Source organism: Chrysemys picta, chromosome 8 (genome assembly GCF_011386835.1).
Source record: "Chrysemys picta bellii isolate R12L10 chromosome 8, ASM1138683v2, whole genome shotgun sequence".
In the NCBI taxonomy this organism is placed as follows: domain Eukaryota; kingdom Metazoa; phylum Chordata; order Testudines; family Emydidae; genus Chrysemys; species Chrysemys picta.
Genome location: NC_088798.1, coordinates 47,747,051 through 47,994,916, shown reverse-complemented (window position 1 = coordinate 47,994,916; position 247,866 = coordinate 47,747,051). Strand labels below are relative to the sequence as shown.

Below are 247,866 nucleotides of genomic sequence, written 5' to 3'. Positions count from 1 at the left end.
AAGAGAAGCTGAACCTGCCCCCGTTTCTTTACCCACTTACTGTTGACTATCCTCTCCAGCTACATACCCCGTCCCCCCCCTTACAACAGACGTTTAAAAATAAAATAAATGGAACTTAGTTAATGAACACCATTTTCTTTATTACGGATTTCGCGGTAAAGTGTTGAAACTGGGACACACACTGTGGTGGGGAGCGGGCGTAGTGATGGAAAGAACGCTTCTAAACTCGAGGAATGACAGGCTCCTGCTCCTAGAGTGGTCCGCAGTAGTGGACTGGTTGTTTCAACAGAGCCTGCCACCCCTCCTTTTCAGGACTCTGTGTGTGGGGGCTATGTGACTTTGTGGCGGGGGAGGACGGTTACAGATCCCCTGCTGCGTGGCTCTGTGATCCAGGATAAGGACCGCAGCATAAGATCTCTATCCGCCCTCCCCTGCCACAAAGTCACATGCTTCCCCCCCCCCCCCCCCCGAACATGAAAACCACCTCCCAGACTGACCAGGGTGCCTAGTGACTGCAATGTGTGTGTGACCTTCAGCTGAACCTGCCCTCGTGTCTGTACCCTGGTAAAGGTGACTCTCCTCTTCAATTACCAACCCCCCTTCAAACACACTCTCCCCTAAAAGAACATGATGGAAACAGTAATTAACAGAAACGTATCTTTTATTAGAAACTACACAGGGGATGAAACTGGGACGGGGGCTTGGGTGAGGCGAGAAGGAAAGGACTTATCAAATTTTTGGGAATGAGAGCCTTCTGGTACATGAGCAGTCTGCAGGGGTGGAGAGACAGTTTTCACGGCCCCTGCCACTCCTCCTTCTTGGGACTTTGGGTGAGGGGGGTATGGGCGGGGGAGGGCGGTTAGAGAGAGACTGCAGCAGGGCTCTGTCCTCCTGCCTCCGGTCCTGCAGAACATCCACAAGGCGCCGGAGCATGTCCGTTTGCTCCCTCATTAGTCCAAGCAGCGTTTGAGTCGCCTGCTGGTCTTCCTGCCGCCACCTCTCCTCCCATTCGCTGTGCGCTCGCTGGTATTGCCACATGTTTTCCCTCCACTGGGTCTGCTGGGCTGCATCGGCTCGGGAGCAGCCCATAAGTTCTGAGAACATGTCGTCCCGTGTCCTTTTCTTTCTCCGCCTAATCTGCGCCAGCCTCTGTGAGGGGGATGCCAGGGTAGGTCGGGAGACAGTCGCAGCTGTGGGATGGGAAAAAGGGAGTGAATTTCTCACAAAGATAATTTTTTGTGAACAATGAACATAGTCTTTCTCTGTGAACAAGACCGTGCACAGCACCTATCACATGCGCACTCAGGACAAGGTTGAATTTTTGGCCTTCGCATTCAGTGCCTGGGGTCTTGCAGTGGAGATCAGACAAGCGGGGCAGGACAGCGGAATTCGGGTAGCAGGCTGACATGGTAAGCCGTAGACTTTTGGCTGCTTAAAACTTAAATTATAGCTGTGCCCTCCTTTCACGTTCAAAGCAATGCTCCTATCGTTGGCCAGTTCCTGCTGCCAGCAATCCGGCAAGCATGAACTCTGCCCCTGTCCCACCCCCTCGCGGCTGTCCCCGGGAAAGATCCCTGGATGCTGCCCCTCTCCCGTCTCCACCGCGTGGCGGTAAACCGCCGGTGAGAGTTCTGTAAAGGAACAGGCAAGCAGTCCCAATAGTAACATTCCCCTAATTCTGAGCAGGTCACCATGAGCGACATCACTCTGCTGAGAATTTCTGAGACCGAGAAAGAACGCATGCTGCGTGAAAGCCAGCAAAAACCAGGGCCGTATGCCGCCATGCTCTGCAAGGCAATGATCCCAGAGTACTTGGTGATAGCCTGGCGAGGAAAAGTTTCCTACCACGGAGGACACAATAAGGCCGCTCTCCCCAGGAACCTCATGCAAAGGCTTTCCAATTACTTCCAGGAGAGCTTCGTGGAGATGTCCCATGAGGATTTCAGCTCTATCATATAGACCTATAGACATATAGACCTTCTTTTCCAGTAGCTGCACTGGCAAGGACTAAAAAGTAGAGCGCCTAGGGCAAACTAATCATGATAAACCCATTGTTAATATTCCTGTTCTGTTCAAAATAAATGTTTACATGTTTAAAACACTTACCGACTGATCCTTCCCCTGATTCAGGGTCCGGGTTAACGCCCGGGGACGGTTGGTAGGGGATCTCTGTGAGGGTGATGAAGAGATCCTGGCTGTCTGGGAAATCAGCGTTGTAAGCGCTGTCGACTGCCTCGTCCTCCTCCTCATCTTCGCCATCCGCTAACATCTCCGAGGAAGCGGCCGTCGACAATATCCCATCCTCAGAGTCCACGGTCAGTGGTGGGGTAGTGGTGGCGGCCGCATCTAGAATGGAATGCAGTGCCTCATAGAAACGGCATGTGTGGGGCTGGGATCCGGAGCGTCCGTTTGACTCTTTGGTCTTCTGGTAGGCTTGTCTCAGTTCCTTGATTTTCACGCGGCACTGCGTTGCATCCCGGCTGTATCCTCTCTTTGTCATGGTTTTTTGAGATCTTCTCGTAGATCTTTGCATTCTGTCTTTTTGATCGCAACTCCGAAAGCATGGACTCATTGCCCCACACAGCGATCGGATCCAAGACTTCCCGATCAGTCCATGCTGAGGCCCTCTTTCTATTCTCTGATTGCATGGTCACCTCTGCTGGAGAACTCTGCATCGTTGCCAGTGCTGCTGAGCTTGCCACGATGTCCAAACAGGAAATGAGATTCAAACTGCCCAGATAGGAAAAGGAATTCAAATTTTCCCGGGGCTTTTCCTGTGTGGCTGGTCAGAGCATCGGAGCTCGGACTGCTGTCCAGAGCGTCAACAAAGTGGTGCACTGTGGGATAGCTCCCGGAGCTATTAGTGTCGATTTCCATCCACACCTACCCTAATTCGACATGGCCATGTCGAATTTAGCGCTACTCCCCTCGTTGGGGAGGAGTACAGAAATCGAATTTAAGAGACCTTTATGTCGAACTAAATAGCTTCGTTGTGTGGACAGGTGCAGGGTTAATTCGATTTAACGCTGCTAAATTGGACATAACCTCCTAGTGTAGACCAGGCCAAAGACGTATTGCCACTCACCTCATTCTCTTTTAGCTTATGGGTCTGAACCCTAAGGTTGGGAGCATAGAGCATACGTTCTTTAGTCTTAAATCCAGTAACCCAACAGTTTCTAGTCTGCAGAACGAATAGGTCAAGATAATTTGCAAATTGGAGCGTGGATGTGTGTGTGGGTGAGAACTAGTCTAATAGTTACAGTAAGATTAAAAAAAAACTATTAAAATGTGTGAGCTAAAGGCGTAATTGCCAAACTTTATTTAGAATTAAATTATTTATGATAAATATACTGAATTACCTTTTCACCAAAGAGGAGAGATGACTGTATCAAGTTAATATTGTTGTTTGCATTGGTGGAACACTTTGTTTCCATTTGGCTCTAGACAAAATACAATCAGGTATAATTGTGCACTGAGATTTATTACAGAAAGGAAAATTTAAGAGCTAGTTTGAAATTAAGTTCAGTTTTTCAAAGTGAATATGTCCAAATGTCTGCAATGGGCAACAATCCAGTTAGAGGTGTGATTTGATTTCCTGATACCTGCCTGAATAAAGAGGCTTTCAAACTAATTTCCATTTCACTAGGAACCCACATGCTAGTCCTAGATTTTCATTAGAATTATTGATAGCTACAGAATACATATGTGGGTTGTTTTTAAAGAATGAAAAACACTTAGTAATAGCCAGGTTTGTAATATAAAGTGCTGCTGTGCAAGAGGCTAATGAGGTTTGGAAGCATTTCAGAAATATCTAACATTATCCTAACACCTGAGAATAACACCTAACTATTGTGCATATTTAAGGATGTAATGGTGACAGGCTTGTGCTTTGAGAAAGAAATGGCGGGCGGGGAGAACTGGAAGCATAATATGTAAGTAAAATACAGAAATGGTGATCAAGTGCTCATGGATTTTATACGCCAAGAGCTTGCCTCGAAGCTGTGAGAGGATGCTTTTTTGATCAGAGCAGTGACAAGAGAGCCTAAATTGTAGTCCCATTGCTAGAAGAATATGTATATGGATTTAGGACTTCAAAAAAACAACAACTTGATTTAAGATCCCAATTTGGATAGCTCTTTAAAAGACAATTGGGGGCAGGGGAAAAGTATTTCCTGAAAAATAGTGCCATGTCCACACTTACCAGTAGATTGACTCTGCTGCAATCGAAAGCGGTGTTGATCTAGCGGTCTGTTGAAGACCTGCTAAATCGATCGCAGAGCACTCTCCAGTTGATTCCAGTACTCCACCTCCCCGAGAAAAGAGAAGGAAGTCGTTGGGAGAGCGTCTCCTGTCGACCCAGCACAGTGTAGACACTGGGGTAAGTCGACCTAAGCTACGTCGACTTCAGTTAAGTTATTCACATAACTGAACTAGCGTAACTTGGGTCAACTTGCTGCAGTAGTGTAGACCAGCTCTTAAATTTCCTTTCCCTTTCTACCTCATTTATTTACATTTTATACCAATTATATATCAAACATTAATTTAAAATAATGAAATCTAAACTATATCTTAGAAAAGTTAATTAAAAGGGAACTTAACAGGTTGTCAAGAATTGGGTTTTACACTGAGAAATTTGGACTTACAATAAAGAAGAAGAATTTAAGATCCATTTGTATTTTTTAAATACAAAAAAAAGTGTCATTTACCTATAATCCTAAAAATAGAAATGATAATCTAAAAATAAGTCTACTCAGCTTCCAGTTTAATAAAACAGCAGTAAAGTAACTGGCCATAAAACCACTTGGTGCCTAAAACACCTGTTAAGTCAGTTAGCTTGTAGACAAACATAGTTCAGTAATAATAAGCAACATTTTTATACTCCTTTAAGCCCCTAAAATAGTGTGTCGTTAAAAGGCTATACAGCCCAAACCTTATATTATTCTTGGTTTAAAATGTATATAAATTAATCTGGAATTTTTTTTTTTACCTATGTTTGATCTACAAAGGCACCTTCTTCTGCTAACCATTGTTATCCATTGTAGAAACACTCCACTTCTTAATCATGTAGCTAGTTGGCTGCCTGCCCCAAGCCAGGGCTCTAGTTGTGCCAGTTCTATCTATTGTCCTCACCCCCGTTTTGTTCTTCCACTGATACTGGGTTTTTTTTCTCTTCCCCATCTCTGTTCTGGTCTTCAATCTTTACTATTTAACTTCACAATTTGCCTTGTGCTTCTGATCTCATTCTGCACTATAGTAAGATCATGGTTGGTTGGTAAAGTTGATGAGCATGCTGTCTTTCCTCATTAACTAACACCAGAGCATTCCTTTTATTTACAATATTTTGCCTTAAATATTTTAAAACTTTAATAATTTTCATTTATTTAACACACACATTGTAGGAAAAGTTATTTGTAACCAACTAGATCAGATTTTTTATAGATTATAAAGCCAGAAGAGGCACCACTGTGATCGTCTAGTCTGATCTGTAAAACACAGGAAATACATCATTGCACATAAAATCAAATTGTACAGTAGCATAAACTCTGCTTCTTCAAGTGCTTGCTAATGTCCATTCCAATGTAGGTGGAAGTCATGCGTTTGACTAAGTGGGTATTCACCCATGAAAGCTTATGCTCCAATACATCTGTTAGTCTTTAAGGTGCCACAGGACTCTTTGTTGCTTTTTACAGATCCAGACTAACACGGCTACCCCTCTGATATTAAATTGGAAGGGACATGAGCAAGCACTCGAAGAAGAAAAAACAGTTACTAACCTTCCATAACTGTTGTTCTTTGAGATGTGTTGCTCATGTCCATTCCAAAATATGCCCTCCTAACCCCTCTATTGGAGTTATCGGGCAAGAAGGAAATTAGGGGTCGGCAGGGTGCACCATATACTGCACCATCAGGGTGCGACTCCAGGGGGCACCATAGCCTACCCGAAGGATACCACCGAGGGAAAAACTTTCCGGCGATGGTGCATGCAGCATGTGCACACCTACATTGGAATGGACATGAGTAACCCATTTCTAAAAACAACAGTTATGGAAGGTTAGTAACCGTTTTTTTTTCTTATTTTTTCTTTTTGGAAACTATTTCTCAAAGATAATCCAACACCTACCTGTATGATGATTTTAATAGGCTTTATTTTTGGAAAATTATCATTTTAAATTAGCTTGTGCAATTTTAAAGACTCTATTTCTATAGTTTGTATAGTGATCATGCTCTCTATTCTTTTTAAATTATATCGAGTTTATATTATTTCCATAATAAAGGGGACTATTAAATTAATATTCTGGATAGATGGGCAGCTTTGCAACATTGGTTAATGCAGTTTTCTTGTGTCTAGAATGTAGGCAGAAATTTGAGAAAGGAGATTGATTAATTTATGTACAGTGTGTTTTAAATTGATTTGACAATATTTCAGCATTCTTTTACAGATTTATGCTAGGTATTTTCAAAGATTTCATAGAGACATATGTACAGTAAATACATTGTTTGAACAGACTTATTCTTGTAACAGGTAGAAGTTATTCCCATACCATAAGATAACATAGCATACAGCAATACTGACAGTATTGTCTGAGTGAGGGATCTGGGAAAAAGGTAAGTCAGTAAGATGGTATATGTGCTGCTTGTCATACCTAAAATTGAGGTTAAGTTTAACAAATCTCAGCAGGAGGTATGAGGCCTGTAAATATATGTGGGTTTATAGTTTCTAATATTGTGACATTTTTCCTTCAGATATTTCTGCATTTTTAATTTAAGTTTAAATAAATAAACATATGGTAACACTTAAAGGTAAGAACATGTAAAAATACTTCTTTGACAAATAATGAATAGAAATAATAATAAATGGTACCAACTAATAAATGTTACCAGCTTCTTAATAGTTGAGCTCAACAGATAACAAAATGACTATTCTACTACACTCTCATTTAAAGTACGATACTGAAATAATTGTTTTTAAAAGTCACTTTCTTATGCAGAAGTTCTGCATCTGGAGTGTTTCAAATTTCTATAGGCATACTTAACTGATTTACAGTGTTTCTCCCTCCTCCCCCAGTTGATTACTCATTTTAGCAATGCAGAGTTTGATCTGGGTGAGAAACCTTGATTCTGTTTGATTCAAGCATCATGATCAACATAACTGAGTTCCTATTGCAGAATTTTTATTATTGGTGATGTATGTGTTTAATTCTCGGCTCCCAAATTGAATTTGCAGGCTAGCAATTAGAAAAACAATGTGTAATTGTAAGCTGTACAGTTTTGATCTGAAGTCATTGATAAACAATAAACATGGAACACCCCTCCCCCATAATGCAGGTTTTAAAGTCACGTTTTAGAGTAGAAACCTCACTTTAAAATATATATGGCTTTGTGCTACTTTCTATAAAATAAAACTAAATTCATTTGAGAAAAGATCTTTGGAAGGAAGAGCCTTAATTTGATAAATAATGACAAAATTAACCATTTGAGTACCTTAACACATTCATCTTTATTTAGTAAATGGGCACTCATTAGTATCTATAGGCACACAGCATGTTTCCTGAACTATTAATGGAATTTTGCCTTAACAATTCCCTCAGATTTCTAGAGCATAGAACTCAAAGGGTTAGTATTTTAGGAAGATTTAAAAAAAATTTACAGGTAACAAAATGAAAAGTAAGGTCTTGAGAAAATGCCTTTGCATGCTATTTTTTTTTTACACTGTGGGAAGATTTACCAGTCTTCATCTGAGGTCTTGTTTTTAATTAACAGACCTAAGTAATCTACATCAAGAAAAAAAAGAAGAAAAATCTTTATCAGCATTTGTGCAAAATAATTTTTATTTAGTATAAAATTTAGTGAGAGAGGTATACATTTGTGTGTGTTTAATTTGATGGATATGTCCTTGTAAATCAAAACTTAACAGGGCAGTGAAGAACTTAGCAAAATGTAGTAAACTTCGCAATAATAATAATAATAATAATAAAAATACATATCCGGGGTCAGTGTGTTATTAACTCTTTATATATGTTAAAGATGCACTATGCCTTTCCAGAAACTGTGGAGAAGGGAGTATTATTTAAACTGAAAAATTATTGCAACCTAAAAAGTTCAGGCTGATTAAGTGTATTGTGAGACTAAGTATGCAGGTCTTAAATTACACAGGGTCTCTTTCTAATCATATTCTCTGCTCTGAAGAGAAATTTGATGCTACATCTCTTTGGGCAGGAACTGTCTCCTACTGTGAATTTGTACAATACAGTGTCGGGCCACAATCCTAAATGAAACCTCTGGGCACCACTTTTTAATACAAATAGTGACGACTAATAATTCATCAGCCTTAAGCCTTTTTTATTGTGAATAGTGCACCTTTAACAGTGTAATGATCCGTTTTGAGGAAGAAAGGGATATGCTTTCCTGTTTGCATATTAAAAACATTTCTCAAATACTGCAGGGTCTTGATGTTACCAATATCCTGGCCTTGGATGCACATTATACTGAAATTATTACTTGTAGACATTTACTTGCAAGTGAAATATTGCTAGTAAACTGCATTATGACTGTAGAATTTGATATTATTACTAAATAAAGGCTATGCATAGCAGACTATATTGTTTGGTTATTTATTTTCATATGGTGGCAAATTCATATTAAATCTGTGGCTGTGCATTTTGGTGTGAGCAAAAATCTGCCTACATCCTGAAACAGTAATCTTGATTTTTATTTGGAAAATGGTGTGTAGTTGTTTGCTCAGCCAGGGCTGGAAAAACAGATCCTCTGTAATACAGACTGGAGAGAGAGAGAGAGGTATCAATAACTTGCCCAGCAAACATGCCCTCTAATTTCACAAAAATGTATATTCCATTTTCTCAAGGCCTTGGATTTACATCTTGTGGCCAGGATAATGGAGGAGGAGGAGCACACAGAAAAATGAGGGAGGAAGGCAAAACCCAAATCTCCTTTAACTCAAAGAGAAGTAGCAACGAAGTTAGCAGCCCACCTATCTCCTGTAAACAGAGGAAATTGCAGTGTTTGGACAGAAAACAGGCCTTTCCTATTCTTGTAAGGTTTCTTGAGAGTGGTAGCAATTCATTGGAACTTGTCTCCTGGTCCTGGAAGACAATTACAGATAGGTGTAGCCTATTAGGGGAAGTTGGTTGCAGATGGAAGACCTTTGTGGAGAGCCCTCCATAGATTTGAATAAGCAACCACATTTCTTGAGGGTTATCTGAGCCCCCAAACGTCTAGAAGATAATCATATTAAAATAACCTGAAATTGAACAGAATGTGCACACAACCCTCTTTAACAGCCCCCAGATTAGCTTCTTTGAAGAATGGTCTCTAGGAAAACATTTAAAATCTTGACCACTATGATGTATCCAGTTTGACACATCCCGTCAACATGAACAACATCCTACATGAACAATGTGAACAACTGTTCACTTCTTCTGAGACACAAATTTTAAGGGGAACTTCATATCAGTGATTTAGGGTAACATTTCTGACAAGAATGTTGTCATTTTTTATTTATTTTAACACATTTACAAACCAGGCACTTCACTATTAAGGTTAAACTTTAAAGAAATCAGAGCATTTGGAAATATGAAAATTCAGTTGAGGCATACACCACACATTAATTCAATACCCATAAAAACACCTGCCTCCCATCTTTTTGGTTGATGTGTGAAATGTGCAATACAGAATATTATATAACTTGCTTAATAATTACATGCTTTCAGCATGAAGTACAATGCTTTGTCACCCCTTAAGTTTTCTAAAACAGAGTTAATAACTTGACTGCCATCTAGAGGTTATTGTGAGGCTATATCACTTAGTGTTTATACAGCCCTTTGAAATCCTTCATTGGAAGCCACTGCCAAGCTTCCACTGACAGTAGTCTCCCCATACTTAAGCAAATAACCCGCTTTTGATCTCAACATCAGCCAAAGCATATCTATTCTAAATTTCTGAAGCAGATGGATGAAAATTCAAGTTAATCAGTCATGACCTTTGAGATGGGATTTAAAGATTTCAATTTTTTTGAAAGTGCCCCAGATAAACCCAAGTTAGCCTACCAACTCCAAATTCGTTTCAATCTACTGGTGTTGACAAGGAGTGGCACTTTTCACTAGTTCTGAGTGAAATTATTTAGAGCTTGTCTATATGGGGAATTTGCCTGGAATAGCTATTCTTCAATAGCCATTCTGGAATAGTTCCTCATATGGACACTTCTTCTGGAATAAAGGCTAGTCAACATGGGCAGTTATTCCAAAATAGCTATTCCTGATAAATTCTACATGTGAACACCCTTGTTCCACATTAGCTTGAACCATTGGATTAGTTCCGTTAGAACTGTTTCATAAGTAAATTTCTTATCCATTCTATTCCCAAGCCCAAGGAAGGGAGAGGTGCCAGTTAATTATACCTACCTCCCACATGGGAAGTAAGGGGAGCCACAAGGGGTAGGACCACCAGGGTTGTGCACTAGCCCCTCTACATAAGAACACAAGAATAGTCATAAAGAGTCAAACCAATGGTCTGTCTATCCCAGTATCCTGACAGTGGCCAATGCCAGATGCCTCAAAGGGAATGAACAGGGCAATCATCGAGTGATCCATCCCATCATTCAATCCCAGCATCTGGCAGTTAGATACTTAGGGACACCCAGAGCATGGGGTTGCATCACTCACTATCTTGGCTAATAGCCAGGGCCGCCCAGAGGATTCAGGGGGCCTGGGGTCTTTGGCGGGGGCCCCCGCTGCTGAATTGCTGCCAAAGACCCGGCGCTTCGGCAGTGGGTCCCGGGGTGGAAGGACCCCCTGCTGCTGAAAACCCGGTGCTTTGGCGGTAGGTCCCGGGGTGGAAGGACCCTCTGCCACAGGTCTTCAGGGCACTTCGGCGACGGGTCCCAGGGCGGAAGGACCCCCTGCCGTGGGCCTTCAGGGCACTTTGGCGGTGGGTCCCGGGGCGGAAGGACCCCCCGCCACGGGTCTTCAGGGCACTTCAGCGGCGGGTCTCAGGGCAGAAGGACCCCCCGCCGCCGAATTGTCACCGAAGTCCCAAAACAGAAGCAGCTCTGGGGACCTGGGCCCCACAAGAGTTTTCTGGGGCCTCCAGAGCGAGTGAAGGACCCTGCTCCAGGGGCCCCAAAAAACTCTCGTGGGGGCCCAAGGCCTGGGGCAAATTGCCCCACTTGCCCCCCCCCCCCCTCTGGGCAGCCCTGCTAATAGCCATTGATGGACCTATCCTTCATGAACTTATCTTAGTCTGTTTTGAATTCAGGTATAGTTTGCAGCTTCACAACATCTCCTGGCAATAAGTTCCACAGGTTCACTACGTGTTGCACGAAGAAGTACTTCCCTTAGTTTGTTTTAAATCTGCTGCCTATTAATTTCATTGTGTGACACCCAGTTCTTGGGTTATGTGAAGGGATAAATAACACTTCCTTATTCACTTTCTCCACACCATTCATGATTTTATAGACCTCTATCATATCCCCACTCCGTCATCTCTTTTCCAAGATGAACAGTCCTAGTCCTTTTAATCTTTCCTCATATGGAAGCTCTTCCAGACCCTTAATAATTTTTGTTGCCCTTCTCTGTACCTTGTCCATTTCCAATATACCTTTTTAGATATGGGACGACCAAAATGGCATGCAGTATTCAAGGTTTGGGCATACCATGGATTTTTATAGAGGCATTAGGATATTTATTGTCTTATCTGTCCCTTTCCTAATGGTTCCTAATACTCTATTAGCTCTTACCACTGCCTATTGAGCTATCTACAATGACTCCAAGACCTTTCTTGAGGGATAACAGCTAATTTAGACCCCATTATTTTGAATGTGTAATGAATAGGGATTGTTTTCTAATACGCATTATTTTGCATTTATCAAAACTAAATTTCATCTCCCATTTTGTTCCCCAGTCAGCCAGTGGTATGAAATCCCCTTGTAACACTTGCAATCTGCTTTGGACTTAACTATCTTGAGTAATTTTGTATCATCTACAAACTTTGCCACCTTTATCCCTTTTTCCAGATCATTTATGAACATGTTGAACAGCACTGGTCCCAGTATAGATCCCTGGGGGACACTTATTTATTTGTCTCCAATCTGAAAACTGATCATTTATTCCTATCCTTTGTTTCATTTCTTAATAAGTTACTGATCCATGAGGATCTTCCCTCTTATCCCATGACTGCTTAGTATACTTAAGAGCCTTTGTTGAAGGACAGTTTTTCAGAAAGCCTCTAGCAAAGTACGCTATATCCACTGGAACCCCCTTGTCCACATGTTTGTTGACCCCATCCCTTCAAAGAATTCTAATAGATTGGTGAGGCATGATTTCCCTTTATAAAAGTCATGCTGACTCTTCCCCAAAAATCATGTTCATCCATGTGTCTGGTAATTTTGTTCTTTACTAATTCTACAGATCCAATGAATTTGCCTGGTACTGAAACTGGCTTACTGGCCTGTAATTGCCAGGATTGCCTCTGGAGCCTTTTTAATTGGCATCATATTAGCTCTCTTCCAGTCATCTGGTATGGAAGCTGATTTAAGTGATGGCTTACATACCACAATTAGTGGTTCTGCAATTTCATATTTGAGTTCCTTCAGAACTCTTCAGTGAATATCATCCGATCTTGGTGACTTATTACTGTTTATCAATTTGTTCCAAAACCTCATCCATTGACACCTCAATATAGGACAGTTCCTCAGATTTGTCACTTAAAAAGAATGACTCAGGTGTGGGAAGTCTCCTTCCCATCTTGGGCAGTGAAGACCAATGCAAAAAATTTATTTAGCTTCTCCACAATGGCCTTTTCTTTCTTGCGTGCTGCTTTAGCACTTTGATTGTCCAGTGGTCCCACTTATTGTTTGGAGGCTTCCTGCTTCTGATGCACTTAAAAAAAATGATGATAGTTTGAGTCTTTTGCTAGTTGCTCTTCAAATTCAGAGAGAACATAAGACTGGTCAGGGGTGATGTTCCTGCTCAGACAGCTGCAAGAACCTACCCATTGCACATGCAGTTGGAGAGCTCAGGAGAAGCCTTAGCAGCACCAGAAGCTCTGTAGAGGATTGGAGAATTGATGCAAATGAAATAATGCCTGCTTTCTGAGGTACATCTTAGGTACAGGGTTTAGTAAGTTGTATGTGGCTACGTGCCTCCTTTTGATTTTCAGAGCTTAACTAAACATATAGGTAAGGTGGAGATGAATCAACATAAGAAACTGGGAGAGAGGAAAAACTTGAATATAAAATGTTTGATTTAAAAAACACTGAAAAGTTGTTGTTTTTTAAAAATGGAAATACACATTTAAGGTATGTACTTTTCCCCCTTCCCACAAACAACCTTAATCATGAACTTCAAAGAATAATAAAATGGGCTTGGGTTCTTTTTATGATATATAAAGGCAGGATTTTGTCACCAAAATTTTGCTTGATTTAGTTTGGCTTTAGTAATTCAGGGTGGGTCCATTCTCGTAGAATGCATGATGAGTGAAGAACATATGAAACACAAGATTGAGACTGGAAGTGGAGCATTTAAGAGGGGAAGGGATTTTGTGTCTGTTAAGAACTTTTGTTAAACCTTATTTAATTCCAGTGCTTAATTGACAGAGAAAAAAGTATGTTTTGGTTAAAAATCTGACATTGCCTTCAATTAAAGGCCTCCTAAAGTGGTAGGGAAAGCTTGTGGGGGTCAGAGCATCAATACTGTTTTACAACAAAGCCAAGGAAAACTAAACTTGACACACCTAAATTTTTTTTTTAACTTTTTTATAAAGGCATCCTTTATGATTAACTGCTCCTCCCTCACATGCCAATTTAGCACCAAGCTTTAAGATAGCTAGCAAATATAAGACTATCTATGTAACAAGGCAGATATGCATGATAGTAGTAACCAAGGGAGGTTTTAAAAAAAATGCTGTCTTTCCTGCAACAGCTGTGCAGTCTTATACTAAGATGAAGCTTTAAGAGTATCTCAAGCTGTGCCTATTACACTGCTGCAATGTAACTGCTGGTGTATAAGATGCTGGGATGAGTCTATCACACTGCAGCAGGGAAATGTTCAGAACCATACAGTTGAGGGGGAAGTGGGTTGACAAATGAAGAACTGAAAGGGAAAGGAATTAAGCATGGCAGAAATACGGTAGATTTACTCTAATTAGATGTTACATAGTGCTTGTTACCCAAAGATCTCAAAGCACCTTACAGAGGAAACTAAATACAACTGTCCCTGTTTTACAGATGAGTTGAGAGGTGAAGTGATTGCCCCATGTCACACACTTAAGTGGCACAGCCAAAAATAAAGCAAGGGTGAGTCCCAGTTCAGTGTCTTATCCCAAGGACTGCATTGTGACTAACTGTTCAACTCAGAAAATTCCTTTTTGACCACCTATCTGCCCTTTTTTAATTAACTGCTGTTAACAGTATAGCATCTTATAGTGTTCTAGCTATTAGTATAGAATTTGCAATGTTTGACCTATAATATTGTGCATGGGGACTACACAACTTCCCAGGCTGTTTTTATTATTCATTTGCTCTGAAAGCCTCTCCTCTGCAAGTAAGTTTTGTTATGGCACAAAAGTTATGTGAGCCATGCATTTACCTGATTAGTGTGCACCGTTGAACTGCAGGAGCTCTGACAACCTAGTGGTGGTGCCTTTACCATGTGTTGTTAGTATTAACACTAGTTAAATTACTGTGTTTGCATTACTCCAACAGTTCCCTGCCAAAACTTAACTCATGACTTAAAACCTACTTGCAACTGATGAGTGAAGCTTTCCCTGGCACTTCAAGAAGCTCAACCATCTGTTTTTGGATTTTTTTAGAAGTTTCTAGCCATATGACTATGAGGTGAACTTGAATAAACTGAAGCAATGTTGTCTTCCTGACTAAAGACAGATTGTTTCAGTCCCTCTGGGACTGCTCAAAGATCTTCCAAGCAGCAAACAAAGTAATAGCTCTCTAGACAGCTGGCATGCTGGTACTCAGAATCTGGTGGAAGAGTGGAAGAATGACAAAAAGAATGACAAAACAGTTAATTTCACACTACTGCTGGAAAAGCTAGGGGCAGCACATGTGGCACCAGAGCTGTTGTCTCAGGAACAGAGGTAGATCTCCCCAGTCTTGCATGACAACTTTAAGTAGTAAGTAAATAATAGTGAGATATGTCAGGGTCTGAAAAAGTTAGGTGGAAAGCAACCCCCCACCCCCAAAAAAGAAAAAAAGCTGCTTATTTCAAAGTTAGACAAAGGAACTGTGAAGTCAGTATGTAACGTATATTTTTAAAAGTACATATGTATTGCATATAGACAATTGAACACAGATGGACATTTAACTTAAATCATATTTCTATATGAAATCTACTTACTGTAGTTACATGTAACATTATAGTGCCTGAACGATTAGACAAAAAGCTTTATTTACCTTATATACCTGTATATAGTCAGATTCACTATTACCATGTATGTTGGACCTTCACCACATTTAAAAACAACTAAACTACTAAAATTGGCAGGGGAGTCAGCAGGTGTAGTACCTGAAACTACTTAACCATTATTACATTATTGAAACAGAACAGACTGGTTGTTAAGTGTCTCAAAGTGATTAGAACTTAGCGTGTTTAAAAAAGTTTCCAACTGTTACTTGAGAATATATACAGAACTGTAAGAAAAACTGAACTACTGTAGCTTACCATGATACTGCCTTTAATAACTGAACTTTTACATTTGCAGAAATGTAATTAAAATCTCAGTAACTGCAGACTTCATATGAATAAAAGTGGTTCTTTTTAGTGTCTTCAGTGTACATAATTTGACAAAGAGATGAATCAATCTTTAGCACTGACGTGATTTTATAGGAAACACTAAATTGCACTGTCATCTTTTGTTCCAACACAACGACAGTAAAATTAGCTACAAAGTATAGCAAACCAATTCACATTACAATCAATAGGATACTACAAGGTTTTGAAGATGATAAGCAGTGCAAGTTTTCACTAGTTGTGTTTGTCACCTATTTCACAGACCCTCATGTAGCACTTTTTAATATATTTAAAACATGTTGTCCTTTATGTCTCCAAAGCATGGTAACAAAAATATTAACTAATCCACACAAAGGCTCTGTGAGGTAGGTAATTGTTTTTACTTCCATTTTATGAACGGTGAAGCTGAGGCAGGGAGGGTTTAAGTATTGCCCAAGGCCGTAATGTCTGTGTTAGATAAATGATTTCAAATTGATGAATTATTCGCTCCAAACCCTAGTTAGTTTAGTAGACCATGCTGCACACGTAGGCCTAAATTTTCAAGTTTGGGTGCTTAACAATTGGAACCTAAATTCATAGTTAGGTTCCCAAATAAATGGCCTAATTTTAGACCTTGTGGGTTCTCAGCACTTCTGAAAGTCAGGCCATTTATTTAGAGGCCTAAAGATGGATTTTAGGTACCTAATATCTAGATTAGGGGCACTTTTTTAACTAAGGCTAAGGTAGGCTACATGGCAGATCAGAATTTTTTGCTGTTCTCATTTGACATTGATGAACTAATGGAAGCAGCTTGCCTTCCTGGTGAAGCTTTTGAGTATCTGTAGCACCTCCGATGAAAGCCCCATTAATAAACACTCTTGGAACCTGTTAAGTATATAAAAATTACATTAGTTATTTTGTTGGAGGTAGGCTAAAAAACAAGTGTGGTCATGCATGCTGCCGCACTGCCATATAAACTTGGGAATGCTATACTTTACATACTTGCTATTTGATGCACCATATTAGTGGACAGTCTTACATTTCCATAATAACTTTCTATAAAAGGGGTCCTGAGATGCTTTATATTAAACAGAGGCATCACTGCACCTTCTCCTTAAAAGTAATATGTATCATTTTCACACGGGTTTAGAACATGCAGTGAAAAAACACTTGATTCAAATGAAGTTACAGGGAATTGTTACAAAGGCAGAATGTAATTGCAAAAGGTGCCAGGATACTGGAGCTAACACTTCTACCCAAGCAAGAAGTGTCCCTGATGGATTTCAGTTTTGTGTCTTTGATGTGACCTTTGTTTAAAGTCTCATCCGAAAGACAGCAGGATCAGCAGTACAGTAACTATCATGACTCTGGAGTGGTATGTCAGCACCATGAGGAATGTGAGATACCTTACAGAAGCTTTGCTACAGCTTCCTCAAGCACCTTGTGTTTTACTTAGGAGCTCATATATAAGGTTCAACGCAGCTAGCATGCAAGATCTGATGAGGTCACAATTGGTGGGCTATTGCTTCAGTGAATTAGCCCCCCTCTATTTTAGTTACTACGTCTGAAAAGATGTACTCACCGTCCTGCCACCAGTCATTTGATGAAGAATGTCTTGAAACTGGCTTCCATTTTCATACATGTCTAGTTCTATTGCTGTGTAATTTACATTCATATCCTGGAACAGTTTCTTTGCCATTTTGCAGTAGCCGCATGTTGTTTTAGAGAAAATCACTACACAGTTGTCCGAAATGGTTTCCTGTATTTTTTTTTTTAAAAAGGTTGAGTCAATGTATTCTGCACATGGGTACTAATTAAATGAATTAATTTATCACATTCTTAAAGATAAAGTCTTAGACAAAAGCAATATGTTTTGTCTTTTCATTATGGTAACAAATTCCAAAAATTATAAGTAGGTGTTTCCAGCAAGGATTAGTTCTTGACCCTATGCTATTTAACATTTTTTTAATCAATGAGCTGGAAGAAAACAAAAGATCATTACTGATTAAGTTTGCAAGAGACACAAAGATTGGGGAAGTGGTAAATAATGAAGAGGCTAGATCACTGTTAAAAAGTGATCATGATCACTCTGTAAGCTGGACACAAGTAAACAATATGTGTTTTGAAATGACCAAATGTGAAGTTCATATCTTGAAACAAAGAATGTAGGCTATACTTACAGTACGGGGAACTCTATCCTGGGAAGAAGAGAGTCTGAAAAGGATTGGGGAAGGAGGGGTGTCATGGTGGTGGTGGATAATCAGCTCAACACAGGCTCTGAGTGAAACACTATGGCCAAAAGGGCTAATACAATTCTTGAATGTATAATCAGAGGAATAGCGAATAGGAGTAGAGGTGTTATTTTACCTCTGTAAGACATACATTTTAACAGCGAGGGCAATTAACCACTGGGACAATTTATCAAGGGCTATGGTAGTTTCTCCATCACTGGATACCCTTCTAAAAGTTCAAACAAGAATTTAATTCAGGGACATTGTATAGCCTGTCTTATGCAGGAGATCATTCTAACTGTTCACAATGGCCCCTTCTGACCTTATAATCCATGAAGCAGGACTGGCTGTGCAAGAAGACTAGTACAAGGAGCTGGAGGGGAAACTAGGACTGGCTGGACAAGGAGAGTGGGATTTGGATGAGAAGTCTGAGGAGTGGAGACTGGGTAGGGGAGAAGAAAGGGACTGGGATGAGAAGCCAGGAGTGTGGAAGAGAGAGGATTGGCACAGGGACAAGTTGTAGAGGTTGGGTGAGAAGGGGCCCCCACTTGAGCGGGGTAATGGACAGAAGCATTTGGGACCACTAAAGCGCACTCTCCTCCAAAACACACTCAAAAGTTAGAGGGACAGGCTACCTTAATACTGACGTTTCCTGACTTGAGTTCTTGATTTTGTAACCTTAATAATGTACTTTTAACATAATGTGCATGTGTAATTTTATATTGTTTGGGTGATAAAATGCAAGGGTGGTCCAAGGAAAACACCTCTAAAGAGATTTGAAGACAGACCATGGACAAGGCATGATAAACCCCAGGGAACAGGACACTGTAGGGGGCTGGTATGATAGGATGGACCTTTCCAAGAATCCCCAAAAATATAACAGAACTGTGGGTAACATGGCTGTGATAAGTCACCTAAAGGTAAAAATGATGCAGGTCTGACAGGCTTTGTAGTCAAAAGATGAATGTGGAAAAAAGGATAAAGTTCTTTCTAGAAATGTAAAACTATTACACCTCTACCTCAATATAACGCTGTCCTCAGGAGCCAAAAATTCTTACCGCGTTATAGGTGAAACCGCATTATATTGAACTTGCTTTGATCCACCAGAGTGCGCAGCCGCACCCCCCCCGGAGCACTGCTTTACCATGTTATATCCGAATTCGTGTTATATCGGGTCGCGTTATATCGAGGTAGCGGTGTACTTTATTGGAGCTAAACCCGAGATATTTTCTAGCTCTCATTGCTTAATTAATTGGTTTCATGGGATTTAACCCCTCTCCTCCTCCAAGACATCATCATTTAATAATCTGAAGAAGTGAGGTTTTTACCCACGACAGCTTATGCCCAAATAAATCTGTTAGTCTTTAAGGTGCCACCAGACTCCTTGATCATTTAATAATGACACCAGTGGTGAACGTAACTGATTTAAACGGGACACTATGAAAGTATAAGGGTCTGCCCACATGGATTAGATTGCAGAACTGGAGTTCAAAAGTATAATACATTATTTACTGGACTAAGTTTACAGATCAGATTCTGTAGCCTGATGTAACAAAAAAGCAATCCTTGTACCAATTAGGAAAAAAAAGGAAGTTAGTAAATTACTATCCCTTTTTCAAAGGCTAGAAATAATAATTCTTTCTGAATAATAAATGACCCCTTTATTTACCTGGATTTTGTTCACGGTAGCAGCATTAGACAATCCCATTGAAGTAGATGGACTATTTCCCATTCTAAAAATAAAAATGTTAGATAGACCTATAAAACCTCTTTTTGAAAAACTGTCACTCATTTTTATGGTTCTCAAGTTATTTTAAATATGATACTAAGGCTTTCTGTCAAAACAACTTCACTACCCTCACCCCATTTTTTACGTATCTGCAAAGTGCCCAGAACAGAGACAGTTTGACTCAGTCTATCCATACATCAGAAACCCACTGGTATCCCACGATTTTGTCTCTGCAGGCTTTGGCATTGCACAGCAGTCATTACTTTGAACTGAAGTACAGAAACATTACTTTTTAAAATGCCACCTAACAAAGGGATTCTCTACATTAGAATGCTTTGCTTATTTAATTATGCTGGTGTAATTGACGTGGCAAACCCACCCTAGCCAGGATTCAGTTGCAGTGATCCAAAGGTACCTGCACTGGTATGGCTTATTCTGGTTTGCCGGCTAGAGTTTAAAGGGGTGTAACTTTATCCTTAACACAACAACAACCACACTCGATGTCCCTCCCCCAGTTTACTATACCAGTGTAACTCTTCCAGTCCTAGGGGACCAGACCGGTAATGGTATGGAGGGGGTGTGTCTCTGTCCCCCGTTTGCCTGGGGCTCGGCTGATGCATCTGCCCGGATGCGGCGGCGCCGCTGGGAGTTGTGAGGCAGGCAGACCCCGTGGGGGATCGGCTGCCGGCAGCTAGCAAGCTCAGCCGGCTTGGCTCGCTCCCTGCCGGGCTAGGAGGGCCCAGCACCAGGGGAGCAGATCCTGAGCGGGGCTCGGCCCCAGCGCACGGCCCGCCCTGCCCCGATGGGCGGCGAGGCTGGGCGCGGGCCGCACCCCTGCTCGGCGGCGACACGGGGTCGGTGACAGTGGGGCAGCCCCACAGCGGCCACAGAGCAAGCGGGCGACCCCACCGGGGGGAGAGGCCCAGGCAGGCGGGGCCAGAACCGCCCTTCCCCGGGGCCCCGGGTGGGTGCGAAGTCCCGACCCCGCCGCACGGACCTGAGCCGGCTGCCGGCGGCGCGCAGGGCTCCCCGCAAGGCCACCATGGGCTCGCCGGGCCGGGGGAGGAGCCCGGCCACCTCCTGCGCGAGCTGGGCTGCCCGCCACGCTGCCTGCCCGCCCGCCCGCGTCTCGCGCGACCCCCATCCCCGCGACAGGCGCCGCGTCCCTCGCGGCCTCCTCCCTCCCCGGAGCCCAGGGACCGCCCCGCCCCCAGCGCTGGCCCAGGAGAGCAGTTCCGGCTCTGCTCCCGGCAGCCATTTGTTGGTCTCCCCCAACCGCCTTCATCCACAACACGACCCCGCCCCCCACCCCACCCCCATGCCCCCCTCCGCAGCCATGGTACCTGAGCCGCCTTCTGCTACTGCATTAAGCGATGGGCGGCACATCTGTCAACCGGTGGTTGCGTGCTCCTGTCCCCTGGGGGAGAGATGGGCACAGTGCAGTAGCTTGTTTTGGGAGAGGCCAGTTAGGTGTTAACGCCACATTCTTATGTACTGGTGTCAGAGAAGGCAAGTTCAAAGAAACGCCTTGGCACAGGGAGCAGAAGGTGGTGAGGTTTGTGATGATTCTTGGGTGAGTTTATGCCAGCAATGCCCCTCTGCCATGTACATTGGCCAAACTGGACAGTCTAGGCAAAACAATAAATGGACACAAATCAGACATCAAGAATTGTAAGATTCAAAAACCAGAAGGAGAGCACTTCAATCTCCCTGGACACTCAATAACAGACTTAAAAGTAAAAACGGGGAGTACTTGTGGCACCATAGAGACTAACAAATTTATTTGGGCATAAGCTTTCGTGGGCTAGAACCCACTTCATCAGACGCATGCAGTGGAAAATACAGTAGGAAGATAGATAGATATACATAGTACATGAAAAGATGGGGGTTGCCTTACTAATTCTAACGAGACAATTCAATTACAGTGGGCTATTATCAACAGGAGGAAGAATCATTTTTGTAGTGGTAACCAGAGTGGCCCATTTCAAACAGTAGACAAGAAGGTGTGAGTAAGGGTAGGGGGAAATTAACATGGGGAAATTAGTTTTCATTTCTTGTAATGATCCATCCACTCCCAGTCTTTGTTCAGGCCTAATTTGATGATGTCCAGTTTGCAAAGTAATTCCAGTTCTGCAGTTTCTCATTGGAGTCTGTTTTTGAAGTTTTTGTTGTTGAAGAATTGCCACTTTTAGGTCTGTTATTGAGTGTCCAGGGAGGTTGAAGTGTTAAAAGTGGCAATTCTTCAACAAAAAAAGTCAAAAACAGACTTCAATGAGAAACTGCAGAACTGGAATTAATTTGCAAATTAGGACACCATCAAATTAGGCCTGAATAAAGACTGGGAGTAGATGGGTCACTACAAAAAGTAATCTTCCCTCTGTTGATACTCACACCTTCTTGTCAACTGTTGGAAATAGGCGATGTCCACCCTGATTGCATTGGCCTCATTAACACTACAAAAGTAATTTCCCACTCTGTTAATATTCACCCCTTCTTGTCAACTGTTGAGAATAGGCCACTTCCACCTTAATTGAATTGGCCTCATTAGCACTGACCCCCCCACACACACTTGGTAAGGCAACTCCCATCTTTTCATGTGCTGTAATATATATACTGCTTACTGTATTTTTCACTCCATGCATCTGATGAAGTGGGTTTTAGCTCACGAAAGATTATGCCCAAATAAATTTGTTAGCCTCTAAGGTGACACAAGGACTCCTCGTTGTTTTTGCTGATACAGACTACCACACCTACCACACTGAAACCTGTCTTAGGATTGGTTTACACTACACAGCTAGGTCCACATAAGGCAGCTTACCTCGACCTAATTATGTCTTCATTACAGCCTTCCTCCCACCACTACAGTAGTAAGTGCCTACTACACCAACATAATAGCTCCACCTCCACCAGAGGCATTAGGCTTATATCCCTGTAGTTAGGTGTATCACTGCAGACACTGCATCCCTTTCATCGGCTGATGGCTGTCTTGTTAATTTCAGGGCAGGAGCCCTGAAATTGACAAGAAAGCCGGCAACTAGAGCCCAGCTGCCCCCCCCTGCTCCCCTGGGAGCCAGGGTAAGAAGCCCACACAACTTCCCCCCACCCTTTCCCACTTCCACCTAGGACCAAGCACAAGAAGCTGGGCAGGGGGACTGAGAAGCCAGGGCAGCTGGAGCCCACTCCCCAAGGCGAGAAGCCCCAGGCGGCTTCCCCTGGCTCCTAGCGGGGAATGGAGAGGGGAGAAGCCCCGGGGCAAGGCTCCTGGCAGGGAATGGGGAGAGGAGAAATCCTGGCCGCACAGCTCCTGGCCAGGAACAGGGAGCAGAGGGAGTAGGCAGCCTCCCAGGAGCCCAGGAGGCAGCCGGGTTCCTGGCAGGGAGCTGCCAGCAGAGCCAAGAGATCTCTCAGCACCTTGCACTGCCCCTCTTAGGTTAGTGGAAGCATTCCCTGTGAGAGCGCATACCACCGATTCAAGGAGGGTAGTGTGAACATACACCACCAGTCATTATTGCAGTGACTATAAACTGGCCTAATATAGGTCGACTCAAGTTTCTAGTACAGACGTAGCCTGAGGCTGGTAAAGTTCTGTTTCTTGCATGATGAAGTTTTACCCTTGTTATTTATAAAGAGTTCCATTGTGCCACAAGAGAAAGTTGTCAGCACTCTTCTCCCTGGAGTTGAAGGGGTCTTTTAGATATTCTGGGCTCAGGCCATATCGTGCCTTGAAGATCAGGCCTTGAACTTTATTTGGTATTCAATGGGAAGCCAATTTAGAGAGGAGAGGAGAGGTATGAGGTGCTTGCAGCAGCCTATCTTGCTGAGGAGACATGGTGCAGTGGTGTATACTAGTTGGAGTTTCCTGAGTGCTGAAAACTTCACGTCCAGGTTTATCACATTGCTGTAGTTCAGCTGAGAGGTGATGAAGGCATGAATAACTGAGGCCAAGTCATCGTTGACCAACATGGGATGGCATCTTCTAGCCAATTGGAGATGATAGAATGAGTCACTCTCAGATACTTCCATGTGAGAGCTTAGCATCAGCAAGGAATCCAGACTGAGCAATTTTGGGTGTGTACCTTCAGCCAAAGGATTCTGCATGGTGTCTGCAGACTTTTCAAAGGGCTTTCCTCTCGCCACCAGCATCATCTCTTTCTTGCTCAGGTTCAGCTAAACTTCTCTCAGCTGTTCATCCATGAGCTGATCTCATTGGAGCACTGGGCCAGCTTGATGGCAGTGGTGTGGTCATATATGGTGAAGGATAGGTAGTGTCATCTGCCTATTGGTGGCACTTGAGTTCATGTTGTCTGACCAGTTTGTCTTTGTTTTAGAATCCCCAGGTCACACAGGTCAATTTCAGAGCTGAGAAAAGAAGCCAAGGGTACTGCTTCCTATTCCTACCAGCCAACCACTGGGAAACCCTAGACAGTTTGCTCATACCTCTCCTTTGTCAGCTCTCCATCTCATTTGAAATCTCCATTGCAAAGTAAACTTTTCTCCTTTGTAGTTTCTTTCTTGCTCTTTTATTACTTATCTGTGTAATTGTATTACAATGTAACTTCAAATATACAAACAAAATCTTCCTGTTATATGAAACAGTCATGAAAAATCCATACATTACCTGAATCCTCAATTATCTGAACATACTCAATATTCCTCAAAAAGAAGAACAGGAGTACTTGTGGCACCTTAGAGACTAACAAATTTATTAGAGCATAAGCTTTCGTGGACTACAGCCCACTTCTTCGGATGCATATAAAATGGAACATATATTGAGGAGATATCTATACACACATACAGAGAGCATAAACAGGTGGGAGTTGTCTTACCAACTCTGAGAGGCCAATTAATTAAGAGAAAAAAAACCCAGTGTACTGGCTATCTTGATTATCACTTCAAAAGTTTTTTTTCTCTTAATTAATTGGCCTCTCAGAGTTGGTAAGACAACTCCCACCTGTTTATGCTCTCTGTATGTGTGTATAGATATCTCCTCAATATATGTTCCATTTTATATGCATCCGAAGAAGTGGGCTGTAGTCCACGAAAGCTTATGCTCTAATAAATTTGTTAGTCTCTAAGGTGCCACAAGTACTCCTGTTCTTCTTTTTGCGGATACAGACTAACACGGCTGCTACTCTGAAACCTGTCAATATTCCTCATGACATTTGGATAATCAAGGTTGTACAATATTTATCTCTGAAAAGCATTTTAAGATACAGTCTGTATGAAAGAGGCTTTAGAAAATAAAACTTCTTTGTATTGCACATTTCCCTGTGGCCACAGCAGTTTCCTGGGCAGTGGGGGGAAGGAAAGCATCAACCCCTCTCCTTCCTCCCTGTTGCTCCTGCATGCACCGCCTCTCTGGAGACAAAGGTGGGACACACAATGCTTAAGGAACAAGGTGAGGAGGCGAGGGGCGGATGAAGAGGTGGGCGCGGGAGTAAGGAGGTGAGTGACGAGCCAGCAGCAGAGGAGTCGGGGGATCTGGTGGTGAACCGGGTGGGGAGTGAGGAGGTGAGTGATGGGCAGACGGTGGGGTGAGGAGGCGAGTGGCAGGGAGGGCTGGTGAGGAGGAAGAAGTGTCAGTGCAGCCACCAGCAAGAGTTGGTGGCTGCACTCTGAGGCCACCAAAAATTTTGTTGCAAGAACCCCTAGTGGCCTATATAGAGGTCTCTAGAGACAGTGGACTTTGATATGTCTTTGGGGTATCATATTTGGGATTATATAATATACCAATTAAGCAAATGTTTTTAATAATTCTCTAAATATTCTCTAAATCTTAACATGTTTTTCTTTGTTTTAGAATCCCAAGTATTGTGCAATAATACATAAGGTGCTGTTCTGCAATATACACATGCCTCATCTATGTCATAAAGTGTCCTTCAGCATACTAGTACTGGAACATTGGAGATCTCTGGCCAAATGTCCCATTGAATAGCTATACTTATAGGCCCTCTGAGCCTGCCAGTCAGGTTCTATACTAGGAACCCATTAGTAAGGCAGAGCTACTAGCAGCCTCCCTTTTGAAGCTGGTAAGGAATGCTCTATTCAATATCAGTCTCAGCAAACTGTCTAATGATCCTAGTTTTTCCCCCAAATGATAGCTGAAAGGTAAGAATTGAATAATGGGTATTATTTAGTTCTTACTTTCCAATAACAACTTATTATTAACAAATTAATAATCTTTTCCGACAGGCCAATGTTTACTATGTATTACAAAAATAGTACAAGCATTATCAATTTGATATTTGGTAATTATGAGAATTGGAAGTAATGGGTCAACTGGAAGTACTAACACATGATGTACCAAACTGTTTTTGCAACTTTATACTGATTTTACAATACAAACATAACATGCTAGACCAGGGATCGGCAACGTTTGGCACGTGGCTCCCCAGGGTAAGCACCCTGGTGGGCCGGGCCAGTTTATTTACCTGCTGACGCAGCAGGTTCGGCCGATCGCGGCCCCCACTGGCCGTGGTTCGCCGTCCCAGGCCAATGGGGGCAGCGGGAAGCCGCGGCCAGCACATCCCTCGCCCGTGCCACTTCTCGCCGCCCCCATTGGCCCGGGACGGCGAACCGCAGCCAGTGGGGGCCGCGATCGGCCAAACCTGCCGCATTAGCAGGTAAATAAACTGGCCCGGCCCGCCAGGGAGCCACGTGCCAAAAGTTGCCGACCCCTGTGCTAGACTATACAACTACATATCAGAAAATACAGTTCCAGCAACATAATACTATATTCAATACATTTTAATATTGGTACAATACTAATATGCTTTCTCATTTCAGATAACTCCCTTCACGTTTGAAAAGAGAATTGGTAAATATACGTGCAAGAAGAGGCTGCAGTTTCCTTTTTTATCTTCATTTATCACTTAAGAATATCTTTGTGATGTTGAAATTCTTGTGCACATGTATGTGCTATAAAGATATCAAAATTGCAAAACATATTCTTTTATTGGCTGTTACCCCAACTTGCCAGTGGCAACATTTTATCTACAAGAGCTAAACAAAGGAATAAAAATACTGGCATTTATGCAAAGAAGGAGGAAAAAAATAAAAAGAGAGCTACGACTAAAAAAAACCAGTAGTTTTCAGGTGTTTAATCCATTTAATATTGAAGATATTCTAGTCCAGTTGTGATGAAGCTGGTAAGAATGAGGTATCCAGGAGCACATTAAAATAGCCCTGTATCTCTGAGCTCTGTCAACAGATCTTAACTAAAGAAAGCTGTCTAAGCTGATGACATATATTTTGACCTGACCCAAAGTACCAATAAGGGGACAAGATACTTTCAGATCTTGAGGGGGGAAGGCATTTGTTTGTGCTCTTTGTTTTGGGGGTTGTTCGCTCTTGGGACTAAGAGGGACCGGACATCAATCCATGCTCTCCAAAGCTTTCTGAACAAGTCTCTCATATTTTAAACCTGTAAGTAACAGCCAGGCAAGGCATGTTAGGTTTATCTTTGTTTTCTCAACTTATAAATGTTCCTTTTGCTAGGGAGGTTACCTCTGTTTGCTGTAACTTTGAACCTAAGGCTAGAGGGTGTTCCTCTGGGCTCTTTGAATCTGATTATCCTGTAAAGTTATTTTCCATCCTGATTTTACAGAGATGAGTTTTACCTTTCTTTCTTTACTTAAAATCCTTCTTTTTAAGAACCTGATTGATTTTTCCTTGGTTTAAGATCCAAGGGTTTGGATCGGTGTTCACCAGGAAATTGGTGGAGAAGTCTCTCAAGGCTACCCAGGGAAGGGTTATAGTACTTGGGAGGGAGATATTCTGGGGGGGAGGTAGACAGAGTTTTCCAAATGACTCATAAATAATTTGGGTGGTGGCAGCAAAACCAGATCTAAGCTGGTAGTTAAGCTTAGAGGTTCTCATGCAGGTCCCCACATCTGTACCCTAGAGTTCAGAGTGGGGAAGGAACGTTGACACACCCTAAAATTGATTTTTTCATGGCCAGTGGTTTTAATTAAAACTGTTTTTTCACCAACACCGGTTACCGTTCTGTTGCTCAGGAGATCGAATGCCATCGGTGTTTCGTCCTTATTTCCTATTTGTGACAGCTCAAATGCATATTCCTTTCGATGTTTTATAATAGGCCTTTGGAAAGATTTGACTTTTTCTTCCAGATCTCTCAGCAGCTTTTGCGCTATCTTTGTTCGCTGACAAAGACAGAGACCATGACGGTTCATGAAGTGAGTACACCAACCCACTGATGTGACAAATATGGATGGCTTTACTGACTTGTATTTGTTGTCTTTCAACATTTGCAGAGCATGCAGACGAATTCCAGTTCTAGTGACGACGTACCCCTTTCAACAACCCAATCATTGAGATTTTCTCCAGCTTAGGAAATGAAGCGCACCTCGTTGGACATTTTTTCTTGATTCTTGGCTTGTCTTTTAGTGTTGTTTTATTTTTTTGCCATTCTCTTACTTGCTTCTCATTGATATAGAATTCACGAGCAGCGGCACAATTATTATTTGCTTCTGCATATTCAACAACTTTAAGTTTGAACACTGCTTGATAAGCAGACCGTTTTCTTTTGATTTCACCGTTCATTTTAAATACTAGTATGAAAAACTTAGAAAATAATAATTTAGTTATAGATTTTGTAGGACTTTATATAGGAATGTCACCTGCTTTATCACTGTCAAATTATTATTGTTCTTTGTTTATTTCAAAGCAGCCCTGTAGATTGGCATGTCTGTGGCAATAACAGGTTATTTAAATTTTATTACAGATTCCATCAGTTCTGCACATTATATTTTCAGATTGGCTTGAGACTTACAAGGTCCATTGGTAGAAATGCATGAAGAAATCAAATTACAGAGTAGGGGACTGACACCAGTGCCATAGTACTATCGTTCATTGTATTTTTCTGATTGGCTTGTAAGGTGTAGCATTTTGTGAAATGCATGGGTCAAATGTCATGCAGATCTGCAGCACTGCTCTTTTAGCATTCATTTGAAGCCAATCTAGTCCACTAAACAAAGCCTTTGAAACTTTAAACGGCTGCAGTACTGACATCAATACATTATTTTACAATCAATAAAAGTATGTGCTATAAAAATAATTATAATATAGTCCTGTAGTAGAACAATACTAGGACAAGCAAACAGCTAGTACTAGAAAAATTGAACTTTAGGGAAGCCCGTGTTTTTAAGTGCTTTGTTTACATGGACATGAACTGAGAAAAATTATATCATCGATATCCATACGTTTTATTTATATTCATACTTCTTTTATCTCAATTATAACATAACAAATGTACAATTTAAGTAAAAATAAAATTTTAGCAAATTTTTAAAGAAGCAAATCCAGAATTGATGTTCCCTCATCAGCAATCTACAACAGGGGTCGGCTAATGAAAGGGTCATACAATTTTTGCCATTTTTACCTATCCATCTTGGGGGGTTGACTTATAAATGAATGAGCTAATGAACGAGTATATACAGTACTTTTTCATTCATCAGAACTATGATGATTGTGGACAGTGGATAAAGGAAGATTGTACATAGAGACTAGAGATGTATGTACAGATCCACATATATTCTAGGTATACTTTGTACTGGCAAATCTATGTATGAGCCTGCCTGGTGTGTAACACACAGTTTGAAGCCAGTGTGTTTCAAAAAAGTCTTTTGGATGGGACATAAAACTAAGATCCTGGCCATTTGCATATACTAAAAGTTCCACTGCAGTTTTTTGCAAGAGGAACCATTTTAGTTGAAGTGACATGAGCAAATTCCAATTTGGGCAATTAAATTCTGCCTACCTAAAATTATCCTTAATGTTAGTTCTTCACCTCCTAATTAGTTGTGCACTGTTGCATTATGCAAGTTAAACTGTTGCTTCAGTGTACTTCAGAGTTCATAGCATTTTGGTTGATAATGTAATTATATTACTGTGTATTATAGCAGGGGTTCTCACATGTGTTCTTCCCGAGGCCCCCGTGTCACAATAACTGTGTTTCTTCATATAAAAGCCAGGGCCAGCGTTAGGGGGTAGCAATCAGGGCAATTGCCCTGGGTCCCCTGCCACAGAGGGCCCCACAAAGCTAAGTTGCTCAGGCTTCGGCGTCAGCCCTAGGTTGTGGTACTTGGGGCCCTGGGCTTCAGCCCCATGAGGTGGGGCTTCATCTTTCTGCCCTGGGCCCCAGCAAGTCTAATGCTAGCCTTGCTTGGCAGACCCCCTAAAAATGGCTTGTGGTCCCCCAGTGGGCCCTGGACGCCTGGTTGATAAACACTGTATCATAGTATATTCATTTGTTACATTATGATATAATAGGTGTAATTCATTATATGTGTATGTAATATATATTAAATATGCTGCATAGTTTTTTGTTATAAAATGAATGATAATATTCCTATCATCTCAGAACAAGAAATGCTGTGAAAGATTGCCTGTTTCCCTGCATCTCACCAAGCTCACGATGTGCTACTTTGAATTCTGTGAATCTCTTTCATTTTGTTCCTGCTGGTCTGGAAAAAATGCTAAGGACCCTCAAGGCATCCAGGATTTGAATGTCAGCTATTGAACTGTCCTGTAGGCCTAACAATTCAGTGTAATATTATTCCTGAGGAGGTGACAGAATCTCACTTTTAGGTGTCACTCTAAAACATAAAGGATTTCCAGTATGTATAGACTTGAAATTGTACTCTGCAATCATGAGAAAACAGATACACCTCTACCTCGATATAACGCTGTCCTCGGGAGCCAAAAAAATCTTACCGCATTATAGGTGAAACCGCGTTATATTGAACTTGCTTTGATCCACCGGAGTGCGCAGCACCGCCCCCCCGGAGCACTGCTTTACTGTGTTATATCTGAATTCGTGTTATATCGGGTCGTGTTATATCGGGGTAGAGGTGTAAAGGTGCCAGAGGAGATCTGCTACCACTTCAACTGTTTAATTTCCCCAAGATGCAACCCAGTGTAACAAGTGAAACATGGTAACATGATTTTTTTTTTAAGTAGTGGCAGTAAATACATGATTGCAATGTTTGCCTGAAGTTTTGTTACTGTTGTCATTATGGTATGTTTCCAGATACCAAGAGAAAATAAATATTAATCCTTCTCCCACTAGTATAATGATGCTGTGGTATTTGACGTTTTAGCATTTTGTTTTGTACAGCATTAGTTGTGATGTGTTTTATTATTATTGATGCCACCTTTAATTTTAAAGGGACGGTGCCAAGCTTGCTAAGCCCCACATAGGTGCCGACTTCCCCTCTGCCTGGTGGGTGCTCAACCACCCCCCTCGGCCCACCCCGTCCCGCCTCTTCCCACCCCTGCACTGCCCTCGCCCTGCCCCTATTTGAAACCCTTCACCCAAGTCCCCGCTCCTTCTCCACCTCCTCCCCTGAGCGCGCCGCATCCCCGCTCCTCCCTCTCCCTCCAGGAAAGTCCTAAGCACCACCAAACAGCTGTTAGGCAGTGGGGGGCGGGAAGCGCTGGGAGGGAGGAGGAGGAGCAGGGACGCGACATGATTGGGAGGCGGGTAGGAGGTGAGGTGGGGGTGGAGGGAGCTTGGTTGCCAGTGAGTGCCAAGCACCCGCTAATTTTTGCCCCTGGGTGCTCCAGCCCCGGAGCACCCACGGAGTCGGCACCTATGAAGCCCCAAATTTGTCCCACTTTTCGCCTTCTATCCAGGTCTCAAAATATTTTTTTCTGATCTCTGTTACATTTATGACATACATACAGAAGTTAGATAAAAGCATAAGCTACTCTCGCTGGAAGGTTGTTGTGGAGGATGGTAAGCCTTGAACATGGGTCCACAAGTTCCCAGGCAGTGCTCAGCCTATGGCCACTGGAGCTCACCAAATGACTGGAGAAGGGGGGGTGGGGCTAAAAAGCTTTAGTTCACAAAGAGTCTCATCCAAGAAGCTCCTGACTGGGGGAGATGTCCAGCCCCACCAATTGGCTGGGACGCACTACTTAAGCCAGAAAGAAGTACAGAAAGTTGTCTGAGCGATTCGATGAATTCCTGGCTGGCTACTACTACAGACCCTAGCTACTTGTCTGACTCCTGTTTCCTGCCTTCCTTACTGTACCTGCTCTCCTTGTTCCAGACCCCCGTCTGCTCCCAGTTCCTGTTTCCTGCCTGGCTCCAGGTCCTTACTTCTACGCCCTACCCCTGACACTGACTCTGGGCTTGACTCAACTCTGATTTCGGTTCTGACCTTTGGCTTGGCACCTGACGCTGACCCCAGCTCTGGTTCCAGACTCCTGACTCTAACCCTTAGACCTGACTACCCACATCCCAGTCCCTACAGTTGCAACATTACACCATTTTATTTCTTATAATTCAGAATAATACACAAGAACCCCAAAACACACACAGAGAGAAAGAAGGTAGCTCCTTAAAACAGAGAGGCACAACTCATCTCATCTTACTCTTCTTTCTAGGCTGGTTGTCTTCAAATTGAGTCTGCTTGGCCCAGATCATACAGTTCCTTACAGAGCTCTTTCATCTGCAAGCAGGACCAGGAAACCTTCCTGAGCATTTAAAGTGACAGATCATAATTTTAATGCAGTTGTCAATACACCACACTCTCTAATCCAGGATCAGTGCTTGGAAAAATTTAGTGATTCCAATAGCATTTGTACTTGTCTCCCAAAGTGGTTCTAACACTGGGACATCGCATTAAGCACTATAACTAGCAAACTAATAGTTCAGTCATTGTGAACAACAATTAAAAAAAAAAGCAATGTAGGTTGTTGTAGTATAACAATATAGTTAACGGAATGTATGCTGCACCAGGTTCTATTCACAGCCCCAACTACATATTTGTGATGCATAAATGAGATGCTGCTCAATAGATTGTGTAAACTAGCATATGATCATCCATCTTGGATCAATAGTGAAAGAGCAATATTGACATTAAATTACCATTAAGTTTCTCACAAGGTTTTGACACTATGCAGTTTTGCTTGCTTGTGTGGATTTTGTAATACTTGCTTACGTAAATCAAAGGATTTATTGGAACACTGCCATTGTCTAAGCAGCAATACCTTATTACATATGGTGATTCTAGTCAGATAGACTACATCAGAAAGAACCAACTTTATTGGTAATGGCCAAGATTTTAAAAAGTGACTAGTGATTTTAAGAAACTCAGTTTTTGGGTGCCCAGTTTGAGACGCCTTAAAGGGGCCTGATTTTTTTCAGAATTTGTTGAGTGCCATGCTCTGAAAATCAGGCCTCTTTCTGGAGTCTCTCAGATGATATACCCCAAATTATTAGTCACTTTTGAAAATCTTGTCTAACATGCACAACTCCCAGTAAAAAGAACTACATCATAGTTAACCATCAGCATTTCTTCAGAATATAATACAGCCCTAAGTAGTTTAACAGAATTTGTAAAACTATCTGTAATTATGCCATCTGGTAATGCCCAGTAATATTACATAGTCACGATGCATGGGGCAGTTCACATCTTTCAGGGTTTGTCTACAGTTACCGGGGGATTGACAAGTGGTGATCGATGCATCAGCAGTCAATTTAGCGGATCTAGTGAAGACCCGCTAAATCAACCTCAGATTGCTCTCCCGTCGACTCCTGTATTCCACCATGTTGAGAAGATAGGGGGAGTCAATGGGAAAGCGTCTCCTGTCGACATCGCATAGCGTGGACCCTGCGGTAAGTAGATCTAAGCTACGTCGATTTGAGTTACGTTAAAGTAACTCAAATTGTGTAGCTTAGATCGAATTTCCCCTGTAGTGTAGACAAAGCCTCAGAGATTGTTTGGTGCTCTTTGTAGCATTGAAGACTCATGTAGACATTGGTTCACATTTTGAAGGATCTCTTCTCAACTATAAAGTCTAGATAATTTTGTCTTATTTCAAAGTGATGAGCACCCACAGCTTCCATAAACGTCAATGGGAGGCACAGGTGATTTGAAAATCAAGCCACTAATTTATTTAAAATGAAAGCTTACTTTCTGAAGTTGGATAATGGTTTGAACAATTGACTATGAGATGAAAGGTTGTAGAAAATGTTTCAGATTGTCAACCCAATGAGACCTTACCCAATCCAAATTTATGTAACCGTATTTGTGAACTATGTGGTACTTTCTATAGAATGGCTTGAGTATGTGCACTACTGCCCTCTACTGAATGGAATGGACCAGTAATTTGCTAGCTAAGTGAATTCCTTCTCTTTACTGGAGTGAAGCCTGGTCTACACTTAATTTAAATTTAATTTAAATTTAGGTTGACTAGCCCTGGTACTTGGGTGGGAAAAAATCCACACCTCTGAGTGCTGCAGCTATGCCAGCCTAATCCCCAGATGTAGACACAGCTAGCTCAATGGAAGAATGTTTCTGTCAACATCACTCGGGGAGGTGGAGTTACTACAGCAATGGGAAAACTGCTGCTGCTGTAGTGTATGTCTACAGTATGGTGCTACAGCAGCATAGTTACAGCATCATAGCTGTGCTGCTGTAGCTCTTGTAGTGTAGACCTGAGTAATTGATTCATTCGGCAGCTGGGCTTACAGCTTGGTGGTGGCTGGTGCCTGGCTGGACAGACTAAGAGTAACCTTGTGTAAACCCAAGACTGGCCCCCAGGTCGCAGGGCCAGGCAAGAACGGCTGCTCCCCTCATGCAGGCCAAGGGTTACCAGCTAGCTGGTATTTGACCAGCCTTGCCAGTTTTTTAGTGGATTTGCCAGTTACCAGAAAAACAATTTAATCTGCCAGTTTATGTGGCTCTAAAGATTTGTATTATTATCACAATACACTGAGATATCTAATATTAAAAGTTTCTGTGTCTAGCTAAAAATGTTGCAGTGTTCCCACTTCAGCAGTTTAAGCAATAATCGATCAAAACTGTTGAAAATACAGCAGCTGTCTGCCCACCAACACACAAGCACACCACTCGTGTGTGAAAGGAGGTTTTAGTCACATGAGAAGGTGAGAGTGAGGAGATGTGCAAGGCATATTAAATAATGGAAGATCAGGGTGATGGTGCGTGTGATTCTACTGCACCTCTGAAAAAAAAAAGCTTGCATCAGAAACTTCACATTCAGAGAACTGGCTAAATGAAACAGACTACAAAGGCTGGCTGGCAAAGTGTGCTGCTAAAACAAATGCCTATTTGTTATCAATGATATTATCAGTCTTATCTATATGTGTTATCTCTCTGCATATTATAAGTGGCTGTTGAAAGGAGATGGGTTGCAGAGTGGCCGTGTGGCTGGGGTTGTGGCAGCCTTGCCTTGTGGTGGTGGTGGAGTACCATTTTTTTACATTTCAAAGGTGGTAACCCTACCCAGGCCTGTGGGGCTGAGTGCAGTATTGTCATCTCTCATGATTTTGTCATGAGTCTCATGATAATTACTGTTCTCCTTAAAACCCCAGCTTCTGGAGTCAAGTGGATATGTGATGATTCCAGCCTTCATTCTTAAAGAAAATGTAAGTTTCTAGCCCTTGTGGCTGTGAAGAAAGCTTCAAAAGTGACCACAATGCATCCTAAAGGCTCAAAAAGTAGAAGGCAAATAAAATCTATTATTTCTTACATAATCTTGTGATTTTAAAGCCAAGCTGAGGATTTTTGGCGAGCCCAACTCATGATCTGTGAACATTTGGGGTTGGCAATACCGAGGATGAAAGGCAGCAGGGAGGGGAAGGGGCAGAGGGAGGGCAGCACTCGGGGTTGGGGGTTAGAGACAGGGGTAGGGTGACCATATTAACCAAAGTAAAATCGGGACACCGTGTAGGGCTGGGCTGAGCTGCCTGCCATCATTGCTTGCCTGAGCCCCCGACCCGGGGCTGTCCCAAGACACCTGGTGTTGCTACTCACCTGAACCCTGCACTACCCAAGACTGGGGTTGACTACCCAAACCCCACCCTTCTCTGGGCTGACTGCCTGAGCCCCACGCCACCTGGAACTGTTCTAGGGTGACCAGATGTTCCAATTTTATAGGGACAGTCCCGATATTTGGGGCTTTTTCTTATATAGGCTCCTATTACCCCCCACCCTCATCCCGATTTTTCACACTTGCTGTCTGGTCACCCTAAACTGTTCACACGAGCCCCACGCCACTCCGGGCTGACTGCCCAAGCCTTGCGCTGCCCAGGACTGTGGATGGGACTGACTGACTGCCCGAGCCCCACCGCTGCCCCACACACCCCTCCGTCCCCGCCCCCCCCCCAGGGGGGCGCAACCCATTAGTCTGGCAAAACTGGACATGCCATTTGCTCTTCACTGGTCAGAGCAACTGGCAAGAGGAGACGGGACAAGGGCCCAGTTTGGCCAAAAAAGTCAGAACATCCGGGACTGTCCTGGCCAAAACCGGACATATACGGCCGCCCTAGCCAGGAGAACTGGGGTGAGGGGGGCAGAAGCACGGAAATGAAGCCGAGGCGGCGAGGGGCACATAGGTGAGGCAGGCGGCGTGGGCGGCTCCCCCAGGCGGCAGCGCTCAGGCGTTCGGCAAGGGCAGCCCGGCGGGGCCCTAGCGGCTGGCGGCGGGGTCCTCGCGCGGCTGGCTGTGGGGGCCGAGCGGGCCGGGCCGGGCGGAGCGGCGGCGGCGGCCCGGCGCGAAGATGGCGGACGTGCTGAGCGTGCTGCGGCAGTACAACACACAGAAGAAGGAGATCGTGGTGAAGGGGGACGAGGTGATCTTCGGCGAGTTCTCCTGGCCCAAGAACGTCAAGACCAACTATGTTATCTGGGGGTGAGTCCCCGCCGCCCCCCGCATGCGGGCAGGGGTGGAAGCTGCCCCGAAGTTGTTACCGCTGAGCGGGGCGGGGGAGCTGGTGCGTGCTGGGGGGAGACCGCGAGCCCGGCCCCTCTCCCCCGGCTCCTCGGGGGTCCTGTCTCCACTGCGTGCTCTGCCATGTGCTGGGAGCCCGGTTCCCCTCCCCGGGACCGGCCGTTGTTTGCTTACTTGTTTGTTTGTTGCTCCTCGGGAGGCTCCCGGGTGGCCGTGGCTGGTCGTGGCCCCTTGTTTCCTGGTGCAGCGTCCAGGGAGGAGCGAGTCCCGGTTGGCAGAGCGCGGGTGGGGGGCCAGCGGGAACCGAGTCGGTGGGGGTGGGCTGTACGCGGTGTCTGTCTCTGTGCCCCGGGGGGTGTCGCTCCTCTGTCACTCTGGTAGCCTTGATCTCAAGTCAAACAACGAAGTCTCTTTTCTTCCTTTTGGGAGGAGCCTGGTTTCCCCCAGCTCTGAGATTCAGCCAGTTGGAGAGAGCAGATCCAGCACCTTAAAGGAAAGACGGTGATTTCTTTCCTGCCGCGCGAGCTGGCAAGAGGGTTATGTCCATTTCAGGTGTTGGGGTTTTAGATTTCTGCTCTAAAGAGGGCAGATAGATGAGATTGGTGGCTGGCCTGAGAGTTGTTTTTTTTCTGATTTAGTACCTCATACTGAAAGGAAGTGACAAGTATCCTAGAAGTTGTTTTACTACTAATCTTCTAGCTAAGTTTTCCGTATTGTTTGTTCACTTTGTTACTTGCCCTTTCATGAGGCTGTGTTTCTACTCTCCTTTTCTCCTTGTGTAGGGAGTATAGTTGGGTCCAAATAGAAACTCTTGATCTGACCACCTGTGAACTTTGCAGAAGCTTATATGGGGCCATACAGGCCTATCCTTAATGGGCCCCCCTCCTTTGCTGTAATACTAATATAGTTTGTCTCCCAACTTTTCTGAGAGACAACACATTGTAAACAAGTACATTCACAATGCAAATACCTCCCCAGATAGAAAGAGGGTGTGTTTATTTTTTAAAGTGAACTTTCAAAATGTTATTCTTTATACGGTATACATTTTGTAGCCCAAGAATTGTATTGTCTAAAAGCCAACATGTTGCTTTTTCCTGTTTTTTCTATACACCTTGAAAATGAGTGCCTGGTTTTTAGTTAGACTTTATTAAGTGTCATTACATTGTAGTAAGGCATTCAGTTTCTCCCAAAAATAATGCTGCAGAGAAAGCTGGAGATCAAAGAAAAAAATAATTTCCCCAAAGAAGCTCCATAGGCAGGGAAAGGGGAGGCAATAACACACTCAAGGATCTTTCAGCTGGTCATCTGAAGTCTGGGGCATTATTAAAGAACTTCTGAATTAGGGTAAGAACATTAGATTTGTTAACTGAATCAGACCCGTAGTCCAGTATTCTATTTATAGTGGTGGCCCTAACTTTCAGAAGAAGTCAAAAATAACCACCACAATCATAGAACTGGTTGGGACCTTGAGAGGTCATCTAGTCTAGTCCCCTGCACTCATGGCAAGACTAATTATCTAGACTCTAGAGTAGACCATTCCTCTCCAGTGATGGAGATTCCACAACCCTCCTAGGCAATTTATTCTAGTGCTTAACCACCCTGACAGGAAGTTTTTGCTAATGTCCAACCTAAACCTCCCTTGCTGCAATTTAAGCCCATTGCTTCTTGTCCTATCCTCAGAGATTAAGAAGATTTTTTTCCCTCCTCCTTTGTAACAACCTTTTACGGACTTGAAAACTGTTATCACGTCCCCTTCTCAGTCTTCTCTTTTCCAGACTAAACAAACCCAGTTTTTTCAATCTTCCCTCATAGGTCATGTTTTCTAGACCTTTAATCATTTTTGTTGCTCTTCTCTGGACTCTTTCTAATTTGTCCACATCCTTCCTGAAATGTGTCATCCAGAACTGGACACAATACTCCAGTTGAGGCCTAATCAGCATGGAGTAGAGCGGAAGAATTACTTCTCATGTCTTGCTTACAACACTCCTGCTAATACATCCCAGAATGATGCTTGCTTTTTTTTGCCACAACATTACACTGTTGACTCATATTTGAGCTTATGGTCCACAATGACCCCCAGATCCCTTTCCGCAGTACTCCTTTCTAGGCAGTCATTTCCCATTTTGTGTGAGTGCAACTGATTGTTCCTTCCTAAGTGAAGTACTTGGCATTTGTCCTTAAGTAAATAGGATGAAATTCAATCAGACCATTTCTCCAGTTTGTCCAGATCATTTTGAATTTTAATCTTAGCCTCCAAAGCACAATGCAGCTAGCCAGTTGTTCTTAGAGTTAGGGATTTGTTTCTGACTCTTTCAACTAGTCAGTTTATAATCTGAAGTATGTGACTTTATTACCCTTCTTTCAGGGTGTTCAAAAATCTGCTTGAGTTGTACATGCACTTTCCTCCCCTTCTCACCTCACATAAATTCTGCCAAAATGGATAATTCCTAGTTAAGGGGAGGGGAGTAATTGCTTTAGATATCTTTCCAAATATTAATTGTTTTTAGTGCTGTTTTCTTGAGCAAGCAGGGAGGCAACTTTTGGGTGTCTCCTACTCAGTTTTCTGGGATAGCAACCAGTAAAATTTAACAAGACTCTGGTCAGTTTCATTACTGTTATTCAGAACTATGGCGGGAGCAGAGAAACTAACATCATAGAAATGTAGGGCTGGAAGGGACCCTGAGAGGTCATCTTGTCCTGTTCCCTGCTCTAAAGTGCTTAAGGCAGGGCCAAGTAAACCTAGACCATCCCTGACAGGTGTTTGTCCAGTCTGTTTGTAGAAGCCTTCAGTGATGGGGATTCCTCAACCTCCCTTAGAAGCCTCACTCAGTTTTTAACTATCCTTAATAGTTACAAGGTTTATTCTAATATCTAACCTAAATTTCCTTTGCTATACTTCTTGTCCTACCTTCAGTGGACATGGAGAACAATTGATCACCACCATCTTTGTAACAGACCTTAACATATTTGAAGACTTATCACGTCCCCCCTCAGTCTTTTTTTCTCTAGATTAAACATATTCAGTTTTTTTAACCTTTCCTCACGGTCAGGTTTTCTAAATCTTGTATCATTTTTATAGCTCTTCTCTAGACTCTCTCCAGTTTGTCCACATCTTAAAGCGTGGCACCCAAAACTGGACAAAGTATTCTGGCTGAGGCCTCACCAGCGCTGAGCAGAGCAGGACAATTACCTCCCTTTTCTTACATACAATACTAATGTTAATATACCTCATAGTGATATTAGCCTTTTTCACAACAGCATCACATTTTTGACTCATGTTCAATTTGTGATCCACTTGAACCGTTTTCAGAAGTACAACTGCCTAACCCCATTTTATAATTGTACATTTCCCCCCTCCTAAATGTAGTACATTGCACTTGTCTTTATTGAATTTCATCTTGTTGAATTCAGACCAATTCTCCAATTTCTCAAGGTAGTTTTGAATTCTCATCCTGTCCTCCAAAGTGCTTGCAACCCTCTCAGGCTGGTGTAATCCACAGATTCTATAAGCATACTCTCCCCCCCATTATCCAAGTCATTTATCAAATTATTGAATAGCATCAGACCCAGGACTGATGTTTGCTGAACCCCACTACATACAGCCTGTCTAGTTTCACACCAACCTCTTGATAATTACTCGTTGAGTACGATCAGTCAATCAATTTCACACCCACCTTATAGTAATTTCAAATGTAATACATTTCCATAGTTGGCTTATGAGTATGTGGGACTGTGTCAAAAGCCTTATTAAAATCAAGATACATCACATCTACAGTCCCCCACTATGCCAGTAAGCTACATTGTCAGTGCTGCTGCTTAGGAAGGCTTCAAGCAGTGTCTAAGGCAGGCACAAGAGCTGTTCACAGGGGAAGAGGATCGAAAACAGATTGAAGCAAATAAATAGTAAAGTTCTATTCCTCACTGTAGTTGTGGGGCTGAGGGAAGAAGTTATGGACGAGATGCTCTGGGTGTGTGGAAGGGAGAACCAAGAGTCTTTGGTTGTCAGAAAGAATGTCTTTTGGGAACCAGAAGGAATAGGAGGGGAGGCTGATCCAAAAGAAGGAGCTTTGAGCAGAGTCCATGGATAGCCCCATGAGGAGAATCTCAGTTTCTTCTTTTTCTTAGCAGTCTGAGGATTGGATGTGAGGATTCTGGACCTCCTTGGTGGGTGTCCTTTCCCTATTTTTTATATCATCAGCCTTAGTGGAAGGAGTCCAGTAAAATTTTCAAATCTTCGTTTAGACTAAATTATTGATATAGCTGTCCAATTCTTGGCTTAGAACATTAGTAATAGGATTCAGACCTTTTTACATCTAGGTCACTCAAGAGAATCCAGTCCCCTGTTCATAGTTCTTAATGCCTGACTGTGCAGAGAGTGTGTGGTTTCGGTCCAATATGTAGTAGGTGTTTGTCCTCACTTAATTGTAACTGACAACCCTCTTTGCACTCTGGACAGAGGGGTCAAAAACTGCATAGTCATGGAGACAAAACTATTCTGTGAGCCTTAAAATTAGTCCCCCTGGAATTAAGTTTAAGTACATTATCAAGATAATATGGGGAAGCTTCCATTTCTACTGTATATTTTTTGTGGATAAATGGAGTTTTCACTTCCAGTAATTCAGCACTTTTCCAAAGGATTACATTTGCTCTAAAATCCTTTCTCTAGCTATCTTCTAAAGCCAATTGTGATTTTTTTCCCCCCCTCAATGGAAACAGGACACTTTTAAAATTGCCTTTACTATTCTTTCACTGCTAAGTAGATTACACTCATATGGTTAGAAGTGGGCTGTAGCCCACGAAAGCTTATGCTCTAATAAATTTGTTAGTCTCTAAGGTGCCACAAGTACTCCTGTTTTTTTTATGGTTAGGTGTGTGTGTGTGTGTAAAGTTGTTTCTTGGCCTCTGATCTGCTAGTTGCTATTTGTTACTCCTGAAAGGCAACTACAGAGCCAAGGCTGAGCCAAGGGGCAGACAAGTAGATCCAGAGAGAGACTTTTATGCAGTCTACCTAGCCAGCAGATGGGGTGATCTCTAGAGTTGAGCTAGTTCACTGTTGCTGTAATTTGTGTAATAAACAGTGTACATGCTGCTTTTGCATGTGCGTGTTTCTGAAGATAGATCCTTCTCTTCAAGTAATGGGCTGTCCGTGTTACTGCTTTCTTTTGTGCATGAGGGATATATTTTACACTAAGCACGCCAGTAAAAATCAGTATCTTTCACATCTTCCAGTGTTAAAGAGATTAGAAAGTAGTCTGATGGATTAATGAACTCTTAGCATCTACAGATTGAGGGTAAATGAATGAACTGGAAATACAAGTGTCGGCTTTAAAAAACAAAAAACTTTTGCTCTTGCTTAATGCAAATGCTTTCTTTTACTAATATGGCATGAAATTGTTAATCTGGAATTACATGTAAGTGGAGAAATGCACAAGGTGAATGAAAAATACTGTATTTTGTGCAGGCCTAAATTCAGGACTTTTTGTTTCTTTTGAAACACTTGATGGCATTACTAACACCAAAAGTAGAAGTTGGATTAGTCCTTGTGCTGCTTTGGGTGTTTGTGATATCAACTGCAGCAAGCTACCCTCAGTTTAGGTCTTGACATGTAAGCAAGGAGAGGAACTGACTTTCAAAGGAATAAAAATTTAAATATCTTTTTTAGGCAAAGTCTTGGCATGTATTCAGTTGCATACCCTGGCATGGTTTATTGAGGTGGTGGTAGACTGTTTAAACCACCTAGATACATTGTAAGACCTGGGGCAAAATGCCTTCAACTGCCCAAGAAGTGCACTGTTAATCTACTAATGCATACCCTAGGGTGGCTAATTTTGGTTCATTTAAGAAAATGTTTTGGAAAAAAACATTGTGGGTTTATATAACATCCTTCTACTATGAGAAGTTGTGCCTATAAAAAGGATAAGTGATAACAGTATGGAAAATTATACATTTCCAACCTTTTTTTTTTTCTCTCAAGGTTCCGGTGTTGTTTTGACTTGCCCTTTCAGCAGTAGCTTATGACCCAACAGCCACTTTCAACTCATTTTTAATTTATATATTTTGCTTATTGACCAAGCTGCCATTTGGCTTTTGGGCTACAAAGTAAGTCTGAAGTGGCTAAAAGGACTAAACTCCTGCTTGAATGGCAGTTTTGCCCTTCCCACTAAGTACTGTTCAGACTGGTTTTCCTTCTTTAGCCTCTCACTCTCCTACCTATCTCTTTCTCCCACCTCCTGCTAGTGTGACTTATCTTGGTGTCCTTGCTCTGTATTAACTTCCCATCACCCATAATGGGAGTAGGAATTTTTTCATGGGGAGTTAACCAATGAAATACCAGTAGTGCACTGTTGCGAGTTGGTGATGGCTATTAGATCATCGAAATAGCCTAATCAGCAAGTCAGAATGTGATCTTGTAACACCATATCCTCAGCCAGTGTAGTAATAGAGATCTAGCAGTTTTTTCTACCTTTTTATTGATCAGTTACAAACTCAAACTAAAATGCCTATTATGCCTGATCACATAGAGATAAGCAGTAGTTCAAAGAAATGAGACAATCTAAAATGATTTTTTTTTTAAAGTGCTAATACTACTGCACAAACCAGGTATTTGTTGTGGATGACATCACTTCTGGGGGATGTTGAATGGAGGAAAAGCTTTCATTACTACCAGGGCTCAAGAAATTTTCTAGACATCTACTAGCCAATGGTAAAAAAAAAGATGAAAATAAGTGGGTGGGGCCACATCAGTAAGTTGCTGGGGCAGTGACTTGGGCCCGCCCCCTCCCTCTCATTGCCATCAGCTTCTGGGAATGGCAAATTGCTAGGATTTTTACCAGGGTGCTGATCCTAAAACCTGGCTTTGTGGGCACTAGCTTTAAAACCAGCTCTTGGCTAGTATGTGTCTAATCGATTTTAAGCTGTACACCTCTCTCTCCTTCTCTTCCCCCACCAATATGATTCTTGATAGCTTGGCTGCTGATCTGTGGTTCCTGATTTAAACTGCAGCAAGGGAGGTCTAGGTTGGACTTTAGGAAAAAGTTCCTAACTGTCAGGGTGGTTAAACACTGGAATAAATTGCCTAGGGAGGTGGTGGAATCTCCATCTCTGGAGATATTTAAGAGTAGGTTAGATAAATGTCTATCAGGGATGGTCTAGACAGTATTTGGTCCTGCCATGCGGGCAGGGGACTGGACTCGATGACCTCTCGAGGTCCCTTCCAGTCCTAGAATCTATGAATCTATGATAGGATCATTGAAACTGACCAGTCTAGTCAGTTTCAATCTACTGTTGGTTAGCAAAGCAACAGTCATAGCACCTGTAGAGGAACAAGTGTCTGGAAAGTGGGGGACCACATTACTACATTGATTTATACTTGGTTCATATTTGGTAGGTGCTCTTTAAAGCATAAAAGCTCAATAAGCTAAAATTCTGCAGGTGATGTCTTATGCCCCCATCTTCTCTTGGTAAGCTTGCTGCCTCTGGGGTGGAGTTTTCAAGCCCTAGGTGCTACCTTAATGGTTGATAGTTGATCACAAGGCACAGAAAAAGCTATTTAGGGTATGCTGGAAAGTCATTTGCTTGTGCAAAGAGACGCTACTTTGAAGATCAGGCTGAACTCCTAATGTGATTTTTAGCAGCCGTGTTGCTGAAAAATAACACTGTCTGACGCCAGCAATCCGGGCTGGGAGTTCAGTATAAATTTGTAAATCTTTTCCATCTTACTGGTTTATCTTCTGAATAGCTTATAAGGAACATGATGATGAGGATCCCATACATTTTGCTTGTATCCAGACTCTCTTGTGCCTCAAATATTTAGGATACACTTGGTTTGTGAAGTCTCTGAGCTCTTCACTAGCATAGATTTTACAGTGAAGATTTTACATATCTATCTCCAGAGCAAGTCATCTGGAGAACACTTTGAATTATTTCCCAATAGATGTTGAAAATCTCCTCAGCCCCTCTCCCCAATCCCAAAGGGTCTGAGTAAATTATTGCAGCTCTTTTGAAAATTAGGGAAATAAACATGAAGTAGTGGTTTGTCTTCCAAAACTTTTTAAAAGAAAAACAAATGTTAATCTTATAGTTACAATTCTTGACAACTATATACTTTTATTAGTTGGCCTCTTTTCTTACACCTAATTACTCCAGCCACTTCTGGAGTTTTGAATCCATTCCATGTAGAGGCTGTAAGTATGTGGGTAATGACTGATAAAATATCTGTTGTACTCATGGTGACAAATTTGGTCAGTGGCTTTTCAATTTTTTTTTATTTTAAATAGCTTGATATACCAAACAAGATTAATGAGGAGTATATGTGTGAGGAAATACGGTTGTAAATAAAATCTGTTTCTTGATGTTACAGGACAGGGAAAGAAGGCCAGCCCAGGGAATACTACACTTTGGACTCTATCTTGTTCCTGCTGAATAATGTGCACCTTTCACATCCTGTTTATGTCCGGCGTGCTGCAGTAAGTAGAGCACATGGAACTTTGTTCCTTAATAATGTTGGAGGGTGCATGCTTGACAGCTAATAATTTTTGTGATGTTAGTATTTTCAGGAAATTAGGAGAACAGTTACTGTGACATTAACTAACATACTTACAAATACTCAGCTGTTTCTTGATAGTTACTTGGCTAACAACATGGTATGGCATAGTAATAATCATGAACAACAGTAAAAACATAACTTTAATAAGCGCAGCTTTCAGTGACTGGCATTATTGTTTTCGCTCCTCACCTAACTGGAATTGTTATTTGATTGGTACAGCCGAGCTGTAAAATAATAATAGTAATAATCTCCTCTTCTGAAAAATCAAAACCGTATGCATTTTTATATTGAAACATCTCCACCATTTTCTGACAAAATGTCCACTCCAGTCTTGTGCAGAACAGTTTCACTCCTCTTAGTTCTTCCCTTGATGCTCTGTATACTTTTTCAACAGTGGTGAGTAAATTGTTTACAGCCTGTTCACACATGCTCTCTGAAGAAGTTTTCTATTTATTTATTTATCATAAAAAGCACTTGCTGACTGAGGTTGGGGTAACATGAGGGAAAACAATACAGGACTAGTAAAGAGAGCATAGAATATGTTTCAGCATAATCACTGTATTGCTGAAAAAGGCTGTCATATTTTAATACTTCAATATTGACAGTACAAGTAAATCACTTTGTGGCCTGTACCTTCTTTCTTGAATACTTCATAAGCATTAAGATCCAAGTTAGTACAATATTTTGTATTCTGTTAGCATCTGTTAATCTGAAATACTGAAACTGACTAAAATCTTTGACCTGAAGAATCTCTGTGAAGCTCAAAAGCTTGTCTTTCACCAACACCTCACCCACCTTGTGTGTCTAAAATCGTTGACACCTGCTCTTAATTTTCTTATTGAATGAGTAGAATGAAATTGATTCACTGTTCACAGTAATTGTAATACTTGACACACTGAGTACCGCACTTAATGTGGACTCTGACATTGTTTTAAATAAAAGAATTTAAGAGAAAAGATTACAAAATCATGTGGAAAAGTATGCATAATGCTAAAGGATAGCATGTTAATCAGAAGCAGTGCTGGATATGGCAATTGAGCGCACATATCCTTCTATTCTGAACTCAAGTGGGAAGAGGGAGTTAAATGTAAAATAATCTATTACTACTTATTTGTAAGCTTGAAAACAGGAAGTTATTTTTTTTTTGCCATTCTTAGTCTTGCAGCTAGGAATTATTTGATATATTTGAACATATTTTAAAACAAATATTCTTTTGTTCTTAAAACAGTGGCAAAACTAAGTAGAAAGACATGACAAGGTGTGTTTTATTGGTTCATTAATCTGTCTCTCAGTTCAAGCATAGCATCTCTGCTATGTGTGTTTAGTGATAGTTTAAATCCTGGTATTAAAAGCTATCAAAACAAGGGCTCTTGGTTACATATGGTCTTATCTTTTCAGAAAATTTCTATTTAATACATCTAAAGAACCAGATTAGCACTAATGTTTGTACGTTAAAAGCCATCTTCTTTCTTTTGCTCCTTTGAAGATCAGTCTTTTACTTAGAGCATCTTTAAGGTTTCATTTTTAACAGCTTAACTGTAACTTGCAGTTGATTTAGTGTGAGAAATATAAATGCTGTTTCTTAACTTGAAACGAAAATGGGAGAGGCTGACCCTGCAAAAATGTTTGATCAGATGTGTGTTCTTGAGTGGTGTCAGGGTTCCCTCCCCACTCTGAACTCTGGGGTACAGATGTGGGGACCTGCATGAAAGACCTCCTAAGCTTATTCCACCAGTTTAGGTTAAAAACTTCCCCAAGGCACAAATTCCTTTTCTTGTCCTTGGACAGTATTGCTGCTGCCACCACCAAGTGATTTAAACAAAAATTCAGGGAGGGGCCACTTGGAGCCCTATCCCACTTTCCTGGGGAGGCTTGAGAATAATATACCAACCAATTGCCTTTAATGTAAGTACAAACCAGACCCTTTATCTTTAGGACACTAAAATCAATCAGGATCTTAAAAGAAGAACTTTATTATAAAGATAAAAAGTAAAAGAATCACACCTGCAGAATCAGGATGGAAGGTAACTTCACAGGGTAATAAAAAGATTTAGAGAACTCCCCTCTGGACTCTGCTTCACAGTTACAAAACAGGAATAAAACTCCCTCTTAGCATAGGAAAAATTCACAAGCTAAAACAAAAGATAACCTAACACATTTCTTACCTCACTTACAATTTCTGTAATTCTTAGATAGATTATTCCAGGTATATTTTCAGGAGATGTTGTCCCTGCTTGGCTTCTCTCATGGGAGAGGGAACAAACAGAGAGCCCAAACAAAACCTGCCCCCCATCCCCGATTTGAAAGTATCTTCTTTCCTTATTGGTCCTTTTGGTCAGGTGCCAATCAGGTTATTTGAGCTTCTTAACAGGTAAAGATTCAGTACAGCTGCTCAGGAGGGATTTTATGCTACCCTTATCTGTGTGTTTATGACAAGTGGCTATAACTTTAATGTTTTTTTCAGATAGCTTATTTTTGTGACAAACCAACTAAACTGAAAGAGATACTGTAAAGATTTTTAGGCTAAACAGTTGCTTACCTGCAGAGTGTTTCCATCTAGTAGACTTTACTTGAAGGTAATTTAGTAATTCTACACTCTGCTTAGGTACATAATCATAAGACTACCTCGACATACTGCATGCGAAAGGACTACACCCAAATCCAAAAATAATAGCTATTTACTGTGATGTAAATTGGAACAAAATGCTCAGATGGCTAAAATAATAGGTTAGTCAGAAATTCTAACCGATTTAGAATGAAATCTGTCTACCAGAATTTTACTTGAGGTGGCATAGATGATCCCAGAAATGAGCCAAAATGTTAAATATGCCCAATGTTGCCATTGATTTATTGCAAGTAATTAAGTTGAGAATAGCATGTGCACCTTGAATTTTGAATGCAGCTTAAATGAATTATGCATCCACCAATGTTGAGCAGCTACCTAATATTTATTTTGTGATGTACCTAGAACATTCCTGAATGCTTGAAAAGTAATTGCAATCTGTTGGCTACTGACCTGGACAGTACATTGGTGTTACACGTACCATTATGCATTTAAGTGGAGCCAGCTGTATTTTTTTAATATGTTGAAAGTGTTTGGGTAGGCTGGGGATAAAGCTTAATAGCCGTTTCTCTTCTATTTTAGCTTATGGTTTACTGTGTAACCATGCAGGAGCCATGGCAAGTGCTAAGAGAAAAGCCTTCCTCACTTGGTTCATTTTATGAAATAATTCATTTCCTGATGAAGCACTGCTTTATGCGCAAATGCTTAATTTTAAACTCAAATACTCAACAGATTTACTGTAAAAGAAAACTTTGAAAAATAGGATCATTCTTGTGAACAATTTAAAAGGAAAGATAAAAAAGGTTCTGTTTTATCATGTGTTGCCAACAACAGTTTTTCACAAAAACAGCTTGCATGTGGTTGTATAGTTACTAAGCACTGTGGGTAAAGTTGTTAGAAAACCTAGTAGATGAGGATTCTCCAGCTATCCATTTCTAACGGATCTTATAATTTATTTACAATATAATTTGTGTATCTGTGAACAGCAACTTCTAAATAAAGGAAATGTCTTCCCCACAAACTTTATACATGTCATATTATTTTGGGTTTTGTTCTGAGGCATCCTGTTTTTGGATGTGGTCTATGTAAAATAAAATCTTCAATTCTTTTCAGACTGAAAACATTCCTGTGGTAAGAAGACCTGACAGAAAAGATCTACTTGCGTACCTAAATGGGGAAACATGTGAGTGAAGTTCTTCCTTTTTAGCACCGCTATACTGCATTTTATTGCTTCACTTTTGCAGTGGGGAGGGGGAGATTAAACAAGAGTGGACATATGAACCTGTATATATGTTGGAATATATGAGGCCTGTTCAAATGGGCTTACAGGTGTTCTGCCACCTCTTTGTTCTAAATTTCACTTGTCTGTCTCTGTGTGTCATTAGTAGCTATATGATAAAACAAACCGTGACAGCTGAGCCAACAGCTTCTTCAGATGTTAATGCTGCTGTGTGGTAGGGATGTGCATATACTTTTTTTCTAGAATGTGACAAAGACCTATTCAGTAATACCCCACACGTACTATACCAGAATTGAGAGTATGAGTCCTACAGTTTGCTAAAATGATATATTACATGCTAACACTTATTCATTAGCAGCATAGCAATTTGTATGGTCTTCCAGCATTGAAATCTAGGTTAGCAGTAGTCAGAGAAGAGAGGTGCTTGAAGATGTTAGCCTGTCTGTAGATGAATACTAATGCATGTCGTGTTTTCAATATTTTCTCTGCAGTTTTTCTTGTAGTACTGTATTTTTTAGTAAATTGGAATTTGAGGCTACTCACTTTTTGTGATATGTATGATAAGCGTGCTTTTATTTCAAATGGGGGCCATTAGTTTAATTTCCTCTTACAAATGTAAGTGAATTTACAGAGATACTTGATTCCAGATTACAAAATATTTGTTACCTTTGCAGTGCTGTTTGCTTCCTGTGCTCACATCTTAGAATACTTACATAAAATTTTGTGTTTGAACCTTAGCAACGTCATCAAGTATAGACAGAAGTGCACCACTTGAAATTGGTCTTCAGCGATCCACTCAAGGTATGATTTAACTGCTAAGCAGAGTTGGTATGAATTTTATGAAAGCCCGCCACAATTCTGCATTTTTAATTACCTTTTTTTCCCCTTTAGTTAAAAGAGCAGCAGATGAAATATTAGCAGAAGCAAAGAAACCAAGAATAGAGGTAATGCAAATGATTAATGTCATCCATCTGAGTTTCTTCTGGGACTAACTAGATTTTTTTTTTTGTGTGATATTGTAATTTAGATAAACTTCCTTTCCTGTAGGTTCACATACTTCTCCCATTAATATGAACGGGAGTTATGTGAATTAAATGGAGACTGTGCACCAATACTTAGTAGGAATTTCAGCCTCTCCTTTGAACTTTGATGTTTGCCTTTCTGGCTTTAAATTCTAACACACGTAAGTGGTCTGTAGTACAAGAGGGGAAATCTGCAACTTTATAGATCATGGATGTATATTTTTTATCACATGGCTGAAAGTTAGCCTAGTTGCTTGAATAAGGGCTGAAGGATTGGGACCTAAATCCTATTTACTGGCATTAAAAAATACGTAGGCACATTTCATCCTCTTAACATGTAGCTACTCTTACTTCCCCATTCAAGACCAAAGCGTTTGACCTTTAATTTACATCTTCCCATCATTATTCTAGGTGTGTTTGTTAAAGGATCCTTATCATACTTGGTTTACCTGTTCTGATACTATAGTGCTCTTGGTAACATGTGAAACTACAGTCCACCATTGTTACCATTAGTCTGACCTGACATCCTGGCAGTTCATTTAATGGTGTACTTACACAAGTGCATCTTCAAAGCAATATATTACATTTATTTATTCAATTAGGAAGTAGCTAGCATTACTTACAGTCAAGACCATGATTCTGTGACAAAATCTGATTTAATGTTTTTTCTCAGTTACCTTTTTGTGTCATCCTTGTCAGTTTGTTGCTAAGATTCCTCTATGAAATTGGCTGTACATATGTCCTGTGTATTATAGGCTTCTTTTTTTAGGTAGTCTGAGACTACCAGTTAAATATTACTAAATGTTCCTACTATTCTATAACAAATTAACTTTTATTATTTTCTATAGCAAACAATTAAAATATTGTCCTGTAACTTGTCCTATTTTAAACTAAAATCATGATTTATTTTTACCATTTTGCTGTGGAAAAGTAACTTGTTTTAGAGTACAGTCATCCTCAAAAGATTTAGGAGGGATGGTGCCATTGCTGATAAAGTGGATTAGATGTGCTCACAGTTAGTGAAGCTACTGCAAATTATTCCACCTCTTCACTCTTTCACTAGCCTGGTGCTTAGTAGATGAGTGATTCAAGCAGCACTAATATCATAATTGAGTATATGACTTACTAACAGTCACTCTACCAATTTTTGCTTCATTTTCAGATGTATGTTGGAAAGCATACAACATAGCTTCACTTTAAGGGCTTGTCTGTGCTAATGCCACAGTTTGCCCATTTTTTATGTTTACATCACAGGCATGTTAGGATATAGTTAAAACAAGATTGGACAGACCAAGACCTTAGCAGCACAATATAGACACTCAGCTGTGTCTGGACACAGTTCCATCTTGTGTAGATTAAACTCTGGTTTAAGTATATTCTGGAACCATGCTGCAGTCTTGATCTTTGCAGCTGTGTTCAGGAGACAACTTTGTAACGTGGTTCTTGCAATATAGATGAATCCTGTCCTCATTCTTTCCTGTGGCCTAGCTGTTTCGTGTGATTGCTCGGTTTACCGACCCTGCTGATGAACCCATTGGTCTTTCGAATAACAAAATACTTAAAAGCTAATTAATTTAAGGCTAACCCGTGCTGATTAGTGGTCACTGCAAAGAATTTGTTGGGTGCAACTTGATGGATGCAAATAATCTTTTTGAAAAATCATTTAAATTAACTGGGGGGGGACAGGTACCTGTTTCTTAAAGTTAATGTTAAATAAACTGTTTCTATTATTGCTTTCTTGGATAAACATCTTCAGCTCAGGGGCCACATCAGTATGTTAACAATTGTCACAGATATTTAACTTCAGTTCTTCACCTTCTAATAGGCAGCATACAGTACAACCTCATTAATTCACACTAATGTCTGGGAGCCCCTTCTTCAATTAACAGTTATGCCTTGCAATTATTTGTAAAATAAACAGGGAGCTGCCACATCAGTTTACAGCTGTCACTCTGGATTTGCGTCTCAGAAGGAGCTAGTCTTTGCAACCACTTCAACTCTTCAATAGACAGACATTTTATTGGAGCATGGTTTATGCTTGGGTGCAGTGGCATGAGAAGCTGTAAGTAGTGCGCAAAGACTCTACTCCTATGGAGCAAAGACGTTAGGGGGCAGTGGGGTGGAGTACCAGTGATCTACAACTTTATTGCATTATCCGATGAAGTTCTGGTTCTGCTTCACTTCAGTGGTACTGCAGATTTCTTATCATGGTCTTCAGAATTAACCAGACTTCTTTGTAAATAGTTGTTAAAGAAAACACTGTGCTGTTCTAGCAGCTCAAAGTCTATAAAGCCTGTTTAACCAGCTACCTGGGGATTCTCCCTGTGTAGTGACTCCATATCTGCCTGATGTAGGAGTTTGGCTAGGTACACTGTCACAATGGTCCCTTCAAGCTATAGGGAGTGGGATGCAACTTGGAACAGACTTGATGCTGATTTAAGTTTTTTTGGGTGCCAAACTGACTTTGGCTGGCCCTAAGTTCAAAAAGATGGCACAAGTCCACCTTTGCTGCCTCTTCCGACTTCATTTCTGCCTTAAGCACAGTTCAACAAGAGAATCTGGCTTTTTTTTTATAACTTTAATTTGTTTTGGGAGTGCCATTTGGAGAGGATCTACATCAAGATATAAACTAAATTTGACTTTCTGTGCTAATACATCACTGAAATATCTTGCAAATCTTAAATACCATTTAAATTTTGTTTGGGAGGGAAAGTGAAGTGATAGAATTCCATATTTCAAGAAATATGTGCTCTGGCAGCCATCATAAAAGCCATTCTCTAAATTGTTTGTGACTTTCAAGAGGTGACTTGTAGCTTTCTTTAGTTGTTAACTACTCAGTGTTCTTTCTGTTCTTTCAAGAATCAGTTTTTAGTAGTCTACCACTCAGCAATCCATCCGTGCAGCATGGCTACAAAACTACACCAGATTGGCAAGGAATTTCTTTAGTCACAAAAAGTTAAACATGCTGATTTCTGTGAAGTTTCAGTTTTAATCTTACTCATTTTCAGAGAGGGCAGAGAGATTGTACTGAAGTTGCTTTATAAATAAACATTGCTATTGCTACTAGGATGAAGAGTGTGTGCGTCTTGACAAGGAGCGGCTGGCAGCTCGGTTGGAGGGGCATAAAGAAGGTATTGTGCAGACAGAGCAGATCAGGTAAGAAATCTTATTTCACTCCTGGGGTAGTAATTGCTAGTTTTAAGGACTGTAATGCCGACCAGTTATTTCATCTGTTCTCAAGTGTATGTCCAGCAGCCCCACTGAGGGGTTCCCTGGATTTCTGCAGAAAAACTGTCTCTGGAAAAATGTCAGCCATCAGACTGCGGCAGAGCTTCATGTGATTGGAGGTCAGACTCCTGTTTTGGAGGGGTAACTTCACAGCAGTGACTGATCAGTCAGCACCCAGAAGTGATCAGACTGTTGGTTTGTGTCACTGACTAGTGTTTTCCTTGTTTCTGCCATAGTATTATATAGACAGGCTAATAAAATGGGAAACACCATAGAGGACAGCAGCTACCCTTTATCTCCTGCATTTAAAACAACACCCAAAGTTGTTGAGGAATGTGTGTCCCCACTTTGTCTCTAGAAGGAGTAAAACCTTGCAAGAAGCAAGCTGAAGGGCAGATGAGTCTCCTATTAGGTCTCTAAATTGGATTGATCTTCCATAATATGTGTAGATGAAGCTCTGCTAAACATACAGATAAGGAAGACTTTCATTGCCACAAGAAATCATCAGCATCTTAAGGATTCAAATAGCTCATCAGTTTCCTTTTCCTTTGTACCTCTGCAAAATTCTACAGGGATACAGATGAACATCCTTCAGGGCCTTAAACTGGATTTCCCCAAAGCTGGGCAGAGAATCTGATGGATCCATGGCAAAGCCTGGCTGATGTAAAGGCCTTAGGTTTTGTGGGCATAACTGCCCATCATTTCCCTCCACCCACTTTCTCCTTGCTTAGACCTATCATTTTATTATTACCCCAGGATCCCTCCAAGTTCTGTCCTTGATCCGTCCTAGCTCCCTAGAGCAGATTGCTAAAGCATGGAGCAAAGACTGTATTTTATTTCCGAACATCTTGGTTTTGACATTGGGGAATATGTCAGACTCTAATTGGCTAATTGAGTAAGTAAACTCAAGAGACTTGGGGGAAGAGACAGAGCATTTGGATGGCTCCTTATTCTAGCACTTCTCAGCTATGAAAGAATAAAAATGGTGCCAAGCAGTTCTAGAGCAAACAGTCCACTTCAGAGCCAGGCAGAATGTTTCTAGAAGCGGTGAGCTCTTAATAAGAAAAGCATTCTGAAAAGTTACAAAAATACTCCTTTCCCCCTAAAATACTTTGAACCAACTATTCAAAAAAGCCTACAGCTCTAATTGGAACAGTCCCAGTTAGCGGAGCAAAAAGGTATATTATTTCTCTGTCTGTCCCATCAAACTGAAGAATTCAGTAATTGAGAATGTCAGAGTTGTTCTCTAAACACGTTCTATGTCAGTTTATATAGACATGCAAATAGACAGATGAGTGGTCTTATTAAGGCTCTGCACTAGGACTCAGAAGATCTGGATTCAATTATCTCTGCCACAGACCTCTTGGGTAACCTTGTGCAAGTCAGTTAATCTCTTCCGTGCCTCAGTTCCCCAGCTGTAAAATGGAGATATCACTTCCAAATCTGAAGGGGATGTGGTGGATGACTTGGTTTGTGAGGAGCTCAGATACTGTGATGAATGCCACAATGAACAAGACTTCAGCAAATATCTTTTCCCTATCAAGTGAAATTTCTTCAGACTGTACAGACAGTGTGATGGGGAGGCCTCAGTTGTTACTATTCCAACGTTCATCTTATCGACTAGCTTTGAAAGAACTTTCAGAGCCTGGTGAAGTGATGGTCTAGAATCCACAAATAACACCTAAATCCAGGATAAAACATACCTTTCGTTGATAAAGGAGACTGCCACCTGCATAGATGCAATTAAAGGCTACCTGCAATAAGAATTCTTAATCACTGTCTAACTTCAAAAAGTTTAGTGACCTACTCTTTGTACTGATTCAGGTCACTGAGGGTCTTGGTGTTCCTGATGTTTGGATGGCTTCACAGACTGCCTTAAGTGTTCTGTGCAGTACCAGGCAATGCTGCAATGAGGATTGTGGAGTATTCATTATTATTTTTTGTATCTCATGTCTTTTATTTTTTTAATAGTACAAAAGACTCTCTTTAAAATGCAAGTGACATAATATTTAAAGGTATTAAAGTGTGTGCATACCTGTTAAATTAGTTAAGCTACTACAAAAAAACCAAAAAGATCCCTCTCTATGTAGCTTACTTTCATAAATAGAATGCTTTCCAATCACATGCTCATTAGATACACCTTTTTCAGTGTGAACTGCAAAATAAAATGAAAATTGACTTAAACACAGACTTCTTTGCCTAACTCAATTTTCATTTTATTCTGAAGTTCACTTTGAGAATGATAGTATCTGAATTGGAGTTAGGCTGTAAGGTAGCTGAGTTTCATTTTGTTCACATTTAAACATAAACACATAACACATTAAATGTTTATGTTTAAATGTGTTAACATAAACACATATGCAACTTAAAAAAATATAGGAGGGGGAAATACTGGGTCAAGAAGAACTCTTTGAAATGCAGCACAGGTTCACAGCAACAAAGTTTAATGCCATCTTGACTATTTGGTCTGGGTGAAATGAATTGATAATGTTGGTCCACTTCGTAGTGGAAAAGTGTCAGCATACCATAGCTGGTACTAAACTAGGCTCTTTTTACCAACACGAGCAGTGGCCAAGGATTGAAGACAGGTAACTTAAACTATGTTCATTTGTAGGTGACAGAGGGACAAGTGTTGTCCTTACAGTAACCTGAAGCCTTTAGCCCCAGGGCTGTACATTTCATAAGCGCTGGTTGGTCTCTCTCTCTCTGTATATTGTATTAGTTTTCTTGTGGTATTTTTAAATTACTTGGGAAGTCATCTATCAGGGAATGGCTCTAATGGCCAAAGTAGCAGTGCTGATGTTTCTCTGGAGACCACCTTATGATGTATGACACAGATGTAAACTTCTAGTAGTTTGGGAGGAAATCAAGGCTGATTGTTCATATGTACTTCGGAACACAAAACTTATAACTGATTTATGCCTTTACTCAGCCGCCTCTGATATTCTTGTTTAGATCCTTGTCTGAAGCCATGTCTGTGGAAAAAATTGCTGCTATCAAAGCAAAAATCATGGCAAAGAAAAGATCTACAATCAAGACAGATCTGGATGATGACATAACTGCTCTTAAACAAAGAAGTTTTGTTGATGCTGAGGTAGATGTAACCAGAGACATTGTCAGCAGGGAGAGAGTATGGAGGACAAGAACTACAATTTTACAAAGCACAGGCAAGGTAATGCTTTTTGTTATCAATTTTTTTTGAACCAGCATTTAGAAGCTAAATGCATTGTCCATGTTGAGTAGTTGAAGAAAAAACCTTTCTTGGTTTTGTTTTTAAGTTGAACAGAATGATATTAAAATGTATTAATTAATACAAATATAACACCTAAGTAACAACCATTTCATTCTTTTCATCTTTGTAATTTTCTCTGCCACCCCTTCAGTCTTGACAGCTACAAATAGTAACTGAAGTTACTGCTGCCCAGATGATCTTTTTACCAGTTTTTAAATAACTAGACTTCTTGGTCATGTCACTTGTAGGATTTAAAGATAGGATTAAAAAAAAAAAAATTCTGAAGAGTTTCTGTAATGCATTGCTAAATCAGTTTCTATTCTCTTGCCCAACCTTTCATGCCCTAAACCTCCATGGGCAGTGCCTAGAGGCTTTTCCTCCCTACAAAATGGAACTAGATTTGATTGGAGAAAAAAAAGTAAGACTAACAAAACACAGTGTGGTGGGAAAACAGTAGGCTGAACGGCCACTGGCATACTTGGAAAAAGCTCAGTTGAGAGAGATTATTTTTATCTTCATTACACTGGGCCTTGTAATTTGCTTGATAACTTAGGCCACGTCTGCTCTAGCAAGCTTAAAGTGGCACAGCTGTACTGATACAGAGAGAGCTCTCCTGTTGACATCATAAAATCACATCGAGTGGCGGTAGCTGTGTTGGCAGGAGACACTCTCCTGTCGACATAGTGCTGTGCATACTACCACTTACGCCAGCAAAACTTAGGTTGGTTACAGAGGTGTTTTTTTTCACACCCCTGAGCGGCATACGTTTTGCCAAAATAAGTAGTAGTGTAGACGTGGCCTTAGTAGCGTCTAGACTGGAATAGTTCAAAGGGAAGCAAAGTAGTTTGGGCTTTGTGTTTACCTCATCTTAACTCATCATGGAATAAGGCTGGTGTGAGCCCTGGAATTGGCAAGGGTCCTGCTCATTACCATGCTCAGAAGATTTCTGCCTTGTTTGAACCTCTTGTTAGGTAAAAGATTTTAAATTGACAGGGAGAGTAACGATACGAAAAAATCCTTTAGTCTTTGGACCTAGGTGGTGGGGTTTACAAGGAGGGGAAAACTCAGAGGAATAAACAACAATATATTGTCATTGTTAAGGGTGATGGAGCTGCACTTCTGGCTTTCATGCCTAAACACTGTCTTGCTGAAAGAATACTGTAGAGCCAGTCATGTTCCTGCTGCTATTTGTTACTAACCCCAACCAGGGTCAATCTTTCTTCCTAACCCAAATTAAATTTTGAATATTCAAGATTTTAGCAGTTGTTACAGAAAACATGTAGAAACTGCAGGAGCGTGGGTGGCTTTTTCCGTCCCCCAGAGTCTTGCACTGATCTAGAGGGGCCATCCCCATCCTTAGCATGTGACTTTGACAGGAACCATGTGGAGCCGGTTTAGGGGCAGAGGTGGGAGTTCCACTCCAGAAGCTCTGCTGTGGGAGGGAGTCAGGGAATAGTGGAGTTTGGCAGATTCTAATACACGCCTCTCCACGAAGGTAGGGGAGAGAGCAAGGATGAGGCATATGGGTTGTCACTAAGCTTGCTCTTCTCCATGGGACCACTTTGCAACCAATCTGTAGAAGAGAATGAGGATGATAGAGATTCTTCATTTCCAATCTACCCATAGGAACCAGGGGAGAGCAGTGGGTTCCTGAGGGCAGTAATAGAGACTGATCAAATCTTAGGACCTTTCTTGGGGGTATATGAAGCAGTGACATAAAGTGGAAGGGCAAAGAAACTGATCTTTTTCCAGGACTCTATTTGCACAGTTCTCAGTGCAGGTTTTGGGCCTTCCATATTCTATCAGTAGCTCAAGGTGTATTATGCAGGTGTGAGAAATAATCAACTAAAGACAAGGTTACTTGGCTCAGTTGCTTTGTGTTTGAATTACACTTGAATTACAAGTGTTTGAATTTTTTTTCTTTACAGCCACAATTTCCTATTTTAAGGCATTTTTCTCACCTTTGTGTGAAAGACCAACACAAAGTGGAAACTGTATGCAAAGTACTGTCAAATGCACAAAGTAAACAGAGGTATTAGAGGAAATCACTATTTTATTTTTCAGGTATAGTAAATTTAGGTGTTACTGAAAGAGTAGTTAAAAATGTTTTCAGCAGAAGTGAAATATGTACGTTTATTTCCAATTAGATTAAGGATGTGTAGATCAACCTTCCCCTTAAGTTTGGACAGGTCTTGCTACCGTAGATCTTGCTTCTGCTTCAGTGATACTAAATAGCATTTTCCTTTACAAAGATTTGTAAAGCATGTAGTTAATGGAGTCTGAAGCATTGACATTCACCAAATTAGGTGGCATGAGGTCTTGCTATTGTAGTCACTTTCTTGACAGCAAATCTATTTATAGAGAGAGGGTTAGACTTGTCTTGTCAAATAATTTGAACTGAAATATTGACTGGTTCAGATATGCCAGAAGTGATATTTACATTTTTAATGCTACAAATCTTCGGAAAAAAATTAATAAGGGATTCCCATTGCAAGTTCTTCAGCTAGAAAACATTTTTTACCAGACTGGATATATATACTCTGTTGAAGATAATTTAAGATTGGACCTTTAAGTAGAACAGCTACAGAATAAAACATTGAGAATAACTGGTGTTGGTTTCCTGCTCCAAAGATGTATACTATACTCCTGGGGGAATTCTGTGCCAAAAAATTTCTGCACACAATATTTTAAAATTCTGTAAAATTCTGCATATTTTATTTGTCAAAATAATACAATATAATAAAGCCGGTTTCAATTATTGTGGTAATTTATTTTAAAAAGCCTGTCAGCAAGTATGTCTGTAACAATACAGACAACAAAAAAGATTCAACAAATGTTTTTTGACAAATAGAGTCCTTACTAGGCATATTAATACAGAACTTTGAGTAATAATTCATTTAAACTACCATCCTGAAATGTATTTTCCGCACCCCACAGAAGCAGTGCCAAGGCTTGGGGGAGTCAGGGGTAATGGAACTGAGGGAGAGGGAAGGAGCCTAGGAGTGAACCTGGAGGGTTGTTGGCTATGGGTGGGAGAAGTATGGGTTTTTTGGCCGGAGGGGGGAGGGATTGTTAGGGAGTCGGGGAGCCTTCCCCATGCAGACCCTGGCTGACCTCTAGCTTTTCCAATTCAGTCAGACACATCCGCGCCCCCTCCCCACCCCAGTCTTCATGTGTCCTTCCACCCCCACTCAGCTACCCTGTCCCTATGTGTCTTTGCACCCCCACTCAGCCATCCCCATATGGCCCTATACCCCCACTCCCATTCTGCCCCGTCCCAGTCTGCCCCCCTGCACTAGCCCTTCTGAACCCCAATCTGTGACCCCCTGCAGCTCTGTGTGCCCTGCTCTCTCTGTCCCTTCTGCATATCCCGTGTCTCCTCACTTGGCCCTACGGGCAGGGCACTGTTAGGAATGCAGGCTTTTCTTCCTTCCTTCCTCCATAGCTGCTGTTGAGCCGGCTGCCCTCTGTTCTGGTGCCACAGTAGCCACTGCTGGGTGAAAGGCATAACTGCAGCACCTCTCAGGCAGAATGTGTTTTCTTCAGAGAAAAAAAAAGTCTGCAGGGGACATGAGTTCTGTGCATGTGCAGTGGCGTAGAATTCCCCCAGCAGTAAACCAGACAAGAAGGGAAACTTGATTTCAGGTATCTGAACTTTTATTTTGTAAAACAAAGAGCTGAACACATGAGGAAACCCTTACCTTTTGCTGAAACAGCTATTCCTTAATTCCTTCCTTCCTTTCACCCCATTTCTGCCCCCCCCTTCCAAAATAACCTGTGACAATTGAGCATTTGAATTCTGCCCCTTGCAGATTTCAGTGACCAGTCTGTAAGCAAAGAGCATTTCCTTTGTTCAGTCTGTAGCATGAGAGGGTTAATGGCACTTATTCTTCCTTTATGACAAATTAAATTAGTTTGTGCTGGAGCTGGAAGGAAGAGCTGCAGAGTTAACAGGAATATTGGCAGGGAGTCTTTCCTTCTCAGTGGTTTTTGATGTACCTAGCTTAAAAACCTTTTCTCACAGCATGCCCAGAAATATTTCTCAGATACTAAGCAGTGTGGTAACTCAGTAGGTTGGGTTGAACATGTGGGAGTTGTGTGAGGAAAAATCTCAGAATTGAAATCTAACAAGTGCCCTATGATTGTTTAGTGTATTTATGTACTTGTTTTAAGTAAACCTCCATTCTCCTGGGAGCAGGGTTTTTTGAGAACTTCCTGAGCTCTTCCATATTTTTTATCCCTTTTTCCTCTATAAATCATTTCCAAACGTACTGCAAACAATGAACTCCAACATTAACTACAGTGAGAGCTTTTGATTAATATTTTATTGTGGAATATTTTTCCACAAACTAAAATATAGGATGTTTCAAAGTTACTTTTTCTACATGAGATTGAGTCATACCCACAGGATTGAGGGAACATAAGCTAGCCCCGTTCTTTCCCCATACCATCCAACCTCTGGGAAGACTGGAAGGACTGCACCACCATCCTTCCATGGTCTCTACATTAACCAACAAGCTGGAATGGTTGCTATATCCATTTTTATGATGCTTATGCTGGGAGTTCCTAGCTACTGGCTTTGTGGATTTAATGGCCCATCTCTTGACGTGCTCCTAAATCCCTTCTTTCTTGGGTTCTTTGGGGACGGTGCTTTCACAGTTCAGGACAACTGCACTAGTATTTCATCTCCTTAGTCCACTAAGGGCATCCATTCTCAGACTTCCAGCTGTCACCTCTCTTGGGCAGAGAGGCATCTCTCTCCCTCCTGATGGGTATTTCCAGACCTCACAGTTCACTGCCTATACTGTGATATCCCAATCAAGACAGACTTCCTAAACAGGCCAGCATCTCTGCTTTGCTTTCTCTTTGAAGGCTATGAATAAGGTAACTGTCTGTGGTTTTAAGTTACCACACCGCTTATTTTAAGCAAGCATCTTTATTCTTAGGGTAAAAGCATTACAGAGAAAACAGTAAAAACAGTAAAAGAACCTACCCACATGCTTACTAGAGATCACCTCCTATCTCCACATGGTCTCTGGTAAGTGTCAGTTCTTCCAGCCCTTCCCTAAGAATTGGGGCCCTTCCCTTGGAGAGAAGGAGCTGTCCCTTTGCTGGATCAGAAAGGAAAGTTCTGAGTCAGTTTAAACTCAGGCTATTTTTATCCTTTCTTTGTTGGCCTCTGGAGAATCCACTTTGAACTAGGATAAGCGAGTCTCCCCAGGAGGTGGTGCGCTTCTAGAGGGGTTACAACCTGAATGAATTTACCTAGTCTCCCTCCGCTGTTTTTAGTTCCTGGAGAGCTGTGGTTACTATCTGCCATGGAATTGCATACAATCCCTGGCCCCCGATGATACTATAAAATCTCCCAAATATATTTCAGGAAACTGCTATATCTGCTGCAAGTGTAAGTCTCACTCTGGAGGCCTGGATGTGGCACCAGACGGCCCTAATATGAGTCTTAAATGACACAAAAGGCCTCACACCAACTCTCTGTGCCTGGTGAGTTTCACCAGAGGGCAGCAGAAGGCCAAGAGGAAAGATTAGAGACACAAGGTGGGTGAGGTAATATCTTTTATTGGACCAACTTCTGCTCTTGCTCGAAAACTTGTCTCTCTCAACAACAGAAGTTGGTCCACTAAAAGATATTACCTCACCTACCATGTCTCTTTAATATCCTAGGCCTAACATGGCTACAACTACACTGAATACAAGAGAAAAGATTACCCACGTGGATTTGAACAACAGATCTTTGTAGATATTATGCTTTGCCTACCTGTACTGAATTTCTATTGTTGTCTGTGGGGAGATCTGAAGGGAGAACAGAACATTGGAGTAGAACGATAGAAATTGGAGATGGGAAATGTGGATCTGAGTTAAAACTTTGCCCAAAGGGAAGTAGCTTTGTACAAAATTAAAGAATGTAAGAATTTAAGATGCCTTGCACACATAGCTGGTAATAACACTTACCCAGAACAATTCTTACAACATTGCAACTTGTTATATGATCACAATTATATAAAAGTCCTTTTTTTGGAGGCTATATCTGACAGATTGATGAGTTTACAGGTAGAAATGACTTATCTGCTGGCCAATGCAGGGTTGTTCCCTTCAGAACACCTACCAGTGCTTTGTCCAACCTAGATACAAATGTTAAAAGCACTGAGGCTTTCTCACTTTGCTTGGGAGACTATCAAATAATCTGATCCTGATACTCATCATACATTTAGGAAGGGAAAATTTCATTCTGTCATTGCTGGCTATACCCCTCTTTCACCATCCCCTCCATTGTAGATGTTTTCATCTTTCAAATATTTGTGTATACTAAATTTCCTTTACTTGCAGTCTCTAAGAAGAACTTTCAAAGGAAAAAAAGGCTGTCCTCTGTTTTTATTATGATGTATAAAGAAGACTGAAAGAGTTTATAAAACCCCCAAACAAATAAAACTCCTGCTTGAGAAATTCACAACTACACCTCTACCCTGATATAACACGACCCGATATAACACTAATTCGGATATAACGCAGTAAAGCAGCACTCTGGGGGGGCGGGTCTTCTCACTCCGGTGGATCAAAGCAAGTTTGATATAACGCGGTTTCACCTATAATGTGGTAAGATTTTTTTGGCTCCCGAAGACAGCGTTATATCTGGGTAGAGGTGTATCTATTTTCATCTTCCCTGCTCTTGCTGGAGAATTCCCAGGAGGATTAGTGCAATGGAGCAGGTGTTTTCTCAACCCTCAGTTGAAGGGATGGAAGCGTTTGGATTTTTACCAGAGAGATTTCTTCCCAACTATTGGGAATGTATTTCAACACAGAGTTTTAAACTGTCTAATTAAAATTTGTGATGTTCTGCTAATCTCTCTGTTATCTATAGTCTTCCTTGGAAAATAGGTAAACTGTATGTGATATTGTTGGTTTTTTTATAAAGTGCAATTTTTTGTCATTTAGAGGCAAATTGGGCACAACCCCACTCTTTTCATTTGTAAGACACCCTTAAATAAGCTATATGTATTGAACTCTAATCTTGATTCATAAATCAGTCCACTTATCAGTTTTGCTTCTCTGAACTCTTTCCTGTGTGTTTGTGGGGGTGGGGGGGGAGGGGTGATGAGGTGCCTAGAGCTGAATGAGACTGGGTCTACACTACCCGCCTGAATCGGCGGGTAGAAATCGACCTCTCGGGGATCGATTTATCGCGACCCGTTGGGACGCGACAATCGATCCCCGAATCGACGCTCTTATTCCACCAGCGGAGGTGGTGGAGTAAGCGCCGTCGACGGGAAGCCGCAGAGGTCGATTTTGCCGCCGTCCCTACAGCGGGGTAAGTCGGCTGCGATATGTCGAATTCAGCTATGCGAATCTTAAATCGACCCCCCCACCCCCGTAGTGTAGATGTAGCCTGAGATATTCTAGAGATGGTCACCCTTGTACTGTATAAAGAGGGACTACTGCTTTCCTGCCTATAGCATTGATGAGTGTGTGTGTGTGTGTGTGTGTGTGTGTGTGTACAGCACACAACTACATTACTGTGTTTTTGTTCTGTTTCACTACACACTTGTCTAATTGGATATCCATCATGCCTAGGTACCCTCCAACATTATTGCTTTCCAGATTTCTCCCTCCCATTGCATAGGTATTCTAAACTATCTTCTTCCCCCAGCAGTATTAATTAACACAATACCATGTTGTTGTTGCTTGTCAATATTTTTGATTTTCTGTGAATATTATTTGTGTGTACTTCCTCTGTGTTAACTGGTTTATAATACTTCCCAGTTTTATATCATTTGCAAATTTCATTTGCATCTTTTTAAGAACTCAGGAGAGCTTGGCTCATGGTACTTGCCCCTGTCTCGAAGTGATGCAATTTGTGATAGAAATTTTGAATGAAGACCAAGTGGCTTTTACTGAAATTCCTAGATTTTTGTCATTCTAACTATTTTTTAAAATGTTCCTAGCTGTGGAGTTGTTTACACATGAGGGGAATACAGTCTCCAACCATTCCCGTAACATATAATATGTAATATAATAACTTTAGAAATTTAATATTCTGTACTTTTGCAATGATATCCTTATATTAAAGGTACTGTATAGCTGTTTCTGAGTAGACTTTGGTGCTGCTGTAGCACTTTAATAAGACCTCTTTAAGGTTGTGAGATAAAGCTTGGAAATTTAAAAAAAAAAACATTTTGTTCTTTGAGTGTAAAAGCAATTTTGTGTATGAGCTCTAGGTGGCAGAATTGTTCCGTGGTCCTGAAATTCACAGCTATTGCAGTGAACTTGATATCTGAAGCAATCTATAAGGGTGAGGTATGCCCAGTTAAATTAGGAGCTAGTATCCTTGTTACTAGCTTGTTCAAACTAAATAAATTTGTAGTTTAAAAATGGTGACTGTCTAACAGTATGAATGTGAGATTTTTACCTCATCCACCTTGTCTCTGTAATACAGTAACTCCTCGCTTCACATTGTGGTTATGTTCCTGAAAAATGATACTTTAATTCTTATGGGGAAATTCACTTAATGTAAATGGGGAGGAGGGGGGTTAGGTTCCAGGGAATTTTTTTTCTCCAGACAAAAGGCTATTATTGATTTATTTTATCTCACACTCACATTCACACACCTCTACCCCGATATAACGCAACCCGATATAACACGGTAAAGCAGTGCTCCGGGGGGGGGCGAGACTGCACACTCTGATGGATCAAAGCAAGTTCGCTATAACGTGGTTTCACCTATAGCGCGGTAAGATATTTTTTTTGGCTCCCAAAGACAGCGTTATATCGAGGTAGAGGGTGTGTGTGTGTGTGTGTGTGTGTGTGTGTGTAATATATTATTTATTTATTTATAGTATGGTAGGCTGGTGCCTGGAGCCAGCCCTGGTGGAGAGGAGATGAGGAAAGGGATGTTTACAAATATATATATTTGTGCTGCCTTGTAGAGTGTGAAGCTACATTAACAACAATGTGTTAACCCTTGAGGGCTCAGCCAAGTGCTAGTTCATTATTTAGCAGTAAGGCATTCACTGGGAAATATCCTACACTCTGACTCCACCACCTCTACCAAGCTTCACAATCATCATTGCTGTGTACAGAATGAAGTTAATTGTTTAAAACTTATACAGTGTGTGTGTGTGTGTGTGTGTGATATAATATATATATTATATATCTCTCACTCACACTCTCTCACACACACACACAATAAGTCGGGAAGTCAGCATGGCAGAGAGACAGAGACATTGCCCCTTTAAGTATGCTGACCCCGCTCTAAGTACACTGCCTTTTTTAGTAGATCAGCAAGTTGAGACAGCAGCAGCTGCCAGCAAGCTCCCTCCGTCCTGAGCCCTGTTGTGTCCTCCCCCTCCCCGCTCCCGCTCAATGGAGATGAGGTAAAGAAGTGGGTGGGAGGGGGATACCCTGACATTAGCACCCTTCTTCCCCTGCACAGCAAGCAGGAGACTCCTGGGAGCAGCTCCAAGACAGAGGGTACGAGCAGCACAGGGCAGTGAGGGGAGGGACAGCTGAACTGCCTGGCAATTGATAGCCTGCTGGGCGGCTGCTGCACAGGGAACTTAGGGGAGCAGGGAGCTGATAGGGGGCTGTCGTTCCACCCTGGTTCCAAGCCCCCACCATCTAGCTCCAATGGGGTGCTCTTTCTGCAAGCGATGAACAAGCAGGCGGCTGCCAAACCATGTTATAAGGGAGCATTGCGCAACTTTAAATGAGCATGTTCTCTAATTGATCAGCAACAAAACAACGTTAACTGGGACGACTTTAAGTGAGGAGTTACTATATCCTGGGACCAGCACGGCCACAACAACACTGCAAATCTGATGGTAGATTTTATGATCCCAATCTTCATTTCATCTTTATGGGAGTTTACTTATGTCTACATTAGTATTTGTAATGGAGATCAGCATACATATTTTGTATGTACGTTTTTTTTGTTCTGTATAAGAACATCCCCAGTCTGTGTGTTGCCTGCAATTAAGGCCAGATTCCTATGCCCTTGCTCATGTAGACTGCTGTTAAACTTTACTCCACAAATAATCCCATTGAATTCTTTGGGACTACTCATGAAGTACTATTCTGTTTCGGTTTTGGAATTTGGTCCTAAATAAATAATCCATCACACAGGAGCAGCATTTCTTAAAAGAGCTTGTCTACGCTGGGGAGTTGCCTTCAGGCCTTAGTTTCCTTACCTGAATAGCTATCGTGGAGTGGCTCTCCATGTGAACGCTTACTGTACATTGAGTGCCATTGTGCAGTTTAGGTTAGTCCACTTCCAAAGTGGATTACGTTAAACTGCCCAAAGGCACTTTTAGTGCAGAATAAGTGTGTCTGGACAGGGAGCTAGCACAAAATAGCTATTGCATTTTAAATTCACACCCTTGCTTATTTTACAATAGCTTTTCTATGTAGACCAGCCTCATGGAAATCTGGAAGTCCATTTTCCATAAATGTATCTGTAGGAAAAAAATAGAAGTGAAGCAAATAGACTTCTTATGCAGTTTTAGTCATTGTCTTTCTTTGACATCTTGTGTTGTTTATAGCTGTTTCAAACTCCTGAATTAGTCTTTATTCTGTTTCACATAAAAATTTCAAATATCTTTTTAATATAAAACTACTAGTGGAATAAAGTGTAACAATGCAGAACAAATGAGGTGTGAAATCTGTTCTACAAAACATAATCCACACATTTAATGGAAATATCTATCTGAATTTTCTGCACAGAATATAGTACACTATAGAACTGCTGAAACCTCTAATTAGAACCCTAGGAAGCAATACTTTATTCAAAGAGCAGCTGTTTGTGAAAGGTAGTGTGTGGTGGTTGTATTTAGAGTGCTACAGAATTTAATTCAGCTTCTAATCATTTCACGTTCTTTAAACATCTCTCACAATCTTAAAATGTATTACTTACTGCAGGGTTCCATAATAAATCTCATGCACACTAACCTAACCACAGACCCAGTAGAACTTAGTTGTCAGTCCATCAGTCTACTTCTGTCTTAAAAGCCCAACTAAAAAGATGGGTTAAATGTGGGTACCACTTGCATTAAAATAATACTGGAAGTCCATCTACCAGTCGGTAACAAGCCACAGTACAGACAAAATCTGCATGTAATATAGTTTGACATAGAGATCTGCTTGGGCTTAATTTTTAGATGTGGCAGGACCTGAATCAGAGAGGGTGGAGTCATTTTCCAATCCAAACCTCTTCTCTACCTGCCAAGCCTGAGTTAGTACCTCCATTTCCTGCCTGTGGTTTTGGAATGGCAGTGGCTTCATGTGCTGGCGAATGTCTGCCCTGCCCCTGATGCACTGTGTATGCTGTGGATGGAGAGATGCTGCAACTCATCAGCATGCTCACCCCGCAGCACATGCAGAGCAGTGATGTGGCGGCGGCTGGCTGCCAGGTGCAGGGCACTTTGAGATTGCAGTGCCTATCCTACGGGCGAGGAGGAGGAGAACCGACCTGATCCAAGCCGGGGAGGGTCTGGTGGTCTTCTCATTTGACCTGACCTGGATCCAATATTTGTAATGGGTTTGGGTCAGGATGAAGGGCTCTAGTTTGACCAACTTCTCACTTGCCACCCGAGACTTCCATTCTGCAGGCACCGGTGTCCATCTTGTAACTTATAGAAATGAGGCCTGAATTAGCACCAGTTGGGCAACATTTGCGCTTCCCCATGGCATTTAAAAACCAAATGGATAATTCTGGAAGTAAAGATGGACCATCTGACTATGGAGCACTCCGTCGTCGTCTTCGTGATTTAAAAGAAAATGATTTGTTGTATTTTCCTTGCCCCCCATCAGCAGCTGTCCTGTTCTCTCTCTCTCTCTCTTTTCCCTTCCCAGCAGATTTTTTCACCCTTTGATTGATATTTTGGTGACTTCAAGATTTTTTAAAGAGTAAATGGAAAATTCTGATTAACTTTTGTATTTGATAACAAGTTTGTCCATATAACATAATGAATAAATAGCAGGTACATATGGACTCAGAAGCAACTAGAATAGCTTCCACATGACTGACAGTAGTAACCAGACAAAGAGAAATGACAAACCATGGGATTTCCATGTAGTCAGTTTTTAAAGTACTTTTCAAATTACCCAAAGATTTCCATAAGGAAGCCATTGTTAGTTTGTGCCCCCAAATGGGGGAATTTTAGTAATCTAAAAGTGCACAATTTGGAATTTAAGCTAAATTTGGAGCAGAAGCTAGAAGAATTTTCAGACACATGTGTAGAGATGAAAAATGAAAGCTTAATGTTGCTTCTACCTTTCAGGCCTTTGAGGAAGCACTAGCTACGTAGGTCAGCTGGTTGTAATACTGACTTTGACTGTCTGTCTTTTTTTCTGTCACAAGATTGTAATTATGCATTCCAGAATGAGCCCACATACAACAGTGAGAGCCTCATTTCTGGATGTTTACTCTTAATATAGATGTAGGACTAAAGAGATATAGATAAGTATTAGTTTAGTATAGTTAAGTATTAGTATTAGCTGCAGCCAGGACTGAAAATTATAAGAAGCAGGACTGACTTCATTGTGTGTGTTGCCAACTCTGATGCCCAAACAAAACTAATCATTGTCTACCATCACACCACTATATGCAGAGCTGGTCTGACCATTTTGAGTGCACCCCAAACTTAACTGACTTTAAGCATCTCTGTGGGTGAGTTTTAGATGTTCTTCTGCAGAAGCTAAGCCCAGCTAAAGAGTCGCGCCTCCCTCCCTTTCCTCTCCATACCCTCTTCCCCAAGCTCAAAACTTATTTGGAGATCTGTGGAAATCTCATGGTGTTCCCTATGTCTCTGACTGCATCTTTGATAGTCATGTCTTTATACATGTTGTCAGGCTGACAATATGCTGCTTCTTGTCTCATATCTGAAGAAATGGTGATTTAGTCATGGTTTTACACTGGATCATGTTACTGAAAGCTTTATTCCGCTGCAGTTTCTTTTTAAAGAGACTGTTCTAACGTACATTTAAATATACTGTAGCATTGGGGAGGGCAAACTTTTTGGCCTGATGGCCACATCTGGGTATGGAAATTGTATGGCGGGCCATGAATGTTCACGAAATTAACAATACAGAGATATTCAAATAAACTTTCTTTATTAAAGATACATTTTAGTAGAAATAAACATAAAACCTTACTTACTATTATAAATATACCATCATAACAATGTATTACAATAATTAAACCAAATTTACCCCCTTTCCACGCCTTTTCTCTCTAGCCTGGATTTTTTGGGCGTCAGCTTCCAGTCGTTGGAACTCATTGAGATTCACCAGCCCCTGCTCTCAGAAATCTCCTCCCATGTAGATCTCAACAGCCCATAACTTTGAAAACCGCCACTGAGCACTCCCGGGCGAACTACTCTGTTTTATCCTCAACAGTGGAAAACCAACACTACTGAAACATCAGTCACCTAAGCCAACAAGTAGTCGGCACGTGGGCTTGCACATTCCAGGCTCTGATGGCGTGTTTGGGTTGTGCAGCCAGAGTAACATGCATGCTGTCATGCAGGTCCTGAACACACACGGAGTGCTGGGCAGGCGCAATGGGTCAAGTCCCCTACCCTACTCCCGAGCGGGAGCAGCAGGGCAAGCCCCCGACCCCATTACCCGGCAGGAGCGACGGATTAAAAGGCCTGACAGGCAGGATGTTGCCTATGGGCCGTAGTTTGCTCACCCCTTTTGTAACATCTACACGCAGGTATCTTTGCAATCATAAATGGTTGAGTATACTCCAGTTTAAAAGGATACGGTCTCAGGCTAGGTCTATACTACCCGCCTGAATCGGCGGGTAGAAATCGACCTCTCGGGGATCGATTTATCGCGTCCCAACGGGACGCGACAATCGATCCCCGAATCGGCGCTCTTACTCCACCAGCGGAGGTGGTAGTAAGCGCCGCCGACAGAAAGCCGCAGAAGTCGATTTTGCCGCCGTCCTCACAACGGGGTAAATCGGCTGCGATACGCCGAATTCAGCTACGCTATTCACGTAGCTGAATTTGCGTATCTTAAATAGACTCCCCCCTGTAGTGTAGATGTACCCTCAGAATAAATACCATAAATAACCAGTAGCTTTGTTTTGGTGCTCAGGCTGCATCCATTCCAGGCTATTCTTGTATTGTTAGTAGAGCTGGTTGTGTTTAATAATAATAATAAAAGTCTCAAAAGCTTCAATTTCAATATAAAAATTGTTTTATGAATTTCTCCTCATTTTCTAACCAGTTAGAATGAAAATTTCCACATAAAATGATTTGCAAATATTTCCATAAACTTCATTTTTTGACCACCTTGAATTATTAGTTACATTTTTTAGATGGGGCAACACCAAGGCTTAAGCAGGCCAGCATTGTTCTAACTGAAGCAGGAGTCTCAAGTTCTGCAGGCTCTTTGAGTAGGACAGTGTGTTTGGTGGATGGTTGCATTGACAGACAAGCCCACAGTGCTCCAGAATTGGTGGTTGCTAGGTCACCCAGCTTAGAAGCTGGGAAATTCTCTGAAAAATGTTTAGTTGAATTATTTTTTCTTAATAGATTCATATTTGGGTGTTAACCTTATAGTCCCTTAACTAAGGTTTCTGCTAAGATTTCTCAACCCAAAAGAACTTCAAATCTAGAACTAAATTCCTTGAAGCTTTTTCTTTCAAAACTACTATTTCAGTTCAAGGAAATCCTTTTATCCCTAAGAACAGCTTTCAGGAGAGGAAGCATTGGAGTTAACTGACCAACCTATTTACTAGAGCCAGGTAAATTAAATTGGAACAGATTTTGCATTAGTGTTTTGTTCTTCAACCTCTCATTTAAGTGATTTTTCGTATAGATTGATTCCAGTTCAGAAGCCCTTTCTTGCTCTGTCTTGATTGGACATCCAGTTGTTAGTATTAATATGAAATCTTGACCTAGAACTGTACATTACTGTGGGAGAATCTACTGGGATTTTTATTTTTTTACGTTATTTAATACCTTAATGTTTCTTTGAATAGGGGAAAGCCATCATGTGTTATAAATGGTTTGTAGGAAGTTGCTTTTACTTTGGCAATCATCATTACTGATAATTATCAGTAAGGAAGGACATCTGTTGTGTACATATGTCATTTGCTTAACTTGAAGTGCATCTTGACTGTTGATGCAAAGTGTTAAGTAGGTGCCAAATTAGCATTTATATTTTTATTTTGAAAATCAGAAAATAATCCTAGCAATATTATTTAGTACAGAAAATGTGAAAACACTGGATAAAACATAATAGAAAACCTGCCCAATAGTAAATTAAAGGCTGAGGTACATGACATGTTAATGAATTAAAATGATTAGAATGAGATCTTTGTTTGAGTAGAGAGATTCAAATGCCTTTTAATATAATTTGTTACCTGCCTTCCTATATTCAATCCATATAGAAACCAATTCAAAGATTTCTTGTTACTCATCACAGTAGTAACTAGGTGCCAATTCAAAATTAAATATTAAAAAAAAAAAAAATCCTGTCTTTATGATCTGAGTCTGCTCCCATCTGCACAGCTAACCTAACTGGAACACTTGTACTTACTTATTTTTAAAGCTATAGACATGGGCTGTTATGCACCCTCCAGAAGAAAATGATTCCAGAGCAGAGAACTCCCTTTGCTTGTCAAAAGTGCTTTGCTCTGCCCTAGCAGTTTTACTTTGAGGACAGATTGTGTTCTGGCTACTTGAAACGGTTATGACAAACCATGGGCTGAGGTGGTTTCAAACAGCTGTATTCACAGGGTTGGTTAAGGCTTTACGTACAACCAACATCTTGTATTATACCCAGAAGCAGACTGAGAGCCAACTCGGAGCTGGTGAAACAAACATTGTGTTCATAGTGGCTTGCCTCTCGTAAAAGAAGAGGGGGTATTCTTCCATAACTAAAGTTTGAGTAGTTTTGCTGTAGGCTGAGCACTTCTTAAAATACTTCAGCCTGGAGATGAGAGCAGCACAGGAGAGGATGCATTGAAGGAGTTAGAGTATCTGGGCCAGCCAAAGATGGGAAGGCACTTTATACTGCTGCTGCAACCTGGAAATCTCGGAGCACCAATGGGTCCACTAAACTCCTTTGATTACAAACTATTGAGATAAGAGAAACCATACTATCTCTGTTGAAGTAGCAGTCATAATCAGATAGCTTTCCCTTTCCTACCAGCATAATAGGAATTGCTACATCAGACCAGACCACTAGTCAATCTAGCTGGGGTCGGTACATAATATGTCACCTTTGTATTGAGTTTGATGGCTGTTTTTCATTCAGAGCTCTGTTATGGAAAGGAAGAAAATCGTAGAATCTGGTTTCAATCAGGATAATATAGTGTTTGGTGGTGACAGGCTAATGATTGCTGAACTTAGGAGTCTCCATATCTTCGAGGGGCCTCACCTATATTGAACAGACTGGGTGATGTGATGGAAATCCATGAAATGTGTGAGAGTCCTGGCACAATGATTCAGTTCTTCAGACACTCCCAAACAGGGGTGAACAAAGTCTCTATAACTTGTATGCAGTTTTCCTCTGTTTACAAGTAGGCATACACTCTTTGAAGCATATGCGTTGACTCAAAAAATGTCTTCTAGCTGTATTTCTAGTGTTCCAACCAGCTTTGATGATCAGTGGGATTCATAAGTGTCTAACTTGTTTTCCAGAACTTTGCCAAGAATATTTTTGCAATTCTTCAGTCAGTAAAAGCCAGAGAAGAAGGTCGTGCACCTGAACAGAGACCTGCACCGAACACAGCACCAGCAGTAAGAAATAACTCTTCTTATTATGGACCTTGTGGTCGTGGCTCCATAGCTGAGGTTGAATTGAGTAAATAATGGCAAGAATTCTTTTGAAACTACTCTTCATTTAGTTTGGTTCTAATTTAAATAAATTACAGTAACTTTTTCATGCAGAACTTTTCCTTAGATCATCTTTACCTTAAACTGTATATAGTGGTTTTGGAGGAGTTGAATATGCTTCATTTGTTCAATATGTGTTTGCCACTTTCAGAACAGTTAATGCCAACTACTGTATGTACCAAACACTCACTAGCATTCTGCAGCTACTTGGAAGAAGTAAATTAGATGAGACTATCACCATTTCCAGCAAAATGCCTGGCTAACTGTATTTTTTGACAGATAAAGTAGTAAAATATTTAAGAATCTGGAACATTAGTCATGAGCAGCAACAGATCAAACTAGCTGTTCTATGCCTGTGTCAAATCAAAAAGACAGATTTGCTACAGACTAGGGACCGAGTGGCTAGGCAGCAGTTCTGCAGAAAAGGACGTAGGGGTTATAGTGGACGAGAAGCTGGATATGAGTCAACAGTGTGCCCTTGTTGCCAAGAAGGCTAACGGCATTTTGGGCTGTATAAGTAGGGGCTTGCCAGCAGATCGAAGGACGTGATCATTCCCCTCCATTCGGCATTGGTGAGGCCTCATCTGGAGTACTGTGTCCAGTTTTGGGCCCCACATTACAAGAAGATGTGGAAAAATTGGAAAGAGTCTAGTGGAGGGCAACAAAAATGATTAGGTGGCTGGAGCACATGACTTATGAGGAGAGGCTGAGGGAACTGAGATTGTATAGTCTGCAGAAGAGAAGAATGAGGGGGGATTTGATAGCTGCTTTCAACTACCTGAAAGGGGGTTCCAAAGAGGATGGATCTAGACTGTTCTCAGTGGTACCAGATGACAGAACAAGGAGTAATGATCTCAAGTTGCAGTGGGGGAGGTTTAGGTTGGATATTAGGAAAAACTTTTTCACTAGGAAGGTGATGACGCACTGGAATGGGTTACCTAGGGAGGTGGTGGAATCTCCTTCCTTAGAGGTTTTTAAGGTCAGGCTTGACAAAGCCCTGGCTGGGATGATTTAGTTGGGGACTGGTCCTTCTTTGATCAGGGGGTTAGACTAGATGACCTCCTGATGTCCCTTCCAACCCTGATATTCTGTGATTTACATTTTTATTGTTCAGGTCTATCTAGGCATTAGAAAAGCAATGGTTTTGAGTTGTGATGTTGACTGTTGAGTTTTATTAAACTTAATAACTAAATTCTTGAACTCCTAATGGTAATCTGCTATGAAAGCCAGTTAATCTTACTTCAGCTTATTTTGATACCTCTGTGTTATATGCCAATGTACCAGATTGGTGTAGCAAGATGAATTTCAACATTTAAATGCTTGCCTTATGCTGAATTTCATAAATTGTTCATGGGACTATTCAGACATACGGTTTGGAATGATTGTAACTGTGTGACTAAGTCACCCATGAAAAAGATGCATGAATCGATATTTAGTGCATCATTAGATTGGCAGCATTTTGAAAATGCATTTTAAATGTGCCTTTTTTCCTCTCAATTTAATCTTGTTCTGTAGGTTTAGCACCTCTTTAGCTTAATCAGATTTATGGTGGAGTCTTCTGTGCATGTGGCAGAAGAACCAGCCGTATGTTGTTAGATGACAATTCATTCTTGAGCCCCAAGATGTTAGCAAATGAATGGGATTGATAACTATGGATTTCGTTCATTTTGCTCAGTTAATATGGCTTTCTGTTACTTTTGTCTTGCTTCAGAATGTTGTCAGTTCTTTAGATTTGCATGCCATTAAGTATTTTTTTAAAATATACTATCTTAATAAGAGGTTAAAATGAAGTTAATTAAAAGTACAAACTGTCTGAAAACTTCCACCTACATAATGACCCAAAACTGTAAAGTCAGTTTACATACAATATTTTCCAAAGTTCAGACACTAAAATGTGTTAATCAACATACATTTTGAGATGCAGTAGCATATCTTGTTTGCTAATTTGTTTTAGGATCCCACTTTGCGGACTAAGCAGTCTATTCCAGCTGCCTACAACAGATACGATCAGGAAAGATTTAAAGGAAAGGAAGGTAAGTTGATCTCACAGTACTAATTAGCATTAAGGAAACACTGCATTTGAGAACTGAAAAATGAAACTGACTAGTCTGTTTTCATTGTCAAAGCTGAATAAAGTGCCAAGTATAAGCCCATAAATGATGAATGAAACGTTTTCACATGTAGTCTCTGGAAGTAACACAAGCTAGGAATCTTATTTATTAAAAATGATTTTTTAGTCTTAGCCTTTAAGAAACCGATTGTCTAGTTAAAAACAAAACTTACATGTTAAACACTTTTTTATTCAGTTTCAAGGCAGAGACAGTGTAAGTAGTTTCAACTCATAGGGCCTGGGTATGCACATATATTAGTCAAGCCAGTAATCAACTTCAATACTAATTAAAAAAAAATCTGATAGCGTATCCTTTAAATAGTATGTCCTGAAATTAAAGAGAAAAAAATCCTTAAAATTTTTTTTTTAAAAAGTTGAAGGTTCTTCTGTTTCTAATAGGTGCCTCAAATATTTTGGGTCTAGTATATAATATGTTCAGGTCCATTCTTTTTCAACCAACTCCCTCTCAAAGGAGGGGAAAGGAGTGGAGATTTGCCAACCTATACTTTCAGAGGCACTGATACATACCTCAATGCTGCACTGGTGCTCTTTTTTTTTTTATTTAACAGTTTTTAAATGGCAAGATTAATTCATAAAGACTGGTGTAGTGTTCGTGGAAATTGCCTCAATAACTTTATAAAGTCAACCACAGAGCCAGTGACTGGCCTTCAGATTTCTTAGGAGAGTGCTAAGAGAACACCTGGGGATCTCTTCCCTAGCAGTCAATCCACATTGTGGAACTGCTAGTCATTTGACGACTTGGGCACTAAGAGTATGTCTTCAGTACCGGCTGGATCGGCGGGCAGAGATCGATCCAGCAGGGATCGATTTATCATGTCTAGTCTAGACATGATAAATCGATCCCGAGTGCTCTCCCATCGACTCCTGTACTCCAGCTTGGCAAGAGGCGCAGGTAGAGTCGACGGCAGAGCAGCAGCAGTCAACTCAGGGTAGTGAAGACACCGCGGTAAGTAGATCTAAGTACATCGACTTCAGCTACGTGAAGTTATTCACGTAGCTGAAGTTGCATAACTTAGATCGACAGTGTAGACCAGGCCTAAGTCTCGTGTATGTGTGTGTATGTATGTGTCTGTGGTGTTGTTTTTTTTAAGAGTACAAAATTTTGAAAAATTTGGGAGTGTAATTTAATTAAAATCCATGTGGTGCAGGAAGAGCTATGGTTTTTGTATCTTAAACAACAGAGACTAAAGATAATTAGTAGTTCCACTGTAGTTCTCATTACAAATAAGGAATGCATTTTTTTTCCTGTACCATACAGTGTACATAATGTGTGTGGCTTCAGATCCCACAGTTCTTCATATTTATAATGTATTTATGTACACTTCAGTGCTACATTTAATATGAGACAGTGAGCTCCTGCTCTGAAGTACTTATAATCTAAAGACAAACGCAGATACAATAAAGCTATCCAGTTAAGGTTATCTTTTTATGGAGACCTTATGGGACTTGGGATTCTGGGAAAGATTTGAAGGAAAAGAGGGCTTATTACTTGGCTTTGAGGCACAGTAACTCTCAGTACCTTCCATTATCATTAATGGTGATTAATAATTGAGACAAACCTGGGTCCTCTGCATTCAAAGGTTCTAGCCCATGTGGGTTCTATAATATATTCTCTGTATGGCTTCTTTTTGATTGGGTGAGATTGAGACTCATGGTGGCTTCTCAGGTACCCATAGCTTTGTAAAAAGGAAATGTTCACATTCTTATTTCTAAAACTATTTCATGTCCTCAAAAATAGAAGCCATGGCTTTACATCTTTAAAAACCAAAAGCCCTGTGGGTTTAGCAGAGCATGGTAATAAACACTGACAAACCTTTAAGCAGAACACATCAGCCTTTGACAAAGTGCAAATAATTTTTGGAAATGTAACCATCTGATAAAAATAACCTTCAATGTATGATGTACTGAACATTCAAGTGGAAAATAGTTTTAAGCTGCGAAAACAGTAACACTTCATAACCATCAGCAGCTAAATGTCTACTGCCCTCAGTTTTTTGCTCTGTAGTTTCTCCTTAATATTCTGCAGGTCAAGCAGCTTTCATGCCATCCTTTTAAACTTGTTATGATTCTGTCCTGTTTTTAACAAATTAAGTCTGACAGCTGACTTTTAACAATTAGATTTTATTAAAAATAAAAAAACTGATAGACTGGCATATTCATATTTTTTCTATTGTATATCCATTCATTTTATGGATGAAATCACATGTTAAATATCTAAATGAATGCATAGTGCAGCGGTTCTCAAAGTGTGTGTCGGGACCATATTTTAATGGGTTGCCACGGCTGGAGTTAGACTTGCTGGGGCTGAACATGAAATCTGAGCCCCACCGCCTGGGACCTAAGCCTTTCAACTTTGGGCCCCTCCACCCAGGCCTGAAACCCTTGGGCTTCAGCTTTGGCCCCCTTGCCCAGGGCTCCGGTGGGCTCAGGCTTTCCCCTCCTCTCTCTCCCCCTCCCCCCCCCCCCCCCCCCCCCCCCCCGCGCGGTCTTGTAGTAATTTTTGTGTTGGAAGGGGGTTGCGGTGCAATGAAGTTTGAGAACCCCTGGCATAGTGAAATGCATTTGGAAGATCAGTTGGCCTGGGTGAGAGCAAATCATATCGGGCACTAATGCCAGTCTTGAAAACATAGAAGAAAGCATGTTGTCTTGTGTTAAGAGTTGAATATGTAGTGTGGCATTCATTCTTGTTACCAACAGGATTAGTTTTTGTAGGGTTGCCTTTAATATGATAACTCTTCTTTAGAAAAAGTCAGAATGTAATAATTGATTATAGAAAGAGGAGTGCAGTGTGCTCAAACTTGGTGACCACAGCTCTTTGATTTCATGAGACCAGGATCTTTTAAACGACAAAATTCTCCCAACTATACAGATTTCTTGTCTATTGCTTGTATCATATTTTATATACCTGCTTTTACAATTTGAAACCTGTGTCAGCCATAGCAATGTGCACTTCTTGGAAAGACTAATAGTTCACCTATCAGTCAAACTAGCTACTATTTGATTTCCATATGGTATAAAATGTAGGGAAGGGAAAAATCATAATCTTTTCAGAGGGGAGATAATGTGGTTCTGAGCCTTGTTATATCTGGATGGCTCAACAGCAGTCTGCCTCATTATTAAATGTGTGCTAATCGAAGCACCCACAAAATACAGTTAAGTTAAAAAAGTAAATTGTAGATATGTGCAGCATAGTGATTAAATATGCACACAGTAATCTCATTATTGTAAAAGCAAACAGACTGAACTCTAATGAAATTGATAAGAGCTCTTTTAAATCAAGTACAATAGACAACCAAAATTTCTGAATTGCATTTAACAAAACAAACAAACAAACAAAAAAAGCCCCCTTCTCTCTCTGTCTCATGCCTAGGCAAGGAGGGTGCAGTTTCCCCATGGAGTTAATTAACACCAAAGAGTAACTGGCTGGCAGTGTTCTTGTTCTTGTGACTAGGATTGATGGCACTTAGATTCATTAAGCATTTTCTAGTAGTTTCTTACTCTTGTGTGGATACAGTGTGGACATACGGAGGTGGGGAGTAGTTCCCTCTGTACCCTAGAGGGAAAAAGAACCTTGTGTCTGGGTTGCGCAATCCTGGGATAGGAATCCTAGCAACAGTTAAACCTAGAGAGAAGACATAGGTTGAGCTTTATCTAGTGAAATCTTATTATATTAATTAAGACCAATTCTAGGGAGGGGGATAGGGTATTTTTGGGCTTTTCACAATATACAAAGTATTTCAGAACAGAATTGGAAAAGAAACTACTTATGCTTTAAAAAGTATCACCTCATTAAGCACTAAATTTTCATACCCTGTACAAAGGCAGAGTACAGAACCTATTAGGAACATAATGCAAAGTCTTGCAAAATGGGGGAACAGATGAATCCTCAACCTGAAGCTGGAACTGTGAAGCTACTCTGCAACTCCTGCTGCAGTCTGTGGGGCATAAGACAGACTTAAGGGAGAAGAATTCCTTACATGAAATATATTAGCACAGCATTTATTTTTAAATATTTCTAGTTCTCCTAATACCATGTTGGTAATAAGTTAAAAACTTTGTGTTTCATCTTTATCATTTACCATTTGCTTTTTGTTCTTTTTATCTTTGTACCACATTGTCAGTATTTTAGCAGATTTAGCAATAAAGACCTATTAAGTCCAAAATTTTCAAAAGTAACTAGAAATTGTGTGTCCAACTTTTGACACCTCAAGGGAGCCTGATTTTTTTAGAAGATGTTAAAGTGCCAACCCTCTGAAAATGAGGCCCCTCTAACAAATCTCATGTTGGGCACCCAAAATCATTAGTCACTTTTGAAAATCTCGGCATATAATCACTGGGTGAAATTCTAGGGCCTATGATATGTAGGAAGTCAGATTATCATAATAGTTCCTTCTGATCTTAAAACTCAATATGCTATTAGTATTTGAGAGTAACAGGAAAACTCACTGAATTTTCCTCCATAACGAATAAATATAAGGATAATATACCAAAAAGCATTACTCATGCTGTCCTGAATAACCTTCTTAAAAACTGGAACTAAATTATATATACAACTTGCCACAAAAATAGCGTGTGTAGTCTTTTTAACTCTTCTATCAGAGGATCATGCAACATTAGAAGAGTTTATTAGTATTAAACTAATAATTACTGCGTAAGGACTTAGATTCTTTTAATCTCAATTTTACTACAGTATTATCCATGGCGGTCTTAATTAGGAAATTGCTTTCTTATGTGGGTTTGTTTCTACCTTGGATATTTCAGTGTGTTGGCTTAGTATGGGAATCAGGTTGCTTGTTAACATAAGCAATTTAAAACGTGTAGATGTAAGATAATGGGTTAAAACACTTTAACCTGGCAAGATATGGTAAGTAGACTGCTGCGTTGCAGCCAAGTTTCTGTATGTCCTGGGATGGATCGTTACTCAGAAGGTGGTATCAGTTTGCTCACCTAGACGGCTTGCCTTACAGTCTCTATGCCAAATAGGACAAGTTCTGTTATACACTGCTCTACAGCCAAAATGCTTCTGAAATAAATGTAGTCAAACTTTACTAATTCTGGGTCACTGAGAACGAAAATGATGCTTAAAATTGTTGATTGGCTCTAGTTTTCAAGATATGCTATTGGGTCAGTATATACGACCCTTGACTTGGGAATGGTGGAGGATAAGTGAGTTATAAAGGGAAGGGAATCTCAGTTTAAACCAGAAATGACTAAAATACATCTTTGACTGGGTCTATGAATAAATCTATGACTGGGTTTGGACAGTACTTGCTTTTTAGGCAAAACAATGAATGATGCAATCTGAAGCTGGTATTGCATCATACATGATATGAATTGCAAAATGTTATTCCTAGAAGTCATGGATGATGTAATCATAACGAAGCTTACATCACTCTGCTGAACACATTGCCCTATATCAGCTCTAGAAATCATACAGCGTCATGCTCTCTTATTTGTCAGTTTTTGATTTTGCAAAGGGACACATTTCTGTTTAGCCAAAGTGAGCAGAGATGCCTCGTACTTGTGTGAACAGTGCAGATAACTTCTGCTGTGTTTGTGGTGAAGTGACTTTTGCATCACAAAAGCGCAGTATCACCACTATGGTTAAGAAAGCCTATCACCTTTATTTTGGCTGCAAAATTGGAGATCAGGACAAGAGGTGGGCCCCACACATATGCTGCAACACTTGTGCAACAAATCTTCGCCAGTGGTTGAACAGGAAAAGGAAATCTATGCCTTTTGCAGTGCCGATGACTTGGAGAGAGCCAACAGATCATACCAGCAATTGTTACTTCTGCATGGTGCCTCCAGTTGGGAAAGGTGTGTCAAAGAAGAAACAGTGGACTGTGCATTATCCAAATATTCCATCAGCTATACGCCCAGTACCCCACGGAGAAGGACTGCCGGTTCCTGCTGCACCAGAATCATTCTCACTTGAGGAAGAGGATGAAACTTCTGGTCCTGAACTATCAATGTCACAGGACCCACATTTTCTCCCATCCTCCTCCTCTGAATCACACCTCATAACACAAGGTGAACTGAATGACCTTGTCAGGGATTTGGGACTACCCAAGAGTAAGGCAATGCTGTTGGGCTCCAGACTACAGCAGTGGAATCTCCTGGCAGGTGATGTTAGGGTTTCCATGTTCCGTGACCATCAAAAGGATCTTGTCTCATTCTTCTTCATGGAAGGCGATCTTGTAGCCTGCAACAACATCGATGGTGTGATGGCAGCCCTCAACATCGTTCACGATCCAGATGAGTGGAGACTGTTCATTGATTCATCGAAGACCAGTCTTAAAGCTGTTTTACTGCATAATGGCAGTGTTTTGCCATCAATTCCAGTTGGTCATGCAGTCCATCTGAAGGAAACCTATGACAACATGAAACAACTTTTGAGGTGCATAAACTATGACCAACATCAGTGGCAGCTTTGTGGCGATTTGAAGGTTGTTGCTCTCTTGCTTGGTCTGCAGACTGGATACACAAAGTATGCTGTTTTCTCTGCGAATGGGATAGTCTTGCAAGAGATTCCCACTACATCAAGAAAGATTGGCCACTCCGACAGTCATTGGAGCCTGGGAGGAAAAGTGTTCAGCATCCACCACTTGTTGAATCAAGGAAGGTTTTGTTTACCACCCTTACACATCAAGCTGGGTCTGATGAAGAACTTTGTCAAGGCCATTGACAAAACACAAGCAGCTTTCAAGTACCTCCATGGAAAATTTCCAAGGTTAAGTGAAGCTAAGATAAAGGAAGGTGTCTTTGTTGGTCCTCAGATTCGTGAAGTTCTTCGAGATGATGCATTTGACCATGCACTGCGTAGCAAGGAAAAGACGGCATGGAAAGCCTTCTAGTTAGTGGCAATAAATTTTCTCGGAAACAACAAGGCAGTCAACCACAGGTTGTTGGTGGAAAACCTCCTCAAGGCATACAAAAGCCTTGGTTGCAACATGTCACTAAAGATACATTTTTTGCACTCTCATCTAGATTTTTTTTTTCCACCGAACTGCAGAGGGGTGAGCGACGAGCACGGCGAGCGATTTCACCAGGACATTGCAACAATGGAGAAACGTTATCAGGGCAAATGGAGCCCATCAATGCTTGCAGACTATGGCTGGACAGTCTACACAATATACATAGACATAAAATGTAAAAACTTAAATATCTTAGAAACAGTAGCCAATCAGTTGTTTTAATTGTCATATTTGAATTCAGCACATCAAAATACATAATAAATAGAACATTTTATCTCTGAAGCAGACGACTTCTCAAAAATTGTAGACCAGTGTTATTGGAATGCTTTAGTTAAGGTAGCTGCAATAGTAAATAAGTGTTTAGATGTTAAGTACTATTCTTTGAGAGTAAAGAACAAATCTATTATACCCGCAGTAAATTGAACTGCTTTAGCAGTCCTGTAGTAGACACAGACCAGTGCTCATTCTCAAGCATACTTTTTATTACTCCAGCTATGATTAAAAGGAGAAAAGTTGTCTTGTCTTTAAACTTAAATTATTGTATGTCACATTAAACATGTAAGAATGTGTCTTGCAGCTCCATCCATCACAAATGGTCGATCTGTCCTCGCCATGGAAGATCATGTTACCTGGCTGTACACCTGCCAGTCCCATCCCTTCCAAACAATCGAGCTGTTAACACAAACACACTGCAATTACTATGCTCAGCATTATTTCCTCACTTCTGACTTTGACTTTCAAATTGCCAGTGAGCAGCACACAATCTTTAACAATACAAAATAAATTTAAATACTAGATTTTCTCCTTTTCTGCTTACCTTTTAAGTTAAACTCATTTTAATTTTGACTGGGCATTAAGAAGGTAAGAGAACTTCATGCATGGCATCATTTTCATGGCACAGACCACCTCTTTCTAACCCTTAACCTGTCACATCTATCTTGGCACTATAACCAGCTATATTTTTGATTCATAACTGCTTCTGAAACAGAGGCAATGCTCTTTTTGAACAGCATATCTGGCACCCTTCTCCCTCTTACATCAAGGCTTAGTCCTTCATTTTGAACAGTGTATACTTAAGTTAGCCAGTGACATGCTCAACCACTGAGCTAATGTGTGACGGTGTTTTTTGTTCTATAGGATATTCAAGTAATAAACTGCTTTAAGAGCAGTGGCTAAATAGTTCTGTGCTGACCTTTTTAGACTGCTTTGCCTGCGTTTCATCAAATCCACTTTTAAAGTGATGTTAGCACATGTGAAAAGTGCTGAAATGATAACTCGGAAGATTTGCATGATCTTTTCTATCAAACATGTTCAGCACAGGTGGTAGCAATATAAACTTCCCCACCAATGCCCTCTCCCTGACTTGAGGGGCTAACTTCAGAAGTGAGATGCTGGTCTTTGTTTCTCTGCTGAGACTACCACCAATGTGCCCATAATCAAAAACTGAATTGCTATCAGAACTGACACTACTTGTGATCCCATATGGTATAAACTGGAGAGAGATTTGTAGGACAGCCATCTGATAGTATTCTTTCTGTCATTATAGGCCACAGTGTCTTCTTTACCACATGTAAATGTTTTCCTATGTTTAACTGAAAGCCTTGCTGTTGGACTTAGTGTGGGCATCACTCTTTTACCCACACCTGTAATTTTGCTTCATGTTTAAGTACAGTTGTATTTACACAATAAATTAATGTGTTCAGATTGCCTACTTGCCACTTCTTTTGAACAGTACATTTATGAAATAGAGGCGGGGGTCTCCAGTTTCTAAACTTGAGGCTGCTTTTGCAGGTACTAAGCAAATTTGTTGTTACCAGAACCAGTTTGTCAATGAAGTTTTACTATAAATGTATTTCTTGTCTTGTCATGGGGATTTTAAGAGCTTGCTGCTGTCTTGTAGATGTGTAATAGCGTTTTCTACCAAAATTCTAAATTTTAATTATACTCCGTGCCCAGATTTGTTTCTTTTGTGCTTAGAATTAAATTTCTATTTAGAAATAGAAGCCTACAATCAAAAAATGAATGTCATTAATAATAGAGAATAAATATGCAAGGCATCCACAGATTTTGATTTGAAGAAATACATGTCTTCATGTTTTTCCAGCCTCGTGTGGGTGAGCTGGGTGATGTGATATATGTCTGAGTATTAGAAGACTATAAAATTAATATTTGCAAATAAAACTTCAGTTACTATTCTCAGGTTGATATTGAGAGGCTGTTAAACGGAAGCTCATGCTGAGTTCCAATTGTGAAATTATTGAACTATTTGATAAGTGATTGATGGGCTAGGGGATTTATAAACAGTCTCTCTTTATATCTGATGTATTTTATACAATTCAGTTATTTTGTTAATGTAGTTTAGAAACCGCTGCATGGAGCCCTTTGTTTTTGATTTGACTGCTAGTAAAGAGGGATGTGTTAACTTCTTGTTTGGAGTGAAATTTGGTGTCTGACTTCATTAGCATAGTGGTTCTTAAAACAGATTAGTGGACCACTTCCAGATAGTGCAAAAGAGCTGCTGTCATCAGAAATGAGACATGTACCACTGAAATGGGGAGTGGTATACAGTCTTCATTTTAGGTATAGATGAATCAGCCTTCAACCAGAGCTCCTTTGTGTTCCTAGCAGTGCTCCCTTGTGCTGCTTTTGCCTGTTTGGGTTCCTTCCAGGAACTAATCTAAGTCTTTTTTTGTCAGCTGCTATTTTGATGTAAATTCAACCATGATCAGATTTACTGAGGGCTCAACACTGGATGAATAGCCAACAAAAGGGACACAGAAACAAACTGCAGAATGACCTGGAATGGTTAGGACAGTGGGGCTTGTAAGCAATGAGGGAAAATTTGGGGTTTTAAAAATGTAAAATCTACCAGGCGAGTGGAAATAAAGAGCATGTATACAAATTGTAGTGGTGGAATAATCAGACTGAACAACTCTCTTCAATATACTTACTGGCTTATTTTCAATTTGGGGCCTAGCCCTTTTAAATGGAGCCAGGCATGGTGTTTGCTGTAAAGTGAGGCTGGGAGGGAAGGTGGTCCGAGATTTCTGAAGTGGTCCACAGTATAAATTTTTTTGACACATGCTGGGTTATTGAACCATCTGAAATTACTGTTAGGCTACAACATGGGAATTGATATACCATAACAGACAACAATCTAGCTAGTTAGATTTCTCATATCAGTGGTGGTGGGTGAAAAATGAGATCCACTTCCATTTAGGCATAAACAGTTTATTTTAGCCTATATTTTGTACATTTTAATACAATACTATTATCACCTATGAATGACATATACATGCAAAAACAGATAAGGCAAGAAAGATAACCAATCAAGTTCTGTCGCCTAGGGATAGAGCAACTTCTTTCAAATCTCTGGTCTCATGTTTTTCCCTGTTTTCTACACACTCTTGTTGTCAATCACATATCTTTTATCCCTTGTTCTGTAGCTTTGTGCAGTATCTATTTCCCAAGTTACCTCATCTGTGTACCTATCTAAATAAAACATTCCCATGCATGGAGGGGATGGAATGATGAGACTGCCTGCAATGGCATGTAGCTGATCTGAAACTGCTAGCACCAAACATCGCCAATGGCCAGTAATGGGACACTAGATGAGGAGGGCCCTCAATTACTACAGCAAATTCTTTCCCAGATGTGTCTGGTGGGTCGTGCCCACATGGTCAGAGTCTTACTGATCGCCATATTTGGGGTCAGGAAGGAATTTCCTCCCAGGTCACATTGGCAGAGACCCTGGGTTTTTTTGCCTTCCTCTGGGTCATGGGGCACAGGTTTAAACTAGTGTAGAGTGTGAATTCTCTGTAATTTGAAGTCTTTAAATCATGCTTTAAGGTCTTCAGTAACTCAGCCAGAGTTTATGGATCTATTACAGGAAGCATGGGCGGGGTTCTGTGGTCTCCAATGTGCAGGAGATCAGACTAGATGGTCATGATGGTCCCTTCTGACCTTTAAAGTCAGAGTCTATTAATCACAGTAACTAAGACATTTTTGCTTATCCTGCTAAAACTTACTTTTATCTGTCTGCTTCTGTCATCTATTCTTTACTATCCTCCCCACGGCTCTGTCCAGTTTTTGCCTTATAATAGTTATTCTCCTTACTGATCTGTTTTTATGACCTTGGGGTTTTTCTTGTTGGGGGAGAGGCGGTACACCTGGAGCTTGACGCTCTGCTTTACTCTGTTGTTACACAGACCAAGGTTTTTACAAATAAGAGAGATAAACCAGATTTTAAGGTTTAGTGAAGCTGTTTCAGTGAAGTTCTGAAATGCTGCATCAGCAGAGACATACCAATTGCAACATTCCTTGATATTTTTTTATATTGTATATAATATCGATTTCTCTAGTTAGTATGTATATTTGATTAACAGTTTGTTAGTTTTCTAACCGAGATTACTGCAACATACTCCAGAGGAAGTTGTAATTCCCTTGTTTCCACAATGCATTCAGTGAGGAGTGATGGGGAAAACTTCATCCTAATCTTACTGAAAATCAGTTTATGCCCTGAAGAATAAGGATTGATTAGTCATTAACACTTTTATGCTATTAGTGTAACCGCAGTTTATTCAAATAAATATATAATCTTTAACACATTTCTTTGTTTATGGTGGTTTTAGTAGTGTGTGTGTGTGTGTGTGTGTGTGTGTTTATAAAACTAATTTTATCTACCTACACATCTAGGGTGTGTAGAATGTGGTTCATGAGACTGTATGTTAGGGCTGCTTTTAGTTGCATAATTGGGGCTTCTGCGTCTGTTAGAATCTGCGTTTAAAATTGACTACTTGTATTGTATTAAAGGTGAATATGCTTGAGTGAATTTATATTCCTTATTTTGCTATTGTACTAAAATCCCAGTTTTTAAAATTCTCTATCAGGCTTCCTTTGAGTATTCTGCATATGTTGAGTTGTAAAACTAACATGCATATCAGGATATCAAAACCAAATTTAAGGGCCAAATAGTGCAATCACAACCCTTATTCTCAGTTCATATTCTGAGCCACTGTCCCATCTTAATCTAGCCCAGATGAGTTATGAGGATGTGTATTTAGAGCAGCACCAGCAGCATATAGAGCAGTTGCAATATTGGAAAGAGATGAGAGAAAGGAAGACCAGTCAAACTGGATATACAAGCATGGGTAGAGGAGTGTTGTCCATGTAGCAGTAAAGTATTCTGAACTGCTTATAGGAAAACTGGTTACAGGAAAAACAAACAAGCAAAAGTAGCCATCTGCCCGAAGCAGAACAGTGTGTGAGCGATCCATGATTACTATCCATGTTTTTAACCAGTGTTAAACATAAAGAGAGCATTCCTGGCCCCCATTGAAGTTTATGGCTAAACTCCCTGGAACCACAATGAGACCAGGATTTCACCTAACCAGTCATAGGCCATATTTAGAGCTAACCAAGATAGTGACTGTGATTAATGTAGTTAAAAGTTAGTGTGTGTACAGGACTTAAAATACTGCACCAGCAATAAGGCATTTTTCCTCCCAAAAGTAGCTGGAAAGGAATTTCCCCTATCCTGCCAGTTTAAACATGGGCTTTATTCTGATACTTGCATGTGGAATGACTTACAAGAGGCTCTTTTACTTTACAGAGACGGAAGGCTTCAAAATTGACACTATGGGAACCTACCATGGAATGACTTTGAAGTCTGTAACGGTAAGTTAAAAAGCATTTCTGAAATGTTGTATGCCTCAGTGACCGCATATATAAATGGTTCAGGTTTACTTTGCCTGTGCCTCTCAACAAGATTGTCTGTTTGTTTGTTGGAAGCATTAATGAGAAGTCAATGTCTGATTTTAAAACCTGGGGAATGCACTGGCTGTGTATAAATTGAAGAGCTCTTTTTTTAAGATGTTTGTATCCCTGGGTAGGGGCTAATACTTTGCCTACGTGAGAAAGGGTTTGCCAGTATAGCTATACCGGCAAACTCTCCTACTGGAGATGCAGATGATATCAGTAATTCTTTTGCCAGTATTGCTTATAGTGGTTCTTCTAATGATAGGAGTTATACCAGCAAAAGGTCTTTTTTGTCGGTCTAACTGTGTCTGCCCTAAGGCTTTTGCTAGCATAGCTATGTTGGTTAGCGGTGTAACATGTCTGCAAAACTTTGAACTGTGGACTTGGAATATTGCCTCATATCCAACTTTCTGTTTGGATTTAATTTAGTGATGGTAGAGTTTGTTGACCTCTGCAGTACTTGTCTAAGCTTTTTCCTCCATCTAGCCTGGTGAGATTGATGACCATATGTACCAAATGACCTGATTTATCTTTTAATGTGGATTGCTATATGTACAGATGAGAAAGCAGAGACCCTCAACCAGACTTTTATTTCATGTTTGTCTTAAATTGTCTGCTTATATGGAAGTTGGTTGAACATTCTCAAACAAATGCTGTTTTGATCTGCTTATAAGTAGGATAGATGCTACAAAACTAACATAAAAGCCTCATTAAGACTTTTGCCATTGGTATACCTATATACATCTGATGAATAGAAAGCCCTAAACGTTCTTTTAAATCTGTGCACCTATGCCTACTGTGCACTCCTAATTTGAACGTAAAATAATGCCTAGAATGTAAATGTTTCGAAACTAATTGGTTCTTATTTGAACTTTTCCCTTTGTCTAATAAAAACTGTTTTGCCGTTGTCGTCCTCCTCCAGTCTGAAAACACTGGCATCCAGTTCATCTTTTAATATTTAATTTTAAGTAATGAATCCATTTGGTGCCAAAAGTCTGCCTTTTAGATTAATTCAAAACGCACTGGTGTGTAGAATTAAGGGGGGGGAAATGTGGTTGCTTGAATCAAAGGCCTTGTGTTACAGTGGTGCTTGTTAGGCTAGCTCCAGTGAAGGGTCTAGCAGCACTAGGTTACTAAACACAGATTTCAGGGTGTAATGTCTGTTTCAAATCGTCATGTTGTGACTTGGCAAACAGGTTGCCTGCTTGTTGTCCTGTGGGGAAAAAAGAGTTTCTATTATGTTGTTCAAAGCTTTAGCTAAACTAGGCTTAATTAAAATTAAAACAAAATCTTAAAGTGCAATTAGTCAGGAAAGTGACCTTAGAAATAGCTTTGCATGGCTTCAAATCAAAGTTCTGCATCCAAAAGTTTTTCCCCCCCGATAACCCCACCTTACAAATTCAACACAGGATCTATAGTTTTAAGATACTTTGAACTGAAGTCTTGAATACAAGTTGCTAAATTGGATTCCTTTGTTTCCCCCCCCCCCCCCTACAAGCTCTTCCATTTAAGAAAAAAGTTTCACAGTTTAAAAAAAAAAAAAAAAAAAAAAAAAAAGACTAATAATGAAACTAAAACTGGTTCTTTACTTAATATGATCTAGAACCTTTTGGAATAATAATAATAATAATCCAGTTTCTTAAAAAAGTTATGGGACTACACATATGATCTTTATAGTGCCATGAGAAGCAATAAAATCTCCTCTGCCATTTTAGAATTACTCCATCTAAGAATCAAGTTCTGTTACTTTGAGAATCTTATTTTCCACCAGACTTTTCAATAGTTTTAAAGCTGAATCTGAGAGTTGTGGTGGAATCTTGGCTTTGTGTTATGGACGTGAAGGAAATAATTGTTACTTAAGTGGTGCAGAAATATTACTATATGCATCTCTCTCCAAGCTTGATTTCACTTAAGTGAGTGGCTTGGTTTGAAGGAGATTGTATAGTCAGACAACCACCAATCTGTACCATGGTATCAAGTTTGTGACTTCTTTTGAGTTTCACACTTTCTTTTCAGTGCTGTTTCTTCTATTTTTCACACAGTACTGGAAGAAATCAGACTGTCAGGGAATTGAAACATATTCTGCACATTTAAAAAAGAAAGTAATGCAGTAATTTGCTCCCAACAAGTTGAATGGAAAAAAAAAATAAATATGCATTAGAATACTTGGTCAATCCTCACTTCTGGGAAAAATGCTGAAATCTAATGTAAAGCATTCTGCGGCAAGGTAGATGCTTCTCTTAATGCTCTTCACTCATAGCATCCTTGATTTATTTCTATTCTGGCTTCTACATCATTTTGTTTTTGGAATGGAGGAGATCACTGACTACCTTGGGGAAGATTGTTCCTCCAGTTGATTCTCTGAGCACAACTTGATGTTGAACCCTGTTGTGACTACATGATCTAACCTTGATTTATCAAGTGCTAAATTGGTGAGTTGGGCACATTCCTGATGGTTTTGTTCTTCAATCCTTGATTTGTGTGGTGCAGATGCATCCAAATACAATTTCCTCAGTTCGTTCTCTTCAGTGATTCTCAAACTTTTTTTTGTTTTATGAACCACTTTGTGATACCAGCACTTCCTTTTTCTATCCCCTGTGGTATTAGTTCCCAGCAATTTTCATCTCACAGACATCTGTAAAGGACTTGACAGATCTCTGGTTGTGTCTAGGCCATAATGTGGAACCCAGCTATCTGTAGTAATCGGCCCACCTCTGACATTTTAAAAATGCAGCTTAAAATCCTACCTTTTCTGTGCAGCTTGTGATCCATACACAGTTGTCCAGTTTTCTCATAGGCTTCTTACTACTATGAACTTTGAGTTTCTCTTAGTTTGTGCCTTCCACCTGCTCTCATCTTCCTGTTGTAACTGCTTTGCATTGATTTATATGAAACTCTCAAAACTATCGAGTCTGAATATATTGAAACTGCTCTCTGGATTGTAACTGATATTTGAGAGACTCTGGATGCTTGCATTTTTCTACAAAAATAAACAAAACTACATTTTTATTGCTGCTTTGTAAGTGGTGTTGGAAGCTCAATTAGAATTCAAAACTTGTAACAAAATAGATTGTGAATAGTGGGCTTTTTTGAAGTAATGTCAGCTAAAATCTGTGCTGCTGGCTGTTCTTTGCTGTAGTAGGGAAGTTGGCAAGAACTGACTTTCTGTAATGAATTTTTATTGCTAAACCATGAAGTTCATTATTTCTGTTGGTGAATTGATTACAGTAACAGAACTTCTTCAGGAGTGATCCTTTCTCTTACCTGCCACATCTCCCCCATTTTCCTGGGATGGTTAAAATAGATGAATCAATGAACTACTGGTATTAACATTATGATATTTAGTTACCCAGCAGTTTATACTGCAAACTGGACAGCACCTTCATTGTGTCTTAGAAACACATGACCTTCCATCCTGCCTATAGGTTTCACTGCAAACCATAATCTCATGTACTGGTTTTATTATTATTATTATTATTTTATTTTCATTTTAAAATGGGAAATGCTCACTGTCAAGGTAATTTAGGGTAGGGTCAGTGGAAACATAAATATGGAAGATGATCATATTGGTAGTCCTACTCCCATCTCATGTATACAGCGTTGGATGATAGCTGACATTTGTTCTCCCAGTGAATGCTGAGGAAGAATTTCCCACATTTTTAACCTTGTACTATTAAGAGTACAAACATATTTGTTTAAAATGGACACAAAATATACCTGATGCTTTTTTATTGTGACCTTGTTAAAGGAAGGATGCTCAGCTGAAAGCCAAGCTAGTGCCATCTAGTGAAAACCTAAACAATAGTTTGACCTTTACGTTGCATTAGACATAATGAAACTGAATTCTGGACTAATAGTATTGCTGTAACTAGAAAACATGAAGCCCTTAGCTGTCATCACAGCTTGACATGGTTGTAAAGGTCAGCACAAAAGAGCTGTCCAATGACTCATCTTGGAATATTGGTGTAATGAGAAGTTGCTTGTGATTTGCATGTACAATAAAGCTGGCTTTTGCTTTTCCCTTGGTGAGGACGCGCTCTGTATTGACCATATGTACATACAAAGAACAGTTACTTCTCCGGAACAAAGTCAGTGTTACCTAAGTTTTTACCTATAGCTGACTTATGTGCCACTTTATTTTTCTTCTCCTGTGTCCTGGTTTTTCTCCTTCCCTTCACATAAGTGTATTGGTAAATTGTATAATCCTCTATCAAATAATAATCTTCTCTTTCAAATGTAGCCGTCGCATTAACTGGAGTGGCAAGGGTCTAAACTGGGTCTCCTTATCAGTACTACCATCTGAGACTGGGTGGGCAAACTTTGGCCCAAGGGCCACATCTTGGTATGAAAATTTTATGGTGGGCTATGAATGCTCACAAAATTAGGGTTGGGGTGCAGGAGGGGTGCGGACTCTGGCTGGGGGTGTGGGCTCTGGGATGGGGCCAGAAATGAGGAGTTCAGGGTGTGGGAGGGGGCTCTGGGATGGGGGTGGGGGAGGGGAAAGGCTCCAGCTGGAGGTGCAGGCTCTGGGATGAGGCTGGGGGCGAGGGATTTGGGGTGTATGAGGGTGCTCCAGGCTGTGACCAAGGGGTTCAGCGGGTAGGAGGGCGATCAGGGCTGGGGCAGGGGGTTGTGGCATGGGGGCGGTGAGGCTGCAGAGCCCCAGACCCCACTCCCCAACAGGAGCTCGAGGATTGGTTTAAACCAGATGGAGGGTTGGATGTTGCCCCGGGCCATAGTTTGACCACCCCTGATCTGAGACATGGTTTTCAATTTTTCCTATTGGGATCCAGGATCTCCCCCCCCCCAGCCTAAGCGGGGGGGTCCACAGGACCTGGAGACCAAAATATGACGGGGGACAACTAATAAAAGAACAGGGGACAGGAGTGAGGTCAAAGGGTCAAACGAAGCGATTTTTCTATAGGTAGATTAGACCTGCATGTTTATTTTCATAGTGGATGTAACATGGTATTTTTTGCCTTTCCCAGATTTTAGGGAGCTGTGGCTTAATACTTCCGTTTTTCTTTGGAAATCACAGCCTGTGAAGCATGGATAATCTGTTTGTTATTTTGACTGCTGGTGTTGGAGGCTGTCACTGAAGGTCATATTCAGCTACAACCATTGTTAACACTCCTCTCCCTTGGGAACCTCTGCCAGAAGGCATGGATTTGTCCACATCATATTTGTCTACATGTCCTTGATGTGAGACACTTCGTCAGCTTGTCCCACTCCGGCGCTCCAGCCGGGGCACTGGGTCAGCAGGGGGGATTGTCAGATTGTTCACACACCAGAATATGAAAATAGTCTCCAGCACATGTCTCCCAGAAGCTGCGGTATGGACCCGCTCGGCTTCTACGTGCTCCAGTGGCCCACTCCAGTGGGAGCCACTGGGGTGGTGCCTGTGGATGGGGCAATGTGCAGAGCCACCTGGCCGTGCTTCCGTGTAGGAGCCAGAGAAGGGACATGCCACTGCTTCCGGGAGACACTTGAGGTAAGCAGCACTCGAAGCCTGCACCCCTGAGCCTCTCCCCATGCCCCAACCCCCTGCACCAGCCCTGATCCCCCTGTTGCTCTCCAAACCCCATCAATCCCAGCCTGGAGCACCCTCCTGCACCCGAAACCTCTTATCCCCAGCCCCACCCCATAGCTTGCATCCCCAATCAGAGCCCTCACCCTCTCCCGCACACCAACCCCAATTTTGTGAGCATTCATGGCCTGCTATACAATTTCTATTCCCCGATGTGGCCCTCAGGCCAAAAAGTTTGCCCACCCCTGATTTATAAAAAAATATTACAATATATTACTTTTTGTGAATTGATTGTTCACACGCCAGAATATAAAAATGGTCTGCTATAGTTTTCTGGTAAGTTTTCTCTTCTGAGTTACATAGAAGCAGTTAGTTTAGGTGTACATTTGAAAGGTAACATTGTCCAGTAGATAGGCAAATGTACAATCCCCAGCTTCACCCAATGCCCTGTCCTGTAACCTTGAGCAGGACCCTATTTGCCCTCCTACTCTTTATCTGACTTTTCTATTTAGACTGTACACTCTTCGGGGCAGAGCCTGTCTTATACATTTTTGTGCTAGGCATTTCATCCAAGTCAGAAGTAGTGCCAAAAGAACTTTGTACCTTTTCTATTCTCCGCTTTGGAGTTAAGTCATCTGGTGCATAAAACTGTATATAAAGAAATTGAAATGAAGAAAAAGAATTTTCACTAGGCTATGTTTTCATTTTTAAAAAGATATCCAAAACCTATACTATGGGCCTGACCTATATAACCGTGCACTTTTAAATATCATTCAGCCACCTCAGTGATTGTTTTTTCCTGTTTCTTTGGTTAAACTTGACTAACGCCGGACAAAAAATGCTACAGTTACAAAACAGCTTACCATTATTCCACACTAGGTAATTTACAGAACACAGTTCACCACACACAAGAGAGACTGGACTGAGGTTACACTTGTACAGAGAATAATGAACAGTTCGTTATGTAAAAATCGCAAGCCAACTGTGCTTAATTTCAGTGAGAAGACAGCGAAACATCTATTGTTTAATGGCCCATTCTTTCAGTCTCCCTCCCCATCGTCGCAACCCATTCTATAATATAAAAATCTTGTGTAACCCACATGCAAATAGTTTTGTAAGTGGCTATTCCTTTTCTAGTGTTAAACACTAACTTCAGTGGCAGATTTAGAGTTAGTCAGGCCCTGTGTGCCGCTTCATTTTCAGAGGCCCCCCCTCGGGACCCAGCCAAGACTCGGGGGCAGGTTGTCAGATATTTGTCCTGTATTTTGAAGGGCCCCCTGTCATTGGGGGCCCCGTGCCACCGCACGTTTGTTTCATGGTAAATCTGCTCCTGACTAACTTTAAAAGAAATCTGAGGATGATGCTACAATTTACTCATTTATTTGAAACAGGTAAAAATAATATTATACCAAACATTTTTACACCACTACAGTCCTAAATCCTACTGATGGCAATACTTCAATTCAGACATGCATTTAATCTCCGTTTTGGTACCGAGATACATTGTGTTCTCTTATTTTCTCTGAATACTTCCTTTTAATTAATTGACCAGCATCTCATGATTTACTCATATAGGTGTACCTCAGTTATCCAAATCTTCTATGCAAAGTCTCTGTGTGCACATAATGTTGCACCTCTTCCCCAACCTCAATGACCCCCTCACATGCCAGCTTTAGGGAATCCAGTAGCTCCTGTCTTGACCTTCTTTAGCCCATCACATAATAATCCATGGGGGAGACATTGCGATGCCCTACTTATTGGATCTTCAGATAACCTTTGTTAACTGGATTTTGTATAATTGAGATTCTACTATACGACAAAGTTGAGGATTTTTTATTTTATTTATTTATTTTGGCGGGATGGGCAACAAAATCCTTTGATTATGTAAACTTTAATTTAGTCAAGTCTCAGTTCTTGAACATCAAACTGAAACTGATCTAAAAATGCTTCCGAATGTAGTGGAGTTTAGCCAATATTCAGATTCTTCCAGAATAACTGTCAGATGTGTGGTTTACCTACCAGTACATGTTTATCCTAAAGTGATCCCCCCCCCCTCCCCCCCACCGTATAGACTGTATAATGTACTAACTTCATTTTGAAAACATTACCTGTGGACCAAAATCTCTATTTGGGTAACTTTAGTCTTTGACAGATAGTCAAACAAATATCACAACTGAACTTTCAAATATCACTAACTGCCAAAAAATCTTTACAAATATAGATGGGGGCAGAGGGAAGGAGGGATAGCTCAGTGGTTTGAGCATTGGCCTGCTAAACCCAGGGTTGAGAGTTCAGTCCTTGAGGGGGCCACTTAGGAATCTGGGGCAAAAATCGGTACTTGGTCCTGCTAGTGAAGGCAGGGGGCTGGACTCGATGACCCTTCGGGGTCCCTTCCAGTTCTATGAGATAGATATATCTCCATAGGTATAGCTCCATATCTTTTGCACCAACTATTTTAATCTGGAAAATTGGATGCTAGCCTGTCAGCACTGGAAAAATAATTTTTAAAAGAGATCATTTAGAAGCTTTAAAAAGAAGGCTTCCTTCCTACAAACTAGGATTTCTTAATAAGTGTAGACCATACACCTCTACCCCGAAATAACGTGACCGATATAACACTAATTCGGATATAATGCAGTAAAGCAGCGCTCTGGGGGGGCGGGGCTACATGCTCCGGCAGATCAAAGCAAATTTAATATAACGCGGTTTCACCTATAACACGGTAAGATTTGTTTGGCTCCCGAGGACAGCGTTATATCGGGGTAGAGGTGTATATATTTGTCTACACTTCAGAGGTTTGCTATTAGCAAAATATTCATAGATTGATAGATTCTAGGACTGGAAGGGACCTCGAGAGGTCATCGAGTCCAGTCCCCTGCCCTCATGGCAGGACCAAATACGGTCTAGACCATCCCTGATAGACATTTATCTAACTAACTCTTAAATATCTCCAGAGATGGAGATTCCACAACCTCCCTAGGCAATTTATTCCAGTGTTTAACCACCCTGACAGTTAGGAACTTTTTCCTAATGTCCAACCTAGACCTCCCTTGCTGCAGTTTAAGCCCATTGCTTCTTGTTCTATCCTTAAAGGCTAAGGTGAACAAGTTTTCTCCCTCCTCCTTATGACACCCTTTTAAATACCTGAAAACTGCTATCATGTCCCCACTCAGTCTTCTCTTTTCCAAACTAAACAAACCCAATTCTTTCAGCCTTTCTTCATAGGTCATGTTCTCAAGACCTTTAATCATTCTGGTTGCTCTTCTCTGGACCCTTTCCAATTTCTCCACATCTTTCTTGAAATGCGGTGCCCAGAACTGGACACAATACTCCAGCTGAGGCCTAACCAGAGCAGAGTAGAGCGGAAGAAGAATGACTTCTCGTGTCTTGCTCGCAACACACCTGTTAATACATCCCAGAATCATGTTTGCTTTTTTTGCAACAGCATCACACTGTTGACTCATATTTAGCTTGTGGTCCACTATAACCCCTAGATCCCTTTCTGCCATACTCCTTCCTAGACAGTCTCTTCCCATTCTGTATGTGTAAAACTGATTTTTCCTTCCTAGGGTGGAGCAGTTTGCATTTGTCTTTGTTAAACTTCATCCTGTTTAACTCTGACCATTTCTCCAATTTGTCCAGATCATTTTGAATTGTGACCCTGTCCTCCAAAGCAGTTGCAATCCCTCCCAGTTTGGTGTTATCCGCAAAATTAATATGTGTACTTTCTATGCCAATATCTAAGTCATTAATGAAGATATTGAACAGAGCCGGTCCCAAAACAGACCCCTGCGGAACCCCACTTACGCCTTTCCAGCAGGATTGGGAACCATTAATAACAACTCTGTGTACGGTTATCCAGCCAGTTATGCACCCACCTTATATTAGCCCCATCTAAATTGTATTTGTGTAGTTTATCGATAAGAATATCATGCGAGACCGTATCAATAGCCCAAACTGACTAGCTAGCCAACAGGACTTGTGTACAACCAGTTCAACTGAACAAGTGTCCAACGGACAAATAGGAGTGTCCAATGGACTTCGCCGTTCTCAGGTTTTATCAGAATCCTGTGAAAGCACCCCATGCGATGGGATCTTAATCTTCAGAGCAGATAGCCACAGTATTGGACAGACAGTTTCACTCTTCCCTGGGACTCATCAAGCTCTTGAGCCAGCTTTTCAAACGTTTCCCATGACAGCCATAATGTTCTTGGTAACCAGAATATTTTTTTTTTTAAGTTAGATGTAACTACCAGTAAATTCAAATCCTGTCATAAAGTCATGCAGTTTTTCATTGTTCTCATAGTATTTTTAGCTTTCCCAAGACTAGGTAATTTGAAATGTGTTATGGTTCTGTGGATGTCGGATTACATGAACAAGTTTTCTTTTAGCTAGAATGCACTCAAACAGGCAATTGTGGTTTTAAGTTGTTTCATAAGGTGAAAAAGCAGCATATGAGGGTATTGTTTTTGAAGAAAGTCAGAGTTAAAAGTTGAATAATGCAGTCCACAAATTTTCATGTAGGATAGCTTTCAAATCATGTACAGATGTGGCAAGGCATTTTGTGTTGGGCTACTGTTTTGGCTTAGTGCCAGTGTACTACACACAATAGTGCTGTTTGTTTTGTTCCTCAAAAAGGGATGCATTTTATTTTGAGATGATTGTTATATGAATTTGCAGCTCTCCATTAGCCCGAAGTGGGTGTTGACAGATATGGCAATTTCCTGCATATCCTTGCAAGACCTTATTGAATTTAAGTATGTTTGGGGTCTGTTATAGTAAATGCCAAGTTTATGTACTGTTACTGGCTGGGATTACATGTAACTTCTCTAGGGGAGAGAAATGATGTGAGACTGGGAAGTTCAAAGGACTATTTTGAAAATGTGACTAAATTGAGAATGGACTTTTGGGAAATAAGTGTTAAGTGGATTTCTTGGGGAGTACCTGGGGGGAGATTAATGTAAATTCCCTTACACATACACGCTTCTGGTTATGCAAAAATTCTGCCTTTTGAAACTACATCCTGGCCATGGGTCTTTGCTAATTACCTTTTCCAAGAGACTGGAGAATAAAGGCCTGAGCTGTATTGTGGGGATGTATCATCCCTACACCAACCTAATGGAAAGTTCCATGAGGAGAAAAGGGTCACGATGGGACACTTGCCAGGCAATGGCTCATGGCCTTGTAAGACAAAGGCGCCCCCTGGTGGTCTAGGGATTATATAAGATGAGGTAAACAAGGTAATAAATCATGGCCTTATGTAAGGCCCCCTGGTGGTCTAGGGATTATATAAGATGAGGTAAACAAGGTGATAAATCATGGCCTTATGTAAGGAATGGTTGAACCAATCGGTGTGGGGCTATACATGTGATAAACACATGATTCTCCTTCTTGTCCAATCCGTAGATGTGTGATTATAGCCTAATTGTGTTATGTAATGTTGAGAAAAACTATAAAAGAAAGCTTGTAATAAACAGGATTCAGATTCAACTTGCAACCACATTGGTCGTGTGCTTTATCCGCTCCGCATGGGACCCCACACTGTATAAACAGCTTATCTGTCCAGCTGTAATTATTGTTTTGAATCAGACCGTTATGAACCTGTAGCCACAGGGAAAAGACATGTATGTTTGTTTGTTTTTGAAGGACTGAAACCTACTAGAGACTTTGTTGTAATCAGGGTTGACCTCTGGTAAGCCTTTTAGCATGCACATAGGTTCTTTTATGGTTTTTAATGTTTTCTCTGTAATGCTTTCACCTTAAGAATAAGTGTGCTTGCTTACAAAGAGCTGTCTCATATATTATAATTGCAGGCAATACGCTATTCATGCCCTTTGGAGAGAAAGCAAAGCACAGATGCTGGTCTGTTTAGGTGGTTGAGCTGCTGGGAGTATCATAGTCTAGGCAGGATACTGTGCAGCCTGGAAAATCGAAATCAGGAGGGAGAGAGGTGCAGATCTCTTCTCATGAGGTGATGGCTGGGAACCAGGGACCTTTAAGTGTGCGCCTTCGAGGGAGGATGGAGGGGCATATTGGTGCAGTTACCTTGAAGCTGTAACAGGCATCATATAACTACCTAATGTGTGTGATGTAGAATTATCTTTTTTTCTCATAAAGAAAGGCACAATAGGTTTGTTTTTTCAAAGAATAGAAAAGTATACTGGGGAGGTTTTCAGAAGGTTATTTTGCGAAATTTCAGTGCTGGTTGATTATCAGATTTTACTCTGACCCCAAATAGTTATGTTGAACATCTTGTAGAAATGTTAATATATAGGGTGATGTAGGTAAACATTATTCGTTTAGAATATCAGTTGAACTTGAGCTACAGAAGTTTAGTTATTTTTAATTTGTATGTAGTTCAATCACACATATTTCATATGGTTTAACCGGTAAACCTTCTTGTCAACGTATTTTCTCCTACAAACTACCTTTTCTCCTTCAGAATATATAATAGCTCAATCTTCATATGACAGGTTCTTGTCAGAGAGTCAAAAATCTAACAGAAAAGACAGGGAAAGAAGAGCTTGGATATCATGTAGTGTACTGATTCATTCTAAATTTTCTGTTCAGATACAATATGTAGCTTTTATGACTTACAGTTTCAGAAAACTCTTAGATGTGAGCATATTTGTAGCATCTTTCTTATCCCTGCCTAACAGTCCTCACTGTGAAATGTTTAACATTTTCTATGAGAAACCCAGGAAATCAGTAATTTATTTCTAAGTAGTACACATGGGCCTATTGCTTACAGTATATTTGTTGAAGTATAAATTATAATTCACATGGCAGTTTTATGAATTGCTTTAACAAATTGGAGGTAATTACCCATATTGTTGTGTTTTTTAAAATTATCTAGCAGTAGTATCAATGGGCTTCAGTCAAACTCAGCCCCAGTATGCTAGCTACTGAATCCATCTATAGGAAGACACAGAGCATGTCTATACTGTAGCTGGAAGTATAATTTCCAGCTAGGGTAGACATAGCTGCGCTAGCTCTGATCCAGCTAGCGTACTAAAAATAGTAATGTAGCTGCAATGGCACGAGCAGTGGAATGGGTTTGCTGCCTAAGTACTATCCCATATGAATCCCTATATAGTTGGTGTGGCTAGCCTGTCCCACTGCTTGTGCTGCTGGGACTGCACTGCTGTTAGGAGGTTGATCGGAGCTAGCACAGTTATGTCTACCAGAGTTGGAAATTACGCTTTCAACTCTAGTGTAGACATACCCACAGTCCCTGCCCTGAGGACTTTATAAATCTAATTCAAGACAAGATACAAGTGTAGCAAACAGTAGGAGGGAATTAGAGGGTAACAGTGTGGTGTGGATGTTGTGGTTACATAAACCAGCAATTGGCACAATGTGACGGCTCAAAATCATTTAAATGGGAAGGGAATTGTAGTGATAGAAGTGAGGGAGTCAGGAGGCTAGATTGGAAGGGGTGTGTGTCTGGACAGGGGACATATATAAGAAAGTGAGGGCAAAGATTAGGAGGACAAAACTAGGTGACTTTTTGGTAAGGTGGTGATAATAGTAGTAAATGTAGGGCAACTGCTAAGTGAGTCAGTTTTATGGTGGAGATGTTTGGACCTGTTGCTCACTCCTGGGATTGTGTGTCAAAGACTAAAAATGCCATACTAGCAAAGATATGGTTTATAACTTGAACTTGCGAAGGCTTCTGAAGCTCTGGTCTTGTGAAGAACCAGTAATGTTGAAGGGGAAGTGTGCAAAATGGAATATCTGCTCCCAGAGGCTGTGAAGAGCCTTCTCTCTGGCTCTTATGGAGTGGTTTGTTATCATATGGATAACTGTCCTATTTTAATATGAGTAGAATAGACAAGATGGTTTTGTTTTACAAAACAGTAAGTGTATCATGGGCAGAAATCAGTTACATATTGAAGTATCTCATTGACTCATCTTATTATTACTTGAAACTCATTTGTTTCAGGATATGCTCCCCTCCCCATTTCATGCCAGGTGCCCAACTCTAAAGGCAGTGTCACTGCCAGCAGCAGTGCAGAAATAGGGGTGGCATGATGTGGTATTGCCACTTTTACTTCTGCGCCCCAACCAGTAGTCAACAGAAGTGAGGGTGACAATACCATACCATCCTTGCTTCTGTGCTACTCCTGGCAGAGGCGTTGCCTATAGAGCTGGGCGCCTGGCCAGCAGCCTCTGCTCTCTGGATGCCCAGCTCTAGAGGCGGCACCATAGCTAGCAGCTACGCAGAAGTAAGGGTGGCAGTACCACAACCCCCGTATAATAGCCTTGCAGTCTTCTCCCCCACCCGCCCACGATTGGGACCCACGCTTACAATACTGTGAAATTTCAGATTTAAATATCTGGAAGCATGAAATTTACAATGTTTTAAAAATCCTATCACCATGAAATTGACCAAAATGCACCATGAATTTGGTAGCACCCTATTCATAAGATACAAATACTCTTTAACATTCATGTAAAATGACTGGTCTGAGGGGAACTTCAGTATGGCTGACAAAGTGTTAGTGATATGTGCTGTGGAGGACTTTAAACTATAAGAACATTCCTAGAAACCACTACTTACTGAGAACTGTCAAAGTAATTTTATTATTTTTTTTTTAAATTTTGATCCTTAATTACTAATTTTTCTTCTTTCTTTTAAACACAAGTCTCCTTCCCTGTATATTCTAGAGCAAGGAATCTGGAGCGTGCACTGCATTTCAGTTCATTTTAATCCTGCTTGCTAGTTAACGTTGGAGAGCTATTGGGCAAACAAATTGCAGCGTTAAAGAGTGTTGTCAGTCTAGTTATGTCTTAAGAAAATGAGTTGTTTAACATTTTCTGTTTCTATTTTTATTTATAAAACTCAGTGGAATACTTCTGGGCAAAATGTGCTTTATAATACACTTTGTTCCTAATAGTCTATTGCTTGTGTTCTAGTTAATTTAACTATTTGCTGATAATATATACAGTTACCTTGTAATGTAGTGTGGGGTTACATGCTGTTACAGTACAGTATAACTTAGACTTTCAGATCCTGAAAATCTCACTTTATGCTTTACTGCCTGGAAAAAAATTCCAAATGTGTCTAGACTTGGACAAAAAGACTTACAGAAGATCATGTGTATTAAAGCAGTAAAAATGATAGATAACAATAAATCCCAGCATATTCAGCATATTGCCTTATTTTCAGCCTGCTTAAAAGACTGGTCTTTTCCAAGAATTTCTTCCAGTTCTTACATATTTCACCTTTAAAATTTAAACCTGCAAATGAGAATACTTGCACAATTAACTGCCTCAATTGTGTTTACAGGCACAATACTCGAGTACCTGTAATTGAAAAGAGAACAAGTTAATAGGTGCAAATTGCATGAAAGGAAAGCCCCTTCAGAAATCTTGTCCCACTATGATTTTGGTACATAATAAGGATTTATCAAGGCCAGATTTCGTATGCATGTATATTTGCACTGCCTAACAGAAATGCAGTCAGGCTAGTGTAAGGTCAGAAGGTGCCCTAGGCTGAATTTTGGATATGTTCTTTCATTCCAGCAGACTCCTTTCCTATCTTTTTTTTTTTTTTCATTTGATAGAATCTTGTTTGGGGTCTTACTTTACTTTCTGCTCTTTAAGGCTACCTGCCCTTAACTTCAGTGTTAAATTAATTCACATATGATTAGTAATTCCATATGGTCATTATAATGTGTGCAATTTAAAAAAAAATCTGCATGCTGAGAATACATCTTAATAGGTTGTAAAATATATTTGTTTCTTAAATGGAAATGTTGGACAAGATCCAGAAAACTGTTTACTGTTTATGTCAAGTGGTAAATGCATCAGGTAATAGAAATAGTTGATACTTATCTTGTATTCCAAATGATCAAGTCAAGAATTTCTTACCCTTATTAAACAGAGGTTGTTAGTATACAAATGTTTGTGAAGGCCTTCTCAGTTATGGCTATGTATATATTTAAGAAAATATATGTAAGATTATGTTGAGACTTCAACGAATTAACACTATTTTATTTTACTGGTACTTAACATTTCATGGTTTCATCACATAAACTTTCTAATGCTTTCTGCATCTTGTTTGAAAATTCCACTTCATCATTAAGCAAACTCATTCATATTATACACATTTCAATGTATACACACACACACCATATTGAAATGTGTTCTCTGTATGCAGATACATTGATAATCCTACATCATATGCCAAATGTCTAAACAGTCACACTTTTATTTCAGTAATATACTGTTAAGTTTTGTGAGAAAACATAACTACCGACTCTTGGGCTTGGCTGACCGAGCTTGCTGTGTTCTCAACTAGAGTTGCCCAGATGTAGAACACTTACGGCTTTCTCCCACTAGTAATTAAAATCTTAAAAAAGGGGGGGGGTTGTTACTAATATTTGGTAGCAAATGCAGCTGAAATTTTTTTTGTTGATGTAAAATCATTTTTCTTTAACGTTAGTCAAATTCAAAGCAGTTATCTGTTGTCTGAATTGAATTTGAAGGAAAGGGAAACAGTGTGTTCTCTCACGTCTGTAAGTGGCTGGATGGTGTTTCAATGGCCAACCTAAAGAGGGTTAGAGCCATTTACATTCCCAAAATATTGTGTCTCCGGATGGCCTGCTCTCCTCCAAAAATCTTCAGTAATTTTTTTTGTAGAATGAAGATTAAAGTTTTTGAGTTGTTCTTAAAGCTCCTATTTTCTCTCTTGAACCTGTGATGTTTGTCTTTTCTTCCTTCTTCTGTTTTCCACATTGTTTACTCGCTTTACTGCTCAGTCCATAGTGAATTTGTTTTACATTAGTGTAAATTTAGGCTTGTTACTGTAGATAGTATTTTGTTTTATAATCATTTTACTCTGATAGTGCTTCACTAGATGGATTTTCTAAATAGGCTTTTTCTATGTATTTAGTCTGAGTCTGTGTATCAATTTCTTTTCCAGGTCTTCCTCAATAGATTTTTCTTTGAGTTGTTCCTCTTGTGTATGCTGTTACAGCCCTGGCTGAGCTCCTACTTGTGGATGGTCTCCAGGTTGCTGTAAGTGACCAATAATTTGGGTCACACGTGCTTTTAAACCTGCTGAGTCTGAGCAGTTTCCAGACACGGTCTCTGAGTCTGGTGTTTCAGGCACGCTCCCACAGTACAGAATATAATGCTCGTACCCCTTCATGGTGTGTGGAACCCTAAGGTCTAGCTGCCCTAGACCCCAAGACCAGTGCTGACCTCCCAAAATCTCTCACTAGCTTAAGTATGACCTCCCCAGAGCTCCATCCCAGTAGACACTCCAGTTTACTGTAAGGCAGTGACTTTCTGAAGGTACTTATAAAACCATACCTTTTCTCAGAGACAAAGCACAAAATATATATAGATCTATGGAAAAATAACAAACTTGCGGGCAAGGCCATCGCTGAGTTTCCTCACCCCTCTTGACAGCTGATTTTGGGTCTTGGAGTCAGTGTCCTTCCAGAGCGTCCAGGATTCTTGGCATGCCCTCTCATCCTGACAGCCTCCTCTTATCCTGCCCAGGCTTCTCTTCTGATTCTGGTCTGGTCTCCCTATGCTAGAGAGTATCAGAGGGGTAGCCGTGTTAGTCCGGTTCTGTAAAAAGCAACAAAGAGTCCTGTGGCACCTTATAGAGTAACAGACATATTGGAGCATAAGCTTTCGTGGGTGAATACCCAGTTCGTCAGACGCATGTGGTGGAAATTTCCAGAGGCAGGTAGACGATGGATTGTAGCGAAAACTACAATGCATTGGTGATCTTCCAGAAAACACCATCCTAGCCACCATGGATGTGGAGGCTCTCTACACAGACATCCCACACACAGATGGAATACAAGCTGCCAGGAACAGTATCCCTGATGATGCCACAGCACAACTCGTTGCTGAGCTCTGACTTTATCCTCATGCACAATTATTTCAAATTTGGTGACAATATATACCTCCAGACCAGTGGCACCGATATGGGCACCCGCATGGCCCCACAATATGCCAACATTTTTATGGCTGACCTGGAACAACGCTTCCTCAGCTCTCGTCCACTCAACGCCCCTTCTCTACCTACGCTACATTGATGACCTCTTCATCATCTGGACCCATGGGAAGGAGACTCTGGAAGAATTCCACAATTTCAACAGCTTCCACCCCACCATCAACCTCAGCCTGGACCAATCTACATGGGAGATCCACTTCCTAGCCACCACGGTACAAATAAGTGATGGTCACGTTAACACCACCTTATACCGAAAACCCACCGACCGCTATGCCTACCTTCATGCTTCCAGCTTCCATCCTGGACACCCACACGATCCATCGTCTACTGCCAAGCACTGAGGCATTTGGTCCAACCCCAGACAGAGACCAACACCTACAAGATCTTCACCAAGCATTCTCAAAACTATGATACCCGCACGAGGAAATAAGGAAACAAATCAACAGAGCCAGATGTGTACGCAGAAGCCTTCTGCTGCAAGACAAGCCCAAGAAAGAAACTAACAGAACTCCACTGGCCATCACCTACAGTCCTCAGCTAAAACCTTTCCAACGCATCATCAGTGATCTACAACGATTCCTCACTTTCACAAGCCTTGGGAGGCAGGCCAGTCCTCGCCAACAGACAACCCGCCAACCTTAAGCATATTCTCACCAGCAACCACACACCACACCACAGTAACTCTAACTCTGGAACCAATCCATGCAACAAACCTCGATCGCAACTTTGCCCACATATTTACACCAGCGACACCATCACAGGACCTAACCAGATCAGCCACAACATCACCGGTTCACTCACCTGCACGTCCACCAATGTAATATACGCCATCGTGTGCCAGCAATGCCCCTCTATGTACATGATCCAAACTGGACAACTCCTACGTAAAAGGATAAATGGACACAAGTCAGATATTAGGAATGGCAATATACAAAAACCTGTAGGAGAACACTTCAACCTCCCTGGACACACAATAGCAGATTTAAAGGTAGCCATCCTGCAGCAAAAAAAAACTTCAGGACCAGACTTCAAATTGAAACTGCTGAACTTCAGTTAATTTGCAAATTTGACACCATCATCTCAGGATTAAACAAAGACTGTGAATGACTAGCCAACTACAAAAGCAGTTTCTCCTCCCTTGGTGTTCACACCTCAACTGCTAGAAGAGGGCCTCATCCTCCCTGATTGAACTAACCTCATTATCTCTAGGCTGATTCTTGCCTGCATATTTATACCTGCCTCTGGAAATTTCCACCACATGCGTCTGACGAAGTGGATATTCACCCACGGTAGCTTATGCTCCAATACATCTGTTAGTCTATAAGGTGCCACAGGACTCTTTGTCGCTCTATGCTAAAGAGTCTTTTAAAAGCAGATTTGAACATCTTGTTTTTCCTTGTCCTTTTCTACTCTCTGACCCTTTATAAGCTATGGCAGCCAAAATGTTCTCTCTGTTTGGGGCTATTTCACTCACTAATCCTGTATGGGCTGCAGCTGTCCTCTTGTTCGTTAAAGGTGTGAAGAGTCTTAGGGCTTATCTACACTTACATTTTATAGCATATGACGAAGTGGGACTGTTCTTAATGTTTCCTCTGAATACTGTGTGGGTGCCTCAGTTTCCCCTATGCATTTCTTAAGTCTCTAGGTGGTGGGGAAAGGCCAGTGTGCATAAATCACTGACACATTGTCTCCCTGGCAACAAATGGCCTGGGCCCCTTCCCCCCCTGCTAGGAAATAGCTAAAGGTGAACAAAGATCAGGTGATCTCCTGGCCCAAGAAAGAGACAAAGCCCAGAGACGGAGGGGTTGGAGAGAGTTTCAGCGTTGGAGCTAGCTGGGGAGGAGGAGTGAGGGCAGACATGGGTATCTGGCTCTCTGAACCCCATAGTGGACCTGGCTGAGGGGTCCCGTTCGCTGCTGTACCTACAAGCTCTGTTTTAGACCGTGTTCCTGTCATCTAATAAACCTCTCTTTTACTGGCTGGCTGAAAGTCTAGTCTGACTGCAAAGTGGGGGTGTGTGCAGGACCTCTGGCTTCCCCAGGACCCCGCCTGGGCAGACTCGCTGTGGGAAGCGCACGGAGGGGCATATGCTGAATGCTCCCAGGAGAGACCCAGGAGGTGAAGCCGTGTGAGCTTCTTGCCCTGAAGACAGTCTGCTCCAAGGGAGAGGAGGCTCCCCAAAGTCCTGACTGGCTTTGTGGGGAGCAGTTCCAGAGCATCGCCCGGGGACTCTGTGACATAGCACTCTAACTTGCTGGCTCAGGGGTGTGAGAAATTACCACCCACCCCCAAGCGCAGCAAGTCTGAGTGCTTTAAAGTGCTAGTGTAGATAGGCTCCGAGCACTGGGAGCCAATCCCCTCATGGAGGTGGATTACTAGGAGTGTTGAGAGAGCTCTCTCCCAGCGCTCGCGCATGACCACACTCGCACTTCGAAGCACTGCCGCAGGAGCGTTCCCGAGGCAGTGCTTTGAAGTTTCCAGTGTAAACATACCCTTAGCCCTGGTCTGCACTACAAATTTATGTTGGTAGAACTACATCGCTTAGAGTGTGGAAAATCTGTATCCCTAAGTGACACTTATAGCGACCGAGCTACTGGTGTGGACAGTACTATGTCCATGGGAGAGCTTCTCCTGTTGATGTAACTACTGCCTTTTGGGAAGGTGGAGTACTTATACCCGGAGAAGCTGCAGCACTGTAAATGTAGACAACTTATTAACAGGTTAAGTGTTTAAAAAGTAGTCTCCATCGTCCTGCTAGGGCAAGGTTATTCAATTGTTGATGGTTCTTAGTAGCACTTCTGTTTAAGGACCGAGTCTGAGGTGCCCCACGCTCTCTCCTTAATACAAGAAGGATGGAACAATCTACGGCATAGTAGACTGTGAAAGACCCCATGAAGCGCATACAGATTTGATAACATAAAACTGGAAGCCATGAACTTTCACATATGCCTTTCCTACTTACCCTGTTCCCGAGTGAGTGTTCAGTGTTCCGTCATTTATTCACAGTATGTGCAACTCTTGTTCATTTTGCTCATTTTATGCTCTAGTCAGTACAAAAACCCAGGGTTCATTTCAGATTGCAAGATCACATGGTATTAATCAGAGACATCAACTTGAAGTCACTGGGTGGATGTGTAGACTGGTTAACTTGTTTTTATTAAAACAAGTGACTAACTGGGGTTTGCCTCCTCACTAATGTCACCAATACATGCTGTTGTGGGACCTCATATCTAGATGCCTCTTTATAGTACAAATAACGCTGCACTAGCATGATTGTTTGGCATCCAGCACAATGGGACCCCAAGTTAGGAAGTTGCCAGGTTCATAGTTGCCAATACTGCTTTTATTCTACCCCCTTTTTCATCCAACCTGTGCACTGAATGAGATTCGTATGGAAAAAATATAATTAAACTGCCAAATAATGCATATACCCAAGGGGGTGGAATTATGGTTGCAAGGGCAAACAAAAATCTGACAGTCCCTAACTTTCCTAGGCTTCCCCCCCCCCTGTTTTTTTTAAGAGGTAAATCAAATGCACAACTGTAATAATCCCCATCGCACATTTTCCAGAAGAAATTGAACTCTAAGCTACAGGGTCAGCTACATAGCAGACAGCAGGAGAAGTCTGTTATCCCACTCCTCCAGGGTTTTCAAACATGTTCACAGGGAGCCTGGCCCTTTCCCCCGGGGAGGTGGGGGGCATACTTCGCCATGTGTTGTTCCCAGAAGGTAGGATGGGATTTGGGAGCCATATGCTAGGTCTGAAGTATGAGGACCTGACTTAGTTCTCTCTCTCTCTCTCTCTCTCTCACCCACCTCCATATCCCCACTATAGTTGCCTCAGCAGTTCCCAGGTATTCCCAGTGCACTGTGAGCTGACAGTGCTGCTGCTGCTTTGTTGGCAGGTCTAGCTCTTTAGAATGTTTAGGGTCAGTTATTTGGGAGGCTGCCAGAATTTCCTCAGAAACACAGTTGAGAAAAACGAAATGGCGACTTTTAATGGTTTTATAACTTGAGTAAACCTGAATGGAATTTCGTGGAACTTAGAAAACAGATTTCTCTAGTTCAAGGGCTTTTTCTCACTGCCAGATTTCATAGTACTGCCACAAACAATGAAGGCGTTAGCTTCTCAGAGAAAGTTATAGTTTTTTATAATGGAAAGTTAGAGATCAGCTTCTGGTGTAATTTACTCTTAATAACGTTGATGCAGACCCATTTTCCAAATAGAATTTTTCAGCCAAGACTTCCAAAACAGTTACAAACAAAAATTAAGCTTTAGAGTAACCTGAGAAAGGTGAATATTATCCCCATTTCTCAGGTGGGGGCAGCAGAGGTTATGCAGTGTGCTCAAGATCACACATTTAATCCATGCCATACCCAGAAATTGAATTCAGGTATTTCAACTTTTCATCCTATGCTGTAAATCATTAGACTGTGGAGTCCATGTTTCCTAAAGTGTGGAATTCACTCTTCTGGTTTTCATGGCTATTTCAATCTTCATTTATAACTTACCAAATAGGGCCTTCTGTTTATCAACCCAAATATTGTGCTGTATGTATTTTAAAAAAAAGTCCATGACATTTTTTTAATCTACTTTGTATTTTTAGTTATTAATCATTGTTGCTGTTAACTTTTGATCTGTTACATTTTGGGTATGCTTGGTTCCTTCACGCTTTTATTCCCATTGTTCAGTGCTAATAGGAGACTGTCCGATTTTTACAAATTAATGAAACCAAGTCGAGACTTTATATATATTTATAACATTTAAAGATTAGATTAAGAGCAGGAATGTTTCTTGGGCATTAAACACTGAATTAGATCATGGAATTGTAGGAATTAGAGACAGAAAAGACCTATTACTGTAAGTCATTTTGGACTGTGCTAATGCAAGTTTATTCCCTACAGGATATTCTTGTATGCCTTGTTTGGGATAGTTTTATAGTCTCAAGCAGTGGGACTTCTCCTAGTAAACATGATGGTGGCTCTTACAAGTCTCTTATGTGTAACTGCTTTGTATCTCCCTCCGTTTAATATTTGGGATTATTTTTCCCAGATGTACTAGATAGCATTTTACTAGGCTGAATTTCATTTTATTCCTTGTCCCTCATGCTTACCTTTGTAGGTAATATTTCTGTCCTCACTGGAGATGCAACACTGGTTTGTTTATTTTTTTTCATTTAATACAATATATGCTAACTTAATGTGGTGATTTGCTATTTTTCCCTTATATATCAGGGGTGGGCAAACTTTTTGGTCTGAAGTCCGCGTCGGGTTTTGTAAATTGTATGGAGGGCCGGTTAGGGGAGGGGTTTGTGGCCCGGCCTCCACCTACTATCTGCCTCCTCCCCCCCCACCCCGACTCCTGCCTGTTATGTAGCTATTCTGTAGGGGTCGTCAGTTGTAGAAATGTTAGATGCCTTTATGACATCAAAAATTTGAGAGCTGTAGGATTGACTTCATCAGAAATACTTAGACTGCCTGTGTGTTCTGAAAGGATATGTCAAAAAAAGTGTGTGTGTGTGTGTGTGTATATATGTGTGTGTATATGTGTGTATATATATATGTATATGTGTGTGTATATATATGTATATGTGTGTGTGTATATATATGTATATGTGTGTGTGTATGTATATATATAATCAGAATGTCTCTAGGGAAGAGAGAAGGAGAGGAGCTAGGAATCTCTTTTAGAACAGGAAACCTGCAGAAAAGAAGGAAGAGATTGTGTTCATCTGGTTTGTGTGGGGTTTTTTGGTTTTGTTTTTTGCTGTCTTGAGACAAATTAAGTCTCTTTGGAAAATATTTAAATTTCTTATACTCTAAATCTAAAATGTTTTAACTTGCAAAAATTATAAGCACATACTTTTTAGGTATACAGTTTTTGTGGTTTTCCAGTAGAAAATGGATTAGGGGGTATTGGACTGTGAAAGAGGGTAGTTGGTGGGGGAGGGAGTAGCTATGGAGGGGGGAGTGGGAAAGTGGGCAAGAAGTTTGTATGAAGGCCAGAGGAGAGGAACTCCACTCCAGTAGACTTCCCAATGTCCAGAAGACAACTGAATCACTTAACAGGCTGAGCTGTAAGACAGTCCTTTCGATGCACACTTCTGTGTTTGCTTCCAGTTTGCAGTTATTCTACAGAAATATCTTGTGGATCACATTCTCTATTTAAAAAAACTACCAAGACCAAAAATTTGACAATCATTGATGTTACTTGTAAAATATATTTGGCAAAAAAAATTGCACCGCATATAGCACATTAGTAGAAATTGTTGACCGCTAGTATTCATTAAAAATGAGCGCGTAATGAATTGGAGATACAGCCCATGTTTTAGGCGTTGTCTGCATTGGGAATTCAGCTACTAGTGTAGCTGCTATCTATACTGGTACAATTTATCTCAGTTTGAAACTGAGGTAAGCTGCACATGTGCAAATTGCATTGCACCAGGGTAAATGGTTTCTAACTTATGGGTTTGCATTGGCATAACTATTTTGGTGGCTAAAATCCCACTGAAAAGGCCTCAGGGTTTGCAAATGTCTCTAATTGAGTTAGTTTTCAGCTCTGGAACTTAATGAATTTCTTTGTTGGAAAGGTACTGAAAGAATTAGACTTACCAAACTTCAAGAAGCAGTTACTTTAAAATGTGCTCAATTCATAAGCTAATTAAGATTTACTTGAAAATTCTCAGTAGAGGATGTATTATATTATTTATTCTTTAAGTGCAAATCTCAGTGCATACTCAGTGGTGCAGCAAATGCAATGCAACCATCTGTCTCACTCTAGAAGTGAGTCCTGGACCCTGTTGGTTCTCAGTGGTACAAAGCCTTGTGTATATGCAATGTGTGTATATATTTTGTTTATGGGTGTGTGGGTGTGTTCGTATGCCTCTGGGCTTGTTTACACCGTTGCGGTAGGTACTCCAGCTCCCTGAGAGGTGGTTGGTATGTCGACAAGAGAAGCCTTCCAGTCAACACAGCTCCCACTAGGAGTTGGGTCAGTTTGACTGTGTCAAACTGTGTGGATTTTCCATACCCCAAGTGACGTAGTTATACACCTCTACCTCGATATAATGCTGTCCTTGGGAGCCAAAAAATCTTACCACGTTATAGGTGAAACCGCATTATATTGAACTTGCTTTGATCCACCGGAGTGCGCAGCCCCGCCCCCCCCCTCCCCCCGGAGCACTGCTTTACCACATTATATCCAAGTTCGTGTTATATTGGGTCACGTTATATCGAGGTAGAGGTGTACTGACATAAGTTGCTGGTGTAAACCAAGCTTTTGATTTAAACAATGGCAAGAAGAGAAGGGTGATGTCGAATAATTTTCTTAATGGAAAATGCTTAATATTAGAATTATGATGGATTCCTTTCTTATACAGAATTAGAAGTGCTGAAGTGTAGGTATTAACTATATTATTTGGCTGTCATGAAGTTTTTTATGCAACACAATTTTTCAAAAATGCTTTGTTTTTACACTTCTCTGGAAGTGTAAAAACAGGAGGGCCAGGGAGCAGTGGTAGATATATAAGTAGTCAATATATAAGCCCTAGGCTAATTAAGGTGTGGTTCCCTGTTGACTAGGGAGGGTTGCTACAGGTTAATTGGACCACCTGTAGTCAATTAAGGCACTGGCAGGAATCTTCTGAAACCCCCTGCTTCAGGCTGACAAGGTGTGCGAGGAAGGAGAGAGGACTGAAGCTTGGAGGTGTGTTGTGAGACTTGAAAGACCAGAGAACTGAAGTAAGGGAGACCCTGCCCCAGCAGGGCAAGGAGACTCCCTCCCCCAGTGTCTAAGGATCAACGGTAACCCCACCCAAGGGAGAAGAGGGTAAGAAACCCGCAGGGGTTGAGCGGGGCTGGGGCTCAGAGTGAGGAGCAAACCCAGACCTCTCCCCCCGCTTCCCTCCTCTCCCACCTTCCCGGGCCACTATCGGGGCCCTCGGGGCGGCATCTTAGCCCCCCACTCCAAGAAAAGTGCGGGACACACCATACCAACATCGGCCATTTTGTCACAATATACACTTTATATAATTACCAAGTGTGCACAGGTTTTTTTAGATGAACAGAAGGAAAGATGGGGAAGAAATCGTTTCTTGCAATCATACATTTTATTGCTAGTTTTTCCATTCTGCTCTAGTAGTGCGAAATTCAGACAATAAATCACTGTAGTCATTTGGCTGTAGGAGTAGGAAGTGAGGTAATGCTTTAAAGAAAAAAAAATTATGGTAGTCCCATCTGGTATGTGGATAATGAACATGACAATACTTATTCTTTACTCAGATTTAAATCCTGCAATTTTTAATTGAGCTCTCATTTCCTTACCTTGATTTTAGTTACTAACGTTAATGAAAGTTGGACATAACAGGTTTGTTTGCAACATCAATCTTCACAGTTGACTAGACAGAAAATCACATCTTATTGGATGTAGAAAGCAGATTGTCTGTGAAAGGAAGAAAAGTGATTCACCCATTACTGAAAAGTCTAAATGTTAAAAATAGATGGAAACTTTTGTCTTTTAAACTTGAACAAACGACATGAGTCTTAACTTGTGATTGAGAGCACCAATATTGAATTATACTTTCATAGATTTGTGACCATACTCTGTAATTATCAATCCATGATCATATTTTGAGAAGGCAGGGAAGAAAAGAATTAACTTTTAAACTCCGAATGTTTAATAGATAAACTTCTAAAACAGAAGAATCATTTTTTAATTTCTTTTGTGTTTTTTGGATGTGATGAAATAGTAAAATGTATCTTTTGTATACACTTTAAAACCTCTCTCATTAAAAAAACTGAAGTCCTGTTGATTAATGAAGAATTATTAGAGAATATTTACTGTTAGATGTATCTATTATTTCAAGAGCAACTTTAAATTTTATATGCATCTGTGTGTTTACAAAATAGGCTTTAGAATTTGCTTTTTCAGCACTAGGTGTGTTAGTTGTCCCATCGGTTGTATATTTGATATTAACTCATAGTGGTTCTCAAACTGTGAGTTGGGACCCCAACGTGGGTCGCGACTCCATTTTAATGGAGTTGCCAGGGCCAGCATACTTGCTGGAACCCAGGGCTGAAGCCTGACCCTCTGCCCCACCTCCACCCACATCTGGGGCATTGGGGCTTGTGCTACAACCCCCTTTTTCCCCCCACCCAAGCTGTCAGGACTTGGCCTGGGGCTCCCTTTTATCCCACCCAGGACATCAGGGCTCGGGCTCCGACCACCCCCATCCCCCCGCCTCCGTGGGTCATGTAGTAACTTCATTGTCAGAAGGGAGGTCATTGTGCAATGAAGTTTGAGAACCACTGACTTAAAATTTGGCGTCTGAATTAAGTAATGTTAAGAGCACATCTGAACTATATCTTTGTTCCATTAAATTATTGGAACATACAAATGCTACCTTCTTGTACATAAAAGAATAATTTATAAGAACACAAATGCTTTACATTATTCAAAGACGATACAGGAGTAAATTAGTTTTTCCACAGGGTTAGATAATTGAGTTGAATTTTTCTGTTTACAAAAATCAGTGTCTAGGTGGACTTTAGAGGGATGCCTGTAAGAAGACTGGCATTTGCATTAAATGGAAGTACTAACAGTTGACATAAAATTTTAGTGATTCTCAGATGGCTATTTCCACAGTGGTTCTGTCTTGCTTTACTATGCTATACTGCCCGTGAACTGTAGTTACAGTGGCTGTTAATGCTGAGGCTCATTTCATATACCAAAGTTCACATCTGTATTGGAGGCGATGTGTGCTGCCTGGAAATAATACAAGGGGCATAGAATCTCTCTCTCTTTCTCAGATGTGTTTCTTACAACCCCACTTCCTCAAATGCAGCACATATGAAATATTTAATTAAAACAGCCCCCCCCCCCTTTTTTCTTTGGTGGTCACAGTTTTTGTTGTTTCAAGCCTGAAGCATACAGAGGCATGGGAGCCCTTGGCATTTTCACAAGAAGAGTAAAGAAGAGCTGGGAGATTTAGTGGTTTTATGAACCAAGGCATCATACCGATTTGTAACCTAGTATGACCTTTTGAAAAGTGTTAACAGGAGTGGATACTTAACTCGTTGATCTTCTGTGTTGGCAAAATGAAATGTATTACTTTCTTGCAAGCTTCTAATAGTGTTTATGGCTACAGTGCAGTTCAGTTTCAGGTATCTGTAATCACTATTCAGAGAATTGCTTGGTTCTTGGAAATATCAGTTTTCTTTTTAGTATACATAGTAAATAGTGTCTTGTTGACAATTGACCACTGAAGTATCCTATACTTTATGATTAAAGACAAAATAAATGCTAGAATAGTTATTTAATCTGTTGTGCTGTTGTAGGTGTGAAATGTTTTGAAGACTTGCTTTTTTTTTTGTAGGTGGAAGTGTTTAAATTATGCCAATTTATGCACTTGCCTTTAAAATCCTTTCATGTACCCAGTGAGTTAAGATTGCCTACAACTTGATGAAAATGGTAGTGTGCATACAGTTCAAGATCGGAAAAGATTTTGGGTCTATCCTCCTGCTCTCTCAAGTAATTTTTTTCAAGGTATACACCAGGGTGGATTTGATTTAAATCACTAGTCAAGAAGACTTGATTTAATCATGGATTTCTACATAAAAGTGCATTCTTGTTGGTTGTTATAACTTTTAATACATCATCTTCACAACTCAGAAATTGATGTAGGTTTCATTATTAGAAGGTACACACTATACATTTTTTGAAAACTTTTCAGATTAATTTTACAGCTATATCAGAAAATGAAGGATTGTTTGGTTATTTCATTTACCAAAGGTAGTTGAAGCAGATTTTTATGAAGTCATTGGAGGGGAACTATCTCCAAGAGGTTAATCATGAACATTTGGAGGATTTTCTTGCCACGATATATTAGGAGGAGAACATCACCAGACAGTTGTTTAACTACAACAACAACATTATGTATTCTGGATTTTTTTCTTCAACAGCAAACATACGTTCAAGTTTTTTAAAATCAGGTTTGTTTTTGTTAAAATTGTTTTTAAACTAAAATAGTTAAATGAAATGTATATATTTTTAAAATAAAAACTAAATCGACTATATCAGCCAGGTCAACATGAGAAACCTAAAATATTGGCTTCTGCAGATAACTCAGTCATCTTCACCTTCATTTTCCTGATTGTTCATACTCTGGAAAAGAAAAATAAGCCTTCCTGCTTTTTCAGGTCCTAAGCAATTTCTCAATTTGGAATGAATTAGTCCAAAGGAAGAAATATTCTTTCTACACTGGCAGAAGTATCACTTCAACAGTCTCTGAATTTAAGTGCTTAAGTGACTTCCACCAGTTCACTGGTGTGACTTTCTTTAAAACATCATCAGCAAACATATATTTCTTAGATGGTTCTTATTCCCAAACTGGGTCTTTATTATGGCCTGCTGCCATCATAGGTTTTCCCTTCTAGTGAGAGAATGGTATGGTAGATCTCAAATCAATGAAGGCTACACTCAGAAAGACCTCAAGACTTCTGGAATATGCTGCTCAAATAGTTTCATTTTCATGTATACATTCTCACATTTATCTCTGGACTTCTCCTTGTCCAGATCTATTCTGCCCCCAACAATCTTCTATTCATTGAACTTTTTGAACTTTGCACTTTTAGAGAGAGGTAAGGGATTGACTCTGTCTACACCAATTTGCTGAGGGACAGTAGGGTTGAGGTCTGTTATTTCTCACCTCTATATATTAGTTTAAAAACATTTTTGCTGTTAACAAGCATGTTATCTCTGGAGACCCAAATCCACAGTTTGGGGACTGCAAAACTAAGCATCTCTGATGGTATCTTCTAGATTGAGCACTGAGTCCCATTGGGTAGATAGAAAGATTAACCTAAATAATCTATACAGATGCCTCTGGAACCCTATAAGATTGGGTCCCTAATCCATGAACTATTGGTACTCATTTACAGTACTTTTCTTAAACATTACATGAATATATTCTCATACTATAGAATTAGAATTTATAATCCCTATTCCATGATGAGATATCTTTGAGCTATAATGTATCTTAATAAAAACGATCTTTAGATAGGTTTTTCCTCAAAGAATTTTATAAAAAAAAATTTGATTTAAAAAAAAATAAAAAATAGATTTTTATTCGCCCTGGTATACACAGAAATTCTGTTATCTATTTAGACAGACAACTCCTTTTCTCAAACATTCTTGTATTACTTTCTTGACCAGTTATTCCAAGAGTGTAACCCTTTGAGAGAGAATCTATCAAAGATTTTAGCTGTATTGACTTCAACTTTACACCACCGAAGCTTAACATAAGTGGTTTAGGTGGAATCTTTGAGATTACATAAAGGCATAGCTATGAGTGTTTCTTATGCTGGAGGGACTTTTATTTATTTATTTATTTATTTATTTTAAGATACCGTATAAAGTCGTTCATAAGCTGAATATTTTTGGTAAAAAAGCGACATCAAAGAGCGGGGGTCGGCTTATAAACGAATCTATGGGTCTACGCCAAAATTTGATGATTTTAAACTCTATGGAATCATTGAATTGAATATCTAATACATTGTCATTTAGTTTACCTGGAGCGTTCGCAGGCACAGAGCCCCTCAGCTCCCAGTGGCCGTGGTTTGCTGTTCCCAGCAAATGGGAGCTGCAGGAAGAGGCGCCACTTCCTGCAGCTCCCATTGGCTAGGAACGGCAAACCACGGCCACTGGGAGCTGAGGTGCTCTGTGCCTGTGAACGCGCCAGGTAAGCGAAATGTCCAGACCTGCTAGCGGCTTACCCTAACAGGCCAGGAGCCAAAGTTTGCCAACCCCTGAAATACAGGGTTGACTTATGAAAGAGTCATACAGTTTTTGCTATTTTTACCTATCCATCTTGGGGGGTCAGCGTATAAACAAACGGGCTAATGAACGAGTATATACAGTAAGTCATTCAAGATTAGTCTCATTCAGAGTACTCTGACCAAGAGTTAGTTTTTGAAAAGTATGAAGAAAATAGTTAATATTCTGTGATTTGAGCAGTTAGCTAATAAAGCAAAATACAGCATCACCATCATTCAGTTAGTGTTAGTGTTACTGTGAAACTGTCAGATTTAAATACTTAGGAGAGAGCTCTTGTAACTGTTGCCATGGTAATACCAGGAAGGCAACATGGTAGTTTTCATCTGTATCCATGTTCAGCTGAACCCTTTTGTAATCATTTAACTGTGAAAGGAAGCCATTCTGTAGCCAGTGTAGTTCTCATTTATTACTGCACTAATCAAAAAAGAACAGTAATTAATAATTTAATGGTAAATAAACTTTAAATTTTAGATCATCAGATCTATTTTTCATTCCCTTTGTTTTGAATATTTACTGATAGCCATCTATGGAAAAGATTACCTCTGGAGTTAGTGACCTCCTGATATGCTTTCATGTCACTTTCTCTAGTATTCCCTCTTTAAAAGCATGCCTTTATAATTGCGAAATGATTGAAATTTTGTCATAGAAATGGATCTGTCCCCTACTTTGTTCTTTATTTCTTTCAGAATCAATAGCTATGTAGGTCTTTCTAACTATAGATTCAAACATTGTTTTCTAGTTTGTCCTCCTTTTAAAAAAATTCTTAACATGAGATGTGTCCTATTTTTTTAACCTGAATATAGTGTTTGGTTAGCTGCCTCATTTGTATTGCCTGACAATTTCATCTTTGTATCTTGACAACTAGATATTCTTTTAACTGAGGTGACCGAAGTACCTATCTTTATTCCTTACACCTGTGACTTTATTTTTACCTTGGATACAGAGTAAAGGTGGCATTCTTGCCTTCTCTTTGCCTCCTTTGTACATCATTGTACAGCTGGCCAAATGCATATGTTAATAGCGAGCAAAAATAGATATTGATGATCAGTGTTGAGGTAGGAAGCTGAAATACCAAAGATCTCTCCTACAATAGTACAGTAAATACTACATTCTTAAACTATGGCTTAGAGACTTGAGTCACTTCAGTCTTCCAAGGCATTAGCACATACCAGATATAACATAGACTGAAGATGTTGTCTCTGAGTCGCTATCCATGTAAAATCCACTTTGGGCTATCTACATCTAGTGAAATTTAAGGGAAGAACCCATAATTTGAGTTACTGTAATTGTCCTGCATTCACTCAGCCTGTGGCTAAATATGCTGTTCTTTTAAAGGCGTAAAATATTTGTACATGACATGCATCAAAATGGAGAATTAAGAAAAGCAGTGTTTTCTGAGCTTGGCAACTGTACTACTGTACTGTAGTCATTTAAAAAAAACACACCTAATTGAGAGTTATAGATTCAACTATGCATTAGTATTTACCATTAACAAGAAATCTGAAGGGAATTGGTGTTTTTATATTACCTTCTCCTTTCACTCAAGTTTTCACATACTTTTGATTACTTATGGCTCAAAATTTTTTATTTCGTTGCTAGTTTCTCCAACTATTTCATACTGGTGTATGTCTGAAGCTTGTGCTGGGTTAGGACACATCAGGAAAATAGGTGGGGGGAAAAGAGACTCTTCAGGGTAGGGATTTTTTTAGCTGTGCTTTTATACTTTTTTAGATAAAAATGCTTAGAATAGTAAGGATACCGGAATATAATGCTTGGTTTAGTATGGATATAGGATATACTCTGAAATATAACTTGTAAAATATGTGAGATTCCATATTTACCTCCTCACAATATCAGATGAACATTTAAAGTTTACTAAGGCCTGGTCTCCACTACGTAGGTTGATGTAAGGCAGCTTATGTCAATCTAATTATGTTGTAAGTGCCCTACTACGTCAACATAATAAATCCACCTCCATGAGAGGCATAGGGCTTATATCAGTGTAGTTAGGGCAACACTCTGTCTGTGTAGACACTGTTAATACAACACAGGCAGTTGGCTGTCTTGTTAATTTCCGGGCTCCATGTTGGAGCTGTGAAATTGACAAGAAAGCCAGGAAGCTGGACTCCTGCTGCTCCTGTCTCTCCGATCAGGGAAGCGAGACGCCCGAGCGGCTGCATCCCCCACTCCCAGCAGGGAACTGAGTGGAAACTGCACAGGCTTTCAGCCCCCCACACTGCCCCTCTTCAATCAGTGGAAGCACTCCTGGTGAGGATGCACACCACTGGCAGAAGGAAGGTAGCGTAAACATCAGCCACTGACTGGCTGTAAGTGGACCTAACATAGGTCAACTTAAGTCTGTAGTGTAGACATGCACTGAGAAAATATGATCAGTGCTTGAGGTAGGATGCTGAACTATTCACCTTCAACCTAGGATCTGAAAGTTGGATGTTTGTTGTGCTATACATAACTGCCATGAAAAATTGAGTTAATAACTTTGAACTTAGTTAAGAACATTTTGCTCTTCTGTAGTATCTTCCATTTAAGTCTCAAAAGCATCTTACAGATTTTGAATTTCTCCCCACAGCACCACTTGAGGCTTGGAAGTATTTTTATTCTTATTTTGCATGTGGAAACTGAGATAGAGGTCATGAGACTTGCCCAAGATCACACAGGAAATCTATCAGAATTGGTCCTGTCTCCCAACCCCATGCTGTTAGCCATAAGACCTCATTTTTCCACAGAGAAGGGTATTGATGTTTGAGCTGGAAAAGAACCTATCTCGCTTGCTTAGCTGAAGATGCACAGGGAACAGATATATTGTCAGATGATGCCTGTTTTCAATAGTTACTTTCTGGATTACACATAGTTATTTTATATACATCTTTTTTTTAGCTAAGGAAGTATCAACTGTTAGCCAAAAATCATGAAATTTCCCTGCTGATAGTCCACTGACCATTGTTCTCGTCATTTAAGACTGCTCTTAACTGTATTCCCTTCCCTTCCCTTATATCTACCTGATAATATTACTGTCAGCTTATAGTTTGATTCCATTTGTTCTTTTTCTCATCTTACAACCAAAAAACAGATAAATGAAAATATTTCATTTAACTTTGGCAATTGAGGTATATATTGAGCTGTAGGTACATGTGTATTGTAGGAACACACCATAGAACAAATTCTTTATCTTTAGCCACAAATGCTCAAATTACTTTTATGAAAAATATAGTTTCTGTCCATCTTAGTTTGGACAGAACTCAATGTAAAACTCAAAACATAGTTTTCTTCTAGTGAAGAGAATATTGTAAGTGAAAAATTACAAACAAAATAATAAAAAAGAGTAAAGAATTTGTACCATAAATTGCTATTGTATTATTTTAAACATGAACTAATGCTTTCTTATTTTGTACTAGGGTGAGCAGAAACTAAGTGGTGTCTAAACACAACATAGACAAATGGAAAGCAATTTTTATTTTTTTAAATGGGAAAATATTTTACTATTTCATCCTGTAATAGTCTTTCAGTGTAATTAGTCTTTCAGGCCCCCTTCACTTCTTAAAGTTGGTTCTGAACAAGGGGAAAGAGAACAGTGTTCAGGGGCAAAAAAAACTTCAGTAGACTGGCTATCTTGTTTATAGTCCAAATATTTATTTTTGTATTTATAAAGTGCCTTCAAGTTACACGTAGGCACTAATACAAATTTTTACAAACTATGATGGACTCTCAATATGGCTTATAAAACTAAGCAGCTTTTTTCTCTCTCACACACTCACACACAGCACCTGATTGCTAACAAATCCTCTGCCAGTCACAGTGCCAGACTAAACTGATGGATGTTGCAACCTGTCCTAAAATGCTGCCAAACTCTGGCAGACTTTAAAGAGGAATAAATTCCAAAGATGAGTCTGTTAGAGGATACCTTGCTGCCAACCCTAGAGTTCAAGTGCCAAGCCACATAAGGTTTAGCTATTAACCCCTTCGATTAACCCCTCAGCAAGCAGAATTCCAGTACAGAGAAGTGTTATGTGCTGTGTATGTCTTGTTCACACTTGTTAAACAATATTCTGGACTAGTTGAAACTTCTGAATAACTCAAATAAAAAGTACATTACAGTGGTCCAGCCTGGAAGTGCCAAAGGTATGGCTAAGCACTGAGGTCCTACTCAGGAAGGGCTGTATTCTTTGGGTCAGCTGTTGATTGGGGAAGGTCTCTTGAGCCATTGCTCTTAACGGAACATCAGGGCCCAGTGCTGGATGCATTATGAACCCATGATAGCATATCACATAATTAAGCAACTGCATACATCCTTAATGGAGGGAACAGTCTGCCCCCAACCATCTCTCCAGATGTCTTCCCAATAACCAGCAGCATTATTTCCATCTTGTCTAGCTTTCATCCAGAATGCTATCTCTGACAAGTATCAACTGGAAAGCAAACTGTATTTGAAGGAAAACCAAAAATGGGTATCAGCACAGTGGTAAAGCAGCAGCCCCAAAGTCTGTTTCCCTCAGTCACCTTCATGTGCATATAGAGGGAATGGCTATGAACGTCATCATTTTCAGAACTAAATGAGATTTATTTTTTCAGTGCAACTTTCACTTAATCCAAGCAGCATACCCACTCTCCCATGCAAATATCATAAACTAGTCTAGCAATTTTTCCTATAGGCTTGGAAAGAAGAGAGATTGTTCTGTTTAATACTTTGAAAATGCTCATACACTGTGGTTGTGGTACCATCTGAGTAGTTAAATTGAATACAAAAGGTGGCGAGATAGAATACAGCTGGACTTCAAAAATCAAATTGCTCAGTGTTCCCTGGGAGGAACAAACACAACCTCTGTAATCCAGCTTGTTCATACCTACTAGTATTTTCCTTGTGGTCAGTCATATTAAAGGTTGCTAAGAGTAAACAGTATCTGTATAGACTCATGCTCTTTCCGTTATTACCCGAAGATCAACCAAAAAATCAGTGCAGTGTCTGTGCCTTACGTAATTTGAAAACCCAGTGTAATAAAGATTAGGGGAAACCAGAGAAGTCTTAAATAATGCAGAAGCTGACTAAACACTACCTTCTGAGTAACCTTCCTGTAAAGGAAGGTTTGAGTGATCATAGATATAGTCTGTTTATAGTAAAATAAATAATAAAAGTGAATCAAATAATATAACTATTACCCAAATGTATCAAGCATTTCCCCTCTCCCCCCCACCCCCCCCGCAATAAAGGTACTATTGGAGGTTGCAGGATGGTTTTCTACTAAATCAAAGGTATATGGCTGTAAACCTGGCACTGTGACCACAAATACTGACTTAGAATATCTAGAATTAGTAGGCAGCAACCTATTGGGAAATGAGCTTTCTAAATAGGTGCATTGGTAGAGTGGAAATCTATAGATATAATAAATCTATATTTTTACTTGTCACTTTCAGTGGGACACAGGAGTGAATTTCATCTCACTCGTGTTATTTTTATTTTTTTAGACAATTTTACTATCCAGATATGTCAGTTTTGCTAAATTATCACTTTTATACTACCTTTGTGGAAAAGAAGATTTTTGGCTTACTTTGCTCAAATGACAATTTTCACTTAGTTAATAGTATTTTTGAGAGGGGAGAGGAACTGCAGTCTTTCCCCCCACAAATTGGAGCATTTTTGAGACCAGATCAAAGGTACTGAGTTTTGCATTTTCATACACCTTTAACTACCTCAAAGAAAGTGAATGCAATAGCAGATATAATGGACTTGCATGGTGAGTAGTATATTAGGACTAGGATGCTCTTTGTCACTGAGATTATGGTGTCATCCTCCGAATATAATTCAGAGTTTGAAGTAACCTTCAATGACTTCTCAATTTAAACTTTAATCTAAACCTCAATTCACATTACAAGCTGTCACACGACAAAATAGCAGCCTTCTAAACTGTGGGTTTTGTTTGTCTTACTGTAGTAAAGTATGTGCTCAGTGCTTTAAAATGCATTGATAGTTTCAATCTCAAATTGTAAATGTCACATTACTAAACTCCTATTGCCTGTGAAATAGCTATGTAATCACTTTTTAACATGGTTCTGAAGTTAGGGAAGAAAACTTCTTTGTAAACTTACAAAATGTCCTTAACTTGTCATGGATAGTTTTATTTACAACAGGTCTAGACAACAGAATGAAATCATTAATGGCTGAAGAGGAAATAATTTTTTGAATTAGAGCAGTGTGTGCATTTAAAAAAAATTAATAATTTAGTGTGGAAAATATGCTCAATTATATTTTATTGGCACATAAAATAGCAAGTGTACCACCAAAGTGTGCATGCTTATTATTGCACGTTAACACAGAAAAATCCTTGTATACCATCTCTTTTTCCTCGAATTTGTTTGGAAAACCTTTTGGTTATAGTTTCATAATATTACTATCTTCAAGAATTATACTCTTCTAAAATTAAAAAAATAATTTTCAAACTCCATTATGTGATGAGGGCTTAACTAAAGACTTTCCCATTAAGCTCATCCGTTTTCACTGTACATGCTTTCAGCAATATTTACAAATTGCACATGGGATACTTTTATAGAGGGAGTATTGTCCTTTTTAATGCAGTTTACGATGGCGATACCTGCCAGCTTTATCTTTTGCTGCATTGGCACAGGCATTGTGCTTATTTTGTTGTAAGTGGTTCCAGTATTTGATCAGTTCACTAGGCTGGAACTGATGGGAGGTAATTAGGTGGCTATATTTACAGCTGGAATAAGAAACTCGCCAGTGATTGAAGACAAACTCATTGGGTGGGGGCATAGGGTCAATTCGCAACTTGGCAAGACAGATCCCCACATATACATCCTCTAAGTGCAAGCGTTTGATGCTTAAAGAGACTTTAAATATCTTTTCTGCCAAATCTCCAGAAAAGACATAACCAGTTCCTGAGCAGAATACAGGGTAACGCTCACTTGGATACAGATCAGGTGGCATATACCACTTGCTATCCTTGTTCCTATTAGGTGCATACCCTCTCATTAGGTAACCTGTAAAATATTTGTGCCTTGGAGGCAGTTCTGGCTTCAGAAGCTTATGTATTAAATACTCAGTATTGACAAACATATCACTGTCAGTTTTCATAACATAGGGAACATTTGGACAGTAGGTGGCAACCCAGTTCATCCCCATAAGAGTTTTAATAGTTAAGTTATAATAAGTGTCTAAATATTCTTGTTGAATAACGTCATGGTATTGTCTGCTTTCCTCCAGTATGGCACGTTGAAGGTATCCGTTTAGTTTAATGCTTAAGCCCAGCAAAAAAATGCGAATAATTTGGATACCCGGTGCCAGGCTTTCATTACCCCACGTTTGCCGAATAGCTTGTCTAGCTTCCACTTGGCCTGGTTCTGCAGCTATGAGTAGTATTAGAAAAGGACTCTTCTCCTGGCATTTTTCGGGCTCATTTATTATATATTTAAAATGATATGAAGTTGGATGTCCAGTACCTTTCTCATTATAAATACTTCCATTGGCACTGAGTGTATTCTCTAAACCAGTTACTCCTTGTGGTGACAGGTCAGTGTTGTTGGAATTAGTGACTGTCTGAGGCCTAAGAGTCTGAGGGACTGTATCCTTCCAAATATTCCTCAGAGAGCTGTGGTTTGTCTCGCTTTTTGTAGACCTAAATCCTCGAACAGTGTAAGCCACAGGATTTTCTTTGAATCCAGCCCTGCCTGGCAGCCAGTCATGATGATTAAAGAACAGAAACATAGCAAAAAGAAACACGAGAGAAAGCAGACCAATAAGATGGGTGCGAAACAGAGACCTTTTGGCATTCCACGTCATTTTTGCAAAACAGCAGTGTCGTCTTCTCCACTGAAGCATGTTGTACATATCCAACAATGGGATGTGAGATAATGGTTGAACAAAATGCTTTTTCCTTTCCTTTTGAATCCACTGCTATTCTTTGGTATTCATCTTCTGTTATATTCACATTGAGTAATTCTCGGCAGAAGGGTCACCCAGCTGCATAGGTGAAAAAAAACCAACCTTTTACAATTCACCTTAAGATCAGGTTTTTATAATAAAAAGTTACAATGAAAAATAAGTAGCAAATAAAATTTCAATTTTACGATAAAATATTAGTCTCAGTGTAATTATCTAAACAAAGTTGAATTCCACACTAAAAGGCAAACTTAATCTTTTTAGGTTAAAACGTACTTGACACATTAGCATTTGGGAAACGTATAGCACTTTACAAATTACAAAAAAGTTTTTGCTTTATATGGATAGTGTATTCTAGATATTAATGATTTGTCTTCTCCTTCCCACTGTGCAATAAAAGGTAGTTTGTTCAACTCTGGACAAGAAAGTCTGAGGCTGACTTAGAGCTGATTTATGTATAGTGAATGTAAAACTGTTCTACAATTCTTGAGAAAGGCCAAGTGAAAAGGCCATGATAACAGATGGGAAGGTTTATTGGCATTAATTAAAATTGATTTGACATGCAGTGAGTAGTATGGCTCTCACAGTCAGAGGCCCTTTTTGTAAAATGGTCATGTTTGGGTAGTGGGACAGACGGTGCAAAGTTGATTATAGCAGAGTTCTGTTAGTCACAGTACACTGCTTGGCATGTTTTCATTGGCCCCTATTGTGTTCAGAAACTCAGTGAGAAGTTGCACCTGTCAACATTAATTTTTGGGGTCCAGTAACCTCACTACAGTTGTCACAGTAACAAATCATAAATGCATTCGTTCATCTTTGACTCACCTTTAACCTGTAGTTCCACAATGAGGGGTTGAAGAGAACATTTCCTGTACCTCAATCTTCTATGGTTAATTTTAAAATGAAATATTTAATTTACTATAGGGACGGAGAGTTCAGTTGTGTGTATAAAATAGGAAGTAAAATTACACAGTAATTTCACAATTTTTATAGTAAACCACGGACTATTTTTAATGCTTTCCTTGTTTTTAAAGTAACTAACTTGTAAGCTTCTGTTAAAATGTTACAGTTAAGACAAAATTATACTAGCAGCTGCAACTATAGAAAATTTGCTAACGTAGCTTTACAGCATGACTTCCCATCTCCTCATAAATTTATTTTGAGATTCAAGAGCAGAGTCAATATGGCAGCTTCATGATGCTGCATATTAAAAGCTGATCACATCATCTCATAAATGAGCCTTTCATTGCACAGTACAAATTTGTTCGTGATTTTCAATTTGCTCTAATTTATTTCTAGACTCTAGGGTTTTGAGTTGGAAAAAAAAAGCCTATCTTGTAGGAGTCCCATGGAAAACACTTCTTTTATGTAAATGTGTAATTTATTTAATTACTTCGCTATCTTCCAAAGCCAATATTTGGATTAATTCTTCATTTAAAAGAAGGTAGTGACATGTTACATGGATAATTACAAGATTTAAACTGTAAAGATGTAATTTGAAAGGTTGGCACAGAGATAATTTATTAAATCATACTATAGTTAGAGATTAAAAATCTTTACTTACTCCCCCCCCACACACACTTGTTTGTATGTATATATAGTCTACAAGTCTGTGCCCAAAACATGTAGAAAAATAAAAATGATTCTAAAAAAAATTCTACATAAAGCTTTTAAAGTGGCCATATGTCAGACTAAATTTAAAGTGAAAAAATGAATAGATCTTTCTGCAGAGGAAAGCTCATTCAAAATATTTGATTACAGTGCTGAAAGTATTATCTTACTGAATGAAAGCTATAGTTTGTCTATCTTACTAACCTCCACTAGGAGGAGCAAGTAAGTGGGGATTTTAACCATGATTTGCAACAATGTAAATGTATCTGAAAAGGCCATATAGTTCCAAAATTCTGCTTCTGAAACCATAAAATATTTGCTCAGTGATAGATTAAACTCTTCTATATGAAGATTTTCTATTATTGTATGCAGTGCCTAAACCCACTGAGTTGAAGTAGTTTTCTCTTAAGTTGAAATTGTTTAATGGCTCATGTCGTTTATTTGATTCTGAGCTGCCTCTAAAACTATTTTAGAATGTGCACAACACATACCTGTAACATGGAGGTTAAACTTGTAAGTGATAAAATTATTTAATTTGAGAACTAACCTGAAATTGTCTGTGTGGGAGGAAATAAATCCCTAAGGTTTTAATTTTGAGCTGATCTGCCTATTCATGAACTTGTGTGTGTGTGCGCGCGAGAGAGAGAAATATATAACACAGACAATGCGTTTTATGTGAAAAATCAGTGGTTTGAGTTTTAAATTTACAATAAAAGCAAATATAACAGTCTTACTTCAAATGTGTCCGTTCAGCCAACATCTCTCAGTACAATGAATATTTAATGCCAGCTTCTGACGGTGGGGATATATTTGGTAAAAAATTGTTATTCCATTACTTATGTAGGCTCTTGTAGATTTCAGAAACTGAAAATACAAGATTTCTTGAAAAGCTGAATAAAGGATAGCAACTGCAGTTCAGTTTAACTTTGTAGCCACACTGAATTATTCCACTACCACAACTTTCTCTTATTAAATGCAAAATATTTCAGTGAATTTTATCTTGGTAACTGTAACTATTAAGTAATATTTTAATGTTGTAACTTTTTGCTGTGCACCCATTTTTAGTTAGAGGCACTTGAAAGTATTTGAGAATATTTCATGTGCAAATGTGTAGAACGAGCTTCTGAAAACTTGTTTTCAATTAATTTTCATAAGAAAATATTATAGGAATAGAGGATTTTAAAAGCTGAAGCTTATTTAGAATCTGCATGCTTATGTGGTCTGTTTAAATTTTTTAATATATTAAGCCTATCCTCAGCTCAAAACTTCATAAAAATGAGGTGATTTCTTCAAATGTTTCTTGAATTTTCATGCATTTTAATAAAACCGTATATTCAAAAATTGTATAATTTCTTGTGTTTAAAAATGTCTGTTCACTAGGCTTGTGGAAATATTTACTGGAAGGCTAAATTAAAACTTGATGTCTTCATTATGTCATTTGTAATTGTGGTTCAAAATATTTTAAAATGCATGAAGGAAATTAAGAATTGTATCTCTAAGTATAAGAATAATTGTCCTTTTTTTGGGCGGGGGGGAAGTATGACAGATTATATTACCTAATAAAATTTGCCTAATGTTTAACAAACTGTGAGAAGTTGGCAGTATACATTATGAAAAGCATTAATGGTTTTGTTTCCTGCCACTTGACTGTTTTATTAGGTAGAGTATTCTCAAACATTTGTTCAGTCAGTAATATTAAGCTGTATTTTTTTTTAAAAAGCTTAGAATTAACACATCCTGTGTTACTGGTAAGTGGGACTAAACCTACCCAGAGAGTCGAACAGTCACCTTGTCCTTTGAGTGCTATAGTATGCAGCTGTGCATTTTAAGTATATTATTTATAAAAGCTCTATTTGTTTCTCAACACTTGAATGTGCAGTGATTGATGTATTGTGAATAGACAAAGTTAGACTGTAGAATGCCTCTTGAATGTTTTATTTTTGGTCTTTGCTCCGCTTGTGTTTCAGCTCCTTCTATTTCCAGTAGTGCTCAATAATTATGGCTCTGCAGATTGAAGCATTAGTTTCAGCTCTGCATTTATACATCCTGGAATTTCATATTTTGATTAGCTCTGTGGGCAAACCCTTAATTAGAGGGAAAAGTTGAGAAGGCAGCCTGAGAATTGGTGTACTGGTGGTAAATAGCAGCAGGGTTTAAGCACATTATGCAGGGCCTAATATCTATGTTGACATATTAACTACATTAATCCATTGCACAAAATGGACTATACTCAAACTGATGTTTTCTTTTCTGCTTGTTAAAATCTAATAACTTTAAAGCATGAAATTCACAAAATTAACTATTATTCATTGGAACATCTGCTGAGGTTAGTCGTCCCCCCCTCCCCCCAAGTGAATTTTTTACAAAATTAAAGTTTCGGACAAATTTAACACATGTTATGTTTCTTAAGGTGCCACTCAGTGTTCAAGTTACATCATCTTGCTGCATCTTTTGTTAAATTAGACATGCAGACTTTGTCCACAGTTGCATTAGTTTTATTATATGTTAGAATTGCCTGGGACAAAGCAAGCACTTTTATATAATACTCTTTAATCATTTATTATGTTTTATTGATAGATTTTGCAGATAAGGATATTCACTCTGTAGCTGTATAAGATTGTTATAGATTCAGGTCTTTTATTTTTATTGTGATAGTAACATGAGATTCTGGTCTGTTTTTTATCAGTACAGTATTTTAAGATTACCGAGCTTAAACAATAGAAAGAAATGATTTTCAATCAATTTATCATGGTGCCTTTTTTATAGTTCGAGTTAAACAATCAATGTGTTATATATTAAGCAGAACTTGTAATGATGGCATGATGTAAATTACATGCTCACCATCTTGAGTGATACCATTGTATTAAGGTTTCCTTTGGGGATCTCAGTGGAGCCTGATACTACTTGTAAAATGTGATGGCTAATTGTACTGCTGGTAGATTAAATCATGTCAATTCTTTTGCTTGCTTTTTTTGGTCTTTAAATATTATCAGCATGCCTAATTTATCTGATGACATTTTGCTTGTGTTTAAGAGCAATATATAGAAAATGCAAGAAGGATTGAAGGTACTACTTAACTAATGTAATTTGACTGCATGGTCTCTTTTGATGGTTCAGGGCACTCAGCGTGTGTCACACAGCCATTTTACCAGGGCTTTAAGATTACTTCAGATAAGGATTAAATCTGACCTAGTTTGAGAGGATGGTTAACTGATTTTTTTTTAAACGAGGTTTTTAAGTTGAATTTCTCAAATACAATAACCACACATAGATACATTATCCCCATAATCCCTCTTCCCTTAACCCTCAGTTGACCGTGAGAAACATATTTAATAACTAAGAAGTAAAACAGTAGTGATATTTGTTCTCTGTTGTGTGGGTGCTGGGGGGGGGGGGGAGGAATTGCTGGAATTCTTTTTCAGTGTTCATGGAAATGTTATCTCTGGGAACTATAGGTTGGCAGTGATCTATACCTATAGGATGCAAAGGTAATAGACGAATATCTCACACATGGTTTAGACATACCTTCCTTGGTTAGGCCATTTACGTTGAGAGGATTATGCCCACTGAAAATAGTTTTGGCACGCCATCACTTCAGCAAAAAAAGATGCTATCGAACATGCGCACATCTCCCAAACGTCTGCTTCCTGCGATTGCTTTTCACGGTATCCAATCTGTCCATCTGTCTGCTCGTTGCTGTGTTACCTTCCTTGCTTATAAGTGTCCATTTCTTGGGGTCTTTTGTTCATCTTTCAAATGAAAGAACAGTAGCTCTTGCTTGTGTTCCGAGGAGGGTTGTCTGTTCCTGACAATTGATGCATTGAAGCTTTTACATCTGGTATTTCCCTTGTCGGACAATGCAGTGCTGTATTCTCTTCTCAGTATCCATATTTCTAGCGATAATGTTAAGCAGCAAGTGCTAGAATGTTGTGGTTCAGTTGCATTCAGGAATGGGATTTATCTCTTCCTTCCTTCCTCCTTTGTTGCTAGGCAGTAACTGAAAAGGTTTTGAGCAATTTTAACTAAGGGTTTTGGTCTATAAAATCCACTCCATAGTTCTTCAGCTGCTGCACAGGCAGGCAGCAGTTTAAATGTGGGCTTTGACAGATGCTGTCTTCTGACAGAGCAGAATTTAACGTCATTGCTTGGCTGACTCCCACGTGATTGTTTGCATTCATTTTGACTAAATCCTAAGGCAGCCAGAAAGCTTACAGGTTTTTACTTCTATTTGATAAATGATACATATTCAGTACAAGTGTAGTGATGAGTGAATAATATGAAAATAGGATGATTATTAAATGAATGATTGAGTTTGTTTTTCAAATTGTATTCCCTTAACTTTAGTGCCATAACTTACAATTCACTAATGTTTTTTAACGTTAGACATTCCATTTTCTTATTCTGGATATACTTCTGCAGAGGATAAGAGCTATAAGCTTTTAAATATGTTAGCTTGGGTTAACCTCTTCACTGCTCTGTGAACATGCCTGGTTATTCTGTGTAAAATAGGACCTATGTCCTACTATATTATAATATTGAAATAAAAATAGAATGACGCCACCTTTATTTCCTACACCCATGACTGCTCATGTGGAAACTCCTCTTCATGATCTTAGTTTAGTCAAAGCAGCTGGCAGCAGCTAATGTACAAACACCAAGGCATTTAGAAGTCACAAAGTTCAGCATTGCAGAAATAGGGGAACTGAATGACTGTAAGAGACCCTGATATTTTTATAAATTTTATTCTTTTTTTGAAATGTCTACAGTATGTAATTTGTCTTGATATTCTTAATACAACCTGTATTACGTTTTCTTTTCTCTCATTTAATACATGGAGATATACCTATCTCATAGAACTGGAAGGGACCCTGAAAGGTCATCGAAGTCCAGCCCCCTGCCTTCACTAGCAGGACCAAGTACTGATTTTGCCCCAGATCCCTAAGTGACCCTTTCAAGGATTGAACTCACAACCTTGGGTTTAGCAGGTCAATGCTCAAACCACTGAGCTATCCCTCCTCACTTAACAACCTGATCCTTTTATGGCATAGTATCATAGTAAATTCTGTGATGTATGCAGTACATATGCAAAACCGCCAAAGATTTTACCCAATTATAGGGAACACAATTGTACTGAAGAATGAATATTTGAGTATTTATCCATCTTGTCCTTTGGAAACGGTCCACTGATTTTTCATTTCTGCAGCTCTTCTAATGAGACTAACCATTGCTTAAGATTGAGAATTTCTTCATTGGACTACCATATCATATGCTACCTCTGACTTCTGTAGTGCACTGGGCAAGTACCTGCTGTAATGGAAATTAAATAACTATTCATGCTTCCCCAGGTGCAGTCAATGTGGTTTACTATTCCAGTCGCATGTTCTGATAACTTACAAAAGCTATTTACCAAAATATCAATGTATAAAAGTCCACCATGTTAATTAGAATGATCTTTTTTCAGTCTATGTATTTCCAATCGTAATTACAATTTGTGTAAACTCTATTACCCTCTTTGAGGTACTATATACAGTAACTCCTCGCTTAACGTTGTAGTTATGTTCCTGAAAAATGCTACTTTAAGCAAAACAATGTTAAGCAAATCCAATTTCCCCATAAGAATTAACGTAAATGGGGGCAGGGAAGTTGGGGGTTAGGTTCCAGGGAATTTTTTTCGCCAGACAAGACTATATTTTGTGTGTGTGTGTGTGTGTGTGTGTGTACACACACAAGTTTTAAACAATTAATTTAATATTGTACACAGCAATGATGATTGTGAAGCTTGGTTGAGGCGGTGGAGTCAGAGGGTGGGCTATTTCCCAGGGGATTCTTTATTGCTAGATGAACTAGCATTGGGCTGAGCCCTCAAGGGTTAACACATTGTTATTAACAGCCTCACACTCTACAAGCGAGCAGGAATGGAGGGAGGAGAGACAGCATGGCAGAGAAACACAGACACGCACCATGTGTGATAGTGTGTGTGAGAGAGAGCAAGAAGTGTGCATTGCCCCTTTAAGTACACTGACCCCACTCTAAGTACACCCTAACCCTAACACCCCCCTGCCCCTCCGCACAGCAAGCAGGAGGCTCCTGGGAGCAGCTCCAAGGCAGAGGGCAGGAGCAGCATACGGCAGTGGGAAGGAACAGCTGAACTACCTGGCAATTGATAGCCTGCTGGGCGGCTGCTGCACAGAGAACTTAGAGGAGCTGATGGGGAGCTGCCAGTTCCCCCTGGTTCCAAGCCCCCACCAGCTAGCTCCAACGGGTTGTTCTTTCTGCAAGCAGTGGACAAAGCAGGTGGCTGCCAACCAAAGTTATAAGGGCGCATTGCGCAACTTTAAATGAGCATGTTCTCTAACTGACATTAATTCTCAATGTAACAATGAAACCACATTAACTGGGATGACGTTAAGTGAGGAGTTACTGTATATTGGTAAGGACTTGTACCTGCTTTGGTTTAAAATAGTGGTTTTAAAAAAGCAAAAGGGTGAGTAATTATAGGCAGTAACTGTACTGCCCAAAATGTACTGTAAATAATTAAGAATCAGTATTGAGAAAAGTGTGAATGCCTCCTGCCTGCCTACTGACATGTCTGTTCAAACTTTGGGACATATACAACTCATCCTCCTCTTCTTCCAAACTTTCTTTGTTGCTGCCTGATTGCATACTTCTGGTTCCAAATGAGGTGTGTGTTTGACTGGTCAGTTCGAACCTCTGTGTTCATAACTCTGAGGTTCTACTGTAGAGTCTTCACTAAGTACTGCAGCGACACCACTGCAGTGCTGTAAGTGTAGTCAAGCCCATAGTTTGTATATGTATAGTAACAGGTTACACGAAACATGACAGGTTGAAAGCCAACCTGCTATTGTCTGAACTATTGCCCGGAAAATAAAAAACAATTCATGTAGTTAATTTACTGATAGTGATTTACATAGGTACATTTACATACTGATAGTGATTTACATGCTTTTGAATATCAACCCACAAGCTGCTGTTTTTTGGGTTTTGTTTTGTTTTTTTTAATTTGCTGATATTAAACTGCATGTTTGGAAAAAATCGACTTGTCTGAAGTGGAGTAGCTCACTGAAATCCATTTACCATTTCTATTTGCTTTCAGTTTGTTGTTTTGGGGCATGGCAAAACAATCTATGAAAGGCTATATATTCCAACATGCGTCTAAGTGCTATAATGCACAATGATCACAGTATTTGTAAATGCTTTATTAAAATATATACAAAGATATAAGAAGTCCACTTCTGAAGGCTAAATTTCTATATTGTTTTTGGTTAGTGACCACTTAGTGGTTATGGGTGGCATATTGCTTATGGGTGAATGATTTATAATATATGAAATCCCTTATTACTTATTTCTGTATATAAAGTTCATTGTCATGGCAAGAGACTAAATAAAGTTCAGGTAACCAAGCTGCTATTCAGTATTTTAAATCTTGAATGAACAAACATCTTTGTTACCATTTGCAACCATGTTCATGTTTCTAGAGTGAGAGAGCGTCTGTTTGTTGTTTTTTAAAAATGTTTTTTTTTACTAAAACTGAAGAAAGGAAGTCTCACATATTTGCTACTTTTCTTCTTTGTGATACCACTTTGAAAAGAGGGGAGGGGAGTTTCAAAGGAGTCCATTTAGAGCGCTGAGTTTTATTCACCTGAATATTTTGGGTCCTTCACTATTGCACTATGTACTTTTTTTAGCCTTGGTGTCTGCTTTTGTATGACAATCCCTTCGTATTTTGGTAAGACAATGCTGGCCTTACTTTCTGGAAATGTAGTCTGAAAAAGATTAAGTAGCCAAAAAGCTGTTTTTTATCTTGAATTAAAATTATCCTTATTTAGGCTGTGTAGCCTTCTCTCACTCTCTCATATTCTGGAAGGCTACTGAACTACCCAGTTGCAGACTTCTAACCAAGAGATGCTGGGTGTGGTTTTTATATTTTTATGAGAACCACATTTTGGGTTGAAATGGAGGAATGTAACGTTCATGTCTGATAAACCCTTACTACTGAAAATAAAGTTGAGCTGTGTGTGACGTTCCCTTGGTGTTATCTGGACCAGTGATCTGCTAGGTCACTCCAATCCTTAACTCTGGGAGCCAGCTTTCCCCTGCTCTGCTGTGAGAACCCCCCCTCCTGGGCTGTTCATACACAGCCTCTGGCATGTAAGCTGCTTGGATTGTGTAACCGAATGACATTAGTCAATATCTCCGGTCCCAGACACAACCCTAGGAACCTCCATCTTGCAGCGTCCAGTTATGCCCACTGGACACACTGCAGGCTTATATGAGTTTGTCAATTTAACAAAGAAATTGATATGCACCAGGCTTGTTATCCCAAGGGGATTGTAACTGCTTTACTTTGCATGCTGCTGCATAGCGCAGCATAATTTTAGAATAATTTTATATACACCTCTACCCCGATATAACGCTGTCCTCGGGAGCCAAAAAAATGTTACCGCGTTATAGGTGAAACCGCGTTATATCAAACTTGCTTTGATCCGCTGGAGTGTGCAGTCCTGGCCTCCTCCCCCCCGCTCCCCCCAGAGCACTACTTTACCATGTTAGATCCGAATTCGTGTTATATCGGGTCGCGTTATATTGGGGTAGAGGTGTATTTTGTTATTTTTACTTTATTCTGTTAAATTTATGTTTTGGGTTAAAAACACTTCTGTCATGCAATTGAATACTGATAGCTATTAAAACAGAATAAAAGGGCAGGCTGTGCAAATCTGTATTTGGAAGGTATGGAATAGACAGTTTTGAGGATGGAATAGTTTAGCTTCTAAATCCAGGTATATGTGGCTGAAAAGGCTGAAGTTCCTCTGCAGAGCTGTATGTGAGATGATGCTATTCCAAAATGTATATGTTGTAGAGTTTTTAGAATATTACAACAAACAATTTAAATATAGCAAATGGCATCGTTTTCAAGTTGATTGTTTTGGCCTTAGTTGAATCCTATGAACCATTCAGTCCCTAGACCTATATACATTATTTTTCCCGTTTTGGTATTTATTTACTCACAGCTGTAACTGTTTTTCAGAAATATGTTAATTATCTTCAGTTCTAATTAAGTTAGAGAAGATTCTGTATCTTAAAAACTCTCTGCATATAAGCATTTATTCATATACTAGTAACTGTTCTTTGTTTTAAGTAGAGAAATTATCCAGTTTGTATTGTAGTCAGTGTTGCAGTGTTTTATTTGTGATTTATTTTATGCTCAGAACACAGGTGCATAACTTTGTATCACAAGCATTTTCTTAACTGAATGAAAAATGGAACTCTAGAAATGACCACACGTGTCAGTGTTGTCTTCCTTATTTTCCTTCAGACTTCCACTATTGTTTAAATACTCCACATAATTTTTTTAAGCAATTATAATGTTCTAAAAGCAATTTGGAATTTTGCCTCTCCAAGTTTAACACTAGCTAATCTACAGAATTGTAATGTTTACATTAACCTGTGAGTTTTACATGGTTAACAGAAATACAGCAATAATACTAGAGGAATTAAAACTATGATGTTGAGCACAGAGCAGCAGGTACTTTTGGCATTTGGACCATGCTCCTCTCTCCCCCCCCCCCCCTTCTATTCTTAATCAGTTATCACAGTTGTGCACTCTCTTTCTATACTTGATGGTAAATAGGGTGACCAGATAGCAAGTGTGAAAAATTGGGACAGAGGGTGGGGAGTAATAGGCACCTATGTAAGAAAAAGCCCCAAATATCTGGGCAGTCCCTATAAAATCGGGACATCTGCTCACCCTAATGGTAAATGATACCAGGGCAAACGTTAAGAAACCTGTCAGAGAAACACAAACAGAAAGGGCCTTGTTTTTTAATGTCAGAAAAAATACTGCTTACACTACTCCAGGTCTCTTGCGAAATTATCCCAGCACCTTTATGTCGTGTAAATCATTAAAAACAACCAAAGCCGTTCAGGGGAATGGTTCATAGTTGTGTAGATTCAGTTTTGGCTTGTGTAGAGCAAAGGAGTTTGTAAATACCAAACAGGTGTTTAGTCAGTACTTTACACAGGATGCATACAAAAAACCTTAAAACTTGAGTTTGGAAGAAAATAATAAAATTAGAGCAGTGGTTCTCAAACTTAATTGCACTGCAACCCTCTTCTGATATCAAAAATTACTACACGACCCTATGAGGCGGGTCCATAGCCTGAGCCCACCCAAGTCCTTCTGATGCAGGAGGGGGGGAAGAGGGGAGAAGCCTGAGCCCCACTGCCTCAAGGAGGGGAGGGGGAAGCTGAAGCCTGAGCAGCAAAACACATGCTGGCCTGCACACTTCTGTTTGCTCTTGTGTTATAAGTAAATGCAACATACAGAACTACTCTTGGGTCTCCCTGAATAATCCATTGTTTTTTCTCTCACTTTATCCCATTTCCCTTTTTCCTCTACTTTTTAAATTTTCACTGCTTTCTCTTTGAGTCTTGTATCTAGGGTAGGGTTACCATATTAAAGGTTTTTAAAAAGAGGACACTCCATGGGGCCCTGGCCCTGCCCCTTCCGCAACCCTGGCTCCGCCCCCTTCCCTGAGCGCCCCGCATTCCCCCTCCTCCTCCCTCCCAGCCACGCGAAAAGGGCTGCCTGAGCGCTACCGGCTTCATGGTTTGCCGGGCAGCCCCCAGATCTCCAGACCCTGCGCCCTGGGCCTGGCGCTTCCCCAGCGCAGCTGGAGCCCGGGAGGGGAAGCGCCCGGCTGGGGGCACAGGGTCTGGAGGTCTGGGGGCTGCCCGGCAAACCATGAAGCTGGTAGCGTTCGGGCAGCTCCGCTCTTCAGCTACACAGAGCTGAGGTGTCTGGGGAGAGCAGCAGCAGCCGCCGTCGCAGCGGGGAATCTGCCAGCAGCTAGCAGCCTGCCAGAGCCGCTCAGGTAAGCAGGGGACTGGGGCAGGAATGCCAGCATTTTCCCGGACATGTTCGGCTTTTTGGCAATTCCCCCTGGACGGGGATTTGAGCACCAAAAAGCCGGACATGTCAGGGAAAATCCAGACATATGATAACCCTAATCTAGGGCAGAGGTGGGCAAACTACGGCCCGTGGGCCACATCCGGCCCGCAGGACCCTCCTGCCCGGCCCCTGAGCTCCTGCCCCGGGAGGCTTGCCCCCCGGCCACTAGCCCACTGTTCTCCCTCCCCCGCAGCCTCAGCTCGATCCACTGCCGGCGCAGTGCTCTGGGCAGTTGGGCTGCAAGGTCCTGGGGCAGCGCAGCTGTAGAGCTTGGGCCTGAGCCAGTGCTCTGTGCTGTGCGGTGGCATGGCTGGTTCCAGCCGGGCGGTGTGGCTGTAGCGCCACCGGTGCTTCAGGCAGCGTGGTAAGGGAGCAGGGGGTGTTGGATAGAGGGCAGGGGAGTTCGGGGTGGTGGTTGGGGGCGTGGATAGGGGTTGGGGCGGTCAAAGGGTAGGGAACAGTGGGGTTGAATGGGGGCAGGGGTTCCCAGGGGGCAGTCAAGAAGGAGAGGGGAGATTGGATGGGGCGGCAGGGGGCAGTCAAGGGCAGGGGTTCTGGGGGGCGGGCAGGGGACAGGGAGAAGGGTTGGCTGGATGGGGCAGGGATCCTGGGGAGGCAGTCAGGAATGAGGGGGGGGTTGGATGGGGCAGGGATCCTGGGGAGGCAGTCAGGAATGAGAGGGGGGTTGGATGGGGCAGGGATCCTGGGGAGGCAGTCAGGAATGAGAGGGGGGTTGGATGGGGTGGTGGGGGGCAGTCAGGGGTGGGGGTTCCAGGGGCTGTCAGGGGATAGGGAATGGGGGAGGGCGGGGGGGGGGGGGTTGGATGGGGCAGGAGTCCTGGGGGGGCTGTCAGGGGGCAAGAAGTAGGAGGGCTCGGATAGTCCGGGCCACAGCTAGCTGTTTGTGGAGGCACAGCCTCCCCTAATTGGTCCTCCATACAATTTTGGAAACCTGATGCAGCCCTCAGGCCAAAAAGTTTTTCCGCCACTGATCTAGGGGTATGTCTACACTTAAAATGCTACAGCTGCACTGCTGTAGCATTTCAGCGTAGACACTGGCTACACTGACAGAAGAGGTTCTCTCAGCAGCATAGGTAATCCACCTCCTCGAGAGGCAGTTGCTAGGTCAACAGAAGAATTCGTCCATTGATCTAGCAATGGCTTCACCGGCGGCTAGTTTGGTATAACTACATCTCCCAGGGGTGTGGATTTTTCACACCGCTGAGAAACATAGCTATACAGTATAAGTTTCTAGTGTAGACCAGGCCTCACTCTTGCTAATGTTAAATGAGTGTTAAAAGCACACTTTCAGTAGGGAATGGGTAGCATAGTTTCATATGCATTGTACAATATTGTGGCTTTTGCAGTGCTCCCCTGCTGCACTGACATATTAGGAAGTAGTGCTTCCTGCTTGTCATGATCGCTGCTTTTGCATTCTAAAAGGATCTGTGACTTTGATTCAGCACAGCAGGGAGAGAAGGCTAACCTGCAGCAGTACTTTCAAACAGTTTAAAAAATAGAAAATTGTGAAATTAAACTCATTCCCCAATGTAACAACTTTTATGCTTCATCTGTTTGTATTACTTGATAAGGTAGGGAGAGGGAAAACCTGGTAAATAAATGGAACATCCTGGTGGCTTTTGATAATATTAAGCATGGTAACACCATCACCATGAAATAATGTATAGTGTGTGAATGTCTAGAACTTGCAGTGGATATTTGTTTTCAAGAGAAGTTCCTTTTTTATTAATAAAAAACCCCACAAGCACTAATTTAATGAGTAGAGGTGCACATTTTAACCACTTGCTGGTATGTACAATATTGCCATCTCAGGCATTCCAAAATCATAATTCAAGCCCTCCAAGATCATGAAATTAAAAAAATAAATACATTTGGATTCTTTTTATTTACTTTGTTTTTTCCCATTCTTTTGACCACCTTTAAAAAATTGCCATAAAATCCTGTGAAATTAGAAAAGGAAAGGGGAAGTCCAGCATGTTGAAACTTTTGTGGGGGCTGCATGTCACTTCTTGGTAATGCTGAGGAAGTGATTTGTTTCTGTAGTTTATAAAAAGGTGGTTTTTGTGTCCTCTAGTCACGCACACATAACAAAAGCAATGACTATCTGCTGCCGTGCATAGGTGTGTCCATTGATAAGAAAAGCTCTCTGACCCGCAAAGCACACCTCCTACCCTCCCCCTCTAAACCTGCTCAGTGTGTGTCTGGGGTTAGTGTGGGGACAGGGGCATCGTGTTCAAATGTGCTGATGACCCCCAGTTCTACATTGTCATGGATTACTCAGCGTACAGATGAGACTGTGGGCTTGATGAGGATCAGCTCAACACAGACAAGGTGGAGAGAGAGACAAGCTTTTGCGCTTACACGGCGCTCGTCTTAAGGTCTGTGGGAGTGAGCTCTGGGAAGCGCGAAAGCTGGTCTCTCTCACAGTATCTGGTCCAATAAAAGAGATTACCTCAGTCATCTTGTCTCTCTTTCCTATAGTTGTTTACAGTCTGGATGTGTTATTCGATTCTGAGCAGACCTAGAGGTCTAGCTAGCAATTGTGTCCTAGATAGTCATCTCCCCATCTGTGCATGGCTAGAAGAGCATGTTTTTCTCTTTTCAGATGTGGAAGTTGCTACAATTATCCATGTCATTGTCGCCTTTTGATTGGATCAGTGTGGCGCAGTGTCCATAGGGCCATGCACTGGGACCACCTGGAGACAGAAGCTAGTGCAGATCATGCCAGCGGGAAAATGCCCACATCTGATTCTCAGGGATTGTGTGCCTGGAATGGCTTCTGCTGGCTCCCAAGGGAGTGCGACTCAGCCAGCCGCAGCCAATGAATGGGTTGCTGCGATGTATGGCCTGTGGGCAGGGGTGAAAGTAACTTACAGGATTTACCGGTACTGCCGGAGTCCTGAGGGGGCGAGGCCTCATCCGGAAGAGGCGGGGCCTCTCAAGATTTAAAGGTCGGGGGCATATGCTGTGTGGCTGGGAGCCCCAGGGCCTTTGAATCAACCCAGGGCTCCCAGCTGCAGAGGTGGCTGGGAGCCCCCGGGGCTCAGGGGCAAATTAAAGGGCAAAACAGAGCAGGGGAAGTAGAAGAGGGGACTGACAAAAGCCAAGCAAGGAGATGAGATAAGGAAATAGAAAGGAGGAGAGGGAGAAAAGAGGAGAAAGTTGCCGTGCTTAGGACAGATCTCCGATTTCCATTAGCCAAGTGCCCTCTCTTTTCTCTTCTCAATCACTTCTTTCCATGGCAGGCTCTTAACTGCACTGCCTCCTTTCACCTCCCAGCCTGATCTTTCCATGTATCAACTGTTCAAGTTTGACTGCAAGGCCCTTGGCACAAAGCTCCGAGCGCGTAGGTCGCTGCCGTATACTGGGCACCCTTGTGGCACGGCTGTAGGCGGAATAATGATGATGCTCATAGCTGAGCTCCTCGGACTGGAAGCTGAGAGAAACTGAGAATTAAAACCTCCCTCTTACGCAGGGAACCTGAAGGAGAGCCGAGCAGGGCGATCCCCTGACGCACAGGGAAATTAAAAGAAAGTCTTCCCGGCATATCAGTCACCCCTGCAATAGAACAAACATACACATGCCAAGAATGTATGTGGCTTGACACTGAAGCTGCAGCTATAAACCTATAGGGCCAATTTTTTCTGCCTAACATCTCTTTCCTATCCATTCACACAGCTCAAACTCTCATACATGTGTCATCATCTCATGTCTTGATTACTGCAACATCCTTCCCTCTGGCCTTAATAAATGCAATCTTGCCTCACCCTTATCTATTCAGAATGGTGCTGCAAAGAGCATTTTCCTAACCCGTCGCTTTGACCATTTCACCCCTCACTTTGCACTCTCCACTGGCTTCCCCTTGTCTATTCCATCAAACAGAAATTACTGGTTTTCACTTTCCGGGCCCCTCACGGCATAACCCCACCCTACCTGTGATCTTTCATTCACTCCTGCTTCTGATAGGCCCAGCCTCCATTGCCCACTTGTTACATTGTCAAATAAACACCTTCATGCTTTTTCCCATAATGCCCCTCATGCCTGGCAGGAGCTCCCCATAAACACAGAATCATAGAAACATAGGACTGGAAGGGACCTTGATAGAGACCCTAGTCCAGTCCCCAGCACTGAGGCAGGTCTAAGTATTTTCTAGACCATCCCTGACAGGTGTTTGTCTAACCTGCTCTTATAAATCTCCATTGACAGAGATTCCACAACCTCTCTAGGTAATTTGTCCCAGTACTTAATTACCCTGACAGTTGAGAAGTTTTTTGTAATGTCTAACCTAAATCTCCCTTGCTGCGATTTAAGCCCTTTGCTTCTTGTTCTGTCCTCAGTGGATGAGGAGAACAATTTATCCTGTGTTTTAGGATTGGGGACTTCAACAGCAGAGTCAAGGGAAGGGGTAGGGACGGTTTTGTGGCCTGCAGCATGCAGGGGGTCAGACCAGATGATCATAATGGTCCCTTCTGACCTTAAAGTCTATGAGTCTGAGTCTAAGGTTCACGCTCTAAAAGTTATTCTCCATGATCATGAGTGCTATAAATTTCCTTTTTTATGAAAACTAGGATTCTTCCCGAATTACGTGACTCTAGGAACTGGGTCTTGGAAACACCAGACATTGTGAAACTTGTAAAATTGTAAGATTTGGCAATATTGCATGTACTATCCTTCAGAGCCCTGAAAATGTACCCTGGCTGGAATAGCTTTGATCCTCTTTTGTGAAAGTACAAACTCTTGAAAACCTTGTTCATTAAAATCAGCTCATGAATTTTTCCAATTTCAAGTTATGACAGGGTCCCCCCAGGGTACCACCTGGCACTGGGGTACCACTGAGCCCTCTGACCCACCGGCCTGTGTTCCCTTTCACACTGTACTGCTGTGACAAGCTGCAAAGCCCTCCAGCCTGCACTTTCTCCAGCATTTACACAGGAAGGGACATGCCCAACTGCAGTTACATTCTGGTTCTCTAACCACCAGCTTTCCAACCTAGGACCCCTTAGTAGTACCATCCTGCCCTGGTCAAATCCAGCCAGTATATGGGTTTAATACCTGGTCTGCCTCTCCGTCAATGTGAAGAGGACAATGCACATTTGTGATAATGAAGCAGAGATTTTCCCCAAGCACTCCAGTCAAAGCTCGCTGGTTTAGATTAAAACAAAAACAAGTTTATTAACTACAGAAGATAGATTTTGAGTGATTATAAGTAATAACAAACAGATCAAAGCGGATTACCTAGCAAATAAACAAAAAATGCAAGCTAAGCTTAATATACTCAATAGATTGGATATGAATTGCAGATTCTCACCATAACTGATGGTACAGGCAGACTTGTAGAGTCTTAAGGCACAAGCTACACTTGCTTTGCAGCTTGGAATCTCCAGGTGTTTCATACACAGGCTAGAAATCCCTTTAGCCTGGATTCAGCACTTCCCCCAGTTCAGTCTTTGTTCCTCAGGTGTTTCCAGGAGTCTTCTTGTGTGGGGAATGAAGAACCACAAATGATGTCACTTCCGGCCTTATATAGCTTTAGCATATGGCCGGATCCCTTTGTTTCAAAACTTGGTGCCCAGACCAGTTTGTGGGAAAAATACTGACATCCAAAGGAGTCCAGAATCATGTGGCCTGGTCACATATCCTTGTGGAGTCATAGCAGCCATTACTTACAGGCTGCCTCAGGAAGGCTTACCAGGTGCGGGATAAGCTTCTCCTAAGGCCCATTGATTTCCTAATGGCCCCTTGCCCTTGAATAAGTCCTTCCACACCCACTACCTAGTCTAGTGGCGGTTACCCAGGTGCTATAATCATATCATAATATCACTGAAGAATATGGTATGTAGTGTCACACGTGGTGGTGGTTGTTGGTTTTCTTTGCCCATAATAGAGTACATAATTCCAAGCATATCTGACTCCTGGTGTGGTAGGTGGAAGACTACTGAATAGATCTTTAGGTTTTGGTTTACTTTTGTGATCCTAAGGATTTAATTTTTCTCCATAATTCACCATTTAGAAGTCAAAGCCACCAGTGAAGTAATGTACTACATCTGCCTCCCAACTCATGAATTACATAAAAACAAGATGAAGTTATGTAAATTCTCATTGAGATCAATTTGCACTTATGTAGCTAGGATAGACGCCGCAAGCCAGTCAGTTGACCAGTCAGATAATGTCAATTAACCACCTGTTGGTCCATGGTAAAATATTGTCAGGCATTTCAGCAAGAATGCCCTGATGTAGGTGACAGTCTTCCTTTTTTTGATTGCAAAATGGTGCCATCTGTTAGCAAGCCTATTTAAATATCTTGATCCACTCACTTTACTACATGCTAATGCCACCTGTTGGGGGAAAAAGTGAACTAATTGAAAGTTGAGCATCTTGATTGGCTGGAATCTTTCAGAGCAAACTGTGTGTGTGTGTCCCATCAGTGTACATGATGGTTTAGAAAGTACATTAAAGAAATGACGACACCCCTGAAGAGCTTACAGTCTCAGCTGACCTGACAGTCATTAAACCGCTTCCCCCAACTCCAAGAGCAAAGATACACAGCCATTAAGCTTCTCCCTTAAACAAAAGTCATCACAGCTTATTAATCCCCCTGCCCACACCACCTCCACCCTCAACACAGCAAACAACCCATATTAAATACTCCTGTAAGTAAACCCCCATTCCCTCCCCGTTAACAAAAATCTCCTTCATGACCTCCCTTCCTCCATGCACAGTTATCCCCAGCCAAACCTTGCTGAGAATATGAAAAGTTAAATGGCAATGAAGAGGTATGACATCACATCTCTGTAAAGCCCCCTCCTTCTTGCTGCCGATGAGTCCATTGTGTTTGCTGCAGGATGGAGGGACTGCATGCTGTCTTCCTTTCCATGTGATCTGGGATTCTGTAAGGGTCATGTGAGGGCGGGGGCAGCATGCCTGAAGCTTTTGATTGGCTGGATTCTTCTGGAACTGCAGCAGTTAAAAATAGAACTGAATGGCTACTGGTTTATTGAAATAAAAGAGAAACTTCATAATCTAGAAAGTATTCCAGAAGTAGTGAGACACACAGAACGGTGACATGAATTATGCAGTCAGTGGAAGCCAATACCATTTGCTTGGATTTTTTTTACTAGACCTGAACATGGGAAAATTAGTTCTGTTCTTCTATGTGTGTGATATGTGTAGTTAGAATGAACAAACATTTTTTTAATTCTTGTAATGTATTCTGCTACTGTCAAAGATAGACTACTGCAGTCAAACAGCAAGAAAGGAAAAACTGGTCTGCACAAAAGTTTTCTTCTGTGCATCCCCCTTCTGCTTCATCTTCATGTTTCATGATGATGCTGTCAGAGTCTTTTGATGAAGAGAATGATATGGGCAAATAAGAGTTTTGCTACTCTGCTTCAGCATTAAAATCTCTTACTCCTGGAAGATCCTCAGATGTTCATCAAATGGGTATTAAAAGGTTTTTGGATATTTTTTTCTGGTCATTGGCACACTAACTTGACACCACACCTTTGCTAGATATAGTTGTGCCAGCAGTATGCCATTTCATATAGTTGAAAATCCTTATATGCTTGATCATCCCCCTCCATCTTCCCTGTGAAGTGGATGATGTGAAAAAGAGAGTTGGTGTTATTGTGCAAGCTCCTCACATGTCTCTAGTGTCTGATTGATTGAAGCAGTATTTCCAATGAGGGTGTCATCAGTATATTGCTGACAGTTTAAAAACATAATCAATATATTGGGTCCACAGAAGGTTACATAAGCACGGCCATACTAGTTCAGGCCAAAGGTCCATCTAGCCCAGTATCCTGGCTTCCGACAGTGGCCAACACCAGGTGCACCAGAGGGAATGAATATAAAAGGTAATCAAGTGATCCATTCCCTGTCGCCCATTCCCAGCTTCTGGCAAACAGAAGCTAGGGTCACCATCCCTGCCCATCTTGGCTAGTAGCCATTGGTGGACCTATCCTCCATGAATTTATCTAGTTCTTTTTTGAACCCTGTTATAGTCTTGGCCTTCACAACATCCTCTGGCAAGGAGTTCCACAGGTTGACTGTGCATTGTGTGAAAAAAAATACTTCCTTTTGTTTGCTTTAAACCTGCTGCCTATTAATTTCATTTGGTGACCCCTAGTTCTTGTGTTTTTACTCCTTCTCATAACACTTCCTTATTTACTTTCTCCCCACTAGTCATGATTTTATAGACCTTTATCATGTCTCCCCTTAGTTGTCTTTTTTTCCGAGCTGAAAAGACCCAATCTTATTGATCTCGCCTCATATGGCAGCCATTCCATACCTCTAATAATTTTTGTTGCCCTTTTCTGAACCTTTTCCAATTCCAATATATCTTTTTTGAGATGGGGCGATGACATCTGCATGCAGTATTCAAGATGTGGGTGTGTATCATGGATTTATATAGAGGCACTATTATATTTCCTGTCTTATTATCTATCCCTTTCTTAATGATTCCCAACATTCTATTAGCTTTTTTGACTACAGCTGCACATTGAGTGGATGTTTTCAGAGAGCTATCCAGAATGACTCCAAGATCTTTCTTAAGTGGTAATAGCTAATCTAGATCCCATCATTTTATATGTATAATTGGGATTGTTTTCCTATGTGTATTACTTTGCATTTATCAAAATTGAATTTCATCTGCCATTTTGTTTTCCAGTCACCCAGTTTTGAGAGATCCTTTTGTAGCTCTTTGCAGTCTGCCTGGGACTTACAAAACTACGCAAGATAGTTATGATCTGCAAATTTTGCCGCCTCACTGTTTATCCCTTTTTCCAGATCATTTATGAATATGTTGAATAGGACTAGTCCCAGTACAGACCCGCTGGGGACACCACTAGTTACCTCTCTCCATTCTGTAAACTGACCATTTATTCTTACCCTTTGTTTCCTATCTTTTATTTTCATTGTGACCAGCAATGTGGCTATTATGAGCTGTGCTTAGGATTTAATGATAAATGAATATGCACACCTAAGATGTTATGGGTGCCCATACAATGCAGCTTTTCATTGGTAATGTAGCAGTTCTGACAGCTTTCTCTTTACATGTGTCAAAAGTGAAGAGCATTAAGTTTTTTCAATAAAAGTACCAGCAGCCATTTTTTGTGTCATTCAGTACAGCACTTAATTTCATTTGTACTGAGTAAGCCTTGTCATACTTTCCATTAACTGTCTCAAAGATCTTCAAATATGGCTCTTCAGTCAGCTGCGGTTGAAGAAGAGCTGGCTGTGTATTGCCCCCGAGTAATCAGCTCTAACATTCTTAGGATCGTTTCTTTTGGATTTTTTAACATAGTCCATTCAGAATATGAGGGAAGGAGGGATAGCTCAGTGGTTTGAGCATTGGCCTACTAAACCCAGGGTTGTGAGTTCAATCCTAGAGGGGGCCACTTAGGGATCTGGGGCAAAATCAGTACTTGGTCCTGCTAGTGAAGGCAGGGGGCTGGACTCAATGACCTTTCAAGGTCCCTTCCAGTTCTAGGAGATAGAATATCTCCATTTATAAATGATGCCAAGAACAAGTTGCTCCATGGTAAGAAAGGTATTTGTGAGATTTCAGAATGCCATCCACTTACAAAAACTGAAGAGAAAAATATAATAGGTAACACTACATGGATAAAATAAAATGATCACTCCCACACATAATACAGCCTACATTCTTGATTCACACTTCCATGACCAAGATCTTTTTGATTAATTGGATTCAGCTTGTAACCTCATAGTGGCTGTTGCAATTTTAAAGGCTGTACAAATGAACAACCAGTTCTGTCAAAGGGAGCAAATTATAAACCAAAAAGCAGTCTCTTCAGTTGTAAAACAGTGTGGAGTACAATCCCTGCAGTTGAATGTAAACAGCTTATCATCCATTCAAAGACCACAGACCAGACTGAAGACCTCCATTGTGCGGACTCTAGTGACCATGTATTACAGTTTAAGATTAGAGAAAAAAATCAGTATTCATCAAATGAAGGAAAAAGGTGATACTGATGAATTTGATAACCCTAAATTAGGACGAGAATATTGATTAAAAGTAGGGAAAGTTTGAATCCTTTCTTCTATGTTGAGCTATCTTCCTATATCAGTTTATGTTGTATACAAAAACGGGAATTTGCCATTAAAAAATAACTTACTGAAAGCAGAGTAAACCTCAGGTATGGTTCCCTTATGTCCAGTCTTTCCTAAAAGATGAGATTCAGTTTCACTAATAGATTTATTTGTTTAATTTTTATACACAAAGAAGCATGCATAATATCTACTAGATACTTGAAAAACTTTGAGAACCCATTAATGATTGAAGATAGATGATTAATTTTTAAAAAATTCCCCTTGAAAATTGCCCTTGAATTCTCCTTGATCTAAGATATAAACCTCTGCAAATCTTTTGGATCCATAATGTTAATTAGAATAAATGATAAAGCCTAATCTGAGGAGTCAGACATTTAGAAAATTCTCAAGTCAGTAAGGCTAAGGAGTCTAAGGCAGAAGGAGTGTTAGGTTACACACACGTTATTTTTTTTAATTTGGTCTTTTGGGGGGTTTTATAGCTAAGCATCCAAGTGTACTTTTCATTGTTACTTTGTTGGCTTATACTAGACGGTCTATCAGTACTGCATTTTGCAATGTGTAAAATTTAATTTTGGAAGAGGCAGGCCTCTCGGTTTTTTTGGAGGCCCCATCTTACTGATTGTTTCCTTCCCAGATGAAAGTTTTTATTAGATCAGTATGCTTTTTTTAAAGTACTGTATCAGTCAATTAATGGGAATCATGATATTGAGAGAGTGGAGTGAAGCAAGGATGACTTACTAATAATAATTAAATCTGTTCTGCTTAGCCAGCTGACAGTAAGGACTTTCCATTCTTATAAGTCTTTATACTTTTTCAGGAAAGGGTATATAATTAGAGTAAAATAATCTCCTAATTTTTGAGGTTATATATCCCTAAATCTTTAAAGGATACTTTTGCTATGGGAAAAGGGCAAATTTCTTGCCATTTCACTCTCCTTATAATTGGGCCCACCCAGCAGATATCTGTGTTGGTATGGTATGCTATCATCATCCCATACCTTTCTGTTACTTGCAGTCTTTAGCATATCAGCATACTCGCCACACTCCCCATCAGTACCCAGAGCAAGCTGGGGAAGCTAATGATCCAACCAGCGGACCAAATTTGGTGATGTCTTAAGAGATAATTGATTATAGTTGTCTTTGTTCAAAACAAGTAAATCACATTTACCGTCCTCTGAGCATTATCTACTCCACAATATCAGATAAATGTAACCTACTCTGCATAGAGCAGCTTTGTCATGGGGAGTTATCTAGTACTTAGAACAATATTCACAAACATGTGTCTAGCTTCTCCAAATATCAACCAGTCTTCCTTACATGGGTGTCATAATGATTTTGGTTTCATACATTTACTCAGAGAAATATTCATATCTTGCAACCAAATTAAAAATATGGTTTTCCCCCCCTCCAATCCACTTTTTTAGGAACTGTGTAGACCCATCAGATCTCAGTGCATTGACACTATTCAGCAAATAAAACTTCATCTTCATCTTTAGTGGTCTTATCTTCAAGCTAGACTTCATCTCTGTAGTAAATGTATCTTTCCTTTTGATTGATGGTAAAGTATATTTTAGACTTCTTAATTCAGAATCATAAACCAGATTATTAGTTGTTCTGTTTTATGGCCATCTATGTACGTGTATATATAATCCTAAATCTTGAAAGTTTAGGAATAAGGAATAAAAGTATTATGACGTTGGGTCCTGCATTCTTATTTTTAATTAACCAAAACCTGTATCTTAGCAAGAGCAAAGGAATAAACAAATGTGTATTTTATTTTATTTTATTTTATTTATTTATTTATTTATTGTAGAGGATATTACTAGGTTTTCTAGCTGCATATAGCTCTAATTTCCTGTCCCTTACTAAGGAACATTGTTAAAAGAGAGAGCTGACTTCTTTTGTTAAAAATCAAAACAAAGTGAAGTAAGGATGACAGTGGACAAGTCCCTGGAGCATCTGATAGTTTTTATGAGAGCTTTACACAATCAATTTGTGCACAAAGCTCCAGCAAGCCACATGTTGGTTGTTCTCAATAAAATCCATTTTGGCACTCTAAATGTTACTCTTTGGGTAAATATTATTGCCCGCCTGCCTCCAAACTCTTTCTTTCACTTCTTAGTAGCCATCATCTAACTGTTCAAAGTTATCAGGACTTGGGTCCTAGGAGTGAAATTCTAAAGGAGAGATTCTGCTATTTCATTCAGGTTTATTGTAAAATCCAGAGGGGTGTTAGGGACAACTGGAATTCTGCTAAAATTCTAGGAGCACTAACAGATATTTCTTGCCAGATAACTCCAGGCCAGTCAACAATATCTTCAGCAGCTCAGTGACAGCTCGGCATTACCATTTAATGCTGAACAGTAAAGTTGTAAAACCTCTTTTGTAAATAAGATACAGAATTACTAAAACTGTTTTTAAAATGGAGCATATTCAAACCCTCTATCCCAGCGCTGGCCAACGTGTGGTTCCGGAGCCACATGCGGTTCTTCAGAAGTTAATATGCGGCTCCTTGCATAGGCACTGACTCCGGGGCTGGAGCTACAGGCGCCAACTTTCTAATATGCCGGGGGATGCTCACTGCTCTGCCACAGGCCGTGCCCCCACTCCGCACCCTCCCCTGAGCCGGCCGTGCCCTCACTCCTCCCCCCAGAGCTTCCTGCAGCCAAGAAACAGCTGATCAGGAGGGAGGGGGAGGCGCTGATCGGCAGGGCCCGTGAATGGGAGGCACTGGGGCCAGGGTTGCGGGGGAGAGAAGGGGAGCTGATGGGGTCTGCTGACGGATTACTGTGGCTCTTTGTAGCCACTTACTGTTGACCTTCACTTATAAAGACTGTCTGCGCTACAAAACGCAGCTGTGCTCTGACTATTTCAAAGGACATCTGTGCTATAACTAGACCCCCTGATACAGTTGCATGAAAGTTTAGGGGAAAGCCATCTAACATGTGACTCATACATGGCATGAATAATAAAAGTAGCATGTCATCTTCTCACTGCTTTCGGAAGTTCTTAATTTAACTTTCTTCACACTTCACTGCAGAGGAGAGCAGAATAATGGGGAGCTAGAAGCAATACCAAAGAAAGCTGAAAATGGCAGACGACTCAGTGGAAACACTCTCTTCTCATGTGGTTTTATGCGGCCAAAATCCTTTCACATATTTATAGCCTGTTAATAGCTGAGTAACTTAATTATAGTACTTGGATAAATCCTTATAAAATTGAGCTTTGATACCCTTGTATCTAAGTGTCATGTCATGAACTAGAACAATGTATGTATTCAGAATACAAACCAAGAATTTTAATAATCTGAATTTTAATAAAAATGCATGTGTAAATAAACAAATGAAAACATTAGCATTTTAATCCAACAATTGAGAGAGTTAAATGTATGTATGTTATAGAGCACTTTTGCTATAGTATTACACAACTAATGATAGCTCTGCACATACTGAGTGCAAAAATTTTATTACAGTGTTAAGATGGAAAAGGTTGCACTAGTCAAGAAATGCAAACATTATGCTTGCAATGATAGTCATGGGCATGTTTTACATATGCAGTCTCTTACTTTCTCAGTAAATTCATGAATTATGAATGACAATTGGGAACTGCTTTAAAACATTTTACTAGAATCCCAGAAAGCTACAATCTAGAGAGAAGGCCACACTGGTCAGAAACCAACTAGACTTAGACAGAAAGTGCAAGCAGCCATAAAAATCTACCTACCTATGTGTCTCTGTGTATGTAATTTAAATAGGATAACCCTGTGTGTATATATAAACAAATGGAAGAAAGGGAAAGTTGATAGACATTAATATAAATCAGAAGCTAGGAACTATAGAAAATTGATAAGGGGAAGTGAAAGCAAACAAGGAGAAGTCTTGGCCAGTGGAGTTAGGAACAATGAGGAGTTTAAGTATATTGGGAACAAAAAGAATCCCGACAATGGTATTGGTCCATTTCTAGGTGGAAGTGGTAGAACTGTCAGTAATAATGCAGAAAAGGCAGAAATAAATATTGGGGGAAAAGCTAGATGTAGTCATAGCATATTATGATAATGAAACACTTTCCACTCGAAGAGTAACTCAGGAGAATGCTAATCAGCAGCTACTAAGGCTAAATGCTTTTAAATCTGCAAGTCCAGCTTACTTGCATCCAAGAATTTTAAAAGAGCTGGCTGGGGATCTTGCTGGGTTTTCAGTAAGTCTTAGAACACTGGGGAAGTTCCAGAGAACTGGAAGAAAGCTAATATTTTGGCATCCTTTAAAAGGAGTAAACAGCATGACATGGGTAACTTATAGTGCTATCAGCCTGACTTCAGTCCCAGATAAAATAATGAAATGACCAATATAACCCTTATTGAATTCTTTAGTAATTCTCTATTATTAATGCCAGTCAACACGGGTTTATGAAAAAAAAATTGTCTAACTTTTTTTTTTTTTTTTTACGAGATGACAAGTTTGGTTGATAAAGGTAATCGTGTTGATGTAAAATACGCTAAACTTCTGTAAGATGTTTGACTTGGTACCACACAACACTTCAATTAATAAACTGGAATGATTCAAAATCAATATGGCACACACTTAATGGATAAACTATTTGGGGATAGGCCACACAATCTAATTGTAAATGAGGAATTAGTGAATGGGTATTTTATTAGTACAGTGAGCGCACTAGTCCTAATAATATTGCTGCATTGTCTATAAAGAAACAAAGTTTCCAAGACTATACCACATACAAGTGGTTTTTCAGAATGTCTTCCTCCTTGTTGCTCTAAATTGTGAGTAATTTTTTCAGCATTCATAATTTTAAACAGTAAGTATTCTGTCAAAAGCTACTTGAATTTTTAATTTTGTTATAATCCAGAAATAAGTGCTCTAGCATAAACTTCTAAAATCTTAATCTGTGTAGAATCTGATTTTATCACACCATTTCTTATGCATTATTTACTGGTCGTCATAGTATATCTGCATCGGCTTTCATGTTTGTATTATTGAGCAATTCTGTGTGACATCAGTTGAATTTCCTTTCCTCTCCAGGCAAAACCTGACGCTTGGCTGTTTTCTCAGGGTGTGTCTGTGCTGCAGTGAAAGAGCCACAGCATGGCTATGACTGGCCCTGGTCAGCTGACTGGGGCTTGTGGGGCTCAGGCTGCAGGACCAAACATTTCAGTGTAGATATTCGGGGTTGGGCTAAAGGCCGGACTCTGAAATCCCCCGATGGGGAGGTGCTCAGGGCCCAAGCTCCATGAGCCCAAGTTAGTTGACCTGGGCACTGAGTACTTAGTATTGTGGGTTTTTTATTGCAGTATTAGATGTTCCCTGAGATACTAACACGGTCTTCATCTCTACTTCTGATAAACAAAAATATAACTTTGAGGCAAATTGGAGATTGTTTTGTTATTGTTAATTGCCTCTCTGTCATCCAGTATTTTTTCCCATTTCATTGCCCATGATAGCTTTAAATAACTTACTAGGATATTTATTTTCTCTTGCTAAATTTTCTGTGGTTAAAATCATAATAATCACTATATGCCTCTTTCATAGTTTAGAACAATGAAGTGTCTGTTGCATGAGTGTCTAGTACTCAGGTACATGCCCAGAAATTTATTGTAATCTCAGTTTGATTGTGGCCTGCAATCTTGAAGATTCATGCGTAGAAATAACATTGAAAATGTTCGTATTTATGTATTTCTAACCAATTCTTTGTAGCAAAGTATTAACCTACCTCTTAACAAGTTAATAGGCAATCATGTTGTGCTCAATACAGATAAGATGTAGCATTTTAGTTTGCAACACTATCAAAGTTACATGATTACAAAAAATTGAATGTTGAGACTGATTTTTCGTCTTGACAGACTTGGATTTGTTTTTCTTGTCTTCCATTTGATTGAAACCAAACAAAAGACTTCCTATTTTCTGGTTCATACTTCAGTTGGATGGGTAGAGGAACACATTAGCATGGCAGACAAGTATCAGATCTGTTTGTTTTCAAAACAGCGATTCCCCCCTCCCCACCCTTCCCCAGTTGTGACAAAATAAGCCAGTATCAGGTAGGTGCACACTATGGTGTGTTTAGTTTCTGTTGAGAACAGTCAGTCTTTGTCTGACATGGGTGTTTTTAATGAGACTTGCTCACTAAATGACAAGTGACTTTCCTGTCTGTTTTATTATGGATTAGATTTTTTGTGCTTAATTGTTAAAACTTTCAATCAAGAGTAGATCTGTTACTTTGAATAAACTATTAATTTGTTGTCAAGGAGTGTTGAAATGTTACATATTAAGGGAGTGCGGGGGGGAAAAATGGTCTAACAGCAATTTATCAGTTAACTTATTTTCCCCGTAACAGCTATTACTTTCATTTGAGACTAAGAGCTTTGTCTAGAGGGGTAGTTATTTTTGCATATTTATACATATACAGTGCCTGGAATTTTGTTAACTTTCTGGTACTGACTGTATGTGCGTCTGAAAAACAAAGCATTTGAAAACCATAGGGGAATACAATTTTAAAATTGTTCTCTACTGTGTCTGAGGCATGACTTTGCTGCCATTGTGGCAGAGAAATAAATACAATGTCTTGTGTTTCTCCGTAACCATTCCTTATGTCATATTCTAACTTGGTCCACTCATGAGCATCAGTGGTAGTGAACAGATTTTCTTCCTTTCTGCTGCTTTTGATATAGGCTATCAAAAGACCAAAGAGATCTGTGGTGTAATGGAAGGGGGTGGGCACCTGGTTCCACAGTAATATTAGCAGTCAGTGGTTTCCAGTTTTTTTTATTGCTTGCTTGACTGTGTGGCGTTTTCTTTGCATATGGGTTAGAATTTAAGATGGGTCCGTAAGCTTCCAGGGGCAGACCACAGTGGTACAACATTTGTTTGAAGATGGAGAGTTCTCACTTATCCTTGGCTAGAGTAAGAATCACATAATAAACAGGGCATAATAGTTTTTGCCATGCCCCTGTCCACATATAGCCTGAACAAGTTCCAGTGTGTGACTGGCTCTGTGTGTAGTCCCAGAGACTACCTGAAAGAAAATAGTTGTCATATCAGAATAGAAATGCTTTGAGGTGACTCTAGTACATCTGAGACCAGACATAGAAACTTATGGTATAGAACTATTCATCAGTCTCTGTGGCTTTCATGTGTGAAATCCCACAAATCTGTCATTCCCACCCCTGACGTCTTGCTCATTATCTTTATCAGTAGTTCTCAAACTGGTTTCTGGACTGCTGGATATCTATAGGCTACTTATTGGTGCTGTGAGAGACTTGATAGGTCACATGGTGCTGGTTTCCAAATTGCCCAGAAAGTCAGATAAAAGCACATTACTTCTTCCAAGTATTACTTTTACAGATAAGCAATTGCTGTAATTTCCACATGAATGCTAAGGAATTGGAAATGGGATGTGTGATGTGACTGGTAATGGGAGGAGACATTCTCCATAACTCTCTCTCTTAAGGTGTAGCCCATGCTAAAGTTTTAGAACCTCTGAACTGTGTGAAACCATTGGACGATATCCTGCGGTAGCATAAACTGCAACTACCAAGCATTACGTGGATGACAGCCAGCTCTATACTTATTTATCCTCAAGCAGTAATGGCATCCTGTCCCCAATAGCTCTTTACAACTGATCCAAGATATGAGGGTGATCACGGTTCCTGGTGAGGGAAGCCTTGTAAAGTACTCACCATGTCTAGAATATTACTCTTCACTGAGTGTCTGCTCCCCAATTATCAAGAGAATCTGCAGTCTTGGAATTCTTCAGGAGTCCTCACTACTCTTGGTCTCTGGCTGTTTAAAAACATCTATTTCCATGTATGGCTGGCCAGAAGACTCTCCCATAGCTCATTCTATTCTGATTTGACCACAATGATACAAACACTTCTAGGATTTATTGAAATTCATTAGATCTATGGATAAAGCTTCTGAGCCTGAAAAATTGATCAGAATGCAGCAGCTTTCCAGTATGTGAGGCTGAAAAACAAAGCATTTGAAAACCATAGGGTAATATTCTACTCAGCAACACAGGCTGAGAGCACTTCACCCCAGTGTTCTGCTCTGTGCATTGGCTCCTCAAGGGATACAGAAACATAATCAAGGGCTTGGTTCTGATATTCGGAGCCTTCCAAGGTGATTACTTGGAAAACTGCCTCCAACTCTGTGACCATGACCACCCATGAAGTTGTGTTCTTCTGTCACCACAAGGATAAAATCATTGTGATCTAGGGTTGCTCAAACTAATAAGGTGTAGACAAATTTTTCCAGTGAATGGAAGAGAAGACAGGATATAAAATTATTTTTAAAAAGTATTGTGGTAGATAATTTATTCAGAAAGTAAACGGAGATAAACGAGGGTTTTATATATCTTATTGTGTCTCAGAATTTTAATTATTTGGCATACCACAGTATTGGAAGTAAATTTTTGAATCACTAAGGAGAAACTGGAAAAGGGAGCCTTTGCTCTTTTCCCAGCACTGAGACTTTTTAAAATAACCCTGTTAATGTTCTGGACAACTGCGTCTGTACTTCCCCTCTGTGGTCCAGCACCCATTCAAGGATCCTGGCTCCTCTGCCCTCACTTCTCTTGGGGTGAGACTTGTGTCTCTTTCCCTCCTGACTGGGGCTTTTCCAGGTTGCACTGTACTCTCCCTACACTGTGAGTTTCCCAGCAAGTCAGACTGCCTCAACAGGCCTGCGACTATGCTTTGCTTTCTGCTTAAAGGTTATAAACAATGTAGTTGCCCACAGTTAGCAACTACTGTACAGACCTTTTTAAGCAAGTACATTTATTCTTAAGGTGAAAGCATTATAGAGAACATTAAAAACAATAAAAGAATCTACATGCATGTTAATGAGCTTACCAGTGCTTCCCCCGACCCCAGTTCCAGTAGGAGCTCTGGTAGTTATCAGTCCTTTAAACTCCACATATGGGGTTTCTTTGGTTACAAGTTCATCACAGCTTTTGTTCAGAACAAGAACACTCATAGATTAGCCCCCCCATTTATACAACCTGGATTTTGGTTGTCAGAGACTGTAAACTGGTAATCAGCCAGGCAATGGTTCTCTCCTTGAAGTGTAGCATCAAAGTTTGGGTCGAGGGGTGGAATTCACATTCCTCTCCACCCCAGGTATTTCCTAGGAAACCTGTTTAACTTAGTTTGTGCCCAATGTTCCTTCTTGTCTGCCACGTTGTCTAAAATAGTTCTTTGAAGCTCATAGCACTTTCTAACATTTACACTGGACACATCTTCCCCCCTAGAAAAGTTACCAAGGTGACCAGATAGAAAGTGTGAAAAGTTGGGACAGGAGGTAGGGGGTAATTAGGCGGCTATATAAGAAAAAGCCTCGACTATCGGGACACTCCCTATAAAATCGGGACTTCTGGTCACCCTAAAAATTACGTACAATTCCACAATAGTACATGAAATTTGCATTTATTGTACAATGGACTCCAAAGCTATTTAAACTTAATTCAATAACCTCTTTCAAAAATAACATCATAGCATTTTCTTCTTCTTTTTTTTTTAATTTAAAATCACATACTAAAGGTCCATCTCTACCATTTAAAGCATCTGCTATGCTTATAGATATGCTCAGGCACACACAGAATTGCTAATATTTCACAGGTCTTTACAGTACAGTACAAATGCACCTTTTTGGAGTAAATCTTGTTGTGCCTCTTCCTGCACTAATTCATTGCATACTAGTGTGAAGTTGCCCATCACTGTAATTATATTCTTTTGAACATACGAACGCTCTTCGCTTGAATAAAAGTTTTAAATAGCATTTGCAATCAAATTGCAATAGTGTGTATTTGTCTATATTATGTGAATGTTCCCACTTCTTTGTTGTGTTACTTATTAGGAAACCATCTGAGCCATATTTTTAAAATTAAGATCCTGCAGTGTGTCAGTACCAGAAGTCCAGTAAAATACCCCAAACCAAAGGATAATTTATGTCTTGTCATGAGAAATATCGGTCTGACACTTGTTTTAAAACTTGAATAAAAGGTATTTAAATCCATATACATATCCTTTCTAATTAAGATGGAGCTTTCCCTTTCTTAAACTTGAGTAAAAAAGGAAATGTGTGGTATTTATTTTGTCAAGTATCAGGAGGTAGCTGTGTTAGTCTGTATCCACAAAAACAACAAGGAGTCCAGTGGCACCTTAAAGACTAATAGGTCCTACTACAGGACAGGCCCAACATGGAAAATAACAGAACACCACTGGCCATCATGTACAGCCCCCAGCTAAAACCTCTCCAGCACATTATCTACAACCTATCCTGGAAAATGATCCCTCACTCTCACAGACCTTGGGAGGCAGGCCAGTCCTCGCTTACAGACAACCCCCCCAACCTGAAGCAAATACTCACCAGCAACTATACACCACACCACAGAAACACCAACCCAGGAACCAATCCCTATAGCAAACCTCGTTGCCTACTCTGTCCCCATATCTACTCTAGCCACACCATCAGGGCTCATTCACCTGCATGTCTACTAATGTTATATATGCCATCATGTGCCAGCAATGCCCCTCTGCCATGTACATTGGCCAAACCGGACAGTCCCTACATAAAAGAATAAATGGACACAATCGGACATCAGGAATGGTAACATACAAAAGCCAGTAGGTGAACACTTCAATCTCCCTGGACATTCTATAACAGATTTAAAAGTAACTATTCTTGAACAAAAAAACTTCAAAAACAGACTTCAAAGAGAAACAGCAGAACTAAAATTCATTTGCAAATTTAACACCATTAATTTGGGCTTGAATAGCGATTGGGAGTGGCTGGCTCATTACAAAAGCAGCTTTGCCTCTCTTGGAATTAAAACCTCCTCGTTTATTATTGGAAGTGGACTACATCCACCCTGACTGAATTGGCCCTGTCAACACTGGTTCTCCACTTGTGAGGTAACTCCCTTCTCATCATGTGTCCTTATATAATGCCTGCATCTGTAATTTTCACTCCATGCATCTGAAGAAGTGAGGTTTTTTACCCACGAAAGCTTATGCCCAAATAAATCTGTTAGTCTTTAAGGTGCCACCAGACTCCTTGGTATTTATTGTGTAACTTCTTTTAATCCACAATGTTAGAGATGTCTAGTTAAACAGATCTTAATTTTTTTTATATTAGCCTGCCTATGCGGCTTCTGCATCAAACTGCACTGTTATATACATTTCTGTTCAGTCCTTGCCATAGTCACAGGTGATTTTCAAACCACAAATCCATGCACAAACATGGAGTTTTAATATTACCCACTGCTATCCAGAAGATTGCAATGAATTCATTATGCACATCCCAGTTGAAAACTTTATTCAATTCATACATCACATTAATTCTACTTAGAATATATAAACTTTCAGTGTGCTATGCTGAGCATAGCATTGTGTTGCCATTCACCTGCCTTTTAACAAAGATTAAACAAACCTTTGGCTCTCTAATTACTTGAAATTATGTCAAACGCCTTTTCTACTACCAAGTAATAGTCTTGAAATCTTTCTTCAAATTAATGATCTGAACAGGAAGAAATATATATAAATTGTTTAGTGATATCTACGTGTGCATCTTCTACTGACTAATCAAGAGAATGAGAAACTTGCTTGATTTTAAAGAAATGGAAGTTAGGATATTGTGGACAAGACTTTGCTTGACAGAGGAGAACAGGACTCTGAATGACTCTATGAACTGGATAAAAGAATTTTTATCCAAAGTAAAATAAATATGTATATTTATATTAAGTTTTCACTTTGACTCTATTACCAATCTTCCTTACGTGCCTGAAGGTTGGCAACAGTCTGAGTTGAAATCACTAGATAGAAAACAACTCATGAGAGAGGAGGATCTGTCCACTAATTACTCTGACCTTTCCTTTTTTTTTTTTTTTGTAGGGGTGGGTAGAAGGATTAAATAGGCTTCCTACACGTATTACTCCTGGGGACATTCTGTGCCTAAAAATTCTGCACCAAAAAATTATGCACACAATATTTTAAAATTCTGCAAATTTTATTTATCAAAATAACACTACATAATCATACCAGTTTCAATTATTTGGGTAATTTATTTCAGAATACCTGTCAGCAAGTATGTCTGTAACAATACAGACACACACAAAAATTTCCCCAGGAGTAGAGTGTTAAAGAAACCCTATGACAACCCAATTCCTGTTTCTCTGAGCCCAGCCAGGGGGGTCAGACACCCACAACCCCTCCCCCACAGAGCCCAGATATGGCCCTTCCCCCCCAGCCAACACACCCAACCTCCCTCCCCCACCCAGAGTCCAGCCGCGTTGTCCCCCTGGCTCAGATACCCACACAGCTGCCTCCTCCCCAGAGCCCAGGGGTCCGGAGGGAGAAAGAGCTTGATGCTCGGTCCCAGGCTTGCATGGAATTTCCTGTGTGCCGCCCTCTCCTTCCCTCAGGACATGCTTTGGACTAAAAGTTATGAAACAGAAATTGTCCCAGTTCAAACCAAAGTTATTACAAAAATGTATAGGTGAGTCGCATCATACGTGCATTTAACGTACGCGAATTCAACTATACGCGCTCAGCAAAAAAAAAAAGAAAAACAAGAAGATACTTGTCAATAGTGCGGGCAATTGCACCCACCATTTCACTCAATGAGCATATGACCTGGAGTGAGCGTGAGATGGGAGACGTGAATCTGCTGTTCCCTCAGTCGGTCTCAGTTCCCGCATGCCTCTCATAGTGTGAGCATCTCGCCGCACTGTGTGTGATTCTAGTGTTTAAAGATGCATGTTTTTCGTACAACATAGCCCCTAAACGCAAGCCAACTACTTCATCTGGTGCTCAACCGAAAAAACAGCAATCTGTTCCAATGCTGGAGGAAAAACTGGCTGTGTTGGACTTATTGAGAGACGGTATGTCGGTCTCCAATATGGCGCCTAAATATGGCCGCAACGAATCTAGCATCGTGCCATCAAGATTCGAGAGAGAGAAATTTGTCAAGCCGTGGCATCAAGTGCTCCAATAACTGCTAAGGTGATGAGCCAGGTGTGTGATAAGACTTTAGTGAAGACTGAAAAGGCATTAAACTTATGGCTGGAAGACATGAACTGTAAACATGTGCCTATTGATGGCAACGCTTTGCGAGAAAAGGCTCTTAGCCTCTACGCATTGTTCAAACCTCCCGCTGAAGAGGGACAGCCTTCTGGTGAGAAGGAATTCAAAGCCAGCCAAGATTGGCTAAACAGTTTTAGGAACCGCTTCAACCTCAAAAATGTACAGTCTACTGGTGAAGCTGCATCTGCCAATGAAGAGGCAGCAAAAGCCTACCCCGAACAATTGAAGAAAATCATAGAAGAAAAGGGCTATCTTCCGGAACAAGTTTTTAATGCTGACGAGACTGGGCTCTTCTGGAAAAAAATGCCCAACCGCATTTACATTTCGAAAGCAGAAAGACAAAGCCCCTGGCTTCAAAGCAGCTAAAGACTGTGTGATTGTGGTGTTTGTGGCAATGTGGCTGGGCATTTTAATAAAGCCGGGCTTGCTCTACAGGGCTGCAAATCCCCATGCCCTAAAAGGCAAGAACAAAAATCTCCTGCCTGTGTTCTGGCAATCAAATAAAAAGGCTTAGGTGACGGCAGCATTGTTTCTGGATTGGTTCCACAAGTGTTTCATTCTGGAGGCCTCTATGGAACAAAGCCTCAAAATCACATGTGGTATTACAGATGATTTGAGACCATATCAGGAAATGTTTGAGCACTTCAAGAGACAACAGCAACAGTTGCCGATCACCATGTTTTTCAAGGAAAAACAACCAGCAGTAGATGAGCCTACGCAATCAACTTCTCAAGCTGAACCAGAGCCAACCACTTCGTCTACGACTCGCTCTCCGTCACCTCCGTCTCCTGGATCGTCATCAAGCCCTGACGACCCCCTGTAATTATCCCCTGTAGTTAAAAATACAGTATTGTAAAGTTATATTTTGCATATGTGCGCTTTATATACTGTACATTACTGTATACATTACATTTATACATATTACTGTACAGGGTTGTATACTGTACACAAAACCATGTACAGAATACTGTACTTTATGGGCCACTTAAGGGATTTTCAAGGGTAATTTTGACTATACGCGATTTTCGTCTTACATGCTGACTTTAGAACCTAACCCCTGCGTAAGATGCGACTCCACTGTAATTGTATTCTTAATATAGTATATTTTCTAAGCTTTAGTGACCCATATTATGTTTGCCTTATTCCTGACTAGTTGATTATTAATAGGCTTGCATGAAGATCCTAATTGTGATTCTTTGGGGGGGGGGTATGAAGGGGCCATAGCAGAGTTTTGCTTCATATTGTAGACAAATTGTGTCAAATTAATTCTGAATTATGGTCAGGGGCCAGGTCTATAAAATAGGCTACCTGTTATACTCAATTCACCTCAGTTTTCCCAGTGGTCAGTGGTAGAGATGGCCCTTAAATAGTGTATCAATTAAGCTACTATCGCAGGGGTGGCCAAACTGCAACTCTCAGGCCGCATACAGCTCTTTTACTGATAAAGTGCAGCTGGAGGAGCCCCCCATACCGCCACCCCATTCTCTACCTACCAGACTGGGGTGGGGGGGAGGTCAGGGCTTGTGCCCTGCAGCAGAGTGACGGGGCTAGGGGCTTCAGCCCTGCAGGGAGGGAGTGGTGTCTCGGGGCTTTCAGCAGGAGCGGGGCTGAAGCCCTGAGCCCCAGCAGGCGCACCCGGCTCTCAAATTTCTGAAGATTATCGGATGCAGCTAGGAGAGTCAATAAGTTTGGCAACCCCTGCATAATTGCATTCAGTTACCACAGTAAGGAGTCTGGTATAAGAACCTGAATAGGATGAAATGAAGTAGGATTCAGTAGTAAAAATATAATGTAAAATTATGGTAAGCATTTTCAGACTTGAATTTATTTCAGCCCTTTGACTATATGCACGTGCGATTTGTATGCACAGAACTGTGCAGACAAGCCATATAAGTTTCACGCCCAAAATATTTAAAAATTGTGTGGTTGATAGAATCATTTGACTTAACAGAGAACATACCACTGAGATGAATGGGGACAGTTTACATTTGAGTTATTTGTTTGTGCTTGATTCATACTTAGAAGGGTTCCACCCACCCCCCCCCCCCCCCCCGATATAAGGGCAAAAAACCTTTTTTTAATTGACATCTTGCATTTCACAGAATCTGAATCATTATTGTGGGATGGGAGGATGTCTCAAGCAGGCCACATGTTTACCACCTCTAAGTCTTTACACCTTTTATTGCGTCTCTCCTTTGTAGTAATTTAAAGCACATAAAATGTAATTTCTACAAAAATGTATACTTGATATAGACTGTAAACCCTCACTTTCTCAAAGAACAGAAGCTCATTCAACAATAATTCTAGATTTGATTTGTTTGGTTCTCTAGTTTTTCTGGGCATTGCTACCACACATCTTTGTACAGCTTTCCCATCATAATACCGTAGTAGTTGCAAATCAGATAATATGTATACATGGTTCTCCCTGAAATTGAATAGGTAAATGTTCCTCAATATTTATGGAGTTTACAAGTTCACTGTCAGATGAAGTGTTTCATTCTTGCCCATGATTGAAATGCCAAAACTTTTAATAAGTAGAAAAACTTAATGATGAAATGTTGAATTATTAGGCTAGCTATAGTGGCAGTAATATGGAAAGCTGTTTTACATTGTATATGTCCAGGCTGAAGGTGGACCGTGCAAATTATTATTTTCTGTTGCCATGTTATCCTCTTTACCTGCACTTACGTTATATTTCGGTAGTATGGATGTATTTAAATGTTAATGTTTCTGAGTAAAACTCTAGCACAAGTTTATTTTTAAATGCGATAAAGGGCAAAAATGTTGAAAGGACCAGAATGAGAATTAAACTCCCACAATTAGAAAAGCCACAAGATGGCATCAAATTGTCAATTCTGTCCCTTGCTGCTAAAACTGTTTTCTTCAAAAGGTCAAAAAACAGTGCAATCAATTTGTGGGTTTTTATATAGAAACCATTTCGGTACCGGATGAGCAGTGATAAGGCATACAAATTTTGAAAGCTTCACTCACTGCTATAATTTATAGTAGCAAGAAGCAACCTCTTTTTAAATAACCAGCCCCCACCCAAGTTGTTAGAATGTAACTACATTCTACATTAGAATGCAAGCTAACTTGTATGCACAAAAGATTCCTCCCAGGAAAAATAACACATGCTTCTTGGGAAAAGGTTGTAAAACACAATATACACCTGTCTTATCTTAGGGGTATTTTCCCAAATTGTAGGTAATGATTTATATTATGGCAATACCAGAATTAAAGAAAATTACTTTGTCAATTCATCGGTCAATTGATATAATTCAAACTATGAATGTTAATGCTCCTTCAGACTTTAGAAATAGGCAGTATTTAAATGTACAGTGGGACCTGACTAAAGACAGGGAAATCCATTGACAGTTACCTAATTTTGTAAATTAAGTCAACAAAAAAAGCAAGAATAATGTATCACAAAATATTTAATTCACTTATGACAACTTTAGGTTAAGGAATATGAGGAAAAACTAGTGTACTTTATAAAAATAATAGCCTTAGTTAATATGACTAGAGTTGGTTAAATCTGTGACAGCTGGGAAACTCCCTGTTGCTTTTGTGAGGATAAGTAAGGTTACGTTTTAATCACAGATATTTTTAGTAAAAGCCATGGACAGGTCACGGGCAGTAAACAAAAATTCACTGCCTGTGACCTGTCCATGACTTGTACTATATACCCCTGATTAAAACTTGGGTGCTTTGGGGCAGGGGGCAGCCCAGGGGTTCGATGTCTTTTAAAGATAGAAACAGTAGCTTTATGCCTAGCTAGACTTATGTCTCTGTCCCTTGCTGCTAAAACTGTTTTCTTCAAAAGGTAGAAAACAGTACAGTCAGATTGTGGATTTTCATATGGAAACCCTATGAGCAGCGATATAATGTATGCAAATTTTGAAAGTTTCACTCACTAGCTAACATCTAGTTCCATAGTCTTACTGTGAAAATGGCATGTACCACATTATGAGTGATGAGAGGCTGGTTGGCTTTAAAACTTCCTAAACCACAAAATAGAAAAATATCTGAAAAAGCAAGAGTTGAGTAGAACATAACAAAAAGGACAGGTAAGAATATCAGAAATCATTTTTTGGTTTCTTCAATTATGTGCAAAGAGTTAGATTTTTAGATGTATTATTGTATTTTGTGTTTATGCCAGTGGTACAGGTCTAGAGTACTGTTGTGATAATTGGGCCAATAAATTTACTTTGTGAGCTCAATTGTAAAAAGTATGTAAAGGTTTATAAATAATACAACAATTTATAATAACAAAAGATGATGGAAAATAGGTCGTTACTTTCAATAATGCATGTTATAAACATCTGCAAGAGAACCAGACAGACTGAATTAGTCCAAATAAAAAGACCATATTGATATAATTCAAGAACTCTGTTGTAATCAGGCTTAGTAAAATCAGAAGATAGAGGACTGGCAATTAATGAACCAGAATTGGTGAGTTGGATATTAGGCCTAATTGGTAGAGGGAATGATGAGTGGATGGGCTGTTCTACTCATCACTCCCTTTGTGTCTCCTTAAAGAAAGAGACCGGGGGCAGGGTGAGGGTATGTGTGTAGAAAAACAGATGGAGGCTACTGAAGCAAACTTCACCATCATGGCTGCTACCTGAGGTCCCTGCTCCTTTTTGGTCCTAATACTAAGAGATGTCCTGACCAGACTGGGCCAGAAAGAGGGACCCAGATAATACCGCCATCTCTACCAGCTCCAGCTGAATCACATGCACCTCCTGGCATGAAATAGTTTCAGATTTTAGCAGCAGCAGCAACAGCTCCAGTTCATCTCAACTAACTACTTCTCCTTTCCCAAAAAGGACAGTTGTTGCCATCTTTGATACCACTAAAAAACAAGGGTTTTTTTTCCTTCTAAACCTCTCTCCAGCTAAAGGGAAAAAGAAATGTTAAAATGAAAGCCTTACTTAATACTTCAAATGGCTTAATTGTTTCTTCTTCTTTTCTGTATCTTTAATAAAAGTTTAAAAGGATTTCAGTGGTGTGTTTGCTGTGGTTCTAAGCAGTCTGAGGTCTCTGTATACCAAACATTGAACCTTGTTTAACACTGTTTAATGTTGGACGTTGACTGGGTTATGTTAACATCTTTGACCCATTTATTCCATCTAAATTTATACTACAGTACCCATTGTTCATTCACCATAGGCTCTATTATGTAATTGAAGTTTGAGAAATATGCTTTAAGATTAAAGTTCTCTTGATGCATATTTTGAGTTGTTGAGTCTGATACTGTAGGAGCAAGGAGTATTGAAATGGAATGAATGACTCTTTACTGAAAACACATACATTGGATGCCGTTATATTGTGAATATACTGAATATGTAATAATAAATTAGGCTGATACTCATACCTAAAAGCGAAATGGTAGTTACGTGGGAGCAGAAAAACAGATAATGAAAGCTGATTAAAACCCTAATGTTAAGTGTGTAAGTCATGAGTTAGCGAAATACAACTTTGCAAGGTAAATTAGGAAAACTAAACTAACTTGGTCATGATTAAAATATTGTGTAAGAAGTCTGTCTAAGGTAGATTTGTGTTTTTGAAATTACAGGGTTTTGTGACAATTACTGAATTTGTTTATAAATATTCATAATCTACTCCTTACCAGTCTAACACAGTTTATGCATAAGAATTAGATATGTCATCCTTTGAACAAAAAAGTTCCATGTTATTCAGAAACTTTTATGAGACAATGAGTGTCATTCGTTCAGTAGGTGTGATATATTTGTCTCATTGCAGGAAATTTTAAACAAGTAGTGTTGAAATCTCGTACTCTTTAAACAGTTATTAATAATTGCTTCTCCTTCTACATGGTCTGCACAGTTTTTAATGTGAGGGTCAGAAAGATTAAATCATCAGTAATTTTAAAGGGAAAAGAGGTGGAATAAAGCAATTTCAAAGTAAGATGTCTTTTATAGGAGTATGGCTTTTTGAATCTTGGTTGAACTCTTTGTACTTCACTTCTTTCCTTCATTACAATCCTTACTTTGACCCTAATTCTTTATTCTTCATTTCTCTGAAGAGTCCAAATATTTTCCCCCTCCCAGATGCTGGTCACCTTTGTATATTATCCATTCATTTAAGTATAATTGTTGAAATTATTTGCTACAGCACAACTAATCAGGTATCTTGTCACTTCACGGTGTTAAATGCTTCCATTCTCTAGTTATTTGGTGGTATTTATATTTTTCCTTTGACTTCAGGTGTGAATCATTGGTTTGTTCTACAATAAAGATGAAAATTCAGGGAAAAACATGTGCCCCTTGAAATTAATAATATCCCCAGGGTAGTTTTGTATACATATTATTCTGGCATTATCTGTATAGCCTATGGAAGAAAGAAACCACACATACATATAAACCACAAAATATGTTTTACAGAACAAAAGTTTGCCATTATAATTCATAATGGCAAGACCACAAAACTAAGATAATCAGATGTACAGTTCTTCTTAGTGCCAATTTCTGTGTGCTACCCATCTGAAAACAGATGCTATGAGACAGCATGCTGTTCAAAACAACAATTTATCATAAAAATTATTTTTTAGCTTTTGAAGAAGGTGCATAATGTTCTACAGTAAATATGAATTAGCTGTATCCTTTGGAAATGTGCCATATGGTTTTAACATTAAGTACAAGTGATTTATCCTGGGTAGCTTGGAGAGGGATTTTTAGGAGCTGGCCTTGTGCTAGTTCTCAGCACTTCCTTGCAAGCCTGACTGTTAGATTCCTAATCTCCATCCTCCACCCTGTATAGCTGGCAGGTGCTGTTATTGTGCTCAGGCCTTGGGATGGAGTGTACCCTGTGTCTCTAGTGACTCCTGTGACTGATTTAAGGAGTGGTTTTATTGAAGAGTTCCGTCCTGTCTTACCTAGCTAGAAGTATGACAACTATAACACAATGTTGGTGTAGTGGGGATTTGCTCAGGGCTCTTAGAACACGTTGTGAAATTGGGATGTCAGAGAACGGAGCTGTGTGGTTAGCAATGCTTCATTGCCTCCTTAAACAGTGCTAATACTAGAAGAGTGATTGTTTAATGAATAGGTGACTTCCTTTTTGCCTGTCCTGTATTATCCAAGATTTCAAGAATGTACTGCTTTCTTACAGGTCCTTTATTGTATAGAGTTCGTCCAGGTTTCATAATTTTTCCCATGCAGCTTAAATGGTCCTTTAAAATGTGGAAGATTAGTGAATGTTGTTGCATGGTATAAAATGGGCTTTATACTCTAGGAAATAATTTCTTATCTTTCTGCTATTGAGTGACTAACATATAGTCAGATGAGAGCTAACTGTGCCTCTTGTCATACATTCCAAATCCACTTCAGTATAGAATGCTGCTTTCCAGGTTTTGTTGGGCTTTTTTCACTTAACTACTCTACTGATGTAGCTACACAGGGAAGACATTTCTCCCCTCAGATGTTGTCTCCCACCTCTCTCTGACTCTAATATCCAACCACAATGCATAAACATTTATTGTCCCTTGAAAACCCCAGCCAAAGGAAGTTAGGTAATCATATCTCACTGAATGGGAATTGGGAGTCTAACTCCCTTGCCTTCCTTTGCCATTAGCTTCTGCTAAAATGACTAGCAGTGAACATAGTTGGCAATGTTAGTTAGGCTTCAGAGTTTACTGCACTTAGTTGTTGCTTTTTCCCCCTGTATATTTGGCTGGAAGTACTCAAGTTGTTCAGCATGTTGCAGGGACAAAGAATGTAGCATGCCTTGCCCAGTCCTGTGAGTGGAAGTCTAGTGATTTTCCTCAAAAACATAGTCACAAAATGCTGAAACTCTGCACTCAGCTCTCATGCTAGAATGTGTCTGGAGGGTTGCAGACTTGTCTTTGACTTGGCATGTCGCGTCTGCATTCCTGTACTCTTTCCTCTCCCACCTTCCAATACTTCTATTGCCACTTTTTAGCAGGTGGGTCTAAAGAGCTGTATGTTCTTATTATGCACAATAAGATGACTTTTTAAGGTTGGTTAGCTGGTATTTTTAAAAGTTTTTCAATTAATAATTAAATTAATTTATTATATTAATATGATGAGGGAAATAAGGCAACAATTTAAGGAAGGGCTATGTGCTATAAATACAACTGACTTTACTCTCTGAAAATCAAACTGTATGGACTTCTATACAAAAGTGTTGCTATAGAGTCTGAGAAAGAATAGTGCTAGGGTATGATCTAAAACTCTGTTTAAAACTGAATTGCTATGGCTTTTTCTATGTTTGTGAGCTTTTGTCTTTATCTGTGGGCGTTTGCTCTGATTCTCCCTGCACCCCCATCCATGCCTTTCAGGAAATTTACTAATTTAGGATTTTTTTTTACATTAAGTTTATGGGAGGCAACATTAAGAGTATTCTTCAAAATATACAACTAAAACCTCTTTGTGGCAACATTGTCTTTATGCAAACCATGACATTGACTTTCCTGTAAAGATGGACTGCGGAAATCTTATTCTCACTTTCTCAGGGGGGAAAAAAAAATAAAGGTGTTGAGTCTCACATTCCAGCTGTTCTTTAGTAGCAAGGGATCTCTCTAAGGTAGCCATCCTTTGCTCTTGCCAGTTGGCTTGCTGCTTTGCCCTTAGAGTGCAATGCTTTGACTTTTACCAATTTCTGTGCAGTTGAATAGTTACTCTGAAGGGACAGTGGCAAAAAATAGCTTGTCCAGAGCAGAGATGCAGCATATCTTGCAAAAATTATTTTTAAAGTTAATGTAGCAGCCAGCATAGACCATGGTATTTTAATCAACCGAAAACCGCACAGAGAAATTCAGCATTAATCCTTTTCTTCTAAGGAGGAAGTTAAATCCCTGCATCAAGGTCAGCAGCAGAGTAGTTGCTTTAGAAGTTGAAGAAGCTGACTGTATACTAAGCTGAGTCCTACCTGTATGTAATTAATCAGGCATTTTCTTTTGAAGTTCAGTGGAGAGATGTCTGACTGAATTTGAGCCTTTTAGTAAGTTGACAGCTGACGCATCCTTATGCTCATATCACATAGTTTTATAGATCAAGATTGGGTTTTAACTTATATTGGAGAAACGTTAAGATTTAGAGGGGTTGTGTGACTTTAAAAGTGTCATTGATCTAGTAGCTCCTGGTCTTCAGTGTCCTACTGACGAATTTTCTTAGTTACAGATCACAGTGTTACTTGTTTACATACCCATATGGGAAGCAGGTGATGACCTCCCTTTCATAGAGCTCTTTGGAAAATCATTCCCCATTTAGGGTTGCGGAGCACTTCATAACAATAGTATTTTGGGGTTCAGTGTTTGTAATGTCTCAATGATTTCCAGATCAAGTGTATGCTCAGTTTACAGATCAAAAAGTGATTATGCAATCAGACCTGTAAACTTAAGCTAGTCCTTTTTGCATTTGTGCATTATCTAAGGATTTTATATCCAATATCGTTTCACAGGAATAAATGAGAACAGAATTTGTCCTTCCATTTGAAACAACTGTAATGTTGATTCAGAACCAATTATAATTGGCTCACTCTTGGCTAATGTGTTGGCGCAGCAGAGCGAACAGGAGTAAAGAGTGGTGGTACAGATTTGTTTTTGTATGTTAAAGTAAACAGATAAGACATGGAAGACACACGCTCAGATCTACTGAGCAAGAAGGTACAGTTTTTATATATGGACTTTTCAGAACAGAAATGCCTTTCAAAATCCTGGCCATAACATTCCAGCCCAGAGCATCTCATGAGTAGATTCAGAGAATAATACCAGTTTTGGTTTGTGATGTGGACAGTTATCCACTTCTTCACATATTATATCTTGTCCAAGTGATCATATGTAAAAAGGGAAGCACTGTTTCCTAGTGGGTAGAGCAGTGCACTGCACTGAGACTCAGGAGACCTGGGTTATATTCCTGGCTCTGCTACTAGTCTACCGGGAAACCTTGGTCAAGTCACTTCACCTCTCTGCCTCAGTTGCCGTATCTAATGACACCGACCTCCCTTGTAAAATGCTCTGAAATTTACTGGTAAAGACCACTATTTAAGAGCTAGATATTTGTATTTACTTATTAAAAGGTGAAAACGTTAATCCTGTAAATCAGCAATTTCGCCTTATGATAAAATGTTGACTGGTATATACTAATTGTGGTGGCTAGACCATTAACATGCAAAAAAAAGGTTTTATTTTTTTAATTTTCAGACTTTTTAAGTCCAAAACAGTGGTCGTGAAGAGTTTTCTGATCAGTTTTCTGCATGTTTAGTTGTTAGAATATGTTATGTCCTAATCATAATTAAAAAGCTGTTTTATATTTAACTAAAAGGGAAGCTGAATAAGAGAAAAGCTATTCAAATGTTAACTTTTTTTTTTTTTTTTTTAAAGGAAGGTGCTTCTGCCCGGAAAACTCAAACCCCAGCAGCACAGCCTGTGCCAAGACCAGGTAAACAGTATTACTTTATTTGTGTATTATTTGGAATAAAAGCGTTTTGAGTTAGGACAAGATTGTAGCTAAAATCCTAATACATTTTGTTAAGATATGTATTGGAAGTCTATAGCCACTGTGTATTAATTAACATATTATCATTGCAGTGGTCCAAGGTCTGAGATTAGCTATGCTCACCCTGTGCTAGTGCAGAAATAGCACTGCTAGGTTGATGGACTAGTAGCAATTTTACAATCTGATTTATTGTGAACTACCAGGGCTAGAATCAAATATCCTATACTGTTGGAATGCTTTGAAATCCAACTTTGGCACACCATAAAACTTTTATTTCTAGACCTAGCAATTCAAGAGCTACTGGTGCCCAAAACTTAAGGTATTTGAGTTTGTGGGGGGGGGGGGGGGGTGTTTCATTTCAATTTTGAGTTGAATTTAACAGCTGATTTCTTATGAGCCATTAAAGCAAAAAACCTCTATGCTTTATACTTTCTCCAAATACTTAATACTAGCATTGAAATAGTGTGTAGTAGTAAATTTCTATTCTGTAGTTTCTTGAGACTGGCAGCTAAAATGTTGAAATCAAGCAGTCATTCTATATACCATTACTTCCATGACAAAGTTTCAATATCACTACACCTGTTAGAGCTAGGAAAAATCTGGCAACTGGTACAAATGTGTTCAGTGATAGTATAGTTCTTCCAAGTATTTGTCTTGGCCCAGTGATAAGGGTGGGGGGAAATGCCATCCTGGGATGATTTTTTTTTTCTTAGTCATGCATTGGGCACTACTATTAATTTTCAAGAACCTTTCCACAAATTCCCTTTCTTCTTGTTCACTGAGTGTCTAAAAATGTGGTAGGTGCTATCCAGATATTATTAATATTAGTAGAATTAGCATTACGGTAGTTCTTAGAACCCCAGCCAAGATCATGGCTTCCTTTGAATACCTTACAATATTGGTGGCTTACATGCTAAGACAGCTTTTGTGTTTTGGGAGACCAGAGGAATTGATGGCACGGAGTAATCTGAGAGTGGGAGAGGATGGATTTGAGAGAAGAATCAGGGATATGAGGGGGATGAAAGGGACGGATTCAGGGAGGGGAGGTATAGTGGAAGGGTGTTGACTAAAATCAAAAACTGGTGTGGTGAGGCAGGAGCAAAAACTCTTAATAGCATTGTGGATCGAAAAATTTCCTCCCTCCCCCAATCCATTACTGATCATAACACACAGCATATTGTGCATCAATATCATAGAATCATAAAAACGTAGGGTTGGAAGGGACCTTGAGAGGTCATCTAGAACATCTCCCCATGTTGAGCCAAGACTAAGTATACCTGGTGTGACAGATTTCTGTTACCAATCTGCCTGGGGTGTCAGGTGATCAGGCTGAGGCCGCAGGATCGTCAGGGGAGGAGATGAAGGAGCACACCAAGTGACTAAGTTTTAAAGCTTTATTAATAAAATAACAGCGGTGAGTGCAGGGGCTCCCCACGTCACTCAAAGGAAGGAAGAAAGCGTTAGTCCCCATGCCCTAACACACTTTCATACTCTCACATGCACAACCCACGGCTGGCCAAGCCTGGGGGTAACGTAAAAAGAAGAGGGGGAAAGGTGGACGAGAGTTCTGTCCTGTGCACAGGCCATCCAGGGTCCGCTGTTGATCTCTGACTTGCTTCGGCTCTCAAGAGGGTTTTAAGTCCTGGGCTCTTTTGGGGGCATTTCGTTCAGGGACCTCTGTTCCCTGTGCTCTTTGTCCCAGTCCAAACCGGCTATCTGTGGCTTCCTCAGCTTTCCCAAAATACACTGGCGTGAGGGGCGCAAGACTCTGTTTTCCCCCTCGCTGGCCTTCGCCGTCTCACTCATTTTCGGAGCCCCGGCAGTTCTGTTCAGCCGAATCCTCCTTTCTCACAGCTGGTCGGGGTTGGAATCCAGGCCCCTGTCTTTCTTGGCAGGCAGCCGAGAGTCGGTTGTGTGCCGTGGCCTTGGGCTGAAGTCAGCGTCTTATCTTTGGACCTAGCTGGAGCATCGAGTTAACCCACTCTCTTCTCTCTTTCTCCCTCTTCGGCCTCTCGCAACCTGCAAAGAAATCTTTCACTCCACACTCACACCTTCAACCCTCCCTGAATTCATAGATTCTAGGACTGGAAGGGACCTCGAGAGGTCATCGAGTCCAGTCCCCTGCCCTCATGGCAGGACCAAATACTGTCTAGACCATCCATGATAGACATTTATCTAACTAACTCTTAAATATCTCCAGAGATGGAGATTCCACAACCTCCCTAGGCAATTTATTCCAGTGTTTAACCACCCTGACAGGAACTTTTTCCTAATGTCCACCCTAAACCTCCCTTGCTGCAGTTTAAGCCCATTGCTTCTTGTTCTATCCTTAGAGGCTAAGGTGAACAAGTTTTCTCCCTCCTCCTTATGACACCCTTTTAGATACCTGAAAACTGCTATCATGTCCCCTCTCAGTCTTCTCTTTTCCAAACTAATCAAACCCAGTTCTTTCAGTCCTTCATAGGTCATGTTCTCAAGACCTTTAATCATTCTTGTTGCTCTTCTCTGGACCCCCTCCAATTTCTCCACGTCTTTCTTGAAATGCGGTGCCCAGAACCTGACACAATACTCCAGTTGAGGCCTAACCAGACTTCTCATGTCTTGTTCACAACACACCTGTTAATGCATCCCAGAATCACGTTTGCTTTTTTTGCAACAGCATCACACTGTTGACTCATATTTAGCTTGTGGTCCACTATAACCCCTAGATCGCTTTCTGCCGTACTCCTTCCTAGACAGTCTCTTCCCATTCTGTATGTGTGAAACTGATTGTTCCTAAGTGGAGCACTTTGCATTTGTCTTTGTTAAACTTCATCCTGTTTACATCAGACCATTTCTCCAATTTGTCCAGATCATTTTGAATTATGACCCTATCCTCCAAAGCAGTTGCAAGCCCTCCCAGTTTGGTATCATCTGCAAACTTAATAAGCGTACTTTCTATGCCAATATCTAAGTCATTGATGAAGATATTGAACAGAGCCGGTCCCAAAACTGACCCCTGCGGAACCCCACTTGTTATACCTTTCCAGCAGGATTGGGAACCATTAATAACAACTCGGAGTACGGTTATCCAGCGAGTTATGCACCCACCTTATAGTAGCCCCATCTAAATTGTATTTGCCTAGTTCATCAATAAGAATATCATGTGAGACCGTATCAAATGCCTTACTAAAGTCTAGGTATATCACATCCACAGCTTCACCCTTATCTACAAGACTCGTTATCCTATCAAAGAAAGCTATCAGATTGGTTTGACATGATTTATTCTTTACAAATCCATGCTGGCTATTCCCTATCACCTTACTATCTTCCAAGTTTTTGCAGATGATTTCCTTAATTACTTGCTCCATTATCTTCCCTGGCACAGAAGTTAAACTAACTGGTCTGTAGTTTCCTGGGTTGTTTTTATTTCCCTTTTTATAGATGGGCACTATATTTGCCCTTTTCCAGCCTTCTGGAATCTCTCCCGTCTCCCGTGATTTTCCAAAGATAATAGCTAGAGGCTCAGATACCTCCTCTATTAGCTCCTTGAGTATTCTAGGATGCATTTCATCAGGCCCTGGTGACTTGCAGGCATCTAACTTTTCTAAGTGATTTTTAACTTGTTCTTTTTTTATTTTATCTGCTAAACCTACCCCCTTCCCATTAGCATTCACTATGTTAGGCATTCCTTCAGACTTCTTGGTGAAGACCGAAACAAAGAAGTCATTAAGCATCTCTGCCGTTTCCAAGTTTCCTGTTACTGTTTCTCCCTCCTCACTGAGCAGTGGACCTGTCCTTGGTCTTCCTTTTGTTTCTAATGTATTGATAAAAAGTCGTCTTGTTGCCCTTTATTCCTGTAGCTAGTTTGAGCTCATTTTTTGCCTTTGCCTTTCTAATCTTGCCCCTGCATTCCTGTGATGTTTGCCTATATTCATCCTTTGTAATCTGTCCTAGTTTCCATTTTTTATATGACTCCTTTTTATTTTTTAGATCGTGCAAGATCTTGTGGTTAAGCCAAGGTGGTCTTTTGCCACATTTTCTATCTTTCCTACCCAGCAGAATAGCTTGCTTTTGGGCCCCTAATAGTGTCCCTTTGAAAAACTGCCAACTCTCCTCAGTTGTTTTTCTCCTCAGTCTTGATTCCCATGGGACCTTACCTATCAGCTCTCTGAGCTTACCAAAATCCGCCTTCCTGAAATCCATAGTCTCTATTTTGCTGTACTCCCTTCTACCCTTCCTTAGAATTGCGAACTCTATGATTTCATGATCACTTTCACTCAAGCTGCCTTCTACTTTCAAATTCTCAACAAGTTCCTCCCTATTTGTTAAAATCAAGTCTAGAACCGCTTTCCCCCTCGTAGCTTTTTCAACCTTCTGAAATAAAAAGTTGTCTGCAATGCAGTCCAAGAACTTATTGGATAGTCTGTGCCGCGCTGTTATTTTCCCAACATATATCTGGATAGTTGAAGTCCCCCATCACCACCAGATCTTGGGCTTTGGATGATTTTGTTAGTTGTTTAAAAAAAGCTTCATTCACCTCTTCCACCTGGTTAGGTGGCCTATAGTAGACTCGTAGCAAGACATCACCCTTGTTTTTTACCCCTTTTAGCCTAACCCAGAGAGACTCAACACTTCTGTCTCCTGTGTCCAGCTCCACTCCAGTCCAAGTGTGTACATTTTTAATATGTAAGGCAACACCTCCTTCCTTTTTCCCCTGTCTATCCTTCCTGAGCAAGCTGTACCCATCCACACCAACATTCCAATTGTGTATTACCCCACCAAGTTTCGGAGATGCCAACAATGTCATAGTTGTATTTATTTATTAGCACTTCCAGTTCTTCGTGCTTATTACCCATACTTCTCACATTTGTATATAAGCATCTAAGATACTGATTTGATCTTGCCTCGCAGTTTTGCCCTGACCCTCCTTTCTCTCTGCCATTATAGCCCATGCTCCCTCCTATTTCCAACCCATCTCCCAGGTCTTGATGTTCCCCATTTACCTGTGGACTTTGCACACCGTTCCCCATTCTTTCCAGTGCGTCTCAAAGCACCAGCAATATACAATGCTGGTGCTTACCCAGGGGACCCCATGGTGGGGAGCGGGGAGAGAGCAATTTTATTGTGACACTAGAAGCCACTTAACAATCCCAACCCAACAGTACAGTGTCTCAGACTAATATTGGCCCCACTATACTGAAACCCATACTACTCCTGGGGGAATTCTGCACCACTGCACAACGCAGAATTTTGCAGAAATTAACAGGCGCGCAGAATTTCCTTTCCCCCACAGAAATGGGCTGCAGTGCTGCTAGCCACCACTAGGGGACCTGGCAGAGCCCAGCTCTCACAAAGAAAACACTGCTGGGGGGAGGGGAGAGAGCTAGAGGGGTCCTGGCAACTGCAGTTCCCAGCATGCCCTGCAGGAAGGAGAGGGCAGCATGCAGGAAACTTCCTGCAACCCTGGGACTGTGCATTAGGATGTTTCTCCCTCTGGACTCAGGTAGAGGATGGTGGGGGGAGGGAGGGAGGGTTGTCTGGGCTGGGCGGGCCCCATGGCTGGGCTCTGGGGGGTGGGTGCGGGTGTACTGGCTGTGGGGGGGGGCACGTCTGGGCTTTTGGGTGTCCGCATCTTCCCCCCTGCCCGACACACACACACACACACACACACACACACACACACACACACACACACACACACACACACACACACTCTGGTGAGAGGAAGGGGGAAGAGAAACAGGATCTGCCTTGTCATAGAGGTTTCCTTAACTCTCTACTCCTGGGAGAATTTTTGTGTCTGTATTGTTACAGACCTACTTGATGACAGGTATTTTGAAATAAATTACCAAAATAATTGAAACTGTTATGATTATGTAGTGTTATTTTGACAAATAGAATTCGCAGAATTTTAAAATACTGTGCATAGAATTTTTAAGTTTTTTGGTGCTGAATACCCCAAGGAATGCCATATTTATTTTCTCTTCTCCCCTTTAATCTTGTAATCTGTGATATTCCCTAGTACGTTAGCATAATGTTGTGGTCATTGATTTGCTCACGTTAAATACACACATTCAGAAAAGTGGACTATTACAACTGGTAAATTTTGAAAGATTGGGGGAATTGTGTTTACAGGACTTGGTCAGGTGTAGATACTGTGAAGATGTTTGCAAAGGCCATATTGTTTTGGGAAGCGTTAGGCAAGAATTTTTTTCATAGCTTTGTCAAATAAATTTAGTGATGCTCTTTAAGCTTTTCACTAAGCAGTGAATAGAGATGTTGCTAAAGCAAGATATAAAACTGCTGCTTTGTGTGGCCTGGGTAGATCACCAGATGTTGTGGGTAAATACCTTGTTAATTCCTTGGGATCTTTTTAGTGAAAGTAATGCTTAAAGATTTGCTTTTGTAAAATAGTTTCCCCATGAAAGTCTATTAAGTATTGAATCATCTAAATTATTTTTAGATTGTGCTGTGTTATTGTGATTCCTTTTTTTGTTCTTTTTTATTTTCCCAGTTGTTTCAGTGCTAGAAAGGTCACCCTGTCTATCATATTTATCTCACTAGGGCTGTTGAGAATATGAATGTATTTGGAACTGACAAACAAGGTTATGAAAAGGGTAGAAATAGCAAGAGCAGAAATCCAAATGGATAAACCACTGTCATCAACATGGCCACACTGCTAGATGAAATTTCACACGCGTTAACTGACAGACCTGTGTATTTGTATATTAAAAAAGGTTATGTTGGTGTTGCCCCCTAGTTAGCCTTCCATATATTGTAAGATGCAAAGAGAATTAAGAACAGAGGTATTAAAGATCTGGAGCAAGTATGTCTCTTGGATTTTTGCTTCAAAATGGATTCATATCATGCCCATCCTGCGACACTTTGTTTCCTCATTCTTTAAGATATTAAACTAATAGCAGAGCAGGTATCAGGAATATGTCTGCAGGGAATGTTTGCTTGGTCCATCAAATGAAAGTATTTTGTTGCACTTGAGCTGGAGACGTATCAGATTTTTTTGTTTAAATTTTAGAATTTTTTTATAGTGTTTTTGTTGTATATAATAGTTTATTTAATGTTAAAGCCAGGTGGCCGAATACAGCTTCATGTCTTCCAAAAAGAAACGGTATTTATTTAGGATTATTTTAATATTTAAAATGGCATATATTTTAATATTAATTAATGAAGTTACTAAACCATTGCAGACCTTATAGTTAAGTGGTGTGACCAGTTATTTCCATGGTTTTGACAGTGTCAGGTAGAGATAATTAAAAATATGGTCCCTATCTTCTGATGGTAGGGGTGTGTGTGTGTGTGTGTGGGGTGAATACTTAAGTAACACAGCTAGGTTCTGAAACAGTTGGTCATAAATAAGCACGAATAGGTGTGTTACAACACTGGAAATCAATTAAGGAAATTTATCATGCTTAGTACCAGTTGTGACTTGAAGGTATATTGTACTTTCTCTAATTTCTGAACTAGGCTAAACCCAAATGATAAGAATTCTCGTCCTCAGCAGCAAGTTTGTTTGGAGTCCTGAAAATGGTGTGGACTTTTCACAGAAAAGTAATCTATGGGAGTACTAATCAACAGCAAGCCAGCCTATTCAGTAGTAGTACCAAGGCCAGCACTGTTTTATCTTGACCTGAGCTGGCATGGTTGGAAGAGATGGCCAAAGAAAACTAATGTACTAGAAGAGAGCTCATTACTATAAAACTTTCATAGTGGGTCTGATTTTACCAGGTTGTTTAAAGTGAGCCATGGCTGCATTCATTTTCTAGCCATGAAATAACTCCACACTTGAACTGGAATATCTCCCATGTGAGCAGGTCACTGAACTTGGAAGCCTGAAAACAAGAAGAGAAAACCCTGTGTCGAAGCTTAGGGTTATATGTTCCCCATCTGTTGAAGGGATTTCTACCATAATGCAGTTGTTAAATCTTCTTGATGATTTCTGGCCATCTTTTCAGTCTGAGGGCTGCTATGCCTATATGCCGTGCTTTATTGTACCTGACATCTGAGGAGCTCATCTAATCCAGATTGTTGGGGACACTAAACATGCCCCCAACAGTGGATGTTCAAATTTGGCAATTGTGAACTCTGTGTATTAAAGGGCAACCAAGTTTTCATACTGTCATTTGCCACCACTGCCACTAGTAAAAGGATGAGGCTCTGTGAAAATTATTTCTTCATGCATAGATCCTCAACTCAGTCCCACATCATGCACAATGAAATAGTCATGTAACTTTCTGCCATTGAAAATCCTTAGTAGTGTGTGTTGTTTTGTTGATATGAGATGGGGATGGGCAAGAGAAAAGTGTATGGATTAGTTTCAGTAAACTTTTTGACCTAAGTGGATTTAACTGTTTCAGGATTATTTTATTAATACCAAAGATGTTTATCCTCCAAGTACCAATTGTGAATCCTTTGTTCACCTTGGTACATAGTTACTCCTATGAGTGGTATATGATAAGCATTTGTGTTTATATGTCAGTCATTAATATTTTCTGTTTTACAGTTTCCCAAGCAAGACCACCTCCAAACCAGAAAAAAGGTGAGTTACTTATAGCTGCACAAGTCCCTTTTATAAAGGCAAACCTTCATGTAAATATACATTTTTATCCTGAATTGAGAATGCTGAAGATGGAGAGGATTTTGATATTCTTTCCCAATTTTGAGCTGTAAGGCAAGTGATACAATTTTTTAATTGCATTTTGTTAAAATTATATTTGCCTTTTTGTATTCTCTCTCTACAGGATCTCGAACTCCCATAATCATTATTCCAGCAGCTACAACTTCTTTAATAACTATGCTTAATGCAAAAGACCTTCTGCAGGATTTAAAGTAAGTAGTTGACTAAATAATGCTTTATAAAAGATTGTCTTCGGATATAAAGATCTAGCCAGAGTAGTAGTAATTCAAGAAGTGGTATCTATTGTCTCCTGACAACTGAATTTTAATTTTACAGTTCAAATTTTAAGAAAGCATAGGCATCCTTGAATGGTAGGTAAAAGTATTAGCATGAATGTTATTTGCAAGAATGGTCACCTCTGATCCAACTAAATACATTGACTGGAAGGAAGTGTTAATGTCTAAAGGCAGACTTTTTTATTCTTCTCTTTTTAAATGGTAAATTTTACCCATTCTCTAAATCATTGCTAAATAGGGAATGAGTTGCCCTTCACACAAAGAATGGGTGAGTTCATGTGTTACTTAAAAAATAAATAAAGCAAGAACTTGAAATATTTATAGCAAAGTAAACTAGCACATAGAAATACTGCTGAAGTAATAAATTCTCCCATCATTTCGATACCCTGCAAACTATGATGCTATAGCATTATGATAGCTGTTTTTTAAAGAAGCACATCCAACCGACAGTCTAAAATTAAACTCAGCATGGCTGAACCAACTGCTATTCCAGTGTAACTAACTACAATTCTGGTTAAAAATGTAATAGGTCAGTAGATCATAATGTGCAAAGTTGCGTATTTCTCACCAGCCATTACTTCTGTGGGTCTAAAAGAAGTTTATTGCTTAGAAATGTATTCCCATAAATAAATTGGCTTGACAGGAACTACTCAAAAAATGAAAAGGACATTTCTTCCCCCACTATTAACACTTCATTAATGGAGCCCTTTATAAATTATATGCTGTGTTCTTTAAAAGTGATTTTTTTTCCTTGCTGAGACATGGCAAGTTGTTGCCCTAGGATCTTTTGAGGCTACATTGTGCACTTTGAAGTGTCTGAACTCCAAATATACCCAGTCACAGCTCACCGAAGAAAACCAGACATGAATTATTACTTTATGCTGAACTGAAGTAGTTGGCATTGAAGGTGCACTAGGAGTATGTGCTCATTGCAGTGAACCTATAGAAACTCTTGTGAAGTGTTGCAGCATCCGGCAGAAATATTCTGTGGATTTTCTGATCCTAGGACCTGGACTAAAAACTTATACTGTTTTGGTGAAACTATTTTGGTTAGAGAGGGTGCGATTTTTTAATGGAAAAAAGTTATACCAGTACAATCATTAGTCTGGTTCCAGTTATACTGGTATACGATGTCTTATATAGTGTATGGAAATAGCTAATCAGTATGAAGCATTTTTGTGCCGGTATAACTGTGTACGCACTGGGGCAGTTGTACCGCTTTAACTGAACCAGTATACACCGCTACCTCGATATAACGCGACCCGATATAACACGATAAAGCAATGGTCCGGGGGGGAGGGGCTGCGCACTCCAGTCGATCAAAGCAAGTTCAATATAACGCGGTAAGATTTTTTGGCTCCCGAGGACAGCGTTATATCGAGGTAAAGGTGTAGTTAAAATTATTGAACTTTGCTGAGTAAACAAGCCCTCAGAGCAATCTGACCACTGTAGCACAATCTGCTTCCTACAGAAGTAAAGGAAGTGAAGGTTAATGGAAGAGCTTAAACACAGGTTTCGTGTGTGTAAAAGAGACCAAAAAAAAAAATCAGATTGAGGGAGAAGGCAAATTCTATAAACTGGAAGTGGAAGAAAAGGATTCAAGGAAACAGTTTAATTTGCTGTGACTGTCAGAGCCCCTCTTCAGCTAATTTGATACTACTTTGAGACATCAAAGGCTGTAAAATGAAACTTTGGCTGCACATTAATATTTTGTAAACTTCAAAAAACTTCTGTAAATCATACTTTCCTATTTTTTCTAACTTTAAACCGTAACCAAACTAATTTGCCTTAATGACTGTAAATGTAGTTGGAGTGCTACACGTGAGAATTGGTATGTGCAACCAACGTTTAAATTAGACAAGCACAAAGTATACTGTACACGTGGTGATCATGTTTCAAAATGTGCATGTGTGTACATGTGTATGTATAATATACATATACACACACACAAAAGTATGCACATGCTATGTCGGCTCTGAAACACAGAAGAGATTAATTTAGTGCACACGGAGTTTAAATGGCCACAAGGTTTACAGCACTGGAATAGGAGCAAGTTAAGGTTTGCAGTATAATCTCTGCAGGTTTTATACTATTCTAGAATGTAAAGCTGTACACAGCATGTATCTTATGACAATATCTGATTCATTTACATACTGATTTTTAGTTTATAAGAATGTGGAGAAGAAAATGGTTTATAAGAGTATGGAGAGGAAGTTGCATACACATAACTTCTGTGCATTTTTTATTCTTTCCATTAGAGATCCCTCTTCTGCTTGCACCATCCTACCCACTTCTTTAGGCAGCATAGTTCCATTGATTCAGGGTGATAATACAGGCTCAGTGACAAGGTTCCACAAATTACCCTACCTTTGCAATTCCTGCCTGTGTAATATTTCTGATAAATCTCTATTTATAAAAACAACATTGGTTTTAAGTGTATTGGTCTATATTTAATACCTTTAACTATAAACTAACATTTATATCTGGGAATATAATCATTTACATAACTCTTTCTTTTGTCTTTGTAGTTTTTATTGCATTTTAATGTTCTCTTCTAAATCCAGTGCCATGTCAGAATTGTTGTCATCACCCATAGTAACCATGTCTGTCACAATTGAATTTATAGATGACCAGTTGTGGCAAAAGTGGGATATATTTGCTTCCTTTGAATATATTTTAATACAGATGACCTAACCAAAACACTATTTTCACACAGCACAATAATATACTTTAATTTACTGGTCAACTACTACTTAAAATGCTGCTCTAGTTAATAGTTTAATCAGCCTCTCCTCCCACATAATGCTTGTGAATCATAGTAACTCTTTTAAAGGTGATTACGTTGAGTGTTAATGTACATTAGTGTTTGGGGAGTTTAGTTCCATAGTTGTCGCTTGTTTTCTGGGGAGCACGTACATGTCACTAGCCAGGGTTGTCCTTTTAACTTCCATCTTTTAGCTGATAGCATGTATAGTTACACTAAGTTATTGAAAAACGTTTGGTTGTTTTGCATAAACAAATGAAAAATGGGAAGGGTAACATAATTACAAAAGTAATTAAAAACAAGAAGGATGTTACTGGTGCAAATACTTCATTAATTTTCAAGAAATCTATTTGGACACATTTATCAGAGCTGTAACTGTTCATGAGGGACACCTGGAGACACATGTTGTATCCACCTGTTAGCAATGCTTAATTTTTATTCTTTGCGGAGAGCAAGTCTCTTTAGAAGAAATAATAAAGGACACCTGCTTATTTATAAGTGCCAAGTATTTAATTTTTTTTCAATCTGCTACCCATAAATATTACACATGGCAGCTTTCTAACCCATTTTTTTCTGTGTTAAGAACTGCTAATGCTAAAGGAAGTTTGGAAGCTACATTTTGCTGCAGGATATATAGAGCAGAAGTGAAACTAAAATTGTATTAGCAAGATGCAAATTGAAGACCATAGTGTAACCATTATGTTCATTTTGATGCTAACACTGATATAATTCACTAAAAAATATTTAGTTGCCATCATGTAATTTTCACATTGCACTTTGAAGTACAAAATTTGGTCTAAAGTGTAATAGCTGGCAAGGAAGGGAAAGAGCGCGCATATGTTAGAATGGGGGATTGACTATGCACAGCATCAACTGTAGGAATAATATATGGAGGTATAAAAGGTATATATGCCCAACATGTAGACTCCTGAAGAATCATAACTGGCCTCTGGTCTATCAGTCTCTGGGATTCTGTGATGAGAAACACCATAATCCACAAATAGCAGTAGTCTCTACTCCATTTCAATCTGTGTTAAAGTCCTAGTGTAAACAAGGCCTTTGAAGTGATTTCTAGTTACAGTACAAGTGCACTAATTCACACTAATGACCAAGAGAGACAGTGTGATTTATCAGACTTTACAGATTTGCTGTTAAGTGAACAAGTTGGATGTAAGTCTCAAGGATAATGCATTATAAAATGTCGTTTGCTCACTTATTTTGTCAAGTTTAATTTAGTTTTATTTGACACTTTGTAAACTAGTAAATGTGTTGTGGTGTATTTTATAAAGTACAATCATGGTAATATGAGACCTAAAAGTGCCGTTTTTTTGTAAGAACGTGAGTGGCATTGCCAATTGAAGTAAGAATTAATGAAGCCGTATTAATTTCAGTCTCTCATTCATAAAAGTTTGTGTATATAAAACAATGCTTATTTATGCGACCACTTTAGGTGCCAATTTTTGGAGTGATGGATTCTGAATAGATATGAAGAGTTAACTTTTCTTGATTAGATTTACAAAAAGAAACTAGGAGGAAAAACTGAAAAATCATAAAGGGGACCATTAATGATCAAATTTTAAAATGTTTACAGTGATATTGTAGCTGTATTGGTCTCCGATTATTAGAGAGACAAGATGCATCTCTCACCTCATGTCTCTGAACTTTAAAACAGTTAGACTTTCAATATGTTGGATGGCCAAACATAAGTTAGTCAATTGCAAGCTGTAGTCAACAGTGCTCACAACTGTATATTTGTAGATAATCCTAAAAGGACCCAGTGCATTATCCAGTGTTTAGATTTTTTTTGTAAAGTTTGTTCGTAAGCACAGGAATGTTTGGCTAGGCCTTTCATATCACTGCTCTACTGCCAAAATGCTTCTGAAATAAATGTAGTCAAACTTTACTAATTCTGGGTCACTGAGAATAAAAATGATGCTTAAAATTGTTGATTGGCTCTAGTTTTCAAGATATGCTATTGGGTCACTATATATGACCCTTGACTTGGGAATGGCGGAGGATAAGTGAGTTATAAAGGGAAGGGATCTCAATTTAACCAGAAATGACTAAAATACATCTTTGACTGGATCTATGAATAAATCTATGACTGGGTTTGGACAGTACTTGCTTTTTAGGCAAAACAATGAATGATGCAATCTGAAGCTGGTATTGCGTCATACATGATATGAATTGCATCATGTTATTCCTAGAAGTCATGGATGATGCAATCATAACGAAGCTTACATCACCCTGCTGAACAAATTGCCCTATATCAGCTCTAGAAATCATACAGTGTCGTGCTCTCTTATTTGTCAGTGTTTGATTTTGCAAAGGGACACATTTCCGTTTAGCCAAAGTGAGCAGAGATGCCTCGTACTTGTGTGAACAGTGCAGATAACTTCTACTATGTTGGTGGTGAAGTGACTTTTGCATCACAAAAGCGCAGTATAACCACTATGGTTAAGAAAGCCTATCACCTTTATTTTGGCTGAAAAATTGGACAAGAGGTGGGCCCCACACATATGCTGCAACACTTGTGCACCAAATCTTCGCCAGTGGTTGAACAGGAAAAGGAAATCTATGCCTTTTGCAGTGCCAATGATTTGGAGAGAGCCAACAGATCATACCAGCAATTGTTACTTCTGCATGGTGCCTCCAATTGGGAAAGGTGTGTCAAAGAAGAAAAAGTGGACTGTGCATTATCCAAACATTCCATCAGCTATACGCCCAGTACCCACGGAGAAGGACTGCCAGTTCCTGATGCACTAGAATCATTCTCACTTGAGTCAGACGAGGAAGAGGATGAAACTTCTGGTCCTGAAGCATCAATGTCACAGGACCCACATTTTCTCCCATCCTCCTCCTCTGAACCACACCTTATAACACAAGGTGAACTGAATGACCTTGTCAGGGATTTGGAACTACCCAAGAGTAAGGCAGAGCTGTTGGGCTCCAGACTACAGCAGTGGAATCTCCTGGCAGGTGATGTTAGGGTTTCCATGTTCCGTGTCCGTCAAAAGGATCTCGTCCCATTCTTCTTCATGGAAGGTGATCTTGTAGCCTGCAACAACATCGATGGTGTGATGGCAGCCCTCAACATCGTTCACGATCCAGATGAGTGGAGACTGTTCATTGATTCATCGAAGACGAGTCTCAAAGCTGTTTTATTGCATAATGGCAATGTTTTGCCATCAATTCCAGTTGGTCATGCAGTCCATCTGAAGGAAACCTATGACAACATGAAACAACTTTTGAGGTGCATAAACTATGACCAATGGCCAAGAAGCGCCGAGTAGACACTGAATAGGACTAAACTATGTACAGAATAGTTTTTTGCCTTTTGTTTCATAATAAATTTTATTTATATAACCCTTTTGCTGATTTTTAAAGTGTTCCATAAACAGGACAGGTGAAATATTATCATGTAAAGCAACCATAAACACATGAAAAGACCTAGGTTTACAATTTATGATTAAAACTCTATCTACACAATATACATAGACATAAAATGTAAAAACTTAAATATCTTAGAAACAGTAGCCAACCAGTTGTTTTAATTGTCATATTTGAATTCAGCACATCAAAATACATAATAAATAGCACATTTTATCTCTGAAGCAGATGACTTCTCAAAAATTGTAGACCAGTGTATTTGGTCATCATACAAATGGATCCTGTCTAAGTCTTTATTTTAGAACTAATTTTAGTTTTACTTCTTGTACTTAAAGCTGAATCATTTAAACTTATAATAAAATGGAATTTAAGTTGAGCTTGTATATGTAAAATATGCATCATTTTTGTGTGTAGTCTGCATACTAAAACAACCTTCCTTGGAAATCATCTCAGATACCAGCATTCCATTTGCAGACAGAAGCATCTGCAGTTTATTTTTTTAAATTGTAGGAAACCATAGAATTGAAATGCATAATGCTATGGACAGATTGGCAGTTTACAGTTCCAGTTCCTACCAAAAATGATTGATTAGAAAAGGACTGTCCTGACAATATTTTTTTTAAGTAAAAAGTACAAAAGCATTCCAGACCCCTCTCTAGCTAGTAACTTAATATTTTCCTGCAGTTTTCTCTTTGGTGACTATATATCATCCCTTGCCTCATCCTGCTCTTATTTTGTTCTATTTAGATTCTTATACTGCACCCACTATTGTAGTGAGCTGAGGTCCCCGTCATACTAAAATAATAAATGTGGAACTGATTATCAAAATTGCGTGCAAAAAGAAAAGATACATTTTTGTTTACAATAATTTGAGCGTACAGATTTGGTGCACTTGTTCACTTTTGTCAAGTCTAGTGTAGTTTTATTTAATGTTATGTAGACTAGTAAATGTGTTGTGTATTTTATAAAAGTAGTCATGATAATATGAGACCTAATCATAGTTGCCTGCTTTTGAGTCTTTTCGAAGTGGGATGAAAATGCCAGGTTTTTGTGAGAATGCAACTTGCATTCTCCAATAATCAGTTTTCGGGTCTACTCAAAAATAGGTGTACGTGGCCCTGTGCATACTTTGTTTTGGAAATCAGTCCTGTAGGGGAAGAGTGCTGTACCCCTTTTGGATGCCTAAGGGAGGGCAAGAGTGCCAGGATCCCAAAGCCTCTGCTTCTGCCCTTATCTTCTGTGAAGAAGGTGAGGAAAAGAGGGTAGGGCTATCACAGTCTTTACTGTTTCCTCTTCCTTATCTTCCATTCATCTGCCATTGGAAGTGGCTGTTGGAGTAGCCTCCGAGATCTCTTCCACCTGATTCCCCAAGAACTCAGTTTGACTCCAGTCTCATCACTCAGGCTCTTTTATTTGGCATAAAGCAAAGCCACGCTGAGTTGATCAGATTCAAATGTAGGGGTGGGTACAGGGTATACCACACATGTAAAGTTTGCTTATTTGTCATCATGTAATAGTATTGCTCTCTGAAGTACACAATTTGGACTAAGTGTAGTAGCTGGCAAGGAAGGGAAAGATGGCACATATGTTAGGGTGGGGGCCTTGGCTATAAACATCCAAAGTTAAACAGAGACCCCATACCGTCATATATTTGCACATCACATTCACTGTACATTGAATCACATGTTTTGGGTCTGACTTGGCTACTTTGCTGGAACCAATCTCCCTGTGCAGCATGCTTTGTCCATGCCCTGTCCATGTTCAGCTTTACTCTTTACCTCATCTTTGTGCTGTCAACTTTTGTCCATTATTTTCTTGTTTTTAGTAAAAGGTTCCCTTGGTGTTTCCCCTATTATCTTAGCAAGCTCAGATAGTCTTTCTTTTGGCTTGCTGACCCATTTACTTAATTTAGCACAAACATTCTGTTTGTAGCCTGCTGATTTAGTTACTTCCCTAATCCCGTCTTTCAGGCCAGGTCTACACTAACCCCCTAATTCGAACTAAGGTACGGAACTTCAGCTACGTGAATAACGTAGCTGAAGTTCGAAGTACCTTAGTTCGAACTTACCTTGGTCCACACTCGGCAGGCAGGCTCCCCCGTCGACTCCGCGGTACTCCTCTCGCCGAGCTGGAGTACCGCAGTCGACGGCGAGCACTTCCGGGTTCGACTTATCGCGTCCAGACTAGACGCGATAAGTCGAACCCAGAAGTTCGATCGCTCGCCGCCGAACTACCGGGTAAGTGTAGCCAAGGCCTCAGAAAATGAAGCCTCCCCCCATGTTTAATTATTTGTGTCAAGCCACGCCTACAGTGTAGTTCTGGAAGCATTAAACCATCCTAAAGCACAGTGCCTCTTGCATATTATATAAAATGGTCCCTCACCATGCTCTCTGTAGCATACATATTAAATTAAAAAATTAAGGTTATCTTAAGGAAATATATGTGTTGTAAAGAAAGGCCCTTACTTGCAAGTAGAAGGAAGGCCTTGAAAATAATGAATTAAAAGACCAGAAGGAGTGAAGTAGGAAGTATGTCTGGTTCAAAGAATAACTCATAAGATAAGGGGACGCTTCTAAAAAGAAGGCCTCTGACCAATAGGGGTGACTGCAGATGGTTTTGAATAAGACAAAAGAGATCTGTCTTAAAATGAGCCAACATGGCCTTTCCCACCCCACACACCATTATTACCTCAAAATGTAGGGCCTGTGTGAACCCAGGTGCAAAAGACAAACTACTGGTCAGCAAGAAGGAGGGGAGGAGGTCTTGGCGAGATAGGAGGTTGTAAATCTTACCTGGATTAAGACTGGAAATAAGGATGAACTGTCTCAAATTGATTTTTAGCTGAAGTCAGTAATTGGCAATGGCATCACTTTGTTAAAGGTTGTAAAAAATAAACTCTTAAAGGGTTCACTGCTTATATCTTCCTGACCACGTTGGAGCCGACCAATGTGAATCTAAGCACCCTGGGTTTAGCCCGTTTGCAAGTATCTTTATCAAATGCTTATAAATGTTTTGTAACTGTTTGGATGTAGTAAACTGCTTATTATTTAGGCTCTTCAAGCATATTTAAAGCAATTGTATAAGTCCTTTAGACTTAATAAAGGAATTTTTGGTTAAATTGGTGTTTGGTTTCCATATTAATATGAATAATTTCAAATAATAATTCCAACACTGTCCCAAGCGCAGGACTGTAGGTATATGCTACTTCCCAACCGTAAGTGTTTTAAAGTGTTTGTCATCTTAAACATCACACTTCACTTTGAAAATGTATTACTCACTTCCAGTCCAAGTAACATTTTAGCTGTTAGTAACAGATTAAAAAAAAACCTTTTCTGTATATTTTAGTTGTTTATTTTGTGCATCTGACAACACTTCATATATACTCAGTATAACTGATTTTCCCGTGTGGTTATTTACCCCTTTTGCCTGAAATGTACTTCAGACAGCAAGAGCTGAGGGAAATGAGATTTTTAAAGTCTCAAAAATGTGTGTGGGGTTCTGGGGCAGGTATAGTATCTGTAACTAATCTTTAAAAAAAAAAAAAGAGATTTCAAGTTGGTGTCTATATAAGAATACCAGCTTTCTGCATGGACCACATTGATGTAGAACATATCTTACGTAGCTTTGAAAGTCTAAGGAATTTAAAGCTGTAGATTATTGGACTGACTAACTTTTGTCACTGTTTCAGAATAGAACCAGAAACATGTTTTGTGCTACTTTCCTGGAAAGCTTGGGTAAAGGTTACTGAAAACTAACTTGGCAAGTTAATTGACATGCACTTGACACATTTTATTTTGCTTTTTGATCAGATTTTGAAAATGGTGGTTGCATTGCTATAGAAGCTTGGAATTCAACAGTGAAACATTCTGCAGGATATCAGTTATTCATGTAATGCTTTTATGTGTCTGATCTAAATTTTTCCTGCATCACTATTTTGATTGTCATTTTTTCGTCTGTTTTTTGTATAATATCTCTTGTCCATTAACGTCTCTTCTCTTGTAGTTCAGAATATTGAGGCAGCATTATGGGTTTCTCGGAGGAATGAGTTGGAGACGACTCAGAGTTTTACATTAAAGCAAAATTGAATTGAAGCCAATGTAAGCGAAGGGTTACAGCCATTGAGGAGGCTTTTAATTATGCATTAATTGTATAGCACAGCCTCCAGCTGACTTGCAACTGTGGGGGAGCTGTCAATAAAATAATTTTGAAGTGAGTTGTTAAACACAGAAATGTTTAGGCCTAAAAAGTAGAATTAAGAATGGTGCTTCAACCACACGTTGGGTCTGTCATAGATCTTAACTTGTAGTAATTTAATAACTCTGATCACTATTGTACAGTACAGCAAGGACGTTTGTCTTCTAAATGGATTTCAGTTTACCATACAATACATTTAAAGTGTAAGTGTGGTTGTCTGTGATGCTTCTAAACTGAATTTGCAATGTGACCTTTGGATTACCATCCATATGAGAATCTGGTTACGGCAATCGGATATAAATTGCTGTATACAGTCTGTAATTACTTTACTTTAATTTGATCACACATTTGTTCTGCAGGAATCCTGCTTTCATCAGTGCACAGGCTGGATAGTAAATGAGGCAGAGTATAGCAAGAAAATAATCTTGTTCTGCATTTAAAGGGCTGGATGAATACCCAGGAAAGCTAGATTCTATCTCTGGCACGGCCACAAACTTCGAGTGTGGCCAACTCTTCAGACGTCAAGTCTCACAATATTTGGCGGTGTTTCCTAGTATCAGTTCCTGCAGTCATGTTATGTGAGAATCTCAGATTTTGTTTAATAATTAAAAAAAAAAAAAAGTTCCTGATCCTCGTGGTTATGGAAAGAACTTTGAGAACGTGAACCATAAAGGTTCACAAACCAAAGATTAAATGAACCCAACATTTATTATTATTTTTTTAAATCTCATGAGTTTTAAGACAAATTAAGATTTTGGATAGCATCATCCAAGATTTTGGAATCCTTAGGGTTTGCAATACTGGGCTTCCTATGTGATGATGGGCAAAACTGCCATATGCATTCTCTCAAGGAGGCTGAATTAAGGTTTCACTGTCCTTTTGTAAATTTTGAGTGCTTGAGTTGGCCACCATAAAATTCTTCTAACATAGCACTTTCAATATAATACCCCATTTCATTACCATATGGAACCATGTTGTGTGACCATATGGTGTAGATGAATCCTTAAACTAAGGGCTTGTCTATACTTACCGCGCTGGTTCGGCGGCAGGCAATCGAACTTCTGGGTTCGATTTATCGCGTCTAGTCTGGACGCGATAAATCGAACTCAGAAGTGCTCCCCGTCGACTCCGGTAATCCTGCTTGCTGCGAGGAGTACGCGGAGTCGACGGGGGAGCCTGCCTGCCGGGTCTGGACGGCGGTAAGTTCGAACTAAGGTACGTCGACTTCAGCTACGTTATTCACGTAGCTGAAGTTGCGTACCTTAGTTCGATTTGGGGGTTTAGTGTAGACCAAGCCTAAAGGTATCTTGTGTTCAGAAAGTCCTGTGCTGCTAACTAAATTAATTTAAAATGAGACAATTTTACTCTGTATGCACTGTTTGCTTTCTTCTTGGATTTCTCTGTACAATGAAAATCTACTAGGTTAGTTTTACTTTCAAGTTCAGTGTTGCAAAGTTTGGCTTTGTTCCATGGATTGTTTTAAAAACTGTTAGTGATAAGATTCCCTTTGGGAATCCATCACTATTTTACCATGCAAACTTTTCAGCATCAAAATTTTGACTTCATTAGATGAAGAGGAAGAAGGAGATACTGATTAAATTTGATGATAATGATATAGATGAAGCAGTTGAGGATGGTAACGAATAATAATGAAAAGCAAGAAGCTTGAATTGGTCTGCTGCCTATCGAGCACAAATGCAAATATTTGTTTCTTTTATAGTTGCTGTGTTTTTCTGTTTTATTTCATTTTGCCTTTTTTGTATCAGTTCAGTCCTGAATAGTGTTCACATTTAAATGCTAACCTAACAATACTAAAAAAATTTATTTTTTAGAACTTCATTTCACTGTTTCACGTTTTTCTGAGTTGAAAAAACTCAGCTAAGTAAGTTAGGGTTTTGTTTTGTTTTTGTAATTAGGCATAAATATCTGTCTAATGCTAATCCTAGTTGAGGCCATAGTCTTCCTCTGTTTTGTTACACTTCTAACAAATAAGTACTTCAAAATATTTGACCACTTTTGGTGATATTTGACAATTTCACCAATGGTTGACTGGTGAATTAACCAATCATTTGGGCCCAACCATAGTTTGAAAGATGTATTAAGGTTAATGGCTTATTTTTAGGGAACGATTTGGAATAGGGAGCCAGATCCTGTGATGTGCAGAGCTGTGCTTGGTACTGGCCTGGGGGTGTAGGGAAGACAGTGGTGGCTTTAAATTCAGGGCTACCAGGGACTGAACAGGCTAGTGCTTGCTGAAAAAAGCTGCTCCTAATTTGCACCTGGCTCCCACAATCCTGAAGGAGTCACTCCAGCAGCTGGGAATCAGCTGAATACAAGGGCCTCTCAGCCATCTCTTTACACTGGGGGCCAGGAATTGTGTGCCGGGTGTTAAGAGCTGCTGCAACTATTGTCACCAGAGGATTTCCCAGTGGCCAGATCCACTGGATTTTACGGACAGATTGCATCAGTGGATCAACACACAATGGCTGCCATAGGGCTCCAAATACGACTTGTGATGAGATCTTAATTCAGAGTTCAAATTTCCTGTGGGCTTCACATCCCTTTGGGGAAGGAAAGGGAGGTGTAGACTTCAAGTAATATCCAGTCAATAGTAGAAGATTAATATCCTTAGTTTATGAGTAAGTCTACGTAGGGTTGCTATATTCTCTCATAACTGTGGTTGATTTAGCTAAACAGACTTTTAAATATTGTAACCTACACTGTGGAATCCACTTGGTCCTGTTCATTCCCACCTTGGAATTTTCAGATCCCGTCACTTTGAGGCTGTGGTGGTGATTGATCTCTCGTTAGAAATACCTACCGTATATACTCGTTCATAAGTTGAATATTTTCGGTAAAAAAGTGACACATCAAAGAGTGGGGGTCGACTTATAAACAGGTCTACGCTAAAATTTGATGATCTAATATTCTGTGGAATCATTGAATTGAATATCTAATACATTGTTGTTTTGTTTACCTGGACTGTCTGCATGGAGGCCCTCAGCTCCCTGTGGCCGCGGTTCACCGTTCCCAGCCAATGGGAGCTCTGAGGGGCTCCATGCCTGTGAACACTCCAAGTAAACAAAACATCCAGGCCCGCTAGAGACTTACCCTAACGGGCCAGGAGCTAAAGTTTGCCAACCCCTGAAATATAGGGTCGGCTTATGAAAGGGTCATACAGTTTTTGCTATTTTTACCTAACCATCTTGGGGGGGGTTGGCTTCTAAATGAATGAGCTAATGAACGAGTATATATGGTACTCGATTAGCATTCTTCAGAAGAACTGTTAAATCAAATTGTAGTTCTTGTTCTGAAATAGAACTGATTCTGGTGGCGATGTCTTAGCTGCAGCATCAGAGGCATTTTAATGCATTTCTAGCATTTGATGGTTGCCATGAGTTGCTCTATAAAGAGTTGTGATGTCCAATATGCCATTTTTTTCTTCCTTATAAGATGTATAGAGTAAAATATGTTTTAATGTATTGCCCCTTCATATTGTTTAATCATTTCAGAGCCTATATCAGAAGAATATGTATGCCTTAAAATATTTTATACTATTTTGAGGAGTATAAAAGATATTTATAAAAATCAGTATTTTTTTTTAAATCAGTCTATTCTTTGCTTTACCAAGTCTTTTCCAGGGTGCCTTATGCATAGCCATTTCTAGTTCGAGTGCTCTATGGTGTTACATGCATTAGATAAGAAAAATAAAATTCTAATTTGTCTTGTGCCTCATGAATCACACTTTTATCAACATAACTGTAATGCTGGTTAATTTTACTTCCCAATTCTGAGTCATTTCCAGCTTTTTACTATCCCAGTACAATTAAGTACTGTTAAAGATGACCTGCAAAGTACATTTTAAAAATTGGGATTGTGCCCTTTTTCTGCAGTCTTAAAATGGGTCTCCTGAGATAGATAGATAGATAGATAAATATCTAGATCTATGTATCTTTAATTAGGAAGCGATAATTAATTAATTAATATATAGATATATCTATATATAGATATATATATATAAAAATAAAAATAAATTCTCGCTTCCTAATTAAAGAGATAGTGGTGTTGAATCTGAAACAAACTTCCTTTTCCAAATTGTTAATTAGTCTGAAGATCACTGGTAAGATAAATAGGTGTTAACAAAAGCTAGAATTTATGATCAGTCTGACTAAAATCCTTTTCCCATCTTAGTTTTTCAGCTTTCATTATCTTGACTCTTTGGCTAGTTTTCTGGTCATTTACAGTTAGTGTCTTCCAATCTAAGCAGGATCTGATTTTTCAAATGTGTAAATTAAGCAAGAGAAAAAATTGAAAAACTAATGTAACATTCTTCTGTCAGCATGAAACAATAAGAGTGCAGCCCATTTTTAAATGTTACTTTATTTCTGATAACTATTTATCTTCCTAAATATGTACAAGATAATATGTTCCAAAATTTAGCACCAGAACTTCTGATTTATCTTGGCATTAAAAGTGGAACACATTCTGATTTTCTTTTTTTAACTATTTGTAATTACACAAAAAATAAATGTTTCTCTAGCTGTGGTACTACGAATCCAGCATGAACCATAATTGCTGTTAAAGGTATATGAATTACTGATTTTTCAGATTGTTAGATTGTTGGCAGTTCGGGGGGGGGGGAGGGAGGAGGGAGGAATAGTTTTGGGTCAACCTGAAAATTTCGCAACTTTTAAGAAATCTGAAAGGCTTTCAGTTTTGATTTTGGAAAGTTTTCACCATTTTTAATAAAAACAAAGGGAACTTGTAAACAAGGTTAGATTAACAAGGCTAGATTTCCAGCCTGAACGTCTACACTGCAGATGAACAGTCTCTTAGCTAGTGCCCGGAGAGTCCAAGTCAGCTGGCATGGGCCAGTTGCGGGTGTCTAATTGCAGTGTTAGACGTACCCTTAGGCATCATTCACAAAATCGAGAAGGGATGGGGGGGCAGTAAATATTAATTGGAGTGAGGACTGGAACCCGGGTGACCTCTATCCCAGGTGAATGCCCTAACCACATTTAGAGAGTCATCCTTTTTCTTTCTTGCCCAATGAATATTTAAAATTTTATACAAAGTAGGACAACTCCAACAGGAGAGATGTTCTTAGAGCACACACCTGCAGGGTCGAGGCAATTTAAATCACTGATTTTAATCATGATTTAAATGGTCAAGATGGAAATCTTGATTTAAATTTATTTTAATCTTGTTTTGCATTTATACTTTTTATTTCTTTTCCTAAAGAAATATTGATTTTTCATTAGTTGATAACCATTGCAATATGTTCATTTGCAACTAAATATAGCCTGTATACTAAATTTGATGCTGCTTTTTGCTAACTGGGAGACTGCACTATGTCTATGTACTCTTTTATGCAGTTATATAGCTTAACTTACATTTATTCAGATACTTAATTTTTTATTATTTAGAAGATGGTGAACAATGAATGCATTTCTTATTTACTAGACCAGATTAATATTTTATAATAATTTTACTTCTGATTTTGTTTCAAGGTCTAAAGAAATCCAAATTCCATTAAAATGCACAAAAACAGCATTTTAGACAAATCTTAGTCTCTCACATCCCCCAGGACAGGTGAGTGCTGCCTGGACTATGCGGTCTAAGGGGGCACCACCACCATCTTTTCCTTCTTCAGGGCTTTGTGAATGGGGCCTAAGTTTCCTTGTGAATCTAGTTCAAAAATTTGAAAGTTTCATGTTGAAAATGTTGAAATGGTTCATTTTGACATGAAAAAAAATTCTTTGAAACAATTTGCCAAAATTGACACAAATCCACAAAATATTTTGATCCTCCCAAATATGCATTTTTTTGAGAAAGAAATTTAAACTGATTACTAGTATAAAATATTTTCATTTTGGAGATGCATTGTTTTCTGGTAGTTAGAGCTCTGCACTGGGACTAGGAGACCTGGGTTCTATCCTCAGCTTTGCATTGGCCTCTAGATAACTGTGGACTCCTGACTTTACCTCTGTGCCTCAGTTTCCCCATCTGCAGATGGGACAGTAATACCTCCTTTGTAAAGCATGTTGGGGTCTACTGATTAAAAACACTATATAATAATAATTTATAATATAATATAATATATAATAAATAAATAAATTTATATAGTAGTTTTATTTATTTATATATATATATATATATATATATAAAAAAAAAACTACTATATAAATTTATTTATTATTGGGATCTAAGACCACAGTTCTTCAAACTGCTCCATGCATTTTATTTACAGCAAGTTAAAGAGACTTCTTCAAATGTATGGAGCATTTTTAGGACTGGGGCTAGGAAGATTTATTTTGTCCTTAAGAGATTATCTAAAACATGAGAATAATATCGTCTTAGTTTTTCATGCATAATTGAGCATGATTTGTGGGGGGGGGGGGGGGAGACCCCAAAACCTCAGACTAGGCATTCAAAAATCCAGAATTGTTGTACTGGGTTAAATAATTCATCTCTGTCTTATCAGTACTCACTATCTAACTAGATGAAAAATAAAAAACATCTTTAACTTCAGCATTATGATAAAAACCCAAATTTTTTGGTTCGTGCTAAGACATAATTTTGATGTATAGAATCAAGTTCCTATAGCCAAAAGCTATAAAATGTGCACCAACGAGCTTCCTGACATTACTTAAATTGTTGTTGTGGGTAAACTGCTGGTGTCCCCCTGTTGTTGCCATGGCTTTCTGACTTCCCATCCAGCGCATCACATGTAGGTAAGTTGGCAGACCCCAGAGGTGTGGCAACAACTCACACTTTGATTTTCAAAAATCAACTCTGCTCCCTTTAGTCATACTGTTTGTAACCGTCTGTACATCAGGAAGTAAGAACTCATGAATGGTCTCATAGGGTGATCCATGAGTGGTCACAATTGTTTAAATAGCCCTTTATGTTTAAGATGCAATTTAATTGTAGTATAAAGAGTGCTGTTTTCAAAAACATAAAAATCCTGACATGAGTACAAAGACAGTGGCTGCTGTTGCATTCAGGAGTCGAGGATTGCAATGACTACTGGGTTTCTTTAGTTGGACTATCATTGGCCATGGAAGGCCACATCCTGCCAGCAAGCACTGATTTAGAATTTCTTTCCCTCCACTAATTTTATCTGATTTGAATTTGATCTTTATGGTGTTGGTATTTATTCAAATGAAATGGTCGGTATTTAGGTTAGAACCCTTTGTGCTACAGTATGTATTGATAGGTGAGCATAATGGCTTCATGATTTGAATTCACAATATATATTTACAAGGTGGTGTTATATCAAAGGTCTATGTTACTGTTGTCTAAGATTTGTATAATCCATGGTCTGTTGATGTGTATAATAGCCCAAAAGTAGAGGATTCAATCATTACTGTAATAGATTGTCAAAGGAATTTTGGGTAAATGCTTTAGTCTTCAAGAATTTTGGAGGTGTAAATTCACATCTTCCATAGAATGCTGTGAGTCTCCTAATGTTTGGTACAGCGTGGGAGACAACCCTTTTCCCCCAGACCTTAACCCTCACGTAAGGGGGGGGGGGGGGGTGGAATCCCAAAGACTGTCTGGGACCAGTACTGGGTGGGGGCAGATGGGAGTTCTTAAACAGGTGGAAATGATTAAGGATGTAGAGATGACCTGCATTGAATAAGTTATTGCTGAATATTTCCCATATGAGTTACGTTAATAAAGTTGTGGCCTAATTAAACCACATCGCTTGCATCTTATGTCTTCTTGCATGTCTGGCACAAAGATCTGATAAACTTTTTTTTAATGACACAAACTGTCTAAATACTTACTTAAATCCATAAATATGTAGCGCAAAAGCTCCATATATTAATACTTTATTATTTTTTGCTACTAAAAATACTTAAATCACCTATATTCTGAGAAAATTGTAAAATTAGAGATCAAGCTTTCTTAGCATGCCCTTTTGCTATACAGAGGCATTTCAGAGACAAAGCATAGCGAGTTAAAGAATAGTTTTAACCCTGTTAAACTTCTCCTTTGATCTTGTCAGATGACTTGCATTATCAGAAGAGGTTATGGTTTGTTTACTTCTCTTGTTGACTATAGCAAACAAATAACATGGGTCTGCTAAGTGCCTCTTTGTTCCCTAGGTTTGTACCATCCGATGAAAAGAAAAAACAAGGCTGTCAACGAGAAAATGAAACTTTAATACAGAGAAGGAAGGACCAGATGCAGCCTGGGGGCACAACAGTCAGCGTTACTGTACCTTATCGAGTGGTAGACCAGCCTCTGAAACTTATGCCGCAAGATTGGTAAAGCAGAGCTGCTATTTTGAATTATTTTTTTACACTTTTAGTTCTCTTTTTCAGAACAAGAACACAGATCTTGAAATGAGCTAGTAGAATAACTCCAAGCTAATTGGTGCATAAAACATTAACAAATGTGTGTAGAAATGGCTGGATAGCAATTATATAGCAACTTCCATGTTTTTTGTTCGAAACCCTCCAGGAGTATGAAAGTAGTACTTGAATTGTTCAGGATCAGAGCTACTATATTACTTCATTCGCTCAAACATGTTATATCTCTGAAAGAAAAATCCTCGTCTGTGGCCAATCTTTCTGAATTTTATTTGGAAGGAAAATGTTGGGGCCTTATATTTCTGACTGTAAATTAAAAAAAAAAAGCTGGAAATAAATTGCATCAGCTTTAAGCTAATGTGCATAACGGTCAGAGACACTGACATACACTTCAAGATGGAGCTCTGTGAAGGGAGAGATCCAGTCACGGGGCATCTTTTTTGCAAATGTGTCAGAGGTTTGTTTGTTTAACCTGCAGGCACATTTGTGAGAGCCTGTAAAAAGCTGAAACAGTATCTGTCAGTACTTTTACACTTCAGGAGGGTTTATAAAAAGACAGCCCTTTAGTATTGATTAATCAAATAACCAATATTCTTTCTTTATCCTCCCAGTTTAAGAATACTTAAGGCATGTACAAGACCTAGTGGTCTGTAACATTCAAAGCAGGATGTTAAAAGGAAATAAGATCTAATTCTCCAGATAATTAGGCATTCTCTGTGTTGGGAGCAGCAGGCAAACAGAAAATAATAATAGCTGCCGAAGTACCAAAAGGCAGCTTGCATCTTCAATAGACGGTAAACATTTTTGACAAAGGTAAAGCCGTCTTTGTGATTGATTTCCCAGAGTGGAATCAGTGATAGGGAATTAATGTTAAAGTTTTATTGTTTCAACTTCGTAACAGCTAATGTGAGAAATGTTTTTAAGTGTATAGCCGTGTGTTTTTATCATTTCAGAGACCTGATTATTTTTCTTCATTGGGGTTTTGAAATCCTTACAATAATGTAAATTTAGGAATTAGATTATGGGATTATTTATTTGTAATGTGGTAGTGCTTAGAGACCCCAACCCTATTGCTGTACAAATGTATAGCAGAGAGATGATGCCTGTCTCAAAGAACTTGCTATTTGTGAATTTTATCTTCTGCATTAACAGTGAATAGATTTGTCTTCGACTACAGGTGGTAGTTATGTATATTCATAAAAAGTACACTATGAAAATGTGGGTTAAATTGTTGCAGCTGTTTGTCCTGTTGCAATGAACTTTTTGAATTAAAAGTTTAAAGCATGTGCCGAATAAGCATTTTTAAATTGCTACATCCCATTTAGTTTACAATACAATTCATAGGGGATTATCTTTTAAATTCCAAAGCATTTTAAAAAAATTCCTAAAGAGTAATCTCAAGAAATGAACAGGATTTGCTTTCTGATAAATACAAAGTTTGAAATTGAGCTACATACAACAAAAAGCAGACATAAGTCCAGAAATATTACATACAAAAATAGTGTGTGAATGGTGAAGAGACTTACATGTGGCAAAAACAGCTGTATTGGAAGCACAGCAGTCATTAATGTGCTATAATGGTGACATTATAAAGAGAAACTGCTAATGTACAATGCTGTCCTCACAGTCGTTTTGACAACAACCTGTGTCATATGAATAATAGAGATTTTTTTTTTCCTTTTAGGGATTTACTGTGACTAAAAACTCAAGTCCTTTAATGTGTGTCTCTCCTTCTCCTTTATTTATAGGGATCGTGTAGTCGCTGTTTTTGTGCAGGGTCCTGCTTGGCAGTTTAAAGGCTGGCCATGGCTATTGCCCGATGGATCGCCTGTTGATATTTTTGCAAAAAGTAAGCTTCTACTTACAGATAAATGCTCTTCCATGTTTTTATCATCAGTGCATACCCACCAGTAGTCCAGGTTTAGCTGGGAGCTAGTGTCTTGGCACCTTTGGAAAGTATGATTCTTGCTCTCTGCAGCTCCCTTTCCTCTAGGAAATGAACTAGCACCCTGGCTTCTTCCACACACCTTCAGGAAAACAAGTTTTTCAACGAGGTAGATTTCTTGAAGATGAGGGGGCTGTTGCTACAGAGCAGTTGACTTCTAATCCACTTCTGGGAGACCCCTTAATGACTCAAACAGCTCTGATTTCCCTTTATCCCCAGAAACACTGATAACATATGTTAACTAAGTCTGAGCTCCGAATCTTCCTTGAGAAGAAGGTATGCTGTTACAAAACTGCTACTCCTCTAGCCTTCACCCAGGCAGGGACCATCAGACAACTTCTCTCTTCATTTACTCCAAGACAGCCCAAAAACTATATCCCTCCACCCCAACCCAGCAACTCTCAAATCTTGCTGCTTCATGAAGTTCACAGTACTCACCAGTTGTTTCTGAAATAGCAAGTGCACAAGTTTACATTTTCTCTGTTCTCACAAACACCCTGTAAAATGTAGAGTATTACAGGGTTGCAATCAGCTCCTTTCTCTCTTCAAATTCCAATACTTGTCATGATCAGTTTGGTACGTCAGTTTGTATTTTGCTATGTGTATTTTATAAACCTGGCATTTGTATAAAATAAGATGTCTTCCTAAAACTTTAAGCTCTGACATAGGTAAAGCTACTTCTCAGGTACAAGCTAGATGAAAGGCAGTTAGTGTGCTGATATTTGATGATGACATGCAGGCCCTGGATTTAGACTCCTGTGCAGCCAGGAATTTGCCTAATGTGCCTTGAGGCCAGTGCTGTTTGCTTACATGGGCAAGCACAAACTGATGCTTACTCTTCTGATTGCAACATGTGGAGTGACATCTAAGGAAACTCCAGGCCTTTACTCTGATCTGTACTCCCATTTCATCTGCTGCTGTTGCAAGTGGATTGAGTGATTCTGTAGTGGAAAACCTCGATTTAAATCTATTTTAATCAGCTTTTTCAAGTTGCATTCTCATTGGCTGATATAATTGTTAAAACATCTTGATTTACAACTAAAAACAGCCTTTACACTAGATTTGGTACATCATCTTGGTACTGAGGAGGGAACACTATAACTATATACTTTAATTTAAGCAATTGGATAGCCTAATATTTTCATACGCTTATTAACTGTATGTTCTTAGTATGTTAGAAAGTGGTGAATGATACGTTGATTATTTATGGGATAATTAACTTTTTGCTCATGATTTGTGTCAAGTTACATTAGAAGGGTAACTGGAATTTAATTAAACACACAAAATAGCATACCATATGTACTTGTTCATAAGCTGAATGTTTTTGGTAAAAAAGTGACGCATCAAAGAGCGGGGGGTCGGCTTATAAACAGCTCTACACCAAAATTTGTTGATTTTAAACTCTATGGAATCATTGAATTGAATATCTAATACATTGTTGTTTTGTTTACCTGGAGCGTTCACAAGCACGGAGCCCCTCAGCTCCCTGTGGCCACAGTTTGCCGTTCCCAGCTAATGGGAGCTGCGGGAAGTGGCGCCACTTCCCGCGGCTCAACGGCAAACTCGGCCACAAGGAGCTGAGGGGCTCCATGCTTGTGAAAGCTCCAGGTAAACAAAATGTCCAGGCCCACTAGAGGCTTACCCTAACAGGCCAGGAGCTGACGTTTGCCAACCCCTGAAATATAGGGTCAGCTTATGAAAGGGTGATAAGGTTTTTGCTATTTTTACCTAACCATCTTGGGGCATCGGCTTATAAACGAACGGGCTAATGAACGAGTATATATGGTACTTATTTTTTATTTAAATGTTTTAAGAGATTGTATGTTTAGGCCTTAAGATACTTTGTATTTAATTCATATTTTAAACAGGTTTATTTTTAAAAAGAAAAGCTTACTATAATTTAAACAACAATCAAAAAAATCATTGATTTATATCCACCCTGTGGTGTTGCTACAGCCTTCAGGCTGAGAATCCTCTTCCACACACTCACTCTTGCCCTGTGTTTTCTGAGCTATAGTTAAAAATCCCTAGGTCCTCCTACCACTGCCCTAGTCGAGGCAAGAAGAGAGTAACGAGTTGGTGGAAGAGAAATGAGGGAAGGATGCTAGCTGAGAAAAAGAAGCAAGACTGAGGGAGAGGAATGAGAGCTGAGAACATGGAGAAAGGAAGACGTGAAAGCAAGAAAAGGGACAAGTTAACAGTAGGCACTGAAAATGAAAGAGGAAAAGGGATAACACAGTAAGCTATGCTAGAAAAATGTCCCTGCCCCAAAGAGTTTAGTCTGAAGACACAAACTAAGAAGGGGTTGTGAGAGTTACAATGTATAGTATGTTGTCTGCCTAAGAGACATACATGTGTTCAAGTTGAAAGGGGAATGTGATTACTTTTCTCTCTGGCTCATAAAAGTACTTCTGAAAAGCAAACTTTTTAACCTTAGAAATGCACCAGATTGGCTCACATGGTAGATATTTCAAAAATATTTTCCTGAAAAAGAGTATCTCTAGATCTTCCTACAAGAGCTTTATTCCATCTTCCAAACAAATTATTTAGTATTTTCTAGGCTATTCAAAAGAGCGAGTGCTGGCTGGTACTACCTGGCTCCATTTATCATTGTGCCCCTATACAATCTCTTTAATAGCCTAACTAAATATGATCAGCAGCTTCTGCAACAGTCCATTTTCGAACCTGTAATCTGCCAGCATTTATAGAAGCTAAAAGCTGTCAGAGGCAACCTGACCCATTTCCAGAATGACGATTAACAGAGATTTAAAGCTGGTTACTGTAGATTTAAATTTTGGAAAATAAGTTGATGGCCATAAAATCTAAGCAAATAGATCTAAATGCATCTAGTAAATCATGGATTAGACTCTACCCAGATCACATCAAACTAGTTTTACTGTCTCAGTCACTTTATGCTGGTTAAAATCCTGTAAAGTTTCGTGAATGGAGCTTAAAATATTACTCTCCTTATTCCTTGTTTTCTTTTCAATCTACAGCTTTTGGCCCTTCTTGTGAAACTGTTTTGACTGTATTTTTGGACTGACACTCATATAAAAATAACAATTTTCTTACCGGCATACTCTTTACATCCATAAATGGACATATCAAATGAAAAGTTGAATATTTTGCCATTTGAATCTACATAAATATTTTATTTGAATGCCATTTTAAAGGTCTTCCTGCTTTAACATGTTAATGTGCTTCTGTTGAACCTGAAGGTCAGTTTTAGTGGGTTGACTTTTGTTCAGAAATCTTTAACCTTAACTCAGAGGTTCTGTTTAACATTCAGAGATTTTCTTTGTAAGTGCATAGTCTTGGTATGCAGTTATCTATTCTTTATCTGCTTATTGTGAAAGGCTTGGCATCATTTGATATGAAAAAACTTGCTTTACTCATTCTTAGTCTTCATTCAAAAGGTTTGAAGTTGACTTGACAATCTAGTACATAAGGTGATTTATTTATTGAGGCAACTTCTTAATTGTCTAATATAAAGAAATGAGAACTTTTGTACAAAAAGGGCAACCTGAGGCCCTTATTTTGTGCATATGTTAGTGTTGTAAGTTTACATTTTTCATGCATGTCGGTACATTTTGCTACAGAATGATCCATGAATATAAGAGGGCAATGACAATGACTAGATGGGTTTGGTTAAAGATTTGGGTGGGAAGGAAAGATGAAGGGCTGGTGTACTGGACAAGAAAACTGCAAGTGAAGATCTGGCTAGAGTTATATAAAAGAATTACATAGAAAAGTCTGGTCAGATGTTCCTTTTTCTTCTCCTATACTACAAAAATGAAAATGAACTCAAAAGGCTGCAACCTTAATAAAATAGAATGAAATAAGCTTCAATGCGCACATAATTAGTCTGTGGAACTACCTACTGCAGAATATTAAAGCAAGTATTGTAGCTTAGGCATTTGAGATTGAAGATTTGAACCGAGTAGCATGTACAGTTAAACCTTCTAATTTTATCCTGGACCTAAGTATCAGAGGGATAACCATGTTAGCCTGTATCCACAAAAACAACGAGGAGTTCGGTGCACCTTAAAGAGTAATAGATTTATTTGGGCATAAGCTTTCATGGGTAAAAAACTCACTTCTTCAGATGCATGCAGAAAAGGCAACAGGGTTTGTTACAGGGATTGGTTCCTAGCTTAGTTTTTCAGTGGTGTGGTGTGTAGTTGCTGGTGAGTATTTGCTTCAGGTTGGGGGACTGTCTGTAAGCGAGGATTGGCCTGCCTCCCAAGGCCTGTGATAACAAATCATTGATGATGCACTGGAGAGGTTTTAACTGGGGGCTGTACGTGATGGCCAGTGGTGTTCTGTTATTTTCCTTGTTGGGCCTGTCCTGTAGTAGGTGACTTCTGACTACCTGTCTCGCTATGTCAATCTGTTTCCTCACTTCCCCAGGTGGGTATTGTAGTTTTAAGAATATTTGATAGAGATCTTCTAGGTGTTTGTCTCTGTCTGAGGGATTAGAGCAAATGTGGTTGTATCTTAGGGCTTGGCTGTAGACAATGGATCGTGTGATGTGTCCTGGATGGAAGCTGGAGGCATGTAGGTAAGTATAGCAGTCAGTAGGTTTCCGGTATAGGGTGGTGTTTGTGACCATCACTTATTTGCACTGTAGTCTTCAGGAAGTGGATCTTTTGTGTGGACTGATCCAGGCCAAGGTTGATGGTGGGGTGGAAATTGTTGAAATCCAGGTGGAATTCTTCAAGGGCCTCCTTCCCCTGGGTCCATATGATGATGATGTCATCAATGTAGTGTAAGTAGAGGGGACAAGAGCTGAGGAAACATTGTTGTAAGTCAGCCATAAAAATGCTGGCATACTGTGGGGCCATGCGGGTATCCATAGCAGTGCCGCTGACATGAAGGTATAAGTTGTCCCCAAATCTGAAATGGTTGTGGGTGAGGATAAAGTCACAAAATTCAGCCACCAGGTGTGCCGTGGCCTCATCAGGGATACTGTTTCTGACAGCTTGTAGTCCAGCCTCGTGTGGAATTAGTGTAAAGAGCTTCTACATCCATGGTGGCCAGGATGGTGTTTTCAGGAAGATCACCAATGCATTGGAAGTCGGTGGTGTCTCGAAGATGGCTAGGAGTGCTGGTAGCTAGGGTCTGAGGAGAGAGTCCAAATAGCCAAATAATCCTGTTGTAAGAGTACCAATGTCTGAGATGATGGGGCATCCAGGATTTCCAGGTCTATGGCTCTTGGGGAGCAGATAGAATATCCCTGGTCGGGGCCCTAGGGGTATTTATTTGTTCCCATGCTGTAGCAAGGAGTTTCTTGAGTAGATGGTGTAGTTTCTTTTGGTACTCCTCAGTGGGATCGGAGGATAGTGACCTTTAGAATGTGGCAACTACATACCACACCAACACTAACAGAGAAACCAATCCCTGTAACACACCCAGTTGCCTTCTCTGTCCCCATATCTACTCTAGCGACACCATCATAGGACCCAACTACATCAGCCACATCATCAGGGGCTCATTCACCTGCACATCTACCAATGTGATATATGCCATCATGTGCCAGCAATGCCCCTCTGCCATGTACATTGACCAAACCAGATAGTCTCTACGTAAAAAGATAAATGGACCCAAATCAGACATCAGGAATGGTAACATACAAAAAGCAGTAGGGGAACACTTCAATCTCCCTCAATAACAGATTTAAAAGTAACTATTCTTGAACAAAAAAACTTCAGAAACAGACTTCAAAGAGAAACTGAAGAGCTACAATTCATTTGCAAACTTAACACCATCAATTTGGGCTTGAATAGGGGCTGGAGGGTGGCTGACTCACTACAAAAGCAATTTTCCCTCTCTTGGTATTAACACCTCCTCCTCAAGTATTGGGAGTGGACCACATCCATCCGAACTGAATTGGCCTTGTCAACACTGGTTCTCCACTTGTAAGGTAACTCCCTTCTCGTCATGTGCTAATAGATATTTATGCTTGTATCTGTAATTTTCACCCCATGCATCTGACAAAGTGGTTTTTTTTACCTACAAAAGCTTATACCCAAATAAATCTGTTAGCCTTTAAGGAGTCAGCGTACTCCTTGTTATCCTGGACCTAGGTTATCTGTTCTCATGTCTGAGAAATCTCCCCTCTCTGTCCCTGTATTACACAATTACAGGTATGGTGGAAGGCAGGGTCTGATACTTTTTTATAGGGTTCAACATTCTGTACTGTTGGCAACAGGATAATAGACTAAATGGACCACTGATCCAGTATAGCATAAGACATTCATATGGTCTCAGCTCCTTCTGAATCACAACCTTTTTTATTTTAGTTGTAATTTCAAATAAGAAATTAAATGCTATAAAATCCTCTTGAAAAAACAACAAATGTGAACTGAAAGCACACTGATTCTAAACTTAGTTTTGATTTTTTCTATTTGTAGACTACAGTTATACTGTATCTAAGTGACAGTGTTACTTAGTTGCTGCCATATCAAAGTAAGCAAAGAGTTTATGAAAACCATGCGTCTGTCTATTCACTCACCTAACCCCCAGTTAAATTCATTCCCTACTGGGTTGGAATGCAGCATTTGTTGAACACCAAAGCAAAGTTCCAGACCATTTAGGACAGGAAATGCATCAGAATACCTTATCAAGTTGAAGTTGCAGGGGTAATTTTAAATATTAAAGACTGGATGTAATATCTAAATTGGAATTTGGCCAAGAGAGACAGGTAACTTCCCTACTATTGCAAAATAATACCATGGAATGGAGATATATCTATACCTGTATATATATCCATTCCATGGTGGTATTTTGCAATTGTGTATGTGTGTACATATACATATATACACACACACACTATTAATGCACAGCTATTTTTCCAAGAATCTCAGTGTGTGTGTGTGTGTGTGTGTGTGTATGTATATATAGATATAGATATATAAAAAAAATATTTAATACTGTGTCTCTTAATGTCATGTTGGTGCATTAGCCAAATACCAACTCAGAGGTAAGTGTCAGCCACTGAATCATTAAAAACACTTCCTGCAGCACCTTAGGATTACCTTGAAGTTCTGTCATAATACTGATTGGGACTGACCTAAAATAATTTGAGATCCGACGATATCACAGCATAAGATACCATTTATACAAATGAATATGTAAACAGTGAATATTATCTTGCTACAGAGCTCAATGTATGTTTAGCATTATGAAGGTAGACTTGTCCTTGGTTGGGAAGCAGCCTCATCAGTTTTAACTCCTTTCTTTTACAGATGTAGAGTGTGTATCAGAGTTGAGACTCATGAATGCATTATTGAAAATCACTAGAGCAGCATGCTCAGTTCACGAGGAGCCAAGAGCCCCCCACAGGAATACTGATATTGAGCAGGGTAGCACTATTCAGATCAGTGGCTACCCACAACCACAGCAGTGTGAGAACAGTACTCTTCTTTGACAGGGTGGGGCAGCAGCTGTAGTCCAGAATAAAAGCTCTGTTGGTCACTATTTGTGCATCAGTGTTACAGAGTGTTGTAATGGGTCCTAGAGTCTCAGCTCTGATAAACGCTTCATTATGTCTTCAGTAGACACCAGTAATAAGAAGTGAAGCAAGCCTGGAGAGAAGGCAACAGCCTGGAGTGGGAGGCGGAATCCTACTATATATTTGTGTGGTATTTGAAGTTAAAATCTCAACCTCAAATGTACACACTAAGACAGAGCAGTTGTAATAAGGGGAGTAAAAGGAGGAGGATTCTGCTTCTGGGAGGGAAATAATGTTTTCTGAGCCCAACATTGTGAACACAGAACATACCAGCTCCAGTAGTAGGATTCTTGTTATAATTGTGATCTGCATTCTGTGCAGATACTGATACTGTGATTGTAAGTAATTCTAGCAGGCTATTGAATAAAGCAATGCTATGTTTTCCTTTCCTTAAATTATTTTATTGACCTCCTATAGTGTTCAGAAAATTAATGCTTTTGCACTGAGTCAAAATAATAACTCTTTCATGTAGGCTGATAGATTTGCTGTGTAGAGGATTGTTTTATGCACAAAAAGTTAAATTTATGCAAACTAAATGTTCCTCTAGTAGTTCACTTTCAAGCAACTCAGGTTAAATTTACTGATTTTCATCTCAGAAATGGCTAAACAGAATGTCAGCCCCCCCCCCCCAACCTCCCCCCCCCAAAAAAAATTGCGTTTGACTTGCGTTCAGCTCAGTGAGCTATTTTTCCAAGAATCTCTGTGCATTAAAAATAGGGACTGCCACTTCACCCATAATCATAGCATTGCTAGTATGATATATGCCAGGGGTGGCCAACCTGTGGCTCCGGAGCCACATGCGGCTCTTCAGAAGTTAATATGTGGCTCCTTGTATAGGCACCAACTCCAGGGCTGGAGCTACAGGCGCCAGCTTTCCAATGTGCTGGGAAGTGCTCACTGCTCAACCCCTGGCTCTGCCACAGGGCCTGCCCCCACTCCACTCCTTCCCGCCCCCTCCCCTGAGCCTGCCATGCCCTCGCTCCTTCCCCTCCCCCTCAGAGCCTCCTGCATGCCATGAAACAGCTGATCAGGAAGTGCGGGGAGGGAGGGGGAGGCACTGATCAGCAGGGCTGCCAGTGGGCGGGGGGAACTGGGGAGCTGATGGGGGGCTGCTGACGTATTACTGTGGCTCTTTGGCAATGTACATGGGTAAATTCTGGCTCCTTCTCAGGCTTAGATTGGCCACCCCTGATGTATACTAAGAGAGTTGGGTCATGAGTCCCCAATGTAGACATGACTGTGTGCCCTTAATTATATTTTCTAGTGTGCATTCTTAACTGAAGAATTTTTTGTTTTGTCCAATGAGAATGATTATAATCTAATTATTGCTCCCTTGTGTCCTGTAGTTAAAGCTTTCCATCTCAAGTATGATGAAGTACGTCTAGATCCAAATGTACAGAAATGGGATGTGACAGTATTAGAATTAAGCTATCACAAACGGCACTTGGACAGACCAGTATTCCTACGTTTCTGGGAAACTTTGGACAGGTAAATACGCTGAAAACTTTTACTATGAGTTTTTTGTGGGGAGGGAGAATAAGGTGTCAAGGAAAGATCCAAGCAATATCTTGGAGACAAAATACTGCTTGTTCATGATTATGACACTGCAAAGCCACCTTAAATTTCCAGAAAAGTACAGATAGACCTAGGGGGAATAACCAGTCTTCTTGAAATGAAAAGTGTCAGTTTAATTCAAAAGAATGTGATGGTAAAACTGCTGCTGAACCATCTACTAATACTAAGTCCATACCTACAATTTTTTCATAATGTAGAGAAGGAGCTTGAGGAACAAGTGTTATGAACAATTTCCCATGTAGCAGTTCAATAAACGTTAAGAAAACAATGAGCCTATTGTATCAATGTGTAAATTTAGTTTGATTTTGATACTGTGATTATTTAACAGCAAAATATTTAAACAAGGCTGGGATTTTCAAAACTGCCTAAGGCACCTAAATTCCATTGAAGTTAGAATTCCTTCAGGCTTCTCTGAAAATCCCAGTGAAATCACTCATTTCCAAACTTCATTGTTTTTTAATCTCCCTATCAACATCTTCCACAAATAACTGCACAAATGTTTCTAAAGGCTTCCCAGAAATGACTGATCAAAATGAACTTTAGATTCCTTTTCTTATAGTCTTATAATTTCAGATGTAATTTAATGTCTTCAGTAAGGCATTTGACACAATCTCACGTGACATTCTCATAAGCAAATTACAGAAATGTCGTCCAGATGAAATTACTATAAGGTGGGCGCAAAACTATTTGAAAGACTGTACTCAGAGTAGTACTTCTTCGAGTGATTGCTCATGTGCATTCCACAATAGGAGTGCGTGCTCGCCACGTGCACCGGTGCCGGAAGTTTTTCCCCTAGCAGTACCCGTAGGGGAGTGTCCCTAGCGATTCCTGGAGTGGCGGCACCATGGCACGGTATAAGGGGCGCTGTATGCTCCCCCTACCCTCAGTTCCTTCTTGCCGCCAGTGAAGGTGCTTCGGAACTGCTTGTGCTCCAGCTCTCTGCTGTAGCTTTCCCTATTTGGACTGTCGTTTAGCTGGCAAAATGGTCAAGGTTCTCTTGGTGGGCCACCGATCATGGCATCTCACCAGTGGCTGCCCCACTCCAGCTTATACTGGATTACCTCCTTCATCTCAGAACCCAAGGCCTAGCGTCCTCGTCCATCAAAGTGCATCTGGCAGCCATATCGGCCTTCTGCCCGCCAGTCCTGGGCCACACAGTATTTTCTCACATCATGACCGGTCGATTCCTTAAGGGCTTGGATCGTCTCTTTCCTTAGGTTAGGCCCCCGGTCCCACAGTAGGACCTGAACTTGGTTCTGGCCAGGCTGACAGGGCCTCCATTTGAGCCACTTGCCACATGCTCCTGGTTCTACCTTTCATGGAAAGTAGCCTTTCTTGTGGCAATCTGCTAGCCCTGACCTCCGAACCCCTGTACACAACCTTATCTTTATGAAATACCCAGCTCTTCCCACACCCTTCATTCCTCCCCAAGGTGGTCTCCTCCTATCACATGAGCCAAGACGTTTTCCTTCCAGTGCTCTGTTCCAAGCTCCATACATCTAGTGAGGAGCGCCGTCTCCACATGCTAGATGTGAGATGGGCCCTGGCATTTTACCTGGAACAAACAAAACAGTTCAAGAAGTCTTCACAGCTGTTCATCGCCACGGCCGAATGCATGAAGGATAAGCCGATCTCCACTCAGCAGCTCTCCAGCTGGATCACTTCATGTATCCTCACTTGTTACAACCTGGCGGGAGTTCCCCTGCCACCGATTGTGAGAGTGCACTCGACAAGGGTGCAAGCCTCGTAAGCCGCCCTGCTAGCTCACGTCCCTATTCAGGACATTTGTAGGACTGCTACATGGTCATTGGGCCACACATTCACTTCGCATTATGCAATAGTCTCCCAGACCAGGGAGGACGCTGAGTTCGGCAGGGCAGTGCTCCATCTCAAGTGTCTGTGAACTCCTACCCACCTCCAACAGGTATAGCTTGGAATCATCTATTGTGGAATGCACATGAGCAATCACTCGAAGAAGAAAAGACATTTCTTCTTCGAGTGATTGCTCATGTATATTCCATGTGCGCTTCCCCCACCCTCAGTTCCTTCTTGCTGCCAGTAAAGGTGCTTCAGAACAGCTCTGCTCCAGCTTTGCTGCAGCTCGTCCCCAAAACTGCTTGTTCGTTCAGTGTATGGTACCAACAGTTATAGCCTGGAATCGCCTACTGTAGAATACACATAAGCAATCACTCGAAGAAGAAAAGACAGTTTCCTTTTCCGTAACTGGTGTTCTTCGAGATGTGTTGCTCATGTCCATTCCACATCCCACCCTCCTTCCCCACTATCGGAGTTGTCTGGCAAGAAGGAACTGAGGGTGGGAGGAGCGCGCAGCGCCCCTTATAACGCACCATGGTGGCGCCACTCCTGGAGTCATTGGGGCGCTCCCCTACAGGAACTGCTAGGGGAAAAATTTCTGGCACTGGTGCACATGGCGAGCACGCACACTTATTGTGGAATGGACATGAGCAACACATCTCAAAGAACACCAGTTACGGAAAAGGTAACTGTCTTTTATCAATGGTGTGCTGTCAAACTGGTGGGATGTATTTCGTGGGGTCCCACGGGAGTCTGTCCTGGGTCTAGTACTATTCTGTATTGTCATTAATGACTTAATGATGGAGAGGAGTATGTCTATATAGTTTGTGGATGACGTCAAGGAGGGAGGGATTGCTAGCACTTCAGAGAACAGGATTAGAATTCAGAACCACGGTGGCAAATTGGAGAATTGGTCTTTGAAATCAACAAGATGAAATTCAGTAAAGACGAGTGCAAAGTACTGTTCTTAGGGGAAAAAAAATCAAATGCACAATTACAAAATGGGGAATGACTGGCTAGGCAGTAATATTGATTAAAATAATTTGGGGGTTAGTGGATCACAAATGGAATATAAATCAATGTGATGCAGTTGCAAAAAAAACTCATAATTCTTGGGTGCGTTAATGGGGATGTTGTAAATAAGACATGGAAATGCCACTCTACTTGGCATTAGTGAGGCCTCAGCTGGAGCACTGCATCCAGTTTTGGGCACCACACTGTACAAAAGATGTAGAGACACTGGAGAGAGTCCAGAGGAGAGCAACAAAAATGATGAAAGTCTTGGAAAATCTGACTTGAGGAAATATTAAACAAAAACTGGGCATATTTAGTTTTCAGGAAAAGAAAGAAAGAAAGAAAAAGACGGGGTGTGGGTGGGGACCTGACAAGTTTTCAAATACATTAAGGGCTGTTATAAAGAGGACGGTGATTAATTGTTCTGGATGTCCACTGAAGGTAGGACAAGAAGTAATTGGCTTAATCTGCAGCAAGAGAGATTTAGGTTAGATATTAGGAAAATCTCTAACTATAAGGATAATAAAGATCTGGAATAGGCTCCCAAGATAAGCTGTGTAATCTGTCATTGGAGGTTAAGAACAGTTTAGACAAACACCTGTCAGCAGGATGGTCTAGGTTTACTTGATCCTGCCTCAGAGGGGGGGACTGGACTAGATGACCTCTCAAGGTCCCTTCCAGCCCTCCATTTCTGTGGTCTATAAACCAAGCCAGAGTTCCCTGGGAGGAAACATTTGACTGTCCTCCCTTCAGACATATGGAACACAGCATTGTACACAACTTTCATGACTCATGAAGAATCTTTTTTTGGATCTTTTAACATTTGTTAATGTTCTAAGAATTAGGTTTTAAAATAATATTACTTTTCTCCCTACTGTGCAGCATTGTTTCTTGAATGAATACTTTGTATAACTACCAGAAAATGCTGTTAATGCTGTTTTTTGTTAACATTGCAGGTACATGGTAAAGCACAAATCCCATTTGAGATTCTGAATCCTCTGGCTGCCATTCATTTCGTGGAGTGTGATTGAGAAATATGAAAGATGCTCCAGTCTGGAGACTAAGGCTCTCACTGTATGCATTTGTCAGGAACTTTACAAATGAAGAAAGGGTCACAGTTTAATCTTTTATAAGATCTTGTTTGGATGCTTCGTGCTATGGCAGGTTGATACCTGCTGTTATTACAAGCAAAAGTGTTTTGCTTAAAACTATTTTTTTAATAATGTTAGCCTTCTAGCCTGCAAATCAAATTGTATATTTTGATAGCAGCAGTTTCTTCCCCATTTTGTTAAGTTAGCAAAATTTTTAAACAGTATGTTTTTGTTCCTTATTAGAAAATAGGTCGATCTTCACTGAAGGTTAGAGTGTTTGTGTGTGTGTGTATATATATATATATATATATATATAGATTGATAGATAGATCGATGTTATGAGGCTTTCAAAATGACTTTGCTTCTGAGTTTAGCTCTGGTTTCCTTTGCTTTATTGTTTCACTTACTGAAAATATTTTGTTGTGAATGGTATTATGTTTTAGTCTATAGGACTTGCAAAACTAAGCAAAGTGACAATTGTTTTGGATAAATCAAAATGTCAACCTGTATATGTACTGTATATTCTGTTTTGTTGAAAAAGGGATGATGAAAAATCAAGAACCACTTCTTTGGGCTTATAATATTCCAGTTTAACAAATCTTTAAACTTTATTACAAATATATTCAAATAGTGTTAACACAAAGTGTCCATCCTCCACACAGATCCTTTAATTTAAAATTTAAAGTGTGTATGTGTACACTACCACCTGTCAAATACTTTATATATGAGAGTCCAAACATTGTATAGACTAAACAATGAATAGAACGAGGGAGAGTTTGCTTTTTTTAAGTCACCACACAGAATTAATACTTTTAATGCCAGTACATTAGATAACCTCTAATGTTTTTCCCTTATGACAAAAGTAGCCCAAACCTTGTCTCCAGGAGTTGCCATTTTCTGATCTGAGCAGCTAATGTAGCCTTCCAGCAGTACTGCACTTGTACTCAAAATAAACCGACTCCAGTTACCAAAGAACACATTTGCTTGATCTAGATTATGAGCATCACTAAGGCAAGAAAACACTGGTATTTGTATGAGTTTATGGTAACTACTTACTTTATGACATAATTTAATATAGTATACCAGTTGATATAATAGAATGATTAAATACTATAACATACATATGGACTTTTCTGGGGTAGAAAAAAATGTGCTTATATTTTTGCTCTTAAATTCCGAACCATGTTTCTTATGCTTTGCATTTGAGGTTTGACAAAAGTAAAATATTCTACATATTCATTTTCTTTTGCTTTTATTTCACATTTTATCTTCATTTTTTAATATAACTGGAAGCATAGCTCCTACAGAAGTTTTAGAACCATACTGGCATACCAGGGCTCTGAGGTCCCAATGGCTTTGGTGATACTTAACATTTTCATCTCAACTGTACTAAAACTACAATTTTTAAATTTAAAAGTAGGAAAAATAAAAATCTCCCAATTCAAATTTTTTCATAGCAATTAAAATCCACATCAGTAGCACTAAGAGTGGAGTTTTGAATGGATATCACAAAATCACTGAGAAGAGCAAACAATTAAAGACTGTAAAATAATGAAATAAAATCCTTTTTAGAAAGTTCCTTTAACTGGTTTAAGAGGTTTGGTCAGATCCAGGTCACTGACTCTCCCACTAATTCTGTTTCACAGAATTAACCAGAATTTTCCTTTCTTTGTATCTCTTAACCTTGAATAAAACTAGGGAACAATTGTCTTTAGCACAGCACTTTTACTGTGAAGAAATGATCAATACAATTTGGGGTTTCATACTGCTGAAGTTCTGGGGCATCTAATATTTCTGTTTCTGCTGCTCAGAAATAGGAAATTTTTTAGAGTTAGTCAGTACTATGTATGCGGGCAACGTACTTAGTTTTTAAAAGACTACTATAATGGGCAGCTGCAACTTTTCCCACGAGGTTTTGGTATGTACATGTACTGCTCACATGCATTATAATTTACAGATTATACTGTGTTTTTTTTAAATATGCAAAGTCCAATTGACATTCTCTTCTCCATCCTCTGTTTGTTGTGTTGTGTGTTAAAAGCACATGGTGCTACAGCTCATCAGTCAGTCTCAGACCCTGCAATGCTCAAGCTCAATGTGGCACACTGGAAGATAGCCTGATTCTGATTTCACTTACACTGGTGTACGTCCATTGGAGTCAGTGGAGTGATGCAGGTGTGAAACTGGCAGGAGAGCAGAATGTGTGAAATCTGTTGGTTGAACTGTACCATTTTTTGTGGATTCAAAGCCAGACTTTTAAGCTTTTGGAATTTTCTATTTGCAATATAATTTGTGATTACGATCTAAAACGTATTTATGAAGGAGATGGCACTTTTATGTCTCTTCATTCATGAAGGTAGTGAGGTATTTATCTAAGTCATTGTGCAATTAGTTCCCATTGACTTCAGTGGGAGTTGGGTAAGGTCCTCACAGAATAGCTTTCCTGCGGTCTTTCTATATATACATTTATACACACATTATGAAACTACTTGGACTTAAAGTTTACCCATACAGCATCATTTTACAACAGATCAGGTGTTTGAGATCACCTTATGCTTAATTTATCTAAAAATTAATGAAGTGTAAGGAAAACTGGTACCAGGAACTGGAGAAGCTGTACTATCTGCCATTTAAGTGAGCTGCATTCCTATTGGTAAGCAGTTTTAAGAGCTTGCAGTGCTGAAACGTGTACAAATTGTGTAAACTGTATTGAAAATTAAAATGTATAAGTGAGAATGTGAGCTATTTTACTGACTGTCGTTTTACATAAAAGTTAAATGACACAAGCAGTATAGGGTTCAAATATCAAATTGACTGTTTCTTCTCTATTCTAGTTCTGTTTTAATAATCAAAACTGCTTTGAAATATCTAAACAATAACACCTCTACTATCATTGTTTAAAAAGTACTAAAGCAAGATGGAAACTGGCTTACAGTGTGATATTCGGGGTTCCATACTGCCAGGGTTTAAAAAAAATTACAGCAATATTATAGCTGCCAATAGGGATCTTTTGAAATACCAATTTATATTAAAAATATTACTGCTTATAATTTATACAAAGCAAGAACTGTCTGTACACTACTTGAGCTTTCTGAACACTGCACTGAACAAAGTGGCAGAAGCAGATTTCTTAAGTAAATACAGAGGTAATTTCTTTTTAAATGGACTTGTATACCTGAAGAAATAACGGAGCAGCACCTTCAACTGAATAGGCTTAACTACTATATAGTTATTGGCAGGGAATTCTTTTCTATCAAGATAATTCTACAAGGATATGCTAAAAGCCAGTGCTTGAGCTACATGATTTATAAAACTATTCTACAATACTGTAAACTTCTTATTTTTGAATACAGATAAGGAGTAATATGTGGGAAGTGTACTATGTATTAAGTTCATAAAGGAGCTGAACCTATGATCAAGGATAATGTGATATTTGATGTCAGATAAATGTTTATCTGAACAGCACATTTGTTTTTGGCTTTCATTCTGTGTTCAATCACTGTATAAAATATTACTGTTCTCTTCAATGACTTTCAAAAATAAGTTTTATTGTTCTAACTTTTCATTCTCATACCCAATCAAATATGCACTTAGTTGCTAATACTTGCTAACACTGTACAAAAATAAGCTGGTCAAAATTAATGGATTAGATGGTGGGTTTAAAATTTAATGTTGTGAGGCTGTGCTCATTTTAATTCAAAAGCCATAACTAATGCCAAGTTCTTTATTAAACCAATGTGTTCATGAAAAATTAAAAATCCCTGCCTGAAGAAATTGTTGGCCTAACAGGTTAAAGTTCACCTGGAATGCTAAAAGAAATCATTTGTGGAAAAATGTGCCATATAGATTGGATTCTGTGAATATCAAATTGTAGCTCTCTAAATTATGTAGCACCAGCTTTTTAAGGCGCTATGGTCCTGTTAGTTTCATTTGTCTGGACGAATACATGCTTCATTAGAAATTGTAAGTACACATTTATCTTTTTGGTTTGCTGTGCAGTCTTTTCTTTACCCGAAGACCTTTAACCTTGTATGTAAATCCTGAGGTAATAAGGAGTGGAAGGAAATCATTTATAATGTGAAGAGGTTGGAGTGAAGCGCCTTCCTTTTGGCAGTGTAAGCATGGTGTGCTGAGTCCAACAATCCTCTGCTTGGTGCCAGTGAGTATAGAGAATACTGCAATGTAACTTGTATGGGAGGGCTGCTGTTGACTTCCATTTTTCTCTCTGCTGGTGAGAAATATAATTGCTGTAAACTCAGAGAAAATGGTTATTTATTGAAGTAGAACACATTTTGGTAAGAAGCAAATGTTGACAGGCAGTGTTTCTAAGTTGACTTCATTGCATTCATTTTTCTTTAAACAGAAGTTGTTTTAAGATTTGTAAATGAGTGCAGATCCAAAGAATATTCTCAAATGTTTGAAATTTAAATCCATAAGCTAGTTTACATGTAAAGCTGGAAAAGATCTGAGGTAATATATAAAATCTATATAAAAAAGTATTACTGTTCATGGATTTTATTTGCATCTGTAAATTCCCTTTCCATCTACTCTTCACTTATCCCAAAATCAGAAAACCTGATTACCATGCTTGTGTACATTCCTGAAATTGTCAAATGTAAATCTTCCTGAAACTGTAATTGCCTGAAGTTCTGAGTGCAGATTTGTCTAAAATAACAAGCAACGAAGGAAGCAAAAAATGAAGCTTAACTTTAAATCTAGTTTGCCGAGCCTGCCTAATGAAAGTGCTTGAGTGGCCCTATGTGAACTAGAGTTTTTCAGTTCCAGCTGCTGCCTTCTCAGATTGTTTATGGGGGTGGGTTGAAATCCTGGCCATGCAGAAATCAATGGCAAAACTCCCACTGATTTCACTCAGGCCTAGATTTACCCAGTGTCCTAAAGACTGAGAGTTTTAAAATGAGAGATTCTCTAGAATCTTCCAGGAATGAAGAGTAGCAAGTTGAGATGGAGGAGACGTTTTATAAAAGTGTAAGGGTTGAATCTTGGGCAATTGTTTTAGATCTTAGAAAAAATTGATTACACTTAGTATAAAGGTTCCAAAAATGGTTTTAAAAGGGTTAGTAAATGATTGATTAGTTGTTAGTCCAACCGGTCAATACTTTTCTTTATTGCTATATTTTGTGATCCACTATAGCTTATGATCTATAATAGCTTTTACTGATGTACTTAGAATCATCTTTAACATACTATTGATGTTGGTAACATTCTTTATAACAGCTATTAATAATTTGTTAGCCATTTATAAATGGCACCTTAATATAAAGTGTGACCAAAAGGTTACCGTGGACTCCGGGCACTGGTAGTGTGACATCACTGGTGAGGGGACTTGAAGTGCTATTGTTGCTTACAAAGAAAACATCAGGCTGTATGTTTTAACTTGGCGGAGGGAGTTGGCTGTAATTGAAAATTGGATACCTCAAGTATTTATTAATCTCACAGGATTAGTGTGTGTGTTCTCAAGTAGTTTGATAGCGCTAGCACAGACCAGTGCATCTTCTCATCTAAACATGTTTAAATATATGCTGTGATTGTTACAGGTTTAGCTGCATCTATGACCCATTTAGGGCAACCCTCAGCTCACAGTCCTCATGTCTTCACCTCTCCTGGTGGGGGGAATCAGATGATTTCTCACACTCTTAGATAGGGTCCTGGACTACAGCTGTCTGCACCAACTGTGCTCGCTTATCTGATCTAATTGAGTTTAGCATCTGCAGTTCTTCCCTTCAGGAGTAATTTAGGGTGTTTACATGTATGTTTATCTTACCTAGAGTCCTTGGCAGACCTGTCTCTTCCTAACCTTTGGGAGTCTGGGACTCAGTCTCTTCTCTTAACACATTCTCCCCCTGACTTTAAGAACCTCTTATTAAATCCAGTCAAAAGTTTTGTTCTCAAATTACCAGGCTTTAATATGCTCCCCTAAACCAGTTTGAACTCTGCAGATAGTGGAGCTAGAGCATCAAATTAAAAGGCCCTTGCATTATGCCTCAAGTGTTTTGTAACAACCCCCCAAATGTGTGTGTGTGTGTGGATGTTTTATGTCAAGTTATTGTCTTGCCTTCCTGGTTGTTTTCCCAACAGTTGATTTAATCCAAGATACTCATACACTAATTATCCCACTAACCAGGTCAAGATACAGTATACATAAATTATTACTGGCAGCTCTAAATCAATGTTGTCCTCCACAAATAATAATAGGCAGATCATTAATATCCTGATTCAATCAATAGACAAATGAGCAAAGGTTTTGCCTTAGAACCTGCTTTTTAGTGCAGGCTTTAATGGATTTCATCTGAGTAGAATTTGTAATTTCCTTTCAGTGCAAGAGTAGTCCACTAATATTTTACTGATTTTCAGTCAGGGAACAGTGTGCTGCAGTTGCTTTGAGCTTCCATTCTTGGAGGGCGTTCTATTCCTGAGATATACTATTGTGCCCTGTTGTAATTATGACAGGCGTTCCTTTTGATAATAAAAAGAATGAGGAGTACTTGTGGCACCTTAGAGACTAACACATTTATTTGGGCATAAGCTTTCGTGGGCTAAAACCCACTTCATTAGATGCATGGAGTGGAAAATACAGTAGGAAGACACACACACACACACACACACACACACACACACACACCATGAAAAGATGGGAATTGCCATACCAACTCTAATAAGACAAATCAATTAAGGTGGGCTATTATCAGCAGGAGGAAAAAAAACTTTTGTAGTGGTAATCAGGATGGCCTATTTCAAACAGTTGACAGGAAGGTGTGAGTAACAGGAGGGGGGAAATTAGCTTTCTTTCTACTGTATTTTCCACTCCATGCATCTGATGAAGTGGGTTTTGGCCCACGAAAGCTTATGCCCAAATAAATTTGTTAGTCTCTAAGGTGCCACAAGTACTCCTCATTCTTTTTGCTGATACAGATTAACACGGCTACCACTCTGAAACCTTTTGATAATGAGATTTATATGCTTAGTTATATCCTGAAATGCAAACATGATTCAGTAGGAATAGATAGTGAAGCATTATAAAGTTTTTGATATTTCCTCTTGCATTTCTTTGAGGGGATTAAGACTCAGCTCAGTTCCCTCCTCTTTTTAACACACAATCCATATAAGTTCCTGAGGAGAAGACGTGTGACTCGATGGACTACAGTGCTCCCAATTTGCTTCTCATCTTTTCTACTGATGTTTACACTGCATATATTAATGGCCGCAAGACATGTGAAACTGGGCAGTAGGCATCTGATTCAGGAAAGGCTGAAGTCATCCGGTAGGAAGAAGGAAGTACTTGGATCAATTAGCAGTAACCTTACCCCTCCCATTAACTATATCTGTTCTCTGATAGTCAAAATAGTGCAAAGTATAGAGTTTCAGTGGATTCATCACTGCTCCTTGTTAAGCAAGAAGTGACAGTAGCTGGAAACTCTTCCAGCTTTCCAGGGAACTACACTGTCATCTTAGATGAGGACCTAGCAAGCATGACCTATCTGAGCTAGACTGATGGTCGAGAGCTGTGCCCTCCACTGGCTGCCTGTTCATTTTGGGGTCCAATTTTGAGACTGGTACTAATCTTTAAGACACCTATCCATTTGTTGCCTACTGAGATATAAGCACTCAGCAGGTAGACTGAAAATTAAAGCCTATGTTGATACTCAAGGGATGTGATGGTTATATTTCTCTTATTTTTAAGAGTTTGCAGTCTGTGGGTTTTGGCTCGGGCCCTAAATCAGAATCTTTTTTTTTTTTTTTAAAGAGATACCATTAAATCATTCCTCCCAGAATGGGACTAGGCAGCCTCCAGTTTTTTTTTCGTACCCTTCACTAGACTAGACTGGGATAAGCTTTCACTCCCAGAAATGTCCCTGCATTATGTTCTTAGGTTTCTCTGCAGAGTCACATGTGTAGCCTGAGGCCAGTGGTGGAGGATGTAGTACCACTTCACATTTTATTTCTTCACATATCTAATCTGACAGGTTTAATTTTCACTGTGGCATGTCTCCCAGGTATAAAAAAATCTCACTCAGAGATTGTTAGGTTTGTGTTCTTCCTATAAGAGTGGCCAGGTTTTCCTCTCTACGGGGATAGGTAGTAAAACATTCCCAGCCTCCCTATGGGGGATGTAAGTGAAATGTTGATCTTTGTAGAAGGGGTCCCTCCAGGTCAGGGTTAGGCTTGTTGGCAGACTGGTATAGGAAAACTTGTATTATTACATCCAGCACCTTTCACCACTAAAACTCACATTAAATACTGAAAAGAACCTTCTGAGGCTTTGAAAGTTGTACTGGTATAATTATTTTGGTTAGAGGGGTATGAATTCTTAAAATAGTTATACTGATAAAAGCCCATGTGGGGGTACATTTATATATTGATGTGAAGGTGAATGATTCTGGTGTAAATATTCCCCCTCCCCCTGAATAGCTATGCCAGTATAAAAGCACTTTTATAGTGATATAATTGCATCCATATTGGGTTATTTTTGCCATTTTTACTATACTATAGTCGGAATAGGCTATCCAAGCTTGCTTACTAATTTTTAACACTGATATAAAGAATTTCAAAATGTGTATCTTACTAACTAGAATCCAACTAGTAATTTCAAGATTTCTCAGCTAAAAGTAGTGCCCAGTAATCATTTCAAAGCACAAATATCTTCCTACAACATGAACATCAGTGATGAACTTTGCAAATTGGGCATGGGAGAACAAAAATAAGGAAACATCTCACTCTCCCCACACTGAACTGGACTGAAGCTGCAACAGCTTGTTTGACAGCATGAATGGACATATCATTGAAACGCAATAGAAAACTTGCTTCAGATAAATGATGCATAGTAATGAATTGGTTGTTTAAAAAAAATAGTTCTGTTACCAAAATTTTGGCAACAATTGAGCTATTGTCAGACTTTGCACACAATGTAAAATTGGGTTGTACACTGAAATTTATGGGAACTTGTAAACTTACCTATTTGTCTGCAATATTTTTAACTTTGATCCCAAGCTATATTACTAGATTTTGCCTTATGAATATCAGGATTGATTAATGTGACCTGTTAGGGTCCTTTTACTCAGTCAGAAGTCAACTGCTGTCATTCTAAAGAAGAAATGTAGTGTTTCCCATACTGAAAAAGGACCACTGGGAGTATATGTATGAGTTTCAAGCAGTACTGACAGCAGTAAAGGACACACTTGCTGCTGCTTAGGTAGTTGTGGTAAAGCAGTGACCAAGCTGTCAAGATTTAATCTCCAACGTGCTATATATTGATTAGTTAGCTTTTTGTATGACACATACTGGCTCTTTACAATGGAGCTTCTTTTTATGGTAGTCTAAGTGCTGACAAGCTGAAAAATTGTTACTGTTTTTTATCCCACTGGAAGACCAATAGAAGAATATTACAAGCAGAATATAAAAATAGTTTACTGTGAAGAGGGTGAAACTCAGGACTTCAGATGCTCTTTTCAATACAAGCCTTTCCACAATGAAGTACAGAGAATGGCAACTCTCCTTCTGTGAGGCCATGTTCCAGGATATACTTCATCTCAGTTTTATTCAGGTGTATGAATACGCTATGTATGTGTGCTAGAAACAGAACAGACTCCTTGCTCTTATTCTGATATGGTTATGCACATGCAAGAGTAGAAACATGCATGTGTTTGGCCGTACTTCTGGATGTGTCCAGCAAAACGCATTATGGTTAAATGTTCTATGCAAATTGTGAGGTGCTCAGGTTTACGATGTGTAAGTTTTCTGGCTTTTACTAAAGCTAACAGTTGAGAAAAGTTGGAAATTAAAAAAAAAACTGAACACTTGCTATTGCTATCTGTAAACTTGATGTTTCTAGATAGTTGGGTAGAAAATTGCCCATTAACAATAATTACAATGCAGTCTCATTGCATGTGTAAGTGATGTGCTCATATTAAATATCTTGTCATGCTTCTCTTCACGTTCATTGCCAGGGTTCTAAAATAAAGTTGTTAGTGCTTACTATTTGGATTACACTAGTAGCTAGAGCCCCTGTTGTGCTCAGTGGTGTATATACACATACTAAGACCATCCCTGCCTTCTAGAGTGTACAGTCTAAATAGATAACAGACAAAGGGAAGGACAGGAACTATTCACCCTCATTTTAAAGATGGCAGATAGAACTTACATGATTAGCCCGAGCACCACCTGAAATCTGTCAGGCGTTGACCCCAGATGTTCCAGTCTATCACTTTAACCACAAGGCAACCCTTTTTATGCTCATTGGCAAAAACAAAAACCCCAAAAAACCAACTTCTTACCAAAGAACAATCCTTGCCTTGAGTGACCAAGGCAAAGCAAATGCTCAATGTAATGGGTAGTAGTTGAACAAAGGTCTAGTATCACTTCCATGTTCCTGTGATTGCCAGATACCATTCGGTTCTAACTCCTGCTGTTGAGCAAGCTATTAGTTCCCCAGAATCCAAGGGTAACTGTCAGGCAATTTATCTGTGCCATATATAACTATGCAGTATTCTTAATCTTATCCTGGTCTGTCCATTCTCTATGCTGTTTGTGTAAACCCAACAGGTGTATTATGTCTCAAATTTAGATGGTAAACTCTGCAGGATAGGGGTCACCATTTATTCTATACAGTGCCTAGCATCATAAAGTCTTTGTAGAAATTGGGGTGTTTGGGTGCTATCATACAAACAATTAGGACAGTACAAGAAGGTTGCTAAAGAAAATAATGTGATGAAATTAAGAAAGGGAAAATTTAGACTGAACAGCAGGGGAAATTTCCTACTGTGAAACTGTCAGTTGTGAAATACTTTGCATGGGAAAGTGGTGACAAGCCAGTAGCAGGGCAGCTCTTCACAAAAGTCAGGCAGCGTTTTCCCCTAGGGGCTGGAGATGGACCTGCGCTAGTAAGTTCCCCATCTCTGGACTTTGGCCTAGTCTATACTTAAAAATTAAATTGACTAAGCTACGTTATTCAGGGCTGTGAAATTTTTCATACCCTGAGCACTGTACTTTGGGCGATCTAGCCCCTAGTGTAGACATGGTGAGCCCAATGGATGAATTCTTCCGTCGACACAACTACTACCTCTCAGAGAGATGGAATAACTATATGAGTGGACAAACCCCTTCTGTCAATGTAGGAAGTGTCTACACTATGGCACTACAGCTGCAGGGGCTGTAGTGCAGACATGCCCTTCACTAATCACTAACACCAAGGTGAGAGTGGGGTTGACAGAAGGGAAAGTGGGTGGTGAGGGGAAATGAGGTGTCAATGTGACACTTGTCCACCAGACAGACGTATCAGCAGGTGAGGAAACTGAGGCAAAGGACTGGCGAAAGGTAATTTTGGGGTGGGAGTCTTTCTGTATAAACATGTAGTTGATGTATTGTTTCACCAAATTAATATAGTGTGCCTTTCTCTCTCAATAAAGGTTTCTTTGTTTTATACACAGATCCATTGTTTGTGATGGGAGAAGTATTTCCCTAGCCTCTGTTTGCCAGAAGCTGGGAATTGGCGACAGGGGATGGGTCACTTGATAGTTAACTGTTCTGTTCATTCCCTCTGAAGCACCTGGAATTGGCCAGTGTCAGAAGACAGGCTGTTGGGCTAGATGGACCTTTGGTCTGACCCAATATGGCCATTCAGGAAAGCAATCTAGGTTCTTCCAGGTTTCTGGGCAGGGGCTTGAGCCAGTACATTTGTTAATTTCAAGAGAAACTCCTAGATATTTGAGCCCAGCTCTTCTTCTTGTCAGTAACACCTGGCATAAGACACGTGTTTAGAACACTTAAAAATTATTTAGGGAAAGCACTGTGGTGTTCACTGGACAAATATTCTAACGTCTTACCTAAAATTTGATTAACACCTTGTCTACATGTGTAGGGAATTCACTGTAGAGAATGATCCTACAATGGCAGTCAGCTCAATTCATTGGTATAAGAGGTACCTTCTTTTCTAACATTTATCATTCTTCATGTATTTGGCTCTCTGAATATTTTCCTCAGTCTTTTTGGCCTGGGTCAATATCTGGTCTTTCCTTTGGCGACCTCTCACTCCCCTAAATACCAATACAGCCAAATGCATCTTCAGTTAGTATTTGTAAACACAACTCGTGCAGATTTTCTACAAGAATAGAATTTTAATGCAAAGAAAGATCTCATGACATACTTCATAGCTTTTTTTTTTTTGGCACCATGATTTTTACAGTATACCATGATAAAGTACAGAGCTCTCAAGAGATTTACAGAATACCAAGTTCACATGGGTGGAAGGTGATTTGGGGTCTAAAACCAGGGTCCAGGGTAGGACTTACATTATCTAATCTAAAACTGCATGTGAGGGTAGTTCTCTGTGCTATGCTTCTTGAAATACTTGTACAAACCTTCAAGGTGAAAGTGTAGCTGGCCAGGAAGATGATAGAAGAAAGCTATGGTCACTTTTAACCATTTTGTCAAAGTGAGAAATGGCTTATGAGAATTATAGCAGAATAAATACTTGTCAAAACTTCATCTTAAGAAAGAGCTTACAAATGACTGATTTGATATGGTCTGTGCTTTAGACAGGAACAGCATGAGGATATGGATATGGAACATCACACAGACTGTCTCAACAGTGCTCTTATCCTCACAATCTGAAAGCCAAAATTAATACCAAGTCACTGCTGGTATTCCAGCAAATGTTTGACACTCTGCCATAAAACATGAAGATGAGCATCTTAAAACCTTTGTCTTTACTTAATCATTGGGCTTGTACCATGATTTATGCCATCAATTTTGCAAGTCATGCCTTCAGAGGCTATGGAGTATCCAGCAATATCTGATTCTACCAAATATGCTGATTTGCTTTTATTCTAAAACCAGATGCAGAAGCCCAGGACCAGGTGAAGATATTTCAATAAATGATATTAAAATAAATACATAAGCTGAAGGTCAGTGACTCTTGAGTAATTTGTTCTAAGTAATGAACTGATATAAATTCAACACTCTATATCATGGACAAATTTTATACCTAGTTGGTAGACCCCTGGTAGTTTTCTCTTTTTCCAGCTTTCTGTTCATTTCAGAATAAGTGAAATGTTTGACTTTTATTTTCAAGTCTTGTTTCAAAGAAAAAAATTAAGTCTTCACACTGATACTGACCAAAGTAAAGGGGCTTATAACTAAAGTTAAGATTTTGTCACTATTATTTTTAGTAAAAGTCACGGACAGGTTATAGGCAATAAAAATTCACAGGACCTTCTGACTTCACTAAAAATAACTGGGAGGCAGGGCTAGGAAAGGTGGGGAGCAGGAATGACAGCTGGAGTCCCATGGGGTGGGGCAGGCAGGCCGAGCCCCCCTGCCATTGTGGGGCGGGGGAGGTCAGAGCCCTGTCCCTCCCACCATGGGGGGCACTGCCCCAGCTCCAGTGGGAGCACGCAGCCCTCACTCCAGAGACGGCTGTAGCTGTGGGGCACACATTCCCAGTTCCAACCCCAGCCACATACGCACAACCCTAACCACAGCCGAGGGTTAGGGGAAACAGGGCCCTTGGAAGCAATGAGGGAGGCAGACGGCACCTGCTGCAGCCCCCCTCTGCAAGCTGTGGTGCAGGGGTGCACGGTCCTGGCTCAAGCTGCAGGGCTCAGGTGCATGGTCCTGGTTCCAGCCCCAGCTTCAGCCGCTGAAGCTGAAGAAGTCACGGCGGTTCAGTAAAGTCACGGGACCTCACGGATTCCTTCCAACCCTGATTTTCTATGATTCTATGATGTTTCAATAAGCTTCTATCACAAACTAGGCGCCTTCCAGTCTGGGCACAATACTTTCTCCTGGTACAGCCCTTGCTCCAGCTCAAGTTGGAGCTAGGGGATTTCTCATGATTGCCAACCCTTTATTCTGTTTCACCTACTTATATATCTTTTGCATAAGGCGTGAATTCTTTGTCCATCTCTGGGTTCCAACCCCTCCTTCTGAATGGAAAAGCACAGGGTTAAAGATGGATTCCAGTTCAGGTGACATGATCACATGTCACTGTAAGATTTCATTACCCACTTGCCAGCACACAGGTATACAGACTTAGAAATAAAACAGAGCCATCTCCTGGTTAATGGGAGCCATCAAGATTCTAAACCACCATTAATGGCCCGCACTTTGCATAATTACAATAGATCCTCAGAGTTATATTTCTAGTTTCAGAGACAAGAATAATACATTCATACAAATAGGATGAACACTCAGTAGATTATAAACTTTGTAATGATATCTTACAAGAGACCTTTTGCATGACGCATATCTCAGTTACATCATATTCACACTCATTAGCATATTATCATAAAATCATATAGAGTGCAACATCACAACCACTTTTCTTCAGTACAATCCTTCATCTTCTGCTGATTTTTTTTCAGCACAGAGCAACCCAATAGCTTGAAGCAGCAAGATGGTGAGAAGAAGGGTTCTACTAAGTCATAAAAAGAAGATGGGGTGCTGAGTATCAAAGGAATAATTTATGTCCCACAATAGCTCAAAAAATTATACTTTTTTAAAAGCTTATTTGGTAATTATTTTACAGTACTTTGGGCTCTAGGGATTACAAAAAGTGTTATGAAGCTTCTCTATCTGAAATGGCAAGAGAAAGATCTAAATGGCAACTTTTAGCCTAAAATTTTCATTCAGCAACAGCTTGAATTCTCCATCATGCCACCTTTAGTGGCGCACATACCCATGTAACTAACATAAAACAATGTAACAAAAATACACTATTCTCTTAGTCCTTTCCCTAGCTATTACATCTTCACCTGCAGCTAAATCAGTCAGCTGGTGTATCACCATTTAAAAGTTGTTCCCAGCAATAAATGCTTCATGGAGTCCTCCTTTTCTATACCTGTTAATCTGCCCCAAATAATTACTTGCGAATAGATGAGAAATCCAACCTACCAAAATTTCAACTTGGTATGTTGTTTAATAGTTTCACTGAGGTTCAGCCAGGTCGGGGAGAGATGTGCTGGCGTGTGTATGTATAATGTGAGACTATGGATTAGAACTTCAGCTGGCATAAATTGGTATGGGTTCACTAACTCCAGTGGAGCTAAGTTGATTTATACCATCGGGGGGCTGGGCCCCAGGAGACTGCTAAAGAGAGGAATTTAGACACTAGTAGTGAAGTACAATCTTCACAACTTAAATGAAATTTAAAAAAAGAAGTCTGTCAAAACTACTTGTCTACCCAACCACCCTAGAAGGTAGGCCTTGTGCCTATGAGTGTGTAAGGACAATTGCCCTGATAGACCTATGCTTCAATCTGGCCTTGGCCATAGCATTTCTGCTTGCATCTAAATGTGATGATTGTGAAATACTTATTATACAGCTGGATAGTTTTTTATCTTGAACCTCTGTAGAAATCTACTTCCATTGCTTAGCAAGAGATTACCAGTCATAAGTGTCTTCTCATTAAAAATTCAAGCTGCCTTTCATGTCTGGAAAGCAGCAACTAACAGCCTGGTTCCAGTAGCCTTTGAAGTCAATAGAAAGACTTCTATTAACTTCACTGGGTGTTGATGCCTGCCCCAATTGAGTAGTTTTCAGTAGCTCTGGGGACATCAGAGCTATACATTATACCATGTGTGATTTTTAGGAAGGGTAGTTGCTCTCCACTCTCTTTTAACTTCCATTATTCTGAAACAGCCTTTTCTACCAGATAATAAACCGTACCACTGAAGCTATGAATTCCACAATCACTATGCAGGCTTTGCAGAACTAAGCTGCTTTTACTGGAATTTTCCACAAATGTCTCTTGAAATTGTTACAAGAGGGCACCACTTCTAAAATGAATAATATTGGGTCAAGTGAGCCCACAGAGGTAGGGATGAAACAGGTTTATCTAACCATAAGTAAGAGAAGAGCCAGGGATTCCATTAAGGTCTCGATGGATTTTAGGTAACATTTTCCAAAGTGGCTTTGGCGCACAGTCCACTGAAAGTTAATGGGACTTAGGCTCCAAAGGCATTTAGATTGCTATTGTCAAACTAATGTGAAAGATATTCAGATGGGTGTCAGTCCAAAACCTTAATATAGTTTGATAAAACCAATATTTATCTTCACCTGTGTTTGATGCTTTGTTACAGTGCGTCATCCGATGATCAATGGGAGGGTTGCCTAAGCAAGCACTGCAAGATTGGGCCCTTCATGGGACTTCTGTATTTTATTTATATAAAATAATAAATTAGTCTTTTGTTTAAAACAGTGTTCTTAACCTTTCCAGACTACTGTACCCCTTTCAAGAGTCTGATTTGTCTTGCCAACCCAAGATTCACCTCTATTTAAAAACTACTTGCTTACAAAGTCAGGCATCAAAATACAAATGTGTTACAGCACACTATTTCTGAAAAATTGCTTACTTTCTCATTCTGTCTGCATGAATTTTTATTTTGTACTGAACTTGCTAGTGATTTTTATGTAGCCTGTTGTAAATATCAGGCAAATATCTAGATGAGTTGATGTACCCCCGGAAGACCTCTGCGTACCCAGAGCGGTGTACCTCTGGTTGAGAACCACTGGTTTAAAATAAGATAGTGTTTTCAATACAAAAATACAGTACATTTCTAGCAAACAGGATGCAACTTCTTTTAATTTCTTTCTCATTTATCTGATATGACTCTCCTATGCTGGCTAGAAGCCCTGTCTGATTTTCCATTATATTTATTTTATTTGTGTGTTTGTTTTTCTTTCCAATATTTTTGAGAATTAGTCATTTGGCAATTACAGAAGCCTTGTTGGTACATTGCAATGCTCCAACTATAAATATTTGTGGATCTGTGGGCAAATTAGAATTTAAGTTTAGTTTAATTTATAATCATTTCCAGAAAGAATTAATTATCAGATGAATCCACATTTAATGGTTATTAAAGTGGCCAATAATGCATGTCTTTACTTGCATGAACAGGCATACAGATGTCAATAGGACCATTCTTCTAAAGACAGACTACCTGTGTGAGTAAGGTCTGGAAAATCCAGCCCCAAGTTGCCATTTTTGTCCTTGAAATTCCAGCTTTTTGTTTGTTCTTTTTTTGAAAATCTTGGCTAAAGCGATTAGTGATTTTGGGTATCCAACTTGAGACACTTAAGGAGTCTTGATTTTTCAGAAGGGTGGTGTTCAACATTATCTGGAAAATCAGGCCTCTTTAAAGTGTATGTAGTTGGACTTTCAAAAATGGAGGCACCCAAAATCATTTTACTTTTGAGAATCCCAGACCCTCATTTGTTGAATGATAGTATATTTTAAATGTCTCATTAGCACTTTTAGTATAAGAAGATCTATGATAACTTTCATAAATTCTAAGGCCCAAAGGGACCACTGTGATCATCTAATCTGACCTCCTGTATAACTTCCGCAAAATAACTTCTAGTGCATAGCTTTTGAAAAACATCCACTCTTAATTTTAAAACATTCAGTGATGGAGAATCCACTACAACCCTTGGTAGATTGTTCCAATGGTTAATTATTCACCATTGAAAATTAGGCCTTATTTTCCATTTGAATTCAACTTCTAGCTATTGAATTGTGTTGTACCTTTTTCTAGATTTAAGAGCCCATTATTAAATATTTGTTCAGCAGGTACTTAGTGTAATCAAGTCACTCCTTAACCTTCCCTTTGTTAAACAAAATAGATTGAGCTCCTTGAGTCTATCACTATAAAACATGTTTTCTAATCCTTTAATCTTTCTTGTGGCTCTTCTGTGAACCCGTTGTCCAATCCTTCTTGAATTCTGGGCACCAGCACTGCACACAGTATTCTAGCAGCGGTTGTACCAGTGCCAAATATAGAGGTAAAATTGCCTCTATTTCTACTCAAGATTCCCCTGTTTCTTCATCCCAGGATCACATTTAGCGTTTTCAGCCACAGTGTCACACTAGGAGCTCATGTTTAGCTGATTATCCACTGTTGTACAAATTGTACCAGATCCATTATTTTACTTACTGTCCTAGCCAAGATATTTCCTCCGCTGTAGTATCTGGGAGGCAAACACAGTGTATTACCATTCATTATTTAGAGCCATTTCTGTAAGAAACTTAAACATGTACATAACTTTAAGCACATGAGTAATCTCCTGGAAGTAAGTGAGACTACTCATCTACTTAAAGTTAGACGTATGTTTATCTCTAACCTAAACGGGTGAATCGGGGTTATATAAAAATAACACAAGATCCATATCCCAAGAATGTGAGGCCTTGATCCTGCTCCAACTGAAATCAGTGGCAAAGCAATCACTGGCTTCAAAAGGAGTTGAATTAGACCCTATAGTAAACAAGGGATTATAAACATTATGACAGACGGTGGGCTTGAGGTCTGGGACGGAGACATAGTTTAAAAAAAAAAAAAAAAAAGGGGGGGGTAAGGGAAAATGAAAAAATTTAACTTGCTTAGAAGAATCATATGTCAAGTCTGTTCTCCTTAGGTTAAGCAATTGGTTTATATTTAGTAAAAGATTAGGGTATTTAAATGTTGTCGGAGCTAATCTTCCAGTAATAACCAGACTGATGTTCCTATGCAAATATCAGCAATCAGGTTTATTAGCTGATCATCTTCCCTAACTGTAAATAGTGCCAATTATTATGTTCACTTAATTCATACAGATCTCTGCTTAAGCAGAGGAACACATTATGAAAGACTTGCTTTCCAGTAGTTTCTTTTTTCTATTCAAGTCAGATAAATTATTTTTTGTAATCCATTTTAAATGCAGGGTTGTCCCATAATATAGTATGTTCATGGGAAAGTGTATTAATGCTATATCTTGGAAAAGTTAGTTATTTCCTTCCTTGTGCAATTGTGAGAGGCAGAGAGCTTTCTTAAATTGATCTCAGCATTGTATGGTTAATCAGTCTCGTTCTAGACTTCTTATTCTTCACAATTTCCTTAACTCTTTCCTCAAACCAATAAATACCTCATTGTACTTTTTTTTTTTACACCTGAACTGTGGCATGACCCCTTCTCCTGGAGTCCCTGCCCTCACACTGCCCCTCCCCCCAAGCTCCTGTCTCTCCCCCTCCCCCCCGTTGCTAGTCCTTACTACTTTTAAAAGTGGTGGGGCTATGGTCCCCTTTTCCCCTCTGCCACCCCCCCCCCCCATTCTGGCGCCACTGATTGGGGACAGATTTTCAGAGATCACAACAGTTCTGTGTTGGAAGGAAGTACTATTATCGCCTTTTAAGGGGTGGGGAACTGAGGTCCAGAGAGGAAAAGTGACTTGCCCAAAATCACACAGGAAGTCTGTGGTAGAGCAGAGAATTGAACCCGAGCCCACTATATTCCAGGCTAATCACCGATTAGGCAAGAAGCAGAGCACATTGGTCAGATTATTAATCCAGATAAAACGAGATCCCTGGCCACTACCATCAAGCATAGGTGCCGACTCTGTGGGTTCTCCGGGGCTAGAGCACCCAAGGGGGAAAATTAGTGGGTGCTCTGCACCCACCGGCAGCCAAGCTCCCCCCTCTTGCCTCCTCTCCCCCCACCAGCACGCCTCGTCTCTGCTCCTCACCCTCCCTCCCAGCGCTTCCTGCTGCCTAACAGCTATTTGGTGGTGCTTACAACTTTCCAGGAGGGAGGGGGAGGAGCAGGGACGCGGCGCGCTCAAGGGAGGAGGTGGAGAAGAGGCAGGGCAGGGGCGGGGACTTGGGGGAAGTGGTGGAATGGGGGCATGGCAAGGGCAATGCAGGGGTGGGGCCAGGGGCAGGGGAGGGGTCGAGCACCCACCAGGAACAGGGAAAGTCAGCCACTATGTCCTCAAGCAGCCTCCAGCTTCAGACTACAACCAGCTCAGTATTAACCTGTCCAGATGGGACATCAAGCAGCTGGCAACTGTCAAATACTTGGGAAATGCTCTAGACAGTTCTGGAGGATACTTGAAAGCTGTAGACACTTGTATAGCAGCAGTGACTGCCATGTTTTGGGCTTTCAGTGGCCTCTGTGGGAGCATTGTGACATCAACCTTACCATGAAGTTGTGCATTAGAACCAGAAATATACCGCCTTTCTTGTATGGCAGTGAAACTTATTGTACGGCAATGAGATGAAGAAAGCTGAAGAGTGGTGGATTGACATTTTTCAATTCTTATAGCTCAGCTGCTTCATATTAACTTGCAGGACAAGATCAACAATGAGGATATTCATAGCTGAACCCACCAACCACTTTCATCAGCAGTGGTTTGGAACCGGTGGCTTTCTTGGTAGAGACATATTACTAGGATGGAAAACACCTGCAAATGACAATGTGTTTACCAAGGAATGGTGGTACATGGTGATCATGTGGTCACCAATATCTTTATTGGTGTAAGGACATCACCAATGGTGGCCATAAATTGAATATCCAGCCAGACCACCTTAAGGAACTAGCTAGAGATTGATCTGGACAGTTCTTGAGCTTCATGAGGTCATGTCTCTTTGGGATTCACCAGGATTCATAGATTTTGAGGCCAGAAGGGACCATTGTGGTGGTGGTGGTGATACTGATGTCCCTAACCACTGGAACGTTGTTCTTCTCAGCTGTAGCTCAACCACTCTAAGCCAGGTATCTGCCCACTTCTAAATGATATATTTTTGGATTGTTTTCCTTAATTTCTTTTGCTATTTTTATACTGTCCTCTAGTCTTGTAAAAATATATATTTCTGCATTGACAATGCTTGTCCTTATTTCCTGTCCTAAACTACTATGTAGTGCCAGATTTTCAAAAGAGCTCAGCCCCTGTATATGCACATCAATCAGGGTCTGATTTTCAGAAGCTTAATCGCTCAGCGTGTAGAGTTCTTTTGAAAAATCTGCCCCTTAGTGTATTTCTATATTGATGAACATTTCGGTGGGGGCCAAGTCATTCTTATACACAGAGTATTACTAAAGTGTGTTGTGGTTCTTTGAGATAGTGGCTATGTATGGTAAATGTAAGTTATCCCTGATTTTATATTTATATGAATTTTTATAGAAAGCAGCAATATCCTGCTTCCTAACTAGTTTATTTTTAAGGTGAGGCAGAGAAGATAGTGCTGACTAATATGTTTTACTAGAATTTTCATCTCTAAGACTAAGAAAATGTATGCAATTGAACTGCATAATGGTAAACCAGGAAAGGAAAAAAGAGAGCTTCAAATGAACCACAGTGTGAATGAGCCAGATATACAAAATATATCGTTGGCTGATGCGCAGCTTCATGGCTTTTTATAAGCAGTGCCATATTCCCCTAGAAGATTGGTATCCTTTGTGTTTTCAAAAAATATGGAGATGGGAAAGAATGAGCATATGTTCATTGAATATATGGCGATGAAAAGCCACAGTTATCACTGTTTGGGAAAGTATAACACATGGAGACATGAATTTAAGTAAGAGGAGGTGACACAAGGTGCTGTTATCTGGCCCTAGTAGAGCACAGCATCTATTGATGAGCAGAAGCCAATTCATCCTTAAGACACTGATTTCAGTTGTGTGTTAAGTTTCTGACTGAGCTGAGGTAACTTAATTTGATTTGTGTAGTTCTTAGAGAGGGGCGGGACAGGGGCGTAGCTACAGATGGGCCTGGGTGGGCTGAGGTGCACCTACTTAGCATCCAGGCCCCCCTGAGCAGGGGTATGCAGCTGATACCAGTCAGCTCTGTGTTTTTGGGGAACCCGGGCGCAGTGTCTGGCCTGTCTGACTCATGAGGGACACCCCACCCCTCCGCTCTCTGCTTGAACCAAGACGGATCAGAGAAAAGGCTTGCGGAGAGCAGTGAAGGGCGTTTGGAGACACACCTAGCCCCCTCCTGACAAGGGTGACAAGATTAAGACCTCTCCATTTGCATACAGAATGGAGAGCAGAGACAACTCCCCTAGCCTCATCTGCATGAAAGATAGGACAGGGATGAGCATACAGAATGAAGAACAGAGAACCACACTGAACTCTGGGACCAGAAAAGCAGGGAAGCCCTGTATCATGGGAATCTCCAGATGTTAATGAACCTATGTCTGCCCACACCCAGCTCAGCAGTTATCAGACTAGTACTGAATCCTTGATTGATATCCAAAATACTGAAGCAGCCTAGTTGCACTGTGAGCTCCCTGGAAGAAAATACCACCCATAGCCAAGAGTGATCAGCTCCTATTGTCTAACCTAAAGAAAACCCTTGGTCATCAGTTTACCCATAAACAAATCTAGTATTCTCCCTTGAACCATTGTTGTTTCTCTACAAAAAACCCGACCTATGTTCAAATAAGTGTTCTGATGTTTAGATCCAAACTATGCATCAGTTCCACTGGGACTCCATCTTCTGACTGTCAGGGCCAGCTCTGGCTTTTTTGCTGCCCCAAGCCAAAAAAAAAAAAAAAAACTGCGGCGTGGCCGGAGCGGCAGAGCAGGGGGAAAAAAAAACTTGCGGGGTGGCTGGAGCCAGGGTGCAGGGGGACTCCCTGCACTGCAGACATGCCCCGGCTAGCGGGGGGGGGGGAGAAGGGGGGCGGCCAGGGCTTCAGCAGGGTGCTCGCCACGCGGCCCCAACCGCTGCACCACCTGCCGGGAGGGCTCTGCGCCGCTCCGGTTGACGGGGAGGGAAGGATATGGGCTGCCCTGCCGGGCTTGCTACAGACCTGGCACCGGCTGGGGCAGACGGAGCGTGCAGCCCGCTCCCAGCAGGGTGCTCCCCTTCTCCATGCCTCCGCCACCTACAGGGCGGCCGGATCGGCCAACAACAACAACAAAAAGCGGCCGTGCTGCCCTAGGATTGGGCAGAATGCCGCCCCGTAGAATCTGCCGCCCCAAGCACAAGCTTCCTCGGCTGGTTCCTGGAGCCGGCCCTGCTGATCATGCTGGGGGCTCTGCTTGTCTCCACCACTCAGGACCCTGAGCTACCACCATCACCTGGGAACCCCGACCAGTTCAAGCCTCATGGAGTGTGTGAGATTCCCCCCCACCCCCCGTGTTTTCCTTTCTGACCTTAGGTATTAACCTTTAATAATGTATGTTATGTTGGTTTAGCCCTCCTTGTATAGTTATCACTATTATTCAATAAATGACTTCTATGGTTAAGTGTGTTGCTTCTCTCTCTTGCTGAACTTTACCTTTTTGTGTTTTTAGCTCCCCCCATTTACTCTGCAGCAACACTTCTTTTACCTAAGCTAAAGATCCCTGCAGCGCCCAAAATACTGTGGGGTTTGCTCACCACGTAGGTTACTACCAGTACAATTGTTATGTGAGAGTGGGGATAAGGACGTGCTGGATCTGTGGCACATAAGGGTGGCAGCTTGAAAGTACTGCTTGATCCAGCCCATTGAGTCCAGGGACATATAAGGGGTCAGCTTGAAAGTGCTGATGGAACTGGCCCACTCAGACTTGCTCTATTAGTGTGTGTGTGTGTGCATCTGCGGCTGGAGGAACCAAGCCCTAGAGAACCTATGTTCTGCAGGATAGTTCCATTGGGAGGGGACTTGCATAAGGGAGAAGTAGAGCTCCATATGAAAGCACACATGACACAATCAGTACATTGATAGAATTACAGAACTCCCCCCCCCCCCCCCCCCCCCGAAGAGTAACCCGAATAAATGAGCATACTCCAAAGTAACGGGCAAATCTGGTAACACAGCAGCCATACACAATGAAGCGGCAAAGGACAGTGCTGCGGCCACACATCAGTGCCCTAGCTGTTCTGCCACCCTGCCACCCATTCCCCCAACCATACCATCGGGCCACTAACGGGTGGGGAGGGAAGGATTGGAAAGGAGGTGACAGGAACCAACCCCCCACATATGGAGCCCTCCTGAATGCAGCATGGGCCATCTGCGGGGTGGCTGCCCTGTATCTCCCTTGCTGCTGGAGGGGGGATGGTTGGCCCCACCGGCAGCTGCTCTGAGAGGAGGGGGTAGCGGGCACATGGGGGTGCTGCGCTGGGTCCCTGGCATATTCAACAACACACAGCACCGCATCTGGTCCCTGTGAGTGTGGGGGCAAGGAGGAGGTGCTATGGCTGTCCCCAGGAGAAGTGAGCTGAGCCTGGCGGTGAAGGAGCTGCTGGTGGTGATTGCCCAAGGTGAGGCATGCATGTGCCCAGCTTCGCAGGTGACACCCTGTGTGTGGGGGAAGAGGGCGTGGCAGCGGGGGGGAAGCTGAGCTAGCACAGTCTGTCATTGCCTGTCCACCCGAAAGTCCGGGCCCAACCAAATTTCTACTCCTAGCTACGCCACTGGAGCAGGGTCAGTGGTAAAAGGCAAGAACCTTATTTGCCAAAGCAACTATACAGAGATGGCTACACTTACCTTTGCAGTTGTGTGATTTCTGTATACACAACACTTAAAAAAAAAAAAACCCACAAACCAAAGCAAAACATTTCTAATTATATTCTAAAAGATCAGTCAGTGTTTCAATGCTCGTGAGTTTTGTTTTGTACTCAGCATCATGAAAAAAAAATCACTGAATCTGTCACTTTGCTGCCTTTAATGAGTAGGACGTATTCCAGGACATAGCAAGTCCTTTGGATATGGTTATTTACCGTTTTACACTACCCAAATGTTTGTAGTTTGTGAATTTATATTGCACTGCGTATAGAGTGCTTCAGAATGGACCGGAACGTTTAAACTAGTACTGATTAAGAGAAAGCTGGCTAGTTGGTTGCAAATTACTAGTCACTAATTTTGAGCTGAGTGTTAGATCTCCTTCAAATTTTTCAACTCTTTTTGTATAGAACTTATGTTAAGATGCCTACCCAATACAGTCCAAATCGTATTTTAATGCATCAATACCTAAATGAAGAAAAGGATATTTTTAATAAACAAATGACATTAATAGAATATCAATAGGCTGCTAGTCCTTGTCTGCCTGTGCAAACAGCACCCCCCTTCCCAAAACGGATTGTTTAGTGTATAAATATGGGAGCTGTGCATGGGCCAGTTCCTTTGAAGTGATATAAGCACATATTGCCAAATGCGAAGGACTCAAAACTATCTTTGGCAGATCTCGTTTCTCAGTGACTGAAATCTGGTTTTGACTATTCAGCCTTGTCTCTATTTTGTGCATGATTGTTGAGGGAGTCAAAGGTGGGAGGGGGGCAGAGCTATATTCCTATATGGGTTTCAAAGCTGAAGAAAGCCATGGGAGTTCAATAATATCTAATTGCAGACATAAAATATATATTTTACAGCTGACTCTGCTGTGGGAGATGTTTATGTAGCTGGCATTTTGCATGGAGGGTGGTTTTGCAGCTGATTACTTAGGTCAGAGGAGGTTTACAATCTGAATACTGATGAAAGAGCTTCTATAGCAGCTGAGACCAAAGATGATTGGCGAGGTAAATGATCATTTGTATTCCCCTTTGTACTGGAAAGTAGTGCATGCTTTTACAGTAATGGGATCTGGCGGTCACTTATTGAAATAGTGGGAGTTGGTACAACTGTACTTCATTAGAGAGATGGAGAGTGATTTTTAGTTCAGAAGCAAAAGGTCTTTTTCAGGGGAAACGCTTTAGCAGCGTGCATATGGCAGTATTTATAGTACTTTGTGCATCATGACCTGGATGGCAGTGCTGACTCACCTCTCCCTGAACTAAAACCAGCAGTTCATTTGATAGATTTTTAGGGTCTAAGCCACAATTTTCACAAGTGACTATTGATCTGGGGTGATTTAGTTTTTGGGTGTTCAATTTGAAACACCCCATAGCCCTGATTTTCAGAAAGTGCTGAGCACTCACTTTGTGGTAAACAGGTCCCTATATGGTGTCTCAGGATGGGCAGCCAAAGCCACTGGTAACTTTTCAAAATATTTCCCCTCACCTGCAAGCTAAAAACAGGACAAATGCAATTTCCAGCTTCCTCCAAAGATGAGGTTGGGTTTTTGGATTGTTACGAGTCTCCTAGTTCTGCAGCTACCCATGTTGTCCCTGCTTTGAGGATAAAGAGAGGACTTCACTCTTCAAATCTGCAGGGCTGTCAATCTAGCTCTCAGCTCTCCCTTTCAAGTGTTGTCAGGGCAAGATTAAACCAGGGGTTGGCAACGTTTGGCACGCGGCTCGCCAGGGTAAGCACCCTGGCGGGCTGGGCCAGTTTATTTACCTGCTGACGCGTCAAGCTCGGCCGATCGCTGCCCCAATTGGCCGCGGTTCGCTGTCCCGGGCCAATGGGGCGGCGGGAAGTGGCGCGGGCGAGCGATGTGCTGGCCGCGGCTTCTCGCCACCCCCATTGGCCCAGGATGGTGAACCGCGGCCAGTGGGGGCCGCAATCGGCCAAACCTGCCGCGTCAGCCGGTAAATAAACTGGCCCGGCCCGCCAGGGTGCTTACCCTGGTGAGCCGCGTGCCAAACGTTGCTGACCCCTGGATTAAACAAAGGGCATATTTGAAACAGAAATCACCCTTTAAAATGGCAATTGCTTATCTTATGTGCTTTTTTGTGTTGAGAAGCATCATGGGATTGGAGGACCACAAAGCTGCTGCCAATGAAATCCGAGTTAGGTTTTGTTTGAGGGAAGGCACTTTGAGGGTCAGCTCCTGTGTAAAAGTTCTTTTCTCACTTTACAAGCCTAGTTCAAGCATTCTGCTTTTTCAAGTATCCCAAATTCCCTACTCTAGCACAGTGAATACTCTGTTGGTTCTATACGTGCAGAATAATTTTTTCCAGTCTTCGTTTCTTTAACCTTTCACTACTTTATCTGACCAATATCTTTTGTCAAATATGGTCATAGATAAAGAATTTACACTGGAAATACTGGTAAGGTTTCTGAAAGACACAGACCAGGTCATAGAACAATCTCCAATGAGAGAAGAAGTTACAGTAAATGAAAGAATTAGAACAAACTTTTGTTGTACAGAACCTTGGTAAATCAGTTGCTTGCTTCTCTCAAAGTTTATAACAAACAAACACATTTCCTAGTTCATAACCTGATATTTCACATAAGTAGTGATGCAAAATAGAAAGCTTGGGTTTTTGAACAATACTTGTTTCTATTTTATGAACAATACTTCTATACTTACTACTTTTATAGTTGGAGAATATGTAAAAATGTTCTATGTTCCCAGTGGGCGATTTACAAGGGCACTGATGCATGTAGTGGAAAACACACAAGCACAGTAAAAACAGCAGGCATAAGCGGCTACAGTGAAGGGGGCAAAAAGTGGGAAATTTGGAGGGAACTACAGACTGAAGTGATTTCAGTCTATTTTGTATCGGAGTCTGGATCTTTTTGAAATGCATGTGGGTATGACTGTTATATTTCACATCAAATACACTTCATCTGTACATTCAAATTGCCTTTTCCTCTCTTTTAAGCTTTCTTCAGTATTTACTTTACATTATTTCCCCTTGTATTTTTCCTGTGTGCTTACAAAAATTAAAGGGACAACACAACTTCCATGTACTATTGCTAAGGCTCCATTTTAGTCACGGGTATTTTTAGTAAAAGTCATGTACGGGTCATGGGCTTGAATTTTTATTTACTGCCCATGACCTGTCCATGACTTTAACTATAGACTCCTGACTAAAACTTGGGGGATGGCCCGGGGTTGGTGGCCCGGGGGGCGCTGCAAGTGCTGAAGGGGTGGGGGTTGGTGGGGCTGGGGCAGGCTCCCTACCCATCTCCTGGGAAGCGGCGACCTCCAGCTCCTAGCTTCACGTGCTGCCTCCGCTCCACCCCAAACCCCAGTTATCCTTGGGACCCAGGCTACCCCTTAATGCCATGGCTTATGAAGCCATACACAGGCAGCCTGGACAGTAGTAAGGAGCAGGTCAACTATAGGCTGAGCAAGTGTAGAATGGTGGTACAGTGTGCATTTGGACATTTAGAAGCTCACTGGCACAGTTTACTGACTAGGTTAGACCTCAGCAAAACCAATATTCCCATTATTATTGCTGCTTGCTGTGTGCTCCACAATATCTGTGAGAGTAAGGGGGAGATGTTTATGTTGGGATGGGAGGTTGAGGCAAATCGACTGGCGGCCGATGACACACAGCCATACACCAGGGCGATTAGAAGAGCACAGTTGGGCGCCCTGCGCATCAGAGAAGCTTTGAAATCCAGTTTCATGACTGGCCAGGCTACGGTGTGACAGTTCTGTTTTTCTCCTTGATGAAAACCCGCCCCCTTGGTTGACTCTTCCCTGTAAGCAGCTCCCATTGGCTGGGAACCCCAGCCAATGGGAGCTGGGAGGGGGGGCGGTGCTTGTGGGCAGAGGCAGCATGTGGATCTAGGAGCTGATAGAGGGGAGTTCCTGCCGCCCTTTTGGGTGAGCCCCCCCAGGTAAGCACCACCCTGCACCCCAATTCCCAGCCCTGAGCCCCCCCCAAACTCTTGCTGCTGGGAGTCAGGGGGGCCCGAGACACTGCCTGCAGCAACCAGTGTGACTGGCACAGGGGCTGCCGGAGCTACTGCAGTCAAGAGAGCTAGAAATTTACTTATTTTAAAAATCTGAACTGGTTCTTTATCGAATTGTTTATTTACAGAGCTGTTTCAATTGTAATTGAACAGGCCTAGTCATGTGAACACAGACTAATTTCCTGGTGCTTCCTCCAAACTCTTCTCATTGACAATCTTCTCATGACAATCTTTAATTAAAGATTAATCTTTAATTCCTGGAGACTCCAGGACAATCCGGGAGGGTTAGCAACCCTAATTAGAAAGGATGTGTTTGTATGAGACACAGATAAGCTGAAAGACAACAGAAGAGCCGAGCTTGAGGAGTATAGGTGAAATGGCTTTTTAAATAAATAATGTAGTGATTTATGCATATTTTAGGCAAACTGTGGAAGCTATTTTATTGCAGTTTTCCCTTTAAGCAACAACTATGAAAAGCTCTGATTCTTATTACTACTTATTACTGCTCCAACTAGTCTTTAGATACATAGGGTATATTAGCATTTCACTGGAGTGGCTTTCTAATGCCAAAGCTGTGTACTATCTTGACATTTCTTTGAAGTCTCTTCAGATGACTGTAAATTACAGTACATAGTGCAATTTCAGAAGTGTCTGAACTGGCTTGAAAAACTAAGACATCTCTAATGTCAGAAGAAGGGGACATCTAGATCAGTGATTCTCAAACTCTTTTTTTCGTGGACCACTTGAAAATTGCTGAGGGTCTCGACGGACCACTTAATGATCTTTCCAAATGTTGTTTGTACCATTAGTTAACTATTGTAAAGTGCTTTGGATATATATATATAAAAAACCCTTAATAGTAATAAAACTTTTTTTGTTCTACAAATAAAATCACACAACTCATATTTTAACGTCAGTAGTCTTACCTTTCTAATGCGATAGATGTACCCTCTCCCCCACCACGGCAGCCCCCAAGCTGGGGTTGAGAAGTAGGGCTATCTCTCCCCAACAGCCGCAGGCCTGGAGCTGGGGAAAGTCACCTCTTTCTCTGGCCATTGCAGCCCTGCACATCCCAAATTCCCCCACCCCCTCTTCTCACCTCACTGCCCCCTCCCACCTACCTTCTATTCCCCCCAAGTCGTCCTATTCCCACCACCACCTCACCTTACATGTGCGTCTTCTTCAGCGTCCAGCCTCCACTAATTAGGTAGCTGGCCCTTCATTCTCTCATGTGCGGCCACCAGGCACACGCCTTAGAGGGAACTATCCGTGGATCACCTGATTGGAGCTCAGTTTGAGAACCTCTGATCTAGATGATCCCTATGAGGCCAGGTAATTGCCTGCTAATATACAGTCCCATCCCAAACTAGTGAGTTGGGTTGTTTGGACTAAAAGAGGGGGAAATTTTCAAAGGCAAACTGATGTGCCAAATTGCCATTTGTGCCTTTGAACATTTCTCCTGGAGCCCATAATGAATACAGAGGACTGATGGTGAGGGAAGCCTCTCTGTCTTAATAACTAAGGCTGAGAATTTCAAAAACAACTAGTTGTGACCAGTTTAAGACATCTGGAAGGATCCCAATTTTAAGAGACCAGATACTCAGCACTTTCTGAAAATCAGGCTCTTCTTTTAGTGCCCAAAATCAAATGCTATAAAAATCACTAATTTCTTTTGAACATATTGGCCTAAAATCCCATGTTTCCAAGGTGTTGAGTATCCTCAACTCCCATTAACTTGAATGGAATAGTTCAGAAAAGGCACAATCTGGTTGTCTCTTCTCAAATTCCTTTTTAGACTACCTTATATTCTTTCTGGCACTTCTGTTTTAACCATTCCTGTAGGATGCTGTGCTATCATAAATTCAGGAAATCCTTCCAGGCCTACAGAGCTGTTTCCATCACAGTGACGATATATACACAGATGAAACAAGAGGTGATCCTGCTGTCCCAGAAACTATTGCATACATGTTGGTCTCTAAGTAGAGCTCCCTTGTGTGCTGCTGTCTCTTTGGCTTGCTGCAAAAGAAATGAAGCCTGTTCATGAGCTTCTTCCTTTGGCAGGTAGTTCTGTGGTGTAAACACAAATATGGGCCAATTTCCTGCGCCACCAAAATTGGAGCTGTAGCAAATGCTCAGAGGAACAGAACTGAAGTGCCAAGTGATTGGAAGAGGTGAGATCAATAGGGTGTTACAGGCAACTGGGATGAACTCGACAACTCTCACTGGAACTGGTTCAGCTGTGTATAGTACGGCATCCACCCACAGGCAAATATCCCAGAATATCAAGGCATGGATATTTATAACATGGCAATCAAGGAATCTGTGACAGCTGTGGTAAAATGCAGCTTTACTCATGATCTTCTGGAAAATCTACCCAATCAGGGAAAATTTTGTCCTGGTTCTGAAAAACATGACTCTCTTGTACCTTCCTCTTCTTCCATCCTCTGAGCAAGTGTTATTGTAACACCCGACAGACCCTGGTCGTCGGCAGGAAGGATCAAACCTGGGACCTCTGGAGCTAAATGCATGAGCTAAAAGCCACATGTTCCTTAGCTAAGGCTGTAGCAGACTCATTAATCTCTAAGTGGTCTCGGTGCCACTAGAGGGGACAGAGCACAACACCCAGGAGGTGTGTGGGTTACATTCTGACTTCAATTAACGGCAACAAAGAATTTTATCCCAGATGTGAGATTTACAGAGGGGGGTGGAGGGAGTTCAGCTCCATGTCCTCCATGAAATGGAAAAGGTAGAGTTATTTTTTCCTGATTTGGAGGAGCCCTGCTTCCTTAAAGTCCCCTTTCTCTGGTTGGTCAAGTAAGGACTTACTCCCAATTTTCCTGATGAAGTGCTGGTGTCCAGCAGTGGGAAATTTGGGGGTTGACCAAATAGTCTCCATTGTCTAATCTACTGGAAGATGCTGCAGTATGTCCTATCTGCCACAACAATGTGCTGTAGATACAGGTGTTTAAGGTGTTATGGGATGAACAATGATATTGTGTTTACAAACATGCCTGCCAAAGGCTTCCTATGAGACTTTAGAAAAAAACACTTCAACTTTTGTTGGCTAAGTTTCTTAGGTGTAAAATTAGGATAATACTTATCTGGCAAGGGTGCTCTGAGGCTAAATTAATGTGTTGAACTCCTCAGATGGACAGTGCCATAGAAGTGCAGTTACTGCATGTGTCTAATGGGGACAAAAGTTACATTTTCAGTGTAACTCATTTACTAAGGGAATATTTTTCCGATGATTCACAAGTAAAAGCAGCTTGATGTTATTATAGTCTCTCTAACTTTATCTCTACTTTGCTTTTATCTGGGATGGAAGAGAGGAACGGTGCACTAACTTTGTTAGGCTATATTCCATCCATCCTTAAATACATAGAACTGATAAATTATCCCTCATTTAGAGTCAATGATACAGTGCAATTTGTTCAACGCGTAAAACATTTGGTGACACACAGCCTTTCTAATCAGAATGTCAGTAGCATAAAGAGAGGTCCTTTTTTGATGCAATAAACAAAAATGACAGTCCACTTATATCCTTTACATGGTTTGTCAGCTTCAATTCTTGTCTGTACTTTGTTTTCTCATACGTGCTAGGATCAGGACATGCTTCTGAATAACTTACCAAGTATGATGTGTTTTGTAAAATGAAATAAAATCGAACAAGTCTCATGGAGTTGAGGTGAAATTGTAAGAGCAGCTCTGCACTCCAGTCTTAATGTGTCCTACACTGCACTGAAGTGTATTAGCTATGTAGGTACAGGCTCTGCTTCTTCATGAGCTTGCATCTTGTCTCATCTCTTACATGGTGGGTGTAAAATGCTAGTAAATCAGAAAAGTAGAATATTTTCACCCTCTTTACATTAACTTTGCATAAGTGTGAATTGCAACATAAGATGCGAGGCAGTGAAGAATCAGGCCCTTTACCTATGTTTCTATGAACTGTGAAAGGAGCGGCTATTAGACTATTAGCCCCATTAATAACCATTTTAATTTAAAGTTAAAGCATCATATTAATATAAAGTAATAGATTTTAACAGGCAGAAAAACCATTGTGATCATGTAGTCCAACTTCTGCATAACACAGGCTATAGATGTCATGCACAACTATGGTTGAACTAGAGTATATCTTTTTAGAAAGACATCCAGTCTTGATATAAAGACTTCAAATGATGGAGCATTTGCCATATCCCTTGGTAAGTGGTTCCAATGGTTGATTATCTTCATTGCTAAAAATTTGCAACTTATTTCCGGTTTGAATTTTGCTGACTTTTATTTCCAGTGACTGAATCTTCTAATACCTTTATCTACTAGATTAAAGAGCCATCTAGTATCAAAGTCAATTCAGTATTTTGTTTTTCAAATAAGCTGCTGTGGTGCTTTTGTGCCTGATATTTCTTGCTACCCATCCTTCTCCCCGCAAGAAAAACCTTTTTAAAATCAAATAATTCAGTAATAATCTGAGTGTGAAAATAGCATCTGTCAAAACAGACCTGGGTTGGTTAAATTTTAGATTGATCAGATGTGTAATATTTCACTTTATGTGACCTTACATTTCACAATAGCCTTTGGATGCCCTTCAGTTTAAAGGA

General features: G+C 40.2%; 4 protein-coding genes across 6 annotated transcripts; 1 reads left to right on the top strand and 3 right to left on the bottom strand.

The window, feature by feature from the left end:
* Nucleotides 1-643: 643 nt before the first annotated feature.
* LOC135973053 (uncharacterized) lies at nt 644-3,031 on the bottom strand. Its single transcript, XM_065554436.1, has 2 exons — nt 2,107-3,031; nt 644-1,190 (listed from the first exon to the last, which is right to left on the bottom strand). Exons 1-2 carry the CDS (start codon nt 2,570-2,572, stop codon nt 730-732), a joined length of 927 nt encoding a protein of 308 aa, XP_065410508.1. The 5' UTR covers nt 2,573-3,031; the 3' UTR covers nt 644-729.
* Nucleotides 3,032-15,258: 12,227 nt separating this feature from the next.
* GLRX2 (glutaredoxin 2) lies at nt 15,259-37,237 on the bottom strand. 3 transcript variants are annotated; one of them, XM_005306877.4, is made up of 5 exons: nt 36,594-37,237; nt 21,041-21,325; nt 19,638-19,701; nt 17,320-17,496; nt 15,259-16,622 (listed from the first exon to the last, which is right to left on the bottom strand). In XM_005306877.4, the coding sequence occupies exons 3-5, from the start codon at nt 19,698-19,700 to the stop codon at nt 16,476-16,478; spliced, it is 387 nt and encodes a 128-aa protein (XP_005306934.1). In that variant the 5' UTR covers nt 19,701; nt 21,041-21,325; nt 36,594-37,237; the 3' UTR covers nt 15,259-16,475. The 3 variants fall into 3 exon arrangements, with proteins under 3 accessions (XP_005306934.1, XP_005306933.1, XP_005306935.1); XM_005306876.4 differs by lacking the exons at nt 21,041-21,325; nt 36,594-37,237 and adding an exon at nt 20,695-20,871; XM_005306878.5 differs by lacking the exons at nt 21,041-21,325; nt 36,594-37,237 and adding an exon at nt 20,223-20,542.
* On the top strand, nt 36,144-218,519 carry CDC73 (cell division cycle 73). The gene is made up of 17 exons (XM_005306881.5): nt 36,144-36,380; nt 44,779-44,884; nt 48,641-48,710; nt 49,506-49,568; nt 49,659-49,711; nt 52,857-52,945; nt 55,973-56,189; nt 72,914-73,012; nt 75,063-75,141; nt 87,828-87,892; nt 172,346-172,403; nt 180,961-180,996; nt 181,199-181,286; nt 199,833-199,994; nt 201,788-201,888; nt 210,844-210,985; nt 214,858-218,519. Exons 1-17 carry the CDS (start codon nt 36,250-36,252, stop codon nt 214,892-214,894), a joined length of 1,596 nt encoding a protein of 531 aa, XP_005306938.1. The 5' UTR covers nt 36,144-36,249; the 3' UTR covers nt 214,895-218,519.
* Nucleotides 124,557-131,951, bottom strand: B3GALT2 (beta-1,3-galactosyltransferase 2). Its single transcript, XM_005306880.4, has 2 exons — nt 131,355-131,951; nt 124,557-126,299 (listed from the first exon to the last, which is right to left on the bottom strand). Exon 2 carries the CDS (start codon nt 126,165-126,167, stop codon nt 124,890-124,892), a length of 1,278 nt encoding a protein of 425 aa, XP_005306937.1. The 5' UTR covers nt 126,168-126,299; nt 131,355-131,951; the 3' UTR covers nt 124,557-124,889.
* Nucleotides 218,520-247,866: the final 29,347 nt, after the last annotated feature.

Bases quoted from the DNA above. Each gene is read 5' to 3' on its own strand.
- LOC135973053 (XM_065554436.1), bottom strand. From the start codon at position 2,572: ATGAGTCCATGCTTTCGGAGTTGCGATCAAAAAGACAGAATGCAAAGA. The intron at 1,191-2,106 runs GTAAGTGTTTTA...CCCATCCCACAG, and splicing joins ATCAGGGGAAGGATCAGTCG to CTGCGACTGTCTCCCGACCT.
- GLRX2 (XM_005306876.4), bottom strand. From the start codon at position 20,741: ATGGTGGCCTTGCGGGGAGCCCTGCGCGCCGCCGGCAGCCGGCTCAG. The intron at 17,497-19,637 runs GTAAATAAAGGG...AAAAAAATACAG, and splicing joins CTACCGTGAACAAAATCCAG to GAAACCATTTCGGACAACTG. The intron at 16,623-17,319 runs GTGAGTACATCT...TATACTTAACAG, and splicing joins AAATGACTGGTGGCAGGACG to GTTCCAAGAGTGTTTATTAA.
- CDC73 (XM_005306881.5), top strand. From the start codon at position 36,250: ATGGCGGACGTGCTGAGCGTGCTGCGGCAGTACAACACACAGAAGAAG. The intron at 87,893-172,345 runs GTAAGTTAAAAA...TTTTTTTTAAAG, and splicing joins TGACTTTGAAGTCTGTAACG to GAAGGTGCTTCTGCCCGGAA. The intron at 210,986-214,857 runs GTAAATACGCTG...TTAACATTGCAG, and splicing joins TTCTGGGAAACTTTGGACAG to GTACATGGTAAAGCACAAAT.
- B3GALT2 (XM_005306880.4), bottom strand. From the start codon at position 126,167: ATGTACAACATGCTTCAGTGGAGAAGACGACACTGCTGTTTTGCAAAA.